At 34.1% G+C, this 288358-nt stretch overlaps 17 protein-coding genes and 6 long non-coding RNA genes across 41 annotated transcripts in view; 10 read left to right on the forward strand and 13 right to left on the reverse strand.

Moving 5' to 3' along the window:
* The window catches only part of LOC123678166 (inactive hydroxysteroid dehydrogenase-like protein 1), a 16827-nt gene extending 6774 nt beyond the window's left edge, over positions 1 to 10053 (forward strand). For 3 of the 4 annotated variants that reach the window (XM_045615029.1, XM_045615030.1, XM_045615028.1), the window contains exons 2-7: positions 3387 to 3568; positions 6653 to 6775; positions 6911 to 7021; positions 7674 to 7894; positions 8242 to 8469; positions 9628 to 10053. In XM_045615029.1, the coding sequence (XP_045470985.1) occupies positions 3391 to 3568; positions 6653 to 6775; positions 6911 to 7021; positions 7674 to 7894; positions 8242 to 8469; positions 9628 to 9738 (972 nt within the window). In that variant the 5' untranslated portion in view covers positions 3387 to 3390 and the 3' untranslated portion in view covers positions 9739 to 10053. Of the gene's footprint in view, positions 1 to 3076; positions 3155 to 3386; positions 3569 to 6652; positions 6776 to 6910; positions 7022 to 7673; positions 7895 to 8241; positions 8470 to 9627 lie in introns of those variants that run through there. The other variant, XM_045615031.1, reaches the window with a different exon arrangement.
* A 12-nt stretch (positions 10054 to 10065) lies between these two features.
* LOC123678167 lies at positions 10066 to 15984 on the reverse strand. The gene is made up of 5 exons (XM_045615034.1): positions 15514 to 15984; positions 13289 to 13572; positions 12953 to 13024; positions 10746 to 10835; positions 10066 to 10698 (listed from the first exon to the last, which is right to left on the reverse strand). The coding sequence occupies exons 1-5, from the start codon at positions 15950 to 15952 to the stop codon at positions 10642 to 10644; spliced, it is 942 nt and encodes a 313-aa protein (XP_045470990.1). The 5' UTR covers positions 15953 to 15984; the 3' UTR covers positions 10066 to 10641.
* Positions 15985 to 21551: 5567 nt separating this feature from the next.
* Positions 21552 to 68545, forward strand: LOC123677508 (chitin synthase chs-2). 2 transcript variants are annotated; one of them, XM_045614070.1, is made up of 18 exons: positions 21552 to 21800; positions 44220 to 44318; positions 54075 to 54319; positions 54563 to 54856; positions 56265 to 56665; positions 58004 to 58499; positions 59571 to 59876; positions 60263 to 60700; positions 61112 to 61310; positions 61369 to 61633; positions 61875 to 62042; positions 62098 to 62403; positions 62514 to 62758; positions 63131 to 63434; positions 65190 to 65366; positions 67094 to 67261; positions 67325 to 67574; positions 67874 to 68545. In XM_045614070.1, exons 2-18 carry the CDS (start codon positions 44224 to 44226, stop codon positions 68194 to 68196), a joined length of 4680 nt encoding a protein of 1559 aa, XP_045470026.1. In that variant the 5' UTR covers positions 21552 to 21800; positions 44220 to 44223; the 3' UTR covers positions 68197 to 68545. The 2 variants fall into 2 exon arrangements, with proteins under 2 accessions (XP_045470026.1, XP_045470025.1); XM_045614069.1 differs by lacking the exon at positions 65190 to 65366 and adding an exon at positions 64790 to 64966 and having other exon boundaries at positions 21554 to 21800.
* Positions 68546 to 69775: 1230 nt separating this feature from the next.
* Positions 69776 to 76581, reverse strand: LOC123678161 (histone H4 transcription factor). The gene is made up of 10 exons (XM_045615017.1): positions 76325 to 76581; positions 75546 to 75678; positions 75237 to 75374; positions 74953 to 75103; positions 73974 to 74297; positions 72280 to 72432; positions 71897 to 72095; positions 71705 to 71840; positions 71434 to 71552; positions 69776 to 70381 (listed from the first exon to the last, which is right to left on the reverse strand). The coding sequence occupies exons 3-10, from the start codon at positions 75342 to 75344 to the stop codon at positions 70033 to 70035; spliced, it is 1539 nt and encodes a 512-aa protein (XP_045470973.1). The 5' UTR covers positions 75345 to 75374; positions 75546 to 75678; positions 76325 to 76581; the 3' UTR covers positions 69776 to 70032.
* A 577-nt stretch (positions 76582 to 77158) lies between these two features.
* LOC123678320 lies at positions 77159 to 78934 on the forward strand. The gene is made up of 4 exons (XR_006747219.1): positions 77159 to 77355; positions 77413 to 77999; positions 78051 to 78569; positions 78633 to 78934. It is a non-coding gene; the product is annotated as an uncharacterized LOC123678320 (long non-coding RNA).
* Positions 78839 to 79245, reverse strand: LOC123678321. The gene is made up of 2 exons (XR_006747220.1): positions 79185 to 79245; positions 78839 to 79122 (listed from the first exon to the last, which is right to left on the reverse strand). It is a non-coding gene; the product is annotated as an uncharacterized LOC123678321 (long non-coding RNA).
* Positions 79246 to 80167: 922 nt separating this feature from the next.
* LOC123679211 (zinc finger protein OZF-like) lies at positions 80168 to 81788 on the reverse strand. Of its 2 annotated transcripts, XM_045616654.1 has the most exons (4): positions 81687 to 81788; positions 80758 to 81632; positions 80414 to 80628; positions 80168 to 80359 (listed from the first exon to the last, which is right to left on the reverse strand). In XM_045616654.1, the coding sequence occupies exons 1-4, from the start codon at positions 81687 to 81689 to the stop codon at positions 80184 to 80186; spliced, it is 1269 nt and encodes a 422-aa protein (XP_045472610.1). In that variant the 5' UTR covers positions 81690 to 81788; the 3' UTR covers positions 80168 to 80183. The 2 variants fall into 2 exon arrangements, with proteins under 2 accessions (XP_045472610.1, XP_045472611.1); XM_045616655.1 differs by having other exon boundaries at positions 80758 to 81788.
* Positions 81789 to 81972: 184 nt separating this feature from the next.
* LOC123679212 (cAMP-dependent protein kinase catalytic subunit alpha-like) lies at positions 81973 to 131538 on the forward strand. 4 transcript variants are annotated; one of them, XM_045616657.1, is made up of 7 exons: positions 81973 to 82103; positions 128063 to 128164; positions 128217 to 128369; positions 128618 to 128847; positions 128900 to 129065; positions 129556 to 129827; positions 131129 to 131538. In XM_045616657.1, the coding sequence occupies exons 2-7, from the start codon at positions 128081 to 128083 to the stop codon at positions 131340 to 131342; spliced, it is 1119 nt and encodes a 372-aa protein (XP_045472613.1). In that variant the 5' UTR covers positions 81973 to 82103; positions 128063 to 128080; the 3' UTR covers positions 131343 to 131538. The 4 variants fall into 4 exon arrangements, with proteins under 4 accessions (XP_045472613.1, XP_045472614.1, XP_045472615.1 ...); XM_045616658.1 differs by lacking the exon at positions 81973 to 82103 and adding an exon at positions 126021 to 126368; XM_045616659.1 differs by lacking the exon at positions 81973 to 82103 and having other exon boundaries at positions 127982 to 128164; positions 129556 to 129871; positions 131129 to 131266.
* On the reverse strand, positions 82506 to 85918 carry LOC123679213 (pre-mRNA-splicing factor CWC22 homolog). The gene is made up of 5 exons (XM_045616660.1): positions 85745 to 85918; positions 85190 to 85249; positions 85022 to 85112; positions 84740 to 84918; positions 82506 to 84036 (listed from the first exon to the last, which is right to left on the reverse strand). Exons 1-5 carry the CDS (start codon positions 85799 to 85801, stop codon positions 83884 to 83886), a joined length of 540 nt encoding a protein of 179 aa, XP_045472616.1. The 5' UTR covers positions 85802 to 85918; the 3' UTR covers positions 82506 to 83883.
* Positions 91206 to 117641, reverse strand: LOC123679209 (neprilysin-2-like). Its single transcript, XM_045616650.1, has 11 exons — positions 117455 to 117641; positions 109456 to 109562; positions 104036 to 104338; positions 98257 to 98465; positions 97622 to 97801; positions 96548 to 96765; positions 95705 to 95863; positions 94967 to 95210; positions 94535 to 94703; positions 93822 to 94072; positions 91206 to 91611 (listed from the first exon to the last, which is right to left on the reverse strand). The coding sequence occupies exons 1-11, from the start codon at positions 117478 to 117480 to the stop codon at positions 91273 to 91275; spliced, it is 2205 nt and encodes a 734-aa protein (XP_045472606.1). The 5' UTR covers positions 117481 to 117641; the 3' UTR covers positions 91206 to 91272.
* On the reverse strand, positions 122749 to 123624 carry LOC123677837 (alpha-soluble NSF attachment protein-like). Its single transcript, XM_045614565.1, has one exon. It carries the CDS (start codon positions 123622 to 123624, stop codon positions 122749 to 122751), a length of 876 nt encoding a protein of 291 aa, XP_045470521.1.
* Positions 131539 to 132273: 735 nt separating the features above from the next.
* On the reverse strand, positions 132274 to 135242 carry LOC123679210 (elongator complex protein 3). The gene is made up of 9 exons (XM_045616651.1): positions 135107 to 135242; positions 134803 to 135047; positions 134272 to 134749; positions 134045 to 134214; positions 133765 to 133982; positions 133474 to 133704; positions 133173 to 133412; positions 132548 to 132734; positions 132274 to 132459 (listed from the first exon to the last, which is right to left on the reverse strand). The coding sequence occupies exons 1-9, from the start codon at positions 135123 to 135125 to the stop codon at positions 132352 to 132354; spliced, it is 1896 nt and encodes a 631-aa protein (XP_045472607.1). The 5' UTR covers positions 135126 to 135242; the 3' UTR covers positions 132274 to 132351.
* A 263-nt stretch (positions 135243 to 135505) lies between these two features.
* On the forward strand, positions 135506 to 145449 carry LOC123678033 (mRNA (2'-O-methyladenosine-N(6)-)-methyltransferase). The gene is made up of 6 exons (XM_045614803.1): positions 135506 to 136390; positions 137451 to 137770; positions 138118 to 138402; positions 139026 to 139315; positions 141448 to 141717; positions 144451 to 145449. The coding sequence occupies exons 1-6, from the start codon at positions 135751 to 135753 to the stop codon at positions 144662 to 144664; spliced, it is 2019 nt and encodes a 672-aa protein (XP_045470759.1). The 5' UTR covers positions 135506 to 135750; the 3' UTR covers positions 144665 to 145449.
* A 1602-nt stretch (positions 145450 to 147051) lies between these two features.
* On the reverse strand, positions 147052 to 148336 carry LOC123677680. Of its 2 annotated transcripts, none has more exons than XM_045614347.1 (3): positions 148077 to 148336; positions 147854 to 148000; positions 147052 to 147787 (listed from the first exon to the last, which is right to left on the reverse strand). In XM_045614347.1, the coding sequence occupies exons 2-3, from the start codon at positions 147926 to 147928 to the stop codon at positions 147089 to 147091; spliced, it is 774 nt and encodes a 257-aa protein (XP_045470303.1). In that variant the 5' UTR covers positions 147929 to 148000; positions 148077 to 148336; the 3' UTR covers positions 147052 to 147088. The 2 variants fall into 2 exon arrangements, with proteins under 2 accessions (XP_045470303.1, XP_045470302.1); XM_045614346.1 differs by having other exon boundaries at positions 147854 to 147984; positions 148077 to 148335.
* A 652-nt stretch (positions 148337 to 148988) lies between these two features.
* Positions 148989 to 150248, reverse strand: LOC123677681 (ras-related protein Rab-18-like). The gene is made up of 4 exons (XM_045614349.1): positions 150066 to 150248; positions 149704 to 150013; positions 149486 to 149611; positions 148989 to 149386 (listed from the first exon to the last, which is right to left on the reverse strand). The coding sequence occupies exons 1-4, from the start codon at positions 150131 to 150133 to the stop codon at positions 149276 to 149278; spliced, it is 615 nt and encodes a 204-aa protein (XP_045470305.1). The 5' UTR covers positions 150134 to 150248; the 3' UTR covers positions 148989 to 149275.
* Positions 150249 to 150510: 262 nt separating this feature from the next.
* LOC123677679 (erbin-like) lies at positions 150511 to 153131 on the forward strand. Its single transcript, XM_045614345.1, has 3 exons — positions 150511 to 152189; positions 152245 to 152514; positions 152652 to 153131. Exons 1-3 carry the CDS (start codon positions 150824 to 150826, stop codon positions 153056 to 153058), a joined length of 2043 nt encoding a protein of 680 aa, XP_045470301.1. The 5' UTR covers positions 150511 to 150823; the 3' UTR covers positions 153059 to 153131.
* A 1614-nt stretch (positions 153132 to 154745) lies between these two features.
* On the reverse strand, positions 154746 to 163383 carry LOC123678436. The gene is made up of 8 exons (XM_045615465.1): positions 163271 to 163383; positions 158356 to 158509; positions 157784 to 158296; positions 157585 to 157723; positions 156412 to 157532; positions 155910 to 156276; positions 155217 to 155324; positions 154746 to 155133 (listed from the first exon to the last, which is right to left on the reverse strand). Exons 2-8 carry the CDS (start codon positions 158429 to 158431, stop codon positions 154881 to 154883), a joined length of 2577 nt encoding a protein of 858 aa, XP_045471421.1. The 5' UTR covers positions 158432 to 158509; positions 163271 to 163383; the 3' UTR covers positions 154746 to 154880.
* LOC123678435 (maternal protein tudor-like) lies at positions 162075 to 182449 on the forward strand. 6 transcript variants are annotated; one of them, XM_045615462.1, is made up of 16 exons: positions 162092 to 162401; positions 164365 to 164694; positions 164806 to 165282; positions 166489 to 167024; positions 167412 to 167561; positions 167798 to 167842; positions 168122 to 168262; positions 168345 to 168542; positions 168700 to 168816; positions 169890 to 170006; positions 171794 to 172414; positions 173877 to 174188; positions 174592 to 175030; positions 176040 to 176543; positions 178125 to 179100; positions 180078 to 182449. In XM_045615462.1, exons 2-16 carry the CDS (start codon positions 164383 to 164385, stop codon positions 182318 to 182320), a joined length of 7188 nt encoding a protein of 2395 aa, XP_045471418.1. In that variant the 5' UTR covers positions 162092 to 162401; positions 164365 to 164382; the 3' UTR covers positions 182321 to 182449. The 6 variants fall into 6 exon arrangements, with proteins under 6 accessions (XP_045471419.1, XP_045471418.1, XP_045471420.1 ...); XM_045615463.1 differs by lacking the exon at positions 167798 to 167842 and having other exon boundaries at positions 162075 to 162401; XM_045615458.1 differs by lacking the exon at positions 162092 to 162401 and having other exon boundaries at positions 163158 to 164694.
* A 189-nt stretch (positions 182450 to 182638) lies between these two features.
* Positions 182639 to 185488, reverse strand: LOC123678438. Its single transcript, XR_006747250.1, has 2 exons — positions 185352 to 185488; positions 182639 to 183232 (listed from the first exon to the last, which is right to left on the reverse strand). It is a non-coding gene; the product is annotated as an uncharacterized LOC123678438 (long non-coding RNA).
* LOC123678437 lies at positions 184823 to 192140 on the forward strand. Its single transcript, XR_006747249.1, has 5 exons — positions 184823 to 185754; positions 187622 to 187832; positions 188162 to 188450; positions 189497 to 189610; positions 191776 to 192140. It is a non-coding gene; the product is annotated as an uncharacterized LOC123678437 (long non-coding RNA).
* A 2479-nt stretch (positions 192141 to 194619) lies between these two features.
* Positions 194620 to 233262, reverse strand: LOC123677364 (polyhomeotic-proximal chromatin protein-like). 5 transcript variants are annotated; one of them, XM_045613839.1, is made up of 15 exons: positions 233058 to 233262; positions 206981 to 207392; positions 206276 to 206420; positions 205508 to 205848; positions 205271 to 205402; positions 204813 to 204950; positions 204464 to 204668; positions 204227 to 204396; positions 204011 to 204159; positions 203128 to 203453; positions 202844 to 203064; positions 201397 to 201676; positions 198270 to 198623; positions 196443 to 196723; positions 194620 to 195226 (listed from the first exon to the last, which is right to left on the reverse strand). In XM_045613839.1, the coding sequence occupies exons 1-15, from the start codon at positions 233087 to 233089 to the stop codon at positions 195014 to 195016; spliced, it is 3399 nt and encodes a 1132-aa protein (XP_045469795.1). In that variant the 5' UTR covers positions 233090 to 233262; the 3' UTR covers positions 194620 to 195013. The 5 variants fall into 5 exon arrangements, with proteins under 5 accessions (XP_045469795.1, XP_045469796.1, XP_045469791.1 ...); XM_045613840.1 differs by having other exon boundaries at positions 203128 to 203399; positions 204011 to 204141; positions 233058 to 233261; XM_045613835.1 differs by lacking the exon at positions 233058 to 233262 and adding an exon at positions 213525 to 213768.
* On the forward strand, positions 204843 to 234101 carry LOC123677366. Its single transcript, XR_006747093.1, has 3 exons — positions 204843 to 204966; positions 228498 to 228597; positions 233857 to 234101. It is a non-coding gene; the product is annotated as an uncharacterized LOC123677366 (long non-coding RNA).
* LOC123677367 lies at positions 221435 to 223608 on the forward strand. The gene is made up of 2 exons (XR_006747094.1): positions 221435 to 221675; positions 223320 to 223608. It is a non-coding gene; the product is annotated as an uncharacterized LOC123677367 (long non-coding RNA).
* Positions 234102 to 288358: the final 54257 nt, after the last annotated feature.

Here is a 288358-nt window from a genome sequence, read left to right on the forward strand (position 1 = left end):
GAATGATATATCGTATTTTTACTGTCATGAGGTTACGCAACGACAATTGTATTCGTAATGACTTCCTAGACATAAAATTCTGAAAAAAAATAGGATAATTGTTCAAATGAAAATCACAGTGGATTCCAGAGATTTACGACAGAAAATAAAAGACCAAAAGCAGTAGAAGAAACCGATTCTCTTGAAACTTTTATGGGTGTTGTATCGAACAAAGAAAACCAGTAAAACTTGATTGTTAATAAGTTGCTCCAAAATCTGCATTGGCTGGTTAAACCTCAGGAATCAAGTTTTTTCCTATTTAATGAGGAATTTTTTGTTCTTTTAGCATATAATATTCAAAGGGTCATATGAACACTACATTCATTAATGTATTAATTCCAGAATAATTAAAAATTCTCACGTTCAGAAAACTGAAATTCTCTCGATCTTAAGTTACATTCCGCAATATCTGAAAGTAAAATGAAGCTATGCTAATTGGACAATTACAGAGTAAGGTTGTTGTGGAAATCGCAGAATTACCTGAGAGAATGAGGTGTTTATTTCTTTGATATCTGCAAGTACGATTAATTGGCTTAGAACGTCACTCTGCAGAGAAAACACTAAGAGTGAACTGGGTTAGTTCACTGTGATACTACATACCGCAAATTTAGAAATGAAGTCCTCATTTGGATTGATTGTTTCCAATAATACTTCAAGAAGCATAAAACACTCTAGATTTATTTCAACATTTGACACAATATTGTTCCTCCGGAGTGGAAAGCCTGATCCATTCATTTTTAAGGCTAATTAGGGATTCATCAAGCCAAGTAGCTTGACATTTTAACCAACTATGTACTTGACTTGAAAATCAAGCTCCTGAAAAATTACATACTTGTGTTTGACTTGATTTTAGATATTTATTGCTTGACTTGATATCAAGCTACTTGATATCACTTCAGCTTGATACGCACGCGTTGCACGGCATATATTTCTGCAATTTCGTGCGCTCTTAGAATAAATAAGAAGATTCCTCGAGCTCCGAGAGACTGAAGCATTCACCAATGTGACTTCATTAGTAGTTTTCTCACATTTCTATTAAATGTATTGGTAGATTTTGGTAGTTTCAGAAATATCTTTCCAAACTTGGCCACAATGGCCAAGGATTTTTTATCAACGCCAGCATCTTCAGCTCCTGTTGGAAGACAATTTTCCAGAGCTGCTCTTACAGTTACAAAAACCCGCAAGGGTTAGGCGACAAATCTATAAGATGCCTCATGTGTCTTAGATCCTGGATGGAAAACTATGAAATCAAACAAAGCCTGGAGGTTTCTCAATATCAAGAATCTTTATTTTTTTATTATTCTTTCATTTTGTTATGATTTATAGTGATTAAATTTATGTTTCTATTTCAAAAAAGTTGATATTTTCGGTTCTTTTATACAATAAGTTCAATAAATAAAAGTGTTTTCTGCAAAGTTCCTTCTTATTTCATCATTTTTTTATCGATATGAAACTAGGTATAAAATAAAACTGCTATAGATCAATTAGCTTGATATGATAGTACTTGATGAATAAATACTTGACTTGACTTGTGATTGAAAAACGACTACTTGACTTGAGCTTGAAATCCAGTCAAGGGAGGGATAAAATAATTATTCACTAGTGAATAATAAACGTCATATTCATTGAGCAAATACCTGAATAAAGAAAATTTTATACAATAATCGTGGTCAAGGAAAGTAATAAACTTTATCGTTGAAATTACATACAGTGTTATTTTTCACCAAAAATGATTTCTAAATTCAAAAATTTTATAAAGCAACAGATTTTGGAACTGAATAAATGGATTCAGATTTTATGGCTCTTCATTTAAAAAAAATTTTTTAGTTCAATTCAACGTTATTTCAGCATTGTAAATATGGGGAATACTCACAACTTCAAAAAGCTGTACTTACGTTGTGAAATAGTGATCATTATTTTACAGTACTTACTGAAAATCATTGGATAATTATTCAACCATCCTTCTATAGGTCATCGTCGTAGAACAGCAACATAATAGTGACTGTTATCTTATTTCATCATACATTGAAAGATGAACGCTGAAGAACTCTCATTAAATCACGAAGTTGTAAATTCTTTATAAGGAATTGAAACTGGCGAACAACATACACATGATAGATTTTTCAAATCATTCAATATGATTGCATGTTTAAGAGGATGAAAGGATATAAGGCCATATGAAGTAGAATATTGACAAACAATTCTGAGATTCTTGAAAAATGCGTGTTATAAAGGCATCAGAACCATTGAAAATTCAAGCTTCGCAAAACAAAATTCTGTGACTGACAATAGATCTTTCCTAGATTTAATTTTCTGCGAAGAAATGAAATAACAAATTTTATGATCGTGGCTTGAAAGCCATAGGTTTTTTTTATATAAATTGAATAATCAATGTTAATGTCAAAATTTCAATTTCTAATCAATGAGCGCTCAAATGCACCTACTTTAGGTTTTTCATAAATTCTTATTGTAAGTACCTACCTATTAAAAAAAATATATTTCTAACAAACTATACAACACTTAGTTGCGAAGATTATAAAATTTTGTACGTCATAGAATTAATTTATGAATAGAAGTCGACTGTGTAATCAGCCTATTGTTATTGAAATCATCAGCTCTGATTTTCAAGACCTTCAGTTCAATCAGAATGAAAAAAAATATTAATCATGTTTGATTGAAACTTTGAGAAATTGAATTTTGTTGTTGAATTAATGGAAGCATATATTTCCACTCATTGGAAAACTCAGATGGATTGGATTAGCATGAAATTGAATAATTCAACCTTGTATTTGTAAAGTGTTTTATCTGTTATTAATTAAATCCCCACATTTTTGAGTTGTTCGAAGTTTTTTATCTAGTAAGTATGTATTTACATGTTTTTTGTGGCTTAAACGATTTCTGCGTAGCCTATTATTATATCCATTGTTGAGGTTCAAAATAGAAAAACAATCTTCAATGGCGCATTCATTTATGAGGTAACTGAAGACTGTTTCAGTTTTTCATTCTGAATTGGGAATTTTTCTCTATTGATTTACAGTATTTTTCAGTTTTTCATCAGAGAGGTTCTAATTATTCGATATTAAACGCATTTATTCACCACTCGTAATAGAGATAAGTAAGTGAATATTACACAATGAAAAAAAACGAAAATGGACATTTTCGTTTTCACAACGATTTACAATAATACGTCATAAAATTATAAAAAGATTTTACCGTTTTTCTCATTCTCTGAACATATGCTGTATGTATAATTAAATTCTTTGTTATGTTTAAAGCGATTTCATGCAAAGTTACATCTTCACAAATCATTGATATCATCAGTATTGATTTGATTATTATTGTTTCAGATGAATGATGTTCTGTGATTTCTACACCTTCGTCCTAGCCCTATTGGGATTGATTGTCCTACTCAATTTCCTCTACAACAATCTGTGGGGTTTTTTACAATTGACACATTCCATCCTCGCGCCGTATTTTATTGTAAACGAGGAAAACACAACATTGGCTAAAAAATATGGTTCATGGGCATGTGAGTATTGTTTTTTTTGTAACTTTCGAAAACAATTTCTTCATTTTAGTTATAAATTCCGAATAACATTCGAGTCAATCGAATTTAAATCCGGTTAACGAGATGGCCAAGAAAAAACTTCAATTGTAAAACGGATTGATGCTTAACATCAACACAAAAACAATGAAAATCCATTTAACGTGTTTTTTGGATACTTATATATTATGCTAATTGAAAAGTCCCTGGTCTGATGCACAGATGGCGGTGATAGTATTTAAATCCATATGATTTTTAGTTAGTACCAACCCTCAAACAATACGTGTTAAAATTTGACAGCAGTGCGACTATTAGTTTCTGAGATATTGCTTTGTGAGTGAAGCTACTTTTGTTATTTGAAAAAAGATGAAAAAAAAACAATTTCGTGTGCTGATAAAATATTGCTTTTTGAAGGGAAAAAATACAGTTGAAAGTTGAAAAAAATCTTGGCTTGATGAAGAGTTTCCGGGGTCTGCACAAGGAAAATCAACCATCATTGATTGGTATGCTGTTTGAACGTGGTGAAATGAGCATCGACGACGGCGAACGCAGTGGATGCCTAAAAGAGGCTGTCACCGACAAAAAATCAAAAAAGTTCACAAAATAATTTTGAATGATCGTAAAGTGAAGTTGATCGAGATAGAAGACATTGTGAAGATATCATCTGAACGTGTACATCATAGCAAGAATATTTGTCCATGAGAAAGCTTTGTGCAAAATGGGTGCCGCGCAAGCTCACAATCGATCAAAATCAACAACGTGTTAATGATTCTGAGCAGTGTTTGAAGCTGTTTAAGTGCAATAAACCTGAATTTTTACGTCGATATGTCACAATGGATAAAATATGGCTCCATCATTCCACTCCGGAGTCCAATCGACAGTCAGTTGAGTGGACTGCACACGGTGATCCGAATCCAAAGCGAGAAAAACACAACAGCTGGCAAGGTTATGTCACAAGTATTCAGGGATGCGCAAGGTATAATATTCATGGATTATTAAAAAAAAAATCGTTGAAAAAGGACCCATTTGAAGAAAAAAATGGTGCTTTTTCAATGCGCCGTGTTACAAATCAATGAAAACAATGGCAAAATTGCAAGAATTGGGCTTCGAAGTGCTTCGCTGGAAAGAAATTTAGCGCCAATGAAGAAGTTCTCCCGAAACTGAGGACTAATTTGAAGTGAAAGACAAATCGTACTACAAAAATGGTATAGAAAAGTTGAAAAATCGCTGTAATCGATGTATCGCCCTCGAAGGCAACTATGTTGAATAATAAAATCGAACTTTGCCAAAAAAATGTGTTTTACTATGGTAGACCGGGGACTTTTCAATTGGCCTGATATTCATCACACTTACTTAGTATAGAAAGTTAAAATTTTTCAACAAAAAAATCAAACTTCGAAGATTTTTTCCTTGTGGGGTGTATGTTATGTTTCAAACTGAAAAAAAAAAACTTCAAATTTCACAATATGATTTATTATTTCCCTCAGATCGAAAAATATTCCAAATCCAAAGCCTTCAACATTATACATTTCTCATTGTTTAAAGAAGTGTTCCATCAATAGCCAAATCACAGTTCATTGAAGATCTATCCCCATCTTTCATTGGCACTCTTGATTGAGATTTCTTCTTTGTTGGTGAAAGTTCAATGCAGCATAGTTGTTATGAAATAGCTCCACGGGAGAAGCATATTAAGGATAAGGTTAAGACAATATTGCACATTGCTTTGGGCAATAATTCAGTTCTTCTATACGGTCTTAATATTTGTAAACTTGTCGGAGCAATGACATAAATTTACTGCCTACGGTAGCTACACATAAGAATGTGAATGTGTTTCTCTGTTTCTTTTTCTTTCATTATGTCTAATGAAGAAGTTGTGGGATCTTTCAATAATAAAGAATTCCAACTTCTGTTTAGAATCAGACAATCTATATTCAAATATGTAGGTACTTAATTATCATTACGAGAAGTAATAAAAATTCAGATTCGAAGAAGTAGGTAATTACAAGAAATAATAAAAATTTTAATTGGAAACTATGAAGTCATTTTCAATCGAATTTTATTCGATTTTGGTATTCTACACTACACTAGATCCACAAAAACGATATCAGAGATTCATTATTGGAAATTTTCAACAAAAACATCGTTCATTAATATGAATGTTGACCTAATTTTACGGATTAAGTCAAGAAATATTTAGTCCAGTCAACTTATAGGGGGAAAACTTTTGAGGTAGTTTTGATTTCTTCGGTTTCATATGTATTTTTAGGTTGCTGGATCCGATTATGAGGTTTGTCACCAAAAATTCGACACGGAACTTTGAAAAAGATGTGAAAATCTCATGTTTTAGGTTTTTTTTGTATTTAACTCGGAAAATATCATTTTTCCTCGACGACCTTCCTATACAAAAATTTGGATTCGAGTACCAGAAAACAAGAAGAAATCAAAACTACCCCAAAAAATGGTTTTTTGCAGAGACAGTAAAATACGCCAATTTTCAATTATCCTTTGAGCCAGAACGGTTCATCGGATAGAAACTTAATTCAAGAAATTTGTAGGAAATTATATATACTTTGTTTTTGTATAGAAAGGTCATTCATGAAAAACTGGTATTTTCCGAGGAATATGCAGAAAACCGCCAAAAATGAAATTTTTCACTTTTTTTTTGCATTTTTTCGATATTCCGTTACGAAATTTGGGTGAAAAATCTCAGTTTCCGATTCAACATACCAAAAAATATATAAAATTGATTAAATCAAATTTACCTCAAAACTTCCTCGAAAAAAACACATATTGATTGGACTAATTGATATACATACTTCAAACTCTGAATTTTATTGAAATACATATTTCCAAAAAGAAAACCCGTACTCTATCTTTATAATATTTTCATTCACTTGAGCCAAACTGATTGATGGGATTAATGATTATTATGATTAATCGAAAGAGACAATATATCTACTTATTCAGTACTTGGAAACAAAACATTAACACTTCTCACACCTTCTAGAATTGTAGAATTGTGTTCCATAATTCATAATCTTTGATTCAAATGTTAATTTTTTTCTTCAGTGATCACAGGAAGTACCGATGGTATTGGTAAAGCATATGCCATAGAATTAGCCAAGAGAGGTATTAATGTTATTTTAGTGAGCAGAAGTAAAGAAAAATTAGAGAACACTGCGAAAGAAATAGGTAAGTTTGATCATAATGAACTGAAATTTGTTTGAAAGATAACCACATCAACTGAATCTCGAAAGTATCTTTCGAATTTGCTGCTTAACTTTACAAATCGAAATATTATAATGTTAAAGGATTTTATTTTTTTAGAATGTCAGTATTCAGTAAAAACGAAAATTATAGCAGCAGATTTCTCTCTTGGTGAAAAAGCAATAGATATAATCAAGAAAGAGATTGGAGGTACAGAAATAGGTATTTTAGGTGAGTTAAAGAATATCAGTTATTTATGAAATGTCAGTAACTGATGATATTCCTATATTTCTTCAACAACATCCATGCTTCATGAATAAATTGCATTAAATCAATTGAATAGATTCTCAATTATAATGCTGGAAGTAATTAACTTCCATCATATTAATTGCTTAGGTAGTTGACAATTCTCAATTTTATATTTCATAAAAAATGTATGTTAGAATCCTGATTATATTTTTAAATAATCTTCAATGAACGCAATTACATTTTTTTTGTATATTTTAGCTGTAGAAATATAAGTTTTTCTGTGAGTTCTTTGATTTTAAAAAATTTCAATTGTTGTCTCTCGAATTATTGAAAAATCGATTCAGCTGTTATTAAGTTATAAATAAAAATTGTTTGTCCGAGTTTTTTCGAATGGGGACAAAGGCATCTCTGAGAGAGGGCATTATAAAATAACATTCTTATTAGTAACATAATAAATTAGAACGGCGCATATTTGACTTGAATTGAATAATTTCAACAATTAAAAAAAAAAGAAAAGATTGAAATAGAGAGGAAAATATGAAATTATTCTTTCCTTAACCATATATCTACGTTATACATATACATATAAGATTTTCTCGCATTTCTCCTAATGATTATTCTGGTATATTCACAGTGAACAATGTTGGAAAACAATACGATTATCCCATGTATCTGGAAGAGGTTCCAGAACAAGATCTTTGGGATATAATCAATATCAACATTGGTGCAGTAACTATGATGTGTAGAACGTTCGTTAAAGATATGAAGAAAAGAGGAAAAGGTGCCATTGTGAATGTATCTTCAGCATCTGAACTTCAACCATTGCCTTTGATGACTGTATATGCTGCTACAAAGGTAAGGAACAATGCCTCTAGATACATATTCGACTTTTTCGAATTTTGGTCTTTTTTTTTCAAAATAAACTTTTGGAATCGGCGACGGAAAAAAAAATAAACCCTCTAAAATTTTATCAGTTTGGAATGTGTTGAATTCAAAAATCAAAAACCTGAAAACTAAATGAGCTACTCGCGTGAAATTTGGGAGAAAAATCATATGTTAGATGGCATTGATGTTCCCAGCTTGGGAACCTGATCCATGAATATTGAAGGCAAAAAATCAAATTTTGAAAAATTCGTATCTCCAAAAAATGACTCCACACAAACAAACGAAAATATATGTTAGAAATTATCCTCATTTTTCAGGCTTACATCAAAAGTTTCACAGCATCTCTTCGCTATGAATACGGAGAACACGGCTTGACTATTCAGCATCTAGGACCTTTCTTCGTGAACACGAAAATGAACAAATTCAGTGACAGGTTCCAAAAAAACTCTTTCATGGTACCCAATCCCGATATGTATGCCAGATATGCTGTGTCTATCCTTGGCAGACAGGATAAATCCACTGGTTACTGGACACACGGTATACAGGTAAAAGTTGCATCACGAATTTCAGAAAGCATCTTGTATTGTTTAGGTTTTTCAATTACTACTAGTGCTGATAGAGATATCAACGTGTATGGGAATTGGGAACCTTTAAGTTGGAGTTTCAATTTTCAATGTTATTGGAATTTACGAACTATTGTTAGCGGTATATTAATAATATTGACGATATAATGAATTTATTCAGATTACGTCAATCAAGAATTGTTTATTATACAGAGTGAAGCAGAATATATACAATACAGTTTCAAAAAATGAATCAAGAGACCCTAGACTGACTCACTGACTGGAAGAACAGTTGGGATACTTAAAAGTTTTTACGATAGAGAAATGCTATGATAGAATAAGTCCTGGGTCTAACAGTAGAAGCACATTTTCTCATTGAAATAAGATCTATCTTTGTTTTCTAAATAGGCTTCAACATAACACTATTGGCAATCACTTCTTCACTAGAACCAAATTGCTTTCCCTGGAGCATTCCTTAAAGGTTTGCAAAAAGCCAGTATTCACTGAAAGCCATATTTTTAAAATAAGTTGAGTGATTAAGCATTTGGAAGCGTAATTGTGCCAAATTGATCATAGTTTTCATTTATTAGTAGAAAATAATTTTCCATGAACATCATTTCGAATTTCTCAAGAGAATTTAGACTGAATTTCTGTTTTTTTCACGACGGTCTCCATTTCATTCTATCGAAATGAGTGTTTCTAAATATTTTGTTGATTTTTTTGATTTGGCTTATCTTTAATTAATATTTTTAGTACTGCTGGCCTCCGTACGAAATATGAAAACTATTCATTTTAGGCACAACATTTTAGGTCTGAATTAAAAATGAAGACTACCCACTAGGGTATCCAACAGATAAAAAAATTCATTCCATTCCATTTGAAAACTTGGACCTTTTGGCATTTTTATGGTCATTTTCTAAAAATCGCAGTGTCTTTCGGACCACTATTAACCTACTCTGTATATGTTTAGGAATTCTTCGAGCTTCGGAGAAATCATTGTCAAGATACATCTCTTAGATATGATCTCTTGAAAAAATGGAGTACGATTGAAAGAGTTCTGCCACAAAATTAGTTGCGTCGAAATCTACTTATTTTTATTTTTAATATAAAAGAGGTAAAAATTAAATTTATCTTTTTCAGAGCTTTCTAACTGAGATTGCACCAGAATGGATCAGAATGCATATTGGGGGTCAAATGAATAAACACCTCAGAAACGAATATCTAAGTGAACAGAAGAAGAAAATTTCGTGAAAATGTTTTTCCTAGTGAAAAGACTCAAGGATTATCGAACTCATGTCAGTGCTTGTTTGCGAAACGTCGACCTATAAGTGTCAATTGTTTTTATTTTGGAAGAATTTTGATGGAAATGCGGTTGATACCTTAAATATAGAAATTGAACTTTTATTTCTAGTCTCAAACGTTTCAAAAGTGGTGATTCATGTTTTTATAATTTATTGCAATATGATTCGACAGTGGAAAATTCAACTGGACCCAGTGATTTGTGATGTATCATATATTTTTTTATTGATGGAATGTATACAGTGAAGAATTACATTGTTATGGAAATATTCCTTTTAGTATTTCAGAATCGAGTGAAAATTAAGAATTTTCAAATTATGACATAAATTGATTGAACTCAATTAAAAATCAATAATACCTAAATCGATTTTTCTAGAAATAAACGAGATCATTTCCATTTTAAAAACAAGTATGAACTCAAAATTTTCATGGCTACTAGATTATTTCGAATTAATTGATTTAGAAAAATTAAGGCCGGAAAGAAATTTTAGGTATATTTATAAAGAAAACAGTGGATCATTATTATTTTATTGGACAAGTTTTATTGTTCAGTGAGAATACTCCATAAGATAGAAGTTGGTTCTTCTAATCTGACCAACCAACATGAAATAAAAAGATTAATGGAAAAAGTAGTGGCAAATCCCATTTACACAGGCTATTATAAAAGGAAATTCCTGTGAAAGAAGAATCGAGCATTTACCAGATAATCAATAACAAAAAAGTTGTGAGTGAGCTTAAAAAAACGATATACATACGTAGTGTGGATCGAAAAAAAGTGGAGAAGCAACCCTTCTCAAAATCTGATGAGTGTTTCCGTAGTTTGTTTAATATCAAGTATTGCTGAATATGAAATTATTACGTGTTTTTTATTTGCACCAAGAACATAATTATTGTAGACATTGATTTCAATCCCTAAAAAAATATCATTATTGAAATCGAACCATCGAACTTTTACAAACCTCGAGGTATGATTGTGGATCCAATCTCATGATGCCAAAAACCAATAGATCGATATCGACATGCTCGATTTGAAGAAGTAGTGTTCGACACTGAAAGAGAAAGAAAAAATAGAAAAATTTGTGCAAACATTATGCTATGGTTTATGATTTTCTGACATAACAATGAATTACAGAATAGCTCCACTTGTACGAAATGGTGAGTATCAAGAACGGTAAGCATATTTTACCGATGAAAGACAATTGATTGAATTAGATTCATCTATTTTTATTCCTCAAATTTCAAGCACCGAGCTTTCGAACCAGAAGTATCAATTCTGTATAAAACCTGAATTGTTGTTCAGTTGTTACTGCACATCTCAAAATAAGCGAAAAAATTCAGTAAGACTGAGAAAATTTTTGTTCATTGGTCGTTTTCAAAATAGTTATTTTGATATTAGTGCAGAAGGCATCTTCCACGAGTTCAAAATTCATGAACGATCCACGAAGTGAAGAGTTTTTGTATGAACGAGTGTGAGTGACTTCTTCACTGTACTGATGAGGGCCAAAAGCCCGAAACACTTGTCTACGGTTAGTATTTCTCTGTGAGGGACTGTCCTTATCCTTTTTTCCTTTGTTTTATGAACAATTGCCCTCGTTAGCCTTTCCACAAAATTAATGGGATATTCGATATTCGCATAAATATCGTTTAGTGATTCTTGTATTGCAAAATGTGGGTCGGCAGGACAATTTTCTGTATGATGAATTTGGTAGATAATAGATAAATCCGTGGCAGAAGAGTTCCGAGCACCAACATATAATATCAAATAGTATATTATGTATATTAATATTAAGTATAATATATAAGTATATTAAGTATAGGATGGAGGAGCACCTCCTCCAATTATTACTTTCAAGAAATGGATTCAGGGAAAAGGCTTGATTATTTCATTCGACGAACTGGATGAATTAAATTTTGTGAATTATTTCATTATTTAAAAGAATATTTATTCATTCCCACTAACAATTCGCTGAAGGGTTAATGATTCACAGGGATTCAGGACTTGGCTTGATTTTCAAGCTACTTGGCTTGAGCTTGACTTAATATTCAAGCCACTTGGCTTGAGCTTGACTTGAAATCAAGTCAAGTAGTAGTTTTTCAATCGCAAGTCAAGTATTTATTTACAATGTAAAATGGTTGTACCGTTGAAATAAATAAATAAATAAATAAATAAATAAATAAATAAATAAACAAGTACTGGAATCATATCAAGCTACTTGATTTTTCAGCAGTTTCATTGAGTAGTGTCACATCAATAAAAAAATGATGAAATGAGTAGGAACCTTGCAAAAAAACACTTTTATTTATTAAACTTATTGTTTGAAAAAACCGAAAATATCAACTTTTTTGAAATAGAAACATAAATTAAATCACTATAAATCATAACAAAATGAAAAATAATAAAAAATGAGGGTTTTTGATGTTGAGAACTTCCAGGCTTAGTTTTATTTCATAATTTTTCATCCAGGATCTAAGACACATGAGGCATATTATAGATTTGTCGCCTAACCTATTGCCGGTTTTTGTAACTGTAAGAGCAGCTCTGGAAAATTGTCTCTTAACAGGAGCTGAAGATGCTGGCATTGGTAAAAATCCTTGGCCATTTTGGCCAAGTTTGGAAAGATATTTCTGAAACTACCAAAATCTAGCAATAGATCCATAAAAATATGAGAAAACTACCAATAAATTCACACTGGTGAATGCTTCAGTTTCTCGGCGCTCGAGGAATCCCCTCATTTAGTCTAAGCGCGTACGAAATTGCAGAAATATGTGCCGTGCGACGCGTGCATGTCAAGCTCAAGTACCTAATATCAAGTAGCTTGATATCAAGTCAAGCAATAAATATTTAAAATCAAGTCAAGTCAAGCTCAAGTGTGTAATTTTTCACGAGCTTGATTTTCAAGTCAAGTAGTTGGTTAAAATGTCAAGGTACTTGGCTTGATGAATCCCTAATGATTCACTTACTGTTCTATTTATCTTAGCAATCTACCGATCCAGTAACAAACGTGGTAACTAACAAAATTCGTTCTGTCATGCAAAAATACATTTCGGCACTAAATCTGTGTGAATCTGAGATATTCTGGCACGATTTTGTTCTACAAGGTGTGGCAAAATGAATGGATTAGCCACAATATTAGAGAAATAATGAACCAATATCATGACTACTTACTGTCAAGTTAACATTCCTTTCAGCATTTCTTGCCAAGCACAATTGAACAACATGTGATTTGAATTCATCTGCCTAAAACATTCACATAAAATTAAATATTCAACTATAAATTCTCAAAAAAGGAGGTGAATATTCTCCTGAAATTTAATAATAATGCGCAACAGATACTAGTGATTAGTGGTTACTCAAAGACTATATTCTTCTAAGAGGTTAGGTTAGTTCACAAAGTTTTACTGGTGAAACGAGGTGGAAATATGTAAATTAGAAGAGGAATATTATTACAAAAAAAGTACCCATCACTAATTTGGATCAAATGAGAATTTCAGGCATACTCACACTATTTTGCAACTTTTGAAACACCATGACAATATAAGGCATCGTTGTCAACAATGTTAAGGCTGGTAAAAAGGAAATTTTACTCAGTTTTGGTATGATAAATCCCATAACAACAGAAAATGCTACGAGGCTGTATGCATATACCATTAGCATAATACACACCATAGATAGGCCGTGTGCCTTTAAACTAAAGTTCCAAGATTGACACACTTTCAAATGAAGCTGTGAAACTGTTATGACCTCTTGTTCTATAATCTTTGTATTCTCCAAGGTATTTAGTTTGTCTGTAGGATGAAAAAACCACCTTAATTATACTTAATAGTTATTTATGCAACAAGTGCAAAAAGTGAATGTTTATTGCACTCGACGTGAAAATGTCCGACGAGGCCGTTAGGCCGAGTTGGACAACACGTCGAGTGCGATAAACAATTTTTGCACGAGTTGCATACAACATTTTTTCTACGTTCATGCAAAAAGCAAAAAATGATTTATTGAGGTGCGGCACTAGGTGTAGGAAAATGAAAAGCGCAACTTGATTACTTTATTATTAATATCGATTTGTATTGAAACAGGAACTAATACGTTAGGAACAATTTAACTCAAACTTTATTTTTACCCTCAATGTTGAAAGTGAATGAACAATTGGTGCAATTTTCAATATGAATATTTCGTAGTGAAGTACTTTTTAAATCCACTTCTTGATTTGTTACTGCTGTAAACGTACTAGTACTTGTTAACTGTACATCGTTATTTCCTTCAGGCTGAAATATTTGTTTGTCATGATGACAGCACGGTGAAGTAGAATGACATATGAGTGCAATAAAAACTTTATTGCACTAATGCAATAATAAATAAAATAATAATAAAGAACTTCTTTTTCCACTAAATATAGTTCAATAAAGTTTTGCTTTTTGCATGAATGTAGAAAAAAATGTAAATAGTGGTTATGGTCTTGAAACTGTAACAGCCAAACACGCGCAATTTTGGTTTCGTCGATTCCGGTAATTTCGATGTCAAAGATGCAGCACGCACTGGAAGGCCAATTGTTGAAAATTTCGATAAAACCATCAACATTGTCGAGTCCGATCGTCATGTGAACACTGATTCGATTGCCCAAGAGCTAACAATTGCACAAAAAACCGTTTGGAACCATTTGCATAAGGCTGGTCTCAAGAAGAAGCTCAATATATGGGTACCACACGAGTTAACTCAAAAATCCTCATGGACCGAATTTCCATCTGCAAAACGCTGTTGAATCGCAACAAAATCGATCCATTTTTGAAGCGGTTGGCGACTGGTGATGAGAAGTGGATCACTTACGACAACGTCAAGCAAAAACGGTCGTGGTCGAAACGCGCTGAGTCGACGGAAACGGTGACCAAGCTAGGATTGATGGCCAGGAAGGTATTGGTGTCTTTGCTGGGATTGACAGGGAATTATCTACTATGATCTGTTAACTCGGGAGTGTACTCTCAACAACTGCCTGAAAGAAGCAATCGCCTAGAAGCGCCAAGCTCTGGTCAACAGAAGAGAACAACGTCAGGTTACAGTGACTCGCCAGAAGCATCAGAAGCGTGGTTCTTATGCATCCACCTTATAGTCCGGACCTGTCACCAACTGATTACCATCTATTTCTGTCCATGGCGAACAATTTTGCAGGTGAAAAGTTTGCTTCAACAGAGGCTTGTGAAAATTGGCTGTCTTAATTTTTTGCCAATAAAGACGAGAGGTTCTATGAGAGAAGTATGAAGGATGACATTACCTTCAAAATGTCAACAAGTCATCGAACAAAACGGGGCATATTTTGTATACTTTTCTACTTTAATCCCTCAGGGATTCAATTTACTTTCCATCACTAAAGGTTTCAATTAACTTTTTTAAGTGGACCTCCCCTTTAGGGATTATGATAGCTTGAAAGTAACATCCTTATTCCCCAAAGTGTTGTCAGAGATCTTTCAAAATAGAAAAAAGTATGGAATGTGGCTAAGATGTCTAAAACGCTGGTGTGCTCGTTTACTCTTGAAAAACATTAAGGTTTAAGGGGAGACTTTTGAAGGAACCAGCCTTCTTGGATTTTGATGGTATTGGTCCCTTGGATTTAAACGTTGTTAGTCCCTTTTTGAGAATTATCTCGAACAAAATCTAATCACTGAAAACACCAGTATTTTAGACATTTTGAATGTCGCCTAATGTTCACGTATCAAGGTTTCAGTAACAGAACTCACCTAGATAATAGCTCAAATGTTGCATTCTGTCCGTTAATATAATTGCAACCATTCCCAAATAGAACACTTGTGATGCAATAGTTACATAAGATATTGCAAAGCTGAAGGTCATGTGTACAATTTCATAGATGTTGTCTTCTTCACTTGTTGTGTCCGAGAAATAATAGCAAATGAACACTACCACACAACCAAAGGGTATTGATGCGTACAAGAGAAATATAAATCGGCAACTCTTGCAGTCTACAGAGATGCCTCTATTCCTCAAATGGATGTCGATGTCTTCTATCAGTTTCAAAGAGGTCAGGAACATATCTGCTCTAGTAACTGCTAAAATCCTCAAGATTATGCCAGCGCAGACCACGAAAAAGAACACCGTCTTATAGCATATGTTATCAATAGAAGAAGTTTGTATGACGTACGGTGAGTAGAAAAACAGCATGGTGTATCCTGTCAATGCAAATAGGCTAGCAGCTGAAACATACCAGAATGGATGAGTATTAGGTGTACAACTTTGCTTCCGCCGTTTTGCAATAGATGGCTATAGCGGTAAGTGGTAGTCGAAATGAATAGATCGTGGATGTCATAATGGGTGTTTTTTTTTTCGAGGTATATAACTTTAAGTTGCCATTTCTGTTCTAGATGGCGACCGATTTAACAGCTGTCAAGTGATTTATTCTCAATTTGGTTTGGCAATTCATCATGAATAGACTCACGCCTGAACAACTCTTGCAAATAGTGCAATTTTATTTCGAAAATAATGGTTCTGTGCGGAATACGTATCGCGCACTACGTCCATTTTACTTTGTTTAGCGATCAAGCGCACTTCTGGTTGAATGGCTACGTCAACAAACAAGACTGCCGCATTTGGAGTGAAGCTAATCCTCAAGTGTATGTCAAAACACCGTTACATCCAAAAACTGACTTCGGTGCGCTTTATGGGCTGGTGGAATCATTGGTCCGTACTTCTTCAAAAACGATGATGGCCAGAACGTTACAGTCAATGGTGATCGGTATAGAGCCATGATTACTAACTTTTTCATTCTTGAATTGAACAATCATGATGTCCAGGAGCTGTGGTTCCAACAAGACGGCGTAACATGTCACACAGCTCGTGCCACAATCGATTTATTGAAAGACACGTTTGGTGACCGCCTAATTTTACGTTTTGGACCTGTGAATTGGCCTCCAAGATCTTGTGATTTAACACTTTCTGTACGGCTATGTAAAGTCATTGGTCTCTGCGGATAAGCCACAAACCCTTGACCATTTGGAAGACAACATTCGCCGTGTTATTGCCGATATACGGCCACAAATGTTGGAAAAAGTCATCGAAAATTGGACGTCCAGATTAGACTACATCCGAGCCAGCTGTGGCAGTCATATGCCAGAAATCATATTTAAAATGTAATGCCACAAAATTATCTTGCGGATAAATGAAATTTATGTCAATCGAATGATCCATCATCATTGTTTTATTACAATTTAAAGTTCTATATCTCTAAAAAAAAAACACCCTTTATAATAAGCTAAGTTATTTATGAACATAACGTCATCGAAATATTATCGGTCGATTTGTGTCTGCATCATAAAGTTATTCTCGATTAAACGTGTCAGCTCACGAGCCAAATTCTCGTCATTTGCGGGAAGTTTTAATTGTCTGCTTTAAAATGAAGATATCTGCTGCTGAGGCTCATTGGATGCTCTCAAAGACCTATATTGAGACCGCTATTAGTGAAAGAACGTGCCTAGAGTGGTTTCAACGCTTCTAGAACGGTCGTTTTGACGTCGAAGACCAGCATGGCGGTGGATAATGAAGGTTTTCGAAGATGCAGAATTGGAGGCATTACTTGATCAAAACTCGTGTCAAACGCAACAAGAATTGGAAAGATCAATGGCAGTGCCGCAACAATCCATTTTTCCAGAATTCACTTCGTATTGCATTGTATCTTTCTTATGTCAGTGGCGCACGCTTCCCTTTGTTATAAGTTGTGAATATTGTGATATAATTCACATGATGGATTTGATTCCGAAATATGAGTACTTTTTATGATTGAAAATTAACGAATTGAAAATTGCAATATTAGTATGATATGAGGGTAGCTGATCAAAATAATAGATGATACGAAAAGAAACAAACATAGTTGAGCCAATAATTATCTGATCCACCCACCTCCTGATCTGAGAAAATCACATTTATCCCTAAAATAAACGATTTTTCCATCGGATCTTCGAGCTTTAGTGAAAGAAGCAGCACCAAAAATCGTGAAAAATGAGTGGGTTTTTCCCATAATATCGTAAATACTTTGCCATGACCCCAGGAAATAATCCATGGCTACACTTTGCCGTGCAATAAGAAATATAGAGTAATAATAAAAAAATCAACCTCCACCATTATTATTTGAAAAATTCAGTTATCGCAGTTGATTCTTATCTGTTTAATAATCGTAATGGTTGTTGATTTTTAATCTTGTTCGTTGTCTGATATGGTATCATTGATAGCACAATACACTCACTGACATATAGTCTGAGAGCCAGTGGACAGCAGACCATACATATTTTAGGACAGCCTAAAATTTCCTTAGTGAGTCTTTTTTACCTACCAATTATGATGTGGGGGCTAGTACTAACTAAGCGCGATTGCGGTGGCCTCAGCTACACTCAGAAGCAACAGGTGTGATAATCAAATTTTATGAGTGAAAAAGTTTCCTAGAATACTTTTGAAACAAATTTTCTTTTTTATTTTGAAAATTTCTGTCACCACTTCAGAACTTTCAGAATCATCTGCTGTTTCTTTTTTGAATAGCTATAAGAGTGTTTTTTGACATATCCCAACGGCAGTTTTTCAAATATACTTTTTTTTGTATGTTTTAATTATTTTATGGATTTAAACATTTTTTTCGCAATTGATCTTATCTAATATAAATTTTTTGTGAGTTTATATTATTAGGTACACTTGGACGAAGTTACAATGTCTTAGGTTTCTCTTCCAAATATTGAACTTCGTTTGTATATTACTCTCCTGAATAAATTGAATTAAATTGAAAAATAATTTTCAGCTCATAATATTATCACATTTGTCGCTCTTAAGTAAAGCTGAGGCCCCTTTAACTGCGCTCAGCTAACCCCCATAACAGACTCACTGAGGAAATTTTAGGCTTTCCCAAAATATATGTCCACTGGCTTTTAGACTAATAAGGATATCAGGTCTAAAAGTAATAATCACTACCTTCTAATAATGAAACGAGATATTTTAAGCAATTTTTCACGGAACGGAGCGCTATATAAAAATTTATATATGAATTATAAAAGAAATGTTCTCAAATGATTAGGTTATATATATATATATATATATATATATATATATATATATATATATATATATATATATATATATATATCTGTTCGGCCGTCTGTACACACGATAATTCTCTTACGGAAAATCGTAGTAACTTTCCATTGTAGGAAATTTGTTGGAAAAAAAAATCGGAAATAACATACATTGATATAACAGCGTGATTGATTCATAGAACGAGCGCTCAATATAAATGGATGTGGTGAAGAAATAATACTAAATTGGTGGATGCGCTTTAGACGAAGAATAAAATGTTTCCTCCACCAATTTCACTAAACCATGTTCCATTGGTGATGTTGATACGTGAAAGTCTTCCAAAATCAATATGTATCAAATATATTCGATTCTTTTATGTGAATTTAAGAGAACTTCAAATTTCTATTTGACTCATCACTTATTTAGTATGCAATTGAATTCATATTGATGTGTATGTGTATGTCTGTGGCGTCATCTAGGCTCGGCCGCATTATGTATGGAATCATTTTATTGAATAAGATTCCTGCAAATTTTCATTCATCAAATTTTACAACCTTTCAGGTATACCGTTAGAGATAGTAACGAATATATAATAAATAGTTTTCTATAAGATTTTTCATTTTGAAATAAAAAAAGAGCATATTTTATGAGAAATCAATGGATGTCTATTTCATTGTAAAGAGCCATAAATGATAGAAGACGATATCAACCAAATGGCTACGGTTGCAGCACCATATCATTTTCATGAAATTTTTTCATCAACCTAAGTTCTTGTATTGACTAAACTTCAGAAGCTTTAAGACCTAAGTTTTTATACGATATAAGGTGTAATGTTGTTTGTGGAAAGCTTAATTCCCAAGATCGACGAGGAATCAACAAACCTGGGTTTTCGTCAACACTACGGGCTACAATAGCAATATTCTTAGTTGTTCTTGAGCTACACACACGGTTTCGATTCTTCACACCTCTTACTTGTCCCAACAGCTCAATTTTTTCCACCAGTTTCACTATTGCCGACTGAGAAGTTGCTTCACAAAAGTGCTTTAGTCTTTTGAACTGTGTCTCCAAAATTTCACAATTTCAGTGTGTTATAAAGGGTGTTTTTTTTAGAGATATAGAACTTTAAATTGCAATAAAACAACGATGGATTATTCGATTGACATGAATTTCATTTATCCGCAAGATAATCTTGTGGCATTACATTTTAAATATGATTTCTGGCATATGACCGCCACGGCTGGCTCGGATGTAGTCCAATCTGGACGTCGAATTTTCGATGACTTTTTCCAACATTTGTGGCCGTACATCGGCAATAACACGGCGAATGCTGTCTTCCAAATGGTCAAGGGTTTGTGGCTTATTCGCATAAACCAATGACTTTACATAGCCCCACAGAAAGTATTCTAGCGGTGTTAAATCACAAGATCTTGGAGGCCAATTCACAGGTCCAAAACGTGAAATTAGGCAGTCACCAAACGTGCCTTTCAATAAATCGATTGTGGCACGAGCTGTGTGACATGTTGCGCCGTCTTGTTGGAACCACAGCTCCTGGACATCATGGTTGTTCAATTCAGGAATGAAAAAGTTAGTAATCATGGCTCTATACCGATCACCATTGACTGTAACGTTCTGGCCATCATCGTTTTTGAAGGAGTACGGTCCAATGATTCCACCAGCCCATAAAGCGCACCAAACAGTCAGTTTTTCTGGATGTAACGGTGTTTCGACATACACTTGAGGATTAACTTCACTCCAAATGCGGCAGTTTTGTTTGTTGACGTAGCCATTCAACCAGAAGTGCGCTTCATCGCTAATGGACGTAGTGCGCGATACGTATTCCGCACGGAACCATTATTTTCGAAATAAAATTGCACTATTTGCAATCGCGTTGTTCAGGCGTAAGTCTATTCATAATGAATTGCCAAACCAAACTGAGAATAAATCACTTGACAGCTGTTAAATCGGTCGCCATCTTGAATAGTAATGCCATCTAAAAGTTATATACCTCGAAAAAAACACCCTTTTTTTTAGTAATGGCGTAGTTTTTATTTGTCAGATGTCAAAGTATAACATCTTCAAAAGTGACAGCTGCCCAGATAGCGGACTATTCAAAATGAAACATCTTGGAAATCGTTGCTGTATTAAAAAAAAAACCAATAGGACTCACCATAACTTAATAATATCAAAAATTCCGAGTGACTTATATTGAAAAAACACCTGAAGATCTCGAAAGTGAGGGTTGGTAGGAAGAATCTCCTATTTTTCATGTAAAAATATTTTCATTACGAAGAATACCTCATATAATATTAGACACCTAACTCTTTTCTAACTAGAGATGTTGCTGGTCCCTGTATGTAAAATGATCTCTCGAAACCCAAATTTCAGCAGGAACGTATCAACATTCTGTGCTCTCCAATAGGCGCATGAATGAAGTAGCGCTCAGAGGCGGCTCATGAATTCAACTAGATGGAAAGAAATAGATAAGAGTGTTAAATTTGCGGTGGGTGTTTGTTAAGCTTGTTCACTAACACTTTATTAAGGCTAGGGGTAATCTGGGTAGCTTAAAGTTGACAATAATTCCTGCTGTGTATTTAAAGTTGTCTAATCGTTCGATTAACACCTTCCAGTGTCAACTTGGCCTACCTACCACATCCGGGAGTACTACTAGTACGGTACGTTGTCTTTGGTACTCTGGTAGTACCTACTTAAGACATTCACTTTAGACCGCACGCATGCGTTAAAGAACGCAAGAATTTTACTCAACTTCTTTGGAAACAGTCAGTGCGAAGAACTCATACCATCTAAATAGCGAAAGTATAATATATGGTGTCTCCCCAACTTTGACGTTTCCCACGAAAACGAAATGTGTCGCTAATTTTTTTTTTTTTTTGAGTGTGGTGGAGTGCAAGTTTGTGCGGCATCCAAGATTATTTTCAGACGGATGAGATAGCCAGAGAAGGTGAGATTTTGATGTTTGATTACCCAATTGCACGATTATGTTATATGTATGTCAATTAGAAATTGCTTTGGAGAACTTGAATGAGCATTCTTATTGCTTTCGATGTAAAGAATTGACACTTCCGTACTAATTTTAACTTTGTTTGTGTATCTTCTAGTCTGGATCTTTTAGTCTAGTCTAGTCTACTAACACACTTTCTTACGAATTAAGCTCATTAGAGTGTAAATGATTTAATATGTATTTAATTGGTTGTAAAATTAAGTCGAAATTTATTCTTTCTTTAATTTTTTCGTTAATAGCTCCTGACATACTTTTACCTTCGCGTGTTTGGACGTTCACATTTGAAGATTATGTGTTTATTCCTCAAATAATCGAAATTGTAATTTTTTCAAGAAGCTCTCATTGATTGATTGTAGAAAACGTATTAGTAGTTGTGTTTGCACGATTTTCATCTATACTCACGCGGATTTTTGAAGACATCTTTGGACATGGAACCATTTTATCTGAAATGTGTTTTACAATTGATAAAAAAAAATAATTTTATGTCCATACCAATAGAAAATTAATTAGTTAGTTTGGTGTTTCTTTTCGAATGAATCACGTTGAAGTTAATACATCCAGAATTGAAAACTTGCAAAGTAGTTTGGTGCAATAGACCCTAGCATCGCTAACGCATATTTTTGGCAACAGCATTATTTTTCTATTTGTAAATTCGACAAAATGCAAAGTAGTTTGTTGTCTATTGCACCAAACTACTCTGCAATTTTTCACTTTTCAAATGAATCATGTTGCAGTAAAAATATCCAGAATAGAAAACTTGCGGAGTAGTTTGATGCAATAGACCATAGCATCGCTAACGCATATTTTTGGCAACAGCATTATTTTTCTCTTTGTAAATTCGACAAAATGCAAAGTAGTTTGCTGTCTACTGCACCAAACTACTCTGCAACTTTACACTTTTCAAATGAATCATGTTGCAGTAAAAATAACCAGAATAGAAAACTTGCAAAGTAGTTTGGTGCAATCGACCCTAGCATCGCTATCGCATATTTTTAGCAACAGCATTATTTTTCTCTTTGTAAATTCGACAAAATGCAAAGTAGTTTGCTGTCTACTGCACCAAACTACTCTGCAACTTTTCACTTTTCAAATGAATCATGATGTAGTAAAAATATCCAAAATAGAAAACTTGCAAAGTAGTTTGGTGCAATCGACCCTAGCATCGCTATCGCATATTTTTAGCAACAGCAATATTTTTATCTTTGTAAATTCGACAAAATGCAAAGTAGTTTGCTGACTATTGCACCAAACTACTCTGCAACTTTTCAAATGAATCATGATGTAGTTAAAATATCCAAAATAGAAAACTTGCAAAGTAGTTTGGTGCAATCGACCCTAGCATCGCTATCGCATATTTTTAGCAACAGCATTATTTTTCTCTTTGTAAATTCGACAAAATGCAAAGTAGTTTGCTGACTATTGCACCAAACTACTCTGCAACTTTTCAAATGAATCATGATGTAGTAAAAATATCCAAAATAGAAAACTTGCGGAGTAGTTTGGTGCAATTGACCCTAGCATTGTTAACGCATATTTTTGTGCAACAGCATTATTTTCACTTTGTAAATTTGACAAAATGCAAAGTAGATTGATGTCTATTGCACCAAACTACTCTGTAACTTTTCAAATGAATCAAATTGCAGTGAATACATCCTAATTGAAAACTTGCAAAGTAGTTTGGTACGATAGATCCCTAGCATTGCTTGCATATTTTTGTGCAAAAGGAATATTTTATACTTTGCAAATTCGACAAAATGCAAAGTAGTTTGGTATCTTTCGCACCATACTACTCTGCAACTTTTCACTTTTCAAATGAATCACGTTGCAGTATTTTCAAGAGAGTTTGGTGCAATAGACCCTAGCAACGGTAACGCATATTTTTTGCAAAAGCTTTATTTTTCACTTTGCAAAATCGACACTTGTCGACCAAACTACTTTGTACTTACAAAGTAGTTTGGTTTATATTTCACCAAATTACTCTGCAACTTTCCCCTTCTCAAATGAATCACGTTGCAGTAAATACATCCAGAATTGAGAGCTGGCAAAGTAGTTTGGTGCAATAGACCCCTAGCATTGCTAACGCATATCATTGTGCAACAGCATTCTTTTTCACTTTGCAAATTCAACCAAATGCATGTAGTTATGTGTCTATAGTACCAAACTATACTCTGCAACTTCTCAAATGAATCACGTTACAGTAAATACATCCAGAATTGAAAACTTGCATAGTAGTTTGGTGCAATAGACCCTAGTATTGCTAACGCAAATTTTTCTGCAAAAGCTTTATTTTTCACTTTGCAAATTCGATAAGATGCGAAGTAGTTATGTGTCTATTGCACCAAACTACTCTGCAAATTTTCAAATGAACTACGTTGCAGTGAATACATCCAAAATTGAAAACTTGCAAAGAAGTTTGCTAGCATTGCTATCGCATATTTTTGTGCAAAAGCATTGTTTTTCCCTTTTGGAATTCGACAAAATGCAAGGTATCATTGGGTCTATTGCACCAAACTACTATGCAACTTTTCACTTTTCAAATGAATCACGTTGCAGTAAATACATCCAGAATTGCAAACTCGCAATGCAAAATAGTTTGATGCAATGGTATTGCTAAGGTCTATTTTGTTCAAAACCATTCATTTGAATGAAAAGTAAATTGCATTCTGTCGAATGCAAAGAAGTTTGATGTCTATTGCCCCTACTCTTTACTTTTCATTTTTCAAATGAACGTTGCAATGAAGTGGCAGTAAATACTTGCAAAGTAGTTTGGTACAATAGATCCTAGCATTGCTAAAGCATATTTTTGTGCAAAATTCTTACTTTTCACTCTTCAAATTTGATAAAATGCAAAGTAGTTTGGTGCCTATAGTACCAAACTACTCCGTTACATTTCATTTGTCAAATGATTATGTACGGTGCACGAAAAACATCCACAATTAATAAGTGCTATGTGAAAAGTCAAGGAAATCTTCCAAAATAGTTTGATACAGCAGACCTTAGCATTACTCAACGCATATATTTTTATGCAACAGCATTATTTTAACTCTGCAAATTTGACGCAATGGAAATTAAAAAGTTGCTAAGTATTACTATATGTATAGTTCATTTCCTGCATAGTTTTTCGAAAATAAAAATTCGCAAACAGCTTTCCACTGGCGTCCAACCAACGCAATAAAATAACATAAAGAACAGTATGATCTGTCGGCAAGACATGACCATGAAACAACAATTTTAAATTTGAGGAGAAAACATTCCTATCTAGGATGATTCATCATCTGAAGATCGAAAAAAATGATTCATTTATCTGAAATTTGTGGTGGTTTCATGGGAACAAGAAATGAATTGATTCTTATTGCCATTTCGTAAGGTTGAGAATTTTAAATGGCAATTCATTTGGTATATACCCAGACTAGACTCGGATAAGGAGACCTTCGATTTCTATTAAGCAACATCTTGCTTTTCCAGATGACACCTGCCTGATGCCTGAATTATGCAATAACTTGAGTCAGTTTTATTCTTGCCAACCTTTTTAGTAGTAGGAACTTCAAATAATAGCATTATGTTAGTTTATATGCAGGGTGTTCCTAAATAATCCTTGTGCAATTAAAAAAATTGTTGATACTTTGCGAATTTTCGGTATTTACTACTATTTTCGAGAAATGAATTATTTTGACTTTTTTAGTGACTCAGGGAGAATCGTTTAACATATTTTTTCTCGAAAACAGAAGTAGATACGAAAAAATTGCAAGAGAAAAAAAAAGTAATGAAAGTAGCAGAACTTCGTTTCCATATCTTGTTTGTTTTTCCAGATTAGGAAAATTCTGTTGAATGATTTAAATTCATACATTGTTTCCTATGAATTTCTTTTTCCCATTTTCTTATAAGGTTTGAATTCATATTTATTTTCGTAATTCAAAATCTATCCATCTACTGGGTCTTAGTAGATGAAAGCGACAAACTGCAGATGTGATTCTATATGAAAAAATAATGAAATTTATCTGAAAGACTTACTATTTATTTAATGCTCTGAAAGTTCAAGATATTCAAATGGAATTTGATGAGTTTCAAGTGGAAGTTAATACTCATTTATTGACATGCAATAAAGAATTTCATATCATCATTGAAGCGCATATTTTTAAAGAAAGAATGTTACGCCATTTTTCAAGCTAAAATCAATTTTGAATTCCTAGTTCAATTTGTGACAAAAAATATTTTTTATTTCCTTAATTAATTATCTATTATGAAATACTTCTTGATAATGTATTAAAGTTAAGATGTTTAATTTTTTGCATTACCTATAACGGCGCCTCATAGGAAAAAAGTTTTTGGAATTATTTGTCGCAAATTGAACGAGTAATTCAAAAATTATTTTAGGTTGATTCGAAATATCTCAGTGGCGTACCATTTCTTCTTTCAAAAAATTGAGAGCAATAAATAAATAGTTAGTTTTCAAGAAAAACTTTATCTCCTATATATCGAAATACGAACTATTTGTAAACTTCATTCCCAAGTTTATCGCACTTATTCACTAACACGCTGTATAAGAAAAAGAGTTACGTTTTTATTGAGTGAAAGGTATATTCATTGGAACGAAGGCAGCACATCTATTGAATGAAAATATCACTTCCAGCGATATATCTTCGATAAATACCTCAACATTTGAGAATAACAATGGTCTATTCTCACCACGTCATTGCACAAAGAAGAGAGAATCGGTTTAATCGATAACAATCGCTGATCTTCTCTCTATTGTTTTGTTGTAGGTATTGTAAATCGGATAATGAATAGATTACATCGGAAAATCCTGAAATTTCGGAAACTAAGAATTTTTTTAGAGATATTTGGATCATGCTTCTTCATAAATTAAAATAAGTTGGTACGTTGTTCATTTCATTTTATTTACCTTCTTTGAATTTGGATTTGGTTTTTGTAACACAACTGGTATCTAAAATATAATAACAATAATAATAATAATAAACATATTTATTGATCCTTTGGGCCATAACAATGTATGTATAGGACAAGTCAAAAAGGAAATGAAAAATAATTCAAATATTTTCTAAATTAACAGAAAAATATTCATTCACACTGTTAAAACACTTATGTACAAGTTGAGTCGCAAACAATTTTTTTGAACCTTATGTTTAATCAAATGCCATTTGAAAGCGTTATTATTCACAACGCCAATTTTCGTACTTATCATCCTTTATGGGAAATTTGGAAAATCAATTTTTGTAGATTTTTGTGGATACTATTTGCTTTCTACTCGATTATCTCGAAAATGGTACATTCTATGAAAAAAATTCAACAGACCTTTTTTTTGATGAAGCTCTGTTGATATCAGAAATGGAACCATTTTTTCGAATAAAAGACAGTGGTGGAGATTTTCAATGAGAAAAGTATCATCGCACCCCTATATCTACGCCACCCAATAATTTTGCCAAGAGACACTTACCTGATCTGAAACATTACATTATCAAAACTTCAATACCTAAAAATTAAAACAATGAAAGTAATAATACTAGAGTTATAAGTAAAAGACTGGGATTTTCTTCAAACATTAACACCCTGTATCTCGAAAACGAAGCTCGTTAGGATATATGTTTTTAGGAATTTTTTTCATGAAAAGAGTTGTTCCATCCGATGCCATAGTTATTACACCAAAATCTGGACTACCCTGTATACATAATATGAATGGGAGTTTTGCAATACATCTCCAGATTAACCTAGAAATCTTCAATTCCATTCAGGTCATGCACTGATTCCCCAGAATTGATTTGTAAATATTTTCCTCATCCAAAAAATTATTCACATTCATGCGTCAATTTTCACGGAATCCCAAGAGAATATCAAAGAATCCACGATGCTCCCAACATTTCAAAATCGATTTATATATATATACAGATTTCGAAATATTCAACCTTGTCCTTCACGATGATTTAAACGTGATCAGATTGATTCATCTCCAGTAGTGAACATCCACTCCTTCTCTATAGCCAATGACAAAAATTCCTGTGACAATGCTACCAAACTCTTCGTCAGATCACAAAGTGCTGCAATAGTGAATATAAAGATCATAGCCAGCGTCAATGTTGGGAAAGGTTACTCGTTTACTCTGACGTTGATGTCTCCGATAAAATGTGAAAGGAACTAGAGATACATTGTTGAACGATTCTCGGATTGATTTGTTGAGATTAAACTTGAATGAAATTCGAAAGTTGAATCAATTGATTTCTGGGTATTAACAATTTACTTAATAAGTTACGGGCCCAACCAGTGAAAACACTTTTTTTTTAAGTGTTCAGATGAATTAAAGGTATAATTATCGCTTTATTTTCATCGAAAAGAGTGTTCAAAACGATGACAATTCAAATTTTCACAAAATACCCGAAATATCTCTAGTAGAATATTTTTTAAAATATTCTGCCTTTTCAGTATTCATCACTATTTATCACAAAAATTCGACTTTATTCGTGAATATAGTCACCTCCAAAAGTGATACATTAACTCCAAAGATTCTCTTATTTTTCAATACCCTTTCTATAGAAAGATCCGTCTTTGTTTTCACTTCCTCATTAGAGCCAAATTTCTTTTCCTGGAGCATTCTTCTGAGGTCTGAGCCAGTAATCACTGTGAGCCAGATATGGTGAATAAAGTGGTCAAGCAATTGGAAGCACAATGCTTCAATTTTTACCATTGTTTCATCGAATTGTAACAAGGAGTATTGACTCGATGAAAGAGATTTTTTTTTCTTTTGCATTTGAGTACTTTTTCCTTCATTTCTGCACTCAATCGATCCAATTATATTCACTATTGGTGGTTTTACCTTTATCGAGATAGTCAATAACCAATACTCCATGCACGTCTCAAAATACTGATGCCATAACTTTACCAGCTGATGCTTGATATTTTGGTCACTTTGGAAGGCTTTCACCGACTATTTTTCACTCAGCTGAGAGTCTCTATGACTCAGGAATATATAGATGAATCCATGTTTCCCCACTGTCACGAATCGATGCAAAAATCCTGTTTATAACGCTTAAACATTACGATGTGGCTGCTTTTGATAAGCGGTGAACTAGCGAGACATCCAGCTTTCTCATGGGCAAATTTTCATGCAAAATAGTGAATATACATGATTTGGTCGCTTTCAAGAGGAAATGATCGAGTTTCAAGTTTCTATAGTATTGGCTGGGATCCTGAGTGGGCACAGAGATCCCCAGACTTAAATCCTTGTGACTACTACCTCTGGGGTAAAATCAAAGACATGGTATTTGAAAAACAAAGCGATGGCTTGACTGAGTTAAATTAAGGATTGAAACAGCCTTTGGGAGACTCGATAGGGTTGAGATATAATATGCTTAAGTTTCAAAGAGAGACTAATCTGAAAGGGGTCGTTAATGTAAATGAAAAAAAAAATTGTCAATAAATTTGAGAAAAGAATTACCTGAGGCTTGTTGGAAAGTTAAAAACGATAAATAAGTAAGAATTATGCAAATATGTCAAAACCTCAAAAAAATGATTTTCTCATGTAACATCTATGGGAAACTTAAACTCGATTATCTCCTTTTGGAAGAGATCAAATAATATATCAAAGACCATCAAGCACTACTAATTTTTTCTCTAGAATCCAAAAAAATATTATTTGGTTGTTATGTTATCTTGGGCATAGAAAAAACCACTTATCTCTTATTTAGAAAAAATACAGGAAATGAAGAATTTCATGCAAAAATTTTGACCACTCTATGGCTTCCCTATCAAAAGTTATAAACCTCGCAAATATGGGTTTTCATTGTGAACCGCCCTGTATTTTAATCGGTAATGCCAAACTGCAGTCTGAAAATGACCTAAAGCGCAAATATCAGTAATTATTGTGATTCCCTGTTAAAACAATGATTAAAGTGCGCCATTCATAATTATTCGTTATTACTAATGAGGTGATGTGCATTGAGGAGCTGATATTACCGTTTTAACAGATTTACTCAGCTGAAACATATCAGTTACACACAATCCTGTTAACCAGACTTTAATCCGGTTGTACCTACTTCTGACGTAATATCTTATTTGTGTTTCCTATTTACAAATAGCATCTCTCATCCATGTAAGGAAGCAACCTCAATAATTCCTTCAACTATTCAGCTTTAAGTCATTGGTGACTGTCTCCAGGTCTATATGTGATTGTGTGTAACGCTTTCTTGTGAATTTTGGAGAAATAGAGCTCAAATTTGGAGCAACCATGTTGATTCACAGTCCTTGAATGCAATCTCAAATTGACGTAAATTTCTAAATTTTCCAATTTTTTTCGATAATTTCATGTAAACAAACTACAGATCGCAATTTTTGAGAAATGAATTTGAAACTTGAGAGGCTGGTGCTTCTTCGAGGACTAACGAAGTTGTTTGTTATTGATTTGAATCGTACAATTGGTTTTTGAGTTATCTAAAATTCCCCGAAATTTTGGATTCCGAGTTCGAATTTTTTCCGCATCTTTCATAGAAAATTTTTCGTTTCAACTCATGGAGAAAGAATATTTTTTCCCACGAGAAAATTTCGACGTTACCACATCTAACAAAAATACAAACCAATCTGGAATGTTGAATATTTCTCGGAATTTATCAAAATTTTTCTGAGCTAATATACTGGCACTCGAAAGTTTCCAGGATCGTAGACAGTACTCCTTAAGGATGTACTGACTTTCTGATGTATGTGCTTCAAATGTAAATCTTTCTGTAAGTCAGATCGGCATTGCAGTGCGCTGTTTCTTTCCTGTATCTCTTCTGACAGAGTATTCTTACTATTTTTCACTATCCTTCTAGTCTACCTTGTCCTTCCCTACATTCACCTTTAGCTTATCTTCGTCTCTCTTTCCAATGGTCCAAGTTTCACATCTGCAGGTCTTACACCTAGGGATTCATCAAGTCAAGTAGCTTATATTTTAAGCAACTACTCAACTTGAAAATAAAGCTTGTGACAAATTACACACTTGAACTTGACTTGATTTGAGATAATTATTGCTTGACTTGATATCAAGCTACTTGGTATTACTTAAGTTAGTATTTCTACAAGCTCGTGTGCACTTAGACAAAATATACCAACATGTTATGGTCTATACATTTATCGACTGCTAATTTTCTTCTTAAAGCATAGTCACTATTTTGAAGAATGTAGGAATAAGAACGAGACCAGGCGGAACATCAGATACTTCTATCCATTGCATTCCAGAAACCTGACTGAAAGAAATATGTTCTCTATGGCAATAAGACTTTTTGAATCTCTACCAGAAAGAATTAAAGAACTTAGTAACTTAAGGTCATTCAAAAAAAAAGTCTACAAGCAGATTATAAGCTGTGAACCATATTCTGTAAAGGGGTTCTTAGATAATGTAGGATTGTAAAGTTTATTTTTTTTTTTTGACATGCCTTCCTTTTATTGTTTGTAATGTACAATGCAATGACTGTGATAGTGAATAAAATATTTCTATTTCTATTCATCTTCAAAGAATAAATAACTGAGTTTGACATCGATCACTCAAGTTTATTTGAGAAATCTTCCTTAAACCGAGCAAATGAAATGGCTTGGCTTTATGAAGAGGACAAATTCCTGACTTGACAATGAAAAACTATTAGCTACTTTACTTGAACCAAGTCAGAAGTGTTAGCAGCTGATCTTTGTTTTGAAAGGCTCTATTTGCTTGAGTTAATCATGTTATCATACGATTTTGAAATGGATAGTTCTCCCCTTCTATAAGGATTTAGAACTTCAGTTGAGTGACAGTATAAAAGATCTATCATCAGATATTTCCAAAAAAAATTGAATACCTTCCTGAATCATGTAATGGAAATAATAAATTGCAAACAATCACGAATATGGCTACTACATCATGACCACATCTTCATGACGTAATTTGTTTCAATAACTGTACAAGCGTCGGTGCGGTAAATAGAGTTAATATAGGTAACAGACTCGCCATACATCTGCTTCTCGAAGATGTGTTAAAATTTAATCGTTCCATTTAATTGTTGCACGATTTAATAATTCCTAATTGTTCCGATTGAATTAAAATGTAGGTTATAACAGCAGGTTGTGGTTTGGTTCATGAACAATACCGCTATAGTATTAATCGTTAATGTGATCTATGGTTTTTATAGCATGAAGTACTTTTATACCATATAAGTCACATTGAAAACATGCTATTTGAATGGCAAAATGAATTTTGTCTAAACGACATTGTAGTATTTCCAAATCAAACAAGTAACAAGGGAGCTGAGTGATTTTGATCTTAGATGATCAATAATAAACCTTATTACCTTTTAGATATGGAAATGAGGAGTCTAATTTTTTTCATTATTTTAAGATTTCATATATTCCAAAACGAAAATGTTGACAATATTAATATCAGTTCCTAATGTTGAACTTCGAATTCACAAACTTCACTTTAACCCGCAATCGTATGCGTATAAAATTAATCGAATAAGACCAGCTTCAAAGAATTTTCCAAGGGTTCCTGCCAATTGAAAAGTCCCCGGTCTGATGAACAAATGGCGGTGCTAGTATTAAATTCATATGATTTTTAGTTAGTACCGCAACATTCAAACGATACGTGTCAAAATTTTTGACGGCAAGGTTTTCAAAGAATTTATTAATTAAAGAATTATTTAAATCCAACAAACGACAAGTTGTGTTGTGTGTATTAGGCCAATTGATAAGTCCCCGGTTTGATGAACAGATAGCGATGCTAGTATTAAATCCATATGATTTTTAGTTAGTACCAACCTTCAAACGATACGTGTCAAAATTTGACAGCAGTCCGACCATTAGTTTGTGAGATATTGCGTTGTGAGTGTAGCTACTTTTGTTATTAGAAGAAAGATAGAAGTGTGCTGATAAAATATTGCTTTTTGAAGGGTTGAAGCAAAATCTTGGCTTGATGAAAAGTTTCCAGGGTCTGCACAAGGAAAATCAACCATCATTGATTAGTATGCCAAGTTTGAACGTAGTGAAATGAGCACCGAAGACGACGAACGCAGTGGACGCCCAAAAGAGGCTGTCACCGAAGAAAAAATCGAAAAAGTTCACAAAATAATTTTGAGGCCGTAAAGTAAAGTTGATCGAGATATCAGACATTATGAAGATATCATCTGAACGTGTACATCATTCACGAATATTTGTACATGAGAAAGCTGTGTGCATTATGGGTGCCACGCAAGCTCACAATCGATCAAAAGCAACAATGTGTTGATGATTCTGAGCAGTGTTTGAAGCTGTTTGAGAGCAATAAACCTGAATTTTTGCGTCGATATGTGACAATGGATGAAACATGGCTCCATCATTTCACTACGGAATCCAATCGACAGTCAGTTGAGTGGACTGCACACAATGAACCAACTCCAAAGCTTGGAAAAATGCAACAGTCACCTGGCAAGGTTACGGCAGCAGTATTCTGGGATGCGCAAGGTATAATATTCATTGATTGCCTCCAAAAGGGCCAGACAATCAACAGCGATAATTAAATAGCGTTATTGGATCGTTTAAAAAATCGTTTAAAGGATGTAAAAAGGAAGAAAAAAAGTGCTGTTTCATCAAACAATGCGCCGTGTTACAAATCAATAAAAACAATGGCAAAATTGCATGAATTGGGCTTCGAATTGCTTCGGCATCCACCGTATTCGCCAGATCTGGCCCCCAGCAACTTTTTCCTGTTCTCAGACCTCAAAAGAACGCTCGCTGGAAAGAAACTTAGCGCCAATGAAGAAGTAATCGCCGAAACTGAGGCCTATTTTGAAGCGAAAGACAAATCGTACTACAAAAATGGTATTGAAAAGTTGAAAAGATCACTATAATCGCTGTATCGCCCTCGAAGGCAACTATGTTGAATAATAAAATGGAATTTTGCCAAAAGAAAACGTGTTTCATTATGGTAGACCGGGGACTTTTCAATTGGCCTGTTATATGGGCGTCCATAGTTTTCTCCTAGATCCAAACCCCTCCAACCATATCCACCGAGCTCCAATGAATATTAAAATAAAGTCATGCATGTTACGTATTTCTGCAATCCATCGATGCATTCGATTTCATGAATGTGACGCAACACAAAAACCGATCACTTACGAAATTGAACAGGTTTCTTGAGATTGTGGTTGTTACTACCAAGTGTAGGTACGCCTCGAGTGTATTTTGCGAAAAATCCTCAACTTTCTCCGCAGGATACTCATATTTCGGTAACCCGTTGGATTTGCGAGTACAAGAACCGATTCCCAAGGTGGTGAATCAAATTGAGCATGATCGGTTGACTCAATTTTAACAGACAGAGGATTGTGTGTAAGTGAAAGTGGGTCAAAACACGTAAACGTACAAAGAATTTAAGTCGATTAAGTGATTCTGTCGACAACAGCTGTTACCTTTTGGGGTAACATTTAGACGTTGTATTTATGGATTGTTTCTTTGTCGAAGAGCTTCAGTTTTCAAGTTAGCTTTATCGTTTCCAATTTTCATTTATTGAATAATTGGGAGTGAATATCGAAGAGAAAACTACGTTGAAAAATTCTTCCAAATTGATTATTTTCACTATAATAAATGAATTGAAAATAGTTCAGACAATCATAGTACCAAAAAATATAATCGACGTTTGAAGAATTTTTCTCTATTTCAGTATCGTAATGAATTCATTACAGTTCTAAAAACAGTGCTGTAATGAACTCATTACAGTATCTTTTTCAGTAATATTTTTCGTTTTGTGTTTTGTGTTTTTGTCTATACTGACTTCCAATCCTATCAAATTTCAACAAACGTCAATAATAATAATAATAATATAATATTCCTTAAATTCACCATCATTCATTCACCATTTGGATATAGTGAAATGATTTGCAACATTATTCGCAATTTTTCTTAATTCTGGTGGTGTTAATTCGATTTTGTCAGACATTATTCACGAATTTAATGCGTAATTATAAATTATTTCAAAATTCGAAACGTACGATTTATATTCAAATTCCGTAATCTGTCAATTTTCGTAACAGTCACACCAACTGCCAAGATACAATACAAAAGTCACTAGAATTTTTATTGAATTTCGGCAATATTTCACAAAACTTGAGTGAAATAGAGAAAATAACTAATACTCGTTGCAGAAGGCAATTCCAATACTCATGCGTTCTAAAACTCGCTCGTTCGTCGCTCGTTTTCGAATTTCGCATTCTTATTGGAATGGGAGCCTATTCTGCAACTTGTTTTAGAATATACTATTAAATGTGATATTGACAATAGCAGAAGGAAAAATTTCATTTCAATTAGGTAAACAATTTCCACCGCGAAAAATTTGATAAGTAAATAATTTGCTTAACTGGTCTAAAAATTGAGTTATGTATATTCTGAAATAAGTTACAGAATGGGCTCCTATTCTATTACGAATGCGAAATTCGAGAACGAGCGACGAAGGAGCGAGTTTTCGAACGCATGAGTGATGGAATTGCCTTCTGCAACGAGTATTAGACGATATTTTCTCTATTTCAGTCAAGTTTTTTGAAATATTGTCGAAATTCAATGAAAGATTCAGATTACATATACTAGTGACTTTTGTTTCATATCTTGACAGTTGGTGTGACTGTTACGAAAATTGACAGATTACGAAATTTGAATTTGAATCTTACATTTCGAATTTTGAAATAATTTATAATTACGCATTGAATCCGTGAATTATGTCTGACGAAATCGATTTAATACAACCAGAATTCGAGAAATTGTGAATAATGTTGCAAATCATTTCACTATATCCAAATTATATTATTTTGACAATTGAAATTTGATAGGATCGGAAATCAGTGTAGACAACCACAAGACGAAAAATATAACTGAAATCAATGCTGTAATGAGTTCATTACAGCACTGGTTTTAGTACTGTAATGAAATACAGTGGCGACGCTAGGGAGGGTCCAGGGAGGCCCGGACCCCCCTAAAATTCTGCTGGCCCCCCCTAAAATTTGACATACAATAACAATAACAATAATAACAATAATATTTATTGATCTCAAAAATTATTCACAACATCAAAATCAATGCAAACGAATAAAATAGAGACAAGTCATAAAAGAGCTTATTTTCTACAAAATGAAATAAACTCATCAACTGAATAAGGTTCACAATCCAAAATAAAATTGTAAATGCGCCTTCTAAACAAGGATATATCTTCAACAACCTGTAATTGCTTAGGAAGCAAATTAAATAAACGCATGGCCCTTTCAAACCTAGCAGTGCTGTGAATAGGAAGAAGGAAAGGATGAACTTGCCGAGTATTATTTTTATTGACATATGGCAAAAAATAGCTTTTCCGTAACTTGAGAAAGATAAATAGGCGATAAATATAAAGACCAAAGACGGTTTGAATTCCATTGGATCTGAAAACTCCGCGACAGGACTCACGAAAGCCCAACCTACTCATTATTCTCATCACTCTTTTCTGAATGAGAAAAATTTCATCAGCACCAGACGAACTGCCCCAAAAAATAATTCCATATGCCAGCACAGACTGGAAACTAGCAAAGTAGAGAGCTCTCAACACAGCACTCTCCAATTTGTCCCTGATCATGAAAATCAAGTAAGCCGAAGAGTTGAGAGACTTTCCCAACTTAGACACCTGATGATCCCACCGCAGGTGTTTATCTAGAGCAACTCCCAGAAAATTAACAGAATCCTCCAATTTAATTTGACCGTTACCATGACACAAAAAAGGTGGATAGTTCTTCACCGACTGGCTGTCATAAAAGAAAATACATACTAAGGCTAATATATTTAAAAGATTAGCTGGACTATAATTTCGCTTAACTTTGACCCCCCCAAAAAAAATCCGGCGTCCCCTTGGCCACTCCTGTTTTTGAAAGCTGGCGTCGCCACTGCTGAAATAGGGAAAACCATTTTATTTTTATTTTTTCGAAGAAAAACCTAACAAAATTAAATTCTCTAAATTCAAGGGCTAAATCCGAATAGAATAGAATTAAATTAATTATTAGTTCTGGTGCTCATTTTACCGATCTAGAGCAATGAAAGATTCGAAATGCTTGGGTAATCATCCCTCAAAAGTAGAAATACAAGAAACACCCGGTATCTCGAAACAAAAGCGTTTTCAATTCGATGTTAATAGCACCCTTTTTCCTAAAATTATCCAAAGAATCTCTCATTTTCGATTTTCACCCTGCATAGTATTTTCTCAAAATTTATTGTCCATCCCAATTTGTTAATAACTCTTTAATACATTTTTTCAGACGTCATTCCTAATCCAATGAACTATTGCTCATATGTTAGATGTACCTAGTTTCAAATCAACACGTTTTTGAACTTGTAAACTAGACCAAATAGAATCTGTAACTAACGAGTCAGATCATCTACAGCTGATTACAAATGAACATCTAACCGCTCCAATACTTTCTCATTTGACTACTTGACACCCAAATGAGTAATCGTTCATTATATAGAATGAAAAACGAATATTAATCAGGAAGTATTTCACTTTCTTCAACCTGAGAAAGGAAAATTTGAAGAAAAAGTAGATTTTGCCAATTACAGAATGACTGTTACTTTTCTACCGAGTGAAATCATCAAAAAACCATTGTAATATGATTCCTGCTATTTGTATAATTTGCCATCTGTTGAAATTCTTTGCGATGAAAGTTGAAGAGAAAGAGTATACTCATTAGTAGCGAGTAACATATTCTAAAACGTTGGAATCGTCTAAATTTTCCATATAATAGTTTTGTTATTGTTAGGAAATGCTGTTTCACTTGTTTAGTTGGAAAATCAAATACATTGTATTCGATAGTTGATTCGTCTCGAAATTTTGATGAAAACTTAATCAAATCTGACATCGTTGCGTTCGAAGGGAATCTAGAATATGAAAATAAGTAGAAAATAAATATTTATTATTCCTAGGTCGTATTATGCATTCATAGCAAACGATTACTTAACTGTGAAAGATTTTTCATGTTTAATTATGGTAAAGTATTTCTAACGGTTTCAAGTATTTATGATTATAAAGATTTGCTCCAATAAATTATAGCTGATAATTAATGAATCCTTGAATGAACAAAGAACATTCTTCGTTCATATATTCAAAGGTGTATCTGTAAAAATTCAAGATTGAAATAAAAATGAAACCCTTTTATCAACAACTTCATAGATATTTTCATGAAATTTGTCACACGTCCTAAAAGCATCAATGGAGATTTCTTTATGTGATAGATTTCATAATTTTTCATGGCATTACATTCGTATAGTGAGCTGGATATTTTTGAAAAAAACATTATGCACTGCTCTGCTTTTGGTCGCGATGAAAATTTTTTAGGAAATTCTGATTCAGTTTTTTTATCTTATATTTATTTGTCTGTCGGACCCTGTTTGCTTACAAAAGCATTTAGCATATGACATCAATTGACAGGTTGCTCTGCATTCTAAAAAATTTGAAAATTATAATTTTCATAGAACAAGCGGTATTTTGATATTCAAAATTAAAATTCGTCAGAATTCAATAATTATAACGTTGAGATTTGAACATTATGTAAATGTGTTTAAAATCGCAAATATGATAATGGAAATCGATTGGATTTAAATTTGTAATATTACTAACTGACAAAGAAACTGCAACACCCAGTAGAAGCTTATTCAATTTTTTTTTTTTTTTTGGTAAAACAGATAGTACCATGGCAAAAGATTCACATGGGTCGCTTCGAAAAAGTTTAAACAAACACTGGCAACATGAGGTCGGGCATTATCTTGCTGAAATATTGTATTTTCGAGCCGGTTATGGTAAGGGAGAACATATGGCTCCACTATTTCTTGAAGGTAACGCAGCGCTGTCATGTTACCTGGAATAAAGACTAAAGGTGACCTATTTGCATGTGCGATAGCACCCCTTACCATAACGCATACTGTCTGGTGTACATGACGCTCAACATCAAACTGAGGTTCACGTCTTTCTCCCCAACGTTGTCTAACCCTTCTTCGGCCTTCATCTGCACCCAAGGAGAATCGAGATTCATCAAAAAAGATGACCTGATGCCATTCCACATTCCAATGTTGACGTTCTGTGCACCACTGTAATCGTTGCCGGCGATGCTCAACCGTCAGAGGTAACACAAGATGGGGTCGTTAATGCTGCAGTACAAAAAAAACCTCGGTAAAGCGTTCAGACAGTTACAGGATGGACTTGTTCTCCTAACCACTCATCAGCCAAAGATCGAGTTGTCGCAAATAGGTCTCTAATTAGACTTAGACGTCGATATTGGTCATTATCAAACCTAGCTTGACAACATTTCATAACAAGAGTTGGATTTCTGTTCTTACGGTTAGCGATTACTCGAAATGACAACCCCGCCTCCCGTAGACCAATAATTTGACCTCTTTCAAATTCACTTAGCTGGCGATAAATTCCGCGTACACGTGCTCTATGCATTCCAAATACAACTTAACATCGACTTCGGATCTCCTCGAACAGTTGGTTTGTTGTAAAATTTAAAAAACTTGCAAAAAACGACTGCAATTTTTAAGTATCAAAAATTGTCAACATGAAAAAACCTTCACGTTTTTTTCTCCAAATTTAATCATTTACTCCTTGCTTGTTTTACCAAAAAAAAAAATTGAATTTAAACAGCTCCTTTTGAGTGTTGCAGTTTCTTTGTCAGTTGATTTACCTAATAACAAGTTGTTCAAATTTTCCAAATCCAATTGTGCCACCCAAACGGAACTCGAATTTAGGGTAGGACAAGGTCTACTGGATTTACGAGTTGCTTTACAAATTAGGGAAGTAGGAATAATGTGAGAAACATTATATCAGGAAATAACCTCTACATATTTACAACTTTCTTTAGCGTAATTTTAAATAATTGCTGTTCGTCCTAGGTTTCTGTGGGGCCTATACCTTAAGCTTATAGCTTGTACGATTCAGGATAGACGTTTCTATTCTATTTAGGCTTTGTTACTGTGTCACATGGCCACTTTTTTAGGTTCATATGGCGGTATTTCATATATGTATAAACATGAAGCCTTCAACATTTGCAGCCTTTCAGGCAAATACATATTTCTACATATATCAAATCACAAGAGTATGGCAGTCAATTCCTGAATCCAAACCGGAAGGTGATGATAAAGTTTCAAATTCCACTATCAACAAGTGTTATTAAGATGATGTATTAATCTGTAATATCATCAAATTTCCCAGAAATAGTGAAACTATATAAGAGCAGTAAACTGCAAAATGCATTATTGTATTCATTGAATAATCTCCGATTAATCTCTCTTGAGCAAGATCAACATGAGAAAATTATCAATTTGGAGCAATATCGTAGGCAAATCAACCATAACCGTTCTGAAATGGATTGAATATGACGAAATTCAGTCCATAATCTTTTGTTCTTGTTGTTGAAGCGAGGGAGTGCTCTCCATTCACTCCATATAAAATTATGCTCGAGTCATATCGCTACAAAATTCACAAAGGCTTGATACAAGAATAGATTTTTTCTTGAGAACCAGAACAGCATTTCTTGTCTGGGTTGGGTGAGCTGGAAATGTTACCAATTCACCTTGGGGTTTCAGTTCCTCACCTTTCAATGTCAGTTTATGTTATTCACTCTGTTTCCTTCTAGCGCTAAGTTTTATTCGTTTTCTGTGCACTTTAAGATGAGGCAGTTTTTGAAAATTGTGTCTTTTGATTCAATTTCACTCCATGTGAATTCTAAAATAAAATATCTATTGGGTTGAGTTTATTTTCTTGAAACTTCAACACCTTGAAGCTCAATTTTCATTCAAGGAAGTGTACTCAACTTATTCACCTACTTGTTGTGACTTCTGTAATTAGGGTTGATAATTATCTTCTTCCTGTGATGTTAATTTAATTATTGCTGAATGAATATGGAACAAAGCTGTCATCTGTATCTGTCTTGGTGTTAATGAAGCTTCTACCCATAGCGAAATTGAAAATAACGGACATTTTTTTTTTTTTTGAAAGATAATACAGGGTGATTCACCGGGATGGCCTATTAGACGTTTATGGAAAACTAATTAATTTTGAGCTGAAAAATTTGCATATTGGGGTTCAAGACAATGATCTTTCCCCTTGAAATATTCTCAGATTTCTAAACTTCCGATTATACCGGAAACATACTACTACTTCCTTATTTCAAATGGCACACACAGTATATTATTGAATCATTAGATTTTTTGAAGAAAATATCGGCAATATACCATACCTTAGGTAAAAACTCAACGGTTTATGGGATTCTTATGAAAATAATGGTGGCGATGAGGAATCCCATTTTTTTTAATTTCTCAGCAGAAAATGCTTTTCTCGAAACTTTTTTTTCTATTCTGCAAATACGTGGTATTATAAGGCTGTTTGCGGTTTGGACCAAAAATGTACAGGATGTTCATAAGAAGACCATGAACTAGGACAACTCAAATTCATCGAAACTCAAGATTTTCAAATTAGAACCTATATTTTTTTATTATTTCTGTTGATTCTACGTACAAAAATAGTGGGGGTTACTTAATCAAAACCTAGAAGAACTTTGAATAAGAAAAAACCACAATTCCTCACTGTATGGAGTAGTCTGTGACTTCCGGAAAACACATGAAAGAAATTCGATGTATGGATAACTGAATTTTACTGAATTGTGGAAAATAATTCTACACAGGTTTAAACCGTTCAGTATAATACTACATAGTTTTTGTGAATATTAGGTATTCACTCACTACTGGCCTAACCAAAAAAAAACACATTTTTTCTTGAAAATTCGACTTTATTCATCAACTTCAAGATTGATAGCTGTAATCCAACGCTCCTCTTACACTTGAATACCTTTTCTGTAGGAAGATTCGTCTTTCTTTTCAAAAATTACTTTAACCTCGACAGTCACTTCTTCATTAAAGCCAAATTTCTTCTCCTGGGGCATTTTTTCAGGTTCTGCAAAAAGTCGTGATCACTTGAAGCCAGATCTGATAAATAAGCCAAGTGGTGAAGCAGTTGAAAGCGCAATTCCTTCAATTTGACCATGGTTCTAATCGGTTTGAGACAAGGAGCATTGTCTTGGTGAAGGAGAAGTTCTTTATCTTGCATTTGAGGCGTTTTTTTTTCAATTTCTGCACTCAATATATCCAATAATAACGTTATGTTACATTGGCTATTGATGGTTTTACCTTTGTCAAGATAATAAAAACAATATGCCATACACTTCCCAAAATACGGATGCCATAACCTTGCAAGCGGATGTTTGAGATTTTGATCGCTTTGGAAGGCTTTTACCGACTGCATTCAATTCAGCTGACGCTCTCTTTGATTTATGGGTGTAGCGATAACCACATTTAAATTCAGTAATCACCTTTTAATCGTTGTTTTCTATGGAACAGAGTCTGAGTTACACTGATCTAGCCATTTCTTTGCTTATACAGTACTTTTCCCATTAAAAAACAGTGTTTTATCAATACAAGAAACTCGATTTTATCGATTTTCTAAACAACAACAAATGTAGCTTCTCTTAGCTTGGTACTAACGAGAAAAAAATGATATGGCTCTGCTGTATGTGCTACAGGCCCAAGACTTATAGAGTGATGTGTTAGGTTTATAGAAACTTCTTTCGTTAAAGAAGAAATATCGCTATTCGAAATAAATTCATAATATGAAATAGATACTGAAAGAAAGGTTGAAGAAACTATTCCAAACGTTGGATTACAACAAAAACCAACAAGTACCTACTGAATATTTTTATGGTTCTGGTCAGGTTATTAAGCTTGACATGTCATAATGTAGCTGCTCGTTCTTGGTATTCCATATTTGTATCTCATACAGAACTGGACGCCTTTTCAGAGTTCAATAGCCCATAAGTTTAAATTTCATTCGCAGTTGTAAGTTAGCAGTTAGTTCTTTTTAAATTGCTATGATAAAAAGATGTATCACTATAAGTTTCTGAATGTTGTTTTCCAACGAAGTGAAAAGTGGATTTTCAATAGCAAAAATGGAATATAAATTCCGTATTTTTTTTGGAATATTATTGAAAACCAATTATATTTTTCAGCAAATAATATTCGACCTCAAATTCTACAATATTCCAGTCAGTGAATTCGATAAATATTCCTTCGTAATAATTGCAGGCAACTTGAAAATATGCTAGGATGATTGAGAAATTTCCGTTAAATTATTGATCTGAGATAGAGAATATCAGATTACTCATATCAGATTCTTTAATTGGAATCCAAGGTATATCTGATTTGCTTGTTGAGCTTTGGTTCAAAATGAACCTTGAATAAGCAATAAATAAAAAATTTATAAAATTCTGAATATTACCATAAATTCATCGGAATAGAATTGATTAATTATGTAGGGAATTAAATGACAATGGAAGACTACAAATGACAATATCGATGTTTTCTCAAGGAATAAGGAAGGATGTCAAGTTTTAGAGTTGATGAAATTAAAACATCTAAGTAATTGAAATTTCCTTATTTTTTAAAGACAGAAATTCAATTTTGAAACCAAACTAGATATGTATATATCAATAATTCTAAGACAGCTAATTGAAATTAATCTACCAACCCGAAATAATTCTCAGGTCTTCTTTTGTATAAGGTCTGGAATTTTATTCCTTACGCCTCTACTTTCATTTCTCCGATTTCCTACTTTTTTCTAAATGGGATACTTTTCTCCATACTGCATGTAAATTTTTTCTTCTATTTGGTTCTTTGAAAGAGGTATTTCCTCTTATCTGTCATTCTTATTTTACTCTGTAGTTTCTTTCTTAATTCCCTATTCCCATGCTCTTTCAGCGTCTCTATTGTCTTATTTCTTTGTTTGTTAACTATTTCCTCAATAGTTTCAATTTTCAATTCTTTTGGTGATTTGGTGATTGATTATATACCATGGGGCGCCAACCGCTGTTCTGATTACTGAATTTAGCGTACTTTGCAACTGATCCTTATTATTGTCTTTCGTATTATACCAGGTTACTCCTGCATACGTTATACTTGGTATTAGCACTATTTTATTATCTTCAGCTTGTTTTCTAAGAAAAGTTCACCTTTAGGGTTGAGCAGCGGGTACAGTCTCCCGTGCAAATACCTTACCTTTTTTCTGTTTTCTTCTATCTGTTTTTGCTTCTTTCTTTCATTCTATCGTCTGATTTTCAATTTTGACGTTTCCTGCTTTCTCTCTCTTTACTATTGTTCCTCCGAAGTAGATTGCAACTGTTTTCGATGTATTCACTTTGAATCTCCATTTCTTGAAGTATTCTATCAGTTTATCTAGGTTGAAATAATTCATTTCAAATACTAAAATACTGATTTTGAAGTCGACAAAAAATTGATATAATTTTTTTTTTTTTTCAGAAACATGACTTCCACGGGGTTGCGGAGTGAACATTACAGTGATGACAATTTATCAGATGATGAAAGTTCACCGCTCACAGAAAATATTTATGGTGGAAGGTAAGTTAATCTTGATCTTTCGATGTTTTTCTCCGTCAAAACATTATTTAAAAACCAACTGAACGGTATTATCAAAATTATTTTTTGTCACCTAGTTGGTACATATGTTCTCTATAATTACAGGGAGTTTGAGTTGTGTACTCCTTTCATTTTGTTGTCAGTTTTTGTAATTGTGACTTTATTTTTACATATCGCAGAGACTATTGTCTCTTGCTTGTAAAATAATACAAGCTCATCACTCATAAATTGTGTACCTACATGTCTTTTTTGTCCCAGAAGCGATAGTTTTCGATTAAATCGAAGTTGAACAAAGAACCACATTGAATGAGCTGGTGCTAAAATTGATCAAATATGTATCTCTATACAATTATACATCGAAAAGTTCTGAGGCAAATACTGCAAGGAGTTACAGTATCATCATAAGTAAAGTCATAGTGAAAGGAATTAGAGAGAATTAGTTCAGGAGTTAAAAATCAAACTTTAACATCCTTTTTATTTCAAAAACAAAGCGTTCGCGGGCACAAGTTTATAGGACTTTTTTCTTGAAGTTATCCGAGAAATCTCTCAGTTTCATTTATTCCTTCAAATTAGGGATAACCTTTGGTCATCAAGGGCACAAACAAAGAGAGATTGAATAAAGGAGCTCTCAAAAGCTCCTGACATCAAATCGGAGCTTTCAATCTTTGTAAATTGGTTGCATTAGAGAAAAAAATTAAATATAAACGAAAAAATTCCCAACTCCACTTCGAAATAAATTTGAATTCGAGTTTAATCATCAGCCAAACCAGTATTCAATATACAAAAGAATGAAAATATTTTAATCGCCCATTACCCATATCAAGCACTTATCACGCTCTGATATTTCTTTCCCAATTTACTTTCAATCATCTCTATCACCGAAAGTGATCACTATTGATCGAAAAACCTTCAGGCAGATCATGCAATCATCGAACAAAGAGACGAGATAGAGAATTTCAGCTCAATTATAAGATTGAAGGCGATACGAAATCGCCTAGAAAAATGAAAGTGATAGCGCGTAATCTAGTTTTTAACCTTGCCTAGAAGTATTTCACTGGGCTCGACTATGTCTACCGCTATATTCATCATATGTAGGCGTGATGGAAATTTCGAAATTAAAGCGGTTCAATATACAAAAAAAAATACTTATTGACGTTGAATCAGCAGCTTAGAGCACCCTTGGACACCATAGTGAATAAGCGCGACAAACTTCGGATGGTGATTCTGTATGAAAATATAATAACTGTTCGTTTTCCGATATACGGAGTGTTGAAGTTTTCTTAAAGGCTGGCTGTTTCTTTATTGCTCTGACCTCGGTCGAGATATTCAAATTAAATTTGGCTAGTTGCATGAGGTAGTTATTGCGCTTTTATTGACATACAATTAAAATATTATGTTCATCATTGGCGCGCATACGGGTAATAATCTAATTTTTTTAATTGGTACGCCACTGAGATATTTTCAAACTGAAAATCGTTCATGAATTCCTCTCTATACCTTTTTTCGTACGGGGCGCCGTTTTAATGCAAAAAATCAAACATCTCAACGCGTATTTTTCATTTCTTCAATAAATTATCTATTATAAGATAGGTAGTCCTTTATAATGTATTGAAGTTAAGATATTTCAATTTTTTGCATAGAAACGGCGCCTCATACGGGGAAAGAACCTGAAAGATATTTCGGCTCAAATTGACTAGGGAATTCAAAAATTATTTTTATTTGAAAATATCTGTACCTACAGTGTTTTTTCTTAAAAAAATTTAAAGCAATAAATAAATAGTCAGTTTTCAAGATAAACTTTAACACCCCTTATATCGGAGTATGAAGCATTTGCGAACAAAAATTATTAGCAAACTCATTACTTTTTATATGCAGAAGTAACACATGAAATTTGTTGCACTTATTCACTAACACCCTGTATAGGTCTACAGAACGATTCATGAATAATGTCGAATCTCTGAAATTTGAATTCTAGAACTCGAAGTATGAATATAGTTCTCTCAGAGTAATAAAAAAAGATAGAGGAAGCACATGTCATTTTCAGTAAGCAAATTTTCTCCACAAGAACTATCAAATTTGACATGAAGCGCGCGGAAATAAAAACATATCAGTGATACGATATTTCTCTCAATTCGCAAGTTTCTCCACAAAGAACGCACTTCTTATGTCCCACAGTGAATTAACGTTTCATATTAACCCAAAATATATTGAAATAAATACCTAAATATATCAGAAATTCAGAAAACAAACTTCAAGCGAGCCAAACGACGCGAAACAACCGATGACACTATGAGAGCAAAAGTTGCCAAACCTTGGATTTCAGCAGGTAGATACAGAAAATATTGAATATTCTCCTATTATAAATTCGACAATTAGGAAAAATATCAGATTCCAAATATTCAAATTTGCATATTTAATCGGGAATCACTCAAATAAATATATTTCATTCAATATAATTAATATACATTCATAACGATGTAGTAAAATTGTGGAGTTGAAAATATATCACAATCAGACAACGTATCTAACCATGTTGGGGACATGTAAAAATTGCTAATACTCCCTCTATCTATGTTTATTACTCTATGGTCTCCATGGGCGCCCGCAGGGGGGGCCAGGGGGGGCCATGGCCCCCCCTGAGATTTTGATTGCCTCATTTTTTCAGCACAACAACCTCAATATTATCATACTTTCTCAATCCAAAGGGCATGGAAAAAAGGAAAGTAATGGATTCTCAACAATTTTTCTGTTTTCAATGACAATCATGGACGCCTTATCGTTTTTCAATAATTTTCATTTTGCCCCCCCTGAGAAAAATTTCTGCGGGCGCCCATGATGGTCTCAACGGATGCAGTCATCAAAAGCTTTGGATTTTACGTCAGCGCTTTCCTCATTTTTTTTTTTTAATTCTACAAGACCAAAAGCCAAACTGTCTATGAACTTTATGGTGACAGTAATATATTCTTCAGTCGGTTCTGCAACCTAATATAACATCCGGGTGTGTTTCACGTTTCGATCATAATCTAGTTTGCCTTGGCATTTCACTTTTAACAGTAATTCAGATTGCATTCTCTGTTTCGATAATGTCGGATCAATGAGCCGACATTTTTGTCAGGCTTTTGGCATTGTTCGTCTCGTGCAGCCTATATTTACCACAAAAATAGTCATAATAAACACAATTTGTCAAGAAAATAGAAGTAATTGGTCAATTAAAAAAACGCGTTAAATTATCGACAATTTTTTGTCGCTGAGTTGGCGCAATTGTACTTTATTTTCACTCAGTGTTTAAACGTCACTCGTCATATTTTTTTCTTTAGGATGCTCAATTTCGTCATTTCATTTCATGTCTATTAGGGGTTTCTTACAATAATAGTTAATTATAATACAAGTGCAGAAGGCATTGATATTCTTCCACGAGTTCAAAATTCAAAAACGAGCCACGAAGTGGCGAGTTTTTGAATGAACGAGTGGTAGAATGAGCCTTCTGTACGAGTATTATACATTATTTTCTCTAATTCATTGCATTTTTTTTTAATTAATGAAATATTTCCATAAATATCATTTAGTGATTTTTGCATTGAAAAATGTTGGTTGGCAGAACAGATTTTTTTAAGGCAAATTGATGAATTGACAGATAAAGCCGTGGCGGAAAGTTCGGAGTACCAACATATAAATAAAATTATTGAATAATAAATATTGCCATATTTTGCCATTTATAACCAATAAATTTCACATTGAATCATTACAAAATTTCACCGACCTTAAATTCCTGAGGTTCTTTGTCTTATTTATTGACATCCTCATGGATCAAACTTCTAAGAACGATTAACATTAATTTTAAGTTATTAAATATTCAAAAAAGCTCTCACACTCGAATAATTCATACTTATTATCATGTGAATGAAACGGATTGGGCGAACTTCAGATGACGTCAACTTGGAGTAACATGTGTTATTTGCATTTTCGTTCCTTTGCATTTTGTGTTTTACTGCAAATTTCAATAATTTCTACAATTTAATATGCTTCTCATCTTGAGAGTCTGGATAAATTAATTCAAAAATGAGCACTGATTATGATGAACAATTCAACAATTTCCCAACCTTTTTGCAGCGTGTATATCCCCAAGATTAAATGGCTCAATCTACTGAACACAAATGACATAAGAAATGTCATAAAATGACACACAGTATTGCCATTATAAGCATTTCAAATTGTATAATTCCTATTGAAAAACACTTAAAGAGGCATTTTGACAACATTTGCATGAATAATCTTCACAAAAGTAGTTATCCAAAAAGTAAATGAGAGAATCTGCAATTCAACGGAACTGTCTTACTCTTTACTGACGTCACTTGGACATATGAAGAATCGTTATATACCTACAAAAGCGTTTGTTTTTATTATTGATTCATTCGTTTTATTTCGTGAATACATTTTGTAATACATTATTCATTCCACTGTGAAGATTACTTTGATTCATTCAAATAATAGGTACACAGTGTTGCCACTATAAGCATTTCATATTTTTCAACCTATTGAAAAATCTACAACCCCAACAAATGGAATAAAATCAAGCACCGAGACTATTCTTGGTAACAAAAAGACAAAACCATAGGATATTACAATATCTTGTAAACCTTGAATGTGAACAAGGACTTGTTTCTTACTCTTGTGCAGTATGACCACCACCTATTATTCGTACAATTAAACATGAAAGAGCCAAGTTGAATAATAAATTAAACATTGCTATACTATCGCTCAGGAAAACGGTATATACCTCGACAATCACGATTTTACTTTAATTTCAGTATATTAGACAATAGCAGCGCTATTAGATCTATCTTTTAGAGAGCCATGACTTGGCCTTAGGCGATGTAAATGATACTAAATGCCATTGTTTTACAGAATACCATTTGAATATTTTCTTGGACATCATTTAGAACGAGTTTTGACGAAAAAATAGGTATTTGGGTATTCTATTTTCAGTAGGAGCACTATTTAACAAAAGATTGCATTTTAGGAACTCCAGCTTAACAGAAAGATTCTGGATATACAAAAAAAGCAATAACAACAGATAGTCATAGATCATCTTTCTAATTCATCTGTGAAATACATATACAGGGTTTTTCCAAATTAAACGTGAACCTTGAAGGAGGTTACTATCACTCATTTGCTGTCGATTGAACCATATTTGTTGATAACCGAAAATCAACAGTTTCCGAGATATTTGAGTTCTTGTGTTTTTTTTTCAATTCTCACCTTAGTTCATTTTTCTTCGGCTATTTTTATTTCTACGTTGACCAAGACCGATTTAAATTTTGGATTATTTTCATCAGAAAAGGATATGATATGTATGAAAAGCAAAACTATATGCGGTATTAGATGTTGAATAAATATTAGTATGATTTAAAAGTTGGCATATGAAGAGAAGAATATTGAATTTCTAATATAAATTTGCCTGCAACTTTCGAATTCCATAATTTATCTATGACAAAATTATTTTAAAAACTTGCCAGATTCCTTCTCTATTTCCTGAAAAAGTTTTCATTAGAATGTAGGCAATAGTTTTATTTCAGCAGATTTTGATTTGAAAGGGGAAATAAGCAAAGAAAGGAAAGTAATGAATTAAATATTTTTTTATTGCCATTAAACTGAAAATATCAGCAGGAAATGTATTCATAAACTATGTTTGAAATGACCTTCACCATTCCTCATTCAAGCACGTGCCCCATTTCTTATTTCTTCACTTGTTACTTTTCACCTGAAATTTACTTTCAATTTTCTCGCTGCTTCGTCTATTCTAACGGTGTTAGATCCGGACTTTTCGCTGGCCACGGAAATAATCGAAAAGTATAATCGAATTTGGTCAACGTAGAAAAAATTGACGAAGTAAGATGAGAAATCTTTTAAAATCACAAGAACTCAAATATCTCGTAAACTATTGATTTTTGGTCATCACTAAATATGGCTCAACGACAGCAAATGAGTCGTACTAACACGTCATCTAAAGATCACGTCTAATTTGGGAACAGCCTGTATATAAGTACCAATCAACATTTTAGTTTAATTTTATCTTCTGGTTGCTTTTATCTTAATTTACGTTTACTCAATTCGAACAGTTTTGGGTAATATGATATTTCTTTTGTGTGCTTTTTATTCTTTTTTTATTTTGAATTTGTATTTCTTGACAAAAGGTAAAGTAGTTTGCCACAATGATGTCATAATTTTAATGGAAAGAGTCTAGTAGATTCCGTACGAAAGTTATCAAGAGACGGGCGGATAGAATATATTGTGACCTCGAATTCTTCATCAAACTGACCCAATTGTTTGAATCCACTCTCGGCTCAAAATTCGAAAATCACGGAAATCTGGGCAAAATGATAACTCCGTGCTCCTCTGGACAAGAGCGTAAAAACAGCAAACAAGCAACGAATAAATTACTTCACATGAAGTCCTCCGTCGGACACTTTCAGGATATAAAACCGAACAAAGAAGAAGTTGAATAAGGCCGTTCTTTAACCTCAAGGAGCATCAGCATTTTTTCTGGCTGGTCCAGGTTGTATTTTTATCTGAAAGTGGTTTCATATAGTAGGGACCAGTGCTACAAACTTCGCGGAGGAGTTTATTGATCCCTAAGATGTCAACGGTTATATATTTGCTGGGGAATTTATTTATGCATTCGGACGATGGCAATCCTGGTTCTTGAATCATCACTAGAGAGAATAAAAACGATTAAATTTAACATTTCCATTAGGTTTTTCTATTTTCGGCGTTAAAATGAAATTCAATAAAAACCCTTGTCCTACCAAATTGATACAATATAGAGAGAATTTTACCATCACAAAGTTTTTTCAATAGGCACTCATAATATTTGCATTTTGGGACAGATTTGCATGATGCTCATTTTCAGTTGAGATCTAAAACTCGTCGAAATCTCAGAGTTTCATATCACAATTATAATTTTTACTTTCTTCGAATACAGAACAACTTAAGTGAGCCAATCGTAACCCCATGCCCAAATAATGTCTCTCAAACTGACGTCATCGTATATTAGGAGGATATATCCTGTATATTAGGTAGTCAAGAAACCAGTCAAAAGTAACATTCAATATAGCATATATTGGCATGGTATTGATTGTCATAAGAGTACAAAGTGGTATTCTTTGTATCGTAAAGGTATTTGGGTTGTTTTTGAATTGTGGCTTAAATCAATCAAAAACTCCTATTAGGTGCATTAGTTGGCTGTAGATCTAGTCATGACAAAGTTAGGGTCGAAATTCACCATAAAATAAGCTGGGTGGCCAAACAGTTGGAAGCTCAATTCGTTTGATTTAACCATGGTTTTATATATTTGTTACAAGAAGCATTGTTTTGGATCTTTAATTGTTCTTGTGATCTTTTTGATGTTTTCTTAAACAACTGCCAAATTCGGCCACCAGAGTGTTCATCATCGTCAGTAGTTGATCTCTGAGAGATGTATTCTGTGGTATTGCCAACCGACACCATAAGAAAATCATGAGGTCTGAACTGCCTAATTCTACAACTGAACATCAGCTATCAAAGAACCTTCTTTACCTTTAAAAAATCATCTATTCTGATCCTACTGTTATATAATATTACCCGGATCTATAGAGAAATAAACATAGACAGAGGGAGTATACACAATTTTTTCATGTCCCCAACATGGTTAGATTACGTTGTCGGACTGTGATATATTTTCAAATAGACAATTATACTATATTATAAGGAATATATATTATATTGAATGAAATGTATTTATTTGAGTGATTCTCAATTAAATATGCAAATTTGAATATTTGGAATCTGATATTTTTTCTAATTGTCGAATTTATAATAAGCAGAATATTTATTATTTTCTGTATCTACATGCTGAAATCCGAGGTTTGGCGACTTTTGCTCTCCTAGTGTCATCGGTTGTTTCACGTCATTTGGCGCGCTTGAAGTTTGTTTTCTGAATTTCTGATATATTTATTTCAATATATATTGATTTGATATGAAACGTTGATTCACTATGGGACATAAGAAATGTTCTTTGTGGAGAAACTCGCGAATTGAGTGAAATATCGTATCACTGATATGTTTTAATTTCCGCGCGCTTCATGTCAAATTTTATAGTTCATGTTGGAGATAAATTTGCTTACTGAAAATGACATATGCTTCCTCCATCTATGTTTATTACTTTGAGGGACGTATACAAATCCAACATATCAAAGATTTTAAAAATCGACCAAGTCATCGTTGCTTTGCAAAATATATAATTAACCCTACAAGCTAAAAACGTCAGAAGGTATCAATCTATTAAAATTAGTGGCACGTTCTGCCTACTAGGTAAAGCGCTGCAGACTCCTAAACGACCTTGACTGGATCAACTTCTGGCCAACACCCTCTGAGATAAAGAACCGTTTTCAAGTCACTTTCGATTTCAATTCAGTTCATTTGAAATGTAGAACGACCTTCATCTCTTTTGAATATTTAATAACTACCTGCGAAAACGAGAAGAAATAGCAGACTCCTAAAAACTATACAAATTATACGAGTTGCTAAAATGATAATAATTTCCTGAATATTTAATTATTTTACCTCGCGAAAGATATAAACTCAAAAATCACGAATTTCACATTTATATTCCATATACCGAAGATAGTATATTTTTACACAATTTTGGAAAGAAAATTTTTGTTTAATAATCTATTTTATTTCATGGAAGGGAGGAAAGTGATCTTATGGTTACCAGAATGTAATTAATATGCCTACAACTTGCTTGAATAACCTGTTTTCATTAGGTGACACAACAAACAAATTGACTGCTGAAATACAGTATGGTTGGCTATGGTTACATATTTCCAAAACTCACGTTATCTTTTATTCTAAAAATTTATATTAAAAAAATTCACTAATTCCTGTCGAAAATACAATCAGTCTGTGCAGACAGGAAAACCAAACGTCGAGAAACGGTTCATTACTATAAAAGCATTACCAATTTCAGGGAACTACGTCAGCTCATTAAAAATTCAAATCACAAACATAAAATACATGACCAGAAATTTATTTGATCCTATCAATTTTTTATCACAATATCAATTTGAATCATTGAAGAAGTAATAATATAAGTGATAATTTTCGATGAACCTCACAAAACTCTGTTGCAGTTTAAATTCTAAGGACAGTCCAATAATGAAATGAAAACGAACAAAGAAATTATTAATTTGCGATAATCACCAAAATGAAAGTTTTCTGAAATCTACCATAAGAATAAATTGAAAGTAAAACCTTTACATAACACAATTGTGTCCGATTTAAAAGTATAGTATATTGAAATATTTTGACTTGACGAAACTATTTTTATTTGCTTCTGTAATAGGTTGAGGTCAATAACTTCATTCTCTAGTCACTATTTGGTCATCTTCGATGAAATTACTTTACTTGATATTTGAGTCTTTATCTCTTTCTTTTTATTTTATTCTTTATTTAAAAAGTACACACTTGGCTCTTCTTAACAGACAACTAGTAGTAAAAAAAATCCAAGTCCCATCAGGTTCCACTAAAAGATATTTCGTACTACAAAAACTTTTCTGACAGTTTGGTGATTAGTTGACTCAGTTTAGTTCGTTTAGTTCGAGCGAGCGTCAAAGATAGACACTAGCAAAGAGAAAATTCATTCTTACTCTATCCACTATCCATCATACAATGATAACTAATTCTCTTTATTACTTTCAGCGTACGTACAGTCCACGAAACTAAAGGATGGGACGTCTTCAGGGATCCTCCACTCAAGGAGGAATCGGGTTCAATGGCCAATCAGAAATGCCTGGAGCTAACAGTCAAAATACTCAAAGTAGTGGCCTATTTGGTCACCTTCCTTATAGTATTAGTCTCTGGAGTGGTCTCAAAAGGAACACTACTGTTCATGACATCACAGCTCAATCCTGAGAAAGTCACAACGTATTGTAATAAAGATTTAGGTGAGTTGAGAGGAGATACAATTGAAAATGAGCTTGGTTCTCTCTCTCTGTTTTATTTGTCTTGCTCTTCTGTTTTTGTTATTCAATTTTCTTTAATCCAATTATATTTTTTATCATTACAATTATTTCTACAGGTTAATTCTAATTTTTTTTTATTTTGTCAACAAACGAATATCTATTATCCCAGTTAAATGTTATTGAATAGTATTTCTATGTTTTTTATTTTATTTTTTTCCATTCCAGGTAGGGATAAGCAATTTGTAGTCAATTTACCAGTAGCAGAAAGAGTAGCATGGATGTGGTGCCTTATATTTGCTTTCTGGGTACCACAGCTTGGTTCGCTCTTCAGATCAACGAGAATGTTGTTCTTCAAATCTTCGAGGAGGCCGCCACTGTCGCATTTCCTGATGATATTCATAGCAGAAACGGCGCATACCATTGGAATTGCCCTGTTGGTGTTCTACATCCTACCAGATTTGGATGTGGTTAAAGGAGCCATGTTAACGAATTGTCTTTGTTTCATTCCTGCTTGTTTGGGTAAGTGAATCGTATTTATATTTATCAGCAGTTATACCCTTGAAAAACTGCTACATATCTACAAGGCTTTCTAGGGACAGCTCACAATTTCAATTTCAACAAGCAAACTGGGCAATTGGAAACCTTCAAAAGCTTCTTCAAAGAGTCACACTTTGTGTTCTCCAAAATGTGACCTCTCGAGGACTCTCTTGTCTATAGGTATCAAAGGCCTAACTCTTTTTAAGAGAACCGCGTCACAGTTACAGTAAATCTGATGCTGTGAAATTTTTTGAGCTCAAATTGAAGGAATTCGGTGTAGAGCTTGATCCAAAGACCTTTTGGTTCCAGCAAGATTATTTTATAGCACATACGGCCTGTTGTGTACGTGCTCTTTTCCAGATGTGTCTTTTTTGCACGGGCAGCTTCATTGATACCCAAACTGGAAATATTTTATCCCATCCGATATTTATCTGTAGGGTTCTTGAAGCCCATGTTTTCGAACAATGTCCAAAGGCGATGGAAGGCCTGAAGACTGCAACTGAGCAAGCAAAGGATTAAATACGCCCCGCCACAATCGAAAGAGTCATATTGAACTTCTATGAAAGGCTCAATATTTGTTTTGATTTAAAAATATAAAAATTCATTTTTCACTTGAAAAGTTTTATCTTCAGTGAAAGGGTCCTTGAAAAGCATCAAAATGATCTGGATGTTCATCGAAAAGTCGTCTTCAGTGATGAGGCCCATTTTCACCTCGGAGGCTATGTTAATAAGCAAAATTGTCGCATTTGAGGCTAAGAAAATACAAGAATGATTTGTTGAAAAGCCTCTCCATTCTTAAAGTGTCACTGTTAGGTGCAGTTTTTGGGCTAGTGGTGTGATTGGACGAAACAATCGCAGTTTTGCAAAGGAAAGTTTCCTAGTCATGTTTTTTCTCGAAGAGGTGATCACAAATGGCCACCGAGATCTCATGTTTTAACACCTTTAGACTTTGCGGTCACGTGAAAGATAAGGTCTACGTCAATGCTCAAAAAGCGATTCAAGATCTCAAAGATGGAATTCGTGAAGTTATCGAGGACATACAGCTGCGAATTTGGGAATTGGTCATAGAAAATTTCATAAAAAAACATATGGTGCTACAACCATAGCCGTGGCCATTTGGGCGATATCGCTTATGCCATACCTTCCTCTTTGCAATTAAATAAACAATCATTGATTTCTTTCAGAATATACCTGTTTTCTAATAACTTATTGGAAAACCCTTTATAACTTTTTTCGCATATCATATTCATGTTTCTTGCACTTTTTCAAAGCCTTTTAAAATGTAAAAGCTAGTCTTGGCGACCGCCCATCCATATACTGACAGCACCAAACGCTGACTTGCTTCCTGGAAATCTTTGATATGAAAAATAATATTTTTTATTCTTTCCAGGACTTCTCTCTCGAAGCAACAAAGAATCAAACCGTTTCCTCAAAGTGATAATCGACCTTATCGCTATAGGCGCACAAGCTACAGGATTCGTATTCTGGCCTATAGTCGAACAAAAGGCCGACCTCTGGATCATTCCTGTTTCGACTGTTCTCATCTCGATCGGTTGGTGGGAGAACTACATCTCCAAACACTCGCAAATACCCATCATCAAGAGGTTATCCAAAGTGAAGGACCAGTTCAACGAATCCAGATACTTTACCTACATGTTCATTTCCATTTGGAAATGCGTGTGTTTCTTCTTGGCCGTGCTTTTCATCATTCTGTTCAAGGAAGGAGAGGTAGCTTTCCTGTTCACCAAGTTCTCAGAAGGGTTCGGCACTCACCAGATCACTATCACCGAGGTGAGTTTTGTTGAGAAGTAGCTAAGTAAATTTGTTCTATGTTGGGTCAACTCGAAAAGCAAACATTTTATCAAAATCAATTCGCCTGAAGAGCTATACAGGGTGTTCTGATTTGTTTCCGACAAACTGAAATGGGTGATAGATCACATTATTTTAATCAAAAAAGTTCCTATGAACATGGGTCCGGAAATGCTTCGTTTCCGAGATACAGGGTGTTAAAGTTGAAAAAATAATTCGCGTTTTCTTTAATATGTTTTGACTGCTTCGAAATCCTTCCATGAAATTATTCCTATTCAAATATTAAATTTAAATTCATTTTGAAAATTTCTAAGGCGAAATGCATGCGGATTTTCTATTGCCCACTAATAAGTAGAAGTGGTATGCTATGTAATTGTTGTTTTTAAGTGTTCTGAATATTTTGTTTCCTGAAATATTGCGTTGTTGGGATGCTTTACGAATACTGAGTTTTTATTTTCTTCGAAGGTCTGTAAAATCCTATTTCTCTGTAGATGATTTCTTCTTTGTATGCTTCGTTCGGGCCTTTGGTAACCAATACCATTTTCCTGTATTTATTGATAAGCTATTAACTTAGTTAACTATAATTATAATTAATGACATCTGAACCTAACACACTTTAAATCTGTCATTGTGTATAGCCATTTTAAATCTATTGCCGCAACAATTGTTGAATGTAAAACAATCATCAAACAATCATTCGAAGATGTCATTTGTGCATTCAACAGAACGGTGGACATTTCGAACACCTTCTTTAAAAATTATTATGTTATTTTGTTTTGTTCTAAATTGTTACTTCCAAAAAATATTTAATTTAAAATTATTACAAATTTGTTTCTTCATGTTTTAGAGATTACAAAAATATGGATTTGGCTTTAAATGCGTTTTTCTCTGAAACGGTTGCCCCTAGCGACTTAAATGAGTTATACCTTTTTTAACTAGAAAAGTCAGGGGAATCGATTTTTTTAGTCCAGAATGACGTACAGGGTAGCACAGAAAAGTTGCTACGGTTTAAAGGGGACGAAATGATTGCAAGTGGCGCCCTCTAGAAAATACAACCAAATCGACCACAAATTTGAATTTCTCACCTCAAAAAACCCTATGTACCAACTTTCATGCAATTATTTGGAATCAGTCGAAAGATATTTAAGAAAACGCGAATTATTTTTTCAACTTTAACACCCTGTATCTCGGAAACGAAGCATTCCCGGACCCATGTTCATAGGAACTTTTTTGCTTAAAATGATGTGATCTATCACCCGTTTCAGTTTGTCGGAAACAAATCAGAACACCCTGTATATTTTAATACGATTTTGTTTCCAGGTGAAGCCTTTCTTAGGAGGAACTTCCCTACCAGACATTTCAGAGATAATACCAACAGGGGATGACACCACAGTCCAAGCCAGCGATCAAACGCCAGTACATTTCTTACTGGTCAGCATCTTCGCCTCCTACTTCGCCTACATCTTCGGTAAATTCGCCTGCAAGATCATGATCCAAGGTTTTTCTTACGCTTTTCCTGTCAATCTCACCATCCCGGTTGCCATTTCACTGATCATCGCAGCCTGTGGACTCAGAAACGAAGATCCATGCTTCTTCAACGAATCTATACCGCCGTATCTTTTCTTCACCAGTCCATCTGCCCTGTTCTTGAATGACTTTATCTCTCACCAGCATGTCTGGATTTGGCTGCTGTGGCTTTTGTCCCAAACGTGGATCACGATTCATATTTGGACGCCCAAATGCGAACGTTTGGCCAGAACTGAAAAGTTGTACGTGACTCCTATGTATGATGGACTTTTGATCGACCAGAGTTTGGGTGAGTTCCGTTATTGTGTGCCAGCATTTCTAGAACATTAGAATACTAAAGGGTGGGTCACAAGGTAGTCTTCGATTCGTGAAGCAAAAATTCTCGAGAAGCATAAAAAAGGTTTTTATTTTGTACTTGTCCCATTTTTTCCAAATACCTATCTTTAATCAATAATAATTAAGATCGTTCTCAAAATGAGAGCACTTCAATTTTAGGTTATTCAGGGTGAGTCATAAAGTATTAAACATAGGTAGAGGGAGAATACGCAATTTTACATGTCCCCAACATGGTTAGATTACGTTGTCGGATTGTGATATATTTTCAAATCCACAATTTTATTATATCGTTATGAATGTATATTATATTGAATGAAATATATTTATTTGAGTTATTCCAGATTAAATATGCAAATTTGAATATTTGGAATCCGATGTTTTTCTTAATTGTCGAATTTATAATAAGCAGAATATTCATTATTTTCTGTATCTACCTGCTGAAATCCAAGGTTTGGAAACTTTTGCTCTCCTAGTGTCATCGGTTGGTTCACGTCGTTTGGCGCGCTTGAAGTTTGTTTTCTGAATTTCTGATATATTTAGGTATTTATTTCAATATGTTTTGAGTTAATATGAAACGTTGATTCACTATGGGACATAAGAAGTGCGTTCTTTGTGGAGAAACTAGAGAATTGAGTGAAATATCGTATCACTAATGTTTTAATTTCCGCGCTCTTCATGTCAAATTTGATAGTTCATGTTGGGGACATAATTTGCTTACTGAAAATGACATATGCTCCCTCTATCTATGTTTATTACTCTGAGGTTTGATGTCTGTCTATATGTGTGTCCGCACATCATCGTAACAGCCTTAATGTCTACAATTCGAGTATTGAACCAATCGATCTTTGCACCCTTTCAGATCACGTAATTCAAATATACTTATCCTCTCCCTCGTGGTCACGCGACAGGAGGCCCAATCTTTCTCTCTCTAATGTTAGAGTCAAAGCTCTACACCACCGTATCTGTGTATTATTAGATCATTGATCTCGCACTACCACCCTACCTAACCTAACTATAATTTCAGGACTGAACCGGTGCAGAGACGATGAGGCAGACGTCAAAACGGAAGATCTGGACGAAATTCAGAAGGAAAAAGGAGACGAGTATTACGAAACGATTTCGAACCACACTGACGGTTCGACACCACGAACAATAAAAAGTTCCGACCACATCACCAGAATATACGCTTGTGCCACCATGTGGCACGAAACTAAGGAGGAGATGTTGGAGTTCTTGCAATCAATCCTGAGACTTGACGAAGATCAATCCGCCAGAAGGGTGGCTCAGAAATATCTGAGGGTGGTGGATCCAGATTATTATGAATTCGAGAGTAAGTTTGCTTTGTTGGTATTCTTGATTGGGTACCAGGCTGCCTTGAATTTTTACTATCTATATCGATAACTAAAGGGACGTCGTTGTTTACTACAAGAAGTTCAAGGTAAAAGATTATTGAAGACCCCTACTCATACATAATTATACAAGAAATTCAAGGTGGGTCTATTATGTGTAATAATCTTCTCAAAATTAAGAGAAGAGTTTTTTGCTCACGGAAATAAGGGGCCATTTTCTTTGTATAATCTTCTTTTATTTTCTATGTTTCTGATTATGTGCTCAATATGAAATTTTGCACGAAGCTTTAAATTCAATTATATTATATTATTCTACATCTAAATAAAATTGGTTCTTGATAATGAAGTGTTATTTCCAACCTTCCAGCCCACATCTTCTTCGATGACGCCTTCGAACTGTCGGATCACAGCGACGATGACACTCAAGTCAACCGATTCGTAAAACTGCTGATATCAAGTCTGGACGAGGCGGCTTCTGAAGTTCACCAAACGCACATAAGGATCAGGCCGCCTAAGAAAATACCAACTCCTTACGGTGGCAGATTGATTTGGACGCTTCCAGGTAAAACTACCATGATTGCCCACTTGAAGGATAAAATGAAGATAAGGCACAGAAAGAGATGGTCTCAGGTCATGTACATGTACTACCTTTTGGGGCACAGACTGATGGAACTGCCCATTTCGGTAGATAGGAAGGCTGTGATAGCGGAAAATACATATTTGTTGACTCTGGACGGTGATGTTGACTTTCAACCATCTGCATTGCTGCTGCTGATCGATTTGATGAAGAAGAACAGGAATCTAGGTGATGATAAACCTTTATTACTGACTGTTCGTGTAATTAGATTTATAAAATTCTTTTTTGCCACTAAATTGGCACAACTGTCATTTATACTCACTCGCAGTTCAAGCTTCACTTGTCATTCAGTTTGTTTACAGTTATTAGTTTTGTGCGTTCGATACATATTATGTGTTCCATTGAACTGTTAACGGTGCTTTTTCGACATTAAAGTATACCAGAAGGTGTTTCATTATTGTATGCCATAATTTCTAGAGCGTAGTCATCATCTAGGGCCTATAGCTCCAAAGGCAACAAGCTCATTTTGATGATGTTACTCTATGCATTTTGTCGAGCAATCAAACATATATTGAATAACAATTTTAATTCAATAAGGAATTCAATATAAATTTTTTTCCATTTCTTTTTCTCAAATAGGTGCTGCTTGTGGTCGTATCCACCCCTTAGGATCCGGCCCTATGGTATGGTACCAAATGTTCGAATACGCCATTGGTCATTGGCTCCAAAAAGCCACCGAGCACGTTATTGGCTGTGTCCTCTGTAGTCCAGGATGTTTCTCCCTCTTCAGAGGAAAATCCCTCATGGATGACAACGTCATGAAGAAATATACAACAAGGTCAGAAACCACTCAAACGTTCATGTGTTAAATTCTCCAACCATTATCTTTCCTTTAGGTCTGATGAAGCTAGGCACTACGTACAGTACGATCAAGGTGAAGATAGATGGCTCTGCACACTGCTTCTGCAAAGAGGATATCGTGTAGAGTACTCAGCTGCTTCCGATGCTTACACTCACGCTCCAGAAGGTTTCAATGAGTTTTACAATCAGAGGAGGCGATGGGTGCCGTCAACTATAGCCAACATTATGGATCTGCTCATGGACTACAAGAAAACGATAAAGATAAACGACAATATTTCGAAACCATATATAGGATATCAGGTATGTCCAAAACTACAACAATTATTCAATAAAAGCTGATCGAGAAAGTAAAGCTGGTCTTATATAGCATCATATGAATACTTAATACATTCAAGCTGCTAATAAAAGTGAAAAATGTCAAATAGTAGGATCCTTTCACTCTCTATATTCAACAAGACCAGAAACCGTTGTTTACTACCCGATCCTAAGGATATAAGAAATCTTCAGTATCCACCAATAGTGACAACAAAACATGTTTCAGATTTTGTTGATGGGCGGTACCATTCTTGGACCTGGAACGATATTTCTTATGTTGGTAGGAGCTTTCGTGGCCGCCTTCCAAATAGACAACTGGACCAGTTTCTATTACAACATCTACCCTATCCTCTTCTTCATCCTAGTTTGTTTCACTTGTAAAGCTAACATACAGGTAAAACGCTAATTCTTAGTCTACGGTTTGTATTTTGAAATTATTTCATTTCCAGCTGTTGGTTGCTCAAATATTATCAACGTGTTACGCCTTGATCATGATGGCTGTTATTGTTGGTACAGCGCTTCAGTTAAGAGAGGACGGTTGGGGTTCGCCTTCTTCGATTTTCTTAAGCGCTATGACAGGGTCGTTTTTCATAGCTGCCTGTCTACATCCCCAAGAGTTTTGGTGTATAGTACCTGGAGTCATTTACCTGTTGTCTATACCTTCCATGTACCTACTTTTGATTTTATACTCGATAATAAACTTGAATGTCGTCACCTGGGGTACTAGGGAAGTTGCAGTCAAAAAGACAAAGAAGGTAAGAACTAGTAATAAGAAAAAAGTAGTCTACCAAAGTTTTGTTGGTCTTGATCCAATTGAAACAGCAATTATATAAATGAAAAACACTGACTCTTTCATCACCGATAGGAATTGGAAGAAGAGAAGAAAGCAGCCGAAGAAGCTAAAAAGAAAGCCAAGCAGAAATCTCTATTAGGTTTCCTTCAAAATGGAGGAACAAGTGACGATGACGCAGGCAGTATAGAAATATCTTTGGCAGGATTGTTCAAATGTATGCTCTGCACACATCAATCGCCGAGTGATGAAAAGGCTCAGCTTATTCAAATAGCAGATTCCTTAGAAACGCTCAGTAAACGCTTGGACGGTATAGAAAGGTAGGAAACAATCCTAAATCCAATCAGTAAAGTCAGACTAGAAATCAACAATTTTTCACTTCATGGTGTGGTTGTGTCGTTTTAATCACAGCCCAAACTACTCAGAATATTTCTCCTAAATTAGAATGTTTCAACAGGAATGCGCTAACATGTCAGGAGCTTTTGAATACTCATCATTCATGCTCCAATTGCATTCTTGGAAACCATACAATATACATATACACATGATAGTTTACTTATACCGCAGGAATTTTAAGGAACTTCATTCCAAAAACTGGATACTTTCAAGCCGAAATAAAACTGAATTTTTCCGCATATTTCGAACCTATAACATTGAAGCTATAGTGGAGTAATATTGAAAATTTTTTGAAGGGCTGTGGACCCAATAGGACACACTTCGAGGAAACGCAGTGTTTCTGCGTCATCTAGAGGAGATCGTCACAACAACCTGGGACCAGTGGCCGAGGAATCGGACAAGGAATCAACAGAATCAGAATCTGAAACTGCCTCCACATCTCCAAAGAGCAGAAGGGATGATCTAGTCAATCCCTACTGGATAGAAGACCCAGAAGTTGGCAAGGGAGAGGTGGAATTCCTCAGTAGTGCCGAAATGCAATTCTGGAAGGACCTACTGGACAAGTATCTATTTCCTATAGACGAAAATCCAGAGGAGAAGGTAATATCGGATATTTGCTTCGTCAAATTAGACCCACTATAAAAGGATCTCGGAGACTAGAAGAGTTAGAAAAAACCCGCAACAAAAATTCTTCAACTCGTAAAAAATCTCCACCAATTGTGAAGGTTATAACTTGTTTTCAATGTAAACCTTATTACACTAGACTTTTTTCATCTATATTTCTGAGTTTGATATTTGAGGTAAATATTTATGAACAAAAAATAACTTCAAAGTTTGCAGCTTTGTTCATTCTTAAAACAATGACATAGGCCGATCTTTGAACCCAACATTAATGAGAGGTTTCATTGAACCGTGACCTTATGGTCTATTGTGCCCTTCAACAGAGCTATTCTCGCCATTAATCGTCATAGTCTACAGCTCGCCCTCTAGTTTCTGAATTCTGATGAACTCCAGGATCTAGGAGAGCTTCAAGAAGGTTACTTCCTCACTTCTACAAGTCACTTGTCTAAAATTTTTTTGCGTTGGCTAGTGATGGAGAGGCTTTCTGTCACCAGTTTCGGAGTTTCTTCCTCTTCCCCGTAGAATCTGCACTTGTCGCTTTCTGTTAGACACATTTACAAGAGGTGCTTCCTGAAGTGGCAATGCCATGTAAGGAATCCAGTTAGAAGGTGTAGTATTCTTGCACAGAAAGGTTCTGGGCCAATGAAAGGAGTTTGTGGTCCTTTCTGGCAATTGTGTTGGCCTCTTCATTTCCTTCAATTCTCTAGTGATCGGGAACCCAGACCTAACAGATCTTATTATTCTTGTTTATTTCATTGAGATTTCTTCTGCACTCCGATACCATCTTAGAATCGATGATATGTGAGGCTTTGATTGCAGCCTGGCTGTCAGAATGTATCGCTATATGAAATTTCTAATAGTTTCTCACACATCTTTCCATTGCAAGTATCTCCGCCTGAGATAGTGAGCATTTGGTATCAGCCCCGAATGCTCTAGCGCTAGTCCTTGTTGTGGTTTTAGAACCATCTGTGTACCGTTTGATGGTATTCTTTTTGAGAACTAGGATTATGGACTCCCTTTCCCCATATTCTTTTCTACTTAACATTGTCGTGAATGTTTTCATCATATTGTCACTCAAATACGAAAAAGACCTAGTAGCACTAGTTGAATACAGGGTTTACCTGGTTGATGTCATGTGCCTTGAACAAGTCACCGCAAGTCTGCCAATGTTTCGATGTAGTGTAACGAAACTATTTTTTCTACCACTTCTAGATCCCAAGATTCTATTACTTTTCGTCAGATATTGGACACCCTATAAAACAAAATCAAAAGAAATATTCAATACACCTAAAGTCAAACTGAAAACGAAATTTAATTTGAATTGCAAATTATAGGCACGTATAGCATCAGATCTGAAAGAGCTAAGGGATAAATCTGTGTTTGCCTTTTTAATGATCAATGCCATTTTTGTCCTGATTGTGTTCCTCCTGACCCTCAAAAAGGACTCCCTTCACGTCAAATGGCCCTTTGGCGTTAAAACCAACATCACATACGATGAAAGCTCACAAGAGGTAATTCAGAGTTCACATGATCATTCCATACTTCTGGAATACTCAGATTTGACGAAATTATTGTTTGATAAGCGAAGGATACAAATAATTCCTTGATAATTTTTCGAAAAAAAAAAAATTGAAAATCAAATTAAAAACTTTTTAAGGATTTCTTCCAGAAACCGGCAAGGATCATGTGGGCTATTTTTCTATCATAAGCTAACAAACTTTTTGAACTTTACAGGCGCGAGTAGCGAAAGAGTTGATAGAACTTAGAAATAGGTCAGTTTTTGCGTTTTTTATGTGCAACGCTCTCTTCGTTCTCATCGTTTTCCTTTTGCAACTCAACAAGGACCAGATACATGTAAAATGGCCTTGGGGTATAAAAACCAACATCACTTATGATGAAGAAACGTCTGAGGTATTTACTCTTTCGAATATGTTCTCACGAATGTCTTCTTCCATGGATGTTGGATTACTAATGGATATCTATGGTACTTCCAGACAACAAAACTATGCATATTATCTGTTTTTCTTTTTTTCGTTCAGGTCTGAATCCAAAGCTTGGAAATGAGGCATAAAAATCTTTAAAATTTAGATGATATAAAAGAAAACAAAAAACTCTGCCAGTGAGAAATGAGGAAGTGTTGTTACAAAGATTTGCGGACCACAGACAGATAACTTAGCTTTTGTATCTGTTTGTATGTCTGTATTTCAAAGTGCATCCCGAAAATTGAACATGCGCAAACGTAAAATTCCCTGAATCTCAATATTACCATTTCGATTTTGATGATGTATTTCGAATATATCCTGTACTTTTCACATGCGTAACTAATAACTTCTCAGGAAACAATAGTGTTAGAAATTCTTTAGTAACGTAGGATGAAGATATGTACCAATTCATTGGCAGAGTATTTGTTCATAGAAGATCACACATTCCGAATGAAAATCTCAAATTAATACCCTTCATTGACACTTATGATCAGTTGTGTTTTTAGAGCACATAATATTTAATAAGACATAGTGTTGCCACTGTAGTCATTTAAAATTGTATAATTTTTTAATTGGAAAACCCTACAGTAAATCAAAATAAGAAATTATTCAATAAGTATTCTTTTTTATTTTGTACAGCAACGATTGCCTCATTACCATTAGCTGATTGAATATTCTTTGTTGATACATCTACAACATACTGAATGTATGTGAAAAATATCTATTCTTGGAGAACTCTCTTGGCGTAGTTTTGTTGCCTCTTCGACGCCAATCATACCTATCTCTACATACTCAACAATATGTGTGTGCATTTTAACATATACATATATTACGATACACAGGTTTGCGTTAATTTTCTAACAAATGGAAAAGGTGATTTATTCAATAATGAACACAGCACCGAAAATTTTCATATACACATTAATGCTGTATTTATTGGATGAAGGTAACATAAATAATAGAAACCTATGTGAACCATTTCAATAAATGCATCATCAATCCTCATCTTCCATCTCCATCTATCATAATCATTAAGTAAAATTACATTATTGAAAACAATTTCCACAAAGATTTATTTTTTTTTAAACCCTTTGAAAATTCAGCAAATGAACTTTGTGATTCAAGTTACCTTGACTTGAAAAATTTTTTAAATCTTATAAAAATTATTAAAAAATTATTTTATAGAATTAATAATAAGAATCATCATCATTCATATCATCAAATCATATCATTTCATACCAATACTACATCTCGGAAATCAATTACTGAGGAACCGAAGCAAACCTCAAAAAAATATCTTGTCAAAAATGAAAAATGATCATCAATTTTTGGAAACAAAACTACATTTCTCATTCAGTGGTTTTCGTATTCATTTCGTCTTGATTCTTTTCTGACCTCGTCTAAAATCCTCCTTTGTTATAATATAAATGTTCCTTTCCAACAAGCTCATGTGAATAATATTCTAACATCTTCACTACCTTTCAAGGTGATATAACAGCAAAATGGCTGAGGTTTTGTTTCTAATATCGTTCAATTAATATTAGTTCTAAGTTCATGAAAGTTTACATATTCCAAATTTTACGATATTTATCATTACATAACTAAATTTGAGATATACTTCAACAAGTGTGGTACTCATACAGTTTGAATTTACAGGTACATATCTCCAAGGAGTATCTACAACTAGAACCCATTGGTCTTGTGTTTGTGTTCTTCTTCTCCCTCATTTTGTTCATACAGTTCACTGCCATGTTGTTCCATAGATTCGGTACAATTGCTCATATACTTGCCTCTACAGAACTGAACCTATGTTTCCACAAAAAGGTATGTGAAAACCATTATGACTGATGAATCCACTCTAAATCGTGCTTAATATATTTATTACAGAAAGAAGAAATGTCGCCTAACGCATTATTGGATAAGCAAGCTGTGGAAATAGTCAAACAGTTGCAGAAACTTCAGGGAATTGATGAAGGTGATTACGATAACGATTCAGGATCAGGACCGGACAGAATTGGTCGAAGAAAAACTATCCATAATTTGGAGAGAGCTGCACAAAAGAAAAGACAAATTGGCACTTTAGATGTTGCATTCAGGAAAAGGTTTGCTAAGCTGAATGCCAATGGTGCAGAGAAGGGTGAGTAAGCTAGACAATGATAAATGTCTCCATTGAAAACTACAAACAAAAAAGAGGTTATTATTTCCAAAAATAAAATATGTTCATAGTAAACAGCCCAAATTAGAGTGCAAAAAAGCCTTCCAGCCTGCTTCAACAGGCTCAATGGGCTTTTATCAGAATGAATTATCATTTCTTTCCATGCTTTAATACAAAGTCAAGTTGAAGAAATTATTTTTTTCTGACCAATTTCGCATAAATGTAAATGAAAGTAACTGAAAATGAATTTGTCGATAATAGTCTAGTTATCTCTTCTTCAGGTACACCAATTCTGAGTAGAAGATTAACAATGAGGCGAGAAACAATGAAAGCCCTGGAAGTTCGAGTAAATTCTGTGATGGCAGAGAGGAGAAAATCCCACATGCAGACTCTTGGTGCTAAAAACGAATTCGGAAACAACAATGTGATTCAGAGAAACCACAGAAACAGTGTTGCCAGCAGTATACCAGCAAAAGATCTATTCGATAATGGTCATGTCAATCAAGCATACGAAGAAGAAACTTATGGTAGCAGGAATTCTCTACCGATGCATCCTAGAAATAATGTTACATGGAAAAGTTCCGGAAGTAACAGCAGAATGTGAGACTAGATTGAAAATTGTCGCTGCCACTATAATTAAAAGGGTAAAATTGTAATATTTCAAGAAATTGAATTTCCTCATTCAATACTCAATATTCTAGTTAGATATAAATTTAGATAGAATAAAAAAAACAAACTGCCTCCTCTGAATACTCATTTTCAGTCAAAAATGATGTTGTCTTAAATATTCGAGATAGTTAACATTTCTGTATATAGTTCTAGTTCATGTATCGATTTAAGACTTAATAATTATAGACTCAATTTTTATAAAGACAATTTTCTAGTTCTAGGAAGTAATTATTTATTTATTTAAGGCATTATTGTGATACTGAAATATACATACTTCTTAAAGATGACTGTTTATTCTTTTCGGCTATGAAATTGATGATAATTAAGATTATCAAAAATGACAAAATGAGAAAAGCACGGACATGAAGTCAGGAGCTTTTGTAGGCTTGATTCGTATTCATGTAATTTTTCACGAATTTTCGATTGTAGATTTTTGCTTCAATATGATTAATTCAGTCGTCTTAACACAAATCTGAATAGGATTTAAAATGGATATAATGGCAACACTGTATTATTTCTTGACATTTCTTATGTCATTTGTGTTCAATAGGTAATGCCATTTAATCATAGAAAGATACATATGTCAATCATGTTTAGAAATTATTAAATTGTTTCATCAAAATCAGTGCTCATTTGTATATACTGAGAGCAATTGAAAAAGAATTCATGGACAACATAATCAACTCAATTGACTCACTATTCATCATATTGTAGACCCATTTGAAAATTAATTTCCTTTACACGATAAGAGGGTATCAGTAACCTACTGAACACAAATGACATAAGAAATGTCAAAAACTATTACACAGTGTTGCCATTGAAACCCTTTTATCATTCCTATCGAAAAACTCTTTGAATACTGCGTCCTTCTTGCCTTGAACTTGAAACCCCCCGAAAATTATGTCCTGTTTAATATCCTGGTATTTTCACGACACTTCCAATTGCCAAACAAATTATTAAAAAATCTCTAAAAGATATTCGGTTATTCAGTGGATTATTAAATTGGGAAAACTTGCTTATATTTCTCATATCAAATCATATCAAGTCATATTTGTACATAACTTATTTTATCTACGAATTTAATATGCACAAAAAATTCACTGAAATCTGACAGATATATTCAGATTTAAAACTGCAAAATAGTGATTTTGCAACTGATATCTAAATTTCAGCTTATTCCAATAGATATTTATTAAACCATAAATTAAACAAAATTATATAGGTGTAACTCCGGAAGCAGAAAATGGATTTTGCCTATTAACGAACTTAATTGAGATATTTGAAGCATATTCCGTTCATATGTATAGTAAATTAAATCCATAAAAGCTTTCATTTGTAGGACTTTTCTGTTGTTAGTATCAATCTTATTCCTCCTCAGTCCTTTCTCCTACGTAAGGAGATGGTGACGTCATGACGTTTGTTTGACTGTGATCGACCATTTGTCTCTATTCTGAGCTCTGTGAGAAGCCAATCTTATTAAATTATCAAAATTTTTTTAGATCAAAAATCATATATTATAATAATCCATATATTTAAGTTCTCCAAAAGAAAAGCAATATGAAAACAAAGTGTTTTGATACATTAATAATAACAACTACAAAATAATACAAAAACATACAACAGACTTAATACAGCTAATTTTCACAGATTTTTGACACATGTATAAGAGCTAAAAATACTTAGAAATTCAATGGTTTCCAACCTTTCATTCTTAATTAGACCGCATTACAGTATCTGACATGAAAAAATTAAGAAGAAAATCTGAGTACCTTCAAATTTCCATCATATCCGGTTCAGGTGCAATAACCTCCTGGGTTTCTGTAACTTCTGATACTACATTTCCTTTATCATCAAGATCAAGTACTGTCAATAAAACATTATTTGATGATTTTTTCCTCTTTTTTGTAGGCCTTTCCTCTTCGTCCGAAGAACTGCATTCTTCAATATTTACTGCAACTGACATATTGTCTCCATCTTTTTTTTTCTTGATAGTACATTTCAATACTTTCTTGTCTGGGATTTCCTCCTTCTTTTTACTTTCGATAATTTCTTTTATAACATTAACTGTTTCATATCTTATCGTTTGCAATCTGGCTATTCCATCAGCTTCTTTTTTGTACCTAAAAATTTCAATTTGTTTCAAAAAAAACTATAACTTGTTAATAGTGAACCAGGCAAAAACACACAAGATCTCACATCCTATAGACCAATAAGTCTTTTGAAATTTCCATCTAAAATCCTGGAGAACAGATCTACCAAAGAATTATTGAAATAATAATTGTGACACCAGACCACCATTTTGAGCTCCACCAACGCCGCTCACCAGCTAAAAATGCCCTTAAATAAGAAAAATACTGCACGCCTGCATTCAATAGGTTTTGGCATGAAAGCCTTCTTCATAAAATCAAAGAAACACTCTCTCCATTTTTCAAACTGTGAGTATCCCTCCAAGTAATTGGACCTTCAGAATAAAATTCAGAGTGAATATTCCAACCATGAATCAACTAGCAGGTGTGCCCCAGGGGATTGTCCTGGGTCCTCTACTATACCTCTTATACACTGCAGACTTGGCGACTACTGAACAGACCTACGAATAGTAAGTACTATGATAGGCTGGAATCCAACCACTCCTGGAGCAACCAAATAGAAAACTCAAGAGAACAGGACCAAATGACCTCAGATGAGGATAGAAAGGCTACATGGAGTGTATTGAAGCCCTTTGCTAACTAATTAGCTTATAGAAAACAATTTTATTGCTAATAAAATTATTAAAAATAAACTTGTTAATAATTCGAAAGTATTGAATGCTGAGTTGAGGTGTTTTTTAAAAATGTTATTTCCACTTTTATTATTTATTCACTGCCTACATAGGTAGGTATTGAGACCGCTTACGGTTGCGGTTCAATCTACAACACACCTAAACACATAACCTCTTTTCTCCTAACAAATTCATAGTCACAAATTCAAAAAGAAATACAGAATAGAATGTAGTGAGTGTAGACATCCCAGGATACACAAATTTGTATTTACAGTTAATGACAGATAATATTTTTTTCAATAATAATCCCCTAATTCGTATGTTTCTTCAATTAATAATAATTCCCGGCACTTAGAATCCAGACATATACTAATTAAAAAAATCAGTAACCATAAACACAAATAAATAACTCACCTGAACCTTGAATGTCCAGATGGATATTGGACGCTGTGTACTGCCACCAGATGCTGCGATAAGATGTTACCTCTTTTATATCTTTTTTTACATATATGGCATTCGAACATTTGTCTATCCTGAAAGCAATTTTCAGAATTAAAAACCCAAATATATTTTACAATACCATTGTTTATTGAATTTATAGATATTTTCAATTTGAATAAATTAATGCAATTAAATTTATAATAATTAAATTTGCAAGTGGATGCTTTTGAAGAAAACTACATACCTTCAGATGTTCCCTCTGTATATGTCTATCCAGAGTATGTATTGATCGACAGGCAAAATCACATTCATCACAAACCATGAGCATTTCGGTACAATGAGAAATTAGATGCTGTTCAAGATTTTGTTTGGACAGCGCCCTAAAAATAAATATAAATGTTACAATGGAATAAATTTCATGACGATGAGAACTTACGAATGCTCGCAAAGATTACATTGGTATAATCGCTCATTGATATGACGAAATCTTATATGGTTGATCAAATTTGAAGGTTTTGGACAAGTCATGTCACACATGGGACATTTGTACTGGTTGATGTGAGCTCGAACATGGTCACGAATCAAACTTTCGGTAGCAAACACCTTGAAGCATTGCGAACATTTATAATTTTGCTCTGAAAAACGATAAGTTCATATTTTTAATTTATCGCAGAATGTTCAACTACACTATTTTCTTCATTTACACATTCTATCAGAAAATACCGGAGATTGATCTTTTAAAAGTCTGCTCATGTGTTCCATTGACCAATTCACTGTGCTTTATAAGTATAAAATGATTGTGTGCTGTGAAATACTTACTCTCAATCGGGATTTGTTTGCTTCTATGATCTGAAAATCGGGCCATGGAAGAGAACGAATTGCCACAAGTTATACATGCTAAATACTTAGTCTTGGTATGTACTGGCATATGCTTGCTTAATTGATATTGCATCTTGAATTGCTGTTTACAACCTGAAACAAAATTATATATAAAGAAATTTAGGCTATGCTTTATTTGGCTATCCTTTTTTTATTTTCTTTATATTTCATAAAAATTGAGAAATGCAGAAAAGACTTGAGACATTAATGGACTTAAATTCTACATTTGAGAACTACATCATGGTGATATGATAGGTTTCTCTATTCGGAGACGAGCGCTCAAAAAAATAAATAAATAGAGCTACTGAAGAAGAAATGATCATTATTGACAAAAGGCTAGATGACAAAATCAAAGATTCCAAAAACTAATAAAAGAATAGAATAATATCTGTTAGAGAGCTTCTGAAATATTACTCGATTTCTATTTAAAGATTGGAATTCATAAGATTTTCAATAAAATGAAAGTATGAAATACAGCAAGTAGCCATTTTATGTGAAACACCAATCAGAGCAATATGACGTCACTTCTCAGTATGTATAACCTATAACCTTACATAATATAACATTTCATTCTATGGGTATGGTCCATATATCACCTTGGTTACTATGGTTAGTAAGTTGGTGGTCCATATATGTCAAATTCCTCAAAAACCGGTGACTATTTCCTCAAACTTTGGTGAGTTACCTGCCACCAGAGCAACCGTACTTTTATTCTGGTTAGGATCCGTAACCACGCCCACTCCGGTTGGCAGTTGTTATTTTAATTTTCAGATTATTCATTCATTCATTCCTCTCTTTAATGTGCTCACCATTTTTCGGTATGTACACAGATCAAGTCTCGACACGTTTTTATTGCATACTACTCAGTCATACTACATTTAAATCTAGACAATTTTTGTTTTTTTATGACAAACTAAGGACATACACAACCATCCATGCCCTTGCCGGGATTCGAACCCGGTACCTTAGCTTTGGCAGTCAGGAACCATCCTACTGCTGCCACCAAGGCCGGCTTTTCAGATTATTGTTTATGAATATTTTCCATGACATTTGCCACTCAAAAACTTTTTTATTTAAATTATCAAACAAATACCCTTCAGAGCCATTAAGAACTATTAGTTATTTACAAATTAAAAGGCATCAACCATTTATAACCTCCAAAATTGTGTCAATGAAAAATTTAGTTAACCATTGACAAGTGTCAATTGGTCCTAAATACGAAGCAGATTACCTCAAACATTGAAAACCACAAGTAACCACTCGGCGATATACGGACCATACCCTATGTCTGATATAACCTTGGTTTCTGGCGCTGTGCTAGCGTTTTGATTGATTTTTGCATTATTCAATTCGGGGCCACTGAACTAGAATCCAATAAATTGAGTGCATTTCTTCGTTCAGCATAGGCAAAAAATACACAATAATATCTATGAGCTCTTTTGAGCTAGGTTCAAATTAGATAAAAAAAATGCCATTTTTGCTTTTTTTTAAGACATAATAATCGTATTCATACACAACTGAAGGAAATTTCAAAATCTGTCATCTAGTCTATTCTTATTGATAATAGATGACAGATTTTGCAGCAATTTTCAAGGAACTATGAAAAATACAAAAAAAAACTATAAAAGCTTTACCTTTCCATTCACAATCAATCTTCTTCTTATCCTTTACAGAATTACCCATTGAATGCATTTTGATATGACACAAAAAATTACAAATGGTATCAATTACCATATTACAACTATCCCATTCACAATGGTAGACAACCTCAGATTCTGGGCAGGTGAAAATATTTTCCAGTTTACACTCAGGCAGTGAATTTTTTTTTACAGCTATTTCTCCAAGATAGCACAGTTTATCATGATGTCCATGAATGGACATGTGTTGTATTGCATGTAGATAACTAACAAACCTCAAATCACAATCACCATACTGGCAAAAGGCATGAATTATTTTTCCTATATGAAAACAATGATCAATTTCATTATCTAACAAAAATGTAAGTTTTTTTAGATTTGTGTAGAGATAGAAAAATAATAACAAAATCGCTGGCTTAGTACAAGAGTATACAATGTCGATTTCGCAAGAAGTCAAGACAATCGCCGTCAAAGATTCATACACCTTTTATTTTGGTCATGTCCGTATATTTGAAAATTCTTGAAATGCATGCAATCCTAAGTCCTAAATACGGACATAGGATATTTTCACTACAGTAGAAAAGATTGGGAATGAGAAATACGAACTTAGGATTATTTTACTGTGAAAAACATTGTCTTGCGATTGTTTTCCCCAAATATCTCAATTTCAACAAGAATTGGACTTAGGATAGTCTTGCACCAAGCCAGCGAAATTTGCTCGATATTTCACTTGAAGATTTTGTGGATGTTTGTTTCAGATTGCCTCTTCAACTTCAAATTTATAATACAAGATGAAAGATGTTCTTTTAACATATAAAATAAAATATTGCAATATTTTAATGAATTCCATAACAAATGTTCATATTAATTTTTTTTATTCCACAAAAATACTTAAAATTATCCACAAAGTATTGAATCACAGAAATAAACTAAAAATATGTAAGCACCCAATTTTTTTTTACAATGATGCTCTCACCTGTAAAGTCCTCTTGATTTATATGGCTAATCAAATGATTGTCGAATTTGAAATAATCAGTGAATTCTTGGCCGCATTCCCTAAATCGACATGGGAATGTTATAGGTTGTTCAGATATTTTATTAATTTTCTTCTTAATTTTAGATGTATCCTGCAAATATAACACATTAATATCAAAATAAAAATTTCAGTCAGAGCATTAATGAAGATTCAATAGCATATAAATCGAAATACTTTATTAGTATGACCTGAGAAAGGATTCAATAGAATAAATAGGAACTTGCCTTCACTTCTTCATCATAGGAATCATTTGCATCATCATCTTCGTTGTTTGTTGTATTTTCATTGTTGTTAATATTTTCAAAAACTGCTAAACGACTTCTTGTTTTCATTTTCAGCTTTATTAATTAAAAACTTTGTTTCTGCAATGTAATTAAAAATGTAATAATTGGTTGAATATTCAAATCAGACTGAAAATTAAAAGATAACAACATAATCCCATGATTGGGAATATAAATTTTGTGACAAATCAGAAATATATTAAATATATTAAGTATTTAATTATCAATGATTAAAGTACTTTAAATACTCACATCATCAAAAATCTGAGCATGGAAATTCTACATAGATATGCATGTTCAAGGATTTACAGCTAAAAGATTGCAAAGGTGCAATTTCTGGGTTTTCTAAAAAATGCTCCTCATCAGAATATGTCCAAGGAAAATCCTGAGGATGAATTAATCAATTAGTATTTTATCCATTATTCCCACAGAATTATTTTATTCACCTCGAATAGATGATTATCATTGAACTCCAAACAAGATAACTTAGTTGTACCAATTTCAATAGCAAATGTGGAGTCTTCAGGCAATGAGACTGGATATGCGTTAAAAGCATGTAATTTCAAGCAGAAATTTCTGAGATGTTTCTCCAATTCCAAAAAATACGGATCACTGAAATGGGATAGTGATAGAAGGGACTTTGGAAAAAATAGCTATTCGTATGATATGATTGAAATATAATGTCTCACCTTTCAACACCATTGCCTGAACTCGAAATTTCAAACACAAATTTTTCTACTAATTTACAATCAGATTCAAAAAGTACGCTAAAATTCTTCAATTGATTTTTTTTCAAATGATAATTTGCTGCTTTCAGACAATTATTTATATATGAATTGACATCTGGATGTATACATTGGTGAACAACAATACCATATTTTCGTTTAGGTACAAAAATGGAATCAGGATACAACTTTTTTTGGTAGAGAATGTTATGTACTGCCAGTTCTAAGAATTCACTCAATACATTGTGAACATCTATGGGAAAATTCCAGTAACTAAGCAGAAATAAATTTGTAAATTTTCCTTACCTGTTTGATTTGGAAGCATGAGATCTTCTTAATGTAAAAAAATTCTGAAAGTAAAAATTTTGTATATGAAGACTTTTCATCGAATTCCAACATGCAAAGTCCACTTTTTGTTACACTACGAACTTAACGTATGTGATTATTAACGGTTAGAAAATGAAGCAAAAAGCATTGAAAAATCTGGATTTGATTAATAAGAACAAGTATGAAATTTGTAAAATTAAGAAGCGCGTAAAATTCGTATTATGTCAAAATATTGATACTTTCGAACTAAAACCTTTCAACCTATTTGTTAATCTTAATCATAGAAATAAAATAAAACGAAGTAATTCCACTATATTATTTAATTGTTAGCAACAATTGTTTCGCCACACTGTGGCTTCATAAGGCTACATTTCTGAACTGATTGTTGCTAACAATTAAATAATATAGTGGAATTACTTCGTTTTATTTTATTTATAATGAATTTCCGCCAAGTAAGGATCGAATCCATTAAATATTAATCATAGAACATTAACATTATTTTGTATTCTGTGCTGAGGACTAAATATATGAGGACTATTATTTTGCCCAGAGGTCATGATTTAATGCTCTGTTCGTAACATCTGCCAATGGTCTCGATAAGTTAAATATATGTTATATCAATAAAAAATAGAAAACGTATAGTTTGTATTTCAGCCGACAAATGATACCATAAAAGATTATATGGTTAGGGCTTTCGATGTTAGATGGCTGCGTTATTATTTGATATAGTTGAGGAAAAGGACTACGGAAGGCGGCACCTGTTGCGGAATTTTTCATAGACTTATAATCACAGAATACTAAATATACATATATATTCCCGATTCAAGGGTAGGCAGCGCCCTCTTCAGCATGCTTTTTCAGCTAAAGGTAAGATATTGTAAACAAAAATATTTTGAGTGTTATTTGTGAAGAAAGAAATATGATGGACAAAGAAAATAGTGTATTCCTCAGTTTAACTGAATATTTCCGGTATTTGAAAGCAACTCCAAATAATAGGAATGTGATAGAAGGTGAATTCATTCTAATTTAAGAATAATCGTCCATTATCTAAAAAACAAACATTTTAGGAGAAGCGGTCTTGAATGCATGTAATTATGTGTGGGAATATAGGTAAAAGTATTAGTATTATGCTTAGAATTGTTCGGCTTATGCTTGCAGACTTCAGCCCTTTCAGCAGATCCTCATGAAATCAGAGGAAAAATAATAACAACTAAAGAAACTGCAACAATATCAGCTTTCAGCTGTTCTTGTAAGGCTGGATTAGGAGGCAGATGTAAACATATATCAGCTCTACTCTTACATTTTACCAGGTTGTATAATTTTTATTTATTTTATGTCTGAATCAGGACTTCCAATTGAACAATAATATAGACACAATATAATTGTTGGTTTTTTGCTTTTCCTTTGGTTTTTATCATTTCAGAACTGACCTCCTCAAATTGGAAAATATTTCAAGCACTGATATCAAATGCTGGTGGAAAAACAAAAAAAAAAGAGACTGGAAATAAATATAAAGCACTACCTCTTCTAAAAATACCCTGCCTTAAGGACAAAGTCCCAAAAAGACCCTTGATAACATCTCAAGATGAAGAAGAGAAGATATTAGAAATATTTTAATTGCCAGATTGCCTTCATCGAGCATTGCAATTCATAAGTAGGTAATAACTTTCATGTCTTATGTAATACTGTAATGAGTGATTTTCAGGACTAGGTTATGTAAGGTTCCGAATGTGGAAGGATCTTGCATGAAAATATATGGAACCATTATCAGAAATGCAGAAAATTCCATTTTCATGCAGAATTTTTACAATTTTGGGTCTGAAATTAATTTTAGATGCACTCAATGTATCAGAAAATACAATAAGTTAACTATGTTTGACAGTATTGATATATGTGTATCGACAATGCAAGATAGAGGTCAATGGCAAGAAGAAAGGAAGTATAGAGTTACTGGCTCACGATGCTACGACTTATATACTTTTTCGAAAAATGATTGGGAAGAGAAATGTAGTAAATATTTTTTTCCCAAGCATTTTTCGAATATCTGTACAAGACATAGCATTAAATGCGAGCCAATGGCCCGAAAAGGTTTCAGGGTTTTCTATACAAAAAATAGGTCTTGTGATATGTAGAAGTGAACCATGGCTGGCATATTCTGCTGACGGAATTTTGTTAAAGAATGGCAAGCCCTATGGTCTTTTAGAAATAAAGTGTCCATTCAAAGGTAACAAATTCTTCATCAACATCTTGAAAATAATATTAAAAAAAAAATATCTTTATATTTCAGCAAAGCAAGCCTCTGACTTGGGGAATTGTAAATATATTATAAAAGAGAATAATAATTATGAACTGAAAAAAAACATAAATACTTTGCACAGGTGCAGGTGGGAATTGCAATCCTAAATTTAGACATTTGCCACTTTATTATTTATTTTTCAAGCAATAATTCATTCATTGAAATTAAGGTGCCCTTTGATGAAGAATACACATATAATATGTTAACTTCTTTGAAAAAAAACTATATTGAGAAAATGTTACACCATATTTGTAATGAATAATTGAAAAATTAATATATTTTTTGAAATAAAATTCCAGTTATTCTATTTCCACTTATTAAATGAAACGGGTTCTCTGTTTGCTCTACTGTTGCATCCATAAACACAACAAAACACCTTTGATTTCGTTATTTTAGGGCAGTAATCACTATCCATAATGTTGAAATAAATATTAGATAAATGATGAAACTCTAGAACACAACTCTTATAACTCCTCGAACACTAAAATATAAAAATTTAAAATGCAGAAATGCACGCCGTCAAAGCTTTCACTCCTACCGTACCTTAAGCCGATATTACAGTTTCTTCCGATAGGTGGCTTGGAGATGAACTTGAATCGCTAATACGTATAATAAATTTATAATTAAGTCTATGGAATTTTTGTACCAGAATCAACGACTAATCTATTGTTGTTGCCATATAACATCCGTTATCATCTTAGACATATTATCCAATATCCCTATGCTTGGTAGAGTTCAAATATCCACACCAAAATCTTTGATCCACACCATTCTTTTATTTGGTTAGAGCTCTCGATGTAAGATGGCAGCACTATTATTTGTTCTAATTGAGGATGTGGAGTACAGGGGACAGCACCTATTCCGAACTTTCGAAATGGTGATTCCGACACTAAAGGCAAAATCAATCCATATGCAGCAATATTAGAAACTATCCAATTATTATTAGGCTATAAAACTGAAATGTTCGGTTCAATGCAATCATTGCTGCTTAAGTTAAACACAAATATACCCATAATATATCCTAAATTCTAAAAAATAACTAGAGTAGGAGCTTATAAGTTTTTGGTGAATTGAGTTTCATATAAAAAATAAAGACTAAAATATGAATTTCTTCCTAAATATATAAGTTAGGTACATTTGTACAAAAGATGCTTCCAAATCAGAAAACTTTTTTTTTCAGTAAAAAATTAAGCTGAATTGTTATATAGGTCATTTCATGCCACTCTAAAATTTGACAAGAAAAGTTTCTTGCAAATAGAAGTAATAGGCTAAATTATACCCCAAGTGTTTTCCTTTTATCAAAAAGTGTTCACGGCTGCATTTAGACCATCATTCTTCATCAGCTATTCTATAATAATTTTGAATAATTTTTGGCTCAAAATTAGTCAAGTAAAGACATTTGGGCAAAAACTAACAAAAATAAAATTGTTAAAAAACTCAACTTATTATCTCATAATAAAGTATTATAAACCACGCAAACTTATTGCTCTCATGAGAAAATAATTGAACAAAAAAAAAGCACAAACTTCATACTTATTGAATTTATTTACTATAATGACTTCCTATGTGAAAATTCAAATGATGCTTCCTTCTGAAATTTCTGCCACAAATAGTGCATGAATAAGGCTTCAACTTGAGATGAATTCTTAAATGATGCTTATAATTCTTAGGATCTGCAAAACATTTGAAACATTCTTTGCATTTGTAAGGTTTCTCCCCTAAAACACATGCAATAAAAAACTTGTTATCTCTCTTAATCATTAAAATAATACCAGTGTGCTGTCTTTTATGTATACTCAGATAATACTTCGTAGAGAAACTTTTTAGACAAACTTCACAAGAAAAATATTTTGTTTTAGAATGAGTTCTCATATGTCTATTGAGTACTGATGAATGTGAAAATCTTTTTCCACATAATGTACAAATAAATGGTTGTTCTTTGGTGTGAGTTCTCATATGATTTCTCAGACTAGAACTACAGACAAACCTGGAAAAAATCATTCAGATAAAATACCATTTACTTATATGAAAAGCAACGAATATTATTGAATAAAAGAATAATGTACCAAAACATTCAGTTTTTTTTTTGTTTATATTTGATTGAAACTGATCTAACCTCAAGTCACAGATTGTACATTGATGGCTTTTCTCTCCTGTATGTCTCTTCAAATGGATTGATAAACTAGATGAGGTCTTAAATGATTTTCCACACATCATACATAAATGTGATATCACCTCCGAACTTTTTTTCGGACATGGGAGATTTTTGAACTCTTCATGTACTTTCATATGCCTTGAGAGTGATCCACTCTGGCTGAATGAAGTATTACAGACAACACAAATATATGGCTTATTTCCACTATGAATAGACATATGTCTTTTCACGTCAGTTCTACGAGAAAATTGTTTTTTACATATTTTGCAAGTGAATTCTTCAGCATCAATATGAATTTTTTCATGACGATGCATGTTATACTTTGAAGTATATTCTTTTTGGCAAATTGGACAAGAAAATAATTCGTAAGATTTTGCCGGTTGATTAGCCAAGTTTAAACATTCCTCTTCATTTCCACCATCTTTATCAACCTCTAGATCGAAATGAAAATCTTTCGAGGGCTTCATAAAATTTGTGACTTTTGAAGATTCTTGAGACTCAACTTTATTTAGGAGGGTTATTTCCATGAACTTTTCTTTAGAGTCTTCACACATTTTCCTAAACTCATAAATCATTTGAAGTTTCTCAAGGCATGACCTACACATCCCCTTTGGGAATTTATCACCGGCTAAAATCTGTTCAATACCACATTCTGATAACACTTCCATTATTAATAATTCTTTGTTGTTTGATAAATTAATTTTACTGGAAGTGTGAACTAATGAATTAGTATTGAGTAGACAAGTTCTACATAAACTATCATTTATATTTGATACATATGAATTCGGTGTTAGATCTTTCTCCATATTTCGAAAATTCCTTTGACCGATTTGTCCCTAAGGAAAGAACCATAAAATGTATAATCAATTTCATATGCTGAGCCTTCTTGCCATGAACACCACCCTACGAAAATTCCGTCTTAGTTATAACTTGCGGTTTCTTTTACTCTTACTGCAAATAAATAAATAATCCAAAAAATTCCAACCAAATATATTCGTTCTCCAGAGGTATTCTGTCAATTCTGTGATTCAGAAGGTTACAGAATGTGTTCAGGAATCAGGATAACACCACAAATAGTTGCAAAAACAAGAAATAAAAGGTGGTAAATACTGTTCTCATCTCATCAGACCAGACACTTTCTAACAAACTTTAAATATCATAGGATAAATAACAGTAGCACTGATTCATTCTAGAAGAAACATTGGGAAGAGGTCAGTTCTCCATGTAAAATCATCTATGGGACTACCACAACGATTGCATTAGATTTTGAACTTCTTCAAATGAAAACCCAAGATTGATTTTGATTAGTGAGTTTATTAACAGTATATATTTTAAATGTTTAATACAATAACTATTCAGTCATTTTGTAGACTTTACAGTAGTAGAACTAAAATCTTCTGCAATTTTATTCTTGAAAAAACTTTTAAAAGTTCAGTAGTCTATCTTTTTGATAATATTATTAGAACATAAAATACCAGGAACTGACCTGTTAACTAAATGGTACTGTTTTTGAGCGAGGAATTTTCACTTACTGGTCTAAATGTGATATATCACTTTTTGAAATCATTTTTTTGAGGAAACGAAAACTCGTATAAAAATATTAAATACACACACGCTCGAAAACTTCAATTCTTCCACTTGGGATGAGGTCAATGCTTAAGCTACATTGAAATCTGATCTGGATTGAGGTAAAATGTATAAGAAGCAAGTAAGGGTTTATCTAATGGAAATTTATTTCACATTCAATGAAACATACAGGTTTATTACATAATAAATATAAAACCAGAAAATTTATTTTAGATGACGAGTTGAAATAACAAAATTTTACTACAATAGCAATCTGAAATATTGAACCAAGTAGCTTATATTCATATTGTGTATAAATATATATTATTTGCAAGAAATTAAATTTTCTGCACACAATTATCGAAAAAAATATATATCGACTTAAAACACAATGCCATTGTATGAATCTCTTTCGTTTTAACAAAATCGCTATATGTACATCTCTGAAAACACTACTTTCTTGTATACTAAGTACGTATAGATTTCATGTTAATTATCAGAATATATAAACCTTTCTTGTGCTGGCACTAATTTTGGGTTTTTAATAAGTTACTTTGGATAAATTATTAATTTTTAAATCTAGTGGAAAATGAATGGATTTCGAAGAACATATGGTGGATTAACAGAATAATGTTCATTTCTTTGATTCAGGATCAAAGTAAACACATTTCTTGAAGATGTGTTGAAAACTGAAAATGTACAGAAAACATTAAATGTTCATTTCTTAGCCTGATATGTTCTTCATTCCAAAGACTTTGAGCGTTAACCATTTCCTGATTGTTTTCAACAGGCTGTGGATTTAAGAAATAGTTTTCGAAATTGGTCAGATATATAAAAGTAGCAAAGTTTTCGGATTGAAAATTCATAAATTAATTACTGACAAAAAAAATTCTTGACCACAAATCTTAATTAACTGAGAAATTTTTCTACAGCAATCACTTAATTGTATTTTTATTTAGGGACACACTCCATGCAATGCTTCAAATCCAAATGACTCCACTCTATTTTTTGAGATATCTCAAATAAAAAAAAATTCCGAAGTCAATACCTATATTTAACAATCTGATTACAGAAAAACAAGTTAACGACATTATGGTTGTCACCAAATCAAATAAGTGTTTCACTAATATCAACTAAATAAAAACGGTGGTGATGACTGACAAGACAACCAAAACTAACCTGTACTTCATATTAAAACTTTGCTATATGAATAGAGATTCAGGTACATATGGAAATATGTACTTATACTTATCAAGAAAAAACTGTAGGTTTCTAACATTTGTCCAACAATTACTATTAAAAAGTCAAAATGTACAAAGTAAATAAAGTGATAATCTACTATAATCATATATTTAAAAGTAATTGTTCGACATGACTTGAAATGACACAATTGTTAACCTCGTACGACTTAATCCTTAGAAATAAACGAACTTTTTTCATCATTTGCGATCACAATGCCTAAAACTGTTAAATTACATGTCACTTTATATCCTACAGTATTAAAAGTCATACAGTTAATATTTATTCGGAATTCTTCTCAGGTTCTGTTTCTGCTGCTGAGCTAGCAGCACTGCTGTTTTCTTCTGTAGGCTCTTTTACTTCTTCATCTTTCTTTTCCTCTTCTGATGCATCAACACTGTCTTCTTTAGCGCCATTTTCAGTCGCTTCAGGTTCCTATCATCAAAGTCAATTCAATTACTTCAATTCATTGCATTCTTATTAACCGTTTCACATCACTTGATTTGAATAATTTGAATTTTTAGTTTTTTTCTTAGTCAAATGTAAATTCTATGATAATCCCAATAAATACAACAATATTTTCAATAGTGTCAACAATTATTACAATACTAAAATAGTCCCCAAATAAAAATGTTAGGAACTTGTTTTTGTTAAATTATGTTTATCTCATTGTATATGTCCATAAAACATGCAAAAGATCAATTTTTGGAAAATCCGAAATAAACATTGATGAATAAAAAAATGGTTGCAGAAATTCATAATTTTATAAGCACTAAATTAGTGTTTCCTAGATGTAATACAAAAACTATAAAAAAAAATAACTTAACAAATCAATCTTCAATTTCCAAGCTTCAACTATATTATTCTTGATTATTTACACTATCTAGTATCTTGCCTCAAATGCACCAATCAAATGTGAAAAATTATTTATAGAACTCAAACACAATCAAATAATCAATCACATATTGAGATATAACTTCTTTACTCAAGCTTATCTTGCCCAGCCCAATGTCATATTTTCACTTATCTCAAAATCCAATCTTCAATTTATTACTGTTCACTAGAGAACAGTTTTTATTTCAGAAACTTTTTAATATTAGAGAAATAAAGATAAGATAATCAACTTAATAAAACTTACTTTTGTGGATTCAGCATTGTTGTTTGCGGTTTCTTCCTTTTCATCATGAGAGTTGTTTTCTGTTGATTCTGCTTCATTTTTTTCTTCTTCTTCATTTGTTTTCACTTCTTCAGAACTTTCATTGTTGATTGTCGCCTCACTCTCATCAACACTTGTGCTTTTTTTTGCTCGACTGCGACCTAAAACAAAGTTTTTTGTGAGTAGAGAATATTTGGATGGTACCTTTGAATGTATTAATACACTATTTCTTAATATCAAGACTTGAATTTAGAATCAACTTACGTTCTTTTTTGGCAGGTGGTGGTGGTGTTGCTGTTACACCTTTAGCAGCAGATCTTGTTCGCCTCCTACCTTCTACTTCAGGTCCTAATCCCTAAAATTATAATTGAATTTTAATAAATTTCCAACATTAATATCCATTAGAATTAATTAGATATTCAACGCCCTTACTTTAGTTACTGCTTCATTTCTAGGAGAATTAGACTTCCTCGACCTTTTGGATTTGGTAGTCTGTAAATAAAAAAATTTCCATAACATAAAATAAGCAGATTTCGAAGTTCCTCATTTTCCCTCCAAAACATAAACAAGAGATGAACTATTCAAAGACATGACTTGGTTAACAGAACAAGCCGGCTTTATGAGACGCCGTGTTCAACGTATTTCTTAGATTAATCCGTTGAAGACGGCGTACTTCTAGAAAATTGCTTATTGGGATGTTTGCAGAACAAATCGTAATGGAAATCTTATAAGAAACGAAATTACGTAGTATAAAATAACTTTTGTACTAATTTGAATATAGAAAATACATTTATTACAGCGGAAAATTCAAAATATTTCCAAGTCTAAAAGATGTCGTTTAGAATGTGAATCACACCATAGCATTTTCAAAACCTAAGCTTAGGATGCATATGAAACGTCACAGTCTAGCCTACCATTTATTACGTGCACATTGCCTAAGCTGTTTTATGAAAAATAATAGAATATTACGATATTTACGAGACTTACCTGGTTATTTTCCTCATTTACAGAGTTGTTGGTATTCGCTGATTCAACATCGGACATTTTAAATATTATATTTTATAATTATCTATTAGAATTAATAAAACACGCACTCGGTCGCCGTTCAACACCGTCCCGGTCGTTGTTTATACAGTACAATGGCGGCCAGCGTGGGTCACGTGAATAACTTGTGCTTCATATGAACGCGGCAGTTTCGAATTCGAGAAATACGCGGGAAAGATCTCCCCCTCGTGTTTGGATTTGTTCTTTAGGGTACCGGCGTCACTGTTAGGAGTTCATTCTAATTTGTTAGTAGGGACTCGTAAAATCTTACGTTGCGTAATTTAATGATAATTGTAGGCAATATTTAAAGTAAATCTTTGGAAACTGTGATTTCGTCGACATAGAAATATTTATTAGTACATATTGAAGTTTGTGTTTTACGTGATGAAAATTTATTCTGTGAATCGGATTTAAGTTTCCGCTTATTTTGATTTTCAAGCCTTTTTGCATTATTGAAGTACAAGATGCTGATGCATCTTGTTGATCTAGAATACCTAATGCTGATTATGTTTATAAAGCATTGATGCTTTGAAACTGTATATTTGATTTATTACTTCAATTCAATTCCAGGTAAAATTTATTTGAATTCACACTATCGATTAATTTTCCATTCAAATCGAAAAAATAGTCTAATAAAAATAATAAAATATATAAGATGTGAGATTTGAAACGAAAATTTTATCTGCCATTTTCAAAAATTCATAACTCCATATTGAATTCAAGATGTTGTATTGAATAGCAAAAATGCTTACCTGATTTCGATTTCTTGATTTGATTTTAGTATATCGTTATGAATGTATATTATATTGAATGAAATATGTTTATTTGAGTGATTCCCGATTGAATATGCAAATTTGAATATTTGGAATCGGATATTTTTCCTAATTGTCGAATTTATAAAAAGCAGAATAATTATTATTTTCTGTATCTAGCTGCTGAAATCCAAGGTTTGCCAACTTTTGCTCTCCTAGTGTCATCTATTATTTCACTTCGTTTGGCGCGCTTGAAGATTTTTTTTTCTGAATTTCAGATATATTTAGGAATTCATTTCAATATATTTTGAGTTAATATGAAACGTTGATTCAGATTCAATATGGGACAGAAGTGCGTTCTTTGTGGAGAAACTCGCGAATTGAGTGAAATTTCGTATCACAGATATGTTTTCATTTCCGCGCGCTTCATGCCTAATTTGATAGTTCATGTTGGGGACAAAATTTAATTACTGAAAACGACATATGCTCTCTCTATCTATGTTTATAACTCTGAGAGCTGCATCAAAATTTCACTTCATTTTGTTACGACCAGCGGACATTAGCATTCTATGGACAAAATCAATTTGATTTAATCCATAATAGTATCTACTAGGTACTACTAATGATACTAATTCGAAATTAAATGTAAAACTCTAGACAGATACGAGACCAAATGGTCCAAATATTCAATTGTGGAAAATAAGAATATTAAGATCGATTACCCCAAAAGTTGAATATTGAATATTGCATACCTATTTGAAGCAGTGAATATTGCATACCTATTTGAAGCGGGTAGTGCGCAGGAACTCCCTTAGAAGTTTCTTGGGGACAGTCCTGTTCAGGGAAGTGAACACCCCTGCCCGCACGAGTTCCAGATTCCCTCTGACCCGGAGGGTAGTAATCTGCAAGGGTCCCTTGCCAGGGTAACGGGTGAAGTCCTCAACAGTCGTTGCAGCGCAGAAGGAGACCTTCGAAACGGTGCATCGGGTGGAAGGGGCACAAGGGCACTCTTTTGTCCTAGAAGGCGGATGAGTCCTCAACGGACCAACGGCATAGAATCAGGAAGGCCAGGGGAAACCACCTGATTACATTCCCATGAGCACATCATGCAGAGTCAGAAAAACGGTAATGTTGTGCCAGGTAATCCGAGTAGCGATCGGCGCCAGCCTGGGTCCGGGCCGACTGGTGTGAAATGGGCAACCGGACATGCACAGGCGAACGGTCAGGCCTTGCATGGAAAATTGGCTACTGATCGAACAAATACAAACCAGCTCCGTAATACCAAGAATATTGCGACATGGAATGTGAGGGGTTTACTTCACACGGGGAAACTAAGAATTGTAGAGAACGAATTGAAACGCAATAGAATAGACATCTGTGGATTGGCGGAAACACACTGGAAAGACTGTGGACATTTCGAGACACAAGATCACATGCTATATATTTCCGGAGCAAATGTTACAGGACGGTGTGGTGTGGCAGTTCTCATCAACAAAAGATTCGCTCAATTCGTTGAAGCGTATAGACCTATTAATGACCGAATTATTACTGTCACCCTGAATACTCGACCATTTAAATTACACATCATCCAAGTTTATCTGCCCACCACTGACGCCTGCGACCAAGATATAGAAAACTTCTATGCACTTTTAGAAGATACTATGACGTCCTTAAAACCGAAGGGGATTACGGTCTTAATGGGCGACTTTAACGCCAAAGTAGGGTGCACAGGAGCTGATGACCATCTGAGAGATACAGTGGGGCGTTATGGGATTGGCAAACGTAACGAACGAGGTAGCAGACTAATCCAGTTTGCCATTGACAATAATTTAACTATAATGAACACCATATTTAAACATCACATACGCCGCCTCTATACCTGGACATCTCCTAATGGACAACACAAAAATCAAATTGACTACTTTCTTATTGACAAAAGGTGGAGAACGTCTTTCCGTAACACTAAGACCAAACCCGGAGCAGAATGTGGATCCGATCATCGTTTATTGTGGGCTTCTCTTAAGGTCAAATTCAACAAACCAAAGGTTAAACCGAAATCCAGAAAAATAACCATTCCTGACCCAATACGCTTTCAAGATGCTCTTCGAGAGAGTGGTCCGCCCGAAATAACAGGAAGCTGTGATACAGTTTGGGATAGAACCGAAAAATGGATTGTTGAAGCAGCAAGTAAAGTTCAAAAAACTGATAAAACAACGAAACGCCAACATTGGATGTCAGACAAAACATTGGAATTAATCGATAAAAGACTGACCATACGACAAACAGTTACAGATGCAGAGCAGCAGAAACTTATGCTTAGAGAAATAAACAATGAAATAAAACAAGCTTGCCGAAGAGATAAAAACGAGCACATAAACAAAATATGCGGAGATCTAGAAATGCATGCGACTGCGAATCACTCTAAAGAACTATACAACAAAGTGAAATATTTATCTCGAGAATTCAAAGCTAAGACTCAGATCATCAAGGACAAGCAAGGAAATATTATCACAGATGTGGAAGGTATAGCCAAAGTATGGAGGGATTACTGCGTCCAATTGTTCCAGGATACTCCGGATACCGTACCGGAAGACCATTTGAAAGACCTTGAACCTGAGATTCTAAGGGAAGAGGTAGAACGCGCAGTGAGAAGGCTACGAAATCAAAAGTCACCAGGATCCGATAGAATAACTGCTGAGGTTTTAAAAAGCATGGGAGAAATGGGCATTGACATTCTTCACGTTCTGTGTCGGAAAATTTGGGAATCGGGATACTGGCCGAAGAAATGGTGTCAATCCACATTCATACCATTGTACAAAAAGGGTTCACCACTAGAATGTGAAAACTACCGAACCATCGCACTCATCTCACACGCAAGCAAAGTCATGCTCACAATATTGAACGAAAGACTGAAAGCTTTCCTTTTACCGCAAATACCCAATGAACAGACGGGATTTGTTCCAGGGAAAGGGACTCGAGAGCAGATTTTGAATGTACGACAACTGATTGAGAAAGCAAGAGAATTCAACGTAAAAATGATATTATGTTTTGTGGATTTCAAAAAAGCTTTCGATAGGGTGAGGTGGCCGAAACTGTGGAGGATTCTGTTGGAAATGGGAACACCAAGACATCTGGTGCGCCTCATTCGGCAATTATACTCTTCAGGCACAGCGACGGTAAGAGTCAATGATATCCACTCAGACGAGTTTTCAACGGCTTCTGGAGTGAGACAGGGTTGCATTCTGTCTCCTCTTCTCTTTAACATTTACAGCGAGTACATCATGAGGGAGATCCTCGAGAACTGGAATGGAGGCATTGCAATTGGTGGTAAGAAGATTAGCAATCTACGATACGCTGACGACACATTGATAATAGTCCAAGACGAGGGTGAACTGCGGATTTTAATGCAAAGATTAGAGAACAAAAGCTCAGTATATGGTCTCGAAATCAACAAATCTAAGACCAAGGTGATGATAGTAGATCGCCTTAATAATAACAGTCCAGACATCACAAGGATTGCTGACCTCGAGGTTGTCAACCGCTTCGAGTATCTGGGATCTATTGTGACGAACACCGGCGAATGTGAGCCCGAAATTCGAAAGCGCATAGCGCTGGCGAGAAACTCTACAGCGAAATTGGCCCGTATCTGGAGGGATACCGCAATAACTGCAAGAACCAAGGTTAGGCTAGTCCAATCACTCATTTTTCCTATCGCAACATATGCAGCAGAGACTTGGACATTAAAGATGGCAGATCGACGAAGAATTGATGCATTAGAAATGTGGTGTTATAGACGCCTCCTTAGAATACCATGGACTGCTCGTCGCACCAATGAGTCGATTCTGAGACAACTGGGCATACAAACAAGATTGTCGACTAAGGTTAGTCAGCAGTACCTTAGATATTTTGGACACATTGCCAGGAGATCGGATGGAATGGAAAAGTTGATCATCGAAGGAAAAATCGAGGGAAAAAGACCTAGGGGACGCTCACCATCACGATGGATAGACCAACTTAAAACTCTAGCTGGGGAGAATATGCACGAAGCCGTTCATCATGCCCAAGATAGGGAGTCCTGGAAGCAGCTCGTTCAAAGAGTCGCGACATGATGTCACTACACCCTTACGAGGGTTAGATTAAGAGAGAGAGATTTGAAGCAAGGATCGAATATATATCAGCCAAACAAGTCCAAATTTCAGGCTAGAGAAGATGTTCTGAAATTTATTCACGGGGCAACGGTTGAGACAGTTTCATCAATGTAAGTCCAAAGTTGTGTTAATATTCGATGTATTTGGTGAATACCCTCAGCAAGAACTTGAGAAAATGCTTAGGTTAGTTCTTTTGGTAAATGCTACGGAATACACATGTCTTTACGTCTAAGAGATTGACCAGAAAAAAGGTTTATTCTGACCTACAGACAAAGCCGTTGTACTTTACAATAGGATGCCTTCACCATATTTCATAAAAATCGGGTAGGAGTTGAGGTTAAGGCTGTTACAAGGGTTTGCGGACTCACGAACAGACAGACCCGAGACCAAAGCTGATCAGAATGATCTCTAATGCATTTTTCGAGCAGAAATTTCGAATTTCGAAAAATATCTCTAAAGTGATTTCAAAGCTTTCTCTACCATCTACTAAATAAGGAAAATAAGTTAGAAAACGAAACAAATATTTATTAAACTTATAAACAACAAAAAGTCTTAACACCACTCAGACAAATCACCAAACGGAACATTTTCTCCTTGGATTCATCTTGCTACCCAAAGGACACTTGAAGTCTTTCGCGAACATTTCCAAGTTTTGATAATTCGTGTTCACCCTGTATTTGTTCGGCGTGTGTGGATCGACTGCAATTTTATGCCGCATATACTCCAACCTCTCCTTACTGCACCAATTCTGTGCTCCTGCTATCCAGAACAGTTGGTTGGGCGAGTATTTCAAGCCAGGAAGTCTGGACTCAGTGCCGTACTGATCTGACCACGATTGGTACGCCTGGTAGGCCTGTTTGGTGCCACCGTTGTCGGCTATGTTCTCGCCTAGGGTCCGAGTGCCGCTCACCTGACGAAACCAAGATGCAATAGCGATTATTTTCAGAGTAATAATACTATTATAGTTTTTTTCTAAATTATTGGTAGAGTCGCCACATCACTTCTATATTGGAAGAAGTATGGTACAGAGTGTCCAAATTCGATGCTCACTGAAAGTGTCTCGAGAACTATAAGACTATAAGGAATGTTCATTAAAATTAAATGCCGTCATTGAAAATTTAATCCTCTGGTAGGATGAGCCTTTTGGCTACCTGGACCGTTTAATGGAGGATTAATATTTAAATGGATGTTCCTGAAACTGGGTATTAGAGAAAAAAGTCTTCAAGGTAAGTACTCCGATCTCTTTTTTCGACCGATCAGATCAAAGATATGTTGATTCGTTCTCGAGTTACAGATCGTTTCTGAAGAATTACTGTTTCAAATAGTTTCTGTTCAAGATAAAAATCTTTCAGTCACCTGAAAATCTACTTTGAATGATATTGTATGACATATCGTTGAATTCAGCGTTAAAAGTTATTTCGAAAAATATCATAAAATATGCAGGTCCGTATTGAAAAAAATGAGGTTGAGAGTGGCCAAGAGAGTACGAATCGTTGGATACGAAATCTGATTAGGTCAAATTGAGGATAATTTACTGTCGAATAAAAAATTCCTGTAACATTTTTTGATAATATTTGAAATAAAGTGGGAAAAAAAGAAAAATCAAAATGACATAATTTACTTTTTTTATGATATCTCAATAACCGGCCCTGATAATCTCGATTTGTTTGAACTGCTTGATAATGCTTCTATGCATGCAGTTTTTTCTTCATTTGACCGACCTTCTAACTCTTATGGTTCAAAAATTATCAATACAATCCCATTAAAAAAGTGGCCACCCTGTATAAATATTTTTCATCATAGATCATAGAAATCATTTACCGTTTTAGAGATATAAAGGAGAGTTGGTGTTTTTTAAAAAGGACACCCTACTTATTCAATGCAGTTTTTTTGCCGCAAATGCACCACGTACCGGTTTTGCCAAAATGTCATCCGTTCAAAGGTACATAATATTGAGTTTTTCAACTCAATTTTATTGATGCGACACCTTCTACATTAGTATTTTTCATTTATTTCGAGATTTGAGTTATTTTGAGCCTATGGTATAATGTAAGCCATATATAGGTGTCCCATTTAAAAAACGCCAACTCTTCTCTGTATCTCTGAAACGGTAATTAATTTCTATTTTTCGAATATCTAGATCAGAAACCAAGATATCGCGAAATATATATTTGAAGAGCCATCTTTCAGAAAAACCCTGTAAGTCGAGAAAAAAGCAAGATATTACTATTTGATTTCTGATATCTTATTACTTCGAAAAAAGAGTTCGGGGGGTCCCCCGATTATTTCTCTAATTTTTATTGTTCTCGAGATGCTCTCAGTGAGCATCGAATTTGGGACACCCTGTACTATGCAATCAGTTAAAAAAAAAACATTTGGCAAAATTTCATGTATTATTGTGCAATATCTGGGTCGGTACCATCCTGAAAAATATACAATTATCAATTTGTACTACGAATCGATAAATGAATGAAAAAGGATGTTACACTTGAAATGAACAAGTAGTTCAATACATTTCAGATAGATGTCGCAATATAATCATACATTTATCGACGACTTGAAAATATTTTAGGTGAAGTGTTCCTTCTGCCAAACCATCACCAAAAATTTTAGAACGATACATAAAAAGGTTCTTTCAATAATTGTATTGAGTCAAGTTTGACGGATAATTCTGTATAAAAAGTAGTTCTGGTTGAACGTTCTCGACGCCATCTATGAAGAAATAGCGATAATGTGACAAAATTCATTCATACAAAGCAGCCTCTTTCGGGAGTTTTATGAACTACCTAAGGTTGTACAGGGGCGGATTGAGGAAGGCTTTATTCGGAATGGCTATCTATAAATGGGTTCGTGGCAATGATGAGCATTTCAAATTTGCTGTAATAATTTGATGGTGACGTCATCTTATTTGAGAACAATTCTCGTGAAATGTTATATTTACAACCAGTATCTGAGTCATAAAACACCAAATGTAGTCATTACCAAATCAAAAAAAAAAAAAATTGAAGAAATAATTTCTTCAAGGTGTTGGTTGTTGCCATTAACAGAACTGTAAGAACTATTGTTCTAACATCAAGAGTATATCCACATAAAACTGATGAACCTTATTTATCAACCTACATTTTCCCCGATTTCTTCAATTTTTATACTGCTGAAGGTCTGTATGAAACACTTGGCCTTTTCTGTGAACGATTCTAACGTCTCTCTGTCCCACCAACTCTTCAAATTGCCGTTTTCGTCAAACTGGCTGCCTTGATCGTCGAAGGCGTGGACAATCTCATGCCCAACAATGATACCTATCGATCCAAAGTTCAAGTAACCAGGCCTGAACCTGTTGAAGAATGTGCCCTGCAGGATTGCTGCCGGTAAAACTGAAAAAAAATAATGACTTACTTGAATTTGGAACTAAACAGCACGAATATTAAATATGGCTAGAAAATTCTCGAGGAAAACCGCCATTTTGGACGTTCTATGATCAAGCAATTCCTCTGTGGTGCATGAAGAGATAACCTGGATGTGAAGGCCAAGGCCAACAAGTACTATCTTACTTCCACCATCCTGTACTAAACAAAGGTTTACTGATCTAATATTCGGAATGAACTATAATCTGTCAAATTTGTCATTGAGCTTGTAGAAGTCCTTGTATATCTCTTAACCTCATGGAAAACAAGCATTTAATGGATTTTCAAGCTTGCTGTATGATTTAAACTCACCACTCACCAGGAAAGAATCTACAAGGATATGTCGAAGGTGTCGCCCTCTATCAATTATTCTCGAGACCTTCGAACCACAGAATATATGTTTTGTTGATTTTATACAGATATTCGACTTACTGATTGTATTTTCGAGTCTGTGGTAGTAGGCGTTGACCACAATAGGAGCAGCAGCTTCTGTCCAATCGTTCTTTTTTACAGGACTCAACAATTTGTTCAGCAATCTGTTCCATTCATGTCTGTTGATGTTCAGGAAGGAAGTGAGAAACGCTCTTTCGTTTACGAAGATCTGAAAAAAGCACATTTATGGCCAAGAATTGCTTGATGACTTATCTGTATGTTGTTATTCTTGATCATATGTCAAATGGAGGATGATCATTTGATAAACTTTGGTAAGACAGAAACCAAACAGAAATAATCATTCATGAACTTTTGAATTAAAGAGACAATACAGATTTTTGCTGTTACCAACCAAAGAATATCAAATGTGCCATCGAAGCTAATTTTTCAATCATAGAGTGAAGAACAGGTTGAAATATCTTTTAGACATACGTCAGAATACATCTCGTTCAGAGTATTGTCTCCTAGCATCTCGTTTGCATAGGCTATTTGAGCTCTAATGTTTGCAGCCTTGATCAGAGCCTGATTTTTCGTCGATTCGTCCATCCACGAGGTTTCGTGCTGTATGGTCTTCTTGAACTCCTCTTTTATATAGTTTACTATTTCGGACGCGTATACCTTGGTGTCGTCGCTGGAATATCGACGTATATATGTTGCACCCAATAGGAGAGGAAGACTAAAAAAAGAAGAAGAAGTGTCACGAATACAATCTTCTATGGTTCAGTGAGGACGAACAGAAAGTTATTGAACATTTTTTCGAAAATGTGTGTGTTGGTTTACTGGAATATTTTCTTTTTTTCATCTCGTTCAATTTTATAAGTGTGTAACTTCATATTTTATTTATATTTAATTAGGATTTTGACAGAAGTTTGGTTATGTTTCGTCACTGTGTGAGCAAATCTATTATATCGTTACTTGTTTCGAACAATGAGAAAACACCGTTCAAATTAAAAGTTGGACAGCTTCTATTTGTTATTTTTTGTTAATTGATAATCGTCATTTTCCAAACAATTAATCAAATTAAGCGATATTCAACTTGTAATTGTTATTTGGTAAACGTTAGTTGTTAATTTGTTATTTGATTTTGCACAAAAAAGTTTAAATTCATTCCCTTCACATTATACTAATTAAAATGTTTGTTACCAACGTTGTAGGTGAAAATTAACTTACTGCGCCTGCGTGATTTCCAAGCATTTCTTCCATCTAGGTAAACTCTCTGTGATTCCACCTGTTACTTTCTTGTATTTGGTAATGCGGTCCTCAAATTTCTTCGGCAAAAATGGCCATATCTCTAAGACTGCCCTCCAAAACAGATAGTTCGCTACTGTTCTAGAAATAATGACTGAAATGTAACAACCTGTTTTTTTTATGGAAGACAAAATAATGTTTGGAATGGCATTATGCTAGATGATTAATGATTAAAATTTCTTCTTCCGCACTTTTTTCGAAAACTTTTCATTCCGTAGCTTATTGTATGTAGGTAAAACCTAAACATTCATGATGGAATTGCCTGAAACATCACTCACTAAGTCCCGATCTACCAAGTAAAAAACAATTTTTTTTTAAATTTCGACTTTATTCGACAACATAGTCGTCTTAAGCATCGATTGTGGTTCTTCGACCATGTTTAAAATCAGCAAACCAACTTTTAACCATTTTTGTCGATGAAGCAGAGTCAGAAAACACTTATCAAGTAATTGCTTTGCTCTCACAGTATTTTTTCCTATCAAAAACGTTTTATCCATACACGAAACTAAATTTTATCCCGTTTTCAAACAACTGCAAATGTAGCATCACTCACCTTCAATAGCTCGATCCAGAATCAACTCTAAATGTTAATTCCGAAATTTTCAAGAAGCATCTTTGAAGCTTGGTAGGTAATAACGAGAAAAAAATTATATGGCACTGGGGTGCCCTCTGTGCGTTAGGCTTGAGACTTATTGAGTGACGTTTTTTTCAAGCAAATAATATAAACCTTCCCTAAATTTCTTCTGAAAAAAACTGAATACTGACTTTGGGGGCGTATTTTTAAGCAGTTTTTCCAAAGCGTCAATGTAGCTTGGTACCTCCACCACTATTTCCCTTTCATCGTAAAGTTTCACATTTTCAGGCAGAATATACTGGAACAGCTTCATCCAGTCAATGTTGCCATGCTGTTGCTTCAGCTGTTTCAACGTCATTTTATTATAGAAAAGCGTTGTGTTGCGGTGATCAACTTTTGACACAGTTTTCTGAAAGAAAGAGTTAGTAGTTTTGAATAAATATATTGTGCTCAAGAAATAAAAGACAGCTGAAGTTGTGGTAGATCTTTATAAGCGTTTAACGAACGCTACAATAACTATGTTGTCATAACATTGTTGTCGAAACGCTCATATGTCAAATTTAGTTATGGAAACATCGATTTTTAGATTCTTTCTGTGTTTCAATCACAGACTATTACAAACAGTTAAATTAAAAAAAAATTAAATAAATTGCAGGTTTTTCCTCATTTAAAGTTCTTCGTCGATAACTTTTGAAATATTAATTTTAGGTATAGGGTTTGCTTAAGTAACCCCCACTATTTCTGTACGTAGAATCGACTGAAATAATAAAAATATAGGTTCTAATTTGAAAATCTGTACACTTTAAGTTCAAACCACAAGCAGTCTTATAATACTACATATTTGCAGAATTAAAAAAAACAAATTTTTTCAAAAAAAGCTTTTTCTTAAAAAAATAATTGAATCCTTGTCGTCCCTTTTTTTATAAGAAGTCCATTAACTCATGAACGGTTGAGTTTTGGCGTATTGGTATATTGCTGAAATTGTCATAAAAAAAGCCAACTAATGATGCAAAATATACTGGGTATACCATTTGAAAAAAATGAAGTAGTAGTCTGTTTCCGGTATAACCGAAAGTTGTAGAAATCTCTAAATATTTTAAGGAGAAAGATCATTGTCTCAAACCACATCAATATGCAAATTTTGAGCACAAACTCATGATTAGTTTTCCATAAACGTCTAATAATCCATCGCTGTGAATCACCCTGTATTTCATCTCTTATTGTACATTAGTGAATATTGATTCACGATTCAGATTAAGATTTACCTTTGCCAGATGGATCTCGAACAGAAGGGCCTCTTCCATGGCAGCGGCTGCATCAAAATCTCCAGCTCCAAACATCACAGCAAAATCCACCATAAGCTCCAAGTATTGTCTGACAACACTGTCGTGTATACCTTTGCGTAAAATATGGATACTTAGTCCGAATAGGGGTGGTTGGTCAACCTAAAAAGGTTAGAAAATATATCAGAAATTCAGAAAACAAACTTCAAACGCGCCAAAAGATATGAAACAACCTCAGAGGAAAGAACTCTTCTTCTTTCCTCTGAGGAAACAACCGATGACACTAGGAGAGCAAAAGCTGCCAAACCTTGGATTTCAGCAGGTAGATACAGAAAATAATAAATATTCTGTTTATTATAAATTCCACAATTCCAAATATTCAAATGTGCATATTTAATCGGGAATCACTCAAATAAATATATTTCATTCAATATAATATATTCTCATAATCATATAGTAAAATTGTGGATCTGAAAATATATCACAATCCGACATCGTAATCTAACCATGTTGGGGTCATATAAAAATTGCGTATACTTCCTCTATCTTTATTCATTACTCTATGGTTTCACTGCATTTAAATATTAAATGTCAAAATGAAATTTTTTTGAACTTACGGTTATAATACGCGTAGAAGTGTTTCCAATGTCTTTTTCGGCTCTTATAGACAGTAGGTAGTTGAAGTCCAATCCTTGATCTTTAAAACTTTTCAATTCTTCAATCCAGTCGAAATTGTTTGGATCCCAGACTTCTTCCAAAAGAGGCCAACCCCCTAGGGCGTTCAATAGCGTATGGGCTTCCACTAGTGCTTCTGCATTTATGACATCTGAACGAATGAAAAAAAATCAGTTTTGTGAAATTTTTTTGATATACGAAAAGTTATAAGTGCCGGAAATTTTTTCTCGAATTATAGAAAAGAAAATAGGAGAGAAGAAAAAAAGGTAAAGGAAAGTAAATTATAAAAAAAGAAACAAAAATATAAAAAAAAATAGCAAATTGGATAAATCCATTTATGACTAAAGCCTAGAAAAAACCTTTGTAGTTTTATAATGGTTGTACAAGGGCGTAGAAATAGGGGGTGGGGTACCTACTGGGGTAATTCCCCCTTCCCTCAAGACCAAAATATAAAATTTCAGAATTCTCGCTAAGAAGAAAAACGAAAGCTTTTCCATAAAACTGAACCAATAATAATTTCACATTTCTTTGAAATCGGCACAACAGTAAAAAATCAAACCCTTTAACGGTTTATGAAATTATAATCGCTTTCAATGTGATAACTTTTATTGCACTCAGTGGCGTAGCTAGAGTTGACTCATGAGAGGGGTATAATGTATTTAATTCAAATTGCAATTTATTTGTATTTGGAGGTACAAACAAAATTCCTCGGAACGTTTTAAGAAAAAGGGTCCTACAACATGGGTCCGCAAACTCTTTGTTTTCGAGATACAGGGTGTCAAAGTTTGATTTTTCAAGTTTTTTTCTCATAGCACCTTCTTTTCACAAGCTATTTAACTTGAATTTGGCATAAATAGTTTCCATCATGTGATATGCTAATTTTGAATGCAAATCTTTAGGATGATATTTATTCTGGAAGTGTGCCCTTTTCTTTGCTCCCGAACTTTTTTTGGTGAACTACTGGTAGTTTAGAAAAATGTGAAAAGAAACTCTGGTCCAGTACTACCCTTTTTGATTTCTTGTAGCTTTGCTTCCTATTTCGAGGAAAAAATTTCAAACAGATCTCTAGTAAACCTTCAGGATAATTCAAATTAATATAAAGATCTAGTTAGTGAGCTGTGATGAATAAATTAATTATAAATTTTGGTACTTATTCACCCCATCTGTAGCGAAGATTAATTAAGATTCGATGAACTAGCATAAGCATCACAAAAAAGTAGGATAACAAGAAACACCCTGTATCTCGAAAACAAAGCGTTTGCGGGCCTATGTTTATAGGACTTCATATTCATAAAATTATCCAAGGAACCTCTCATTTTCCTTTGTACCTCCAAGTTAGGAACACCCTGTATAAGGTAAGAACAATCGAATCGATAATCAAAAACAGGTATTTTATTTTGAGTAATTTGGTTCAAACTTGTTATCAAACCACTTTTTCTCACATAACAGATATGAGTAAACGTTTCGTTTTCGATCAATTAATTGATTGGACATACTTACACTGGTACAAACAACTTGTACCAATTTTTTACAGTTGATCATGAAATTTTAATAACTATTTGTATCGAAGTATCTTTTTGTTTCAGTAAGGCAGAGTTGATTGAATTGTCGATATTTAATTCAGTAGATAGAAGTTAGAAACATGATTTGCAATCGAATAATTACAGTAATTCTGAAAATCCTCACCATTGAAGAGAGGTACATTACCTGAAATAGCTTTTATTCAAAAGGCCTTGTTATTATAAGCAGGTTACCAAAGGTAAAAGATAAAAGTAATTAAGGTATTACTATATGGAAAAGTACAAGGTGGGCAAATTTCGATGTTTTATTACAACAACTTTTAAACCAGACCAGATAGATGAAATCTGATACCCCCTTCTCGGTCTCTTTTTCTGAGAAACTAACAAGAATAGTATTCATTTTTTTCCACCTTCATTTCTTTCCGAGTTATAAGCGAAAATTGGAAAAATGGCGATATCAAAAAACCTTTATATCTCCGCTGATACTGATGACAGAGCACTGAAATCAAAACATCATACAGGCACTTTTTACGTAGAATCCAGTGGCGTGCTCGTCATCTCAAAAGGGTTTTTGATTACGAAGCTATGACCCAAAGTTATGTTTTTTCGAATAGAAAAATTAGATTTTTGTGCCATTTTTTGTAAGCTTAATTTTTCCTGATTTCAAAAATATAAAACATCGTATGGTTCGTATCAATATAAATAATGGAAAATGGTCAAATACCTTTTTTCATATGAGAGTCTCAATATATTACCATGGTTTAAACTGTTGATGAACACAGAAAAATTGAGCTTTCTATAACAAGAGTAGTGTCCTTCCATCAATCTGATTATTTCTATATGCTTATTATTAATTTTTATAAAATTCGAATCGAGGTATATTTCATGAATTTTTTATTTGAAAATAGATTTGGAAATATCGAAAAGATCCACAGGATCGAATGTTTCAATTGAAAGAGTTGCAATTAGATGGATGCATCAGAAAATTATTTTCATAGGTCTCCAAAATGAATACGCACAAGTACCAATCCATTTCAAATAGCATATGAAACGGTGCATATATGATTGAACAATTCAATTACGAAGGTAACAAACAAGAAATAATATTTAACCTAATAATAACAACACAATGGACAGTCGACTCATATTCTCGATATTTCGCACCGAATTCAATAGATGAATATTTGAAACTGCGTTCAAGCAACCTAGGAAATTTTATCCGAGTTCTTTTATATTTTCGAAACAATTTTTTTAAATATATCTAGATTCGAATTTTGTAGAAATTAGTAAAAACCATAGAAATAATCAGATTGACAGAAGGACACTGCACTTGTTGCAGGAACCTCGATATTTCTGTGCTCATCAACAGTTGAAACCATAGAAATATTGAGACTTTTAGTTAGAAAAAGGTTTTGGTTTTGGTTTTTGACCAATTTCTGTTATTTATTTTGATACAAACCATACGATGTTATATAATTTTGAAATCAGGAGAATTTGAGCTTTGAAAAAATAGCACGAAAATCTAGTGTTCCCATTTGAAAAAACATAACTTTAAGTCATAGCTTCGTAATTAAAATCTCTTTCGGAAAGACGAGCACGCCACTGGATTCTACGTGAAAAAGTGCCTTTATGATGTTTTAATTTCAGAGCTCTATCATCAGTATTAACGGAAAAATAAATTTTTTCGATATCGCCATTTTTCCAATTTTCGCTTATAACTCGAAAACAAATGAAGGTGGGAAAAAAATGAATACTACCCTTGTTAGTTTCTCCGAAAAGGAGGCCGATAAGGGTGTATCAGATTTTGTCTATCGCCTCTGGTTCAAAAGTTATAGTTATAGTTGCCCACCCTGTACATAGGTACACATTCCGAACTGAAATATTTCCTTATTATATCCGATGGCCGAATCAGTAATAAAAAATGCTATTATTTCGATCAGTTTGGTTCAAACTTCATTATCAAACCTCTTTTTCTTATATTACAGATATGAGTAAAGATATTCGTCAAAAATATTTTTTTCGGTTATACCCCCCAAGAAAAAAGACGATCTACGCCCTTGCGTTGTTAACCATCGATCAATAAGAAAAAATCGCCTTGGTATCATTATAATAATCATTCATCTCATGTTTATTGGTTCAAAATCCAAATTAGTACGCAACTCCTCGTGGATTAATTTTACCCAGAAACTTTTTTTTTAGCATAATTAACAACTTTTCGACTGCATCTCTATAATCTCGTTGCTCTCATTGCGGTTAAACAGAGCATGCTAGATGTATAATTAGCAGGAATTAATCGACATTGTGTCAATTCTGGACGTTATCGAAACCTTGGTATGTTCGCATCATAAAAATCTACTTTTTTTTATACTTCACGCTACAATGGAAATCCCGCATACATAGATGGATAGACAGGAAGTTGTCTGTGATGATTTCCTACAAAAACGTTCGCATGACACTGGAAAATTCAAAAACAATCGTATAAATAGGATTAGAGAGAATGAAATTACCTACACACGGCATTTGTCAATAACGTAAGTCTCAAAAGTTTTGACACAAATTTCTTCATACGAATTTGAAAAGGAATCATGGTCTTACGGCAATTTTTCAGAACAGGTTTGAAAAAAAAGTTTTATAAACAACAAAAATTTTTTATTTCAAATTAAATTCAATGTTCAATAGTCTTTTGGGTACATAATTGTTCTAACTTTAATCTCCCGAATTTGACTTAAAATCAGCCTTCTTAATTGTTGCCTGTTTTACGATTTCCAGCCTCCATTATACATGGTGTTTCTGAAATTGGAGATACGAACGAAAATGACAGATATTTCGAACAGTTTTAAGAAGAAAAAGTCCTATAAACTTCGGTCCTTAAACACTTTGTTTTCGAGATACAGGGTGTTAAAGTTGGATTTTTTCTCGTGCATAGCACTTTCCCTTCACAAGATATTTGATTTAAATTTGGCATTGATATTCCAATTAAAAGTTTTCAACATGTGGTATGCTAATTTTGAAAGCAAATCTACAGGTTGATACTTTTTCTGGAACAGTGTCTGCTTCTTTCCTCCAGAACAGTAATTTGGGTGGACCACCTAAAAATTTAAAAATAAACTTTGGTCCAATACTATACTCTTCTTGGTTTATTATAGTGTTGTGCTATCTGCTCCAATACAACAGTATTGAGGACGTTTGTCTTTTAATGCTCATTAATTTCGTTGGATAACGATCGCCTGTGATTATTTCAGTCGGTTTTAACAACTCATAATAAACCACGCCGAGCTGGTCCCATCAAATACTGAGCATGACTTTGGAACCGTGAATATTCGGTTTGGTCGTCGAGGTGGTAGCATGGCCATAACCCCATGATTTTCTACGCTTGGGATTATCGTAATAAACCCATTTTTCGTCTCCAATCACAATGCGATGCAAAAAACCCTTCCGTTCAACATATCTCGAATTCAACTCGTACGGCACCCAATTTCCTTGTTTTTGAATCATTCCCATGACTTCCAGGCGTTTTGAAATGGCTTTTTGCGTCATTCCCAATGGTCCTACCAATTCTTGTTGCATTTGACACGAGTCTTGATTAAGTAATGCCTCCATTCTGCATCTTTGAAAACCTTCTCTCTTCCTGGTATTCGCCGACAAAATCACCGTTCTTGAAGCGTTGAAACCACTTTCGGCACGTTCTTTCTAGTGCTATATTAGTATAGCGGCCTCACCATAGATATTTGAGAGATTTCTCCATATTAAACAGAAAATTAATCCTCCCACAAATGATGAGAATTTGGCTCAGAAGCTGACATGTTCAATAGAGAATAACTTTATGACGCAGACACAAATCGACTAATATTTCGATGGCGTTATGTTTACAAATACCTAAGCTCATTGTATGACATCTACGATCTATTTATTTCGACTACCACTTACCGTTACAGCCATATATTGCAAAACGGCGGAAGCCAAGTTGTATAATATATCCAAAGACACTTCGAGGAAGATGAATATTTCGATTATACAAGGTTTGTCCAAGTTTCCAGAAATTCATTGGGGGTCAGTGAACTTATTTCCTAACGATACTTTCAAATAAACCCCGGTATTTAGCAGATCGCGGTATCCACTTCAAAGGGACATCTATGGCCAAGCGTTTTTATGGACTAGTTCAAGTGACTTTGGATATACTATACACCTATTAAGTACTTGCCTTCGTTCATGCAAGCTTTGTAGTACGTCTTCACCAACTGGATAGCTTGTATCTCGTCTCGACCCGTAGGTTCCTCCAAAAGCACCCTAAGCTGGCTTTTGAGTTTCTCCTGCACCTCGGTGAAGGCGCTACGAGCAACGGCATTGTCTGGAATCGTCCTTGTTGCTATGAAACCTCCACACGCGAAGGTGTAGAAGTCCTCACAAGGATCAACTCGCTCGTCTAATCTGTTCAGTACTTCAGAGGCAGCGTGGACACACCCGCTGGACAGACAGACACCTTTGGGAACGCCGTATTGGTGGTCTGAAATAAGAAAAAAGCACTGAGTTGATGACATTGTTGTTGGTTGGCTTATATATTCTAGACTAGATGGTACGTAAACTCACGAGATTAATACAATCGTACCTGGCAAATAGAAAATTTAGAGTGAATATCGATCGATAGTACCAGGTCGACGATCAGAGAAATTGAAGCCGGAGTTCCCCAAGGATCGGTGATAGGACCGCTTCTGTTTAACTTATACATGGCGAACATAACGAAAATGAAAAGCAAAATAGATAGATGATGCAAAATAGCCCAGTTTGCAGATGACACCGCTATTTACTATCATGGTAGAATGCTGAAAACAATTACTAGGCAGTTACAGATCTAGATAAACAGAAGGAATACTTCAAGAAATGGAGATTCAAAGTGAATACATCAAAAACAGTTGCAATCTACTTCGGAGGAACAAGAGTAAAAAAAAAAGAAAGCAGGAAACGTCAAAATAGAAAATCAGACGATAGAATGGAGAAAGGAAGCAAAATATCTGGTACTTCTAGATTGAAGAATAAACTTAAACAAAAAGATACAATAAAACAGAAAAAAGGCAAGGTAATTGCACACGCAATTGAAGTAGAGGCGTAGGGAATGAAACTAGGAATAAAATTCCAGTTCTTATACAAAAAGAAGATCTGAGGACGACAATACGTTCAAATTCAGCCTAAAAATGGCAGATGGGGCGGATCTTAACCATAGAACTTAATTGACTAAACTGAACTGGCACTTCGTCAAAATTAAAATTATTGGGCCTAATAGAATTGTATATAGAACATATTTATTCAACTAAAGAATACTACAGTGACTCAAAAAAATGGACCTTACATTTTGAATAAATTCCAAAAATCAGGTAAACAAAAATCCGCCATATTTAGGCTCAGAAACCGGCATCCAATCAAAACGAGACCACTCGTGTCGCCACTGTAGTTAGTGCCAAGTTCAGAGTAATGAACATAGAGGGAGCATATGTCATTTTCAGTAAGCAAATTTTGTCGCCAACATAAACTATCAAATTTGACTGACGCGCGCGGAAATTAAAACATATCAGTGATACGATATTTCACTCAACTCGCGAGTTTCTACACAAAAAACGCACTTCTTATGTCCCATAGTAAATCAACGTTTCATATAAACTAAAAATATATTGAAATGAATACCTAAATATACAAGAAATTCAGAGAACAAACTTTAAGCTCGTCAAACGTGAACCAACTGGTAACTGATCAACTGATGACACTAAGAGAGCAAAAGTTGCCAAACCTTGGATTTCAGCAGGTAGATACAGAAAATAATAAATATTCTTCTTATTATAAACCCGACAATTATGAAAGATATCGGATTCCAAATATTCAAATTCGCATATTTAATCGGGAATTACTCAAATAAATATATTTAATTCAATAATCATAACGATATAGTAAAATTGAGGATTTGAAAATATATCACAATACGACAACGTAATCAAATCATGTTGGAGACATGTAAAAATTGCGTGTAGTCCCTCTAGCTATGTTTATTACTTTATGGTGCCAAGCTTCAAAAGAAACTCAAAATTTCAGAACATAGAGTTAACTCTGAATAGTTATTTATAATACAAGTGCAGAAGGCATTGATATTCTTCCACTAGCTTCAAAATTCAAAAACGAGCCACAAAGTGGCAAGTTTTTGAATGAACGAGTGGTAGAATTAGCCTTCTGTACGAGTATTATACATTATTTTCTCTAATTCATTGCATTCTTATTGAAATTAATGAAATATTTCCATAAATATCTTTTAGTGATTTTTGGCTTGAGAAATGTTGGTTGGCAGAACTGATTTCTTTAAGGCAAATTGATGAATTGACAGATAAAGCCGTGGCGGAAAGTTCGGAGTACCAACATAGAATAATAAAATATAACCATGAAAACTGTGCGTTTCTGATATATTCTCGCACGATTTTGTTCTACAAGATGTGGAAGAATGAACGGAGTAACCACAGAATTAGAGAAAAGATATACTGAAATAGTGAATAGACATAAGTGACGCTCCATTTGTTGTTGTTGTTTAAAAAATGGATAAAAACCTTATGGTTTCAAACTACCTAACATAAAATTCCGAAATTACCTAGATCTCTACTTTCCGTTCGGAGAACTACCGTTCACAGAAGCAATCATCTCACCTTGTAGGAAAACATCCTACTTTATAGTGTCCAAACAACCATTCTTCAAATGGTTATTTAATTCCAGTTTATTACTTTCACAGTGAGATTCAGTTGATTTGTTGGTTATTATTGTTATTCGGCCAGTTTACTTTTTCAAATCGCAAATAACACGGGTAATAAAAGTGTATTTGAATTATTTAATTTCACGCATGGCCATCACTAGGATTTTATTACCAGTATCGACGTGCATGGAAAAACCGACAAATTAAGATATAATTAAAATCTATCCGAGAAGAAAAACCGATTTGGAAGCATTTATTAGCTAGTTCTTTGATAATTGAAGAATAATAACAAAATAATCTTTTGAATGATTAGGTTACCAAAAAAAGTCGTAGACACCGTATACTTTATTAGAGAAAGTGGCCTTCAGTCAAATTGGCTGCATTTTTGTTATGTTATAGTCCAAGTTATTTCAAACAAAAAGTTCAATAGGCAAAAGTTTGTCTATAGGCTAGTTTTGACGATAGAGGCCCTTCGCAATTCTCATTTGTTGTCCATTGTTAATTTTTCACAATTCTGAGTAATTAAGATGTGGACAGTCATTAATATGAGATACTATTAAAAGCATTGTTCTTTGGTGTTGTTACATTTGGTCAATTATACAGTGTGTCCCAGCTTCTCGCAATTTTTTCAATTAGTGTTCCTTTCGAAAGAAAGCGAAAGTTATATCCGAAAAGTTCCGTATTTAAAAATATTTTTCGATCATCATAATTTCAAGGCATGAGAAAAGAACAAAAATATCACAAATCCGTATATAAAACTTCCTCAAATAGATGGATTTTTCCGTACGGAATATTTCGAATATAACATATAACTTTCGTTTTTTTTTTTTGAGGAACACTCCGTATATTCTCTTGAATGTGATGTAAAATAAAGTGTAGAAAAGGATTCATAAACTTTTTTGATTTTAGATCGTAAGGCGATTTGTAACCATTTCGAATTATTGAATTTTAAAAATTTTAAGTACTTGTAACACACTGTATAATTGATCATAACCGTAAGATTTTCTCAACATTTCAACATTTTCATATTGATAAATGTTCTTCTTCAAATGTAAACTAAGGAAAATCTAACTGTGTTGAATCCGGAGACCTTGGTGGCCACCGAATATTTCAATTATTTGAAGTTCCTAGTTTATCATAGAGAGGCACTTGATTATTGATGATGTATATATATATCATTTCATATATTTTTGAAGAGAGAAGAAAGCGATTTTATTTGTTATAGAAATTTTTATGGTTTACATTTGAAACAACACAAGTTTGTATTATAACTTCAAAACTGATTGCAAAAAAGAAAAGGTTTACACCAATGGATTCTACCTACTGAAAAAAGTGCCTGTGAATGTTTTTGTTTCATGCTTATAGTACCAATAATAAAGAAGTAATGAGAACTTTTCATTTCATGCCATTTTCCAATCTTATCTTACAGTTTGAAACCAGTTGAATTTATGAAGTTGCGGTTTTCACCAAATTATTTCTAAAAATTTCTTTTTATACCTCTCCTTCGATATTATATTTTGAATTGAAATAAATAGGTACTTATAAATTTTCTCAAAAAAACAAATTTATTTTTGATATGAAACAAATATATTACCGGTTTTCACATTTACGTCATTTTTGAATTTAATATCTAGTTTCAACAGAATTCACAGTTTCATCAAGCATACTTGATATTTCAAGTAGCCTGTTACAACAATCAGTAGGTGCTGAGGGTTAACAATGAAAGAGAGTTGAACAGAAAGCTATAAAATACTAAAAATTATCAGATTACATCATATATTATCACGAAAGGAATAAAAACAGGACCGTATTCCACAAGAATTACATAACACATTAATTTTGTCGTTTGCTAATCCTTTTAAAAAGTGTCCCATTATAAGTAAGAATTGAATTTATAAGACTGAATTATGTATTTTTTCATGCCAATATGGATATTTCTCCAAAACGTATAAAAAATATAGATTTCGATGTCTAAATGAAAAAACTCAATGATATGAGAACTGCCCTGAAAATATTGAAATTACATTAATCGCTTTAAGGGCTGCATGAAATGAATAAACCCACAAAATTTGAACAAAATCGGATAGCTGATTCCCAAGTTATGGAGATCAGAAATTTAGGCCAATTTTCATGAATCACCCTGTATCTCCGAATCTAACAGTCTTAGGATACAAAACAAGTTGCTTTTCTGAAAGGCCTGAATGACCTGCATTCACCACTAGGCTATGACCAGTCACTCATGTTTCACCCTGTATAAAGAAAAATGGTATCAAGCCTCGTTCTGATAGCGTCATTAGGATCATGAAAAATCAAAGAATATCGAAAAAAAATGAGGAAAGCTTTTACATGAAGTCAGGAGCATTTGAGCGCTCGTTGATTTCGAGCCAATTGCACGATACAAGATTACCAGCTCAAGTACTGAGGCGTACTTGGTGCCACTTTCAGATTTGTCTACAATAATGTGAATAGTGAGTCAATTAACTGAAAATGTCGTCCTTGAATTGTTCTTAAATTTTTCTCAGTTTTCATGAATGAGCACTTTTATAACAATTTCAAAACACAAAACACAAATGACTCACGCATCTGGGTCAAATATAAAACTAATAACATCTCCTGTCAGACACATATCAACATGAGAATTTACAACTCATCATCGTTCCATTGAGTTATACTGCATTCAATTTCTTCTGTAACTAATGAACCTATTTGTTTCAATCGAAAACCGTTATAGCTAATAGCATAATTTACCACACAAAAATTTATGAATATGTTGAACACAGAGCACAGAGAATTGAATAGCATAAAACCAGAGACTACTAACGGTAAAATAAAGAGGAAATAAAGCTACATGGAACGAATTCAAGAAAATCAAAATATTGACTGTTAAACTAGTAACTTACAAAAAATCAAAGCAATGAGTAAAATGAAAGCTGAAACTAAAGATCCTAAAGCGATGTAAGATAGCTGCCTCTCAAGTAAAGTTCGTCTCTGCCACCAGTTGTCTTGCCTGAAAAAAAAATTTGATCACTATAATATATCCTTCAGGTAATTAGCCAAATTTAAATATCTTGAATATGGTGCTATAATCCGTGATGCAAATTGTGTCAATAGTATTTATTATTCGATGTGGATTCTCAAGGTTTTGAAAGGACAGTAAAATTTTCCTGTGTTGATCCGTGAATAATCTCTAACACGAAACTAATTTTTTTTTCAAATTTCAGGTAGGTGAAGGATTCGTTTCATATAAGTGCTAGACAAACTTTTTTATTACACCTCTAATCGAAAAAAGATGCGAAAAAATATTCTGATATTGCTTTCAAGATCTCTGACGTTCACAATCTTTCGAATTGATTTTATATCATTTTAATTTGTGAATACGTAATTCTTAATTCTTTTAGTTACAGACAATGACTAATTGATTTGTTAGCTCCTTTCCTGAACAGGGTAGTATCTATATTATTTCAACACGATATCTGTATTTCAGAATTTTGAATATTGATGAAAAATATTAATTTTAAGCTTTTCACATCATCAGAACCAAGGAGTAGAAATGGGGATCACTGGGGGTAGTTATCTCCTCCCCCAAGATTTCCAAAACATAAAATTCCAGAATTCTTACAAAGACGAGGAACGAAAATTTCTCCATAAAATGAACCAAATAATCATTTCACTTTCCTTTGAAATCGACAAGGCAGTAAAAAATCGGAACCCTTCACGATTTATGAGTTTAACCACTGGTAGTTTTGAAAAATGTACAAAGAAACTTTAGTCCAGTACCACAGATTACTATTAGTTTTTGTCAGTACATTACTTTTTGGTTTATTGTAATTCTGTCTCTAGCAATCCTCAGGGAAATTATTATAAATATCCAGTTGATAAGCTGTGAGTAATTAATTAATTATAAGTTTTGGTACTTATTTACGCAATCTGTAGCGAAGATTAATAAAGATTCGATAAACTGATATAAGCACCACAAAAACAGTAGGGCAACAAGTAACACCCTATATCTTAAATAAAAATCGTTTGTGGGCCTATGTTTATATACTTTATATTCTTAAAATTACCCAAGGAATCTCTCATTTTCTTTGGTACCTCCAATTTATTAGGAACAACCTGTATAAGGTAAAAACAATCGAATCGATAATCAAAAAAATGCTTTTATTTTGAGTAATTAAGTTCAAACTACTTTTTGTCACATAACAGATATGAGTAATCGTTTCCGTTTTCAATCAATTAATTAATTGAATACACTTACAGTGGTACAAACAACTTGTACCAATTTTTTACAGTTAATCATGAAATTTTAATAACTATTTGTATCTAAGTATCTATTTGTTTCTCAGTAAGGCAAAGTCGATTGATTATTGGATATTTAATTCAGTAGATAAAAGTTGAAAACATGATTTGCAATCGAATAATTACAGTAATTCTGAAAATCTTCACCATTGACGAGAGGTCCATTACCTGAAATAGCTTTTATTCAAAAGGCCTTGTTTTTATAAGCAAGTTACCGAAGGTAAAAGGTAAAAGAAAAAAAGGGTACCTATTACTATATGGAAAAGTACATACACTAATATTTACTTATTGCCGAAGGCTAATAAATCCTAATTATAAATTTTGATAAGTTGACCTTATTATGATACAACTGTATACACTGTGTCCGTGTAGTATGCAACAAATTCATTTTTAGCTGAACAGACCTTTTTAAGAAATGATCCTGAAACACGTCGATTATTGATTTTAATTTACCGTATTTTAAAATAATAATCTAATATACAGGGTGAATTACTTTCTAGTAATGACGTCACCGTTATTTTTTTTTAAATGGAACTCCCCCATTTTGTCTCAATTTTCCGATTACTCTAGCTGAGCTGATTCCAAAAATGTATCACATGTTGATTCCAATTGGTAAAGAGTGGACAAAAATACAATCGTTTTGTGTGTGTTCATAAAGTAACGCGTAACATTCTTCATTAGGTAAATTAACAATATTATCAAAAATACTTATTGTCTAGAGGCAATAAACAAATAATGACATTTCACAAAAAACTAGACGACTATGTTTTTTTTTTTAAATTGATAAGAAATAATTTCTTTCATATTCTGTCTGCTAGACCACAAGTACCAAACATGTTTGGAAAAAGCTCATTTTTATTAATCTAAAAATATAACAAACTACAGGGTGTTACATTCAAACCAATTGCCGCTAGGCAATAAGTATTTTTGATAATATTGTCAATTCAACTAATAAAGAATGTTACGCGTTACTTTATGAGCACACACAAAACTATTGTATTTTTGTCCACGCTGTACCAAATGGAATCGACATGTGATACATTTTTGGAATCCGCTCAGCTAGAATAATCGGAAAATTGAGACAAAATGGGGGTTTCCATTTAAAAAAAATGACGGTGACGTCATTACTCGAAAGTAATTCACCCTGTGTATTAGATTATTATTTTAAAATACGGTAAATTAAAATGAAAAATCGACGTGTTTCAGGATTATTTCTTGAAATGGTCTGTTTAGCTAAAAATGAATTCGTTCCATACTTTACGGACACATTGTATACCGCGATTCGACGCGATTCGATTCGACGCTTATGGAGAACTAACCATAATTTTGCTCTGAAAATTTGCATGTAGGAGTTTGAGACAATGATCTTTCTTCCAAAAATATTTTTAGATCTCTTCAACTTCCGGTTATACCGGAAACAGACCTCATTTCAAATGGCACACCCAGTATATTATTGCATCATTACATAGCTTTTTTAAGGCAATCTAAGCATTATGCCATACCTTGGTTAAAAACTCAATGGTTCATGAGTTAATGGGATTCTTATGGAAAAAATTGGTGCGACGATGGATCGAATATTTCTACAGAAAAGGATTTTTTTCGCAACAAAGTATTTTTTCGGCAACCGTCCGGGAAGTGTTCACTTCCCGGACGCTTTTTCTCTGAGAAAGAAGCATTTCCCGGCCTAGTCCGGAAAGTACGTACTTCCCGGACTAGGCCGGAAAAGAATCATAGAATCTATAGCAACCGAGATAACGGCCGACAGTTCATATGAAATTAGTTGTCAAAAATTTTCATGTTTTTTGATCGCAATCGCAATAGAATATGGAAAGCAGCAGCGATAGTGTTATTCTACATGGTTGCCGAAAAAATATTGTACGCAACACGCCCGAAAATGGTTTTTTTGGACTCACAGACTTCCAGGACTCGCTTACGCTCGTCCTGGAATTTTGTCTATTCGTCCAAAAAAACCCTATTTTCCGGACTTGTTACGTAAATTACTATTGTTAAAACTGCAGAATTTCAATAACAACTCCAATAATAATTATATTCTAATTTCGCATACATAATATTTATTGTTATCGAAAGTGATGAATGAAACGATTATTATTGTTTTTCTTTATGCACTATTCGTACTTGACACGATAAACGTATATTTTTTCATTAGCTATCATATTTGCTTCTGTTTCATCTCTAACATATCGATTATCCTTGCTCATTAGAAATATTAATTATTTGAATAATGATTTTCTTGCATATATTGGACCATGTCTTAATCTATTTCAAACTGAAATAGTTTTGGACGAATTTTTCCATATGATTCTTGTATTCTTGGAACGTAATAAAATGAAAATACATGAGTACCTTAACAGTGAGAGGAACCAGATTTGTTCCCAATGTTTCTATGGGATTATTATTAAAAATAATGAGTCAGAATTTCTAGTAAAAAAAAAACCAAAATCAATCCGCTATCCAGATTTTTTTTTTTAATCATAAGTTTAAATATTTCTGCGGTATAAAAGCAAGTGCCACTAGCAGTGAAGTAAGTTAGTGAAATAAACAATTGTATAATCCAAACATTTTTCATTATCTTCGACATGCATAATGTGTCGATGATAGTAATTCATGTTTCAGTTAATAATTATATTATAACATACACAAATTTGAAAATTCTATTTCATCATAGTGAACGTATATTAATTTTCTATAAGAGACTATTTTTACTATGGAAAAACTGACAAACTTCAAATTTTTTCATTGAAGAAACGGATGAAAATTGTAAAATTTCTGAGAAAGCTTATTTGAAAAAAAGGCATGAAATTCCTATTAAATAGAGTCCCAAAATTTGGTTGAGTGGGTGACATATAACCCTCTGGAATATAGGTTTTAATGAAACTGTGCTGTTCAGCTTGAAAAAGAAACTTTTTTCTGCGGGTGAAAACCATAACCTCATAAATTTAACTGTTTTCAAGTTATAAAAGAAAATTGGAAAATAGCTTGTAATGCAAAGTTCTCCTAACTTCTTTATTACTGGTGCTATAAACATAAACAAAAACATTCTAGAAGCACTTTTTTCAATAAAATCTGTTGGTGTAGTTTTGAAGTTATAATACAAACTTGTAAAATTTAACGGTGTTAAATCCGGGTATCTTGGTGGCCCCCGAATATTTTAATTGTCGAAAGTTCACATATTATCATAGATAGGCACTTAGTTAATTTGTCGTGTGAAATTGAAACTTTTGATGATTTTTATAGTTTGATGAGAAATTTATCATTTATTATTTTATCATATTTTGTCAAAAGGAAAATAAGAGCTATTTTGTTTTTTATAGAGATTTTTTTGGTTTACATATAAAAAAACACAAGTTTTCATTATTACTTCAAAACTAATTGCAGTAAAAAAACAAACGATTACACCTATGGATAAGTGCTTGTAAAATGTTTGTTTGATCATTTTTATAGCGCCAGTAATAAAGAATTTGTATTCACAATATTCAGTTCAATGACCTTCAATATGATATTAGTTAATTAATGTTAGGAGTGTTATGTAAAATAAAATTGTATTCTGTATTGTTCTTTCAGATCCACAAAGATGATTTAAATAAAATCGAAACGTCGGAAAAATTTCATCTTATTGTTTTCCTCAATTCTTGACCTCTACCAATTAATTAACTAATACATTAATAAAGAAGTTATGAGAACTTTTCATTTCACTTCATTTTTAATTTTCTCTTATAACTTGTTATGAGGTTGCGGTTTTGACCACATTAATTTTCTCAAAAATCTAGCCCGAAAATGTGCCATTCATTTTTTTCAAGGTCAAAGGGTGTGATCCTCTCAGTGAGAGGATCTCACTAATCTGGTCAGATTCCCTAGACAACGAATTCGAGATACCTGATACAAAGTTGCATTAATATTTGGTGTATTTAGAGGATGACGATGACGAGAACTTATGAATATGCTAGTCGCTCTAGTAAAAGATGAAAGTCAATTCTTTTGGTGAATGAATCATAGACGAAAACCGATAAAAAGAGCGTTTTCACAATTATTGTAATTGATTAAATGAATATTTTCGAAATTGATTCCTCGCATATCCCTTGGTGACACATAATTTTAATATTAATAAAAGAAAATAAATAAAGAACTTGACTATACGTTTCACAATCTTTTAATAGAATATCAAGTTTTGAGAATGGGTTGAAACCCGAAACATGCATGTCAACAAGATTTTATATATTTTATTGGAAAATTGTGAAACTTATAATCAAGTGTTTTATTAATTTTTTTCTATTAAATGAATATTTGAAAGCTGATGAGAGAGTCTTTACGTCCATGGATTGCCCTGAAAAGGCTTTTTCTGACGTGTTGACTATACAACCAGTTGAAAAAACGCATTTGGAAAAATCCCATGTAGATATGATTGTGAAATATCTGGTTTTGTGGAATCCTGAGAAATGTCACTGTGTGCATCGAACATCAGCAACTCTTCTGCATTATTAAGATTATTAGCCAGTAAGATTATTCTGACACATCATGGTGGTTTTTACGTCTGCTGATATACAGGGTGGTCCAGATTTTAGTTCAATAACTTTGGCATCGGATAGAACAACTCTTCTAATAAAAAAAATTCCTATGAACATATATCCTTACAAGCTATGTTTTCGAGATACTGGGTGTTAAATTTTGAATTAAAATCAGTTTTTTAGTTATAACTCTAGTATTATTACATTCATTGTTTTAATTTTTAGGTATTGAAGTCTTGAAAATGTAATGTTTCGAATAAGGTTAGTGTATCCTGCCAAACTTATCCAGTGCCGTAGATATAGGAGTCCGATGATCCTATTCTTATTGAAAATCTTTCTTATTTTTTTTTTTGAAAAAATTGTTTCTTTTCTGAAATCAACAGGGCTTCATTGACAAAAAAAGTCTCTTGAATCATTTTCATAGAAGGTATGATTTTCTAGATAATCGAGTAGGATACAAAGCAAATACTATCCACTAAAATCTACAAAAATTAATTTTTCAAATTTTCTCACTTATGTTAAATGAAAGTACAAAAATAAACGTAGTGTGTCATTCAGATGACATTCGATTGAACATTTCTAAACCACACCCAAACAATAAGAAATTTTTGTGAATATTTTTTATTGTTCAATTATGTGATATATATTCTTTCTGAAGTGATCGAAAAATTCATTTTTGCAGTCTTTTGTGGATAGTTTTTGCTTTTTACTCGATTATCTCGAAAATGGTACATTCTATGAAAACCCTTTTGAAGGCCTTTTTTCAATGAAGATCTGTTGATTTTCGAAATAAGACAATTTTTTCGAAAAAAAAGACAGTGATGTAGATTTTCAATAAGAAAAAGTTCATCGCACCCCTATATCTACGCTACTGGATAATTTTGGCTTATGACTTTAATACCCTAAAACTAAAACAATGAATGTAATAATACTAGAGTTATAAATAAAAAAATTATTTATTTTCAAATTTCAACACCCTGCATCTCGAACACGAAGCTTGATAGGATATATTATGTTTAAAGAAATTTTTTTTCATGAAAAGAGTTGTTTTATTCGACGTCAAAGTTGTATACCATCCTGTATAAAAAAATGAGGTTTCAAGAATGATGTGCAGGCTCACTTTCTGAGTCTGGTCTTTATCTACAAAAAGTAGACAACCAGACAATGATATATGAATCCATAGAGTGGCGGGTTTTCCATCAGGCTGAGGAGGTGGTGCATAGGGCGGCAAATTTTAAGGGATGGCAGATTGAGCTTATTAATTTTTATTTTGTTTTGCAGAATAAAAAAAAAATCTTACTTACACACACAAAGTTCGAATGTCGAAAATTGGACAAAATGTTTGACATAAATCAAAATATAGTCCTATTTAAACAGAGCCAAATACTTTATAATTCAAAATCTCTAATACATGAACAATTGCTAAACGCTAAGTAAAATATATTAATGAATGAAGATTTCGTACGATGATATAATTAATGATTTGCTAATTTAAAGTCTGGCAAAAATGTATTGTAATGTTGTTATAATATAACTATCAACAGATAATTAAGAAAGGAAATTTATTGCATTGTTTTTAAACTGTGGGTGTAATAAAAATATTTATCAACGTTCGCCAAATTTATATTTTCTCTGTAAACGCTATTTATATTATGTAAGTACCTATTGTGTTTTTGGGACATACAATACTTTAAAAAAGTAGTAACTTCAGAGGTGGTAAAATTTCAATAACCTACAGGCGACAAATCTGAATATCCGTCACTGAATCCATATTTTCTGAAGGCAAACGAATTTTTACTGGTACCCTTCAGATTTGCCAATTTATTATTTTTCGAATGAAAAATGTGTTCATAATTTGTTATGAATGAAACTAATTAATTATATTTAAAAATAATTTCTCATTTTATATTAGGCCAAAGGGCCTTGAGTTATTTCGATTATGCCAAAGGGCCTAACGTACCTACTCAATAATAACATTGATAACTTAACAATAAAATCCAAATAACAACCTGGTACCTATGACATGAAATTTTTAATTTTTCATATTTTTGAACACAACGAACAAAATCATAGTTTTTACCTTGTTCTATTATAAGGCATTTTCATCCACTATCCCGGCAAAAAAAAAACAAAAGAGCGAAAGCGGCACTTTTGAACTAGACGCACTAGACTAGACGAAAGGTACCGAATGGTAGATCAGCTTTGACTGACTGTAGCGCTGTATAATTCGCAAATACGCGAGCTTGCTGCATTTCTACGCTTGAAGAATCTGTGTTCAAATCGATCCATCAGTTTTATTCAGGAGATTAGGAAAGGTGACTCATCAAACTGAGAGTGAAAGTAATGGCTGCGTGTTTTTTTTTTGTCTGTAATCTCCGAATTTCGACTTACCGTCGAAATTTCTGTGGTCGAATTGAATTTTATTTGACTTGTCGTGCGTAAACACCATTACTTTAGAAAAAAATTAGGTAAGCGCTGTCGTCAAGAAGAGCTCGTTCGTTCACGAGCCAATTGCGCTCTTGGAGGCCACATATACCTTTCCAAGGGAAGAATGAATGAATGTGCGCTGAAAAACTCGTCAGGACATTCCACATTTTTACTTCGATATTCTTCTCGAATTTTCTATGGTTCTGATTAAGCTATAAACACAAAATTTTGCACGAAGCTTGAAATGGTTATTTTATAACTATATATAGGGTGTTTTTTTTTCGAGGTATATAACTTTAAGTTGGCATTTCTGTTCAAGATAGCGATTGATTTAACAGCTGTCAAGTGATTTATTCTCAGTTTGGTTTGGCAATTCATCACGAATTGACTCACGCCTGAACAACGCTTGCAAATAGTGCAATTTTATTTCGAAAATAATGGTTCTGTGCGGAATACGTATCGCGCACTACGTCCATTTTATTTTGTTTAGCGATGAAGCGCACTTCTGGTTGAATTGCTACGTCAACAAACAAAACTGCCACATTTGGAGTGAAGCTAATCCTCAAGTGTATGTCGAAACACCGTTACATCCAGAAAAACTGGCTGTTTGGTGCGCTTTATGGGCTGGTGGAATCATTGGTCCGTACTTCTTCAAAAACGATGATGGCCAGAACGTTACAGTCAATGGTGATCGGTATAGACTAAAAATAGAGCCATGATTACTTTTTCATTCCTGAATTGAACAACCATGATGTCCAGGAGCTGTGGTTTCAACAAGACGGCGCAACATGTCACACAGCTCGTGCCACAATCGATTTATTGAAAGACACGTTTTGTGAATTGGCCTCCAAGATCTTGTGATTTAGCACCGCTAAACTACTTTCTGTGGGGCTATGTAAAGTCATTGGTCTATGCGGATAAGCCACAAACCCTTGACCATTTGGAAGACAACATTCGCCGTGTTATTGCCGATATACGGCCACAAATGTTGGAAAAAGTCATCGAAAATTGGACGTCCAGATTGGACTACATCCGAGCCAGCCGTGGCGGTCATATGCCAGAAATCATATTTAAAATTTAATGCCACAAGATTATCATGCGGATAAATAAAATTCTTAAATTCATGTCAATCGAATAATCCATCGTTGTTTTATTGCAAGTTCTATAGCTCTAAAAAAAACACCCTTTATATGCATAGTCTTAACCTGATCGGATTTGTAATCACGTAAATATTGGATATTTCTTTTGGAATATTCTCTTTACATTTTTCATGGTTTTATTGAGTTGAGCTATGCACTCAAAATGTTGCGCACGAAGCTTGAAATGATTATTCTTCATACGCATGCAAAATCTCATCTCCATCGGCTTTGTAATCAGGGAAATATTCCTTTTCCATTATTTCTCTTGAACTTTCTATGGTTCTAGTTAAGCTATCCATGCGGAATTTTGTATGAATCTTAAAACGGTTATTTTATGTATATACGCAGAATTTCAACCCAAATTAATATGTAATCAGGGGGATTCCAAATTTTTTATTTCAAATATTCTTCTTGAATGTTCTATATGGTTCTGATAACTTGATCAGCTTGGAATTTCACACTCCGCTTAAAATTGGTATGTAACGGGCGTTCATTAAAATTCGTGGTCAAGAGTGATGTGGAGAAATTCGAGTTGATTTTCTGTAACACCGAAAGCGCTTAGCTTGTACCATATCACTAATATTTGTTTACATAAATTTCGAATCTGGGAAGAATATGGTACAAGCTAAGCGCTACTCACACTCACAGAAAATCAACTTTAATTTCTACACAGCACTCTTGACCACGAATTTCAATGAACGCTCATTATTTTATTTGAACACCAAAATTCTGAACTCCGTCAGTTTTGTCGCCTCGGAAATATTGGACAATTTCTTTTTGATATTTATTATTTTATTTGAACACCAAAATTCTGAACTCCGTCAGTTTTGTCGCCTCGGAAATATTGGACAATTTCTTTTTGATATTTTCTCAGAGTGATAAACATAGAAAGAGGGAGCATATGTCATTTTCAGTAAGCAAATTTTGTCCTCAGCATGAACTATCAAATTTGACAATTGACATGAAGCGCGCGGAATTTAAAACATATCAGTGATACGATATTTCAATCAATTCGCGAGTTTCTCCACGAAGAAAGGCACTTCTTATGTTCCAATGTTCCATAGTGAATCAACGTTTCATATTAATTCAAAATATATTGAAATAAATACATTAATATACCAGAAATTCAGAAAACAAACTTCAAGCTCGCCAAACGACTTGAACCAACTGATGACACTAGGAGAGCAAAAGTTGCCAAAACTTGGATTTCAGCAAGTAGAGAAAATAATAAATATTCTGCTTACAATAAATTCGGCAATTAGGAGAAATATCGGATTCCAAATATTCAAATTTGCATATTTAATTGAGAATCACTCAAATAAATGTATTATATTCAATATAATATACATTCATAACGATATAGTAAAATTGTGGATTTGAAAATATATCACAATCCGACAACGTAATCTAACCATGTTGGGGGACATGTAAAAATTTAATGGCACATTCAGCTTATGCCACAAGAGTAGCTGATGACGCACACAGTGACATTTCTCAGGATTCCACAAAACCAGATATTTCATCACAATTATGCATAAGGTTTTGCCAAATGCGTTTTTTCAACTGACTGCATCATGTACTACAACGGCCTGGATATTACGTCAGAAAAAGCCTTTTTCTGGGCAAAAACTTGTACTCTCTTATCAGCTTTCAAATATTCATTTAGTCTTAAGTCTTTTATAAATAAGTCCATGGTTCATTTATCAAAAGAACTGTCTTTTATCTTTTACTAGAGCGACTAGCATATTCATAAGTTCTCATCATCGTCATCCTCTAAATAAACCAAATATTAATGCAACTTTGTATAGGGTGTCTCAAATTCGTTGTCTAGTGAGGGCATTTGACTAGTAAGCCCTTTGAGCTAAAAAAATTGAATGGCATATTTTCGGGCTGGATTTTTGGGAGAATTAATTTGGTGAAAACCGCAACTTCATAAATTCAGCTGTTTTCAAGTTAGGTATAAGAGAAAATTGGAAAATGACGTGAATTGAAAAGTTTTCATTACTTCTCAATTACTTTATTAGTTATTTGATTGGTAGAGGTCAAGGATTAATTAGATGGAATTCTGCCGAGTTTTCTGCTGAAAGTAATCGCCCTAAGACCTAAGTTTTTATGCAAAATACGGTGTTATGTCGTTTATGGAATGCCTAATTCCCAAGATTGACGAGGAATAGACGAAAATGGGTTTTCGTCAACATTACGTTCTACAGCAACAATATCATTCTCAGTTGTTCTTGAGCGTCGCACACGAATTCGATTCAACACATCACTAAATTGTCCCAACAGCTCAAAGTTTTCCATCAGTTTCACTATTGCCGGCCGAGAAGATGCTTCACGATAACCCAAAGCAGCCCCCATTTTTTTTTCTACCTGCGCTACGACCTTGTCTTACACCGGCTGAAAATTGCAAAAATTCAGACAAATAATGGACAAAGAAATTACAACTGTGAACTGTCCCGACATGAAGGGTCATAAAACCAGTTTCGTCAATTTGGAACATTTTTTATTTAAAGTTCAAATTCATTTGTAACACATATAAGATAAAAGATGATCCTTGAACACTGCATCCTTAATAATTATTTGCAGGTATATGTAGTTTGATCCACGTCATGCAAGATTAATCGATGCTAATCAGGGATATTTGAATAATCCGCAAGTTCACAGTGATAAAGCTTCGAGTTCAAGGAGATGCCTGGTAGTCCAGTAGATATACAGGGTGGTCCAACGAAAACTTAAGACCTCGATTTTCCGACTTCTAAATGAAAATGTGAAAAATCGCTCGGATTTATGATTTGAGGGGAACAACTTTTCCGCTTTTTTTATCCCTCAATTTCAACCCCTTAGCGATGTTGAGCACAACCATGGCAAAAAGTTTATAATCATAAAATTGTCGCAAATTTAATTCTCTACAACTTTAGAAATGAACGTTTTGGTCTAAAACTACTTAGTTTGGAATTTATGAGCAAAAAACCGATGGAAGCTCGAAAATGTTGGGGTTCTTCGGCCCTCCTCAAGTTAGCACGAGGTCCTCGTGTTGGACAACTTATCAGTCACCCCAAAAAACTTTTTGGAATTTTTTCCAGCAGACCCCACTTTTTTGCTCTGTACGCTGGACTATGAAAAAATTTGTGAGGAGCAATATTTTCAAGTCATGTTTCTGTTAATGAAATGCGTGAACAAATGATGAAATTCAAACATTAAGGCAATCTGTCATAGATTTCTCCAGGGTTAAGATTTTTTCAATCATAATTAAAAGGGATCTTCAATTATGATTAAGAATGTTCTTCCTGATCCCCAAATTCTTGAATTTTCAGCTGGAACGAAATGATTTAAGCCACAAATGAAGAATTCAAGGACAAAGGGAATGGTCAGAAGATGCCGGAATAATGTTTGAAATTTAGTATATTTCAATAAAAAGGTCGAATTCATTCGAAGAAGAAAAATCGGAATAATAATTAAATTGTTACCGATATTATGCTTTCCATTGAACTTTTTATTGTTTTAGAAGCTCTTCATCCTGCACATTTGGTTCCTCGATAATTTCAAGAATTGCTTCTAGCTCTGAATCCAATGCCTTAGACTTTGAAGGCCTTATCATTCATGTGGCCCAAAAGAAAAAAATCTAAATGTGTTAAATCACAAAATCTCGGTGGCCAATTGTGATCACCTCTTCGAGAAATAACACAACCAGGAAATTTTTCATACAAAATTGCAAAATACCTAAAAATTTCCGGCAAGATCCGACTACAACTTAATCAAAAATCCAAACACAATTTTCCTCTATACGCATTTAATCGAACAAAGGTCCTCACAACAGATCGACACCATTACAAAGAATCTTCTCAATTCGCACAAGCAAAGTTACAATCAGCTCGTCACACCTAAACTTCGACGTAAAATCCAACCTGACGACCAAGAAACCATTTAGATCATCCTCATCGATCCTGTCCACAATCTCCGCCAAAAATCTGCCCTCCACCGTGTCTTCAAACATCGGAAACAGCTCCACATACTTCCGGATCACGTGTTTCCCGCTAAGAAGATCTGCACAAAGGTGGCAAAGTGCAGCCTTGAACAGGTAGACCTGCACGTTGTACCTCAGCAAGGTTGCTCCGATATGCACCAAAGCTACCTGCTGGTAGATCTCGATGGCCTTCTGGTAGTCCTCGAAGATGGCGCTGTAATGGGCCACCTTCAGCAAGCACGCTTCTGCGGAAACATTGTTGTCCTCCATCCTGAAGTACTCACTGGCCTGCTCAAAGTGGCACACTGCGTTTTTGACATCTAAGAGCTGGAGCTCGTATATTTCTGCTATGGTCTGGTGGTGCTTCGCTGCCATGGAGAACCTTCCTATGTCGGTAAGAACCTCGATAGCCTTCTCCAAGCAAGCTATTGCAGTTCGAGAATCGCACTTCTTATAACAACTGGCAGCTTGAGAGAAGTTCAAAGCGGCGTCGTACTGATTGTTGATCTCCTGGTGGATCTCTGCGCATCTTGCAAAGCAGGCAGCAGCCTTAGGCCAGTTCTTGGAGCCTTTCAATAGATTCGCAGCCCTCTGGTAGCATTCGCCAGCTTGTTCGTACTTACCAGACTTGTTGAAGAAGATGTTGAAGATACTAAATGGGGTTAGTTTCTTTTCTGCTTCTGCTATCAGCTGAGACGCCTTGGTCTCCAGACTAACCATTTTTTTCTTGAGAGATTTAATGGTATCTCTAGATACAAATTGAAGGTTTTATGTTGGGCTGTCATTCTGACCTGACATTAGCAGTAGAGATGGGATATCTCAAATGAAAATACATCGTTTTGAACGCAATCGTCCAAAAAAATAACTTGTTGTAGTGTTAAATGTTCTGTGCTAACCTAACCTGCAAAAATTTTAAATCATTCTTCACATGTGACCTATTGAAGCTGATTAAAAATGTTGAAAAGTCTGTTGAATGTAAAATAGGCTATTAACTATCAAAAAGACAATTGTTTGTAGAAGGAGCGTAACTGCCACTCCAATATTGTCTTGGTCAATAATTCTTGATGTTCATAGTGCAATATTCAGCAGAATATGTTTTTCAACATAACGGTAAGTAACATGGTACAACTATGTTTTGGTCATTCTGCTGCCATGAAGGAGGAATATGAAAAAATACCACTAGTTCAAATTGAAAAAAAATACGCTGAACATTAAAAGGCAATTTGTATTGCTTTAAAACTGGTAAACTTCCTCCTTGGACTGCAAAGACAATATGTTTGTCTTTAGGGCAGCATAGCTTAAAATGAACACTGGATTAACAAAAATTGGCCTTTATAAGAGATATTATGATTAAAGGAAAACCAAACGTAATCAACTAAGCTTTGGTTAAGAAAAAGAAATATTACTTCCACCTTTAGCTTTGAGTATTAAGTTGGCTGATGAAGCAATTTGTGAAAGTTTCAAATCGATTTGGAAATTATTTTGGGTACTTTTCGTCTAAAACTCTTGGGATTTGCACAAAAATGGTGCCTGAATAAGGCAACTTGTTAACTTGTTTGCTTCCGCCGTTTTGCAATAGATGCCTGTAGCGGTAAGTAATCGAAATAAATAGATCGAAGATGTCATACAGATACAATAAGCTCAGGTATTTGTAAACATAACGACATCGAAATATTAGTTGATTTGTGTCTGCATCAAGTTAATCTCGATTAAACATGTCAGCTTACGAGCCAAATTCTCGTCATTTGCGGGAAGTTTTAATTTTCTGCTATAAAATGAAGAAATCTGCGGCTGAGGCTCTTCGAATGCTCTCAAATACCTATAGTGAGGCCGCTATTAGTGAAAGAACGTCCGAGAATGGTTTAAACGCTTCAAGAACGGTGATTTTGACGTCTGTGGAAGAGAGGTTTTCGAAGATGCAGAATTGGAGGCATTACTTGATCAAGACTCGTGTCAAACGCAACAAGAATTGGCAGGATCATTGGGAGTGACGCAACAAACCATTTCAAAACGCCTGAAAGTCATGGGAATCATTCAGAAACAAGGAAATTAGGTGCCGTACGAGTTGAAGCCGAGAGATCTTGAACGGCGTTTGTTTGCTTATGAACAGCTGCTTGTAAGGCAAAGACGGAGGGGATTTCTGCATCGTACTGTGTCTAGAGACGAAAAAAGGTTCATTACGATAATCCCAAACGCATAAAATCATGGGGATACGCCGGCTATGTTTCCACGTCGACGGCCAAACCGAATATTCACGGTTCCAAGGTCAGTATTTGGTATGACTAGCTCGGCGTGGTGTATTATGAGTTTTTGAAATCGACTGAAACAATCACAGGCGATCGTTATCGAACGCAGTTAATGCGTTTGAGCCGAGCAATTGAAAGACAATCGGCCTCAATACAACGAAAGACATGATAAAGCTATTTTACAGCATAACAATGCTCGACCCAATGTTGCGAAAGTTGTCAAGACATACTTGGAAACGTTGAAATAGGAATTCCTACCCCACCCACCTTATTCTCCAGACGTTGCACCCTCAGACTATCACTTATTTCGATCAATAGCACACGCCCTGACTGACCAGCACTTCCTGTCTTATGAAGAAGTGAAGAAATGGATCGATTCGTGGATCGCTTCAAAAGATGAGCAGTTTTCTCAACGCGGGATTGGTACTCTGCCCGAAAGATGGAAGAAAGTAGTGGCCAGCGACGGACAATACTTTGAATCATAAATGTGTAATCAGTTTTTTACAATAAAGCATCGAATTTCGGGAAAGAACGGCGGAAGCAAAGTTGTACGCCTATTTACCTATTCTGTACAAAATTTGCTGTATTATTATGAAGACATCGGTAAATAGTTTTGGCCAAATACTCTACTTACGTTTCTGGTATAACAACAAGCGAACAAGACGATGACGTAAATCAATCCAAAATTCTGGATCATGGAGAAATCTTTCTTTGAATCTTCACGTTAATCAAAAACTATAAGAATGGTTCAAATTTTTTCCTTGAACGTTCATAACATTGATCAACACAATTCGAGAAATTCCCGGTAAATCTCTAAAAAGAGCATCAGTGCAACTTTTTTTGGCAAGCCGCAAAGTGTTATTGGATGCGCCTGAAAAAACGAAACATAAAAAACTTTCTTCGCAGCTGAAAATCCCATGTTACTGAAAATAGCACATTGGAGTGTCCAAAACAGGCCTATGCATTGATTCAGGAGCACTCGACTATATTTGAATCGATCATTGACGATGTGTGAAAAACGCCCTGAAACAATTTCTATTGGGGTGTCAGGATGTCCGCTTATTGATCATTTACCATACGACTGATCTCCGGCCCTATTCAGCAAATTGCCTCTCAGAAGCGAGCACCATACGCGTAATGTTTATCGTTGAAGCTTCTTCAAAAACGCGCGGCAAGTTGTGATGTGTTGATATGAGTGGCAGCATTTGCAAGAAACATGTGAGTATTTTGTCAATATATACCTATCTTCCAAAAGAACGAATTGCATGAACTTTTATCACTGAAGAAACATCTTTGCATCAACAATCCTTCCACTCAATAAATCCTGTGAAAAACAAATTTTTTTTCTCAAAAATTCGACTTAATTACTAATTAGTCAATATAGTAACTTTCAAGGGTGGTACAACGCGCCAATTTTTCAATACCTTTTCTCTAGAAAGATTCGTTTCTGTTTTAGAAATCTCGGCAATTACTTCTTCATTAGAACCAAATTCTTTTCCTGGAGAACAGTGGCGTACCCAAGGGGGGAATAAGGGGGATATTTCCCCCCCCACTAGGAATATCCATTATATGTAACAATATTATATATCACAATCTTATTATGAGTAAGCAAACTTCTTTGGAAAACTTCTTCAAAAGAAGGAAAGTTTGAATTTTTTTTTCTTTAACCCCCCCCAAGGCTTATGTCTGGGTACGCCACTGCTGGAGCATTCTTTTGAGGTATGCACAAAGGCCAGTAACCACTGGGTGCCAGATCTGGAGAATGAGCTTGGTGGTCTTGCAGCTGGAAGCGCAATTTTTTCAAATTGACCACGGATCTCGTCGATTGGTGACAAGGAGCATTGCCTTTAGGGATTCATCAAGCCAAGTAGCTTGACATTTTAACCAACTACTTGACTTGAAAATCAAGCTCGTGAAAAATTACATACTTGAGCTTGGCTTGACTTGATTTTAGGTATTTATTGCTTGACTTGATATCAAGCTAGTTGATATTACTTGAGCTTGACATGCACGCTTGGCACGGTATATATTTCTGCAATCTCGTGCGCGCTTAGACTGAATAAGGGGATTCCTCGAGCGCCGAGAGACTGAAGCATTCGCCAGTGTGACTTTATTAGTAGTTTTCTCACGTTTCTATGGAATCTATTGGTAGATTTTGGTAGTTTCAGAAATATCTTTCCAAACTTGGCCAAAATGGTCAAGGATTTTTTATCAACGTCAGCATCTTCATGTTGAAAGACAATTTTCCAGAGCTGCTCTTACAGTAACAAAAACCCGCAATAGGTTAGGCGACAAATCTATAAAATGCCTCATGTGTCTTAGATCCTGAATGGAAAATTATGAAATCAAAGAAAGTTTGAAGGTTTCTCAATATAAAGAAACTTTTTTTTCAATTATTTTTCATTTTGTTATGATTTATAGTGATTTAATGTATGTTTATATTTCGAAAAAGTTGATATTTTCGATTCTTTCATACAATGAGTTTAATAAATAAAAGTTTTTTTTTGCAAAGTTCCTTCTCATTTTTCATTGATGTCACACTTCACAATAAACCTGCTAAAAATCGAGTAGCTTAATATGATTCAAGTACTTGATAAAAAAATACTTGACTTGACTTGAGATTGAAAAACTACTTCTTGACTTGAGCTTAACTTGAAATCAAGTCAACCTCAAGCCAAGTAGCTTGAAAATCAAGCCAAGCCGTGAATCCCTAACTGTGAACTCGAAAAACCTTATATTCATAGAAGAATTATTGCACTGCTAAATAAATCTGTGATTGTAATCACCGAGATGCATTTCAGTATAGGATTCACAAATAAACACAGAATATCAAAAAAGCACAAAATCAAGTCGCACTTTGATAGTTACAAAGTGACGTTATTAAAGTTGATTTCTCAAACGATATTTTACAGAGGTAGGTGTATCTAAACATGATGACAATGAAGAAACAAGTAATAGAGGATGAGGCCTCTGCAAAAGAGAAGCAAGACTTGAAAGCGATCGAAAATGCAAAAGTGAGTAGAAGCAAAGGTGCGTTTTCGTGAGAGTTCAAGCTTTTTGTTCTAGAAAATGAAAAATCAAGAGAATGAGTATCTAGAACTGTTGGAGAAGATGAGGTACGATTTTTATGCCATCTATGGAAAGAAAAAGGATACGTTAAGTTCTTTGAATGACTTCGAAAATATGAGGACTTTGGGCGGTGGTTCTTTTGGCGTTGTTGTAAGTTAAATGTCGATGGAGCTCGAAAAAATTTCTTACTAAATTGTTAATTCCGAAGAGAATTCAGAACTCCCCAAATTTGTGACAAAATTTTTTTTTGATGTTCAAGGTGTGAGATTTTTCTAAAAATTCTAATATTTTTTGTATGTATTAAAGGCATCGATTAAATTCGTTATGAATTAAAAAAAAAGTAGAATTCAAATTCAAATTCTAGAAGAGTTGTATCAAAAAAATTGCGAAAATTTCAGGTGTTGGTGAAGAATATCAGCAATGGCGAATTCTACGCGATGAAAGTTCTCGACAAACGTCGAATAGTGAAACTGAAGCAAGTGGATCACACCCTGTACGAAAAAAATATTTTAGCTGCGGTGAAATTTCCATTTCTCGTCAATCTGGAATATTTCTACAAGGACAACAGTTACCTGTATTTTATAATGCCATTCGTGAATGGAGGCGAGCTCTTCACCCATCTTAGAAGGTATCTACTGCTACGGATTTTTTCAGAATTCATTTCACAAAATCTCTTTCAGGTTGAAAAGATTTGACGAACCGATGTCGAAATTTTATGCTTCCCAAGTAGTTCTATGTTTGGAGTATCTTCACAACTTGGACATCATTTACAGGGATTTGAAGCCGGAAAATATCCTTCTGGATAATAAAGGGTACATCAAGCTAGCCGATTTAGGATTTTGTAAGGTAAAAATCTCACCATTCGATATAGGATCCACAAAACTTTGATCGACTCGTAGATTTCAGTTTTGAAACAATGGTGGTTAAAATGGACCATAGAAATATAAATCACCAGCACAGAGTTTACAGAATATCTCTATGAATCAAATTCAAAGTAATAAATCATAGAGATGCCTTTTCCTTCTCTTTTCTGAAATCGAAATCATTAGTCTGTTTCGGCATCTTCGGATATTTCCGAACGCCTATTTACTCAATAGTTTACTACCAAAAGTATGCAGAATTGTACTTCCCCCTTTCACATCAAAGACAGACAATATTGGCTTCCCAGGAAACTGTAGAAGGCAGGCAGGGCATCTCTATGTTCTGATCGATCATAGAATTCGGAATTTTATCTTAATGACAAATATATCGAAATTTTACGTTGGCGCCATAGAAAACCTGAAGTTCAGCCAAATCCAATATTTATCTTTAAAAAATAAATATGGCGTTTCCACAGATCGTCAGGGGAAGGACGTGGACGTTATGCGGCACACCGGAGTATCTAGCGCCGGAGATCATCCTCAGCAAGGGCTACAGCAAATCCGTGGACTGGTGGGCCTTCGGTATCTTCATCTACGAGCTGAACGCCGGCCTGCCGCCATTCAATTCTATGGACCCGATGAGGCTTTACGAAAAGATCGTCGCTTGCAAATACAAGTTTCCACCTCATTTTTCCAGCGAACTAAAGGACCTGGTGAAGAACATCCTGCAGGTGGACCTGACCAGAAGGTGAGGGATCGCTGAACGTTTTTCTTGGGCTGTGTTATTCTAATGTGAGTGACTTGGAAAGTAACGATCATAGAGTAATAAACATAGATATATGTTTATTACTCTGAGATAACGATCGCGTCTTGAAGGCTTTTGCGACATTTACTTCGTCATTTTTTGACTTCTTGGGAATTGAAAGGTCCACAAATACTGGTGTGTCCACTATTTGATTTTGTTCAAGATATTTCCCGATCTCAGCATTTCCGGTAGTTACCTTTTCTTCTGTTGGTGGCGCTTTTGTATAAATTAGACATATTTCCATGGAAACGAAAGCGAAAAACTTCCATTTATGTCCGTAGGAAGAGCCTTTATAATGAGGTTAATATTTACACGAAAACGACAGCGAAATTTGATGTTAGCAACTTAGGAAACGGAGCGGTAATCAAATGAAGTACCGGTAAGGTGTGTGTACCGATTATAGATTTTGATTTTTCTTTCTTCTCTAGAGTCGAGAATCACGAGAAATGTCAAATATAAACGATGTATTCGCCATCTGAAATTTTAGTGATCAAAAGTCGCCAATTTTATCTTGAACTTCTTCGAGAGTGAGTGGCTCCACCAGTATTAGTAGACATCTTACTGACAGCACACCTTTTAATTTCGCAATTATTGTACAGTCAATTTCTGGAGAATTTTTCAACATTTCATTTCTATTTTTGTTTTTGAAATTTATGAATCCGTGAGATCCAGTGAGAAGGACCAACACAATATAAAAAGTGATTTTGTACCAAATTTCAGGCGGAATAGAAGAGATTCCGAAAGAAAATGACGGATTTTTTTATTTGATTTCTGGATTCTTTACATTTAAAAACATAAAAGGTGAAAATTATAGGGGAATTGAAAAAATTTGTTTCTTATTGACCAATTCGAAAAATTTATTATTGGAAATAATGAACCAAAAACACTCCAAATTGTAAATATTCTTAATATTTGCTCTTTTATAGCAGAAAAATGAAAATATCTGAAAACATTTGAAAAAAACATATATTATCAATACAAAAGAGTAGAATGAAAATGTAGAGGCGGAATTCGAACCCAGGTTCTTTCGTTACAAATTAGAACATTCAAAAATTCTGATGTTGCAACGATCAACGACCCAGGGTTCGAATCCCACTACAATTTAAATTTTTCCTCATTGATATAATTTAGTAAATGCTTTTTTCTTATGTTTTGATATTTTCCTTTAAAAAGACCTCTTTCCTTAGATGTCTGTGCATCCTAATATTTTAATATTCTTTCAAATGTACTTTCCTGTCATTCAGGTTTGGCAACTTAAAGGCAGGAGTACAGGACATAAAAAATCACAGATGGTTCCGTGATATAAACTGGATGAACATCTACCAACGAAAAGTTGTCCCAAGTTATAAACCAATAGTTAAGACTACAGGTGATGCCTCCAATTTCGACCAACAAGAGGAGACCAATCTTCAGATAGCTACGGAAGAACTGTATCCAAACGAGTTCAAAGCTTTCTGATAGGTTTTTACTGATGGTTGTTGTGTCAAGACTTGGATTTTGCACCGTTTTATAATAACTCATAAGTGGAACACATTACCAAAGATTTTTTTTTAATTGGTAGTTGCAATACCTTGTATAGTTTCTGTTGTTCTCTTCGAAACTAACTTGTTACCACAATGTTTGTCTTACAATAAAGTCTGATTCTTTGAGGGGATCTACTTACAAACTGCTTCAAAGATTTTGAATAGGCTATTTGACAAACTTTTCAAATTCTCTGAAATAGTTGCCGCAATAACGCAATTCCTCCCAACATAGCGTTGGTGACGTCAGTTGGATATGTCATATAAGAAAACGTTAGTTTTCAACCGTTTTTCTTTTGTGAAGAAAATTTTTTAGTAATAAACTATTTCATAGTAAATATTACTTTCTTGAAATATTTTTTTTACGGTACAATTCAATGTTGTTTTAAATGCTCTTTGTTCTCAATGACTCTTCTAGAGAGAAATGAATCTGATTGAACACTCAAAATATCTAGCATATTTTATTTTAGAGAATATCGGAATCTACATAACATAAATACAATAACACTAGTGTTTACTACAAATTGACGTCATATTAAGTCAACCTAATGGAGTTCGTTCGGCGTCACGTGTATATTCAACCATATATTCTTTTTTCAAATGAGCGTATAGTGTTCTTTAAAATTTGATCTATGAGGATGTTAATCAGTCAAACAATATTTTTATACTGTCAAATAGCCTATTACTAAAAAAGTAGAGGAGTGAATTTATTATGAATTGTATTGAACAGAATTTATCCATATCAAAAAACATATCATAAAGATTATCAAGAAATGTTGATTTTTTTAAAGGTATATAAATTGTAGCATATGATCTTTCGTTGCTGTGGGATTAAGGAAAAAAAGCCATTTTAAAAAAATACAATAATAAACTATCCAAACAATTTATATTTATTATTTACATTGATAGACATAAAAATGGTTTATGTGAATAGAAGAGCACCTAATCTACGCAATACAACTCAAAATTTTGATATTTGGGTCCTCACGGAGGTGGTCGGGGATATCCTTCAAAGTAGTGAATTTTCCTGGTAGCGGCAACTGAGTAATGGGCTCCTAAAAAAAAATTGAGTAAAGAATCGTCCTGATGAAATAAATATGTGATTTCTAATGTTACATAATTAACAATTCATGACGAACTTACCTTTCTCAAACCTCTCTCACGAGCGTACTGATCCAACCATTCTGCATCACTGAGGATCTTTGGTGGTGGAGCAGAGTTAGGAGCATTATCGGATTCATCACCATCATAACATACCAAGGCAGATTTGTACTCGCCATCTAACAAACTTTTTACCATATATGGACCTTCCAAATGGTAGCCTAGCTTTCTGTGAAAAAATACATAAATATTAATAACATTGGACATATTAATTTGCTAATTCACTCCATTGAAGATTATGAGGAATAATCTGTGATTATTCTTAGTTAAAATATTACTTTTGTGATCAATGTCAATTGTGACATTCTGCCATGAAGCTTAGGTTAGACTAATTATGTCATTTAGCACTACAAAAGTTTGAATTAATTTGCACTGGTGCAGCCAGTCGAATACGCTATTAGATGCGGCTAGACCTCAAATTCAAATAAATGAAGCAAGCAGCTGTAAGGCTCAGAGAAGGAAAAATTGTACAAAATTACAAAAACTCAGAAACATGTGCCAGTCAGTAAATGTATTTATCAAGACTAAGGATTTTGACAGGACTTCTGTAGTAATTTAAATATTTATACATTAGAAAACCTTCATTTGTGAATAAAATTTCACCCACCTGTAATAATTCCTTGTACCAACACCAGAGATGACAGCTATCTTCTTAGAGTCATGTTCGTTCTTCGCTATTATCTCCGCCTGTTCCATCAGCAGAGCACCATAGCCCTGATGTTGGAATTTATCATTATCGTGACCATGCACCGGCACAACACTACCGTAAACGTGCAGTTCCCTGACCATAGAACATCCACCCTTCAACTCTTCTCTGAATGTTGTGGCCTCAGAACATTTTCTCAATCTTAAAAAAAATAATCGTTTTAAAAGAAGAGTTAAAAACAAACACTGAGAGTTTAAATCACCTGAGTAATCCTATCAAAATATCTTCATAAGGGTCCTCGTAGCTCAGGAAGGATTCTTTTCCGCCGTTCGCATAATAATCCCGCCTTATAAATTCCACAATGAAGGGGCGTTTATTTTCATGAATTTGAGCTATACCGACTTCTCTGGTTCTAACATCTCTACATTTATAACCCAAGTCTTTCATGCGATTCAGGGCCAACTCCCTTAAGTTACCATGTTCCACACCAGAACTAAATGATCGTAAAAATATTAATATAATTAAAAAAAAGAAATGAAGAAAATTAGCTCACCTAACTAGTGGCATTGGTATGTCTCTCTGAACCCTGTAAACTCTAGTCCACGGAGGAATATGTGCCAATATATAAGCGATCAGATCAACCAAAACAGAGGGAGGATAACTCTTGTACCTTCCTGTCTTCCACAGTTCATACAAGCCTGTACCACGAATGACAAGAGTGGGATATATCTTCAAACCATCTGTTCTGAAGTCAGGATCTTCGAAAAATTCCTAAAAAAATAGATGCAACCAATTCAATTAACTTTTCTTCGTATAAAAATATTTAGACTAACCCTAAACTGTATGTAATCTCTCTCAAGTCCAACATTCGGAAGATCTGGCATCATGTGTGCTACAATTTTAAATCCAGCATCTTTAGCTAGTTTGAAAGTCTCACATACAGATCTAACTGTATGACCACGATTTGTATCTCTGGCGACATCCTCATAAATTGATTGAACCCCTATCAAACATAATACCAAATCACTTATCAATCTAAGAATTTCTGATAAAAACTTACCTATTTCAAGTCTGGTACACCCATAACTCAACATATCTGATAGATGCCTCTCCAAACAATAATCAGGTCTTGTTTCTATTGTGATTCCAATACATTTTGATTTTGCTCTTTCGGAATATTTTACAGCTTCCGCAACATTGGAACTTTTATGTCCAGATAAAGCATCATGCAAATTTCTTATAAAATAATCTCTGTAACTTTGGGACAAGCTCATAAACGTTCCACCCATAACAATGAATTCGACCTTATCAACGGTATGTCCAAGCTGTTTTAATTGGTCAACTCTATGTCTTGTTTGTAAATAGGGATCATATCTTGCTCGAATAGCCCTCATGGAGGTCGGTTCATAACCAGTGTAACTTTGAGTCGAGTATTCAAAATCTGAATCAGGACCTCCAGGACAATATACACAAATATTACCTGTAAAATTAATATGTGGACATCGATGGGGCTTACACATCACAGCTACAACAGCAATCTGCAAAATTATAAATTAGATAGGTACCTTGATTAATATTAATTAAAACTAACACCACTAGCTGTTCTAATAGGTTTGGCCATAAGTTTGGGGATCAAATATTTACGGTGACCCTGTGGAACCGCTGCAATTATGTCAACCAATTTGGGTGCACTTTTTAAGCAATATTTTGAAGCTATCTGGTTTTTCAACGTATTCAAATTAATTTTCCTTTTTTCCTTCAAACCTTTTATCAACTCTTGAATAATTTCAGCTATTGTAATAACTTTCTTTTCTGCAGTTGTCAAGTGAGCATATTCTAAAACAAATAACTAGTTTGAAATATCGAATATATTATATAATTTTCAACAAGAATACCATCTTTTTTCCTCCCCATTTTGTTAAATTAATCTAATCACCAATCAGAAATATAATTTTTCAAATACAATACAATACGTGCTTTTACAGTGCACTATACATAACCATGAATTAACTGTCAATAACATAGACAAACTAGTGTCTATACCACCACAGATTACAAGAAACATCAATCGTAAGATGTTCAGAAGAAAATTAAAGCATTGCAAATAAATTATGACTTGTCATTAATTTTTACTTGTTCATTAACCTGTTAATTCCTTCAAATACATTATAGAAATAACTCACTAGTCTAGTATTTTGAGCATAATAAAAAATTATGATGATCAAAAAATAAGAAAATAAAGAATTTTATAGTTCATAGAATCACCACGGATTGTAAGTCGTTAGCATCGCTTTCATGTCGCGATGTTTTGATATTTTCATCAGTCAGCTAATGGCGTCTGGGTGGAGGTGTACTCGATTTTTCCTCTAAAAACATGAATTAATCCGAAAACTTGAGTGAAAATCCTTTCAATTTTTTGCTTGTGAACTATAAAATGCTATGCACCATGTCAACTTTTGATCGGTAAAGTTTGGGTCGCTTATTTCTAGTGAGTCCCCTTGAAATAATCACTTGAAAGAATTGTATATAAACATTGAAAATGAACGAGGATAACATAGCCAAAGTTACGGACGATAGAAATATGTGGCCTCCTGTGGATTTGTCTACAGGTAATTCAACGCCCTCGCAACACAATACAACTATGCCAATACCATCTACTCCACAAGGAGCCCCAGGAAATGCTGGAAACACTGAATTTGATATGCCCTATGAATTGGTCCAGCAAGGCTGGAGGAAGTTCTGGTCCAAAAGAGAAAATCGACCTTATTTTTGGAACAGATTAACTGGAGAAAGTTTGTGGGAGATGCCTTCATTGAAACCCCAATTTGATCCAATAACAGATCCCTTAGGTATTTGTGCTCCTCCACCTCCGGTTATGCCAGTACAAACCACTCCCATTCCTATGACAAAGAGGAGAATGTCTGAGGAGTTGAATATACCAGCAAAAAAATTCATTTTAGCTGGACCTTGGGATTTAGACGTACAAACAAATATCATTATATTCGAGAGACCCCCTTCTAGTTACATGCATTCACATCCTGAGATAGAGGCTTACCGTTGTAGTCTCTTATCCAAACTGAGAGTGTGTTACGAAGAATTGTGTCACTCTAGAGAATCCATAGATGCCCCCAAAGACTCTTTCAATAGATGGCTCATGGAGAGAAAAATTATAGACACAGGTATAACAAGCATTCATGGATTCATTTATTTGTCTCTGTTTATTCAGATTTGTTAAGATATAAATCTCAATTTTTTATTTCTCTTCATTTTTTCATTTAACCCTGATATAGAAAATGAGAAAAAAAAACATTCAGTACCTAAAACCATCAATTGAAGATATAAATAGTTAATTTTAGAACATTTACAAAGAAAAAAGGGAGTGAATAAAATATCACAGATATGATTGTATTTTCATTTACAACTATTGATAAAATCAGTGATAAAGGAGTATTACATTACAAATATTTGAAAAGCAGACATAACATTAATATAACTAGCAATCAAGGTTGTGTGTGATCTTTGGTTTTCTACAGGGTGACTCTAAAAGTATCAAATGGGCTCTAATAGGAAAAAAAATATAATTTAAATATTTTTCTCTTTTTTCAGACTTACTTAAAGAAGAATTCGAGTATTATGCAAGTTGGTTTGAAATTCAACAAAATAATTTATTGATGTGAGCAGTTATTTCACAAGAATAAGAAATTAGGGGGTCGGTTTTTAATCAAGTTTATGAGCATAGACTTCTTTCAATCAAATCAATTATGCTAAAAAAAAATGTTCTCGAATATGTTAAGTAGGTTGGACGATGGACTGTTTCGTCACAACTGATGAATTTAAGATATTCTAGACATTTTTACTTGGTGCATTTACCGCACTATTGTCCAGAGAGTTTCACCTGTCCTCTACATGGTTAGTAAAGAAATTTGTCCGCATATTCAATCTGCAGCGTTCAGTTTGATTCAGAATGGAAATTTCAAAGGTATCTAAAAACGAAACAAATCACTCAAATGAAGTGTTTCATGCCATTTCAATTTACTGAATTGTTTTTCATTAGAGAAAGAAAAAAAGAAGAAGGCAAGTGTATTTTTTTATTGCTGCTCATTGTGATATTTCGCTCATCCATTCTCAAGACAAAGATTGATCGTTTAAAAATATCGTCAAACTTTGGAGCCATCCTGTATGTAACTTTCACCCCTTAGAAAAAGCTCAGCCAGCTGATCGGGCCTTTCAACTTTGCAGGTTTCGATCCTTTATTACCTAGTTGCTGCTTTCCTGAAATCTCGCAGAGCATGTACAAAGAGATCATAAACGACATCCCAATAAAGCTGGTGCAGCCGAAGTTCACAGGGGACGCCAGAAAGCAACTGTCGAGGTACGCCGAGGCCTCCAAAAAAATTATAGAATCTCGAGACGCTGGTCCTGAAAGCAGAAAAGTGGTTAAGTGGAACGTCGATGAAACCTTCCAGTGGCTGAGAAAGACAGTGGGTGCAACCTATGACGATTTCCAAGACAGATTGGCACATCTGAAGCAGCAGTGTCAACCGCATCTCACAGAAACGGTGAGAAATTTGTTGATTGAATTATTGGAGATCTGGTTTTTACTGAATTGAGATTAAAATAGATTAAATACATTTTGCTAGATCCAATAAATCATTATCACGGGGATAACATTATTTTTCGAAAAAAACCGTCACGTAAGGAAAAAATGTTACACCTCTCCTGGTGACCTTTCCTCTTCACTTTTTTTTATCTGTTACTATCTAGATTCGAAACTACTCGCTATACTTTCCGAATCTCTCTTTATTGCATTATTTCTTATTTATTAGGAAGAGGGGTAATGATGATGTTTATTGAAAATTAAAACATGAAATAATTATTGACGTTCATAAAATGAACATCATTGCAGGTTAGGTCATCAGTAGAAGGTATTTGCCTGAAGATATACAACCTATCATGCGAATACGCAAAAAAAGTTAGAGAGAAAACGAACATAATCCTCAAAGAACACAACATGGAACTACCACCTGTGATGACGATACCGCACACAAGGAAGGTGTGGTGTTATCCTATCCAGTTTTCGATACCATGTCCTAGATTGCCAGTTGTCGAATACTTTCCCGACAGGGATCAGATGCAGATAAAATATCAGAACGACACACTCATGATCAACAATATATATCTCCAGAAACTGGTGAGTTGAACATATGATGTTAAATTTGTATGAATATAGGCTATTTGGCAGTATGGAAAATATGTTCTGTTCCACATTCTTATTGATTAGATTTTATTAAATATACAAAAAAAGCTTGAACATTGCAATGATTGATACTTATTTTCACAAAATATAAGTTGGCCGAACTAACGACTAAGTCAATTTGAAGTAAATACAGTTGTCTTTTGTATTATGCTCTAAATTTTGGCATTTTCTACAATCAAATGTGAGACATATTTCGAAAATCAAAGGTCATTGAAAACTTAAGAACAACATTGAGTGCTAACCTCCAAAATACTACTTTTCACTATTTAAAAAAATGTAATGAAGCGAAGTAAACTTTACAATGGAATACTATTAAACAATAATAAGTGTATTACTTAGATTATAATGATTTTTACAGAAGAAAACGGTTGAGTCAATAATGAACACATTTGGTTTCGCATATGGCACACAATTGTTTATATCTCCAAGTGACGTCACTGACATGTGTTGGCGGCCCTCTTTGAATGTTACAAATTTGAAAATTTGCCATATGTGAAAAGCTAATTTCCATTGAAACTGTTCTGACAGAATACTTAAACGATTTTTGTTCACCTCAGGAGCACTTATACAGGCACAGTTGCTTCGATGATAGAAAATTTGAGCAGTTCATACCCAGAGTGTGGGTGATGCTTAAGAGATACGCGACCTTCTTGGGGGTGTCCCCCACCACCAAAAACACGAGTTTGGACGTCCACGATACCCAAGCTTCCCTACCTGTAACTGTGTTTGAGTGTCTGAACCGAATGTTTGGTGTGACTTTTGAGTGTTTCGCCTCACCTTTGAACTGCTACTTCAAGCAGTATTGTTCGGCATTTGGGGATTGCGATGCCTATTTCGGCAGTAGAGGGTGAGTAAAGTCTTTGTATAAGGACTATATCATATGTCCGTTTGAACTGAGCTACACTGGTGCAGACGCAGAGTAATATGCACTCTGTTCGATAATTTTCATTGGGTGGCTCAGCAGACTCAACAGTTGTGGAACAGTTTTTCTATCAGTTTCCGGTACGGAGCGGCGCCATCTTTGGTAGCGAATTTATTTTATGCTACTTTTTGGTAACATGTTGAGTAACTCACATTAGTGACAGTTGTGACAGTGATTTTGGGACGATATTCAAATTTCAAATATAGCAATAATGGGAACTAAAACATATACGTTTATTAACATTCTGAAATGTTACTCTGAATAAATTTCCCATATATTGAAGAATAAAAAAGTTTTAATACCGTAGCAAACTTTGAAATAAAAATCGATATTATAACAGAAAGTTGTCTGTCATCATAACGTATCCTTAAGGAAGGACCCACAGAACCTATTGCTGTCAAGAAAAAGAGCAACTCATCCAGCAGAAAATACTAACGTTACCAAACTGATACCTATCAGTAGCGGAGCTACTTACGCTACCTATCTTTCTGCTGAACGCGTCCATTGATACACTACACTCTGTTCGTTGTACTGAACGATTCAAAATAATTTCCTGCTATTCACTAAACTACACTGAACTCTAAGGAAGTATAACTAGTATAGTGAAGAATTAAATAAAGTCTGTAAAATTGAATTAAACTTATTTAGACATATTACCAAAATAAGACAACAACAGAGTGTACTCCACACTGCTTAGAGCCTTCTGCTTTCAACTGCACGGATAACCCAGTGTAGTGCGGTTGCTATTCGAGTGTAGTGTACACTACACTCAGCAGGCTGATGCATTGAACTATTGTAATAATCTTAAAATGGTACCTTTTCAAATTGACACAATGTAAAATAGGACAACACTGTTCAAATTCGATTTAAATACAGTGACTCAATAAACCACAGTGCCGACATGCGTGGTCTCGTTTTTGATTGGCTGAGCCTAAATATGGCGGCTTTTCGTTTACGTGATTTTAGGGATTTATTCAAAATGAAAGGCCCATTTTATTAGGTCAGTGTAGTATTCTTCAGTTGAATAAATTTGTTCTATATATACAATCAAATACTATCAGGCCCAATAATTTTAATTTTGACAGTGTCAGTTCAGTTCAATCAATTCTATTCTTTAGTTCTATGGTGAAGCCATATGGTTGCCATTTTCAGGCTCAATTTGATCGAATTGTCGCCACTGTGTTTTATTAACTCACTGTATATTTGAATACATTGACTTAATAAAACACAGTGGCAACAATTCGTTCAAATTCAGCCTAAAAATGGCGAACCATATGGCCTTACCATAGAACTTAAGAATGACATTGACTGAACTAAACTGACACTTTGTCGAAATTTAAATTATTGGTCCTGATAGTATTCGATTGTATGTATAGACCAAATTCATTCTACTGAAGAATACTACAGTGACTCAATAAAATAGGCCTTACATTTTGAATAAATCCCAAAAATCAGGTGAACGGAGAATGTAAACAAAAAGCCGCCATATTTAGGCTCAGCCAATCAAAAACGAGACCACATTTGTCGCCACTGTGGTTTATTAAGTGACTGTATATACCACAGTGACGACAACTCCGCCATTTAAGGTCGACAGGAAATAATAGATTCAAACCATTAAGCGGTGTATTCAGATTATCGACTGCGCCTGCGTGAAACTCGTTTCTTTTGATGACATCTTCACATTTTGGTGGGTTTGAACCCCCTAAACCAGTCACAGTCACTAACTAGTCAAACAAGAATGCTTCAAAGCATGTGAAACAAAGCATAGTGAAAATCAGAGATCTTTGGGGAAAGTTCGACCTTTAATGATGGAGAGGGCTCCAACCAATCAAAACGCTGATGAGCATTGTCATCACTGTAGTATATAAAGTCACTGTGGATTTAAACGATCACGAGCGCCATCTAGTAAAAATATTAATATTCAGATTTTGTCCTCTTTTGGTAATTTAACTATCAAAAAAAGTACAGGCACGGATTGAAGGAAGTTGTTTGTGCAGTATGGCAATTCCAAATCAACCCTGGTGTCTTCTGAACTTTGAAAAATCTTCCTTTTCTAGGCCCTTCCTTCAGTTGAAAGCAGTGTCGGGATCCTTCGAGGTGAACCCCCCTTTCTGCGAAGAACTACTGGACGCCATGGTGACCCATATGGAACGCCTGTTGTCGGAAAGTTCTGAACCTTTGAGCTTTATCGTACTTATGCCAGATTACAGGGATCCCACCCCATCTGCTTTGGTCAGGATCGAGAATTGTCAATTCAAGAAGAAACAGGTCACGATACCTGCCTACGAGCATGAATTTCGACACGGTCTTCAACACATTCTAACCAGGTGATTATTTCTGAATGGGATGGATGATTTTGAAATACCCTCCTGTAATGTGGGAATACGTGTATTATTTACTCATTTCGGCAATACACACAAGTTTCAAGCCAAACTATGGCACTTTTATCTATCTAATTTGAATCTGGAGTGAAAACGCTTATAAGTGTCATGGTGTTCGATTAGGACGTAACAGCTAAGTAACCTTGTCGTAACTTTTCATTGTGTATTTTGCATCTGTGCTAAAAGTAACGTAATTCACTCTGATTGATGTTTCGAATAGCATGACTGATTGGATATTTTACAAAGAATCCTTCAAATATTCATTTTATTTTCAAGAACATTGTTATATATAGCCTCTTCCATCCATAAAGCTGTACGGAATCAGTATAAAGAAAGCAATGGACTAGTTTTCATTTTTTTGTTAAGGATTAATTCTATAAATTTAAGTAAAATGAAACAAAAATGTGGAAGAATCATTGAAATATCTCTAGAAATGAAAAAGTTATGGGACTTTGAAGTTGCGCTTGGAAGAATAATTTTATAGTACGTGTAAGTGTCGTGACGTCACACACTAGACGACTGGTATTAGCAGAGTGGTTACGAATTCATTGGTGTACAATCACTTGTGCCGTTCGTGTCGTGTTTTGTTCGTTACACGTAGGCTGAAATAACTCACTATATACATACATATAAATTACTTTTTTCTCTTTTTACTTTTTACTCCTCACATAAATATGTTTTGCCATTGATAGACTTCAACAACCAGTACTCAACTACAAACTGTTTATGAAACGTTTTTTAAATAAATCATCGTTATGAGTTGAACCATGATGAAGCAAACTCAAAAGTAGATACTTACTTGAAAAGTTTAACTCCTTTTATTTCTGCACTGACATAAGATGGATTTGAAGAAAAAAACTCCATCACTGCGAATATATCTATTTTAGGCAAATTGTCACTTTGTCCTTTCACGAAGTCTTCTTCCATTATGGTGACATAAAAACAAACTCGAGTTAAAACTACACTGTACAACTACAAACGGCGCTAGAGCCTTGGCGCGGCTAAGTATTTAAACGTAATTTATGGTGTAGCGATCACAGGCAAGAGCCGTGACGTCACAGACCAAAGACGTTCCGCGCTAAAATACGTAAATTCAAATAATCTATTTCTCAGTCATTTATTGATGGATTTTCAAAATTTTTTCACTGATTTATCAGTTTTGCTCTATATTTTAATTATATCGTGTCAAATATAGTATTATCAACATCACTAAACTAGTCCATTAGAGTTATTCCAAAGTGGCTATTAAAAGATTCAATCTTTTTGGAAAATTAGATTGTTCTTCATGGTTTTTTTATGATATTCAAGGTTGAATGATATAAAATCAGTGAGAAATCCAATAATTACGCCAGGGCAATGGAATGCCCATTTTTTTGGCAAAATTCGATTTTATTATTCAACATAGTTGCCTTCGAGGGCGATACAGCGATTATAGCGATCTTCCAACTTTTCGATACCATTTCTGCAGTACGATTTGTCTTTCGCTTCAAAATAGGCCTCAGTTTCGGTGATTACTTCTTCATTGGCGCTAAATTTTTTTCCAGCATTCTTTTGAGGTCTGAGAACAGGAAAAAGACGCTGGGGGCTAGATCTGGCAAATACGGTGGATGCAGAAGCAATTCGAAGCCCAATTCATGCAATTTTGCCATTGTTTTCATTGATTTGTGACACGACGTATTGTCTTGATGAAACAGCACCTTTTTTTCTGCAAATGGGACCGGTTTTCAACGATTTCATCCTTTAAACGATCCAATAACGCTATATAATAATCGCTGTTGACGGTCTGGCCCTTTCGATGAAAATTATACCTAGCGCATCTCAGAATACTGATGCCATAATCTTGCCAGCTGACTGTTGTGTTTTTCCTCGCTTTGGATTCGCTTCATCATGTGTAGTCCACTCAGCTGACTGTCGATTGGACTCTGGAGTGTCATGTTTCATCCATTGTCACATATTGACGCAAAAATTTAGGTTTATTACACTCAAACAGCTTCAAACACTGCTCAGAATCCTTAACACGTTGTTGCTTTTGATCGATTGTGTGCTCCCACGGCACCCATTTTGCACACAGCTTTCTCATGTACAAATATTCGTGAATGATATGATGTACACGTTCAGATGATATCTCCACAATGTCTGATATCTCGATCAACTTCACTTTACGGTCATTCAAAATTATATTGTGAACTATTTTGATTTTTTCGTCGGTGACAGCCTCTTTTCTCATTTCGCCACGTTTAGCATACCAATCAATAATGGTTGATTTTCCTGGTGCAGACCCCGGAAACTCTTCATCAAGCCAAGATGTTGCTTCAACTGTATTTCTTCCCTTCAAAATGCAATATTTTATCAGCACACGTAATTCTTTTTTCCTTTTTTTTTTCAAATATCAAAAGTAGCTACACTCACAACGTAATATCTCACAAACTAATGGTCGGACTGCTGTCAAATTTTTACACGTATCGTGTGAAGGTTGGTAATAACTAAAATTCATATGGATTCAATACTAGCACAGATAACTGTGCATCAAACCGGGGACTTTTCAATTGGCCTAATACACACAACTTGTCCTTTGTCGGATTTAAATAATTATTAAATTCTTTGAAAACCTTGCCGTCAAACAATGGTAAATATTGTTGAAGAATGGAGATATTGACGTAACTAACTTTATGTGTGCAGGTCCGAACTGAATATTCGTTCAGTTCATGGCACTGTCATAATCTGGCTTCAAAACACGGCTGGTAATCAAAGATGGGAGCCGACAGATGAAAAGGTTCAGGCTCTGCTTGAAGCGTTCAGGCCTGGTAGGGAAAGAGAGAGAGACCGCCAAGAGCTGTTGAGTCCAACAAGACAGGGCAGTACGTCGGACACAAAAGAACCTGTGGTACATTGAGTAATCTCTCCTGTAAAATTTCCAAATTTTTGTATAGTTTATCAAGAGTGGCATTTATATTTTTTATAAATATTTTATTTATACATTTCATTATTAAGTTTGGTTTTTGTAAAAAGAGATTCTTAAATAGTAAGAAAAAAATTTTACATTAGATAAATAAATTTGGTATTGAAATTCGAATTTCTGAGGATCGGTTTTATGGTTCGAAAGCATGTTGGTGATATTCGCTGGAATACATATATTGTTTATTCGTTGTTTGAATTTGAATTCATATCATGTTATGATTTGGAGGATTATATATATATTTATATATCGATCGCCTAGTATGTATGTTGTATATCTTCTTAGAAATGTTTGCAGCTATCTAGAACAGAATAATTTTCGTATAATATTCGGGTTTTCTTTTAATTTTTTTTATTGTTTCAATTTTTTTCATTGAAATTTTTGTACACACATACTATGGCTTATTGACTATTATATTTGTATACATGTAAAATAGAGAAATATAGATGAATATGTTCATTAGGAATAGTTTTTCATATTTCTGAGAAATTATATTTTATTTTTTTTTTCATTGTAGAAAAATTTTAATCATCATTTTAAATATTTCATTCATAGTGCAATTCTCAAAAACAATTTTTGAAAATTAGAATTAGAAGATGAATATTGATTTTCCTTATTTATATCATATACACATGTAATTTTTTGTTTTTATCCTTTACTGGAAATTGAGTTTTTTCACTAATAATTTGTTTAAAGTGAAGTGATTCATTGAAAAATATAATTGTCGAAGAATTTATGAGTTTCTTAATGAATTAAATCAACAAAAACACTAGTGATTACAAATTTGAAATACACTTTTTCATGAAATTGAGGGGTCCTCAATTTCAAGACTTTCATCGAAATAATTATTAATCAGAATTCAGAATAGAGTTAATAAAAATCCAACCAAATCATCCAATCGTCAAGTGATGCCAAAAGTAAATTAAAGTATCATTTAATTTGAATGGTCTCTCTTGAAAATTGATACATTTTCAATTTGGGATGACCATAGTGGAAAACATCCATTCTAAAACTAGTTTTAGAAGGCTATGCCTGATGTAATAATAATTCATTCCATTTTTCCATATACATAATAATACCTTACGACTTTTCTTATGTGGTAACCAGACCCGCTAGAGTTCACATAAGTATAACTTATGTAAAATATAAATTGCGTAGTACAATATTTTTAAGCGATTCAAGCTTTATTTTGGTATAGCTAGTAATAATTTCAATATCTTCTGATGTTTTCATTTTCTGTAGAGGATATGTACTTCAGTTTTGGTGTTGAATGGATTCAATAATTGAATTTCTATGGGAATTTTATAATCATTCATTAGGAAAAAAAGGATCATGTGTTCAAATTTTTTCGTACAATCGAAAATGTATTAATAGTGTCCTTTTTTTTCTTGTGAATAATATAGGTTTTTATTAAAATTGGGACTTAAATGTTATTTTTCTTTTTAGTTGGAGGAGCAAGAGTTTAAAATTAAAAATAACTTTATGAAAGGAATATCAATGAATCATATTCAATTGGTATTCTAGAGTAAGTAATGAAACGGAATTTTGTTAAACTCCCTTTCTTGACGGGATTATTAAATATAGGTAACTGTAATCATTTATTAATCCCGTCAAAATAATATTATATTAAAAATTTCGTGGATGAAAACATTAGGAAAGAATTAATATTTTTTTGAAAACATATCAGAATATTTCATGATAAAGAAAGAAGTTTTTTCTGGATATCCTTTATTTGATATTTTTATTTTTGTTGCCGGCTATAGGATTGCCACCTCCCCCATTTTTAACATCACCCAAACCGACTGGTAGAAATTGTATATTTCTTATGGAGAATCTCAGTCGAAAATGAATTTGAAGATAATTGTTAATTATTTAGCCACAGAATAGTATATAATCACTTAAGAGTAGTTCTGATAAACAGTAACTCAAAAAGTCGTTGAAGATGAGGTTAGAAAAGTTTTAAATAGGGCATTCCAAATCACGTGACCCAATATGGCGTTTGCCTACTGACGCCATGTTTGTCTGTTGTCTGTTGGCGCCAATATTCAAATCATCAGGGTCATTTTCCTTTTTTATCATAGATATTGGTATGGTATCTTTAAAAATATTGAATTTATTTTTTAACATGCCAATTGTTCTTTCCACATGTATTCTTACATGAGCTATATGTCTTGTAGCCTCAATATCCAGAGGATGTAACTGCTTTTTACCCTTCGTGAAGGCAGGGATAACCAATTTACTTTGTGAAACTCCTAAAGTTTCTTTTATTAAGAAACCCCTATCAGCTAAAACAATATCCCCAGGGATATGATTTAAAAAACCACTGTTCTCAACAATTTGTTTGTCTGAGGTACGCCCACCCTATGCCTTACTAATATAGCTTACTGTACCTTGTGGTGTAATTCCTATTAAAAATCTTACAGTGTTGTGGTGTTTATAATGTGACCAGCATTGCATCTGTGTTTTTAAAGACGCGGGTTTTTCAATAAAAACTTCAAAACAATCTAAAATGATGGTTGTTTTATCTTGAAATGCTTCTTGGAAACAAGATGGTATATTTTTGGAGGCCACTGAACGCTCAGGCCATATTATTAGCTGCTGTAATGTTTTATGGAGTATATCTATGACCTTTTCAAAATATGTTGAAGCAGTTGATCGGGAAATTTTAAAATGAAAGGCTAAGTCTCGAAAATGTAAATTTAATCTTAACTTAATTAGAGTTAATATTAACAGATTGAAAGAACTGAGAGCAGTAATACTTGTTGTGGGAATATCATCTTCTATAATCTTATATAATATACCTTCTACAAAAGTATACGAAAAACCTGTAAAGTAAATCCATTTGATATCATTACTAGGATCGTCTCTGAGACCAAATGGCGATGTGTCAATTTTTTTTTCAAGTCTTTCTATCGTTTTTGAGGCAAAACTCAATTGGTCGAATTTTAAAGTTAATTCTTCCATAGTAATGTCCGTCTGAGATGCAACCCCAGTATCGAAGTTACTACCATGGTCTGGGGCCTCTGAATTAAGTTCGACATCAATATCTGCGTGTTCAATCTGCAAAAAAAAAGTGTTTATTTCCTTTGCAAAGAATGATATAAACGTGCTGATTGTATTACTTACGCTCAATTTCCTCTGTTTATCAAATCTTCCTTTCCTCTCAACATCAGCCTGTTTCCTATGAGATTTGTGCCCCATTTTCTGTGATGGAACCCAATCCGGATGATTTTCATCTTCCAAAGCAGCAGGTTTTCCTAGAGGCAATTCAGACTGGTGTAAAATACTTTTAATGTAAATATCATTATAACACTTGGCCACTTAGGTTGATTTCAACTATATCACTTACAAGTTAAAAATGTTTACTGCAGACTCTCTGATTCTTTAGTTTCGATTCAGTAAGATCGTCCCTCTTAATTGTTGCTATCCATAGTGCCCTACGCCTTTCAGACAATTCGTTTTTATCCGTAAGAAACCTGTGGCTTAAAACCGCAGGCACTGAAAAGAATTTTACATCATCCCTGTTGGAACGACTTCTACAATCAACTACAAGGCATGTCAAAGGCATTTTTTCGTGAGAATACCACTAATAAGCTTTAAACAATATAAAAATCATTTGATGCAATCACGAAAACAAAAATCTCACAACTTTAAGATCAACTTATAACAGAACAATATGAAAACTCAATGACAACAAAACAATGTTTTCAAAACATTGGCCTACAGCCGCCATATTTGACAGGTCATTGGAATGCCTTATTACAATAAAGACGATTTATTATAGCACAAATAGAATAAACAATGGGTATTTCGCCAGGTTTTAGATATGCGCTCATGATTGGAGGGTTAGTGACATCCATTACTGTAGCTCTTTATCCAATTGCAATTGAACCAATGATGAACCCAGAAAAATATAAAAAACTACAGAAAATCACCAGGGAAGGAATTAATCAGGATCAGATACAACCTGGAAACATGAAAGTATGGTCAGATCCATTTGACCGCAAGAAGGAATAAAAAGAAACTGTGATAGCTTTCCTCAACATATTTAAACGTAGTAAATACATATATTCAGCTGTTTATTAAAGAATTTATTTTACATGTTATTTAGCAAGGAATCAATACTTCCTCTCTAGTCCCATGCCACATAATAATTGTTTCTTGTAGGTAAACAAATGATAGATATATTCAAATCATTCCAGAGATAGATCAAGAGTATAAATCTTTGGAAAAGTATGATGTAACTTAATGAAAATTCGAGTCAGAGAGATAAATAATATATTTTTCAAACAGATATATACAAACAAAAAAGAGCTTTGTTGTTAATTATCAATTCAAGTGAAAAACGCCATACTTTCAAATTATCTTAACATTAACAGGCAGAATGAAATTTTAATCAGTTGGATATCATCACATAGTTTTATGAATTCAGAAACTATTGAATAATAATGAATCAAATTACAAAATAGAAAATGTTTTAATTGTAGCTATAAATATATATAGAGATTACAATATCACATGCTTAAAATTATTCTTGTGGAACCATCATTATACTAAGCTGCAGTAAGAACAGTTGCTGGAATTTGCAGGATGATCCTTGTTATCAAGTTGCAATTTATTAAGACTAAAAGACTCCCACAGACCTGGCGTCTGAATGATCTGTTATATGAAAATACAAAAGTTAATCTAGATTTTTTAAATTTGTTTTTGCATTGAAATGCAAAGTTTTTAACTTTGCATCTACTAAGTAAAACTTACCTTATACACTAATTCTTCAAAAGCTGTTTGGACCCCATCTTTTGTTTTAGCACTAGCTTCAATATACAATGTTTGATGACGACGTGCAAAATTCATAGCTTCCTCTCTAGGAACTTTACGTTTTTCCTACAATATATTAAATATAATAGAAAATTTGGCTAATGACCTAAGCAGTTGAAGCCAAAAATTCCATTAGAAAAATAAGCATAAAAATATACCTTATCAATTTTGTTGCCAACAATCATTTTAACAATATTACTTCTTGTTGAGTAAGTGTCCAATTCATTTAACCAAGTTTCAAGTCTAGCAAATGTTGAATAATTAGAAACATCAAAGACTAAAATTGCACCCTGGGCATCTCTATAATAGGATGGTGTTAAAGTTCTAAATCTTTCTTGTCCAGCAGTGTCCCAAATTGCTAATTTCACAGTGTTTCCATCAACAGTTAGCTTTTTCGTCTTGAAATCAACGCCAATCGTTAGAGTTTGGTCAGGGTCAAAATTATCATCAATGAATCTCAGTAAAATACTGAAACGCAATTAATAAACAAAGGTTCTTTGTATTTACGACAAATAAATACCTTGATTTACCCACACCACTTTCCCCTATAATAAGAATTTTTAAAGTTGTCAAAATATCTTCATCCATAGTTATTCCGAAGTAAATTCAGTTTCATTAAAAAGTTAAAATTAACAATGAAGATTTTCTAAGGAAAATTCATTGACATCAATCTATGCTTTTATGGATGTTTTTGACGTTTTTGTTATTTTCCATCATCTGATCATATTCAAGGGGTGTTACAAAGTTCAAAGGAAAATTGGAACTACTATTTTTCTCTGTGATTGAATATTAAATAGCAATAGATATCGATTATATAAAATTATAATTATGAAATCTATCTATTTTCATTGAAATAGTATGATAAAATGAGTATTATTCAGAGATTTGAAATTGTGAATTTATTACCATTCTTCCCACATTCGAACCACAGATTGCTAGTAGTTAATATAATTTTTTATAAAAGTCTATTGTTATTCATTCAACATCGAAAAAAATGTGGTGACTAAGTTCTCTTTAATTAATTGCATTTATATCATCTAAAAGACAAATTGATAATATAAAAATTCTTTTGTGTAGTCAGAGCAGTAGTCATTTTCGGTTATGAACACATAACGCAACAACATTATCAATATTTGTATTTCAGTTATGATGAAAGAAGAAAGACATCATAACAACATATTCAGGAAATATGGAGTTTTCATAGGCAATCTCGAAATTCTATTGGATTATGAAGGAATTATATAAAATAAATAATCACAAAGATATAATAGACATAACATGAGCTTTTTTCTGTGTGGAAAATGTAGGTCTACAGAGGAAAAGATTGTTGAATTAGACTACTCAAGGTGTGGTCTTTCTGATGTGCCATTTGATGTATATTCCAGTTCCCGTACCTTAGAGGTACTACATCTAGAAGGGAACAAACTCAGGGACCTCTCCCCCCAGTTATTTCAATGTATAGATCTTAAGTATTTAAATGTTAGTGACAACGAAATTAATTCCTTACCACCCTTGATATCAAAATTGACCAGTTTACAAGTGTTAGTATTAAGTAAAAATGCATTGGTGCTAGACAGTTTATCACCAAATTTGGATAAACTGAGCAAATTAACTACGCTTGATCTTAGTATGAATGATTTAGGCAAAGTGCCAGAAACTGTGATGAACCTTATAAATTTACAACAGTTATGTTTGAATGATACTGGAATAGATTATATACCAGCTAATATAGGCCGTTTGTCCAATTTAAGAATTTTAGAGTTACGAGATAATTATGTTGAAGAGTTGCCAAAATCTATAAGAAGACTGACTAATTTGCAAAGACTGGATGTGAGCGATAATAATTTAAATGTTTTTGAGGAAATAGGAGAAACTCATGGCAATATTACAGAGTTATGGTTAAATGGGAATAATTTAGAAAAACTACCTATCACAGTTAGTCACTTGAAAAAACTAAATGATTTTGATGCTTCTTACAATTGCTTAAAAACAGTACCCAAGGAGCTCGGACAGTGTATGAAACTTACCAATCTAATTCTAAGTTTCAACAACATTGAATCTTTACCAAAATCAATTGGTAATTTGAGAAACTTACAAGTATTAAAACTAGAAGCTAATTGTCTAGAAGAACTACCAGATTCTTTAAGTAAACTACTTAATTTAGAAGAACTCAATGTACAAAATAACGCATTAATGAACATCCCATCTGGTATTGGGCATTTGCGTAAATTGGGAACACTTATATTATCAAACAACAAACTCTCATATCTACCATCAGAAGTTGGTAGTTGCTTGAATTTATCTATTTTAAATGTTCATCATAATCTTCTTTCGAAACTTCCGGATGAAATTGGTCATTTGCACAAATTAACAACCCTAGGACTCATTGGTAACAGATTGAGTTATTTACCAATTACAATTTCAAAATTATCCAACTTACGAGCCCTATGGCTCACTCCAAATCAAACTCAACCTCTCATTCACCTTCAAAATGATCATTTGGAAACAGGGCAGGTTGTTCTCACCTCAATTCTTTTTCCTCAAGTACCTTATTCATCTAATGAAGAAGAAGAAATATCGGTACCACAGGTTCCAGTTGTTATTACTCCACAACCAGGCAAAATCAGTTTTAGTGCTGATATTGGTAAATAATTAATCTTCGAATATGAGTTTCATCTTAAAATCTAAATTGTTTGCAGGACCTACAGAAGCAAGATTAAGCAGAACTCCAACTCCATATCGTAAAGAATTAAGAAGATTGAGGCACAATTTGAGTGGACCTGGTGTTACCCAAATAAGGGAGGCTAAAGTTACAAATATTGCTTCCGATTTTGTTCCGCAAGAGCAGTATGTCCATACCCATCATCATAATAATGTTAAAGAAAGTACGCAATTTGTTACTCCAAAACAACCACCTCCTTACTACGTGGCAGCAGCTTACTCTAAAAATGCCCATTTATTCAATGATGGTAAGCATATTTTCACTGAGGAACCTTAAGGTTCTATTCTTGGCACTTTTATATTTGTTTTGTGAGATGTTTGGTTAATTTTTGTGATGTTCTGATGAAACTTTCTTCTATATATAGATAAAATATTCTTGTTTCAGTAATTCCTGTCCTCAAAGACGGAAAACCACCTCCAAGTCCCTTGGAAAAGCCGAAAAAGTTCAGTCAACAACCTGCCAATGTGAATTTATTGAAGCCACAACCTAGAACTGGGCCTTCTTGGCCCTTTGGAACTCACAAAATTCGTTTTGTAACTGAAGTGGAACTGGATGACAATTTTCGAGATGATTTTCGGATCCTTTCCAAAGAAGACGGAGTATATGTAGATTTTGTTAAGTTGAATGGAAGTGCCTTTAACAAATTACAAGTCGGAGACAAGATTTTAGGCTTTGACGACATTGATATTTCAGTATTAGATCCAGATTCCGCATATCAGCAAGCTTTAAAAGTAATTAATAACGCTAGAATAGTGACTGTGTCCAGGCAATTACAAAATAATGACAATTAAGAATTATTTAGGCCTTTTTATACATATTTATATTTGAGATTTGTATCATTGTTTAATAAAGCATTTATTACTATCAAATTTATTTCAATTCACATTAAAAAAAAATCAGAAAAGCACCAAGTTGAAGTCAGGAGCTCTTAAATTCATATCAATATTTTTCAACCAATGATCTAATAAGAAGTGCAATATTGCAACAATGATCTAGTAATACATATTGCCCCCCCTGAGCGGTCGTGCAGTGTAGAGGATCGACTTCAACATTAGAGAAAGAAAGATTGAGCCTCGTGTCACGTGACCTCAAGGTGTAGGTGATGTGCGTATTTGTATGTAGCGACATCCGTGGCGAAATTAAACACTTTGTTTAGTAAAACATTATGTTTTTCATGGGTTTTGCCTGCTAATGTGGTGTTGAAATTTATCTGTGTTTGGTGATTCTAAGGACTTTTGAGTTGATTTTATTTTCAATAAGTGATATACAATATTGAAAATATTGGGACATATGGCTCCTTCCAAGTACAAGGTCCACTTGTTATAGTGGATGAATCCTCTAGATTGATGCAGAACACTGTAGCAGAAATATGTTTGCGATGTCCAGAAATGCTAGCAATGCAAGAGCAAGTTGTGTGACTCACGTTTCTCTCCTTGTCAAGCTGGAAATCTTGTATATTATTAAAAAATAATACAGACTATTATGTACTCACGATGATTTCTATACTCTAGCTAGAAGTAATGAGACTAGCTCGATCAGTTATGTTGTACACATGACCAGCTTTTTTCAAAGGTTGGCCTTTTTCCTCATTTGCTTTGGAGAAATGATGAAAGGAGATCTGTGCAAATCCAAAAGCTCGATATCGATTATTACTTTGAATAATAAACTTCACAAAATAAATATAAAAGACGAAAAAATTCAGCTACAAGCCACTATGTCACTAGAAAAAATATCAATGTTTTACTAGCGTTTTTTCCGAAGGTCACCACCAGATGTCTCAATTTCCGAATTATACACACCACCTGGTAACAGATGTTTGAATTACAACCAATCAAAACATCGATTGGTTGGCCCCTTAGAACATTAATATCTATATTCTAAGGTTGGCCCTATAGTTACGAGGTGTAAACATGGTGCCCATCATTAAAATCTGTCTATTTCAGATTGAATTGATTTTTGTATTCAAATTGAATGAAAATTGTATTCAAAATGATAAAAATAAAATGAAATACTCAAAAAAATACTTGCATTCTAAAGAAATCAATCTGTTCTCCGAAAGGATTTTTATGATACAGAAATAAATTGAGATATTTGGACGCTTAAAATGTCATGCCTAGCACATTTCATATTATTTATTAGTTTGCCGCTTCAACATGTAGGTCATTAGCGGGCATTTCATATTAGAGTTATTGTGTATGCAGTGGAAAGAATTGATTTTGACTCAAATTTTTCACCAGTGAAACAAACTTAATCATTTTAGACCATTTTCAGCTCAAAATTGGAAAACTACAGATATTTGGGTAGAAAGCAATGTTCAATCACCACTCGCAATTGCCAGTTAGGAATAAAGGAAAAATAGGATAGAATTTGTCCTGTATTTAAAAATAAATCTATAAAATGAGTTTTTATTATAAAAGATGTTTCATGAAAGATCGACTTCCTAAATCACTTGAAGAATAAATATTTTTTAGGACTGTAATGAATAATGTTACTGAATAAACTTGCAACACAAGTAAATAAAAATACAAAAAAAATACAAACATTCTAGAGATTCTATATACAAAAAACTATCAACAGATAGTTTCACTCATAAAGTTAATTGGATTTAAATAATTATTGAACTTTCATCTTATTGAATTCTTTACTTAGCAGTTTCATTACTTCTGCAGAATTTGTATTTTTATACTTATAGTAATTTTCTTTAACGAATAATGCAAATCCTTTGGGCTGCTTCTTTGGCGTATCTATAGGCTTCAGTTCATTTTCTCCTTTTTTATTCACTTTATTGATGAATATTTCAAACTTTCCCATACAGTATCCACATCTTTTCCTTTCTATATCTAGAGACTTTCTATGTCGTTTTATGCTAAAAGTGTTGAAACATAACATTTATATTATTTTTAAAAAGCAATCATACTAAAATAGGATAATTTATGAACCTTTACTTACCTATATCCACATCCAGTACATCTATAAATATATTTACTCTGTATTTCATAGTTGTGACATGTTTTGATGGGCGGTAGTTCTGGATATACTTCTTTTGCTTTTGTAGCCCTAAAAGCACAAAATTCGTGTTTTGTGAATGCTTATAATAGGTTTAGAATCAATAGGCTATTTGACTGTTTTAAAAAATATTCTCCTTTTTATTGTCATCCTCATAGATTATTAATTTGATCAGAAAAAAGTTATTAAATTATTGTTTTGATGCAACATTTTGTGCGATAAAATATAGTTAGGGTTTTAATAACAATATTGAATTCTGAGCTCCAACAGATTGCTATAGTAAGAATAATGTAATCCAAAGACCTGTAAAAATAAAATTCTATGTGGTGGAGATTGGTATGTTGTTTTATATTTTATATCATAATTGGAATTATTGTTTGTATTGCGATTTCCTTTGACAATAATTCGAACTTAAACAAAAATGCCTTATATGTGGATTAGTTAGCTGTGAATCTCTTCATGGCAGAGTTAGTGTTGGATTTTACCATGTTCACTTTCCATTTTATTAGTTTTTTTTTTTGTTACAAAACCAAAAGAAAAAAAAATGATTTTTTTTGCATATCACATGAATTGGAAGAAACCAAATAATTTGATATGACATGTAAAATTGTCTATTCAAGCATTTTATCATCTCACCAAGCTTTCCAATAACGGCCGTGTCCATCTCTCATATTATCTATTATCCAAGTAGCCGCGTGGCACATTTCGTGAATAAGGGTGTCTCTCAACCGGTCAGGAGTTGTCAGTACTTTTGAAGACAGCACGATTCGTGCCATCAAGTCAATTTTTCCGTCTGAGTGGGTAATTCTTTTTGAATAACAATACCCAGCAGTGGACAGCATTCTTGCATTCCATTCTAATGCAGTATCTTTGGGAAGGAGATCATTAAAAATATTCTTGTTGAAAAGAGCAAAAAGTTTGCTGGTTAATTCTTCTTTGTTATTTTTGAAATTGGCTTTGAAAACTTTTGCTGTGGGATCACATTTATGATCTGGGACATTCCCTGTTAAAAGTTAAAGAAGTTAAAAGTTGTAGAATATATCAGATCGGTTTTATATGTAAATTGATTAATCATACAAGTTTCTATCTAGAAGTGATTCAAATCATTAAATTAAATATATTTTATGTACAGACTTACTTGACAATGATGCCAAAAATGAATAGGTGTTTGTTGAATTCACTTTTTTTGTGCTATTTTTATTTTTTACTTCGACAGGACTAACTTCAGAATCATCTGACAAATACTTATGATTAGTTTTAATCTTTGGACCTTTTTTATTAACAATATTCTTCACATAATCATCAGCGCTATCAGAGTCTTCATTTGAAAGTGAGGAGTATTTTGTTTCCTTAGCAAATTTTTTTCCAACATTTCGATCAGAGTTGGGGATCCCTCCAATATTTGATTTTTTAGAATCTTCTGATGAATTCTTCTGATTAGTTCTAGTTTTGAGACCTTTTTTATTTACAGTACTCTTCACGTAATCATCAGCTCTATTAGAGTCTTCACTTGAAAGAGAGTCGCATTCTGTTCCCTGTTTCTTCTTAATATTTTGATCGGATTTGGGATTATCTCCAATTTTCGATTTTTTATTTAAAGTTTTTGGAACTATCTTATCAAATTCTTCAACTTCATCAGAACTACCTCCTGAGCTTGAATCGTCTAAGTACTTCTTCAAATATGTTTTTGGTACTTTCTTCTTCCCCTTATTAATCCCTATAACATTTTTAAAGCTATCATCAGAACTAGATGGAGTATCTTGATGATTCTGATTTAAAATTGTTCTATTTGAAACTTTTTTGGGTCTATCAACTTTTTCATTTGTATTTATATTAAAATCATTTTCTTCAGACGTGAGACCTATAAATTTAGGGTTTTCTTTTTTTGGTGGCTCTTTACATTCAATGATGTTTTTCTCTTTCAACATTTTTTTTTCTAAGCGTTCTTTCAAAGAAAGCTTTTCATCAGCTAAAGCAGAGAAATCATCAAATATTGAGATATCTTTTCTTTCAAGCTTTTCTTCGTCTCCTGGTTTTAACTTGTCATTATCATCAAAATTCAATTTTGTTCTGATTGTTATAGGTACATTGTTGATCTTTGAATTTTCTTCATCACACAATAGTTTCAAATCCCTCATGAATGGTGATTGCATAGCTTCTTCAGTCTTTTTTAAATGAAGCATTTTCAATAAATTATTAGGCTTATAGTTTCCATTCATCACATGTTCATTTTTTTTTACCTCAGATTTTTTTGCTATCCTAAAAAAAAATTTTTTTATTTATGTTAAAACAGAAATGGTAGCATTTTCACCTCTCAGAAGCTGGACATTTTTTTTCATTGTTTATTTGTTTATTACATGGCTTCCTTTCAGATTTAGGAAGAACTTTTTCCCTAAAAGGTCTCCAACTATCACCATAAATATCATCTAACACATTTTCACAATATTCAGCTGTAAAAGGAATAAAATAAAAAAACTATAAACTTATATAGATTTTGCAGAGAATATTACCTGATTCTAAATCAACATCTGAATTATCTACTGTTTCAGATTCTTTACAGCCAGGAATATTATTTTTTGGTTTAACCCTTGGCATAACCATGGTGGAATTCATGACATCGTTGGAAATAATTCTAGGTTTTTGAAAATTTTCATAGTCTAATAGGGAAAATTCTAGAAATGCTTTAGTATCCATAACATACTCCACCTTATAGTCAGAAGCTTCTCCCTTTTCCTCGATTGACTTTACATTTTGTAAAGGAATCTTATTATTGTTCTGTTTTATTATATCATATTTTATCTTTTTATTTGAAAGGCATTTTATTTTACTATTGTTTTTGTTTGGAGATGGAGTTATTATATCTTCGCAATCTGAATGTCCTGAACTGTTTATACTTATTATTTCAATAGAATCAGTAGAGCTTTTCTCTATAATAGATAAGGACTTGTTTGGAATAGTCGATTCAACACGATCATACTTCAATGATTTGCGAAAGTGTTTTCTCAAGGAAAGTCGAGATAGTCCTTAAAACAATTTTTTAGTTCAATAACTGCAAACCCATACAAAAATTAATTATACTTACTTCTCCTCCTTTTTGTTATTTTAGAATGTAACGAAAAAGAGCTTTCGTAATTTACATTTCTATTGTCGTTCTCCATTTTTTTTTATTATTCCAAAAAATAAGTATAAAAAAATTTAATAGAGAATGAATTTTGAAATTCAAACATAACGACCATCTGCAAAATAAACATTGAAATCATAGATTAATGAAGTATGATGTTAAAATGAATTTCAGGTTAATCTATGCTTTCACTACTGGAAGCTGGGTAATATCTATAGGGCTAGCCCAAATATCAAGAAGGAAAACAATGAAGAAGAAGTTATCCTATGCATTGAACTCATAGAATTAGTTCAATGATTGAACTAATAATATATTTATTAATTCTATGATCCTATGATTCTCCATTCTATGATCAAGTTATTAGTTCTAGGAAATGACTTTTAAAAATTATGTGAAATTTCATTATTTGTGGAATTAATTGAATTTGACAATTTTTTATCACGTTCTAGCAGGTATAGCAAAAATTACATTTCTTTTAAATTTTATGATACTCTATGATCACAATGACGTTTATGAAATAACCTAAAATTGAAATAAATTTTTTCAACATTCCACCTACAATGTTTTTTATGAAAAGCCAGCCCGTCGTATCAAAATTCAAACTATCACTAAAAAAGGAAGACATCCTGTCTGATATCAAAAACATTAGTGGGAACGAAAATAAGAATAATGAACTGTATTCGTGTTTAGAAGAAAAACCCCATTATGATGCAAGACTGAATAAAATCGAGATATTTTTGAAATCCTCTCATGCTCTAGAAGAAGCTACCGAAAATTTACAGTCCCAAGTTGATAACGTTAACAAATTGAAGCAGAAAGTAAAAAATGAAGTGAACACACTTCGAGACAATTGTTCTTTATATACCCTTGAAAGTCAATAAAATGTTTTGTTTTCTAGTAACGGTGAAGAAAATTGGTTCTTTAGTTTTTGAAGAACTATCAAAATGAATATAACTCTCATTGAAAATCTCAAAACTAAATAAGAATGAATGTATTCATTCTTTTTCCAGATCATTCCTAAATTGGTATCAATAGAGCTCAAAACTGAAGATGTTTTTACAAACAACCACATTTGTATTACCTAATTATGTTCAATATAAAAAAAAATAAATTATAAATAGCCAAAAGAAATTTGTTAACAAAAAATAATTCATCAATAAATGGCTCTTTATAAGAAACCTTTTATTTTCATTTATTTAGCAGCAATGAACTATGAAAGAACATGTATGTGTTCCTAATTGATAAAAGCCAATTAAGAGTCTTATTGTAGAAATTTAGGAAAAACAGCAAAATTAAAAAACTCGATTCTCATTCTGAAATATTTTAGAGTAACATCTTTTTTACATCTCAGAATGCTTAGAATATAAAAATCCTACAAAACTACTTTTTGTATGACTTTTTTCAAGTTATTTTTGAAAATAAATCCAAAAAATGTTCGTTCACCTTTCAGAGGTTTTGACTCTATGACTTCTAGGAACCAAAATTTTTAAACGAATTTCGGTTGTTAATACAACAATGAACCCTGAAATCTGATCCATAATAAAGAAATTGTATTAAAATATTCAGAATACCGAAATTGAAAACATATGGTGAGAGGTAAGTATTTTTCCAATTAACAAAAAAAAGACGTATTTCACAAGAACATTTGCAAAGATACCTTACTCAATTTTTAGGCAACAGAGACAACAATTGTTGCCTCTGGTGGCTATAAAAAATTTAAACATCTGGTTTTGACAATTTCGAAAATTTATTAATATAATTGCATTTTGGGTCTTCTGAAAATGTTATAAATGGTGTAGTAAAAGGCTATTAGGACAGCTTATTCTAAGAAACCTTTCACTATGTGTAAAATGGTAATAACTTGCCCAACAATAAACTGTTGGAATTGTACCTACAGGGGTAGCTTTGGAAAATCCACAACATTTATGGTATGGCATGAATAAATAAAATAAAACAAAATAATTTCCACTGCCCCACTGGATTATTTAATTTTTAGCAACAATTATTTCTCCACACTGTGGCTTCATGAGGCTACATTTCTGACTCTCTTTTTTCGGAAACTTAAATTTATTTAAGAACAAAAATTCGAAATTGGCAGAAAAATATTCGATAGGATATCATAAACTTCAAAGTTATATTGGACAGTTTGCCGCCTGGGATTTCCTAACTATCGGAAGAAATTCAATAAAAGGGATTAGTTCACATCTGTTTGTTCGTTCAACATAATATTTTGGGTATTAGGTATACCTGCTTATTTCTAGGGATTCTAAGAGTGTTAATCTTATGCTCTTATATTTTCTGAATGGAGATAATTTCAAAGTTGTTATCTAATTCTTTAAAATGATTTGCATTAGTTGAAAACGAACTATTAGATGTATACCTAACTCTTTTGGTGTTCGTTTATCCTTTTCCTGAAGGATCTTTGAAGCTCTCCATTCAGAAAATAAGAGCATAAGATTAACACTCACAGAATCCCTAGAAATAAACAGGTATAATATCCAAAATATTCTGTTGAACGAACAAACAGATGCAAACTCTGATCCCTTTTATTGAATTTCTAGGCGGCAAATTGTCCAATGTAACTTCGAAGTTTATGATATCCTATCGAATATTTTTCTGCTAATGTCGAATTAGTTTCCGAAAAACTCTGTACTCTTATCAGTCAGAAATGTAGCCTCAATTGTTGCTAACAATTATATTATCCAGTGGAAATTATTTTGTTTTATTTTATTTATAATGAATTTCTGCCAGGTAAGGACCGAATCCATTTTATATGGTATGATATATGAATATTCCAGAACCAAAAATAGTTCAGGCTACGAACTATCAGAAATAAATACTTGAGTCCATACTCCACATCCCTCAAGAAATTCTGAATTGAAAGACATATTATATTATCAACAAATATTTGATTTAGAAATATCCAATTTTAGACGATTCAAATTATGTTATCATTAGAAATAGCAAACATTGATTGATCATAGTTCAGTGGTAGATATTCATAATAATTTTCATTGATATATTCGCTGTTGGGTAAAATATTAACAGAGCTGTGCCTAAAAGTGGCTATGGGACACAGTAACTAAGCCTACAAAGAGGCCTAGGATAGTCGGGTTAGAAATCATAATATATTGATTATGATGATTATTATATGGATTTCATGATGTGTCCGCAAACGCTTCGTTACTGAACTAGAGAGTGCAGATATAATTTTAACCATTTTAATAAATCTTAATCTAACTGTGAAGACCCCATTAAAAACTGTACAGAAGTTTCGCAGAATGAAATGATAGCATGTATTTTTGTTTCTTTTCGAGTTCATTGCGGTGTAGATAGACATGCACAATTAAATATTTTGAAAAATGTTTTTTGTGTTATGTGCTTACTGGTTACTGTTTTTTTATCGCACACTCGATTTTCTTAATGAATTTAGAATATGAACAGATGTATCGTTTTTACTGTTATTATATACCTATTCCAAGGCATGAAAAATGATCATTGCTATGATATTAAAAATTTGAAATAAACTTTGCATCTAAAAAATTCATTTTTTCTAATTTGATGAAATAATACTAAGCACTTCAATCCTAAAATGTTTACTCTTGTGTGTCATATAGCCTAAAAATACTCTTCTTCACTATTTTTACTTATATTTTAAGGTTATCAATTAAGTTTACTTGAGATTTTTGTATCAGAGCATATAGTGTTGAATTATTAGAAACTTAATGATCAGTTTCGTGACTCATCTGTCGATGGAATTACTGAACCAAATCGCTAGTATTCCTTTCGTTTATTTTATATAACGGGATTAATAAGGATCAACCCATTCAACTCAGAAGTCAGATACTGACAGTGTTATTTCAAATCGAATTAGTATGATTTCATGAACTCAATGTAAATAACTAACTCGATATTCTGTTTTTTTGTTTATTTTTTGTCATTCATACGTAGGAAGCGTGAAAAGAGTTTGGTGATATATTTAAAAGTGTTATTATGTTTTCCGAATAGTAAGTAAACCTCAACATATATACTAACTGACAAGCTCAAAAGTTCAAGTTCAGTTCAAGAATCAGGATAAAAAATGTAAATAGTACTAATCTACCATAAATTTAAAAACATTGAATTTTAATCAACCGTATGTTTTTGACGTTTGAAGTAAGAATCCTTGATTTATTTGAAAAAGTTGATTTTTATTATCATTGAATGCAAAACACGAAGCAGAACCATATTTAACTTTTTTCTGAAATAGTCTCTGATCTACACCATATTTTAACAAATTAATTGAGCACAAATTATAACCAATTAAAATGACATTCAATCAAAAATATCACTAACTTCAACTTCATCCAAGAGGACAAATAATAAAATAGGTATAAGTATAAAAAAATTTAAAACGCGATATACCTAAATAACTGATCAAACGTAGTTGCTTTCTTCAATGGATGATTTAGAATATAAGTAATTTCGAACATAAATCTTGAATTTATTCCAAAGACAATCGTTAAATGGAAAAAAGAGAATTGTGTTAATCTTAAAAATTGATTTGAGAATCTTGAAATTTTTAGTTACATGTTATTTTAATGCGTATTTAAATTAAGTTTTCTATGGCTTAGTCGAAAGTTGCCAACTTCCTATTATCACTATTTCATATCACTAAAATTTAAATATTTAAGATTTGTCAATTATTCATATTAATATTAATAATAATAACAATAACATTATCTATTATATATACTATTAATTTCTTACGTAGGTATATGTTAAATGATTTGAAACGGAATTTCACAGACTACAAGCTAGTCTTTGGTAAAATGAATACAGTATCATTAGAATGAATTTGGAATTATTTGGCAATAATATTTAGCTTAAAAATTACCTCAAATAGGATAGGCTGCAAGAGAAACTGTGTCTTATTGAGACGCTATCCTCTTTATTCCTGAGAAAAACGGAATGCAAGTGATTCCAATGAATTTCGAATAATTCTTTCAGTATTGAACATGAATAATATGGGCTGCAAAGTGCAAACGAAACTGTTGTTTTGTTTATGATTGTTCAAATCTTTTTGTATTCGGATGCATTTATTAATCGAATACTCCATTCGATTTTTAATTTGAATGACCTATCCATAGAAATATAATATTATATTTCTATGGACCTATCACCACCACAGATTATAGCAAAATTCAGTGATCACTACGCCTAACTCTAGCATCGACTAGTTCGAGCAAATGATAAAACGATTCCCAACAAGCAACAATACATGTTTGAAAGGTTGGAAGACAGAGTGAAGTATTGGTTTATGTTGAATATTGTTTTAGTTTAAATCGACATTGTGAAAAACTTTTGTGTTTGTGGTTTTACCGTCTTGAAAAAAACGTTGACAAAATGTGTGATCCACTAGGAATGTATATAACTAGCGTTGAGAAAGAAGGAACATTTCTTAAGCTTTGGGGGCAGATTGATAAAAAGGCTTCTATGTACATCGAAATGTCGATTCATAACGCTTATGGTATGTTTGAAGAAGGCAAACATATGTTAAGTCCAGCGAAGCTTCAAATCGGTGTTTTATGTTGTGCAAAATACATAGATGAAAAATACTACAGAGCAAGAATAATAAATGATGATACAAGAAGTCAAGGTACTGTCGAAGTCAATTTTGTCGATTTCGGAAACAGAGACTTAGTTTCTATAGCTAATTTAAGGTCTATAGAATGTTTTAATGAAACATTTATAAATATACAATCTTTAGCTTTGCCCTTCATTCTGTCTGAAGTAATTTGCTTTGGGAGTGAATGGGATGATGCAACTTTAGAACAAATATCAAGACAAGTGCGGTACATGGAAGTGTATTACAATGTGGTTTCAACACACTTGGGTTACAACATTGTCAAAATATCTATTTCTCAAAATGATTTAGCTTCCATCTTGATAAGAAATAATCTAATGCAATATATTTCACTTGAAAACCAGGAATCCCTACTCTCTGAGATGATACCAAGAACCCCTAAAGTTATGTCTCCAGCTGATCAGTCTTTATTACAGTACAAATCCGTTACCTTAGAACCCAATAGTCGACATGAAGTTTATGTATCATATATCACTGATGGACCTTGGCATTTTTCTGTTCAACTGAAAAAGAGCGCAGGAATATTGGCTCAGTTGATGAGAGAAATTAATTCAATTCCATTGAAACCCTTTGATGAATTACCAATCCCTGGGACAGTATGTTTGGCTAAGTGTATCGAAGATAATCATATATGCAGAGCTGTGATTACTAATGAAGTCGATAACCATTATAAGGTCAGTCAGTTTATGGTTCTTATTAGTATTGTACATGAATTTATTTCTGTTTTTCGTATTTGATCATGTGTAATATTTTGTGTATTCATTTTTATATTTTAATTGTTTCAGCTCTTTTATGTGGACTTTGGCAACACTGAAATTGTACCCCCCGATAATATATACCAAATGCCATTTAAATACATCATACCTAAAATAATGGCAGTTCGTTTATCATTAGAAGGTATAGATAAATCCACTGTAACTCTCGAAATGCAGTGCGCATTCAAACAATTTGTTGATAATCGATTACTTATGATGGAGGTGTTTCCATCCAAAAAGAAGATGTGTCTTCCGAAATGTCGTATGTGGGATCCAGAAACAAATACTGATGTTTTGGAAATACTGAATAAGGCAGCTAAAATTGCTTATCCTAGTCCCATTACTCTTCATAGAGGCTTCACCCGATCAGTGAAGGTTACTTTTGTATATAGTTGCAATAAGTTCTATATACATTTGAAGAGTAATGAAGAAGAACTGAATATTTTAATGGCTAAAATACAAGCGTATTGTAATTCTGATACTACTTCATTCCTTGAAGATCCCAAGGTGAGTTTTTGAAAGTTGACATAATGAAAAATATTGAAATATTGTCCATTTATTTATTCATTTATCCCATAAAATATACTTTTGAGAGGAAATACCACCACATCTTACAACCACTGATTTTTTGGGTTTTCACATAATTTCTTTAAACAATAATCTATATTGTGGAATGACAATATTTTTAATTTGCAAATGAAAAAAAAATTTTTGGTAACTTATTGTTTTTTCACAATAGAGTTGATTCCTAGAACTTAATTAACCTTAGTATTTATGATTATTTTTTTTTTTCGCCACAAAGAATTTGTTAAATTATGAGTTGAAGCCTTGTCTTGTTACCAGTGCACCTGTACTGATTTGAGGTCAGAAAATAAAGATTATTATTATTATATGTATATACTATACTGATATATTTTTGAAATATTCGTGAAAAAATACTTAAAAAATATTACAAAAGTGGTAAAACCATAATTTTGTGAAAAAATAATCGATCGTTGTACTGTGCTGCCCTCTACGTATATTCTTCGTAAAAAGAAAGAAGATAAGGGGATGTACAACTTCGTACACCGTACAAAGTTTGGTCATCGTAGGAGCTCCAGGGGTAATGAATGGGTACCTAATGTTTGACAGATACGCGGAAAGCCCTTTTAAGAATGAAAAATGTTGATTTGACAAGATGAAAAAATTATTTAATAGTCAAATAAAGCTTTGAACAGTCAGATAATTCAATGTCATCAATTCGAAGTAAAAGCGTTCCATGTACTTTTCTGTTTCTTTGGGTTTAGTGTTTTGCTGCGGATTTTGAAATTTTTTATATTAGGATATGTTAGTTATTTTGAGAGATGATCAAATTAAAAGAGCATTCAAAACAACATAGTATTTTGGCCTCAAACAGATTGCTAAAGCAAGAATGCATTTTTCAAAAATCCACCCTGTATGGTATTTAGATGTTTTTAATTCCAAGTGACTTCACGGTTGCAACTGCATAAAATTGCATGTTCAGAGCCCATTGGAATTTAAACTTTTTGTTTTTTATTTTTGGAGAAATATTCAAGCCATTTAAAAATATCCATTTTAATCTTCTCCATAAATAATAATGATAATAAATAACTGAAATATTTGACAGTTTGACAGGGAAAAAGTTTTCTATTTACTGAATTCCTTTGAAACTGTAACTAAGCAAATTGAAGATAATTTTGTTTTCTTCTGCAGATTGACCAACCTTGTTGTGCCCAATTCGCTCACGATGGACAGTGGTACCGTAGTTTGATAGTGGCAGTAAATGAAGATAACGTCAAAGTGAGGTATATCGATTATGGAAATGAAGAGGATGTACCTTGGCAATCGCTGAAAACTATAAAAGGGGAGCTTCTCATCTCGATGAGACCCCAAGCAATTGAATGCTGTCTCAACGGTTATCAAAACATGGGTGAAGATTTAGAAAGGGACAATAAGTTGGAGGAATTGACATTGGATCAGGAATTCACTATAAAAGTTGTTGACATTGTGAGTGGCAAAGCTTTGGTGGACCTTTTGGACTTTGAAAATTGCAGCGTAACCAGCTTGCTTATGGATGCAATGGTCAAGCAAAAAGTACAAGTTAGTCCAAACGATAACTTTGAAAATACTTCGAATACATGTAGCTCTAACAGAAACAATAGTAAGACACATGATGCCGACTATTGGTCCCCACGGGACAAATCCCTGAACAGAAGAGAAACATCCGAAAACTGGAGGTCAAATACGAGGTGAGAACTTTTTATTGCTTAACCTTTTCAATTTGATTATCTTAAGTTTTTTAAAATAACATTGACTGAATGGTTTGTTTCTAATTTCATTAATTCCGATGTGTTGTGAATTGCCAGCTTAAATGTTGAAAAATGAATTGATTTTCTTGAATCTCTGAAAAGTAAGATTTTGGAAATTTCTTCCAACGATAACTTTTTGGAACCACCTCAAAATTTTTCCTATACAATTTGGGAAACGTAGAATCCAAAAATGGGTTTCTAAACTGAAGTTTTGAAAATTGTTGCATGGTCTTATTCAATATTCTCAGCAAACATCGAGAGTGAAGTTAGAGAAATGTCTTTCAACTGGATATCTACAAGAGAAAGATTGAAATTCTAATTTTTTAGAAAACGAAATGGTTCTGCATCGAATGAAAGCTCTGAACCTTGGAGACATGCAAACAACAAAAAAAACTCAGAATGGAATGATAAAACTTCAAATGAGAGTTTGAGAAGAGGAAGAAAAAGTTCTGAGAATAGAAAGTTTCCCAGCACAAAGTAATAATAATTTAACCCTTTGTTTATTTAGCAATTATTGAACTTTACTTTGTTCGGAATAGTGGCAATGTTAAATGAACTTCGAGAGATTTTTCAGATAGTTTAAATATTATTGCCTCAAAAAAAATCCATAGAATTTTTGAAGTTGATTTAACATTGGTACTTGTCAAGTTATGGAATATTTTGAAGAAACTGCATTAGCTTGGTTGTATTTGAATACAGTTTCTTTTGTGCAGCCTTCGATACGATGGAAAGTATAGAAATAACAGGGTAGATTTCAGGTAAGAGGAGATGGTGGTTCAAAAGCTGAGTGTTTGTTTGAAGCGTTAACTAATTTTATTTAATTCTTCATTAACTTGGCACATTTAAGTCTTACAACTATATCACCTCCATGCCTTTTTTTGTTCATTTCAGGCTTTCATCAAGTTCACATTCTGTTCTATACCTTCTACCCATATTATTGTTTCAGCTTTATATTCTTTGGTTTGATTCAATCATTATTATTTATCGTTATTGATTTTTACAACAAACATTACAATATCTTTGCTTCTTTTTCAAAGTGGACGGAATAACAATTGGAACACTCCAGAACAAGACACAACTTTTGACAAAGAAAATTCTCAAGAAAAGGATTATGGCTCGAACAATCATTCAGAGTGGAACGGTAGAGAACAAAACAGAGGCCGAAATAGACCACCAAGGTAAGTGAATATCTGATTGAGGTTCTGAACATGTGATGCTTATTCCAACTGAACTCATCCTGATGGAAATTTTTTCTTATAGACTAGAAAATGGAGGATTTAATAAAAGAGACAATGGTGGATTCAATAACAGAGAAGATGGGGGATTCGGTAACAGAGAAAATGGAGGATTTGGTAGAGAAAATGGTTACAACAGAAATAAAAATAAAAATTTTGACAATTGGAATACAGATAATACATCTAAAACTCTAGGTGACGATGAAGAATATCAGGGAGTTAAGTAAGTGTCTTTGAATGATATTAATAATTATTACATTGCTTTATTTCAAAATTAATTCATTTTTATTTTTTATTTATATATATTTTTCATTAATTTATTTGTTATATTTAATTTAATTTCTATATTTTCATATGATTATATTATATTTTTTTTACAGAAAAAAGAGAAGTTTCAATGGAAACAACAGAAGTAGAACAGATAATGACGATTGGGGAAATAAGAAAAATGAAAATGTATACAATGGAAATGATTACACCGAGAAAAAATCTTATAGGTGAGGAATTTGTTTTTTTTTTTTACTGTTCGTGTGCATTTCATTACATTAGAACATCAGATAATACAGGGTGTCAGTGAATATATGCGATAAATTTCAGGGGGTGATTCTACATGAAACACTAATGACATATTGCCAGATAACTTTAATTTGCAAATACTACAATTAGTTAAGGGGTGTTGGAGTTTGTTTGATGCTCTTAATTTTTTGAAAAAAAAGGAAATTGAACGCCACTGGAATATTAAAAAAATAGTAATTTACATAACAAGTCCGGAAAATAGGGTTTTTTTGGACGAATAGACAAAACTCCAGGACGAGCGTAAGCGAGTCCTGGAAGTCTGTGAGTCCAAAAAAACCATTTTCGGGTGTGTTACGTACAATATTTTTTCGGCAACCATGTAAAATAAGACTATCGCTGCTGCTTTCCATATTTTATTGCGATTACGATCAAAAAACATGCAAATTTTTGACAACTAATTTCATATGAACTGTCAGCCGTTATCTCGGTTGCTATGGATTCTATGATTCTTTTCCGGCCTAGTCCGGGAAGTACGTACTTTCCGGACTAGGCCGGGAAATGCTACTTTCTCAGAGAAAAAGCGTCCGAGAAGTGAGCACTTCTCGGACGGTTGCCGAAAAAATCATTTTTGATGAAAAATCTATTATACCTTTTTTCGGATAAGGAGCCTTTTTCATACAAAAAATAGAACATCTAACACGTGTAAATTATTAGATAGTTATCGATAAAGTTGAGGTCTTTTATTATTTTGCATAAAAACGGCGGCCTTTAAAAAAAAATACATGAGACACAAATTAAATGAGCAATTGAAAAATGATTTTTATTTTGAAATATTCCAGTGACATACCATTTTTTTTTTTAATATTAAAAGCGATAAATAAACTTCAACACCTCTTATCTCGGAATACGAAGCAGTTGTGAACTAAAGTTATATGGCAACATGTAACTATTTTTTCATGTAAAATCACCCCCGTGAATTTTGTCCCACATTTCACTTACACTCTGTATATTGTGGCTGTTGGTATAATTTTTTAATGTGTTTGATTTTTTACAGAGAAAAAAATTCATATGACTCTGACAGCTCATCCAAAAGGGGCAGACAGGAGAGAAACCAGAATGGAAGGAACAAATATAATGATAGAGGAGATAACAGGAAGAAATCTTACAGAAAGTAAGTCAAATTTAATATTTTATTTTTATTTTATTTATTTATTAAACGGCAAGCCAATTTACAATTGAACAGAAAGAGTAAAGTAAAATACATGTGCACACATTAATGTAATCATAGGATGAAAAAAAAAAAACAAAAACAACAATTACAACCTTCCGACAGCTCTTCTAAAGGAAGCCAAGGGTGAATCGAACAGCTTAAGCTTGTTGCTGTGAGCGTTTGCTGATCTCATTGCTTTATTGAGAGACTCATTTTGTCCATAATTTGTTCTGCAGAAAGGAATCTTGAAATTTTCACTATTTCTATTTCTTCTAACATTTACTGAAAGCGGGACAAGTTCAACCATTTGAGGACAATCGATACAGCCATAGATAATCTTATGGAGGAGCACCAGACCGATCTCCAATTAAATGTATTAAAGTGTTTAAGTTCAGAGTTTCTAGCATTCGTGGGTAAAAATATTCATCTCTATTCTCTATTCACTCTCAAGCTATAGCCACAGTACCTCAAGAACTTATTTTGGGTACTCTCTAAGAGTTCAATATCAACTTTATAAAGTGGCGACCAAATGACAGAGTTATATTCAAGTATGGACCTCACTTGTGCACAATAGATAATCTTGAGAGAGTTGACAGACAGATCTCTTGCTGAACGGAGAGAAAAGCCTAACATTTTTCGAGCACGAGATGAGGTTTCAACTATGTGATTCTTAAAGGTCATCTTTGAGGCGAAAATAACCCCCAAATCGTTGACTTTATTGCACACTGATAAATTGGTGCCTTTTATTTGGTAATTGTAAGCAATAGTCTCAAAATTACGTGAAAAAGTTATTTTTCGACACTTAGCCAAGTTCAGTTTTAGCAAGTTAATGTCACACCATCTCGAAAGGTTATCTAAATCAGACTGCAAACTTCCAGCATCAGATATGGATTGAACCGTTCTAAACATCTTCAAATCATCAGCAAACAACAGAAAGGAACTATTGGTAATAACATTTGGAAGGTCATTAACAAACACATTAAACAACACCGGCCCCATATGAGATCCCTGGGGAACCCCAGAGGGGACTTTGATAGGTTCAGACAGTGAACTCCCGTATTTGACATATTGTACTCTTATCACTTAAATAGGATTTAATTATTGATTTTATGCTTTTGTGATTGAAAATCAATAGAAGGATTGAATAATGAATTGGAGAAGATTATGGAAGGAAATTCACTTTGATTTCTAAAAATTAATATCTTTGTGAGGACAGATCAGTTTTAGTTTATTATTAACTTCTGGGATCGGCCTGGGAAAAAAAATAAATGGTCTCCTTTTATGCGGGTATCCTGTTTGATTCTGCAGATGTAGATGTTTCCATACGAATTTCAGCTTTTCTAGATATGGCAAATTTCAAGTTCTGCGCCCAAGTAATGAATAATAAATTCAATGACCTAATAATAGTAGCGCGTAGAGAGATAGAAAGGAATTGACTCCAAAATAAGGGTGAGACGCATCATGGCATCAACTGATGGCCATATCATGATTTTGATTGATTTTACATACTGAACTCAATAATATTAGTACATCATTGGTTGCATTTCAAACTTCTGTATTCACACCTCACGTGTCACTTTAAAGCTCTTGACTTCATTTTAGTGCATTTTTTCGATATAATTGAAGAATCATTAGATTTAGAATCATCCTTCCAGATAGGGAAAAAGTTTAAATGTAGATAAAAATTTGCAGTGTCTTTTTTATGTTGAACGAATTTCCATCAAGTGAACACCGATTCTTTCTTCCAGAGACCACGAGTTCAACTCGAACGACCGCGAACGAGGCGATGGAAAAAAATTCAGCCCAAGAGGTGAATCCAGATGGACCGATAACAATCACTCGAAATCTTTCAACAGCTCGTTCAGTGCTGTCGAGCCGAAAGTCATAGATGCAGCGTCAGACGATGCCGAATTCCTGACCACAGACGTGAATGGAACACAGAAAGTCACACTGAGCTGGTTCCACAACCCCTGCAGCTTCTTCGTTCAACTGATGGATTCCCAACAGACTTTCAGCACGATGATGGAAGAGATCCAGCTGTTTTACAAGGATCAGCCTCACGGTCATTGCTCGGCAGGCGTGCCAGCTATCGCCTTGTTCCCGGAAGATGAAGTTTTTTACCGATCCAGAATCCTGAAGAATGTTGGCAGTCAATATAAGGTCTACTATGTCGATTTCGGAAATATTTCTGTGGTGGATAAAGTTTGGCCCATCGATAAGAAGTTCATGGAGCTGCCAATGCAGGCTGTCCCCTGCGGTCTTGGGGGCATTCAGCCGGTTGGTAATGATTGGCCGGACCCGAACGCTTTCACTAATTATCTGCAGAAAGACAGTTTGGATTGTGAGTTCCTGAAATACGAAGTTGACAGGTAGGATTTGATATTTTTGAAAATCAGTAGCAAGGACTTTTGTGATATACTAATGAGTAAATAGCATTAAAAAAAACGTGCAAGTCCTCAAAAAATATCTCATTAATTGTGTAGATTGTTTTGTTCAGCTGTGGTCTGATAATACCGGGTCAAGTCATACCAGGTTAAATATTATTTGGGGTTTAATTTCATTTATTATTTATGTGCACCAAACATTCCATTTGAGGGATTAGTAAATGCGCGATTATAATTGGCAACACTGGAGTTTCTTTATACTAAGACATAACCATAACCTAACCTTTGATAAATTTAGTGATTGTTTTCTGATTAAAAATAGAAACAACTGAATATAAAAAAAAGAATCAGAACTTCAAGTTCATTGGACAAGAGAGCAATATATTTATCTTTTTTTATATTTCACTTGTCGAGCGTTATATATAAGATGTCTAAAAACATGGTGAATGCACTCGTCAAATTTTGAATGGAATGACATTCGACCAAATTGAAAATATTAGTTTTAGTTCGTGGCGGCGCCGCAATGTCATACTTGTCATTTCGATCTTTTTGATTGGATACATTAATTAAAACCCGACACTGACCAATCAAAAGCGACGTGTAACCGAGTATGATCGTGCAAAGTCGTTATATACACAGTTATAGTTATATACACAGTACTGACATAACGCAAATATATTATAATATATGTTCTAAAAGTAGAGTTATATTTTAAGCTGCAAATAATCCGTCTATTTTGGAGGAATTGTTTGATTTGGTAGTCAGGAATTTAATGAAAGATTTAACTCTAATTAAAAAATGATCTTGAATTAAATTCTTCGGTGCACACAGATGTTAATTCCATATGTTGCTCTTTTGACAATTATTTTGCCATGGGAATGGTCCGTATATCGTCGAGAATTTTAGAGTGGTTTCCAATATTTCAGATAACCTGCTTCGTATGTATACGGACCGCTTGTCACTTGTCATTGGTCAATAAAATTTTGCTTTGACAGAAGTTTGGAGGTTAATAATGGTTAATATTTCTTAATTTTTCTTTTTGGAGGAAATAGTAACTTATAGTGCTTCCAAATATATTTTTATGATATATACTTTGCTATTTTCTCCCAAAATGTTAATAAACTATATAATCCGAAAATTAAAATGACAAGATGAGTGATAGTGGTTACCGAACTCCACCAGAATAAAAGTGTGATTTTTCTGGTGATAGATAACTCACCGAAGTTTGAGGAATTAGCCACCGATTTTTGAGGAATTACAAACCAAAGTAACCAAGGATATATATGGACCATACCTATTGTTGCAGTTCTATTTGAAATTGCTTGAAATAGCTTTGTATTAGTTCCATATCATATATTTATAACAATGAATCCATTGAAGACTTCTTCACATTACACAAGATTTTACCTGATGAATAATTCTTAATTGATTACTTTTCGATCCTCAGATTCATGGTTAACCTTTACTCCAACAACGAAGACATCAAAGAGCAGCTGGTCAGAGACAACCTCGCTAAATATATCGAACTTATCAATCCGTCACCAGATTTCGAAATATGCTTTCTAGAAACACACACCTTCCGTGCCATGGTACAAACAGTGAACGATTTGTCTGACTTTACCATGTCGCTGCATTCGGGTATCCAATTGAAGTGCTCAGCACACAATTTGGCCCAAGCGACAGAAATATATGTGGAAGAGTTGAAGCAGAAGGAGGGTCAAGTGGTGGTTGTATACTGTGATAGTCTAAACGGAGACAGGTAAGATTTCGAGATTTATTCTAGGAAGTTTCATCAAATAATAGGCTATTTGATAGTAAACCATAAATTTGTATTTTTTTAATGTGACAAAAGTTCTAAAACTTACATATTTCATAACGGCTTATAACTGCAAATGCAAATTAGAATTAAATTATTATAGTTTCATCCATGATTTTTTCTAATTACTTGAAGAAACTATTTCAATTCAATTTTTAAGAATGGTTAAATCGCTTTGTTACGGTTGCACAAAGTGGCAACAGTGCCTAGTTGGTTTATTTTTAATTTTATCTACTTTTTATGCTTTCCATTAAAGTCACAAGATAATTTGAGGTGATTTGAAAAATTTGTCGAATACCCAATTCGTCCCATCTAGGAACTTAAGCATCTTCTTTCCTTTCTTCAGATTGGAAGTGACCTTATACGATCATATTGGAAATAAACTGAACATTTTGAATCCAGACGATGGCGCATTCGATTCCATAGAACCGGTATGTCCGTATCTCCTGTTACAATCGAAAGTGCATGGATTTGTGAGTGTTGTCAACGAAACTAGTATTGTACTGCAGCCCTCAGAGTGTGCAGATAACCTCCAAACATTATTGAATGAAATGTATGAACATTATCAAAATGTTACCCAAGAGGCTCCTCTTATACCAGAAGAGGGTTACATATACGCCGTTTGCAGTGCCGATTCCAACTGGTACAGGGGCTCAGTGATCTCGTTCAATGATGATAAAGTCACTGTAACGTATATAGATTACGGGAATACAGAAGATGTCACGTTCAGCAATCTTAGAGAGTTGGATCCCAAGTTCTATTGGTGGGACAGAATGGCTATCTTGGTGAGTCATTTAGAATTATGAAAGTTAGTTGTTGAATTTGTTCCCCTTTCTTTGGCTTAATTTGTTCGAAAAAATGTTGTAAAATTTCAATCTCTCAGATTTTCAACAAAAAGATCGATTTTAGGCAAAATAGACAAATTTCAATGCAGAATGTCCCCATTTCATGATTTGGTGCTGATATATAGATTTTTCCAATAGAAATGATTCAATTTATAATGGCAACACTGTAATATTTTTTGACATTTATTACGTTATTTTTTTTCAGTAGGTTACGCTATTTAATCATGAAAATATACAGCCTTCAACAATGTTTAAAAAATTTTTAATTCCTAATTGGTAAAATTATTTTTATATGATACATTTTACTTTCAAATTTGTCTACAATATGACTAATAGTGAGTCTATTAACATCGCCCATCAATTCTCAAGTTTCTCTCAGTATTCAAAAGGGAACACTGATTTTGATAAAACAATTCAACAATTTCTAAACAATGTTGAAGCCTGTATCTTCACATGATTTGATGGCATAATCTAATGAACACAAATGACATAAGAAATGTCAAAAAATAATATACAGTGCTGCCATTATAACCATTTTGAAACTTTACGTTCCTTGAGAAACGCCTTTATAATGGCGTATTAGGGAGAAAGTTTAAACCTTCCAAGCAAGCATTTGTTATTTTTATACACTTTTTCATTTCATTGAGAAAATTGTTTGAAATAAAAAACTAAATTATGTTGGATTGAAAAGTATTTATATTTGCTTGCCATGTTTCGACTTTAGTTTGAGTTCTGAATTAGCAGCAAAAATCTATATGTGAAATTCTGTGAAAAAATTATACCAATATGAATTTGAACAGGCACGCAAAAGCTACTAAGTCAGCGTTTTTTAATTTTTTTATTCATAACTTACCAGAGAATGAAATTATTTTCTATTAGTTTGATTGATTTAATTTTTTTTATTTATTTATTTCATTTCTTCATCTAATGCATCAATTATTTCTTATAGGTACATGTAAATGTTCCTACTGCCGATCTTTTCGAAAGACAAATTGTAGCTCAAATCACTTATGGCGATGTTGGTTTAGTTGGGGAAATATTAGAAGTTGAACCCGATTATGCACCTGAAGAAGCAGGAGAACAGCCTGAAATGGCCAATATCAACCAGGAATTCAGCACAAATTGTCGCATAACAGAAGAACCACAGGTTCCAGTTGTAACTTCATCAATTGATAAAGATGTAGAGCCCCAAAATATATCCAACCAAGAGTCTAGTTCTGCTGGTGGAACAGCAGTCGTTCTCAGTCATATCGACAGCCCTAGCGACTTCTACATTCAACTGGCGGATTCGCAAGATGCCATTGGTGAGCTCCAATCGAAACTGCAGGAACAGATCGATCAAATGCCTGTTTTGGAGACCGCCTCAATAGGGGGCCTTTGCGCTGCTCCATATTCTGTTGACCAGATGTGGTACCGTTCCCAAATTTTAGACGCTGATGAAGACATAACCACTGTGAGTTGAATTTTTTTTATATATTCTTCATGAAATTATTGAAGTCGAAAAAATGTACTTTTGCAAGATCCCACTTTTTGATCCACTTTTGGTATCTGTTGCCAGGACTGTAGGTCTTGTCAAAATTACTCAGTGCCAGTTTCATAATTAAAAAAAATCTTTTTTTCGTAAGAAGTCCTCTGAATGAAATGTATTCCATAAAACGATTGAGGTTGAAGAAAGCTTTGAAGTGTTCATTATAAAGTACGGATAGTGGCCCTTTAAGCAATTAAAAGGATCCTTTTTTGTTTGTTCTTACTCTACGACTACGGAACATAACCTTGGTCTGTTGTGTCAATAATGTCAATTTGAGAATAATAATAATTAATTATTAGGTACCTTCAATTAATAATTGGGTACCTTCGTTTTCTTTTACTATATAGACACAATACTATACTAATTTTTCATCTTTTTATCAACAAAATTTCAATTTCTATGAAATATATATTACCAAATGCAAGCAATAAATCACTAGTTCTAAGAATAGTCAACCCTAGCAAGCTTGAGAGTTACAAATGAAAGCTTACAAAAGTTTTCAAATAAATGCTTTTCCTAAAAGACGTTCAGATTATATTTATGGAATTGGAGTCACTTTCAAGCTCCTTTTGAAGGCTGCTTTATAGTGAGACGGTCTTTACTAAAAGGAGCTTTTTCTCCACGATAAAACATTCAATTTCACGAAAATTAAGAACCAAAATTATGAGAATTTCCTTATGATTATTAACAAAATGACAGAAATATTAATTACGAAGGTTTAGTTAATACAATTGTTTAAAGTTAGTTGTGTACAGGAATATCACTTTTGACTTTTCAGTAATTGGGTCAAAATCAATTTAATCAAATCAAGAAAAGAAATAATGGTATTGCGCAAAAGGCTCTATAAGCATCAGTTATTGCCTTGATTGGTAAAACATTCTAACCTTTCTTGATACTTCATATACTATTTTACCTTGCGTACTTCATTTCAACACCATGTTAGTGTGGTGTATTCTTGGACATGATAACTTTCCAAATAAAAGACCTAGATACTTTATGAAATGTTGAGGTCTCAATGCAAACATGTGGAGTATGTTCCATGTCTCTTCTATGATTGAATCCTAGTATTTTGTTCACTTGTCCAATGACAATCAATTGTGGATGTTTGCTGATGAATTTGTTTGTTCTTCGTTTGAAAGGGATAAATATAGTCAGTCTTCTCTTCATTTCTAATAGGCATAGTTCTAATAATGTTAATCGTGTCAAATGTTATCAGAAGCTTCACGAAAACTCCTAAAATTGTTTTCCTTTGTCTACTTTTTGTAACATCGATCGCTGCATCTTTTGTAGATCTTCTTTCTTGAAATCTGTATTCGTGTTTAAAGTTATGAATGTTATTTTCCTCTAATTTATTCAGACCAACATCTATTTTTTTTTTTTAATTTCGTTGTTTTCAAAGATATTTCCAATTGAACTTGTTCCACATTTGCTCATCAATATTGTCCAAAATTCCATAATCTCCTTCGAACCATTCACCATGTGAAAACCTACCATTTTTTCTTTCAGGTGCGTTTCATAGACTACGGTAACACGGACGTAATCGACAACAAAACCACCCAAATAAAGACGCTACCAGCCGAATTTTTAGCTCTCGAAGAATACGCCACCAGGTGTCGCCTTAAGATCAAACCCCTAGAAGACGAGTGGTCCAAGGCCGCCTCTGACCGATTCGAAGAATTGGCCTACGCGGAATCCGTCACGGTTCAGTTCGTGAACCAGGATGAAAAGGCGAACCACGTCGAACTGTTCAGCTATGGTGAAAACGTAAAAGACTTGATGATTGCGGAAAATTTAGCAATTTTAGACGAACAACTGGCCACTGATCCCAAGCTAAAGGGCTACATAAGTCATATGAATTCCCCGTCGGAGTTTTGGGTCCAATTGGACGGTTGGTGCCCGGAACTAGAATGGATAGCAGAACAATTGTCCAACGCGTCAAGTTTTCCAGACTTGGAAGACTTCACTCCAGGCTCACTGTGTGCGGCAATGTTCCCCGATGACGAGATGTGGTACAGAGCGAGGATATTGTCCAACACAGTAGCCGGTCTTGAGGTACTCTTCCTCGATTATGGTAACTCTTGCGTGTGTGGCAACCTTAAGCAGCTACCCGAACACTTGGTAATGGCTCCCCCTCTAGCGCTTAAATGCAGTCTCCACAAACCCGAAAGACTGCTCAGTTGGAGCCCCGAATCCGCCAAAAAATTCGTTGAATTGTCCGCAGACGGTCAGACAGCGTTCACGGTTAAAAAATTGACCACCGGTGAGACATCTGTGGTGGAACTTTACGTGAATGATGAAGAAGTCTCCTTGAAACTATTGCCAACGACCGAGGAGGTTTACGTTACTGATGCACAGTCTATGGATAGTTTGGTCGTGTCGAAGCAAGGTGTTGCTTCAGATGAGAGATACAGACTGGAGAAGATCCCTGGATTCAATTATAACCAGGAGTCGGTGAAGAAGTTTGGCGAATTAAACAATGAAGGTAGAAAATGAAGTTTTTTGACTTCTAGTCATTGTATTTGGTTATTGCTGATATGACTGATTTATCTTTATTTGGAATGCAAGAACCAATTATTTGGAGTTAATCCGAATTTAAAGGATTCATTTTTTATTGAAAATTATTTTTTATTTTGTGAAAACAAAAATACAACTGTTATCTTTTTCTACATAATGCTGTTATGTTTATTTTATACAATTAGATTTATGTTATGTTTGAAGCTGACAGTAGGAAATATAATAATGTAAAAACTAAAATTTGTTCTTTCTGTGTTTGGAGTTCTTCCTTTATTCGAGTCTAATTTTCAAAATTGGATGAGATATTTTTCATAAGATTTCAGGTTCAATGTGTTCTATTTTTAAAACTATAATATATAAATATTAAAGAAAATCAGTCCAAAATGTTTTTAAACAATTTTTGAATTGATTTTGTGAATACAAAATGGATGTTTATTTGATTGAAGATAAGTGATGTGAAATGTCTGTTAAAAAACTAAAAATGTAATGTAAAATTGACATACTTAGCTCATCTTAAAAATTTTCATACCAGTGATTTTTTTGTATTTTCAATAATATAACTAGATCTCATCTGCAGATTTAGTAAAAGTCAATTTTTTGTTTTCAAATTTATCCAAAAAAATGTCATGCACTGCAGAAATGTCATGCAATGTTTGAGTATTTTGAAGTGGATAAAAAGTGTAAAATCTGTAGATAAAAAAAATAGATGGTAGGTAACTTCAAATTTATCTCTAACTACTGTGATAATTTCATCGAATAACATTGGACTAACACTTACTAACCTTCATTTGAATGGATTGAAGGAGAAAATATTCACGAAATATTATCTCAAATGATTAATAATTAATCTTTTTTTCATGTGGAGTTTGTTTGTACAGTTGTATTTTTGTTTTTAAAAAATCCAGTAGGAACTATTTCTTCTCCTTAACAATTAACAATTTTCAGGCAAAACTTTGTATGGTATGGAACTCCTAGAGGGCAACACCATTCGGCTTTATATAAATGGATATGACATCAGGAAACAAATCTTGTCGGTACTGCAGAAAGAATTATCTGAGATATCACAAGATGGAACTTCTGATATAAATGATGTTGAAGCAAACGAACAAAATATTGAAGTATCGCATGAAGAAATTTGCAGTAAATCGCATGAACAGAAGACTAAAGATAGACAAGTGTTGGTTTCTGAAGAATGCATGATTCCACAAGAAGACACTATTAATCAATCTGCCCAAGAAGACTTAGTTGAAATATCTGAAAATAAAATTTCTGAAAAGAATGATGATACTACTCAAATTTCTGAAGATTCCGATATAATTGGTACAATAGAGACAGAGAAAAATATCGAAATATCCAATATTCCACAGATTGAACAACGAATTGAGTTGATTTCTGAATTTGATAATAGCTCACCAAAAGAAGATATTAATGAAGAAACAGCCAAAGAAGAGTTTCTCGAAGTATCACAAAATGAAACTTCAGAAATAGACGATATCTCTCACAGAGAAGAAATTATTGAAGAGGATGCTTCTGAAGTACTTGATAAGAAACAGGCAGTAAAGGACATTGAAATATCAGACAAGAAAGAATCTCTCACGGTATCTAATGTTTCACAAATCATCGAAGAGTTAGTTTCTGATGTATGCAGCAATCCACAAAAAGAAAACATTCATGAACTGGTACTTGAAGAATCGTCTGAAAGTTGTAATATTTTGAAAGTGAATCAAAATCCAGAGGAAACAGAAGCTATTGAAATCGATGTTAATTATGAAGCAATGGACATGGAACTTGAATCCCAAAAAGAATCAAACATAATTTCAAATATTGCAGATATCCATGAAGAAGTTCAAGAAATTCAAGAGGTATGCAACAAACAAACAAAAATAGATGAGGGTAAAGAAACAGAAGAAAATTGTCCAGAAATATGTGATACTACTCTTTTAGAAAAAAGTGATGGAACGATTGCTGAGGAAATTTGTGATTTGCAAATAGAGAAAATTGATGAAATTAACAACAAAGAAGCCACTGAAACAACAAATATTGATACTCCAGCAATAGATGTAATTGATACAGGAAATCATTCAACAGAAATTATAGAATTACATGAAGAAAAATATTCTGAAGCATGTGTTAGTCAACAGGGAATACAAATTTTTACTGACAACGATAAAAAATGTTCTGAACTTTGCGATGAAACAGAAATGGAAGAAAATAGTGAAGAAGAACATAAAGCTACAATTATAGAAAAAAGTAATGAAACGATTGTAATTTGTGATTCACTAACAGAGAAAACTGATGAAATTAACAAGGAAGAAATCACTAAAACAACAAACATTGGTACACCAGCAATAGATGTAATTAATGCAGATAATTACTTTACAGAAATTGAAGAATTACAAGAAAAGAACGAAAAATCTTCTGAAGTATGCGATAGTTATCAGGAAATAAAAATTTCTAATGAAAGCGATCAAAAATGTTCTGAACTTTGTGATGAAACAGAAATAGAAGGAAATAGTGAAGAAGAATGTAATACTACAATAATAGAAAAAAGTAAAGAAACAATTGCAGAGGAAATTGAGAGAGAAATGAGCCAAGAAGAACTGACTGAAACATATAATGCAATAGGTGAATATGTAGAAAAACTAGAAACAAAAGACATTGATATGTATGCTGAAATAGACATAACAGAAATGACAGAATCTCAAGAAGAGAGTGAAAAATCTTCTGAAGTACATACTCAACAGGAAATAGAAATTGTGAATGAAAGTGATAAAAAAATTTCTGAACTTTTTGACGAAACAGAAATGGAAGCAAAAAGCGAGGAACCATGTGATAATACAATAATAGAAAAAAGTAATGAAACAATTCCAGCAGAAATTTGTAATTCACAAGAAGAAATAATTTATAACAGTGTTGAAGAAGAAAATACTGATAAATGTGATAGACTTCATGAAATAAATAGTGAACCTTCTACCAAATTCGAAGATGAAAAATCCACTGAAAAATGTGATATATCAGGACCCTGTACCCCAATTGAATTTACAGATAGGATAATGACTTCTTTCTCGGCACCTACAGTTTCAGAAAAAGAGTCAACACCCAAACTTTCACCAACCAAAATTGTTTTGAAATTGGAAAAAAGTTCTGGTGATGTTATCGATGGCAATTCTTTAAAATTAGAAGACTAGATGTTTTTAAGACCTTGAATATATTTCGTTATTTGTGTTAAGAGTTATGTTAAATTTCGTTATTTTAATTACCAAGTATAACATTTTTATTTTTACCTTCAACATTATAAAATAAATTTTTTTATGCTAGTATTGTGTTTGAATTAAAACTTTCCTTATATACAATGGTCTTTCCTAGTATACTCAAAATAATCATTCTGAATCCTTCATGCATATTTTTGATTTTTAAAGGGTGTTCTAATAGAAGTTGAAAATAAAACATTTTGGAGATATTGCATTTGAAAAAGCTTAGGGTTTTGAGGGAATAAAATAACGAAATGAAAATTACAAATTTTATTTGTATGTAAGTATTTAATAAAAAAAATTTTGACATAAACATTGAAATATATAATTACACATTGCACAAAATTGAGTAAATGATTAAATAACGAATAAATGTAAACTAACTCTAGGGGTTTCAAAATATAATAAAATATTATATATATGTATAATAACAGCAGTTGAATTCTCTCTATATATTATTTACAGAAACAAGTTAAACAATTTCCCCAATTAAAATATGCAACTTTCATCTCTATCGATTAAAGTATATCTTCAACATAATTCGTACAACCTGAAAGAGGCTTGAAAAAGTCGCCGAGTTTTTGCTCATAAAAAAAGATATCTTATATTCATTAGGTTTCAGAAATGAATGCTTCCAGATACCTAGAAAGAACTTTTGAAAACTTACAGTGCAACCCAGGGGATTCCACTTGAGGGTGGTGCTGTTATGGTTAACCACAAGCATACCTCCGGGTCTGAATTTGCGCAGGTCTCCGAGCAATATATTTTCTTGCTCACCTTCCCTGTGAAGTTGAGGGCAACCAAAATTGCCCTCACCCTTCGAGTACGGTATTATTGTGGGCTTTTTGTCTGTGGAAAAATAATAGTATTTGAAATAATTATTTTTTGACTGAAAATAATCAAGAGAAGATTGGCATGACAGACAATTTGTAATTCCGGAAAAAATACCTCCTCAATCGGGAGTCGAACCCGCAACCCCCGAATCAATAATCCAGCGCTCTCACCAATGATGTACCGAGGAAGCTGGAAGTTCCAACAGCTTCTCCCAGAATCAAATGTTAGTGGAAATTAATATTGAAAGGGAACTAATTCCCTATCGGTGATCATCACGATTCTATTCACCTTTCATCCAAGTAGTCGTCGACATATAGCGACATCAGTAGGAGGTTTTTGAATTTTCCGACCAACCGATCAATATTAAGCCAAAGATAAATTTTAATAATAATATTGTTAGGTTGGGAGTTTATATGCACTTGTTCCAGAGGAACATGGACATATCATGCCAAATCAAATATATTTTCTTCGGTGACCCAAATTCGATGCCCAGTGAAAGTATATAGAGAACTAGTTATAAGACTTAGAGAAAAACATTTTCAAGGACCTCTGGTCTTTTTTTTTAAAGGATAAGCAGAAAGCATATCATAGATATCTTGATTCGTTCTCGAGTTACGGGGCGTTTGTGAAAGATGACTTTTTCAAATATGTGCAAAAAGTAGGTATCTATCCAAGGAAAATTATCGGATATTCTAATGAAATTCGAGTATCGGATACTCCATTCTAAATACTGCGGATTCTTAGTATAACTTGGATACCTGTTATATTCGTATTCAAGGATTTTTTTACGGAAAATTGAAAAGTTAAAAAAAATGTATTTTTTATGAATTCATATTCAAATAGAATGTATTATAAATTAATACACGACTAAAGAAATTAATAAGAATTGCTGGGCAGAAAAGATTAAAATTCCGTTAGTCGCATATATTTATGTTTTTTTCCATGAATTATTCTTAAACCCGTAGTAGGTCACAAAAATCTAGCCTTGATTTCAGCAGCTGGTGTTGAGTAAACAGAACTGATCTCCGACAGAGGGATTAGAGGCAATAAAGTAATAAAACTATGAATAGAAACTAATTGATTGAGTTATGAAAAGAAGAAAGGACAATTTTGTATAATGGCATATCCCGGTTCGTAATGTTTTCAAGATATTAAAAATGTGGAAATGAAAGATTTTGCAAAAAAAAGATGACATAGACAAAGTATCTTATCAAGTATCGTAAGATAAGAATCTGAGTGCCTTTTTTTAGAGCATCTTTAAATACCTTTCCAAAAAAGTATCTTATATGTATTGTATCTAGATACTCTCGCAGAGTAACTTTGACACCTGTGTTAAATTATTAAGAAAATATTATTTGAAATAATATTGCAGTTTTCAATATGAATAAAAAAAAGTTATTATCCAAAACATTGAAAATCGTTGAAATTGAAAAAAAATGAATACATTCTTCTAGGAATTCAGATTTCTCGAATAAGTTGAAAATTCCGCCCTTCAATATTTAGCAGACTTTATTAAATGCTTGAAAATTTGGTTGTTTTTCTTTGAGATGATAGAGTAAAACAATCGGATGATGCGGAAGAACCATTATTTTAAATTCGAATGCGCCCCCGCCCAACACTATATAGTTAATTTGATATGAAAAATCATCTATGAAAATCATTGAAAATAAAAAAATGTTTTCAATACATTCTTCTGAGGATTCGGATTTATCAGAAAAAGTAGAAAATATATTTGCTGCTCTGGCAAAATGCCGGTTTGCCGACATCTAGAGCGGGCCCTGGTTTCATTACACATTTTTTTTGTTTTGGTTTTCCTGAGAAAAATTCCATTCTTTTCAGTTTTTTATATAAATACATATGCGCTTCTAATAATTATACTCACATTTTTTGAATGAATTCTGCATATTTTTCTTGTTATTTCTATTATTCACTTTTTCACATTGTATAAAGAATTAATTAAATTCAATGGTTTTTCAAACTCACTTTTCAGTGTGGCATTTGTATGTATAAATTTGGGTACCAAGTATCCAATGAATGTATCCGATACATAATACTTCAGTATCGGATACTCAGAAGTATCCAAGTTGCACATCCCTATTTGATACCCATAACAAATTTAAGCCTAAATACTTACACGGACGGAGGTTCAGCCAGCAGTTTCATCAGCACCGTCATCAATCAAACCTCTCTTCGCCGGTAAAGACCTTGGCGAGTCATCGAGGTTCATATGCCCAAAAGAGGTGGTGAGTGCCAAAATTTCCTCCTCTTTGATTTTTTGGCGTCTTGCCTGGAGCACCTTCCTCAAATTTAGAGGTTGACACTGCACTCGCTGTCGCCATTCCATCATGTTGGACCTTATCGTAATCCATTGGGATTTCTTAGAATTCTGACCTTGAATCGACATGGTTCCTGCAATCCCACGAAAAATTTCGCTCGTAGTCGCCATGCAAGCATCCTGGTTCATTGGATTTTCTTGCAATTCTCACCTGGATTTGACATGGTTCCTACAATCCCACCAAAGTTTGTGTGTTTAAGAGGTAAGTGCTTGTGATTGACGGTCTCAATATAAATAAAGTTATTTTAATAATTATCATACAACTAACAGAAAATGAAGGAGTTTATAACATTGCCAATCTACTTGATTATATACACTATACAGTATAATTTAAATAATCACCTGAAGAGTATGTTTAAAAATCAATGAGGTTACATCCTTGTTTTTTTTTTGTCGTGGGTGAGATGCGTCTTCCGATGATATCGGCACATAAAAAACTCGATTGACCAGGCCGACACATGCATGTTATTTTCATAATTTTATTCCATTTTCCTTTCAATCACCTTTATTTTGGCTATGCATTGAGGCAAATTAATGCTTGAATCTGAATATTGAATATCTATATTAATTAAAATCAAAATTTTCCTTATAGTTGATCGAATTTTCGGCTACTATTTCAGTTTTCAGGGGCGTATTTTTCAGGTCGAAATAAGATTTTTTTTCATGAACATGTGTCTGCGAACGCTTCGTTACTGAAATACAGAGCGTAGAAGTAGCAAGATTTTTTCAGTTTTTTCTTTATAGCTCTTTCTGTTTCGGATATATTATGTTCAACTTTGAAATATAGTTTCACTAGGTTTCGTGAGGTTTTTTATGTTTAGTCAATATGTTTAATGAAACTTGTAATTTCTATCATAAGTAGATCCAAATAAGTAGCGTTGGTTCTTTCATTATGCAAATAGGTTACCACCATTAGTTAGAAATTTTAATTCAATGTAACGTCTTACAAAAATGATTCACATTTTTCTGGATAACGATCGCAGATGCGTAAAAATTGAGAATGCTTTCATTAGTCAGAATCCCCCAGAGGTGTTTTACAAAATAGTTTATGGGGCGAAAAAGGGCTTGACCCCTGAAAAAATATCTTCCTGTAGCAATTGTTACAATTAGGTACTCCGCATACTGGATGATGTAAACACTAAAACGTAACAACTATTTCAAATTTGATCTTAATATCTCGGCGAAAATTGAAAGAGCTTTGAAGAAAAAACTAAAAAAATTTGAAACTTTCACGCTCTGTAATGAAGCGAGAAAAATATTGGAAAGAAATCTTGAATATTTAGTGAAAATAGTTCAAAAAGAATTTAGAACCTATTGTTACTAGCATAAAAAATTATTTTATAATGTTGAATACCGATCGGAAGAAATGTATTCGTTATGTTGTCGCATTGCTATAGCCTTACAGCTGCTCGATGCATTAAAACTGTCCCTATATATACAACGGTCTTTCCTAGTATACTCAAAATAATCATTCTGAATCCTTCATGCACATTTTGGATTTTTAAAGGATGTCCTAAGTGAAGATGAAAATAAAATATTTTGGTGATATTGCATCTGACAAAGCTTAGGGTTTTAAGGGATTAAAATAACGAATTAAAAATTAAAAAATTTATTTGTATATACATATTTAATAAAAAAAATTATGTTCGCGTGAACATTGAAATATAATTACACATTGCACAAAGTCGAATAAATAAATAATTAAATAACGAATAAATCTAAATTAACCCTAGGGGTTTTAGAATACTGGATGATAACAGCAGTTAAATTCTTTCTATATACATATTTACAGAAACTGAAGGTAAATGATTTCCTCAATTAAAATATGTAACTTTCATCGCTAAACGAAGACACTTTGTATTGCTCATATTGAAAGTTCTCTAGTTCTGCTTTGGGGTTTATTTCACCAATAACATCCTCTCGATTCTTTAATCGAGAGGTCTTCAACATAGTTCGTACAACCTGCGAGGGTGTTGAAAAAGTCGTCGAGTTTTTGCTCCTGAAAAAAATGGGATCTTTTAGTAGGAGTCATCTTATATTCATTAAGTTTCAGAAATTAATGTTTCCAGATACCTAGAACGAGCTTTTGAAAACTTACAGTGCAACCCAGGGGATCTTACTTGAGGGTGTCCGGGTCCGACTTTGCGCAGCTCTCCGAGCAATATTTTTTTTTGCCCACCTTCCTTGTGAAGTCGAGGGCTCCGCAAGTCTTGCAACTAAAGTTGCTGTCATCCCTCCACATCGATATTAATGTGGGCTTTTTGCCTGTGAAAAATTATAGTAAGTATTTGAAATATCTATGTTTCGTCTGAAAATAATTAAGAGAATTAATTAATTAATTCTGGAAAGAGTACCTCCTATAACTATAAGACTTGGAGAAAAAATCTTCAAGGACCTCTGATCTCATATTTGAAATGATAAGATCATAGATACCTTGATTCGTTTGCGAGTTACAGGGCGTTTGTGAAAGATGACTGTTTCAAATATTTCGCTGTATATCTTTCTTTCTGTTAGAGACATTAAAAAAATTCTAGAACGTTTTTTTCAAATTTAATACGACCAATGATACTCGTAACATATTCGAGTCTATCAAGCCTAAATACTTACAGGGAGGCTCATCAGTCTCTTCAGCACCGTCATCAATCAAACCTCTCTTCGCCGGTGAAGACCTTGGCGAGTCATTGAGGTTCATATGCCTAAAAGAGGTGGTGAGTGCCAAAATTTCCTCCTCTTTGATTTTTTGGCGTCTTGCCTGGAGCACCTTCCTCAAATTCAGAGGTTGGCACTGCACTCTCTGTCGCCATTCTATCATGTTGGACCTTATCGTGTTCCATTGGGAATGCTCACCTTGAATCGACATGGTTCCTGCAATCCCACGAAAAATTGTGTGTTTAAGAGGTAAGAGCTTGTAGTGCAAGATGAATAATGTTATTTTAATAATAATAATCATACAGCTAATATAAAATGAATGAGTTTATAAAATTGCCAATCTGATGCGTAAAAATTACAAGAGACAAAAAATATATGAACAAAATATGAAATTCATTTCATAAGTTAGAATCCACCAACGGTGTACTACAAAGAAAGCTTACAGGGCGAAAAATGGCTTGACCCCCAGAAAAAATATCTTCCTGTAGTTTGTTACATTTACTGCATACTGGATAATGTAAACTCTAAAACGTAACATATGTTTCAAATTTGATCTTAATATCTCGAAAACTCAAAGAACTATGACGAAAAAACTAAAAAAATCTTGAAACTTTCATGCGAGAAAAATATTGGAAAATGTTTTAATTTTGCTCAATAAACTTATAATAATAATAATAATAATGTGATAACAGATCAGAACGAATTAAAGTTTCTACGAGATATAAAATAACAACTTCAGAATTCCGAAAATTATTTTTCTCCTTTCCACAAACAATGCGAAATTTCAATTAGAAAGAATTATTATTATTATTTGCTAATTAGAAATTAGATAGGTAAAGTAGACCGCATTATTTCAAACACTCCTACGTGTACCCCCTGCCCTCAAAGCGATGTTGAAAGGGAATTGCTCAAATGATCTCATCATACTATCTTTGTTCATATAATTGGATTTCTTCTCTATTCCTTGCAATGAATATCTACAATATCAAGACGTATCGTTGGCAATATTTCATATAAATTAATTTTGTACATATTTAAATTTATTCGAATGATCATCTTAATGACTAATCGATAACAACAATAATTTACTTCTTGAAGGCGCATGAATAGAACAAACGCTCTCGGCACTTTTACCGAATTTTTCAATTACCGTAGTGGTCTGTAATTTAAAAGGTCCGCATTATTAGAATAGAAATTATTAATTGAAGAAAGTAATAAAGAGATTCGCTAAGTCAAGCTTTTACAATGTACATAATAGAAAATATACCTACCTTACTCTCAATGATTTTTTGCAGGTACTTTAGCACAGAATTTTTCTCCAGAGTGTCGAGGTCGTTCAAATCGTGATGTGGTTAAGACAAGCTCAAGACAAGAATTGACTGTATTGCAAATAAAGGGGCAATAGATAGGTAAATGTCGAAATGCTAAAATTCTTAAGAGGTTAAATACCCTCTTTGACAACCCCCCCTCTACTTAACAACACCCTTCCTTCCCCCCGCCACTGGGTTCCTGGTAATTACCAGGCAATTTTTCAGCTTCCAAAATAATATTATTATTAAAAATTTCTACAACAATGGGAATATCTTGATCCAAAAAACCGAGATGGTACCCACTTATGGAACGTGTAATTGTAGTAATAGTGTCGCTTTATTGATGAAAATAATTTTTTCAATTAAAGAAGAGATTACTAGAGGGTTTCTAGGCGTCTTACGATCGACTCAGTCTTTCCTTAATGGAAATTAATTTTATATCGAAAATAAAGTGACAAAGTTTTATTGTACTTTGTAATTCATATATCAAAATTGTCCCGCTAAACAGTAGCTTCTTCAGACTTTAGATAAATGTGTTGCAAAACACCTAATTTATAGAATGAAGAGGTGGAAATAGAATAACTATCATTTTATTTTCAATTCTGTAATATATAGGGTGTTTCCTAAACATGCGGCAAAAATTCAGGGGGTTGTTCCTTGGACTATTTTAAGCATGTTTTGTCCTTGGATGATTTTTGAAAAACCTCTTTGTTTCGAAGATACAGGGCGAACAACATTTTTCATATTTTTAAAATTAATAATAGTTTAAATAAAAATGCGTACCGCACTGTGTTTACTAAGTAGGTACAATTTATTTTTAAATTTGTTTAACAACATTCCAATTACTAAAAACCCTTAGATTAATTCCTATGGGGCCATCTAAAATCATTAGTTTATACCACTCCAGTAGAAAATGTGGAAGACTTGCGAAATCGGATCATTGCTGGGTGTAACTTAATAAGAAATGATCCTGGTGTTTTTGAAAGGGTTCGGCAGTCAATGAGGAGAAGATTGGATGCTTGTATGCTGGCTAGAGGTGGTCATTTTCAACAGTTTTTGTAGGTTGAGTTGAATTTTCATGTAATTTTTCATAATAAAATGTTATTATCTGAAATTTTGTTTCTCCTATATCTTCGAAACAAATAGGTTTTTCAAAAATCATCAAAGGACAAAATATTCTTAGAATTGTCCAAGGAACAACCCCCTGAATTTTTGCCGCATGTTTAGGAAACACCCTGTATAAGGAAGGAATTTAGTTACTACTATCATTTCTAGACAAAGAAAAAGAGAATTAGAATGTTTAAATTCGTTTTTGAAATAAGTTTTAGTTCCAACCGCTAACAAACCGGAGAATATGATTCTCAAAAATAGACAGTGTTAAGCAACAAGGACATTATTATTGCTTAACTAATTATCAAACAATTATTCCTACTAATTTAGTTTCAAGTATGATATCAATTTTGGCACTAAAATGCATATTTAATTTCATAAGGCCAAGCACAAGGTTTTCCTTTTCTCTTGGCTTTTTATTTGTATATTTGAGCCATCGAAATTATTGTCAAATTTTTAGTTTTTCTTTTTCTCCGAGTATTTTTTTTCCTTGTAGCTAATTGTTGCAAGGAAAAGTATTATTATTATTAATTTAACTTCACTCTTATTATATATAATATCTTATTTCGCATATGCGAAATAATATAATAATACCTATATATTATATCTTTATAATGTAATTAGGAACCTAGCGATACATTTTGGCGCACTGGCAAAATAAAATTTCGTAGCCTAATCCATCTGAATTTTCTTTGAAAGAGCTTCTGAATGTTATTCCAGTCATCTTTTCAGTTACATATGGTTTTTTCAACTTAATATAACCTTGTCATATTTATAAAGGACGCTTTTTCGACTTAATCGAAAAACGTCCTGCATTGTTTAAAAGTACGACGCTCTAAAGTAAAAATTCGACTTTGTTCTTAAAGTTGCATTTCAGTACTGTAATTTCATAACTAGTTGTTGAGCGCCTCTTCAATTTCAATAAAATTGGCTCTTGATAATACTACAAAGAGTGGTATTTTCACTAAGAAAACATTTTTGTGCCAAAAAGTATGTCTTGTTTTATTAACTGACTTTGCGCCCCTACAATTTGGTCCCCAGGAATAATATCCGGTATGCCGGTCCTGGACGTTGATTGTAACCACATATTAAAAACAAACTCACTCTAGACCTGTCTTTGAATATAGAATAATGTGATGTTACTTATATTTTAGGTTATTTTGGCCGCAACATTGAGGCAGCCAAAGCATCAACCAAAATCTATATTATATAAAAGGGGATCCAATGGATAAGGGCATCACGTTCAAAACACTGCAGCAAATTGGAAAATTTTTTCTTGTTGTGTTCATTACTGTCATGAGAAGGTTTATACAATAACATATTTTCGAAAAAATTGTACGGAAAAGAAATTCCTCCTACCGAGCGAATTAGACCTCTCGAAGGATGTATTTCGCGTTGCCTTCGAGAAACCTGGACAACTATGAATTCGATCATTTATTTTCGCAATAAAGAGAATTAAGTATTCCTTAATGCTCTTGCATTATATCAATGATCCTTATAATAAAATATAAGAAAGACTCATTTTCGTTTCAATTCAAACGCTTCCAGTGTGAACATCTTCAACAATATGCGTGGATGATGACTGGCCAAGACATTTTTTTCTCAACTTGTGATTTTTTTTTATTGGAGAGAATAGTTATTTGTTTTTTATTTTCTGTTTACAGGATAGTGAATTCTTTTATTTTCCTTTGCATTGAGTTATATAGATTTATCCCAACTCATTTGTACCTTATAATAATAAATTTCATAAATTTATTTCATAATAAATAATAATAATAATTCAATAATCTACTTTCTGTCAGGTAACCCAAAATACATCCTTCGAAATGTCATATTATATAAATAATTCACAAGGTTAATCGTTGCAATTTGTGGAAAAAAATTTGAATTGTCCTGTTTTTCGCATGGGCAGTTGTAAGTTGCATGCTCAAAAATTGAGCCATCTGCTCTATTTGTTGCTCTCCATAAAGGAAAACCAAAAATATTGTATATTATAGGGCATTATTGCAATAAAGTATAATTTGAATTTTTGGGTGTTATTTTATTTCTTAATATATTTTATCCATTTTGTCATTAGTTATACCACCCGTGTGCGACGCAGGAAAGGGCAGCTAGTGCATTGTAAAATAATAATTAGTCATATTCGGAGACTCTTTAAGTCTATGACACAAATCAACAAGTATGACAAAAGTTATGTTCTGAGGTAATGATCCCGAAGTAATCTGTGCCCTGTGGTAATGAAATGATGATGAGTTTATGACTGGACTGAAGATGAACGAACCATTTAACTTTCTTGGAAATGCATTTACCAATTGTACCATTGAAATCAACTTGTTGAAAGATGTTTCGGTTTAAATTTATGAAATGATTTTCTTTAATAATGGTTTGACTAATATAGGCACCTGCTTAGAAACCCTAGGCATCCTGTCATAAATTCAAACCGAAATATCTTTCAACAAGTTGAGATTGCAATGGTACAGGGCCGTCGTTAGCCCAACTGCCGCCCTAGGCAGAGACCCAATTTGCCGCTCTAACAGAAGCTAACTATGAAGAATGTTAAAACTGGATTCTAATGAATAAATGATGAAATATATGAATTGAATGCAAGTTTCAGATTCTTCTGCTAAAACGCTCGAACATTGCGACATATGCTCCCTCCATCTATATTTATTAGTCTGAGGTTATTCTTTACTCAAACAGGACCGGCATACCGGACATTTTCCAGAGGGCCAAATTGTAGGGGGCGCAAAGACATACTTTTTGACACAAAAATGTTTTCTTAGTGAAAATTAAGATGCATAGAAAACCTGATGTGTGCAATGATTCGATTTTGTTTAAGACTTTTTGAGATATCCACCTGTTGCTTAGCTTAACTAGAGTTCTGTAAGGTGGCGCTCTTCAAAATTTTTCGAATTCCCGCTATCTGTCTGGTGCCGTTTAAAAATAAAATACTGATTTTAGACACTGCAAACCTTCAAAATAAATTACAATTCAGTTCCTATCAAATTTTTAATGAAATGAATGGAATATAATGACAGACTATAGAAGATTGTCACAAGCATACAATATAAATAATTATTATTCTTTACTCAAAGGTCACGAGAGTCGAGAGAAATGTCAAATATAAACGCTGTATGCGCCATCTGAAACAGACGCGAACACTCTAAATCCAGTGGGTATAAATCTGAAAAATTTCCCGTTTTGTCTGAAAGTTTTACAGTATAAGAAGACACACCAGGTTTTCTATGCATCTGAGTGAAAATACCACTCTTTGTAATAAAATAAACACAAATTCCAACAAACCGAAGGTTAATGATTCTCAAAAATTGTACTGTACTTTGTCAACAAAAGTGGTGTAAGCAAACGAAAACTTGAATCTAGATTCGAATGTAACAATAGAAAATTAATTTAAAAAAAAGTTGTGCATACAAAATTTTTGCATAATCCTGTTCAAATGTATCTTTAGGTTCCACCAAACTTTGTCTGTTGGTTGTAGTTGAAAAAAATGTTACCAAAAAAGTAGATGATTGATCTTAACAATCGGAGCTGATGGAAAAACATTTCAATAATTACTTTGCAAGTAACTTATTAATTTTGAAGCATCTCTATCTTAGTTTCTTTAATTTTTTTTAGCAAAAAACTAGTATCCCAAATATTTTTTGAAAATGTTGGATTCTGTAATTTCTAAACCTATGTTTTCTTTCTTATGTTGAAAAGTCCCACTTAATGAATGAAGGGATTCGATGACCACAACTATGGCCGAAACACTTTACAGAATACGGATTCGAAGAAATTTCTCTGGCGCTTCGCTATGGCCTTACAGAATCAATCCACTGATCTATACTTAAAGAAGCTTCATGTATTATAATCAATTATATATCAATATTGTTTGGATAAGAACAAAATGGTCATCTCTACGATATTCAATTCATTGTATTTGTGTGAAAAAGAAAACGTTTTGAGGATACAGCAAGTGAAAAAGGAATGAAATAACAAAGTAGAAATTACAAATTTTATTATCTGTATGGCAGTACTCTTCAACAAAAAAAAAATTATAAATTGCACAAGATTAAATAAATATTATCCTATGAGACATATGTACAGAACTATATCTGTATATACAATACTTTACAAATAAATGTGAACTAAATCTAGGAATTTTTGAATATGGAATAATAACAGCAGTCTTAAACCCTTTCAGTTTATATACATTATTTACAAAAACTCGAGTTTAATTATTTTTTCAACAAGAATAAAAATATTGGTTGATAAACAAAAAAAACCGAACATTCACAACATCTTTGTCAAATTAGTCAGAACACTTCCGCAACACAGTTGTCCATAAATGATATCTTGTATGAACTTATCGTTGTTTTTACAAGTTTCATTTATCTAATTCTGCTTTGGGGGTTCTTTGTCAATCCTCATGTCATCTATCTTAGCCACAATCTTCAATGCTGGTCCTAGTTTCATCGACATAGCAGTCATTAGATGGTCCTCCTTCAGCAGCATTAGGGCTTGGCCATCGATTTCTTGAATAAGGAAATCTTCAGCGTAATCCGAACAGCCTGGCAGATTCTTGATGAAATCGCTGACTTCTTGTACCTAGAATAAAAGAGTCATCTTAATATCGGGATCAAGAAGAAATTTTGCTAAACTGGAAGGAATGTGTTGGAGATTTCAACACAGCCTTTTGTCGTATTTCGGGATACACAGGGATCGTTAGGTGTTACAGATGAGGAAGAACCAGAACAAATGTACACGCATGACCTTAGTGCACTTCCCTACTGGATTCAACAAGCTCAATCGGCTTTTAGCAGAATTAATTACAATTTCTTTTTGTAGGTTTTGCGTTCCCCAGGTCTATCATGTATGTAGAATTCATGCTAATATTAATTTAGATATGGAAATTTTAATTTCTAAAGTGTTCTGTTGACGAGAGCTGCACAACTGTTTTTTGAACGATATTTTACATCAAAATAATCCAGAATCATAGAAGTTTTACTCTCCGTATTTACAAAGGAAATCACTGCAGAAGTTTGTGTGATCTTGAATTGAGTCTACCCATATTTTGCATGAATCTGGGGTGAGCATATCAAATAGAGGATCTTTTTTGCGACCTATCGCAGAGAACAGTGGACTCAGGGAGGTTATGTTATTATTAAAATTGACAATGATACCAGAATTATTATTGCGGAGAATCTTTAGCTTCCTCGGTGGCTTAGTGGTTTGAGCATTGCACAAGTTATTCGGAGGTTGCGGGTTCGAGTCCTGCTCGAGGAGGTACTTTTCTCAGAATTGAAAAATTGTCTGAATGCCGTGAAATTAATTTCATATAATGAATAATTTGATGTTTCATTTCATTTATGATTGATTTAATTGAATTGTTGAATGAGAAATTTCTTAGTATTTTAAATGAATAGAAAGAGTATAGGTGTTAAGTGTCAAATCAATATTTAAGTATTTGATTGGTTCGGCTCTTTTTTGGCAGAAATCGGAAAATCCATTTAATTGCTATTGAATTTAAATTTGTTTCGAAACTTTAATAAAAAGATGAAAGTTCGGATATCTTTGTCATTATAATTTTTGAAGCCAGATTGTTCGATATAACTGGAAAATCCAGGCTTTAAGCCTTGGTCTAATCGGTTTTTCACCTGACGTTTCGTTTACTATTGCGGTAAGCATATTTCTAGGTCGTAGACGCTCCGTCGAGTTACGAAGGAATCTAACATCTAGAAACCTCTGAAGAGCATAACGCTTTTTCCTCACATGACAATTTTCACCTCTTTCCTCATACTGCAATTACAATTAATATACTTACGCTCCATTTCAAAGGGTCCACCTTAGGCGTATCGTCTTCCGTGCTGTTCGAGCTTGTGGAGCTTTCAGCGCCCGATGGACAACTGTCGACGTCCATCTCTATGCCCTCCTTTTCCCATTTCTTCTTCTTCTCGTTCTTCTTTCCGGCCTTAGAGCATGCCATAGAACAGAATCTGTTGTTTTTCTTGAACGTCGATTTCAAATCGACGACGCCGCAAGTCTCGCACTTCGCCATCTCGCCGTCGACCTTCGATTCTGCCGGCGTCGTGGCGCGCTTTTTGCCTGCGGAAGAAGTATAATGTTAGGTTAGAATTTTTTTTGTGTGGGTTATCGTTTTGCATAAATGTCTGTAATTTTCGAATTTCGAGCAGGGAATGGTATTAAAGGATTAGGTTCGAAGTACTGATGGAGAATACTAGGTCAAATTCGATTCTGTACATTCGGTTGTGGTGTACATAATAATTTTCAATCGGAACGTTTCAGACTTTTTTTTTGAGTTTTTCGGAATTTTCTCTAGTTAATGTAAAGAGGAAGCAGATTTTATTTTGAAAAAAAAAATTGTAATCCTCCATAAAAATATCGATTTCGCCAATGCAGAGTGATATTCTTTGAATCTTCGATGATTCCAAGAATGTTTTAGTTATTTATAATAATGAATTTTTGGTACGAAATTTCGTACACAAATCTATTGTTATATGACATTGATCTTCCTAGATCGATGAAAAGATCCATGTTAAAAAAAAAATCGAAATAAAACTCGAAAATTTACGATGATATTGAACACAAAGATCTTGCACTTATAGTTCAATTTGTGTAATGCCATATAATCATGAATGAATCATGAATACACGCTTCAACAACTTTTTTTTTAAAGAGCTTACATTTAAATACTGAAATAAATCTAAAAATTCATGAACGACATTATTCAGTGGATTGACTCACTGGTATTGTAGACAAATTTTAAAGTACGGTTAATGAGCCGTACTAAGTAATCACTTAGTACTGGTATTATTGGAATCAATGTGAAGAAAATACCCTTTCTGATTTGTTAACAATGGGACGAAGAACTGACTAATGACATCCATCAATTTTACTTAAATTTTTATGACACTAGAACAGCAAAAGTTGCCAAACCTTTTATGTCAGCAGGTAGATACAGAAAATAATGAATATTCTGCCTATTATAAATTTGACAATTAGGAAAAATATCGGATTCCAAATAATCAAATTTGCATATTTAATCGGGAATCACTCGAATAAATATATTTCATTCAATATAATATACATTCATAATGATATAGTAAAATTGTGGATTTGAAAATATATCACAATCCGACAACATAATCTAGCCATGTTGGGGACATGCAAAAATAGCGTATACTTCCTCTATCTATGTTTATTACTCTAAGAATTATTCCATATAATCTACGATACAATAACAAAATATAGTGGTTAAATCTGGAGCGTTTTTGTAAATGACTTCGTTCTTGCGAAATTACGTGAAAATGTTTGACCCACCCCGTTTCTAGTAATAATTTTCATTAAAAAAAAGATATTTTCCTACGAGAAATGCTACTTTTAATAAATGCTATTTTTCAACTTTGATACCCTGTATCTCGTCATAGAATTAAGTAGAACCCATAGACTTCATGACGTCATGTTCAACAACTTACGAAAAATTAATCCGTGACATTTTTTCTGGTCTTTCGTGAACTTTCCAACAAGTAACAAGAATTATTTGGTTGGTACCAAACCATTTCACCAGGTGCGACGTCATGCAATTGATAAAATAAAAAACTATACGATATTGTCGTGTCAAAAAACTTACATGGTGGTTCATCTGCGTCTTTCTCATTTGGATTGTAGCTAGCCTTGCGGTCTGTCAGCAAAACCCTCGTTACGGGGAACGGTTCAGACGATTCGTGGATGACGAAATCTTCGATGACGTGTGTCAGAACCTGCGGCTTGACCATCGCCTTTGGCGGACATCTCTCCTTCACTTCTTCCGCCACCGTTACCGCGGACAGTCCATTTTCCACGGGGGCAGGCGTCGGTTGAGCTTGAGAGGCAGGGACGGCACTGGGTACCGGAGTCGGTTGCACGGACTGTTCCGCAACCAAGTTCGGTTTTGATTCGACAGAAGTTGCGTTCGTATCTCGCACTTCCCCCTGAGACGAAGTGGCTGAAAAAGAACGGTTCTTGTATGTTGGTTTCGATACAGGCATAGATTGCACGGTCCCGTCCGGTAGTTTTACTCGCCGATTCCTGACAGATCGCCGTAATCTCGTCAGAACATACATTCGAGCCCGATATAGAGCTGTCACTTTTGATAAATTTTCACTTGTTTCCATTTTATATTCAAGGGAACAACTTACTTACTTCAACGTGTCTATCCTCGTGTTCTAATAGTGCGCGTTTACGAGATGAGAGACTCGGGATATCCCAATGAATAATGTACTCTCGATAACTTGCCGCATAATAACTTATAGAAATCAACTTCCAAATTTCCCAGAAATCTATGACGCAGGACAGCTCTGTGCGCCGAAGCAGTCTGACAAACTATTGACACTTTTAGAATGGAGGGGGGTCGCCCTCTTGCGGTTACCGTTGTAACTGATCAAAAAGGTACATTACATGTGTTCTGGTTCGAATCGATTACCTGAACAAAACTAAACGTAGTCGTTTGATTGAGCATTGATTAAACGCGTTTGTGGTAGGAATGGCAAACTATATATTGCAAATTTTCATTATATTATTGCTATAGTAGTACCTTTTTCATTATCTCAATTATTTTAAAATGTCATCCCATGTCCGTGAAATTTTCTTCCAAATCACTACTGAAATATCATTTATTGCTCAGCAAATGACAATGATCTTTTGTTTTTCAAACTTTGTTCAATTTCTAGCGGAAATTCAAGTTGAAGTTCCCTTGACCTATTGAATTTTTTTCCTCAATATCTAGAAACATTTCAATGTTTCACTCGAAATTTTTGCTTGATCAAGATTGTTTTCGCAAAACTTTATTCATATTCATGATTTCATCATTCCGACTACGCTTTATTAGTGTGGCGTCACATACCGCCATTTTAGTTCTCCTGTAAGTGTTCGGAATCCAAACAAATAAATTGTCATTCAAATTAGTACGTTGTCGTTGAAGAAATTGGCTTATTTTGATAAATAAGATTATTTAAGGAACGATTTACTATTAATTGATAGACAGAAGGAACGAGATTAATACCAGTAAGTTAAATTTCTGTATCATTCCCCATATTTTGTAAAAAGCCGTGTTTATTAGTTTGAACTTCAAGTTCAAACTTACTGGCATTAATCTTGTTCCTTCCGTCTATCAATTGATAGTAAAATCGTTGCTTAAATAATCTTATTCATCAAAATAAGCCAATTTCTTCACCGACAACGTACTAATTTGAATGACAATTTATTTGTTCGGATTCCGAACACTGACAGGAGAATCAAAATGGCGGCGTGTGACGTCATCACTAATGGTGGATTTATGCACCAGTCCTAAGAACTAAGACTAAACCATAGTATGCGACCCCTTTTCAACCACGCCACTGAATGAATTATCGTATTATTTCTGCGCCATCTATAGCTCATGATTCAGCGCCATCTATTATCGAGTTACTTCTCCACTTTGGGTAGTCAATAGTGTTCGATATATGCAACCCGTAAAACACCGGATCCAACTACAGTAGCGACCCCAAGTGACCAGTTCCTTGCCGTCAAACAGAGGTTGGCTTACTATCCATTCCTTATACTATGACTAAACCTAAGAACTGAGACCTGAGAATTGAACGCTAACAAATCAATGAGGGCGTTTATGCACGTTTTCTAAGAACTAAGATCTAACACTAGCAGGCCAACTGTTAACTAAGAACTAAGGGCTCAGGTAAAATATAGAAGTACACGTGCGCCGCATAGAATTTCAATATTAACGAGTACCAGTTTCATCATTTTATGTTCTTTATTCGTGTTTATCGATGACAAGTATTAGGAGTATTTGAAAAAAATTAATTTAATTTTTTCACAATAAATATCAACGTCAAACATCAAAGTATAGAACAAATAGAAAGTAGATCGAGCACGTGCGCATGCCTTAACTGAGAACTAACAAGAGAGTGCATAAACGCCACTGAATTCTTAGTTCATAGTTCATAGGTTTAGTCTTAGTTCTTAGTGGTGGATTTATGCACCGCACCTAAGAACTATGAACTAAGAACTAAACCTAAGAATTCAGTGGCGTTTATGCACTCTCTTGTTAGTTCTTAGTTAAGGCATGCGCACGTGCTCGATCCACTTTCTATTTGTTCTATACTCTGATGTTTGACGTTGATATTTATTGTGAAAAAATTAAATTTATTTTTTTCAAATACTAATTCTATGCGGCGCACGTGCACTTCTATATTTTACCTGAGCCCTTAGTTCTTAGTTAACAGTTGGCCTGCTAGTGTTAGTTCTTAGGAAACGTGCATAAACGCCCTCATTGATTAGCGTTCAATTCTTAGGTCTTAGTTCTTAGGACTGGTGCATAAATCCACCATAATAGAGCGTCCTGTCAGCAAGATTTTCGTGACATAAAGAAATCTATCCCAGCGCCACCACAGGTCATTGAGTGAATTATTGCTGACACCCCGTTTTTTAACATTTCTAACCGAATCATAGATTCAAAGACTTCTTCTTCAAACACGGCAGTGATTACTAATCTATGATCGAACTGTAGAATAAACTAGAAGGGTCAATTTTACTCAAGTAAACGGTTTATATTATCGGTGTGTAATTGATATTAGGTCACGTGTTTAGTTATCCAGTCTTTTATCTATTTGTAATCCGAAATGGTTAAATCTTTTCGTGTGTATATGAACGGACTCCCACAGGAAATATAACATTCCATAAGTATTATTAGATCATTAGCAAGAGCCAAGATCATCGATTCTCACCTTCATAAGACGATTCTTTCGTCTCACCAGAGGCGTTAGTCGGCTGTGTGGCGCTGTCGGCGGAGGTCACTTCGTTCACTAGTTCGGTCTTCACCATCGGGACTGAACTTGGTAAAGGCACCTGCTGTGGGGCCTGCTGCATAGTGATGGTCTGCTGGCCGTTCTGCTGCTGCTGGATCTGATGGATCTGCGTTTGGTTCGCGACCTGTTGCATCTGAGTCGGTTGGCTGGTCTGGATCTGACCGATTATGGCACCTTGCTGGGCCATTTGGTTGATTTGCTGCGAACAGAAGATTCACCACTGATACTCTTTTTATGATTTTTGTTAGGTTAGACAATAAGGATTTCATCGAATACAACAGGAATAAGATGCATGGTATTCTATGCATCTTAAACCTGAATGAAGGTGCATAGAACTCCTTGTGAAGCAGATTAACAATTTCCGTGACAAAACCACCGGTTCGAACACCATCCTGGCAAATATGAATAATACGGAAAATATCTGACAAACACCAAGATTTGTATGCATCTTCATGTTGAGAATGTCGGGAGGAGAACGAAGTTCCAGCTTGGTCTTCTCACTACAACTCAGAGATCTCCCATATACTATAGGAAATTCGAGTAAGAACCTTAGTCGTAAAATTAACAGACTGAAGTCACTCTGATTCCAAATGGTAATCTTCTAAAATCATTTACAAAGGGACCAGTCTTATAAATATTAATTTTTTTCAAGTTGGCACCAGTATCTATAGACATCTTCCAAATGATAAACACCTTTCATTACGCCTTGTCTGAGATGTAACTCGATTTCAAACCGATAGAGGCGCTGCTGCGCTGAATAAGAATCTTTCGAGGCATGTATTGAATTCTTTCTGTTTTTGTTAATAATTCTATATTTCATTCTAAAATTCAAACCACCGGTTCGAACACCATCCTGGCAAATATGAATAATACGGAAAATATCTGACAAACACCAAGATTTGTATGAATCTTCATGTTGAGAATGTCGGGAGGAGAACGAAGTTTCAGCTTGGTCTTCTCACTGCAACTCAGAGATCTCCCATATACTATAGGAAATTCGAGTAAGAACCTTAGTCGTAAAATTAACAGACTGAAGTCACTCTGATTCCAAATGGTAATCTTCTAAAATCATTTACAAAGGGACCAGTCTTATAAATATCAAAATTTTTTTCAAGTTGGCACCAGTATCTATAGACATCTTCCAAATGATAAACACCTTTCATTACGCCTTGTCTGAGATGTAACTCGATTTTAAACCGATAGAGGCGCTGCTGCGCCGAATAAGAATCTTTTGAGGCATGTATTGAATTCTTTTTGTTTTTGTTAATAATTCTATATTTCATTCTAATTTGAATTATGTTCTAATCCAAATGAAAAACTTATCATTGAGTTTACAATGTCATTTCGAACAAATCTAATGACTAACCTGCTGTATTTGCTGCATCTGCTGCATGGGCATTGTTTGCTGAGTCACGGCCAAGTTAGATTGTATTGGCAAACACTGTTGGATGGTACCTTGCTGGATTGTCTGTTGTAGAGTCTGTTGCACCTGCTGCGAGTTAGTCTGGGACATCGAAGCAACTGGCATTATAGGCCTGTCTCCAGCCATTTGGATCTGCTGCTGCTGAATTCCTTGGATTGTTTGAACTATTAAAATCGAAGTAATGATTAAAATCAACTCTGTACCTATAGTCACTCATTGTTACTTACTCATTGGTTTTGGTTGGATGTGTTGCTGTTGTTGTTGCTGCTGCTGTTGTTGCTGCAGTAATATCTGCTGTTGCACTTGCTGATGAAGAGGGTGCTGCTGCATCAGAATGGTTTGCTGTGTTTGTTGTTGTTGTTGCTGCTGCTGTTGCTGCATCTGTTGTTGATTTTTGTTATTTTGATTAACCATTTGCTGATTTTTGTCTACTGTCATTTGGGCACCACCATGAGTCATAGTTGCCGTCATACCAGTTGAAGTATTCATGACGACCATTCTGAAACCAAATTCTTGTGAAAATATGTCCTTTTTCATTCTTGCAATTTGCCATCTGTAAATTTATGATAAACATTTGAATTCCATTATTTCGAACTGAAAACCTACACATTGAAGGACTATACACAATTTTTCTTATAATTCGATCATAAATATCAGTTGAATATCATTAACGTTTGCCTTATTCCATTGTATAGTTTTCTATGAACAAAAATGGCGGTACAATTAGTATTCTGTGATTTTGACTAAAACGGTTTTCCAAGAATAACAACATTTTTCGTTGATAACAAAATGAATATTAATGTATTCCAGAATATTTTAATTGTCTATTCACTAATATAAATGAGAACTAAGAAAAAATCTGATGAAATGAGTATATAGTCTGCTATCAACGCTTTGAAACGTTTCACTATAAATCGGTTTGGAGTCCTATAAGAAGATATCAACATTTTGTGTATATGTAAACAAGATTTAATGCAGTACAATAATAAATGAATGGACAAATCTGTAAGTATAAGCTAAATGCACAAATGTATTTACACTTGTTGATATATATTTTAAAATATGGAATGCACAAATTTATTTACATAGAAATTATAAATAAAAACTTACTGGTGTTGCGGCATATTGTTATAAGGCTTGATCTGTGTCTGATTTGCAGCATCGGCTTTAAGAGCAGGCGAGGTTCTTACTTGTGGTGCTTTAGTTCTTATTTTGTTTCCAGGTTTCCCTCCCATAGAAGCCTGCAAATATACAAAACTCTGGGATTTCCATGAATTTAGAATGAATTTCAAATATGGCATTAAAAACTATAGATTTGATACTTACTGGAGTTTGGGCACCAATAGTTTGTGTTGATACGGCAGAACTAGCAGGGCGAATGTTGTTGTTCGAAGGAAGAATAAGAGGCCTGGAAGTTGGCTGTTTCGGTTGGATATTCTCATTAGAAGTTCTAGGTTTGGCTATCTGCTGGACATTTCCTTGTGTTGCAATAGTTGCTAAAATAATAACACGTTAATATTGAAGAAATATTGAGACTTCAAAATAGCAATATGGATTACTTACGATTTTGTTGTGTCTGAATCGTAGCCGTTTGAGGACTTTGCTGGATGTATATACCAGGTCCTGGTGATCCATCCGGTTGTGTTCCTCGAATGAATATTGGATTTTGGGTGAGTAAGGTTTGTTGTTGGATTCCATTCGTTGCCCAAACTTGTGGTATGCCATTAAACTGCCAAGGAGCAGCAAATTGCATAGGCTGACCTCCAGGCTGAAAACAAGAGAGCTTAATGTTTAGTATTTTTCAGTTCTCAGGATTCAAAATTGAATGTATTAATGTAATTTAGATTTTATGAGCATTTTCTTAGGATATTTCTGGTGAAATCAATTCCAAATTATATTAAAATTAAATTACTTGTAGAGGACTGATGATTTGAGCTGTGGGCTGTGAACCAATCATTGCTTGCGACACCTGGACACATTGCCCTTGTTGCTGTTGTGTTTGTCCTGTGCTAGTAGCCACTTTCTGCATTACTTTCTGACCACCCATAACCTTAAAAGGGCACCAGGTAAGAAATACAAATAAATTTTTTAAACATTTCGAAGTACACTCAAGACAAAAATTTAGGGATATTCTCTATATCTTTATTCTTATGAGCTAATATAAAATAAAAATTGTTTTTTCACATTATTGTGTGAAAATTGAAGGACCTCTAGTAACAATTTGAAACTGAATACCCCGAGGTTGACCGAATATTCTTTATATTTCAATGTGAAAAACTTTTATGAATATGTGTTATGCATAAGAATAACCGGATTTTAGTATATTAATAACCAAACAAAGTATGTGGTTGGGATCTACTTTGTACTTACCAGTGTTTGCTGATTTTGTGTGGTGTAACCTGGAAACGTAGCCGCTTGGCTTGCTTGTATTACTTGTTTGCCTTGTGCAGTTGTTAACATGTGAGGAGCTAGCTGGTTTCCATTGAAAGGCTTCGTAATAACCTGTTGCAGAAAAAATACCAAACTTGATATTCATCTTCATTCGAATGCTCAATTGCTATTTCTCTACTTATTGAATAAAAAGTTTAACAATATCGATGTATCTACCTGTATCTGTTGGGGGTTTATTCCAGTATGCAACGCTATGTTGCTGGGCATCAGGAGTTGACCTTGGGCGTTATACAACTGGGACAAGTAGGTGGGGTTTTGTAGAGGTTGTTGTATAACTTGCAGCCTTCCATGGCTCCAATCGCTCAATTGTTGAGGATGAGATTGGGAGTGTTGCAAAGGCGACATTGTTGTAATGGTGGTGCTGCCTGATTGGGCTGTTGTCAGAACCTGTCCTCCTTGAGTCTGTATCATCTGTCCCTGCGGTGCTACTTGCTGATGAATGGAGACAGTGTGTTGCTGGGGTGGTCCCATAGAAGTTGTGGCTTGGAGTTGACCATCTGAAAATTTATAAGGCATTAATATCATTGAGGAGGGAGTGTTCTAAAAGTATAACGTACTCTGAAGTTTTTAATCTCTCTGATTATCATGCTTGCATAATCAGAGAGATGAGGTTTTTTTTTGTAAAAAGAAATGTTTAACTAGTTAAAGATTGTAGTTTATTAAAATTTCATTTAGAACCCTAGAAGCTATCCGGTATTACAGATTGCCTGATATTCAATACCCCATTATGAAATTATTCTCCTTATGTGGAATGAATGCCAAGAACACATGTAACACAATATTGATTAGTAAAACATTTCCGTTTGGTTGAAAAACTACAAAGCCTTCATGGTGTTGCATTTTTTATATCAGAGTCTAGTTTATATTTAAATTTTTCATTAAAAAAGGTTTGATTGAGCTTTATAAGGTTCATCCATGACTTACTTGATGCGTTAACAGTAACCTGCTGGATTTGATGTGGGCTCTGGGAGGTAACCATCTGTTGTTCCTGTTGCATAGCTACCTGTTGCATCTGTTGTTGTTGCTGTTGGGCCACTGCCTGAGCTTGCGCGTTTGCATCGGCGATTTGCTGAAATTTTATTGAAATAGTCCTTTGTGGATTATGATACAACTCAAAATGAGCATGCGAACCATTTTGATTTGGGATTTGTGGCTGTGGAAGATGAAAAGTAGTGAGAGTACGAAATAGAAGAAATTATTAAAGATCGATTGATTTTATATGGGAAAGGAAATCTTTTTTACGTAGCTATTCTTCATCTTTAGGTGCAATAGAATTATTGCAGAAGCGGATTTTTTTTTTATTTAGTGGCATTTATTGAATTATACACTAGAAGATCTGAAGAAATCAAGGGGCAGGTTGAAAATGGATGGTATAAGTAGCAAAGTGAAGTTAATGAGGAAGGCCTCTGTCCAGGAATAAATAAAGGACGGCTGACGAAGAGGAGAAAGAGGATAACAAATTGATTATGATATGAAATCAGCAGGTAAGATGAAGGAGGTGTTCTGGAGAAGAACTTGGATTATTTCATGCTTTTGCTAAATGAACCAAACAGGAGCTCTAGTAAAGTTCTCCGGTTTGGTAGAAGGTATTCGTGATATTTGGGACAATTGTAAATCATTCCGACTCACCTGTTGCTGGCTCTTCATATCGCTCATTTTTGCGTGACCTCCTGCTTCCTGCTTAATAATCTGCTGCTGGTGTTGTTGTCCTCTGTCCAGATTCAACAACGTGTGCGCAATGTCATACTTGCAGTCATCGGCTGTTATGTCGTGAATTCCTGCTTTCTGAGCCAACGTCTCCAGACACTGCAGAGACCTGCTGCCCTGGTGGTTGTTTCCGTTCGCGTTGTTGCCTTGTTGCTGCTGCTGCTGTTGCGTAGACTCCGCCTCCCTTCTCGCTGTGGCGTTTCGTTGGTCGACCTCGTTGTTGTTCTTCTCCTGCTTGACAGTCGTGCCTGTGTTGGTGGCGTCCTTCAGCGGTTGCTTCTGCTGACGCTGGTGGTTCTCGTTAGCTTGCTGTAGGTTGTCGTAATGTTCAGATCTGGAAGAAGAAGGAGGAGGCTGTGAGATTTTGATTCTTTGCGGAGGATGGTGCTACGACGAGGTGCATGCTTGGTTATCGTGCATTATGTGTTTCTTGGGGTGTTTTATGTTTGTGGCGATGCTTGTAGGCCGGTTAGAATTGTTCTCGAAGGGAGATATTATGTATTCAAATTGGTTGAAATAAGTAACATATCACAGTTGAATATTTATCCAAAATGTAAACTTTGTGCGGAATTTGTGTTGACCAAAATTATTACATTATTTTATTAACCTTAACAATTCTGTAATGCATTGATACTTATATTGAATAAAATTATTCAGTTTTATAATTTGAAATTTTGTGTTTTTTGGTGTGTTCCTATGAATGTTATCATTGTAGAATTGGTATGGTGTATCGATTTCAAAGACAAACATGCCAGGTTGCTAATCATTTCTCATTCAAGAAGCACAAGTAACAACTAACAACATGTTTTAAAGATCCTGAAGTTTTTCCTGAATTAGAGATACAAACAAATATAACGGACTCTTCGATTCATTAAAAAAAACTCCTACAAACATGGACCCTCAAAAGCTTTGTTTTACAGATACAGAGTGTTAAAAATTCCTTTTTTCCAATTTTATTTCTCATATGGCCTTTCTTTTATGATATTCAACTCAAATTCAGCTTAGACATTCCAATTTAAAGTTTTTACCATGTGACCATGTGGTCCATTGGTAGTTTAGAAAAATGTGATAAGAAACTTTGGTCCAGTACTACACTTTTTGGTTTCTTGTAGTTTGGTCGCTCTTGCTACCGACTTCGAGAAAAAAAAAATCAAACAATTCCCTATTAATCCTAAGAAAAATGCAAATTATTATAAAGATCCGGCGAGTGAGCTGTGATGAATAAATCAATTATATGTTTTGTTACTTATTTGCCCAATCTGCAGCGAAGATTAATAAAGATTGGATAAACTGGTATAATCAGCACAAAAAATAGAACTACAAGAAACACCCTGTATCTAAGCGTTTGCGGGCCCATGTTTATAGGACTTTTTTCCGTAAAATTATCCAAGGAATCTCTTATTTTCCTTTGTATTTCCAATTTAGGAACACCCTGTATAGGTATTGTTATTTTCGAGAATTTTTATTTTATATTTATGAAATACTATTCTCGTCTGTGTTTTTCGGAAATATAGAAAAGTCCTTAAAATTTCAATCGATATATTGATTTTCCATAGTTTAGCCGGTTGAGTAGCAAAAAAGTTAGGAAGGATTTTAAACACTCGTTATTTTATCGACAGTTGCACCTTGTATTTATGTGGTCTTCAAAGGTACATTTGGCGAACTAAATAATGAGCGCTCAAAAGTTTTTGACCCTTTTGGTGTTGTGGTCAAGGAAATATTGTGTAATTTTTTCTACAATTTCAATTTTCTATGGTTCTGGTTATGCTTCCGTTTGAATGTTAATCAATTTGAATCAAATTCGAGGACGGATTAGTCATCAGTCAGTCAAATTTTATCATTTGAGACCATGTACGGCTCAAAATTCGAAAATTGCAGTAATTGAGAAGAGATAGGCTCGGGGACGAATGCTCAAAAAGTATCTATAATCCGAAATCATAGTCAACCACTCTATTTATGATTTGAATATCCCTCTAATCTTTTATAGATTCAGTCCACAAAAGTTGAAGGTTGTTTTCAATACCGCAAAAAATTTTCGACTCGACGTTTTTCATTGAAGATTTTTTCTTTTTTTTTGTAGCAGTTCTACATAACTCAAATGCGGTTTATAGTTACCCAAGAGATTTCGTTCGATCGAAGTTGTAACGTAGCCCTCTATGCGGGTAGGCATCCGTTAAAATCTCGCCATAGGACCGAAAGGCGGTGTTGGGTTTCTCTCCTCGAACAAAGAGGGCGCTGGGCTTACTTCTCGGCGTGTTTATCATTTTTCCTACGGTTTTGTGTACGGTATGGCCCTAAAATTCGATCTCTCGACGATAGCGGTCGAGGACAATGCATCCCGGACGTTCTTATGTTTCGTTGCGGGCGCAAAAAAGGAAATAGAAATCATTTCCGTTATGGTAATGAGGGAGAGGGAGGCTATGCTATCGCCAACGTGTGGACTAGTTTACGAGTAAGGCGCAAGTCTATAATTTGTACTGTTAGGGAAATTAATTCATTGATGATTGGATTAATATAAAGGGTGAGCCTTGAAGATGTACGCTGAATGTAACCATAGATTCATCTTATCAAATGAAATACTTTTTTCATTTGCCAATTTTCCAGATACGATGCAGTTTGTTTTTTTTGTAGCTTCAACATGATCCAGATAGAATTAAAGTATGAATTTTTATACTAAGAGACATATTATTCAATTATAATTTTTCTTCCAGTTCTAATGTTTTCCAAGTTATAGCCTCACTTATCCACAATACTGTATGAAATAAGCATAAAGAAAGCAATTAAAGATATTCAGTAGGAGTCACTATTAAAATTTAGAAAATGAAAATTTTCTTCGTCGTTTTCCCCAAAACGCACAATTTTGAAGGTATTTAAGACTGAACGACATAAAATCAATGAAAAATGCGACAAATGACACAATAATTATAGATCAATCCCTGACAAAGAGATACCTTGATGAACACGGACAAGGCAATTTTCACGCGCTTTTTTTTTGTATAATTAGAGTCATAGATAATCCTATATCCTTAGGAGGGATCTCAGAGTAATAAACATAGATAGAGGGCGCATATGTGATTTTCAGTGAGCAAGTTTTTCCCCCAACATTTACTATCAAATTTGACATGAAGCGCGCGGAAATGAAAACATATCAGTGATACGATATTTCACTCAATTCGCGAGTTTTTCCACAAAGAACGCACTTCTTATGTCTCATAGTGAATCAACGTTTCATATTAACTCAAAACATATTGAGATGAATACCTAAATTTATCAGAAATTCAGAAAACAAACTTCAAGCGCGCTAAACGACTTGAAACAACCGATGACACTAGGAGAGCAAATGTTGCCACACTTTGGATTTCAGCAGGTAGATACAGAAAATAATAAATATTCTGCTTATTATTAATTCGACAATTAGGGAAAAAGTCGGATTTCAAATTTGCATATTCAATCGGAAATCACTCAAATAAATATATTTCATTCAATATAATATACATTCGTTACGTATAGTAAAATTGTGGATTTGAAAATATACCACAATCTATTGTATAAAACTTGCATGGTTTTCTTCCATTTGTGTCTAAAAAACAAACGGGATAATCTGTCTAATTTTTTTTACAGCTTATAATATCATCAGAACTTCTCCCTCTATCCAACCAAATAAGAAACCACACTGCTTCTATTAGAGGGCGTTTCAATTTATTACGAGACATGCATCTTGCCTTGTCCCCTTGTCACTTGTTATTCCTCAACCGAATCCAATCTCGTATTCTCCAATAAAAATCTGGCCCAACTTTTTCCGTATTCATGACTGGAGGCCTAAAAATTCGATAATCGAAACATTGGCATCGGCCCCCCCCCTTGGGACAGAGGGGGACGCTTTCCAATTTATTCAACTACAAACCGCAACCACAGGATAATAGTCAGATTACGATTTCGCCGTTTCACAAAAAAAAAGGACCATTACTAGAACGTTCTACCACTATGGGAATATCTTGATCGGAAAAACCAAAGTGGTATTTATTGAACATGCAGTAGTTGTAACGGGTTTTTTCAGTAGGAATGGTACAATTTGAAATGGTTGTTATGGCAACACTGTGAATTATTTTTTGACAGTTCTTATGTCATTTGTGTTAGGTAGGTTATGTCATTTGATCATGGAAACGCTTTAACAACGTTTAGAATTGAAGAACTCATTGACGACATTATTAAGTTAATCTACTCATATTCGTCGTATTGCAGACAAATTTTGAAGTGAATTTACTTCACGTAACCTTTCAAATAACAAAAATTGCCTCATTGAATAATTTAATGTTTTTTTTTAACTTTTAAATTGTATCATCGATATTTGGAGATCTTATCGTTTCATTGTTAACAAGGCTAAGCGTTGTTCGAGCCTCTACTATTTCAATTAGTATAAACTCTAATTAATCAATTATTGTTCTTATTGTTTCAGTTTGAAGTATCTAATTAAGTCAACTCCACTAGTAGTATGCTAGTATTTTATTCTCCATATTATTTCGTCAAATGCTAGTTCCACGTTCCATTGAACTTTTATTGTGATGATTGTTGTGATAAAATCAGAGTGCATAGATTTCAAACTGAAATTAACGATCGTAGATAGTTTTTGTAAATCAAATTTGAATTTTCAATAAAAAAATTTAAGGTATATGAATTCAAAACAATTTCGAATATGAAACAGTGTGCTAACAACATATTATAAACATTCATACTATCGTTGCCATCCACAAAAGAAGTGAAGAAGTGACTAACCGTTGAAGAATTCTGGTTTGACATTTCCCAGAAGTCTAGATGTTCCCGGAATGTACCTGCCTGTCAAAAAGGCAATTATATGGCCCTATTCAGTCCCAGTATCCAAGTAAGCCCTATAAAAATAGTTCTGAAGGTATTCGTAATCTTTGAATACATAATTTGTTGGGGGATTTTGAAAAAAGATTACTTATTCCTCCCTAAACATATTTTTGTTATTTTGGAAGTAATGACGAAATGACATAGTGAAATATTAATTTAGGTTCATTCCAAAATAATTGATTTCCGCCAATAAGAGCATAACATTTCTCAAACTAATGTTCATGATTGAAATTAATTAAGCTTAGGACAGAGAAAAATATCTGCCAGTGCCATATCATGGGAATACGTGTGCCAATTGATGAAATTCGATGAGGTACTCATCATAACCTTGAAATATACATGAGTTATTTCTACAAATTTGGTCCTTTTCGACAAATTATGAAACATGTGATTTGAAAGCTTATATTTCTGATTCAATTTCGAATTCGTTTCATTTTTTCAATGAGGGGGACAACCCTGAATTCGAGAGCAGCAGATCCAACCCCCAAATTTCCATTCGTCAAAGTAAAACGTAAGCGAATTACCTATAATGAAAAATAAACACGAAAAAAATACGGTACACTGCTCTGTAAGGTGAATTTCATACATATTCAAGGCCTCATTAATTAATCTGAGGCCTGAAAAAATACACGTCAAAATGCCCAGAGCACGTTTAAAATAATTAAAATTGAGGAAAAAAACGTTGAAAATTCACCATGAAGGTTTTTCCACTTAAAATACACGAAATTAATAATAATAAATTACTGTTAGGGATTAGGTATTGTCAAAATTTCTCCAAGATAGAAGAACCAGTTTTCCTAAATAGAAAATAATTACTGTTAGGGATTTAAATGTTGTTCTATGCCTTTTTTTTGGCATATTCCATTGTAGAAGTAGCTTTTCTAGTGCAAATCACAAAAAGTCATTTTTGACGTTTGTTAAAGGCGTAGTTTCAGAGATGCAAACATAACTAAAGAAAAATACCACTTTTTCCTAGGTTTTAAGAAAGCTGTAAGACATAATCCCGCATCACACTAAGCCTCTTTCTTGTCGACTATTTTCATGTCTTATTTTTGACAGATGTCTGTCACGCCCACGCATAAACAATACCTTTTTGACGTTGGTTTCAGGGCTAACTAGACAGAAGTAAGTCTTGAAATTATTATTGAGGTTATGTTGATGTTTGGTTTTTAAATATTTGAACGATAAACATCACATTTTGAAATTACAATTAAGAAAACATGTAAAGAGAAATTACAAAGAGCTCTTATTTGAGTTATGTGGCGTCAAACAGACGAAAAATGGTGTTGGACTACCTGCATTTTGACATTTCAGCGTGAAAATACTCAGTAATACAGTTTTAGACATAAAAATAGGCATCATGATATACAAGAGAGAGGCATAGTGTGAAATGAAAATAAGCACAAAGATTTGAGTTCAGTTTTAATTTCAGGCACAAAAAAGGCATAAGGGATTCATATTATTTTTGAAGTTTCAGAACTATTGAAACAAATTGAACACTATAAATTGCGGCTAACTTTCGCTGTACTGATGTTACTTTCGACATGTCGTTTTGTATATTCCTTATACTCATATTATACGGACGCCAACTCACTGTTCGTCGAAGAAGCTACTGAAGAACTCCTTGAGGTCCAGCTTCATGAACCTGGCCTTAATCCTAGCGTCGTCTTGTCCTAAAGACATAATCCGGTCTTAACTTGTTCTCGCGATATTCGTACGTTTTCAAAAACGGGCACATCACAGATCGCACTAAAATCGGTAACATCTTGAGAGAAGATCAACCGGAGTCGGAATATCTGACCGGCACACATAAGTACCTCTCAACGGTGGACCACATGGTCCAGGACTGAACATAGAACATACACCCACGGTAAGGTCGGCGAACGCAGGGGGGCAGTGGGCTTTTGTCAGGTAGCGACGTCCCATTGGATCCCATCACAGAGGCAGAAGTTAGAAATTTGGGGGGGCGGGTATGGTTTTTTTTTTATGATGGAGTGTTTATAATAAATTTTAGGAGGCCGCCTTTTACGACCTAGAGGTCTGTAAATTAAACGGTGACTGGTTGTCGGGTTGGGATTGTTGTTTTTTTTTTTGGAAGATAAAAGTTGGAGTCGTTCTCGGAAATGTATTCGATTTGACCCTTCTCCAGAATGTGGTGATTCAGCTTCGGGTTTAACGAAACTGTGATCTTTAGTTGGGTATCTATGGTGCTTGAATTTTCTGTGGGTCCACAGTGACAACATGATATTTGTACGAGGCTGGAAATTGTTGTGATCTCAGAGTGATAAACAGAGATAGAGGGAGCATATGTCATTTTTAGTAAGCTAATTTTGTTCCCAGCATGAACTATCAAATTTGACATGAACGGCGCGGAAATGAAAATATATCAGTGATACCATATTTTACTCAATTCGCGAGTTTCTCCACAAAGAACGCACTTTTTATGTCCCATAGTGAAACAACGTTTCATATTAACTCAAAATATATTGAAATAAATACCTAAATATATCAGGAATTCAGAAAACAAACTTCAAGCGCGCCAAACGACGTGAAACAACGGGTGACACTAGGAGAGCAAAAGTTGCCTAATCTTGGATTTCAGCAGATAGATACAGAAAATAATAAACATTCTGCATACTATAAATTCAACAATTAGGAAAAATATCAGATTCCAAATATTCAAATTTGCATATTTAATCGAGAATCACTCAAATAAATATATTTCATTCAATATTCAATACATTTATAACGATATAGTTATAGTTGGATTTGAAAGTAAATCACAATCCGACAACTTAATCTAATCATGTTGGGGACATGGAAAAATTTCGTTTACTCCTTCTATCTATGTTTAGTACTCTATGGTTGTAATACATCTACACGCAAAAGCTCAACTCGGTCGTTACCGAATAATTAGGGTCTTTTTTTTTTCGTTATTTTGCTTGAATTTTCTATGGTTCTGATCATGCCATCTACAGAATATTTTGCATGCAGCTTCAAACTGTTATTCTAAAACTGAAAGCAGAATTTCATCTCAATGGAATTATAGTTCTGTAATTGTTTACGGCCGGCCTAATCGAATTTGACCGCAGATTCGTCATCAGTGAGTTTGAAATATTAGACTTTTCTTCTAAAGATATTTTGTGGTTCAGAGAAACACAAAATGCTGAACTAGAATTGACAAAAACGGCGTTCCGTGTTCTACTTCAGTTTTCGCCGATAGATGTCTGCACCATGAAGAAATCTTCTAGTATACAACGAAAAGTTTGGAATAGAATCTCATAATTTGTTTTGGAAGCAGTTGAAGGATTCTTTTGACAATCTGGCAACTACATATTGGTTCAGGGAGTCTTGTCCAAGGAAAGAAATTTTGCTCTATAGAAGAAGTGATTGTCGAGGTTGAAGCCTAAATCGAAAACAATGAACAATTGAACGAATATATTTCATTTATTTTAGCACGTCAGTGTTTGAAGGATAATGTCTTACTAGATTGTCCATACAGTTTTTTCACATCATACGAAACAAATTTTGAGACTATTCGGATAGTTTCATTGTTTACTATGGAAGATAAATTATGATTCATTAAAAATTCTCAAGAAATCATTATTTTAAAAATAATAATAATAATAACTCTTTATATAGTGAAAAACACTAGTTACAACAGAAAAAATAAATAAAATTATTATTTATATAAATTCCAATAAACATGAGTAGGTAATTAGGTATATCATATAAAAATTGAATCGTAAACAACCAAAACCAATTCTATTTACGAATGATATGAATACGCACAATCAGAGTGAGTACAAAAACAAAGCAAAGGGTTGACAACAGAAAATTTAGAAATTTGCTTGGGTTTATTGGTGGTTTACATTGTTGGCATCTTGCATTCGTCATCAGTGACGTCATGTCGTTGCTAAAATAAATACACTATAGTGCAATTGTTCAAAGTAGTTTTTCAGTAATTATATGGAAATTAATTTATCAAAAATCAAGGGAAAAAACCACTGACGTGAAGTCAGGAAATTCTGGGCGCTCGCACATTAATACGCCCTTGGAGACCACTTATATACCTATATATATTTCTACTACATATTTTACCACCTATTTGGCATCATCCCGATGTAAAGGCTACCACGGGCCTCGACTCCTAAAGGTCGTCACCGCACACACGATCTGCCCTCGACCAATTCGGACGCTCCGACCGTGCCGTAGGACCCCATGCGGGCGGTCTGCCGCCCCCTACTCTTCTCAACCCCTCGCAAATACCAAGGGGGTGTTTACCGTCCCCCTCGCACCGGGTGCGACGGACGGGAAAATAACGAGGGTTGCCGGGAACGCGATTCACCCCTCTGTTCTGCTCGACGAGGAGGAGGGGTGTAGAGGGGGCAGGGGGGTGTGGCGGCGTGGCCGCGGGGCTTCAGGACTCCCACCGTTCGCTTTGTCCTCGAAGAAATTGGATTCCGGGCTCTCTCGGAGACCCCGTGTATCGATGACGGGTTTGTGCGTGCGTTGTAGTACGGTGACATGTGTGGCGTACTTTAGGGAGATTTTTTTTTGACAAAAACTTTGCAAGTTTCATACTGTGGTTTATTATGTTCCCTTTCAATGTCAAATATTTCGACTTGTTGAGGAAAAATATGAAAATATCAACGAATATTGTTCTGATATACGAATAAAATTTTCAAAGATTCACAACTGCGAAACTATTAAAGCTATGGCTTTGCGGTAAAAAATATTGTATTTGGATCAACTCAGAAATTAATTTTTTTCAATTTCATGATTTTGTTGGAAACAATTTCCGAGAAATTAATTTGTTAAATTTTGTTTCTTTGATTTTTATTCCTTCAAAATTGATTTATCGCGTTCTCGAGCTAGAAGGTACAGCAATAGATTCTTGCATCAAATTTCATGCAAATATAGTGCTGGAAAGATTTTCTGGACGGATTTTTTGATTAGATTTTTGGATTTTATCATTCTAAAACATAAACTGTGAAAATTTTGGGCTAGTAAATTATTTTTCTTTCGTTGGACGATTGGAAAGGTTTGTTATTGGTAATAATACATCAATCTTTTCGAAACTATTCTGACAACTCCAATTTGGTTATACCTATGAACAGAGCAGTAAATTTCAACTGAAGTTTTATGACTTTTTCGAGGCTGTGACAACTACTCCTCAGGGCAATATACCTTTTTGTAAATTGATGTTTATTTCCGGTCTCAATTTCTCCAAAATAAAGTAACCAAAAGATTACTCTTGTGGAGGTTATGTTGCCGTTGTACTGTGCTTATTTTGTTTCAATCATTATTACTGAAACTTTCTTATGAATAAAATAATAGTTTATTATTCAACGAGCGGTTATGTAGGCCATAACTCATGCAGATGAGGTTTGCAGGTTGTAATTCATCAAGTGAGTTATGACCATTACCGCAAGTTGAAAACTTATACTTCATCTACGACTATAACAATAAATACAAAAATAGAGGAAGAACTTTATTGACAAAGCCAAAAAGTCAACTATAAACATCAAAATTATCAAAGTGACATTCGTCCTCTCAATAACAATGGAATGTCCCCTTTCGGTCAACCGAATATAAGCACAGAAGTAAAGAAGCACAGAGCCATTTTTTCCGATTCATTATAGTGAGTTATAGCAATGAGTTATTATAACTCACGTTGTTTGTTAATAGAGACTATTAATTGCTCAAAAGTTGCTCAGTTGTATAAGGAATTTATAATTCAAAAGGAGTAGATAAAAATCTGTTATTACTATACGTCTTCTTTTTCTGTCCGTTTTGACATTTGCGTTCTAAATTTTTGACAGATATCTACCATCTTGGATAATTTGGAATATTTACTCATTATTTTCGAGGTACTATTTATGTTTTATTCGTGAATTTTTGAGATATTGATATCACATTATCTGTATTACTTAACACTTTTATATAAGCAGCAGAAGATGAAATATAAATACTAAAAACATCATTTATAACTATTATAGAGTTCCCAATTTTATCTGAACCTAATTACGAGAAATTTTGAATATGTGATGCAAAATTGTTGAAATCGCTTTATATAAAATAAAGATAATTCAAGAGATAATTCTCAAAGCAATAAAAACAAACAAAAACACTACAAAACTTGACTCTGCGGTTTAGTATTTTTTTCTTTCATCAGAATCTTTTCATTTATACAACAAAATTTAACTACAAAATACATACAAAGAAATTATCAGGATTGCTGTAAGGAGTGCATTACTTCGTATAATTTTATAAATTCCCGATTTAATATTTTCAAGTTAAGAAAAATCCGGCATATTCTAGAAACAACAACTTAGGGTTAAAATTTCAATCCAACGCCATTTTATCTATGATAATGACATAATTATAGGGAGTTGGCAAACATGGAGCATCGTTCGCCCTTTCAGCAAACGGTTGTATCGCGGTAGGGTCACGGCGTGGTCGTGTGTGCCCACCTTTCGTAGGTGCCAATGTCCCAGATGTCTCCCGTCCGTTTCCGTGGCAATCAAGACCAATTAAGAGGCCGATTATAAGTACAAGAAGTGATCGTAAACCGAATGTTAACGAGCCAATCGAGCCCCAAGAGGTTTTCACACTATCGCGTCTTGCAATCGGACTATGGCGGTCGTTTCCTCCTTTATAATCGGGCCCCACGTATCGTCCACGACCGTGATCATGGACAGCCAGAGAAATCAACATTTTATGTAGATCCATAAAATGCACTGACAAAGAAATTCGAATTTTTTCATGTTTCTTCGATGGGAAATAAAGGGTGACCCCACTGGTGGATTTCACTCAAGAACGTTTGGGCCCACTTCTAGGACTGACAGATATTGGAGGAGGCAAATCGAAACTATGCACCACTCAACTTTCTGGATTACTAACGCTATTTGTTGACAGGACTTTAGGCCTTGTATATACCCGTTGCTACACCAAAGTTGAAGTCAAAATTAATTACAACGTCTCTATAATAAATCATGAAAATTAAGAACCGAAAATTAGGATATTTCGATATATTAACTAACAAAATGACTTAGGCCCGTTAAAAATAAAAGTATATTTGAGTACCATAAGTGTTTATGGTAATGCTTTGTGTATTAGTGGAGGTAGTATTAACTGGAATGAATATCGCTTATATATTAACGTCACTTCCGACTTTTTCGTAATTAGGTGGAAATTAATTCGTTCAATTAAAAAAAAATACGATCGTGCAAAAAACGCTATGATCATCACGAACGTCAAGATATATCTATCTCATCAGACAATAAGTCGTTACGACGTTTTTCCCCCAAACAATTGTCTTCGATGGGTAAAACTGAACATACAAAATTATTGGATTTCGAAAGGCTCTGCCATTTGCCACAGATCAACAATACAATCTTTTTCTTGGATAGCCTCTGAGCGCTAACCGTTGACACTCTTAATGTAAACTCGAGCTCAAGCGACGAGAAAAAAAGATTCTCAAAGCGAATAGTTTTTGCACTCTCTAGAAGTTTATATTGATCAATCGGAATCAACTGATTATAAGAATTCTGAAGAAGAATTCTGAAAGAATCCCGTGAATTCGAGATGGCCTGCATATTATATGAATTGATGTTTCATTGTCTGGTTATCAACTTTCTGTAAAGGAAAACCAAACTCGGATGGTATGTCTGCAATCGTTTCTTGAAACCTCATTTTTTGAAGATATACAGTCATCTACTTATCCTTCAGCAACTGATGTACCCTTCCAAGCACCATAACGTCATACTGGCTTCAGCTTCTGCCAGGAGAGTTGCTGATGTTCGACGCAGACAGTGATTTTGCAAATGTGTTTTTTCCAACAGGTTGTAGGTATAGTGCAACGGTCTCGTCTATAGGTTAAGACATGTTATTCTCTCTTCAGTTTCAAACTTTTTTTCTACTTCTATTTAATTATATATTCATTATTCAACTGCTTTTGAGCAATTAATAGTATCTATTAAAAAACGAGGGTTATAATAATTCACTGCTATAACTCACTCTAATAAATCGGAAAAGATGGCTCTGTGCTTCTATACCTCTCTGCTTCTATTCGGTCGGCCGAAAGGAAACATTCCATTATTGTTATTGAGGGAAGGAATGTCACTTTGATAATTTTGACCTTTATGAGTAACTTTTGGGGTTTGTCAATAAGGTTCCGTCTCTATTCTTGTATTTTAGTATTTATTGTTATAGTCGTAGATAAAAACAAGTATAGTTTTCAACTTGCGGTAATGGTCATAACTCACTTGGTGAATTACAGCATTCGCCTGCGGCTCGTGCTGCAAACTTCATCTGCGTGAGTTATGACCTACATTACCGCTCGTTGAATAATATACTATTATTTGGTCTTGTTTAACAATTTTTAAAAGCGCTTTTTATCCTTTTTTGTCCTTGGTATATTCAACCAAAGAACTGACTTTTTATCTTCTACTTTAGTTCACAAGTTCTTGCCGTCGGATTCCACCAAATACAAGGAATATTAAAGCCTCTTTGTAAATTAAAAAAGCCTCATTGGGTGTCTTATGACTAAATTGCAGAACATCTTCTCAAGCTAGAACTTTGGACTTTTTTGGCGGATGTCTCTTCTATCCTTGCAAATACCTGACAAATTTATGGTAATTATCGATGTTAATACTCTAATTTACCATCGGAGTTTTCTTTACCATTGAATATACGGACCATAAAGACCTTGGAGAAGATGTTTCAGAGAGATTGATAAAGTATCCGAGCAGCAGAGCTTCATCAATACATTTCGCATAGTTTTCTGCCAACTACTTCACAACATCCTGCTGCTCTTGTCATAGGAGTGTCGTGATCTTTTTGGCAATAAGTGTCCTACTGCCTTTTTTGCTTTTTCGGGAATTTTACATTTTTCTCGCATTTTACGTTTGAAATTTGGCAGTTTTTCCATAGCAAAGGTTTGAGAGCCTCATATTATTAAATTATTAATATATATATATATATATATATATATATATATATATATATATATATATATATACACGTTCAATACGATAAATTTTTTTGTATACCACGGGATATACACGTCTACTTTAGGCCTACGATATTTAAATAACTAATAAAACTTGTGTTAATTGCCGAGATAAGGCCCTTTTTCTAGGAAAAAAAGAGGTATCTGTATATTACAGGAGGGTATTTCAAAATATGCCATCTAACCCATTCAGCCGAGAGAGGAATGCACCCATGGGCGCCCGCAGAAATTTTTCTCAGGGGGGGCAAAATGAAAATTATTGAAAAACGATAAGGCGTCCTTGATTGTCATTGAAAACCGGAAAATTGTTGAGAATCCATTACTTTCCTTTTTTCCATGCCCTTTGGATTAAGAAAGTAATATTGAGGGTGTTGTGCTGACAAATGAGGCAATCAAAATCTCAGGGGGGGCCATGGCCCCCCCTGGCCCTCCCCTGCGGGCGCCCATGAATGCACCGATTTCAGACCAGTCGGACTCGACATCGAAATATGCGAACTGTAGACGACTCCGCGTCCGGCAAAGCGAACGGTCTTGGGACGTTTTCGCGTGAATGACTGCCCTGCGTGCCGATGCGGTTTGGGCAGGTCCGAAACTGGTATTTATCACCGTTCATTCCGGTCCTAGGTACTTTTTCGACGTGCCCGCCGGCGGCTCTGCCCGGACCAAGAGAGATAACGGCGTTTCTAACAACAACAGATCTGTGTGTAGCGAGCAGAGAGGATCTGCAAGGTACCGTAACACTTTTTTTTCGTACTATGGAGGAGATAGAGGTTCTTAAACTTTTGGGTTTTCTTCTTAGGTTGGTCGGGGACCATGGGACGTCGGAGGAAGTTTGCTAGGTATGGTTTACTCATACAGGGTGTTTGGTAATAAAGTAATCGCATCCAAAAAATTCTAAGACCAATACGCTCTATTAGTGATGACGTCACACACCGCCATTTTTGGTTCTCCTGTCAATGTTCGGAATCCAAACAAACAAATTGTCATTCAAATTATTCAAAAAAGATTATTCAAAGAACGATTTTACTATTAATTGATAGACAGAAGGCACGAGATTAATGCCAGTAAGTTCGAACTTGAAGTTCAACTAATAAACACGGCTTTTTACAAAATCTGGGGAATGATACAGGATTCAAACTTACTGGTATTAACCTCGTTCCTTCTGTCTATCAAATAATACTGAAATCGTTCCTCAAATACACTTATTTATGAAAATAAGCCAATTCCTTCAACGACACCGTACTAATTTGAATGACAATTTATTTGTTTGGATTCCGAACACTGACAGGAGAACCAAAAATGGCGGTGTGTGACATCACACTAATAGAGCGTATAGGACAAGTCTGTAGGAGCTTAAACCTTTCAGGGTGTATATAGGTTCTTCAGTATACATTCATTTTGATTCTGTCAGAAAATTGCTTGATGGATTCTCTCAATTTTTGGAAGAAACCTTCGTATGGGAGTTCACAAAGAATGTATTTTTCAAAATTTTTCCATTATCATGGAATTATCAATTTTTCTGAAACACTATTTTCATTGTCATCTCTTTCTTATTTGGTAATATTTCCATTTATAGATATTCTGAATTTTCAAATTGAAATACATGTATAAATTTTCGTTTTGAAAATTTCTACAATTTATTGGTTAAATTTATTAATTGATGCTGATTGGATTACTCTTACACGTAAAGAAGAAGAATATATTAACTGATTTCTTTAATCATTTTTATCGTTGAACCTTAAAAAAAATGCTAGACGAGATTCTAGTGTTATAAAAAATTGAGGGATCCTCTGGAATGTATACTCCTAATGCCTAAGAGTTTTTGTGCTAACCATTTCGACAAAACGTTAGAGACTTGAAATTTCCAGGATATATTTAGGCCTGAACGTCTTTTTAGTTCGTTAAAGAACCAAATCAGTATTTTGAAACAACCTTTTAAATCGAAAATATCCCCCTTCTACATTTTCCTCAATTACCCTGAAAATCGACATTTGGCAACGCCACACCTCCGCGAAACCGCGACGAGGGTACATCGCCTTTCTAAAATCGACAACGCTGCAGCCGCGATACACCCCCTCTCTATATTCCCCCATTGTTCCTCTCTGTCCCGCGAAAGAGACGAAAAGATGCACACATTACGGGCTCTTGTTTACCTTCATTTTTAAATTTTAAACATTTCCCCCCTCCCTAGCTCCTGAAGTCGATCTGTGTCAATGGGTCGGTCCGATCTTCTATGGAAAACTCAAGGTTCTGTGTTTCGAGTAGGAAGGGATTATTTTTTCTGTGATTGCTTTCTTCTTCCTTTACTGTTTTGTCATTGCGTAATGGAGATATATCGAATGAATTGTTAATTAAAGTGTGATAATTATATAGCTACCTAAGTGTGAGGATTGGCCTATAATATAAAGAAACTTTAACAGACAACGAAGCTGAAGAAAATAGTCAAGTCACATTTAGCAAGCAGGAAATTCGGAGCCAACATGATGCAAGAAACGTGGTCAACAACAAGGTATATTGCATTGGGTGTACCACAAGGATCTGTAACAGGCCTATTGATGTTGTTTAGGATATCCCAAACACGATAAACAAGATAGCCCAGTTCAAATATGACTATGTTATCTACTCTACTGTAATGAATATTCATTATAGTACATAATTATTATGTTGTTATTGTTATTTGTTTCTATTAATGAAACTGAAGTATTGATTGAACTTGGGGATGCTACGCTTGTGGATCTTATTCAAAAATTTTTCATTATTCATAACAAAATGTAAGGTTACCTTCATGACATGAAACTGACTTAGGCATAATAAAGGGTTTTCCAATAGAAATAAAAGAGTTTGAACTATTATAAACTGTTAGTTTTAACAGCAACACTATGTATTATTTTTTGACATACCTTCCGGCATTTATGTAGAAATTAAAGAGGCATCCATGGGAGATATTATTCAGTTGAACGACTATTCGACAAGTGGTAGACAAATTTGAAAGTGAATTTTCTTTACACTCAGTACTCAGCTATACATATCCACAATGCAAGGAATGTAGCGAGTCAATTAACTGGAACATTTTGCCTATACCTACATTATTCTTGAATTTTTCTCAGTATACACAACAATTCAAAACGTTTGTTAGGCGTGTATCTTTACATGATTTAATGGCATAACCGTCTAAACACAAATGACATAACAAATGTCAAAAACAGTGTTGCCATTATAACCATTTTAAACTCTTAAATGTGCTACTTCCCTTTGCTATGCATATATGGTAACATTTTAGTATTGTGTTACCCGATAATTGTTACATGCTATTTGTATTAGCGTGCATTCAAGCAGCATCAAATGGCAATTAGCACGTAACAGTTATCAAGTAACAAAATGTTATTATATAGATTAAATAACTGAAAAGAGTAATGCATGTGAATAAGTTTTTTGTTTTAAATGGAAGCTGAGTTCATGCTTTGTTTTCTAAGTTTCATTTCGAAGAAAAACGTCTTTGACAAAAACAAAAAACCGTAGATATTCTGTGATGAATATTGATATCCAATTTTTTTTTTTTTGAAGAAGTTTGGTTGAGTTTCGTCACCACCTGAGATAATTCACAGTTATATCCGTAATTGATATGATGCACCCAATGAAAAAATCGCGTTCAAGTTGAAAGTTTGACAGCTGCTATTTATTAATCATTAATTGTTATTCGATCCCATAAACACCGTGATTGAAAATAACGACTTTCAACTTGCTAATCGTTATTTGCTATTCGACGCTGCATATAATCGCATTATTACGCAATCCGCTGGACAGCCAATTGATAGAGAGGGGTGGGGGGTAGATGTATGGGTGGAACATCGCAAAATCCCAATTATTGCCGATTCCAGGTCCGCGGGGTTTTAACAACGCAGCCCCGGGGCCCGTCAAACAGCTGTCACTCGCATTGAATAACAGGTAAATCCGGACGGCAACAGCCGCACTACCTCTGGATGGCGTTCTGTCTTTCTGTCACGCGATACGAAACGAACGTACGGGCCTGCTGATCCGGCCGAGGGGCGGTAAGGGGAAGAGGGGTATCGCGTTGTGGGAAAACGCCATATTGAACCGACGGGATCGTATTCTCTGGTCCTTCCACCCGGATTCTCCTTCAAGTAGATTACCGGGGAGTAGTGTAGGTGAAATGCATTTTAGCAATGGTATGACGTTAACGCACACCGTTTATAGAAAAGAGAGAGACTGAAGTCCCCCAACCCGAATTCAAATACCAAATCTCATCAAAATCGGATTAGTAGAAGGCGAGATATGGAAATGTCGTTAATTTCAAATTTGTGCCTGTTAAATATGTACCGTCCATCTGGAAATATTCAATTTTTTTATGGGATCATCTACGGCGCCATCAACTGAATATCCATACTGAATTCCATCAAAATCGGATAAGAATTGCAAAATTTAAGACTGTTACAAGGATGTGCGGACACACAGACCGACAGAAATATTTTCCCCTTTACTTTCAGTAGATTCTGAAGCGATAAGTAAGTGACATGGTTATAGCAAAGTTGGCAAAAATAAAATTAAAAAAATAATTACTGTCAGGTGTACTGTCACCTCGGAGTGATAAACATAGATAGAGGAAGCATGTCATTTGCAGTAAGCAAATTTAGTCCCCAACATGAACTGTCAAATTTGACATGAAGCGTGCGGAAATGAAAACATATCAGTGATACGATATTTCACTCAATTCGCGAGTTTCTCCACAAAGAACGCACTTCTTATGTCTCATTGTGAATTAACGTTTCATATCAACTCAAAATATATTGAGATGAATACCTAAATATATCAGGAATTCAGAAAACGAACTTCAAGCGCGCCAAACGACGTGAAACAACCGATGACACTAGGAGAGCAAAAGTTGCCAAACCTTGGATTTCAGCAGGTAGATACAGAAAATAATAAATATTCTGCTTATTATAAATTCGACAATTAGGAATCATATCGGATTCCAAATATTCAAATTTGCATATTTAATCGGGAATCACCAAAATAAATATATTTCATTCAATATAATATACATTCATAATGATATAGTAAAATTGTGGATTTGAAAATATATCAAAATCCGACAACGTAATCTAACCATGTTGGGGACATGTAAAAATTGCGTATACTCCCTCTATCTATGTTTATTACTCTATGATTGTTCCTGAATGTATCAAGTATAGTAAATTTATTTAATAATGATATGATGTCATAAATGAATCAGGGATGCCAATTGTTATCACCTTGAAAATGCAGACAAAATCGTACAATGTCTAAAGTTGTATTGTAAACCCTTTGCCGAAGTATTATTCTAATTGTGTGTATTCATTTCATTCTAAATAAGAATTAGTTTTGGTTGTTATTGACTCAATTTTCATTTTCTATACCCTTGTTTATCAGCACTGCTACAGGGCCTATATGAATTATTGTAACATTGTAGTGGAATTTGTAATATATCTGGTTTACCTACTTATCACGTTGGATTTTTTCAATTCGCATTGATATTCATCAAAAAAATTATGAAATTATAAGGTGATGGTATTTCATTCTGAAGATTCATTACTTTCTTATGAAAACTAGGTATCTGTTTCAGGTAACAATTCAATGTTTCGAATGCCCTAAGTTTTCAATTGATTTCATTTCAATATAGAAAATGAACATGTTCATCGTTAACGAATTTAACCAACAAAAATTTTAATTTTAACCAAATACCTACATAGTGTGCATTGACGAATATATGAATTTACGAAGTTAACAAATTGTAAACACATTAGCGATCAGTATATTTTGATCAATAATCATTGAAAACAAGTAAAATCACAACAATTATTTCATCCAACAGAATTTCTTTAGAAAATTTTTTTATAACATAATAAACACAGTATAAGTCCTTCGATTTTAAATGACAGCCTGCAATTAAAACATTATTGTTTGATATGTAACAAATTAACCGATGTGCATAGGTGAGCTCCTTCCATTTGTTAGACGCATCTTATAATAAGTAAATGAGGAGCAATTACACAAAATTCTATGTATCGATTTGAAAAAACGTTGCAAACTTATTAATACCAATTAAGACGTTATTCATTCTGTACCTGTTTTGATGAAAAATAAAAAGAACATGATTAGTTTAATGTATACATTATGTTACAACTTCCAATTTCGATTGTGGAAACATGAAGAGTGATAAATCAAACGAAACTACATTATTTTGAGTCGAATTAAACAAAATTATAAACTGTAAGATTCAGAATGTTCCATAACAAAAACATGGATGATTGGTTTTTAGTCTCATGTAGATTTGCATTCATGAGTTCACAATATGTGCCGAAATTTTTTATTGAACTTTTTTTTATCTAAACGTGAGATATCTTCTTTATGTATTGGCAGACATATTATAATATTCGATTTAATTCCGTTTTCTTGAATTATCAATATGGAATTGAATCTGAAGTTCCTTTAAATTGTAGGTATTGAATTTGGAATCTTCTGGACGTTCGTTCTTGAGATTTTTTGTAAAATATTTATATTTTACAAAAAATAAATTTTACTCTGCCAAATTTCTACTCGAATACAAACTGGATATTTTTCTGTTGTCTAAACTTTCTAGGGCACAGCAGGTAGCTTTAGGCGCATTGTAGGGACTGTATCCGACGGCAAGTAACTTTTGTCAGATGCAGCTTTCTGGGCAATGTTCTGTTGTGTAGGAGTTTGAATGAATTATAAAAATAAAATTTTAACCAAGTTTGACTAATCTACATTATAAGAAATAAGTTAAATTAGATCTGTGTAATATTTGAAGCATTTTTTCTAAAAGATAGTCGAATAGATCAATTAACTGAACGATCATAATGAAACAATACTATTAGAACCTTTCTTTATCGAATGCAAATTGTAATTTGGGTTTGAGAATCTGGAATGCTGCCTAAGGCATGAAGAATTTGGTTACAACAGCCATAACACGTGATAATAGAACAATTGTATCGAATATTACAGTTGGACGTTGAATTGATTATTTAAATATCATGCCAATGATTGTTTCGATTGTTTTAAAAACTAAATACCTATATACCCAAGGTTTGTTATTAATCGTCTTCAGATATCATAACTTCAAAAGAATTACCTATATATGTATAGGTATAAAATATTTCATAATAAATATACAATTTTAGTCAAATAACAGTAATTTTTGGCTTTTGGAGAAAGATTGGTTTATTGTGGAATCGAAGTTATATGTCAATAATTTGTATAAGTGCTTCGACAGACAAAATTTCATTTGCTATGCAAAATTCGAGCCACTTATTTTGTAAAAACGAAGGTTGATGTTGAGATGAATAAACTTGATGTTGTCTTGTAATTATTTCAGCTGTTTTTGAACTTAGATAATACACTATGAGATTCTTAATCGTTTTGCTAATTATAACATCAACATCGAGTGTATATTTTTCAATATTTTCAGGATTTTGTTCTTATTCTATCCGAATATTTTAAATTTGAATGACGAAAAAATTGAATTTGTTTCAGGCTTGGTTGGTTTGAAACAATCTGATTCTGATGCTTTACTGGACCTCTTCAGTGTGAATCTTTCGAAATATTTTGAAATGAAGGAAGTTTGTTAACTTTGGTAGGTATTTAAATTGTTTCAATTCCTTTATGATAATAATAATTTTTGTATCAATAAAAAGATTCTAGGTATAGGTATAGAAAAATGAAGAAAATACCAACAAAAATTCAGGAGCTTTTTGGATTGCTCGTCATGCATGCTTTTGAAGACCACAGGACTGTATATCAAGCAATTTCTACTCGGTCGAAACTGTTTTCAATACCAAATTTATTTTTAACGATATTCTGCTTGTATTTTATTTGTTTTTAACGTCACTATCCACAAGAAATTTTGAACTGATAGGATCCGTTATCACATAATAGGTAATAGGTATTTGTTTTCCAAAATCTTGAATATGCTGTGGTTTGATGTTGTGATCGGCTTTAAATTTTTCTCGGTGTTTGGAATTATTTCATCCAAAATCTGAATGCAGCCGGTTTAGTGATCACAGAAATGTGATCCGAATGTAAATTTTCATCTCGATCAAATCTGCCGTTTTGAAATTAACAGCAAAACCAAATTTTGAACATTCATATTTGGGGAAACGGAACACCCTGAAAATTTCAAGTTTCTATAGAAACTTGTAACCGAATGAAATAAAGTATACCTAGTTCATTCGGCAGTTATCGTATTTACGGTCGGACGGACAGAATCGAATTTTAGGACGGATTCGTCATCAGGCTCAGAATTCGAAAATTACCGACATTGTTACGAAATCATCCGATTGGGTGAACAGCGCTCAGAAACATCTGTTTATTTGTCAACTTATCAGCTGACATGGTGTTGACAATAGAACTGTTCATTGAAATCTGACGTTGGCAACATGAAGGTTCGGTTAGATTCCTCTGTGTTCTCGGGGATGCGTTCCGAACATAAGAGACACCTCTTCGGCCGATTTGAAGCGATTAAAAATACATTTAACATTCGACGTCGCCAGCGTAACGACGTGGCTTCAACAAGTAGTGGTTAAAAGCTCCTCAAACTCCCATTAAAGCAATAATTGAAGAATTCTCCGCGAGTATGACGTTGTCGGAAAAACGACTAATCTGAATTATTAATCGCTTCATTTATATGGCCGAATATATCTCGATGGCAGGTAACTATCTGGTTTGGCCGAAGACGTGGCTCTTAATAAGACGAGTGGATAACGGCCATCATCATCGTTAATTGATTTTTCTGTAACGATGGCATATCCGACTGGTTGTAGTATAAAAAAAGGGCCAGATGACAAAAGTTTCCTCTTGTAACCCTATTACTGCAATAAAATCAAGTTTTGACGTCAAGCCACGAGAAAATGACGAACAACAATTAAATAATACAAAAATCAACCGAAACGACATCAGAAAATAGAAGAAAACTTCAAAGCGGTACGAGGTTGGGTTATTTATAGATATAGAATAAAATGTTATGCTAATTATGTCTATGGGTTACACTTTAAAGTGACTTAATTCGCTCTGATTGGTGTTTCAGATAACATGGCGTATTTTATACTTTTATTTTATTGAGAATCTTACTAAATGTTCTTGTATTCTTTAAAACTGCCATCCAGCCAATTGTGAATGTAAACTTCAAGATAGAACAAAAACTATTCGACTTGAAAATCTTGTCTTTGCGGCTCGTCGCTTGAGATTGTGTTAACGTCTAAGTAATGCCGAGAAAAGAGGGGCAAAGGTTGACGCTCTTCATGAAAAAGTTGGTGTTGTTGATTTGTGTAGATGTCAGAGCCTTTCGAAGTCTAGTTATTTCATATTCTGATGAAATTTTCTGTCAACACTAAAGGCATCGAAGAATGGAGCCATAAAATTCTGCTGTAAGAAGCTTATTCAAATCTGAGACCTTCTGCGGCGGGACTTTAAATTTCAGTTATGCCACATAAAGTCCTTGGCTCAGATGGCATGATATTTTGTCTACAAGCGGCATGAAAATATAGTTCTGAAAGAATATTTTCAGGTAGGTACCTACCCAAATTTCAGAAGAAGTAGTTTTTTTTCAATAAATCACATTGTTTGAAATTTCATTATTTTGTGTACTTAGTCAATTTCTGTAGATTCGAATTTTTGAAAATTTTATTCTTTGATGTTTTAATTTTTGTATTCTCGAAATAGGAGGACCGTCATGACATAACAATTCATTTTTGGACTCCATGCGAATATAGCTCTCATAGTTTTCGAGAAAAATGCTATAGACGACGGACGGACAGATTTTTTTCCAAAGGATTATTGGAAAAAATATTTTCAATGAAAAAATGACAACAACAGCTTTTTATGATTTTAGGGGAAATATAAAAGCATAGTGTAAAATTTGCAGTTTTTTTCAAATCATAGGATTTGGAATATTCTTCGACATATAGGAAAGAATAATACACTATTGTGTCCCGTCATGAACAACACACATGCGATGGTGCATCGTAGGGGTTGTCCCCGATGATGGTTCCCTCTTTTTTCCCATAGCCCTCTTCAACATCTGCAGCACGACAGTCGAAACTCTATAGGCATCGGCCATGATGGCCTTCCATGCTAATGGTCCTCTCTCTTCTGGCCGCCCCTCTGTGCATCGGGTCGACGAGGGCTTATAAATCCGTCCTTCGGGGTCTTTGTGCGATCCCTTCGACCCCCCAACTGTTCCGCTCATTATTATTTCAATCTCGATAATGGGCACCGTTCGGAATTTCTCCCCGATGATGGCTGAATGCCTGAATGGCATCCCCCTCGAACAATGGACCGTCGGAGAAATGAGAAATGGCAGGCTGAACGGCCCCAAATTTCACCATTGCACTCGAAATTTCGGCTATTTTTGAAGGTCGACCCGTTAGGGCCGGTTTACAGGGATGGCGCGTTAAGCCGGGTACACACCGAGTCGATCATGTCTTGTAAATCACTCGGGTGATTTACTACGTCGTCGTGAATAATAGAAGAATAATATACTACTTAATTGTTGAAAGCACGTTGCAAATGAACACACAAATTTGCCGCTTAAAATTAAACTTTTTTTCCTGAAACGTCAAAATGCTGATCGTCCAAAACATGTTTCATCTATTTGACATGTCATAACTCAAATTATGAATGACAGCGTCTATGACAGTTATCTAATTATCGAATTTTTGGAATTTCTCTTAATGTTACGTTATTTGTATAATTGTTGATATTAATAAAGAAATTGTAATATTATTGTCTGAAATATTTATAAATAAACATAATTAGCACTGAAACAAGCATCGAAAAAACAGTGTCAGAAAAAAGCCAACAAATATGCATAGAGGCGTCGTAATGGACGCGAAAAAGTTCTAGTGTAGTAAGGATTTTACTCTCGCTTAACGTGTGAACTACCCCTCAGTTGCTACAATCATCCAACATGTTGCTTTGTAAGGCAATTTCCTGGCATTTAGGAAAGCTCACCAAATTTAGTAATTAAATAAGTGTAATTATTTAATACGATCAGGAATTCAATTAAACCCCAAATAATCTTTGCTGACAATTCTATCAGATGCGTTAAAAACTCCTACAAAACAATAACAAACGATCTCATTCTCAAAATTCATCGAGGAGTTATTCTTCCAAACGGAAATACAAACGCGCACAGTCTGGCAACGCCGCGATGGTCTTAATGACGTCGGGGAAAGAGAGAGAGCGTAGAGAGAGACGGAAGATCGAGGGTCTGCAAAGAGCGTGCCGCCAACGTTTCGTTTGACGAAGGGGAAGGGGACATAGAGACGGGTTTTTCTTCATTAACATGGGCAATCCCTGCGTCGGCAGTTTTCCGTTTCAAGGTCGGAGAAAGCCGATTGCTCTGGCGAAAAACATAGAAGCGGAATCTCGAATCGGAGAGCCTGGATGTTCTATGATCGAATACGTCAATTATCGGCCGGTAATTTGCTGGTATTTGAGACCAATGAATCGGTAAATGAGTTGTCATTTACTCAACTCGGTGTTTCTTGTCAAATATCGTAAGAATATCCAATCAGAGAATGAGCTCATTACGTTAATTACCATATACCAATTATTTCTTGTTATTGCAATTTAACGGGGAGAAAACGTTCGAATTTCCGTTCACTTGTGACGTCAGAACTCAAATGCCACCCTGATCACAGAATAATACGTTAAAGTACCCCTCGATTTCTGCAAGTATTTTAAGAAAACGAAGCGAAATGCTACATTGAAACGACTGTAACGAGCCGCAAAGCAACGTTCTTTTTCAAATCGGTAGTTACCTTTCTGATTTACAACTTCCTGCGTTACAAAACGAGGGATAATTTAAATGCACCTGGCCTCCGAAAAGAGGGAGACGGCAGATGCCTCCGTCAACGTGCACAACGGAGACAACAACACATACACGAACAAACAACTAGTTGCAACAGAAACATAGAGAACGTAAATGGACGTACCATAATCTTAGTTGGGGTTCACACACACTTCCCATCCACAATGTCGAGATCGGGGAGTCAACAGGGCAGAGAAAAAAATGCAAACAAAAAAAAAACTGACCTTTTAGTGTAAAAACCAAATCGGCGTTCCATAGCCCACGATCCAACGGATGCTAACCGCGTTGTTCGGTCTCATATAAAAACGGGAAATGGCGGTAAATCTGGCCTGATAGTTTCCGGAAAAAAGAACACTTAAAACACGATGGTGGTTACCCCGATAACGACGCACTACGTACTTTCAAACACGCCAAAGGTGAAATCTCTACTGCGCTGGTGAAACGGGAGCGAGGTGGTCGTCCTTCGGAGGGCCAATGGCGAGGCCCGTACCCCCACCCGAGACCGCCATTGGTTTTCGAACGAAAATGAAGACTCGCCGAAGGGATCTGATGCCTGGAAAATGAGAAAGTCGACCATGCTATTTCGAGAATAAATTTTAATCATGGCGATAGCCGGAGTTGCGCTCCTTTTGTCGTTTTGTACACCGACGCCTTCGACGTACGTCGATCAGGCGAAAAGATGGCGCGAGACTGAGATCAGGTATCAGGTGCCCAATTCCTTACTGACGAGGGTGAAGAGAGATTTATTGCTCGCCCAGTATTCGTTGTAATCTACAAAAATTTTGACGTTTTTATGTCTTATTCGTCATTGGATGGGGAGGTTCTAAGTATGACATTACCAACGTAATGTCGAGAAAGGTTCTAGTTGTTTAGTTCAAAAATGTCATATATCTACTAATAATTAGAGTCTAAATCACGCGATGAAATGTCATATTTCCATTTTACACAAGCTTATTCGAATTCAAATAAGAAAAGTTATCTATGATATATACTTCGTTTCATAAAGGTTTTTCTATATTTTAGTTTGAAATCTATGGTGGAATCAGAAACACAGAAATGATTCAGACGAGAGAGACAATCGTCCATGCCCACCAACAATGACAGTTTTGTGAAACCCACACTCTTGCTGAAATTTCGAGGATTTTTGATTTTCCAACGAGAAACTGTATCTACATAGAAAACTGCTTTCGCAGAAAAGCTTTTTCCTTTTATTCAAATCAAGAAAAACTTTGTCGAGATAGAGGGTTACGAGAATATTATAGACCCATGTTAAGGTACGTAGTGGAGCATAGAATCTTTATTCTACATTTGAGATCAATTCGAGGTGATCTTAAACTTAATATTTCTCAATTATTCAATCCATACCTATATGGTATCTACTTCTTATTCAGGGATATTCGACAACAACCTAGATTTAAAATTTGCTTCAAAATACAATAAGTTTAGCATGGTTATCCCTTATTTCTCAACTGACATCATTGTGGTTGACCAATGTTATAGTTAACATATTGACATAATGCCTAGAAAAGTTCTGTTAATTCCTTCCAAGAATATCATATATACTATAATTGGAGTCTTGATCACGCGATAAAATATCAAATTTCAATTTTATTCAAGCGTTTTCGTATTCAAATGAAGATATCCATTCTATGATAATCCTAAAACTTTTCCTATATTGCAGTTTGAAATCTATGGTGGAATGACAGAACCACAGGAATGATTCAGTTGAAACAATCGTGCATGCACCTCAATGACAGTTCTGTGAAACCCGAAATTAACCTATAAATTCTCCTGAAATTCTGTGATTGTTCAATTTCCAATGATAATTCGTAGCTACATGGAAATCTATTTTTGGAAGGAGGTTTTTCACCGAATTGAAATGAAGAAAAACTTTCCTATGATAAAGGGTTACGAGGATACCTATAAGACCAATGTAAGGTACGTAAACGGGTAATAAAAGCTGTAAACTAGTTATACATTTGATACCTATTCGAATTGATCTCAAACCATTTTTTTTATTGATTGAATAATTGGTATCCACTTATTCAGGGATGTTCGAAAGCAACCAAGATGGATTTGCCTCAGAATACAATTATTTCGACATGGGTATATCGCATATCTGAAATGACATCGTGGTCGACCAATGTTATATTATTAAACATTACCAACACTATGTAGTAATCCCTTATACGAGAATGTCGTATGCTCTAATTAGAGTCTAAATCACGCGATAAAATGTCATATTTCAATTTCATACAAGAGTATTCGTATTCAAATGAAGATTTCTTCTTCTTCTTCTCAAATCACTTATTGGTGATTTAATGGGTTCGCATTTAGCATGTACCCAGATTGGTAGCTTACTCTGTGTTTGATTGATTTCTTATTTTCTCACAAATGAAGATATTCTCTCTAGGTATCGTATATGTACTTGGTTTCATGTAATTTTTCCTATATTTCAGTTTGACAGCTAAGGTGGTGGAGCTAAGAATCACAGAAATGATTCATCAGTTGACAGAATGGTGCAGGCACCACAGTTACATTTTTGTGAAAACCTAAATTAATTCTGAAACTCTGAAATTATCCCATTTCCAATGAGAATTTGTATCTACATCAAAATCTAGTACCTATAGCTACATTGAAACTTATGGAGAAGGGATTTTTACTAGAATTAAAATGGAGAAAAATGTTGCCATGATGAAGGGTTTCGGCCTTCGAGAAAACTAGGTAGGTACCTATTAGGTACGTAAATTGAGCATAAAAGTCTACATTTGACACTGATTCGAGATTCGAGTTGATCTCAGTACGAAGGTTGTATTGATTGGGTACATATTTGTTTCTACTTATTGATGGATGTTTCACAGCAACCCCAGATTGATTTTGCTTCAAAATAACATCGACAACGTGGTTGACCAATGCTATATTGATAACCATTACCAACATAATGTCGAAAATGAATCTAGAGAATGCTTTTCAAAGAACCTGTTCTCAATGCGAAACATCATATTTTTATATTTATGCTTGTGTAGGTATAAGTACTTGAGGAGAAAAAGGGTGTTCTTTTTGATACTACTTGAATATCTGGTGCATTTGCAATGAATCTGTTAAAAAAAATTTCAGTTACTCAGATTATTCAATAACGAATCATATTCTTTCAAGTGAAAAATTGATGAATATAGGGTCAATTAAATTAAGATGTTTCTTATCCATTTGGATTTCGAAGACCAGAATGGATTAAGTATTTCTTAGGACTATATTTTCATGATAACAATATTTGTTTTTTTTCATGGAAAAAATGCTTTTTCCTTAATAACTTCCAATGCCTCTGTTCGATAGAGTTTTCGATAAAATATTTGGATTGCCCATTAAAAATACTGTCATATTGATGGATATCAATTTCGCTCGATGAATAAGTTACATAATTACCACGTTTACGTGAAACACCCTGTACATTTTCTAATTTCTACTTGATTTCTCCAAGTAAAAATGTTCTTGCATATCTTATCATTTGATTTGATAAATTAATGAGAGACTTATTCATTATGGCTGTTTCAATATTAGATAAATATCTATTTGAATAGGTATCTCCTCCAAGAACAATAATTATGTAGTAATTTTCAACTGTGAAATAATATTAAATAATCTCATATTCTAGATGATCTAATCACTTCGATGCTTTATATATTATATCATTTCATTCACTTCTTGTTCATCTTTTGATGACACACACTTAATTATAGAGAAAATCATTAGTCCCACTTTTCTCAGAAAATTGGTAGTCTGGAGAAAAAAATCAACATTACTGCATTAACCTTACATATCACCAACCAGTAAAAAACCATTTTTTCTTGAAAATCCGATTTTATTCGTCAACATAGTCACCTTCATGTATTCCAACGCTCTTCTTACTTTTCAATACCTTTTCTGTATTGTCAAAACTCGTTTTTATCCATTTTTCAAAGAACAAAAAATAAATGGTTCTAATAAGTGGTTTTGGTATATGAAGCGCCTTGATCAAGTAACTAGACTAAGGGCCTACCAAAATAATTTTTTTTTTGATAAAACATTGACTTTATAGTCAATATTACATTACCTTTATAGGTAAAGTATTAATTGGTTGGGTTACACATAGGTACCTACATTTGTTGATTATGTGAAGTATAAAAATTTGAATCAGTCAAATAAACTTTGTAAAAATAGCTCCAGTTTATGATACCTACGTATTTGAAATTTCATCTTTCTTTGTACAAGAAGGAACAAACATTTTAGGATTATTTTCTTGAATTTTATCTTCATATCCCTTGGATTTTTTCCATCTTATTGCTCAAAATCATCAAATTTCCTGGATTGAATAAATACCAAACAATTGAAAGTTTCATTGGGTCAATTTTTTCCCCAATCGATTCCAAAATGAGGGGGAAAAATATATAAAAGAAACCGTTCCTGACTAGTAATCTTTCATTCATTTGTATTAATTGGTTGAAAACTATTTTTTAATATTATTCTTTCATATCACTTGGATTTTTTCCATTTTTTTTTCTCAAATTCATCAAATTACCTGAATTGAATAAAAATCAAACAATTGAAAATTCTATTAAATTTTTTCATCATAACTGAAAATTTCATTGAGGCCAATTTTTTTCCTCGAACAATTCAAAAATAAGGGGGGGGAATATAGAGACCGTCCCTATTATTTCATTCATTTGTATTGTTCAAAACGAGCTATTTTTAGCTGCAGGTGGTAACAGGTTAATAGTTTGTAATTATTAGGATGAATGGAAAGCTTACGATTACTAAATGCACAAAAAAAAGACTTCGATTCTCCAATGCTTTTTGCTAATACCACTTTTGGTTCATTTTTTTTCCATAAAGAATAATGAGTGATAATTTTCGTTTCCTTTGAGTCGAAATTCTTTAGTATGAAACGTTTCGAATGACAGTGACGTAGCTGTTACTGAAAAGAGGTCATTTTTCAATATGTTCTGCAGGTTATCCACAGAATACATTGATTGATGTTCCCTTTTATTAATGAGTTCCTTTTCAAGCTCTATGGATGCAGACCCTTCTCGTGTGTGTATAGGTATATTATCGATTTGTTGATATCCAGGGTGTTTCCGAATTTTTTCAAATCTTTTTTTCTCTTTTTGCTCCCTCCAAAATTTATAAACCCTGTTCTCAAGTTAGGAAGAATTTTTGTACCAAATTTCGTGCAAGTGGCACTTATGGATTTGAAAAAAAGTTCTGGACGGCACAGGGACGGATTTTTGTTATTCGAATATTGGATTTTAAACATTAACTTTGAAGATTCCAGGTCAGGCTAATTTTTTTCTTCGAACGAGTTCAAAGGTTTCAGGAAATAATAACAGATATAGGTATCAAAAAATTCTTCGTTTATAAACTATTCAGTTCTGAAGCATCTTAAGAGTTCAGAATGAAATGATTCAATTTTTTTTTATTTCAGAGTTAATTGTTACCTAAGTACCTAATGGTGTTAAATATGCAAACAATAAACAAAACAAACATTTTCTTAAAAATAATTGTAAGGATTGTCTCATTCCACCACATTTGAATAAATAATATCTACATCTCTTCTATCGAGAGTTTGTTGATAAGAACATCCTGTTTATCTTATACGTCAATTAATCTTTCAGATCTAGGAACAAAGGAGGCCTGAGTATATTTTTAAACCGAGCCTGCGAATGTCTGTTGTTTATTTGGTTCTTGTTCTTCCCTACCCTTAGTTTATCATATGAGGGTTAGTTGTGAGTGTTGTCAGTCAAGAACATCGATAATCCGAAATTTCTTGGATTCTTACGACACAAAAATGCTTTCATTTTGCAAATATCTTTGGTACTTACCACAATCTTTGCGAAACAAGTTGATCTGAAACAAAGTAGAGAAAATGAGAAAAGCAATGTAGTGATTCAGTAGCTTTTGTGCGCTTGTTCAAATTCGAATTCATTAAATTTTTTTAAGAGATTTCCCCCAATATACTCAATTTCAGACTTTGCTTATTTATTTTGCTCGTAATAAGAATGGATTCAGAAAGTTCATTGATCCAGGGATCCAAAATTGAATTTGGGAATTGGGTTCCAGAAGAAGGTAAAAAAATTGAGTTATTTGGTATTGTTTAATTGAAAGGATATACATATTTTAATGTTACAGGTAAGGAAGAGTTCGAAGATACAATTAATACCAAAAGAGTGAGATTTTTGTATTGGATAAAAGTTAATTTTGTATCAAGAAGTTCTGAAGTTATGAGAGAAGGAACAAATTTTTATATAATGGATTAGGTCATCACTTGATTGAAATTCATTATAGCTAAAATTATAAAACAAAGTAATTTCCACTAATGTTTGTTACAATTATTTCTCCAACATTGTGGCTTCATCAGGTTACTTTTCGACCGATAACAAAGCAGAGCTTGTAGACAACTAAAACCTGAACATCGACCAAAAAAATATGAATTCTAAATAAGACATAATAAACTTTACAGGAGGAGTAGGTAATGGACATTGATGGAAATGATTTCAAGAAATTCAATAATGAGGTTGAGTTTACATCTGTTTGAATTTTTGAAATACAAAATTGGCAGCTACTCACAACTCAATATGAATCTTTAGATGTGGAAACTTGAAAAAAAATGAGACAGAAAAAATGAAAAGTAAACTTTCATTCAGGACACGCCTTATCTTTTCTGAATTTTATTTTTTGGTAATTGCGATAGTTTCATTTTGAGAGAATTTACAGCACCCTAGGTACATGGTATCATAACTACTTGAATGAAAATTTAATGTTTTGAATCGCTAAGTTCTTAAAATCCATGCCAAAGGAAGGATACACTGAGCCAAAATGAGGATAAATTTCATGACATACCTATTCAATTGTAGGTATTGATGAATTCAGCTATCATTTTTCAACTGATGAACACAGACATTTAACACAATGAAACTCGTTCATGATACCTATTGATAAATTGTTTCCATTGTTGTATCAAGGAACAACATTCATCAAATCAATGAAATGTTCATTATCACTATGTTCGCTTCATTGAAATTGTCCGAAGAAGTTAATGTACGACTCTATCAGTTCTAATGGCGCATTTACAATTTTATTTTGAATTGTGAACCTTATTCAGTTGATGAGTTTATTTCATTTTGTATAAAATAAGCTCTTTTATGACTTGTCTCTATTTTATTCGTTTGCATTGATTTTGATGTTGTGAATAATTTTTGAGATCAATAAATATTATTGTTATTATTGTTATTGTTCTTTTATGCAGTGAATATTTTTCATTGAAACAACCAACACTCTACAACAACTTCAGAATCGTGATAATGATGAACAGGGATTCATAATATCAATGAATAGGGGTAATAGGGTTGAGCAATGAAATGTCATTATAATGATGAACAAGTACATTGTATCAAATTTTTGATTGTCATTCTTTAATAAAATAAACAATTTTTTTCAGTGTACTGAAACATTAAAAAGAGGAAATGTTCAAAAAAGATGAAGCAACATCTGAGTGTTCGTAAACATTCTTTTAATAATAATAATAAACTTTATTTAGCACTCGGCTATTGAAAACAATACAAATTTAATCCACAAGGTGTAAAGAATGAAAGTTTATTTGTCATTCTTTTTTTCACCCCTGTATATAACAAAAACGTACTGAGGACGGCATCTGAACAGTTTCCGAGGACTCAAACAAGGCAAAAAAATGATTGCTGAAATCGGCTGAGGGTGCAAGCGAAAATTAACTACAAACTTCGTTGAGATAATTCTTTTCGAACATCAATAGTTGTTTGTGATTTGAAAATATTGCGAGACTGTACCAAATAAAATTATTTCAAAAACTTCATTGTTTTAATAATTTATCCTCAGGACAATTTTGAAACATTATTCAGCAGAATCCAAAAGGTGTGGTGAAACGAGTCGTTCGCAGGAGAAAAAAATATTTGGCCCTCATCCACCGTTTCTACTTCATGCTAGAAAGAGAAGGGAACGAATTTTCCGCCTATCTCTCTCCCACAATCACCAACGCACATTTTGGCCAATTGCGCCCTCTACTCTAACATACACACTAATATGGCCTACGCCAGCGCTTCTTACTAAAATAACCATACGGGTTCACGCGGCGCGCTTTCGTCACGTCAGAAAAAAAAACCCTCCGAGGCCTCCGCGATCTCTTTGATCGCGGCCAGGGGGCGCGCCTATCGCGAACCCGTAGGACGACACCTGTCACCTGTCATCGGATTACTTCTTCACTTCATTATTCAGAGAGGGGACCGTTCCCAGCGTGAGGTAGGACGACCTATCCGCGCGGTTGACATGTCTGCCGCCGGCCGATGCGCCTTTGTTTATCGGGGAGATGAGAGACAGAGAGAGAATGGGGACGGCGTGGCAGGTAGATGATGACTCTCGGGTTACGCCATCGGCATGTGGACCGGAGGAATTCCCCTTTTTTTTTCGTTCTCTCTTTCCGTCTCCGTCTACCCCGCCTACGTATATATATCTAGTGGCGTTTGTTGACGTTTTGGTCTGGTGTGTCGTTATATTTTTAATTTCGCTCCGTTGGCGATACGTCCCGTTTTGGGGGAGAATTCGTTTTATTGCCGATGCGCGATGAGGAGTGCGGTCAAGTGAAATTGGGAGCTTTGGAGCGCTTCGCTCGAGGTCCTAGTCGGGTGATTTTTCATTAGGAATCGGTCGGCTGAAATTTCTGATCAGAGGTTAAAACTTCAGAAGACGGTTGCTGAATCAACCTAAGAAATTCCATGAAAACAATACTCCAAAATACACATTTTTTTTGCACCAGCACCTAATCATGGAAGATCCGTTTTTATTGTATTTCTTTGCATCTTAGCATTCCTTCGACCCTCTCTGCAATTAACCGAAAAAGTTCGAAACAAATAAGTATGTCCTCCACAAGACATTGTGTGGTTCTAAGATCAAAAGCCTGAATTTATGAATCAATTACTTTATTGAAGAACTCTTCCTCACTTTTTCGCATTCAGAACTCCTCAGTGGTAAAGGTAAATGTACCCACAGAAAAGATTTTCAAGAGAAGGAAAATCAAAATGAAAACACTCTGGTGGAATCTCTTTGGGTTGGATCATTTCAAAAAGTCACTTCGAAACATTCATACTGCGAGATCTAAGAAGTATCTCGTACACTTTTTCATATTCCAGAACTCCTCTGTGGTATATAGGTAAATGTACTGACAAGAAAGAGTTTCGGGAGAAGGAAAAACCGAAAGGAAAACACTCTGGTGGAATTTTCCTGAGTTGGATCTTTCCAAAAAGTCCCTTCGAAACTGCGAGATCTAAAAAGTATCTTAGGAAGACAATGCTACACCTCCTCACTGGATTCCTTACAGGGAATTGCCGCCTCAGGAAGCACCTCATGAGGATGAGTCTAGCAGAAAACGACGAGTGCAGATTCTGTGGGGAGGAGGAAGAAACTCTGGATCACCTGGCAACGGAGAAATGCCTCACCATTCCTTAGACAACGCAAAAAATGCTTTGGACAAAAGAGTGAGGAAGTAACCTGCTTGAAGCCATCATTGAATTTATTAGAATAAAATAGACCATATATGATCGTGGTGGAAACAAACCTTTAAATCTACATATTAATATTATTAATTTTCCATTATTCCAGATTTGTCTCAGGTAAAAACATTCAGACTTTCCTTTGTAACTTTCGAATGACATGAATCTGAAGTGTAAATTGTCCTACAGATAAGACACATATTCCTCAATTATCATTTTTTATAGTTCTAATGGTTTCTAAACAGTTCTAAGTATCACCGATCCATCACACACCAAGAATAAGCATAAAAAAGGAATAAGAGATTATTTGAGGTAACTATCAGAATACAAAATCATTTCAGATAATTAAATTATTCTAAATGGTTTCTCCTGAAAAGTACCATTCTCAAAATATTCATGGTTTAATGCTAAGAAATCAGTGCGAATTCGACAAATTTAACCTAAATTATAGATCCACCAATGACTTAGGAAAGGCTCTGGCTATTTAGCCACGTTTTTCAATAAAAGTCCTAGATAATCACTTTTGCGAAACAAAATTTCTCAATTTAAAACTATGTGTTGATGTCAATTTCAAAATATGTGTACGAAAGTTGGAACTCAGCCTACCAAGAATGAGACCAAGGAAAACGAGGAAGAAGAAGTGGCGAAAATAAGGATTCATTGCGCAAACTCTTGTGTTATGTCTATGAAAGCAATAGACGGGCAATAGTTGATGAGCAGATTTTCTGTAAATGGAATCTAGTAGGCCATCACATTTTTGTTTCATGGGTACAAGTTGCTATTCCCTCAACTTTTCGGTTATTTCAAGAAAAAAATTAATTTTTTTATTTTTAGCAGCGTATAATTTTCCAAATAGAGACCTAAGACCTTTTGTTCTCATAAAAGATCCAGTTTAATTTTCGTCGAGGATTCATCCCCTGATGTAAACTTTCACACTCATTAGGTAACACCCTGTATTTTAAATGAATGGGAGCCACTTCAACCAGAAAAAAAACGCCAAACAAAGAATACCACCCTCGTTCGTCATCTTCAGGGCCATAATGCGATATGACCGAAATCGATAACACTATCACGACACAAATAACTTATTCATCCGGCGATTCCATTGGCGGGCCGCTTAAAGGCTCGGTTGGGGCTTCAGCCCCCGGGACACGAAGGGATTTCCTCGTCCCTCACGGGGCATTACACCCCCGCATACCCCTGACGCACGAGAATCATCATCCCTCTTCTTCGCGCGCGTAAATTAAGGCGAGGGGGACGAGATGTTCGGGATGGGTTTCGAAAAATTGGCCGGCGTGTGTGGCTCTGGCAATTATAAGGGTTGAAAAGGGGGGGGGGGGTGAAGGAAAGGGGTTGAAATTGTAATTGCGTGGAAGAGGAACGATTTGTTTTAGAGGAGGGGGGGTTGGAAATGAGGGTTGCCGGTGGTGCGATGATGTGATTTGGTTTGTGATGGCTGTCGTTCATTTTTGAGTGCCATCCAACAAGAGAAGAAGATAAAAATTCTCAGAACAGATAATGGACCTGAGACTGAGAACCCTCTTGAGAAAAATGAAATAATCCATCAGAAAACAAATTCATAGACGTAGGAATAAAATGGTAGGTATGGCTGAAGGAATCAATCGGACATTATTGATTTTCAATTAAAGAAAATACTGTTCTGTGACACAGAGCCTCATCACGTTCTCAGATAGCTACCATCTCAAGGTCTATAGTATGGAGGGTTGAGATAAGGAGAATAATCTTCCCGTTTCAAAAGTGCCCGTTAAACTGTCTCAAATGGGGACGCTAGTGTAGCTAGAGGGCGAAGAAGTAAACCGCCTTCTTGGATTGGTGACCCACTAGCTACACTAGCGCCTGCTAACTACCTTTTCCGCTGGAAACTTTCTCAACACTCCTACCATAGGAGATTATATTCTCCTTATATCTTTACCCTCCATAGTCTATAGATTACATAGGTTGTCTCGTAACATGGGGTGGGGTGGGGGTAGCACGTCATCCGGTATCCATATCGCCATTGGCAAGGTCTATAGGTTAGACAGGTTGCCTCATAACTTTCAACCAATCAACGTGAACCATTTGTGACATCATCCGGTATCCCCATTCAAGTTGAAAGTTATGAGGCAACCTATAGACCTATAGTCCTTGCGTCTCTCCTTGCATAGAATCAAAGTCTATAGATTAGACAGGTTGCCTCGTAACTTTCAACTTGAATCGGGACAATGACGCGGCCAGGATTTTGTTTCAGCGAGGGGGGTCTGCCACTCTATAACTTGCGCTAGGTAGATTTCGTCGTCAAAAATCGGTCGATTCAGATTGTTTCAATTATTTTGATTTGAACCTGGTTTCGGTATTGGATTTAGGTGAAAATTCGCCTTTTGTTTTTAAGATTTCAAAGGTAATTATAGATCGAATAGTTTCTACCTTCAACATTTTACTAAGTCGTATTTGAAACACAATTAAAAGCATACATGTCAGTTACAAAACGTTAATTTTATGAAAATAAAACTTCGGGACCTTTTTCTAGTAACATAATAGCATATTTTTTCGACTGAGCATCCGTTGGCAACTTCGTCGGCTTTAGGAACTTGCTCATCCATGATCCTTTATACTAAGAAATAATAATATTTCTTTGTGTTGTAGTGTTCAACAACTGAACCACTACCTAATATAGGTGGTGGCTAAAAAATATGAATTTTATGGTTATCTTTGATAAGCAACCCCCAAGAAATTCTTGGTATATTGAAGTTGTCGACCGAAGCAATAATTTTGCTGGGGTATAAATAATGAATGAAATTAGAGACGTAAAACTAGCAATTGGGTAATCGATACTTATGTCAGGGGAGAGATTCTGAGTAAATAGGACGTATGAAAGTGTACTGATTGAGATTGAGTTAGTTCAACATCAAAAAAATAGGTATTACTCGTTATTAATTATTTCTTCTATTAAATTCAAAATTCTGAATTGTTGACATATTTGAGGGGGCTGCAGCCCCCAGTTGAGCTAGTGAAAAAGGATACCGGGTGACGTCACGAATGGTTGACGTTGATTGGTTGAAATTAACGATGCAACCTGTCTAAACTTAAGACCTTGGCCAATGGCGATATAGATACCGGATGACGTGTTACCCCCACGCTTAACTTAAGTAACGACACGACCTGTTTAATCTCCTTGGCAAAGAACATAGAACCTTGTTGTTGATTTATACATATCGATGAGAGACATTGATTCACACACATGTAATAAAATAAATAGCAAACGATCCAAGTTAGTTTCAAATCGAAACGCCTAACGCTAGATACTAATAAAATCAAACAGACATTGACAGAGGACAAATGTCTTGTATATTTGATGGAAAAGCCACAAAGTTTTTGTCTGCAGAAGCATGTAATACAGCACATTATTCGTTTGCATCGAATCTGTTATACAACAGGCACTGAAAAAACTCTCTTCGAAATATGGAAAAACTGGTCGTGAAAGTGAAAATCATTATCGAAGTATAAAATCAAATTATCAAATATTTATCTTCGAAGGTTTTTTCTCAGATAGATGGGTTCAATTTTTGCCTCGAATGCATTCAATGTCATTAAAGAGAGCTAAAATCTTCTTTGATCTATAGGCACACTCTCTCTCTTCCACTTTTCCTATTGGACCATAAGTCTCTTTCTCTCCGACACGCCAATGGATTTTGTAGATACCATTCATTAATCAAATTGTACACTTTTATGGTTTGGCAAAGCCTTCTGATATCCCAAGACTCGATATTAAGATGTAATCGTGTTATTTATCTCCGTTGACAGGATCAAGGATACGGAGGGTTCTATAGGAAAGATTTACCTGCCTTCTTTAAGAATCCGCAAATCTTGAAAGTCATTTTACAGGTTGTCAATAGCTTTGTTCGAAGTGTAATGACTATGGTCATTCAGTACGGATGTTAAGTTAGATTAGGTTAGGCTTTGTGTTTTTATCATTTCGTCATATTGTCAGTAATTTTCAAATTTTGAGTCAGGGTGGTCTCGAATGATAAGGTTCGACCCACTGATAATGATTTTGATTCTGTCCAGTATAGTACAGACAAAATCCGACTATACGTTCCGTAGTTATGGCTGTTTGAAAACTTGTTTTCTTGTTAATTGAAAAACTGCATAATACTAGTGATTTTGAAAATACAATACAATTTTTACTCTGCAAAAGACTCAGACGAAAGGCTAAGTAAAAATGAAACTACGAGTAAGAGATTGACTCCAGAGAAGAAGAGGATGTACTTTCCCTTTATTTATGATTAGACTTACACAGTTTGTCGAAGGGAAGAGGGGAAACGTTGTCCTCTCCGTTTGATTTTCGTCATTCTTTATGCATGTCTTTCCAACACATTGCTATTACATCCTGAGTACCTATTGGCCAGCACTGTAGGTATATATACAAGTGAAACCATGTTGGGTGAATTGGAGTATTTTTTTCAATTTTATTCACTTTTTATGTGCTGAATGAACATCACAGAACAATTCGAGAAGATTTGAAAATTTCGTCAAATGTTCTTTTCGTCTTATTCAGGAACTTAATGCATCTTATCTCATTTTTCAGATTGGAAGTGACCTTATACGATCATATTGGAAATAAACTGAACCTTTTGAATCCCGACGAAGACGCATTCGAATTCATAGAGTCCGTATCTTCTGTTACAATCGGAAGTACATACATGCCATGTTCAGCAATCTCAGATAGTTGGATCCCAAATTTTATTGGTGGGACCGAATGGCTATCTAGGTGAGTCTTTGAGGATTAATGAAACTAGTTGTTAAATTTGTACCTCTTTTTGTTGATTAGTTTTTAATGTTTGTGGAAGGGAAAGAGGAAAAAACGTTGTAACTCTCCGATTGGCATTCGGCATTCTGTATGCATGTTTTTCTAACACATCAATAAGAGGTTTCCTTTTGAATAGCCCGCTGCTACGTGGGCATCTGCCACTTTTGAAGCTGTCATCTTTAACATTTGACTAGTGAAACTACGCCATTCCTAAAAATGGAGCGATACATTGTTAAAATTCACCACAAGAATGGTGGAAATTCACAGTTACAGTTCGCAAAACTAAATCCTTTTTAGATTGTCGAGAGGCACCTTCTTGGACGGCAATAATGAAATTGATGGAAAAATTTGAGATGTTGGGATGAGTTAGTGAGGTGAAAAATCGAAACTGTGACAACTGAGAATATTGCTGGTGTTGCCAGTAGTGTTGACGAAAACCCAGGTTTGTCGAACTTAGGAATCAGACATTCCAAAACGACGTAACTATTCTGAACAAAGACTTAGGTCTTAACTTAATGGCCAGTTGTACCGTTTGCCTAAACGATTATTAAAAATTTAAACATTTATCACTTTCTGATTTCTCTTGCACCATCTTTTAAATGACGTTTAATGTTCCCTAAGCACCGGTTACACTAATAAGACAAATTTGGACGTTTATCTTCCTGTTCAGTTTCAAACAGGGATCTGCGCAACTCAAAACTTCAGAATGCAAACGTATATAATGAATACGCTCTATTAGTGTGACGTCACACACCGCAATTTTTGGTTCTCCTGTCAGTGTTCGGAATCCAAACAAATAAATTGTCATTCAAATTAGTACGGTGTCGTTGGAGGAATTGGTTTATTTTCATAAATAGGACTATTTGAGGAACGATTTCAGTGTTGATTGATAGACAGAAGGAACGAAGTTAATACCAGTGAGTTTGAATCCTGTATCATTCCCCAGATTTTGTAAAAAGCCGTTTTTATTAGTTCAAGTTCGAACTTACTGGCATTAATCTCGTGCCTTGTGTCTATCATTTTATTGTAAAATCGTTCCTTAAATAATCTTATTTATCAAAATAGGTCAATTTCTTCAACGACAACGTACTAATTTGAACGACAATTTGTTTGTTTGGATTCCGAACACTGACAGAAGAACTAAAATAGCGGTTTGTGACGTCATCACTAATAGAGCGTATTTTATTCATAACCATATATATTATTTCTCTATTGATATGATCTTATTGTGTCACATTGTGTGTTGTGTTACTGTGTTTGGTTTTGTGAGAAAATTCAAGATTGAAATATTGATTCAGATTCAGATAATGTATTATCATTCAATGATAATATCAATAATAATTTATGTTGAATTTGACGCCACAAAAGCACAGAACATTATACTAGAGAACTGAAATTCTTGATTTCTCTATGATCACTGTAGAAATTTTGCAATGTTGCCAAATATATCTCCTGTTCTAAGCATAGGTAATTAGCAAACGGTGCAATCGGTAGAAATTATAAACATCGGTCAATACTAAAAATTAATTATGGAAACAATGTTTTTTTTTTTGAACGGTGCAACTGGCCCTAAGGCTTTCAAGGTTCAGTTAACACAAGAACTCAAGCTGGTCGATCTTACTTATTCGAAAACGAGGCTGGTGCTACTGGTGAATGAATTCCGCTAGCGATCTATGATTAATGATTTTTATGGGTGAAATTGCAAGATATTGGTGAGGACGACGTTTATTTCCAACAAGTTTCCTAGGTATGTAATTTCTGGAATAGGTGATCACAATTGGCCATCTAGATATTATGATTTAACACCTTTAGACTTGTTTCTTGGGAGCCATGTTTAAGGGTGTTCAATACCTTGTTCATACCACTGCTATTTCAGTGCTAATTTCAGTGCATTCCAATTCCAAAGTACAGGTCGGATTCATTTCATTTTTTGAGTGAACAATGACGTGATATAGTGAACTTGAAGATCCCGTCTCGATTTCCAAAAAAAAATCGATAGTATTCCGCAAATCGAACTTTGAAATTGAACACTTTCTTTAAATGACTATTCAGCTTCAGAGAGACTTCTCATTTCAAGTAACTCATCAACAAATGTTCAGTGATATTATGTGTTTTGAATTGGTGCAAAAATTTTTTTAAAATTGCTTGATTTGCTCTAATTGTAGATGTTTTTCATATGGAATTATGCTTTTTGGAACGCCTCCCAAAGGTTTACGCCTTTTTGCAACATGAACGCCAATAGAATCTTGGACTGTATTTTATGGCTCGAGATGAATGACACTTTTATGATTTACGAGGGTAGGGTTTCTCTGATTGGCTAAAATTGTGTACATTACTAGTTTATGACAATATTGCACTGAAGAATAGGGAAAGGTAGAAAACTTGTTATGAAATCATTGTTAGAATTAGAAACGATACTGTTCCTAAAATATATATGCTAGCTGATTTTATTCGTAATGATGTCTGGAGAAGTACATTTTGAGCGCTTAGTATCATAAAGAAAATTTCAAAAGTCATAAAGAAATTAAGATGAAAAAAAGGTATCTGGATTTTTGCCGAAATATGGAAAATTATTAATATTTCAGAAATTTGACAAAAAATTCTCAAAAAAAAAAATTTCTTTTGAAAAACTCCCTATTCCCGAAACTCTATCTACAATATTTACCATTTAAATTTAACCCTGAAAATAGGCAATTCTTGATTAAGAAAATTTTCTCGTACTTCCTTCATTAATATTAACTTGAAAAAATTTATAGTAAAAATTTTTCGCTTCGTGAAGCCATTCTTGTATACATACCTCCTTGAAAATTTCATGTCATAAAAGTTTAAGAAATTGCAATATTTTTTTTAAATAATCTTTTTCGTTAACTAAACTCTCTTGATTTATTGCCCTAGAGAAAGAGAACAATATACATCTCTTTCAACTCGAAGAGTTGAACGTTAAATCGTTATTCCAAATTTGAATTTAAAGCAAAGAATTGTGAAAAATATTGAGAATTTTTCTACCTGAAGTAAAAGAAATATTACCAATTCAAAAGATGATTGAATCGAATATTACTTATCTTCACCTATAGCCAATAAGAGTATTGCTGATTCCTATAAGCAATTATTTATATGTTCATTGTCATTTCTGTATTCACAATATTTACAGTAATTATCTTATTTAGTAATATATAACTAAACAAATATAACAAATTTTCCTTCTTTTGAAGAAGTTTTCCAAAGAATTTTGCTTACTCATAATAAGATTGTGATATATAAGGTTGTTACATATAATGGATATTCCTTCTGGGGGGTATATATCCCCCTTATCCCCCCCCCTAGGATACGCCACTGTATCTTAACTGAACTGAATTTCTAAAGTTTACAGAAACACAAATTTACTCTTTGCTGGGCTTCATCGAGAGTTGAGATTTTATTAGGGGCAATAAATACCAAACAGGCGGTTCTTCAACTTGAATGGGTGTGTCAGGTACAAATCTACCAAAAATTTTCGGGTAGCTCCATCTAGCGGAATTGCAGTTTCAGCGCAAAGTAGTCTACAACCTTAAGATATGGTCTATGACAATGCTCCACAATCGATTCAAGACCTTAAAGATGGATTTCGTTCAAGTTATCGAGGACATACGGTCGCAAATGTGCGAATTGGTCATAGAAAATTTCTTGAAAAGAATATAGTGTTGCCAGCGTAGCCATGGCGGCCATTTGGCTTATATCATTTTTCATCGTTAATGGCAGACCTTCCTCTTTACAATGAATTATACTCTCATTGATTTCTCTCAAAATATACTCGTTTTTTTCAATATCAAAATGAAACCTCTCATTGGAAAACACCCTAAAGAACCTAATCTTCAGTACTATACGAATGATTGACGTTCCCATTCAAAAACACCCCTTTCTCACCCTTCGTTTGACTCCGCGTCTGCACGAAGAATAAGCTCGCACGTCGAGGAAAGTGGCGTACGCGCGGCAACGCCGCCGATCGAACGGAGCAGCAGCTTCGGAACCTGCGGTGCCATCTGCGTCCTCTCCGATCGGGACGATCGACGTTTTCGGGACCGTTAGTAGCGTGCCAAAACGGGGCGGCCACCCCGCGTCGACTTCCGATGTGCTCGTATACGAAATCTGACGGTCGGGGGAGCTTTGAGAGAGGTTAGGTTAACGACGGGCCGGCGTTTTGGGTCGAATCGAGCGCGGATTAATATTAATAATTAATATGGTGATGCGGATTTGTCCTGGTCGGAGGGGAATTATCGGAGATGTGGCAACGTCGCACCCGATAAGGGGGTTTCAGGAGATATGGTTGTTTATGTATTATTTTTTTGTCGTTTTTTCTTTTTTTGGTGTAAATAATTTGAGGTCGCATCTTTTTTTTTTCTTTTTCATTCATTTATGGATTTTCGATAATTTCTTCCTGATATATGGGTTCCTTATCTTTTGGCAAAATATTCATTAACGGTATTCCGTGGAAAGAGCAATTAATTTTGTTCTTCATGGGCTTTAACACCAACCTGAAACACTTCACTCAATAAGTCCTGGACCATTCTTTCTTAAAAATTCGATATCATTCGCCAACAAAGTCACCTTCAAGGGAGATACATGTATTACAACGATCTTCTAACTTTTCGATACCCTTTCTGTAGAAAGATTCGTTTTGCTTTCTAAAAAGTCTTAATCACTTCTTTAAAAGAGGCAAATTTCTTGCCCTGGAGCATTCCTCTGAGGCCTGTCATCAATGGGGACCAGATCTGGAGAATAGCTGGGTGGTTAAGCAGTTGAAAGTCTAATGGTGGGTTTCATATAACCTTTTATAGTTGTGATTTGCTCCATCGAATCATTTCTGTGTTCAATTTTTGTTCATTTCTGGCACTTCCATAGATTTCAAACTGGAATTAATGAGTTGATCGGTCAAAGTTTTATGAAACATGAAATCCGTCGTACCTAATTCGTTTAATTTAACCATGATTTGTAATAAGGTGCATTGTTTAGGTGAAAGATTTGTTTTTGTTGCATTTGAGAACGTTTCTCTTCATTTCTGCACTCAATCAATCCAATAACGTTTTGTAATATTCACTGTTTATGGTTTTACCTTTGTCAATATAGTCAATGAGCAATATACGATGCACGTCTTAAACTACAGATGCCATAACCATGCCAGCTGTTTGAGATTCTGGTCGCTTCGAGCAGATTTTACCGCTCAGCTATCACTCTCTTTGACTCAGGGGTGTAATGATGAATCCATGTTTCATTCTCTTTCATATATAACAACGCACTCAAACAACCCCAAACGGCGTTCGGAATCGATTATACCTTGTTGCTCTTGATCAGCGTTGAGCGAGCGCGTCACCTATTTCAAGCAAATCTTCCTTATGGACATTCACGTATAGAATAATGAATACACTTCCTCCTCATTTCTTCAAGCAACTTCAATTTACCATAGATCAAAACCACTTTTTTGAGTTTTACTGAAATAACTACCGAAATCAGGCGGCCAGACCATCGTCGGAGGTTTTTCGACCACCTTCATATAAAAAAAACACCTCTCAGCTGTTGTGATCAATTGAGCAAAGTCTGAATAATACTTATCAAACCAATGTTTTGCTTGAACCAAAATTTTTCTGATCAAAAATTTGTGTTTTATTTATACACAAAACTCTTTTTTATATTGTCGATATTATTCAGACAATTATGGGACTGTGCATTCTGTAAAAACTGCGATGAAAAATCTTTTTTATCATAGCACGATTAGGCTCTCATTCACATCGAGTTGCATTACCTGCTCGTCTTGAAAAAAGGCTCAATGATCGCTTCAAACGATTACAAACACTGAACAGTGACATGTTTTGAATGTATTACTTAGTTATACATTATTACTGGGCATTCCAACTCAAATTCTGCAGTTTTACCCAAATGAAAAGCTGTTATATTATTGTGCTCCTGTTGAAACAAGAAATTCTCTCAATTTTGTCAATTAGAACCGTAATATCACCCAATGATTCATTTTAATTGTGTCCCCATCTAAATATACGCACCAAACTCGAATATCAAAATTTCTTATATAAAACCCATATTCCTCATTGAACTTCCAAACCTGCTATCAGTCAACGACCAACAGGTGATATTCCCGATTAATATATGCAGATTTCTCACGTTCAACGATAAAACCACCCCATCCGATAGATTCAACAACACCCTTGACTTCCGTTCGTTCGACCGACATTTCTACGTCCGCCTTGCCGTATATACCTGATGATGCGAATCCCGTTACCTATATACGACTCATCCATTGATGAGAGGCGGTGAATACCCGTGTTTTTCTTCACGGAAAAAACAACCAAATGAGATCGAAAGTACCGTTCAACATCTGCGAAACGAAGTTATGGGTTCTCTAACGTGCAATTACGGCATTTAGCCCCGTTCAGCGATGACGGTGGGGTTTTAGGAAAAATCGATAACACACACTTACACTACACAGGGCCAGATGGAATGCAATAACGGCAGCGAGATCCGAAACCCGGTTTCTGTCGGGAAAAAGGGAACAACGGAACCCGCCGGGTTGCGTCAGCTGATATAGAAGGGGGAATCCGAGGAATGTGAAAAAAGAGGCTTAGAGCGATGGCCTAGCGGGGAGGATTGGTAAAATAACGAAGCTCCGAGAGCCGTTGAAAATATAGAAACAATTTTGAAAAAGTCATAAAAACAACTCTTCAAATTGCTAACAAATATCAATATAGACCTACAAAAATGTCTATTTTATTGAAGTTAGTTCATAATCTAATATGATTTTCTTCTGTCATATCCAAAAGAAAACTAACACGAACTTATGTAGGTACCTAGAATTTTTATTTCACATTGAATATTCCCGATATCTTATAATATAAAGGGTGTTTTTTTTAGAGCTATAGAACTTTAAATTGCAATAAAACAACGGTGGATTATTCGATTGACATGAATTTTATTTATCCGCAAGATAATCTGTAATATGATTTCTGGCATATGACCGCCAGCTGGCTCGGATGTGGTCCAATCTGGACGTCCAATTTTCGATTACTTTTTCCAACATTTGTGGCCGTATATCGACAATAACACGGCGAATGTTGTCTTCCAAATGGTCAAGGGTTTATGGCTAATCCTCATAGACCAATGACTTTACATAGCCCCACAGAAAGTAGTCTAGCGGTGTTAAATCATAAGATCTTGGAGGCCAATTCACAGGTCCAAAACGTGAAATTAGGCGATCACCAAACGTGTCTTTCAATAAATCGATTGTGGCACGAGCTGTGTGACATGTTGCGCCGTCTTGTTGGAACCACAGCTCCTGGACATCATGGTTGTTCAATTCAGGAATAAAAAAGTTAGTAATCATGGCTCTATACCGATCACCATTGACTGTAACGTTCTGACCATCATCGTTTTTGAAGAAGTACGGACCAATGATTCCACCAGCCCATAAAGCGCACCAAACAGTCAGTTTTTCTGGATGTAACGGTGTTTCGACATACACTTGAGGATTAGCTTCACTCCAAATGCGGCAGTTTTGTTTGTTGACGTAGCCATTCAACCAGAAGTGCGCTTCATCGCTAAACAAAATAAAATGGACGTAGTGCGCGATACGTATTCCGCACAGAACCATTATTTTCGAAATGAAATTGCACTATTTGCAAGTGTTGTTCAGGCGTGAGTCTATTCATGATGAATTGCCAAACCAAACTGAGAATAAATCACTTGACAGCTTTTAAATCGGTCGCCACCTTGAACAGTAATGCCAACTTAAAGTTATATATCGAAAAAAACACCCGTTACATCCATGAAACAACGAATATGTTCATAAGACCACTACTAGAATATGTTACACCCTGATATGCAACATCTATTAATCATGCTCAAATCATATTATTAAGTACCTACATCGCTTCTTCATCTATTTCTATTATATTAACATGATTTGAAACAAGATTCAGAAATCGAATACATTTTTCTCCTCCTTTCAAAAACATCTTTTTGCCAAAGTTTCGGAAGAATACTGCCCCCTTTTCAAGGCTACAATAACAAAAACTTTGACAAAAAAGGGTTTCATGAAAGATAAACAAATATGCAGGTTGTTTCACCATTGACGCGACGTTCTTTTAAGGTTATAAGTTAAAATTTTCGATTTTTTTTCCACGCAAAATCATTAGGCTCCATTCTCAAATTGTTTGTTACACATGCTGTACCAAAAAATTGTAAGTAAGCAAACATTAATTTTTTCTTATTATGGAACTGTTTTTATTGAATTTTCAGATTGCATGGAATAAATGAACCTAAGTTTGTTCGAAGTTTCATTTGCTTGAAACCTTAAAGTAATAAACATAGATAGAGGAAGCATATGTCATTTTCAGTAAGCAAATTTTGTCCTTAACATGAACTATCGAATTTGACATAAAGCGCGCGGAAATGAAAACATATCAGTGATATTTCAATCAATTCGCGAGTTTCTTCACAAAGAACGTACTTCTTATGTCCCACAGAGAATCAACTTTTCATATTAACTCAAAATATATTGAAATAAATACATAAACATATCATAAATTTAGAAAACAAATTTCAAGCGCGCCATACGACGTTAAACAAACGATGACACTAGGAGAGCAAAAGTTGCCAAACCTTTCATTTCAGTAGGTAGATACAGAAAATAATAAATATTCTGCTTATTATTAATTCGACAATTAAAAAAATATCGGATTCCAAATATCGGATTTGCATATTTGATCGAGAATCACTCAAATAAATTATTTCATTCAACATAATATACTTTCATAATGATAAAGTAAAATTGTGGATTTGAAAATATATCACAGTTCGACAACGTAATCTAACCATGATGATTGTTGGGGACATGTAAAAATTGCTTATACTCCCTCTCATTTCTCATTTTGAACACCCAGTTGAGTTCTCCAATGATTATTATCAGTATTATCACAAAGTCAGTTCACTTTCAAAATATCATTCAGATAAGTTCATTTCGAAGTTATAAGGTTTTACAAAGCCACTCGAAGTCATAGAAAATCGAAATATCTCTAAAAAAACATTCTTGTAACTGAATTCTCATGAATACTCTGTACCATTTGTAGAATCTTCAGTGTCTGATGATGAACTTGAAATATATTCGAAACTGCGCGGTTACACAATGTAATGTCATCCCCAAATTTGTATTATTTTTTATAGTAAAATCATTATAAAACTTGATTTAATCACAAAAATCAACTTGATTGCACTACTGTGTGTTATTGCAATTTGTCGATGTAGAAAGTCTTTTTCACTTAATTAAATGGCAAGGAAACCTTATTTAAACCACGCCTATGCTAAATTGTCTGAAAACCACCTGTAGCTTTGGTTTACTTTCTTTCTCCCCGTGAGACTTCAGTTCTTTCTTATTGCTTTGTGAAACTCCGGGGAAGTTGCAATGTCACGAAGGCCTACTTGGACGGTTACAAACTTTTATGAAACGACAAATTCCTTTTTACGTCGAAACACTTTTTGTACTCGTTATTCAGTCGGGCTTTGTGGTTACGTTCTTAATTACGTACGTCCTTTGGATGTTTCCTGGGAACATAAGGGCGATTTTGCTTAATGAACGCCTAAGGCACATGGTAAACTTGATGCCAGAATATTGATCTACAATATCTAGCTCGATCTGTTCAAATTTGAAATTTTACTTTGTGTTATTTATTGATAGGATATCAAAAATCGTTGAAAAAAGTGGCTAACAAAATGAAAAAAAAGTCGGTAGAAGGGGGACTTGAACCCAACAATTTTCGAACGTCAACCACCGAGTCATGAATATGCGTATAATTAAATGATCACATTGGAAAGGAATCTCAATTGCTAGGACTTTGTGACAGAAAGAATTGTATTGTATTGTTTTTTTTAGTACCATCGTAGTAAGGGCTCAGGTATTAATAACATTGGATAAAATTGAACTCATTTTTCTCTAAAAATATACATCCTAGCACCTTCCAAGAAAGGCCCCATTTTTGTTGAGGAAAGGTTTTGACAAAAACAGTAGATTATAGCTCTAAATAGCCCCTATCTGACTACGTCACTGGGTCATTGTAGGAATTAAAAAAAAAACATGAAAATATTGGAAATTCTCTGAGTGCAATATCCCTCAAAATTCAAACACTTATTATCTCAACTCTTTTGGATTTTATAAAAATAAATTAAAACAAATTTAAGTTCAAAGCCGGGGTTTCGAGATTGAAATTTCAGAAATTAATTCAAAATTATAAATTTTAAAAAAATCAACTAAGCATTCAATAAAATATGTGTTATTCACACAAAACCACACCGCTAAACGATGATAATCTAGAGGGTAAAAACTTGATTTCCTGGCCTTTAGGTTCAATTTGAAATGTTGACTCTTCAATTAAAATGTACCTCCCGAACTGTTTGTTGACTCTAGGAAGGTGATAATTGCTCTATCTATTAACACAATAAACAATGTGGAATCTCTGATCTGGAAGATTTAAAGATCGAGTAATTCTTCAAGTCTTCAAAAATCTTTTTATTTATTTTATGAGAATGTGCAAGATCGACCATTAAATAATCTGTACTTAACTCTCTCAAAAGTATGACTGCAAAATTCAGTTTCTAATGATACCTAATTAGCATAATTTTTTAATAATTTTAGGTATTAAGGATATAATTCTCGTCTATTCACGATTAGTTAAAATTTCATTACCCATAAGAATATCATATTTACCCATCTACCTTATGTTACTGACTCAAAGGTACTTCAACATAAATTACATTGTACCTTTTCTACCGTTATACCATGGTAAAAATACCTACTCTAATGATCCGTTATGTAATATTAGTAAAACCTCTTACAGTTATCCAACATATGGGCAAATATAAATAGAGTAATGCTCATTATATGGGGTTGACCGTTACCCTTAATTTATGGTTTATTATAGGTACATATTACTTTGTTTTTCATCATAATTTCGTTGTTTTTTAATTTTATCTACTCCTTTTAAATTACATATATTTTCATTATTCAACTACTTTTGAGCAATAAAAAGTATCTATTAACAAACAGCGTGAGTTATAATAACTCACTATAATAAATCGGAAAAGATGGATCTGTGATTCTATACTTCTCTGCTTTTATTCATTTGGCCGAAAGGGAACATTCCATTATAGTTATTGAGGGGAGGAATGTCACTTGACAATTTTGACGTATATAGGTAACTTTTGGTGTTTGTCAATAAAGTTCTTTCTCTATTCGTGTATTTTAGTAGTTAGTATAGTCGTAGATAAAGTATAGTATTCAACTTGCGGTAATGGTCATAACTCACTTAATGATTAACAATATTCGCTAGAGGCTCGTGCTGCAAACTTCATCTGCGTGAGTTATGACCTACATTACCGCTCGTTGAATATTATACTATTATTTTGATGAGTGATCTTTCATTAATTCAATGTAAATTCCTCACCCTTTTTATTTCAATTTATTATTATTATTATTTATTTTTATTTATGAATTCCTTTTCGTTTCTGAGAGCTTGTCGAACCAAAAAGGTGATAAATGCCATTGTGTCGAAATATCAAGTAATTCTATATCTGTATGGAATGTCAATGTTGGGATTAGACATTCACTCGATTATATTGTTGGGATATTATATATATTATTGGTTGTTCCCTGTATAACGTGAATTGTCAAATTAATTCTGACAAAGTGTCAGTTTAGACTGTTGTATTATAAAGTTGAATAAAGTTCACATTTCTTATTCTCAAAGTATTATCTACAAATCTATCAGTCAATTTGTAAATTACTGGATAATTGTATTCGTCAATAACGATTGATTGTTCATGCGCAATGAATTCAAAAAAGCACGCAAGAACTTCTGACACGCTAATACTTTTTTATGAAACAACGCTTCATAAAACTGCGAAGTTATTTTCGCAAATCGAATATTTATATCTATACAGATAAGCAGATCAACCTCGAAAATCAATGGGGAAAACTTGAGCGAAGTTCCCCCCCTAAAATAATACACCCATCGATGCCCATTTTTCATAAAGTTACGAAGCACCAAAGTTTGGGGTGAAGTTGCCCCAACTGCGAAAGTCGTTTATTTGTTTGGGATTTCGGAAATTTACCTGTTTCTGTCGGAACGGGCCGCAAAAGCGTGATAGGCAGAGTGTTATTGACCCTGGTCCAGGTATTAAATATTTAAAAATCCATTATTTTCCTGCAACAGAGAAAGAAGAGGAGATTAGACGATATATTAGTCGGGAAAAATGTGATTTATATTTATTGCTCGGGGAATTGGATTATCCCGACTGGTTTCCCATATAAAGCGTCTTTTTTTTAATGGCTACCTTTATGGGATCATTGATGGACGATGGTTTTTAGGAGTATTTTTATTAGTTGGCAATTATGTATAATGGGGCAGTCTCAGTGTGAAATCATAAATGTTCTATGATCACCAAACGTTTTTTAAATCGAGACAATGGTAAATGCCATAAGACTGTTGGTTTATTATTTCTAATAATAAACTTTTGGAAAAGTTCAAGGAAAAAAAATTAAGCACAATTCTTGAAAACTTGGTAACAATTAGAGAAGCCAAAGGGCTGGGGAGTAGTGAATATTTACTTTCAATTCACCGTTGATCTTCGAATTCTATTATCTGTATAATTTCGTATTACTTTTCATTTGTTTGACTGGACTGAAAATGAAGATTCAAACCAGCATATAATTAGCATAATAACATTTGCGCATCCACCACAATTGACTTATTTCATTATAATTATTTATACCTAATTATGTCAATTTGAATAGAGTTCAGTATTGATTATCATCTTAAGTTGAACGGTGTTATCTGTATATTAGGATTGTGATTTCGCCTGAACTCAAGCGACGCAGCGTCTGCTGTTGCGATGTTGTTGAGACATCTGAGTTTTGCTGGCATCACTTGGCATTTTTCCTGTTGAATGTACTATAGTGTTATTGTATTAGAAAGCAATATTTTACCTGGGGCCAATTAATTAATTCATTTGACGCAAGTATAGTTGAAGTCCTCAGAGTAATAAAGATAGATAGAGGGAGAATATGTCATTTTCAGTAAGCAAATTTTGTCCCCAAAATGAAAGAAAGAATGAAATGAACGCGCGCAAATGAAAACATATCAGTGATACGATATTTCATTCAATTCGCGAGTTTCTCCACTAAGAAGCACTTCTTATGTTCCATAGTGAATAAACCTTTCATATCAACTCAAAACATATTGAGATGAATACCTAAATATATCAGAAATTCAGAAAACAATGTTCAAGCGCGCCAAACGACGTGAAACAACGGATGACACTAGGAGAGCAATAGTTGCCAAACCTTGGATTTCAGCTGGTAGATACAGAAAATAATAAATATTCTATATAATATAGAATCGACAATTAGGAAAAATATCGGGTTCCAAATATTCGAATTTTCATATTTAATTGAGAATCACTCAAATGGATATATGTCATTGAATATAATATACATTCATAACGATATAGTAAAATTGTGGATTTGAAAATATAACACAATCCGCCATCGTAATCTAACCATGTTGGGGACATGTAAAAATTGCGTATACTCCCTCTATCTATGTTTATTACTCTATGCTTACTTCATTGTATTGATGTCATTTTAATTATTGTTCAGTATCGATTAATGATTATCATCTCTTTAAGTTGAGCGTTGTTATTCCCACATTAGTATTGAGATTTCGCCTGAACTCAAGCGACGCAGCGTCTCACTGATTTTGTTGATGTGTTTGAGTAATTTTTGCTGGCATTTCTTGGTATTTTTTTCTCTTGAATGTTCTACAGTATTGTTGTATGTGCATAAAAGTACATTTTGTAATTTAGTAGTTATTCTTTTAGAATTATTTGAAAATTTGTTTTCTCCAAGTAGAGATTTTAGGGAGCATTAATTCACGTGAGGCTCATTATTTAATTTGTTTAACACAACCAGGGGTGAAGTCGAAACTTTTTAAATAGTGAGATCTAGTGAAACGCCATTCGGAGATAACTCAGTATGTCGAAACTCATGAGGACGCTCTACAGGCCGTAATTGTAAAGGAATTGAGCTCAAATTTAGCGCAAATATGGAAACGTTCTTCACCCAGAATTTGAATCCGACATTTTTCGGTATTTACACTGTGGACAAACTGCAGATCGCAATTTTAGAGCAATTGACGTGAAGCTTTGGGAGATGTTGCTTTGAAATTGGTGAAAAAACGTGAAAATTTTTTTCAAGTGATCGATTTTTGTCTGTGTTTTTTATATAGTTCAATTCATTGGGAAAATTGCAACGTTGCCACGTCTTTCGAGAAATCTGGAATACTGGGAATTTCTTGAAATTTAGCTAACTTCTTTTTGTGGTTAGTTTTCTTTGCGAATCCGCTCAAAAGGTATAGATCGTAAGGATAGGGGCGAACAAAAACGAGCTCAAGTTTTCGTTTTCAGGAAAGAGACGTAGAGGAGGCGTCTCTGCATAGGTATTTTATTACTCTGAGGTCCATTCGAGGAATCCTCGGACATTTTAGAGCAATTTACGTGATACTTGGGAAGTGTTGCTGTGAAATTGGTGATAATAGGATAAAGGACTTTCGATTTTTTCTCAAGTTTTCGATTATTGTCTTTATTCTTACATAGTTCAACCCATGGGGAAAATTTCGACGTTGCCACTTCTATCGAAAAATCTGGAATCCTGGGAATTTCTTGGAATTTATCTAACTTTTTTGTGATTAGTTTTCTTTTTGAATCCGCTCAAAAGGTATAGATCGTAAGGATAGGGGTGAACAAAAACAAGCTCAAGATTTCGTTTTCGGGAAAGGGACGGAGAGTAGGCGTCTCTGCTTATTTTATTACTCTGCGGTCCATTCGAGGAATTCTCGGACATTTTGGAGCAATTGACTTGATACTTGGGAAGTGTTGCTTTAAAATTGGTGATAATAGGTTAAAGGCTTTCGATTTTTTCTCAAGTTTTCGATTATTATCTTTATTTTTACATAGTTCAACACATGGGTAAAATTTCGACGTTGCCACTTCTATAGAAAAATCTGAAATAATGGGAATTTCTTCGAATTCATCTAACTTTTTTTGTGATTAGTTTTCTTTTCGAATCCGCTCAAAAGGTATAGATCGTGAGGATAGGGGCGAACAAAAACGAGCTGAATATTTCGTTTTCGGGAAAGAGACGGAGAGGAGGCGTCTCTACGTATTTTATTACTCTGTGGTCCATTCGAGGAATCGTCGGACGTCCAACGGGCCGAGATTTGAGGTAATCGAATAGACATCTGGGGTTAGACCCGACCGTCCTTGGAAAAGCTCGCCATCAATATCCACCGCAGAGGCGACGGTCCCCTGTCATGTTCCGAAAACGCTCCATCATTAAAAATGGTCGACGAGGCAGGCCGAGATCGCCGGTTTCATTTTGTTATTTTTTTCTCTCCCTAGCGCGGTCCCCTCGACCCGAACGACGCCCCCTCCTTTTCTTTTTTTTTTGGAGCCGCTGCGAGCGAGAGATTCGAACCGGTAGTTTTTCTGCATAGCGAATGTGCGTGCGACTTCTGTGGTCGGTCAGCGGTAACGAAACTGTTGCGATTCCGGTTTGAGACTGTTGAGAGACGCTGATGTTTGAATTTTTGCGAGTTTGTTATAGGGTAGTACGCTCTGTTAGTGTGACGTCACACACAGCCATTTTTGGTTCTCCTGTCAGTGTTCGGAATCCAAACAAATAAATTGTCATTTAAATTAGTACGGTGTCGTTGAAGGAATTGGCTTATTTTGATAAATAATAGTATTTGAGGAACGATTTCAGTGTTAATTGATATACAATAGGAACGAGGTTAATACCAGTATCAGTTGAATCCTGTATCATTCCCCAGATTTTGTAAAAAGCCGTGTTTATAAGTTAGAACTTACTGGCATTAATCTCGTTCCTTCTGTCTATCAATTAATAGTAAAATCGTTCCTTAAATAATCTTATTTATCAAAATAAGCCAATTTCTTCAACGACAACGTACTAATTCGAATGACAATTTGTTTGTTTGGATTCCGAACACTGACAGGAGAACCAAATTGGCGGTGTGTGACGTCATCACTAATAGAGCGTATTGAGAAATCACTTCTTCCAACTGAACTAACCTATTGTAGAATGTCTTATTCAGCCTGTCCATTCTTATCTCAATAGACTCTATTCTGATATTAAGATAAAGTAGACTGTTTGGAGGATTATGAAGTGGATTTCTAGGATGTCTCATTCGAGTTATGGTTCTCAAGGCTGTCCTTTCTGCTACGAACACTGACAGGAGAACTAAAATGGCGGTGTATGACGCAAGGGCGGATATAGGTCTTTTTCATGGGGGAGGGTAGTAACGATTCAAATCAATAATTTGCAATATTTGGGAAATTTCCAATTTGAAATTATTTCATGAAATATTTTATGTTGGGTAACTTTTTTTCAGGGTTTCGAAATTCATGGGGGGGGGGTAATTACCCCCATTACCCACCCCCCCCGTAAATCCGCCATTGGTATGACGTCATCACTAAATGACACTAATAGAGCGTGTTGAGTTAAAAAAAACTCCAAATCATATACAGGGGTATTCACCGCGATGGCCTCTTAGACGTTTATGGAAAACTGATCATAGTTTTGTGTTGAAAATTTGCATATTTATGGGGTTTAAGACAATGATCTTTTTCTCCCTAAAATATTTTCTGACCTCTTCAACTTCCGGTTATGATGGATTGATGGAAACAGACTATTACTTCTTATTTCAAAAGGCACACCCAGTATATAATTGCATCATTAGATTTTCTTGACAATTTCAGCACTATGCTTTACCTTGATGAAAACCTCAACGATTCATCAGTTAATAAGATTCTTATAAAAAAATTGTTGTGTTTGTTGTAACGAGGACTCAAATTTTTTCGAATATGTATTTCTGCAGAAATATTTTTTTTTAAAAAAAAACCTTTTTCATTTTCGATACTGAGGTTTGGACCAAAAATGTACAGGGTGTTCATGAACTTGGACAATTCAAATTCATCAAAACTCAAGATTTTCAAATCAGAACCTATATTTTTTAATATTTCAGTCAATTTTCTGTATAAAAAGGGGCAAAGCCTATATATCTCTAAAATGAGAAATTTTAGAGTTATCGCGAAAAAACTTGATTTAAGGAAATTTTAACTGAGTGCAGTGTGACTTCCTGAAAACAGGGAGAAACTTAAAGATGAGGTTTAGATGATGATATTCGACATTTCATGAATTGTAATTGATTATTCGTAATTGAAAATTTTATTCGTTTATGGATTCTTAACAATCCCAACGAACATTACCTAATTACAATCATATAGTAATAAACATAGATGGAGGGAGTATACGCAATTTTTACATGTCCCCAACATGGTTAGATTACGTTGTCGGATTGTGATATATTTTCAAATCCACAATTTTACTATATCGTTATTAATGTATATTATATTGAATGAAATATATTTATTTGAGTTATTCGCGATTAAATATGCAAATTTGAATATTTGGAATCTGATATTCTTCCCAATTGTCGAATTTATAATTAGCAGAATATTTATTATTTTCTGTATCTACCTGCTGAAATCCAAGGTTTGGCAACTTTTGCTCTCCTAGTGTCATCCCTTGTTTCACGTCGTTTGGCGCGCTTATAGTTTGTTGTCTGAATTTCTGATATATTTACGTATTCATTTGAATAAAGTTTATTATTATTATTATTATTATTAATATATTTTGAGTTAAATTGAGACGTTGATTCACTATGGAAAATAAGAAGCGCGTTCTTTGTGAAGAAACTCGCGAATTGATTGAAATATCGTATCACTGATATGTTTTCATTCCCGCACGCTTCATGTCAAATTTGATAGTTCATCTTAGGGACAAAATTTACTTACTGAAAATGACATATGCTCCCTCTATCTATGTTTATTACTTTGAGATTACAATTCATGAAATGTCGAATTCAATGATCGAATTATCGACTTTTAGGTTATTTTTAAGTTTTTCAGGAGTCATTGACTACTCCACTCCAGAAATTGCGGTTTTATACGTAGAATTGACTGAAAGGATGAGAAATATAGGTTGTAATTTTAAAATCTTAATTTTCGATGAATTTGAGTTGTCTTCTCATAAACACCCAGTACATTTTTGGTCTAAAACGCAGTCTATAATATTACCTATTGGCAATATTGAATTTTATTTCCTCAGTGCGTCCGGTAGTCTCATTTTCTTTTTCTACATAGAGAGAACCTGCCAATCTCTCTACCCGCTTGTACGTGATCCTCGTCTAATGGATGTCTTCTCTGGATAATCAGCGCGTAAAAAAGCCCGGTACGTCAGCCATACCTCCCCTGGGCATCGGTCGTCTATCCCCTAATAAAATTGATAGGATCCTATATACGTCCGACGGAGGTCCTCGCATACAAGGATTCGAGAACTGAAGGGACGGAAAAATCCAATATACTGATCCTCTCCGATCCCTCCACATTGTCGTCTGGATTAAAATTACAGTGAAGAGGACAGTGGCGCGCCTATAGTGTTTATTGGCTGCAGATCTAGAGGACCGTTTCTGAGAACGAGAAAAGCGTTCAACATTTGGAGACTTGAATTTTTTGGGAAACGAAAATCCGCCTCGCATGCACTACTATATCATCAATAAGGTAAAGTTCTATCTTTTTGAGTTATTTGACCTTGGAACGACCAATAGCAATGAGAATCCCTCCAGAGACTAGTGTGATATATTGTTTCCACGAGATTAGGTATGACGTAAGATGGTAGTGCTGCATTAAATTTTCTGGAATTCACTCCGCATTACGTTATCTTGTTTCGTTGGTCAGTGACGTACCTTGGGCTCTCAGTTTTGTTACGAGTAGTTAATACTGTGACGAAAAAAAATAACTTGAATTTCGAAATGTTCGATTAAATATGAAATATTAAACATGTACAGGAGGTTGTGGAATGGAAATTTTATTTTGTTGTTTCCTTTTTGGTGTCGAAAAACCCTTCAATGCTTTAACTTAGGCTTTGCAGAACCACTAACGAAATTTTTGTTTTTGTGTCACCCTAATTTATCATTCTACAGTCTACACACATTAAACATTAAATTGATCGTATATGCCGTAAAATGATCTTAGGTATTTGTAAACATAACGCCATCGAAGTATTAGTCGATTTAGGTCTGCATCATGAAGTTTCTCCTTAAATATGAAGAAATTTGTAGCTGAGGCTCATCTGATGCTCTCAAATACCTATGGTGAGAAGGCTATTAGCGAAAGAACGTGCCGAGAGTGGTTTCAACGCTTCAAGAACGGTGATTTTGACGTCGAAGACCAGCATGGCGGTGGAAGAGAGAAGGTTTTCGAAGATGTAGAATTGAAGGCATTACTTGATCGAGCCGATCGAGGCTCGTGTCAAACGCAACATAAATTGGCATGATCATTGGGAGTGACGCAAATTTCAAAATGTCTGAAAGTCATGTGAATGATTCAAAAAAAGGAAATTAGGTGTCGCAAGAGTTGAAGCCGAGATATGTTGAACGGCGTTTGTTTGCTTGTGACCAGCTGCTTGCAAGGCAAAGACGGAAGGGATTTCTGCATCGCATTGAAATTGGAGAGGAAAAATGGGTTCATTACGATAATCCCGAGCGCAAAAAATCATGGTGATATCCCGGAAAAAAAAAGGGGAAGCAAAGTTGTTGTTGTACGCCTATGTTTTTTGACATTTCTTATGTCATTTGTGTACAATTGGTTATACCATTTCGTCATGGAAAGATACACGTTCAAGCAATGTTTGGAAGTTGTTCAATTGTTGTATCAAATGATATTAACAAATGTTAAAAAGTAATACACAACGTTGCCATTATAAGATTCTTGAATTGTATCATTCCTATTGGAAAACCCTGTCATTCGACAATAACAATTTTTTTTCAGACTCTATTGATTATTCCTTATGAAAACACTTTTTTAATCGAATATTTGATTCTGGCGCATGCGTGTTTTACATGTCTTATCAAAATTTCAAATTACACCTTTGTGGAAATTCATTAAGTATTTAGTAATTTTGCAATTTGACACTATTTCTTTTATGTATTGTACATTGTACCGACATACTATAGAATAAAGAGTATTATTATTAATCCCACCTAGTCCTATGATCGGTAGTCAACAAAATATATGGCAAACTGACGTCAACCTTCATTCTAAAATCTGACGTTTTAGGCAAGTTGCCATAATCTTTCAAAAATTATAAGATGTCTAAAAACATGGTGAATGCACTCGTCAAATTTTGAATGCAATGACATTCGACCAAATTGAAAATATTTGTTTTAGTTCGTGGCGGCGCCGCAATGTCATACTTGTCATTTTGATCTTTTTTCGGTTGTTTTTGATTGGATACATTAATTAAAACCCGATAATGACCAATCAAAAGCGACATGTAAACGAGTATGATCGTGCAAAGTCGTGAAACAAAACACGAAACGTTTACTGGAATGAATTCAAATATTTGTAATAGAGAGAGTTTATTGGTATTTTAATTACAAGAATTACTTCTATAGATCATAACTATAATGAAAGATATACATATAGGTACATAATGGCACAAAACTCGTAAATAATGAATAACAAGAATCGTAATTGTTGATAGCGCTACCTACAGTTGACATAACGAAGCTTAACTATTATGCTCAAAATTGGCAAAACAAAAGCTAATCAGTTCATACACCTGGTTTTTAGACATCTTAAAAAATTACCAATCCTGACGTCTACTGTCAGATGATAGATTCAGATCTAGTTTCTTGAATTGTGAAAATTTTCGGAAAACATCCTACCTCTTACGAGGGAATACCACCACGTGGCTACTCAGTTCAAAACAAAATTAGAGATATTTCTTCTTACATTTCACCGATTTTTCTTGGGTTTTCACATAGTTTCCTTAAACAATAAACTACATGGGAGGAAGTGAATTTTTTTCATTTGCGATTGAAAAATAAAAAAAAAATTGGTAACTTTTTGTTTTTCGCGAAAAAATTGATGATATAGGTAAAGGTATACTTTGTACAAAGCACTGATATATTTGCAAAATATTCGTAAAAAAACCTACCAAAAATGATTACAAAAAAGCTAAAACTATAATTTCGTGAAAGTGGTCGTACAGTGCTGCCCTTCTTATTATTATTATCTTATTTCTTATTATTAAGAAAGAAGCTGTAGAACTCCGTACACCGTACGTACATCGTTTGGTCATCGCAGGAGCGTCAGAGGTGAAATGAATGGGTACCACAGCTTGACAGATATGCGAAAAACCACATGGTGGTAATCCCTCTCATCTAATTTACCCATTTTTCATTTTATTTTTTACGTAGATTATCCAATGTTTTGGCAGTAAATATCTCCGACTCCGACCAAAAGCCCTCGAACGTACATCATTGTCAACCTGGGGCGTTGTAAGACTACCAGTCTATCGTGTCCTTTCTTTTTCTTCCCGTAATAAAAACGGTATACCTATCAAAGTCAACCTACCGGTGAAGTTCACTCGTTCTAACACTGAAAACGTAAAAAAACCGTCTGATTAATTGGAAGTCGATAGGATCGATTTCTCCGAAAACCAATCCGTGCCTCTGACGCCATAAAGAACAATGGCAGAGACGACGGAATTTCTGGGCATCTCTTTTTTTGTATGCGAGATACGCGGCATCCACGAGGTTGTAAATCCGAATATCCCTAACCCTATCCGGCAACATTTCTGATAGGCCCGGATGCCGGGGAGGGGGGTCTTATGATAGCTGAATGTTTAATTATTTATGTTATCTGCATTTTGATTGCGTCGTTCGACGAGATGACGAACTCTCCTATATTTATTCAGAGGCGCTTCGGCGTTTTATTGCTTTGATTTATGGCATCATCGGATGTCGCACGTCTGGCTTTTCTTCTTCTTCCTCGACGATCGGAATGGCCCTGATGATTTCAGATGCAGAAATATACGGGGGGTCTGATGACACTGCAGTAATTCTAATAACGTATATCTGAGAAGTCCTAAAAACAGGAAATGTTCAGAAAAGATTAGGCAACTTTTGAGTGTTGGTAAACATTCTCTTCTTTCAACGATTCACTCCACACTCAGGGTGTTCTGAAGCTTACTTTTTGTTCTTTGAGTTCAATCCTATATACAACAGAAAACAAAGTAACTGAAGACTGAATTTGAACAGTTATGTCCCCGAGGAATTGAGCTACAATCCAAAAAAAGGAATTGCTAAATTTCGGCCGAAGGGTTCAGGAGAAAATAAATTACAAATTCGTTGAGCTTTTATTCGTTCCCCTTATTTTGCCGGTGTGTATATTACACTAGTTGGCTAACTTATGTGTTCAAAAATTGATAGGATTTAAAAAAATCTGTCAAATAGCCTATTCATCTACCGGCTCAAATGATCTACCGAAAATGTTGATCTATTATAACTACATATTAGGTTTACAAATTTGCTTTCGCCGTTTTGCAATAGATGACTGTAGCGGTAAGTGGCGAAATACATAGATCGTAGATGTCATACAATAGGCTTAGCTATTTGTGAATATAACGCCATCGAAATAATAGTCGATTTGTGTCTCCATCATAAAGTTATTCGCGATTGAAGTAGTCTAGCGGAGTTAAATCACAAGATCTTGAGAAGGCCAATTCACAGGTCCAAAACGTGAAATTAGGCGGTCACCAAACATGTCTTTCAATAAATCGATTGTGGCACGAGCTTTGTGACATGTTGCGCCGTCTTGTTGGAACAACAGCTCCTGGACATCATGGTTATTCAATTCAGGAATGAAAAAGTTAATAATCAAGGCTCTATACCGATCACCATTGTGTTAACGTTCTGGTCATCATCGTTTTTGAAGAAGTACGGACCAATGAATCCACCAGCCCATAAAGCGCACCAAACAGTCAGTTTTTCTGGATGTAACGGTGTTTTGACATACACTTGAGGATTAGCTTTACTCCAAATGCGGCAGTTTTGTTTGTTGACGTAGCCATTCAAACAGAAGTGCGCTTCATCGCTAAACAAAATAAAATGGACGTAGTGCGCGATACGTATTCTGCACAGAACCATTATTTTCGAAATAAAATTGCACCATTTGCAAGCGTTGTTCAGGCGTGAGTCTATTCATGATAAATTGCCAAACCAAACTGAGAATAAATCTTGACAACTGTTAAATCGGTCGTCATCTTGAACAGTAATGCCAACTTAAAGTTATATACCTCGAAAAAAAAAACACCCTATAGATAAATAGTTTCAATTGAAGCAGTGTTTATTTTCGAAGTTTTGAGTTCCCACTGTTCCAACCATTCGAAAGCCGTATGAAACAAAAATTTTCACGCTGTTAGGAAACAATTTTTCCACTCAATCCCTTGGCACAAATCCCTATTCAAGTTGTTCAGATTTTGGGCCATCTGCAGCTGTCCCGTCCCATTATGTGGAAAAAGGGTTGAAATAAGGGGTGGGTTCAGTATTGATTGATCGACAAGTTTGGGTCGAATACCAGATTATAGATGGGGCATTCCATGGGTTTCGTTTACCGCATAAAAAACTACTAGGTAGAAAAAATTAATATCTACTAAGTTGATTGAATGTTACGATTTAATGTCGTTAAAAAAAGGTTAGGAATTTGTTGGTAGTAAAATATGGTATCTAATTAGAAAAATTTATTTTAATAATGAGAATTAAGTTAATTGAATCCATTTATGCCTGAGTAACATATATTTATAATGTAAATATTAATTAAATTTTGGTATAAAATTAGAAAATCTATTAGATGTTATTGCATACACAAATTTGTAATTTTCGAATTTTAATGGTCTTCAACGATTAAGTTGGACTTTAGTTTATCATATAAGCAAATAAAGGTGAAGAACATCATAATCTTATAAATTATGGAAACGGTTACTCTGTATATATTTCAATCATTAAAATACAGAAGATTATCATTGACCGGTGTCAATGTTTTTCAATTTTTCTTTATGGGAATTCTTTAACCTTCGAAATCAACTGTTTCATGCAAGTAATACCTACTTCTTTTTAAGATGTTAACATTTGCTTTGGCGGCTTCCTTGGTATGCAGATGTTCAATACATTAGATAAGCTTCTTTGATAGCGCGGCCTGCGTACTCTCAGTATTGTCCAACATTGAGGCAGATCATAAATCCGCCAAACTTGGCAACGCCGACTGACACAACGGTATCTCGGAAACGGAAAACAGCCCGTTTCTACCCGATAAATAGAAAGAGACGGAAGAGATACATCGACTTCTTTTTCTCACACAGGGTTGCCAATTAATAGAGCTAGTCGGATGCACCCAAATGTGCCATGATGACCGATAATTTTTAAAGTGAGGCACCACAGTGATGTCACGTTTGAGGGGTTTGTCCTAGAATCAAGGGAAAATTTTGAGTTTCGATACAAGAGTAGTAGAACTACAGAGAAATGAAAGCACACGAGCGAATATTGATTTGATAGAAGCTTGTAAGAAGACAAACCAAATAAATATGGGTTCCTGAACGGTCTCAATAATTAATTCTTTCTCATACAACATGGGAAATTTTGAAATATGGGTTAAAATTCAACTGAAGCCATTAGACCAGCATGAACGTCGTTTTATGATTTGGAACAACTTGAAAATGATTCACAATATGATCGAAAAGTTGTATTCAGTGATGAAGCTTAATTATTGTTAATAATAAATAATGAGTTGAAGGGGTAACAACAGTATCTACTATAAAAAACAGAATTGCAAAATTTGAATTGATGAAAATTCACAAGAAACTGTAGAGACACCATTATATGGAGATAAAGTCAATTTGTGGTGAGCAATTCATTCTGGTGGAGTGATATTTCCATATTTCTTTGAAGGAAGAGTTAAAGATTAATATTGGAGAACGATACAAAACAATGTTGAATGATTTTTCTTTTCTGCTGTTGTTGAGAATAATCTGAGGGATATGTTGTCTCAATAAGACAGTTTCATCCTGCGACAAAACTACTTTGACAATCGATTCATTAAAAAAAATTGGGATGAAATTATCTTAATTATTCTCCCAGGTCGTGTGATTTCTTTGTTTATTCTGATAATCCAACAACTAAGCAATCAAAAATCAACATGGAACGTGCTATTGATGTAATACAGACAAATTTATTTGAAAAAGTGATGAAAAATGGGTTGACGTACGGAGGAGTAGTGATAATTCGAATTATGTTATTTTACATACCTAATGGCATTATGGTCAGAGTAAAAAACAAAGATGGAGGGAGCATAAATGTCATTTTCAGTGGGCAAATTTTGTCCTCATCATGTACTATCAAATTTGACATGAAGCGAGCGGAAATGAAAACATATCAGAGATACACCATTTCACTATATTTGCGAGTTTCTCCACAAAGAACGCACTTATTATGTCCCATAGTGAATCAACGTTTCTTATTAACCCAAAATATATTGAAATGAATACCTAAATAGCAATAGTTGCCAAACCTTGGATTTCAGCAGGTAGATACAGAAAATAATGAATATTCTGCAAACTATAAATTCGGCAATTAGGAAAAATATTGGATTCCAAATATTCAAAATTTGCATATTTAATCGGGAATCACTCAAATAAATATATTTCATTCAATATAATATACATTCATAACGATATAGTAAAATTGTAGATTTGAAAATATATCACAATCCGACATCGTAATCTAACCATATTGGGGACATGAATAATTGCGTATACTCCCCCTATCTCATGCAATTATGGCATTGTGCAACCTTTCAAATAAATATAATGTATCTCACTGTATAATTCATGTTAATTCTTAGTTATTCTTAAATTATTAATTGTTTCTATATTCCCTTAATATTTTGATATCTAACCTAAGCACTTTATAAAGTGATAATATCAATTCTATTTGAATAAATATGAGCGATTCTAGGCAATTAATTTGAGGAATACTTGGAATTTCTCAAATAAATTTTTCGTACATTATTTACCTAGAAAAATTGACAACATTTTTAAATATTTAGCAATGATGAATCAGGAGTTTCTTCAGGAATGTTTATAATTTATTGATCTACAGTTCTACACCATCATATTCAAAATAATTTTTTTCTTAACTATATCAAGAGCAATTATATGACTAAAGGAGAAATAATAAACACTATTGGAAAATTGTAGTATTAAACTAGTCGGCAAATGGCCACTATGCGAAATCTGTGCTTCTTTTCGAGTTTCGCTACCGTAAACGACCCACATTTGACCTTGACTCCCGAACCCATAAATTTTGTCCGTAGATACAAGTAATATATCACGACTCGGCAACCCTGTCATCTCATCACAGAAACTGGATGCAGGAGACCGAGCCGAAGGGCGTTGATATCCTCCGAACGGGGTCGAAAACGGCCGAAAGTAGGTCGCTAACCCCGAACAGCTGATCGATCCCAGACAGAAAGAGAAAGACAGGCAACTTATTATTCCCAATACACCGCAGAAGTTCTCTTTGGAAACGGATTTTCGATTCATTGCTCTGTACGGCGGACGGCGGTGGGTTCGTTTGGTTTTTCGCAGAGCTTGATTGGGCGTTGGACCTACTTCTATGGTCGGGACGTGTTTTTGCGACTACTTTGGTGAGACGGAATGTGTATCGTGAACGGTTTGGACGTGTATGAATGTGCGAGTTTGTTGTTGTTTCTGTGTGGTTTTGGAGATTGTTTTCCGTTCGTAATGGGTGTGAATTGGGAATGGATGTGGTGTCGAATTGTGTTTTGGAGAAGTGAGCAGTTTGGGCTGTCATTGAGCGACAACTTGTTGAGGAATTTTTAGTGTAGCCTTTTCTGTGTTGGTAGTGAATTTAGTGGGCTTCACAGAACTGTTTCGTGTTTTTTCTGTGATTAATTGATTTCATAGTTTTACGAGAATAAGATTTTGGTTTTATTTCGATGATTTTCTTGTGATATCAATTGGTTTCACTGTTCAAGAAAGTATTCAAGGAATGTTTTCATGTCATTTCTGTTCCTTCTATATTTTATCGAGGTACAGACATTTAAATTCGTGGTGAATAGTGCTGTGCAGAAATTAGAGTGGATTTTCTGTGAACCATATCACTGACATTTGTTTACATACTTAGAATTAGAAATTGTACAAGCTAAGCGCTACTTGATATCACAGAAAATAAACTTTAACTTCTTCACAGTACTCTAAACCACGAATTTAAATGAACGCACATTATATCGAATGAAAACACGCTGTCAAATAATTCCATATGTTAATTTTCATAGTTTGAAGCACAACAGCATTTTTCAATCAAATTAATTTGCTAATTAAGAAGTTTGCTCAAGTTCAGATTACTAGAATTACATCTTGTTTGAATTATTGAATTAAGTTTCATTTATTCTAAAAGAAGACGGATTTCAAGACTGATTTTGTTCTGCTACTTACAAAATACGCTTGACAGCATCAAATTCAATTGTTACAATATTTTGCTATTTCATTTCAAGCTGTATAGGTTTTTATCTTTGTAATCTTTATCTTCATCTCATCTACTTTTTTTTCGATGTCATAGTGACAATAATAAAATTATGCATGAATGAGTTAATTTCAGTACAATTCTAATTACAATTTCATTATTTTTTCATTCCTTAGCCAAATGATCGAAACATTGAAAATTGCCATTACGGTTTTTTAAATACCTACCGCCATTTCAATAGAGAACAGCTCGACGTAAAGAAAATCAAATCAAAGTCTTAACTTGAAAAATTTCAGGTAATTGAATTAAATTTTCATGTTCTGAACAACCCAAATCAGTGCGGCTGAAATAATAAATTCAAAACCTACGTAACATTTTCATGATTGTATGTAGATTCCAGAAATATCGTTAAAATATGATTCCTTGATTTTGAGTCTTCTTTAATTTCATGCTATTGCTTCTTATAGTTTCCGAAAAACGTTTTGAATGACTGATATTTTCAAACCTTATCGTAGCTCTTTTTGTGTAGATGAGCAATTGAGTATCCACAACAAAATCTATCGAAATCAGAAATTGGGAAAATTAAATGAATTTTATGATAAACCTTGACGATTATAACTAGTTGTTTTATATTTTCAATTGTTTCCTTCCGAGTTAAAAATATGGTTATTCGGATATACTCTTTGTTTGATGAATTCGTTGATTAAATTTTTGCAAGATTAAATTATTGAGCGTTGTGACTTATAATGGATATTTCTTCTAAGGGGGATATATCCCTCTTATCCCCCCGTTGGGTACGCCTCTGTACACTTGTTAGAATCAAATGAAATTTAATTTCTTTGTCATTTGATGAGTTTCGGAGAAACTTCGTTCAGTCTTCAACTATTATTATTACTGAATTACCTACAATCAATTGTAGTCCTGGTTTAATAATATTTTTGGATCGACCATTTGAATTGACATTGAATCATATGAATAAATCGATTTTTACTTTCAACTATTGCTTTGATTAATTTGAAACCATCATATCAGCATTTTTTCTATCTTATATTGAAGCTTTCCGTCGGATCTTTTGCTTATTCACGTTTTAACATTATGGATATTTAAACATAGTTATTGGTTTGCTGGTTCAGCTGTTGATAACAATTGAATGAATATTTGATATTTTCGCTGCTTTGATTTCAATAGCGTTGAGTCAATAGAATTTTTCTAATACCTGAAAAAACTGTAGTAGTTACACAGGGAAAAATAAAATATTTACACCGACATCAATTTTCTCACAGAAAATTTTCAAATGCAGAAAGGGTTCTGATAAGAATAATAATTATTTTATAATAATTACATATGTTTATATTTGTGCACTTGCGACGTGTTCATCAGTTCATCTCGATAGTTTCTGTAGTATTGAGTTGTAGTTGTAGATATTTTTTATTAAAGTATTGGAAAAACATATTTCGTTTGTTCTTGTTTACTACCCCTGGAATTAATAAAAGGGGGGTCATTCCTCTTAATTTCAACTGTTTTTCTCCTGATTATTGCTTTAGAATTGTCATCAAAATAGTGAAATACCCTAATGAAACCGGCACATACTGTAGGCCTAGGTGTATATTCAATACCAATTGTACCACAAATGTTTTGGTTCAACATAAGACTCATTATCTGTAAATATACCTAATTATTATTGAAAAATGTTCTCTTGGTAACACGAGAATATCTGATGTTGAATTAAGATTACATCTTAGAATATCTTATGTTGCATTCAAATAACATCTTAATAGGTAAATACCTAAAGATAGAGGTAAATACCTAAAGATGTATTGCTTATTATTTCTAACATAACAATTCACATGTCTTTACGTAAAAACATATCTTTCCTTGAAAATAGATTTCTTTTGTCAGCATAGTCGCCTTCAACAGTTATACATGTACTCCTATAACTTTTCAATATCTTTTCTGTAGAAAGATTCGATAATGAATTATTTCAGCCTTTAAAATTATAAGATCGAATTTTTGACCTATATTTCCTTTTTTTCTCAGGGTTTCGAAGAAAGACACGAAATTCCTTTTTGTGTAAAACGTGTTTCTTTCTCATTTCAACATTCCACAAATGTGAATTCCTTTATGCACTTCTCACAACAGTCTGTTCTTGTTTTCTTATGAGCACAGCGTGTGATCTTACGTAGACCTATTAACCAGAGTTATTATTCATCTTTTGGCATTGGGAACTGTCACGGTTGGCTACACCTTTCAAAATGCAAATTGGCGTGGCTTTCACTTGGAAGGCTGAAACTTCCATGCTGAGTTGAAGAAAATGCAGTTGGGTATTCATAATGTGAAAAGACAGATCTTGTTTCGTGTATCAAGTTCTCACATTTGAGAATAAAATAGAAGATAAAAAAAAATGATTATTCGTTATAATTTTATCTTTATTGTCATATCTGTAAATTGCAAAGGTTCGTCAAGTTTTGCTTGCTTGCTTGGTGATTGTTATTGAATTGTTTCGCAAATTATGAAAATGTTGTAGGTTTATTTTTGCAATGGCACGACGTCACGCATGGCAAATCAGAGATGCCAACTGTATAGGTACATCTTGAAAACGCACATGAAATCGGACAATTTTTTAAAGTTTGTGTTGTCAATCCTTTGCTATGTTGATGTTGCCGATATAATTATTCTGATTGTGCGTAATAAGAATTGGTTTTGGTTGTTTTCGAATTAATTTTCATCTGACAAACTAATGATTTACGGCATTTATATAAAATATTGGTTTCTAAAGAATTTGAATTCATCATAATGAATCTTCAAGTAGAAGAATAAAACGTTCTAAATCTAATCTAAAAATTTGTTTTGGAAGCAGTAAAAAGATCGTTTCGACAGATTGGCAACGAGATTGTTGAAATGAATGAAGACGTCACTCAATAAGTCCTAGGCCTGGCGCATAGATGGCACTGGCAGTGCCATACCATTCTTTTCTCCTTAGTACCAAGCTTCAAAAGGTGCTTGTTAAATTGTCGGAACTTCGAGTCAAGTCTGTATCATGATATTGAAGGTGAAATGATGATACATTTGTTGTTTTTTGAAAAATGTATAAAAAAAACGACTTTCTTATATTTTAAAACACTGTTTTTTTTATGGGAAAAATACCTGCAGTCAAGCGTGTATCACTCTTGAAGACTACTACGTTGACGAATACATTTTCAAGAAAAAATGTGTTTTTACTGGTTAGGCCCGGTAGTCATTGAGTAAAGTGGTACATCTCCATTTGTATATCTTAAATTGTCGGAAGAGAGGTTTTAAAACAATAATTGTACCACTCTTCAGAAACACAAAGAATCTTATTCTACGGAGGATCATATTCAGTAAATATAATTGTAACTTTTTAATTATTTGAATATGTAATTGGATCAAATATAGAAAAACAGACTGAGCCTAGCATCATAAAAAAAACAAGGTTGATGAGAATATAAACCAACTGAACTTTCTCCGATCAAAATGATAGAGTATTTTCTTTGACGTGATGGAAAAGTATACCTACATTATATTTCATGGTATTGGGTACCTAATTGCATATTTATGCGTTTAATCAATGTAATACAATTATTAATTTATAAACGTTGTTGAACTGTTTATCATCCTAGAATGAATGGCATAACATACAAAACCCAAATGACATAAGAAATGTCAAAAAAATAATACAGTGTTGCCATTATAACCATTTTCGATTGTATATCATTTCTATATTGGAAACCTGTTCTTTGTCCTGGAATTATTGATTCTCTGGAACATTGTGATCAAAACTATTTTCCTTCTGAGTTCTAGTTTTTGACAGATATTTCACGAACCTAGTTGAAACAGGGTTATCCTAAATCACAGGCTAATCTAAACTGATAGGTAAATTCTGACCCGAGTAGTTTGACCTAAAACATGAATATTCAACCCTTATTGAATCTATCATATTTCCACAATCTCATTAGGGTCAACTTCCTTTAAGACCGTATAAATTGTAAGTTAGCATTACTGGTTAACCTATTATTATCTACAATTTCCGTACTTGAGCGAAACGTAGATATTTTATATGCAAACGATTGTTTACTAATTCCGAAATAAGTTATGATCACAAATGTAATTTCAATGGACTACCATCATCAATAATAATGTTTATTAGAAATGATCATTATTACATTACATATGTATTTTCGACTTATATTTTTCAACTTGGTATCGATTTTATTGTGAATTCGAAATTTAGGTGACCGGTAATACTGTTTATTGTTCTTTCGAGATACCGTAGTATTAGTAATATCAAATTCGAAAAAGGTGAAAAATCGGTAAAAATTTTACCTAAACAAGAAACGTTATAATATCTCAATGTGAACGTTTTTGATAGTTTAAAGGCTCATCATTTCAAGTCTGTATTTCTCGTCACCGGTAAAAGTCAGCTTGGCGAAAGTAAACATGTCCCCAACATGGTTAGATTACGTTGTCGGATTGTGATATATTTTCAAATCCACAATTTTACTATATTGTAATGAATGTATTATTATATTGAATGAAATATATTTATTTGAGTGATTTCCGATCAATATGCAATTTTGAATATTTGGAATCCGATATTTTTCCTAATTGTCGAATTTATAATAAGCAGAATATTTATTATTTTCTGTAGCTACCTGCTGAAATCCAAGGTATGGCAACTTTTGCTCTCCTAGTGTCATCGGTTGTTTCAGGTCGTTTAGCGCGCTTGAAGTTCGTTTTCTGAATTTCAGATATATTTAGGTATTTATATCAATATATTTTCACTATGAGAAATAATATGTGCGTTGTTTGTGGAGAAACTCGCGAATTGAGTAAAATATCGTATCACTGATATGTTTTCATTTCCGCGTGTTTCATGTCAAATTTCCTAGTTCATGTTGGGGACAAAATTTGGTTACTGAAAATGACATATGCTCCTATCTATGTTCATTACTCTGATTATCAAATCAATAAATGGAGTGGTATCATAGTTCTATGTCTAAGAATATTTCGATGAAAATGTACGAAAAATTCCTGAGGAAAAAATTTCGATCAGGAGTAGATACCGATTCCAACTTTGATGAAAGTTGATAAAGATTTTTTTTAAATCTGCGTCATTTTTGTCTCGAATTGGATCAATTCCGGTTTCCTCGTACACAATTTCTGGGCGTACCGAGACGAAGGAAACTGTCTGATCGATTTCCTGCTAGTTAGAAGCCATCGGGAATTGTGGAAACGGCATACAACTCATTTAAATTTCAATTTCGCTCGAATTTACGTAACGAAAATTAATAAACGGAGCGCGAAATTTTTAAGGAAACGAGGCGACATCTATCGAATTAGCGGAAATGAATTTCGCCAGACTGTCGTCGTTCGATCTTCGACGCCCTAAAATAACGCCACAATCTTCTCAAATCGTTGCTGTTTCCATTAGAGGTGCGATTTTTTTATAGAATGTCACGAAAAAAAAGAAAATAGATGGCTGGAAAAGTTCTTTTGCGTAATGACACAAAATAACAGCCATCGTTCCCCGAACGAAAGTTTCTAATTTTGTGCCAATGACGGTTTGAAACGATTAGGTTCAACCGAGGGTTCAACCTACTGAGACGAAATTCTGTGAAAAAATCACATGAATGAATACGAATTTGAACAAGTCCGTAAAATCTTTCGGCTTTACCTAGGTGCTTCCTAATTTTTTAATTGATTCAAGAAACCAGACTGAGGACAAATTTATATCATCTTGAACAATCCGTCTCAAATTTATAGATAAAAGTGTCACTATTTTTCTGGGAAATAATTTATTTGTAATGAGCAACATTGCTATCGCCAGAGGCCTATTGCGCCAAACTACTTTGAGAGATCGTTGCACGCAAAAAAAAGAATTGAAAAGTGCGAAGTGCAAAGCAGTTTGGTGCAAAAAGCCATAGCATTGCCCAACGCATATTGCTGTGGAATTGCATATTATAATTGATTGCGTTGCAAGTAAAACATCCAGGAATGTTGCAAAGTGGTACAATAGGCCACACCATTGCACAACGTATATATTTGTGAACAGCGTTATCTTTTACTCTGCAAAGTTGAAAGAAAGTTGTTTGATGCCTATTGCAGCGAACTTACTTAGCAACCTTTCACTTTTTAAATTAATTACGTTGCAGCAAAGTCATTCAGAATTGGTAAGTGCAATATGAAAAGTCAAGGAGAAGTTGCAAAGTTATTTGTTCAACGCTTATTCTTGTAAAACAACATTATTTTCCTCTCTGTAAATTTGATAAAATGCAAAGTAAGGAGATGCGTATTGCACCAAACTGTCTGCAACCTTTCACTTTTAAGAATGAATAACGTTGCACAAAATTAAAAAGTTGTAAAGTAGTTTGTATCATCAATCATCATTAGACTTGCATTGCTCAACGTATATTCTTGCATATCTAAAGTCACTTGGACGAAGCCAGAATTTTTTGATTTTACAAGGGTTGTCCAAGTTCCCAGAAATTCATTAGTAGTCAGGATATTTATATACTAACAGTACTTCCAAATGAACCCTGGTAGCGGATCGTCTCTGGAACCAGAATGTGTAGATTTGGTTGTGTCTATTGGCTAATATAGTCCACGTTCCACCGCATGCCGATTTGGTTACTTTCATTGGCTGAAGCCATTACTTATTTATTATCTTTCTTATGATTCGCAATGACCAGTTCGGTCTGTAGGTGAATTAATATAATGAGTATTTTACTCGGTTTCAGTTTGTTGTGTAACTGATTCTTCCCTTTTATTTGATTAAAGTATTTCAAACCCACTCGAATAGTCTAGAATATTTCTTAATTCAAAAAAAACTTCCAAGTTACCTACCAAAAACCCGTTAAAGAAAATTCAATCAAAACCAACAAAGGATTCTTCAGTTCTCGAGAAAATAAAAGAGGTTTTTAATGATTTCGTCGATGATGCTTGGCAAAATTCTGTGCACATGTTTAAAAACTAATGAATATTCCGCAATCAAATCTATATAGTTACTGTCGAAGTCGGTAATGATACGTCAAGATATCACAGAAGAAACGATTTTTAGTGGAATACGAAAAGCACTGTGTGAGATTAACCAATACAATTTTATTATATGTCATCATAGTTGATATTTTTTCTTGCTAGTTTATTACAGAAAATATAGAATAAATCAAATTTCAACTCAGTAGATGTGACAAAAAAAACCTATTCACGTCGCAAATTAAAAAAATTGAGAAAAAGTTCTGTGCAATAACCTCAGATTACCTTCAAAATTTGAGCTTCAACGTTCGCGAATAATAGTTAATAATCAGAAATGGATAGAGTTAGGTTGAATTTTGTTAAGCCTTGCAAATACTTGCATCAAACTGAAAGAAATTTTTGCGAAAAACAGCCTTTTTAACATAAAGAGACTTCCACCAAGAGCAACTTCAGGGGCTGATATCGAAATCCAATTCGACACAGCGTTGGTGAACCAACTCTACCAAATTTCCTTTGTCCCAAGACCCATCATCAGCAACCATCAGAAAGCGATGGGTTTCATTAATTCGCAGCCTAGACACAATATCAGGAGGCTGATGCAGCAGAAAGGCGGGCCAGCGTTTTGATTGATAGCCCAACTAATATCTACATCTCTGCCAAATGTAGCATGCTAGATAGGACGAAGGACTTCCTGTTACGGTCGTTTATCATTATTACGAGAGTTGATGCTCTAACTCTCTCTAAGGACGATAAGTGTTTTCGACATTAAGCCCCGACTGTTCTCTCAACTTTCGAGATGCCCGTAGAATTCGATTCGAAGTTTCCCCTAGCGCAAGCAAATTGGGATGAAATGGGATTACAAGTGTAACGGAAAGGAAGAACGTATATCTAAATATATACGTTTGCAACCGGAAGAAGGTTTTAAAGGTGGGGAAAGGGTTTAAGTGAACTCGGGAGCTTCTGAGCGTCTGTTCAAAATTTTACGAAATTCCGCATGGACTTTCCTTGGTTCAGGGAGTTATCAAATAGAGAACTTCTGTGATTTCTTTTTATGCATACCTCATATATTTGATATCTGACTATTGATATTTGAAGTGATCAGAATTCAAATAGGACTGTGCCAAGTTCATAGTTTCTTATAGCGTTAAAATTTCTTTGTCTATAGAGACAGAGAAATTTTAGGGGAAGAGGGGTGTCAACTTCGGAATTTTAAATAGGAACCCCAGTTTTTTATAGCAGAAAGGGATTCATACAGCCAAGTAGCTTGAACAACTACTTGAGTTGAAAATCAAGCTCGTGAAAAATTACATACTTGAGCTTGGCTAACTTGGCTTGACTTGATTTTAGATATGTATTGCTTGACTTGATATTACTTGAGCTTGATATGCACGCGTCGTACGGCATATATTTTTGCAATCTCGCTTAGACTAAATGAGGGGATTCCTAGAGCGCCGAGAGACTGAAGCATTTGCCAGTGTGACTTTATTAGTTCGTTTTCTCACATTTCTATGAAATCTATTGGTAGTTTCAGAAATATCTTTCCAAACTTGGCCAAAATGGGAACCGATTTTTTATCAACGCCAGCATCTTCAGCTTCTGTTGAAAGACAATTTTCCAGAGCTGCTCTTACAGTTTCAAAAACCCGCAATAGGTTAGGCGACAAATCTATAAAATGCCTCATGTGTCTTAGATTCTGGATGAAAAATTATGGAATCAAACAGAACCTGGAGATTTCTCAATATTAAGAAACTTTATTTTTATTTTGTTATGATTTATAGTGATTTAATTTATGTTTTTATTCCAAAAAAAATGATACTTTCGTTTTTTTTATACAATAATTTTAATAAATAGAAGTGTTTTTTGCAAGGTTCCTCCTTTTTTCATCATTTTTTTATTGATGTGACACTACACAATAAAACTGATAAAAATCAAGTAGTTCGATATGATTCAAGTATTGATGAATGAATACTTGACCTGACTTGAAATCAAGTCAAGTTCAAGCCAAGTATTAGCTTGAAAATCAAGCCAAGCTGAGAATGCCAATTTTAATGCAGATCACTCCAAATAACACGTCACTCAATAAGTCCCAAACCTGGCGGACAGATGGCTCAGCAAGTTTTATACCAACCGTGTGCTAAAATTTCGCAGAGTGACGTCTGGATCGAGATTTTGTACTCTACATTTGTTGTTGTTTGAAACATCGAAAAAATCAGTTTCGTGTATTGACGATGTTCCTTGTCACACATCTTAGATGAAAATCAGTGTCGAATAGAACGAATCACGCTTCCAACTGCTTGACCATCAAGATTATTCTTCAAATCTTGGTCCCAAGGGAATACTGGGTTTTGCAGACCTCAATACGCTCTATTAGTGTGACGTCACACACCGCCATTTTTGGTTCTCCTGTCAGTGTTCGGAATCCAAACAAATAAATTGTCATTCAAATTAGGAAGGAATTGGCTTATTTTCATAAATAAGAGTGTTTGGGGAACGATTTCAGTATTAATTGATAGACAGAAGGAACGAGGTTAATACCAGTAAGTTTGAATTCTGTATCATTCCAAAGATTTTGTATAATGCCGTGTTTATTAGTTGAACTTCAAGTTCGAACTTACTGGCATTAATCTCGTGCCTTCTGTCTATCAATTAATAGTAAAATCGTTCCTCAAACACTCTTATTTATCAAAATAAGCCAATTTCTTCAACGTCAACGTACTAATTTGAATGACAATTTGTTTGTTTGGATTCCGAACACTGACAGGAGAACTAAAATGGCGGTGTGTGACATCATCACTAATAGAGTGTATAGAATGCTCCATGGGAAGAAATTTGGGTCTAATGAAGAAGTGATTGCCTGAAATGAAGTCTTTTTCGAAAGCAAAGACGAATCCTTCTACAGAAAGGGTATTGAAAAATTGAAAGATCGTTGGAGTAGATGCATCACTCATGCTAAAAAATGAAGTAGGATTTTTGAGAAAAAATGTGTTTTACTGGTTAGATTCGCGACTTGAATGAAGTGTTATCGCTAGCCAGATCTTAATCTTTTTTAAGAAACAGTCGGTACCACAGAATTCGTCGACATGTTAGTTAAATCAGTGTCAATAATCGATGTGTCATTTTGACAGCCAGAATGGCCCGAAATTGAAATATTGTCGATGCACCCTCTTCATTTAATGTCCGTCCAATTTCCAAACGAAAATGTAATTAGTCAGCCTTCTAGAAGTGCAGGCCCTTATGACCATTAGAAAACGATCGGTCTAACAGGCCTCGTTTCCTAGGGGGTGAATAGAAAAACGAGAGTATAGGGGGGCTGCTGTCGGTTGCATCGTGGAAATGAACGTTGGCAACAACAAAAAGACCGACATTAATTGGCACTTGCCGTTAGGTCGCGATCACACTCTAATTAAACTTGCTCTGGAAGGTTTCACATCGTTTCTCCGCTTAATAAACAGCCATTTCGCTCTTGCTTCTGCATTACGGCAAAGTCGAGACTGTCGGGTTGGTACCAGTTGTTTGGTTTCTGCGTGGGAAGAGGAGCTACATCGATTTTATGAGACTGTAAAAAAGATACACTGCAGATTTGATACTGCGTCTTCTTTTGTGGAAAAATAACTCGGCATGTATGGAAGGAGAAAATCGAGTTATAAATGTTTGAATCCGAGCTTGAAATTCTGAAGAATTCAAAATTATTTGCAGTATGAAATAATAGGCCAATTGAAAAGTCCCCGATCTACCATAGTAAGTAGTAGTTTTTGGCAAAATTCGATTTTATTATTCAACATAGTTGCATTCGAGGGCCATACAGCGATCTTCCAACTTTTCGATACCGTTTTTGTAGTGCGATTTGTCTTTCGCTTCAAAATAAGTCTCAGATTCGGCGATTACTACTTGATTGGTGCTAAATTTCTTTCCAGCGAGCATTCTTTTGAGGTCTGAGAACAGAAAAAAGTCGCTGGGGGCCAGATCTGGCGAATACGGTGGATGCAGAAGCAATTCGAAGCCCAATTCATGCAATTTTGCCATTGTTTTTATTGATTTTTGACACGGCGCATTGTCCTGATGATACAGCACCCTTTTTGTCTTCAAATGATGCCGTTTTTTAAAAATTTCATCCTTTAAGCGATCCAATAGCGCTATATAATAATTGCTGTTGATGGTCTGGCCCTTTTGAAGGCAATCAATGAATATTATACCTTGTGCATTCCAGAATACTGAAGCCATACTGACTGTTGTGTTTTTCCTTGCTTTGGATTCGGTACGATACGTGTCAAAATTCATTAGTTTGTGAGATAATGCGTTGTGAGTGTAGCTTCTTTGTTATTTGAAAAAACATGAAAAAAAGAAATTTCGTGTGCTGATAAAATACTGCTTTTTGAAGGGAAAAAATACAGCTGAAGCAAAATCTTGGCTTGAGGAAGAGTTTCCGGGGTCTGCACCAGGAAAATCAACCATCATTGATTGGTATGCTATAAGTTTAAACGTGGTGAAATGAGCACCGAAAACGGCGAACGCAGTGGACGCCCAAAAGAGGCTGTCATCGACGAAAAAATTTAAAAAATTCACACAATAATTTTGAATGGCAGTAAAGTGAAGTTGATCGTGATAGCAGACATTGTGAAGATATCATCTGAACGTGTACATCACTTGTACATGAGAATAAAGCTGTGTGCAAAATGGGTGCCGCGCGAGCTCACAATCGATCAAAAGCAACAACGTGTTAATGATTCTGAGCATTGTTTGAAGCTGTTTAAGTGCAATAAACCTGAATTTTGGGTCGATATCTGACAATGGATGAAACATGGCTCCATCATTTCACTCCGGAGTCCAATCGACAGTCAGCTGAGTGGACTGCACACGATTAACCGAATCCAAAGCGAGGAAAAACACAACAGTCAGCAGGCAAGGTTATGGCATCAGTATTATGGGATGCGCGAAATACAATTTCATTGAGTACCTCCAAAAGGGCCAGACCATCAACCGCGATTATTATATAGCATCATTGGTTCGTTTAAAGGATGAAATCGTTAAAAAATGGCCCCATTTGAAGGAAAAATGGTGCCGTTTTATCAAAACAATGCGCCATGTCACAAATCAATGAAAATAATGGCAAAATTGCATGAATTGGACTTCAAATTGCTTCTACATTCTATTTGCCAGATCTGGTCCCCAGCGACTTTTTTCTGTTCTCAGACCTCAAAAGAATGCTCGCTGGAAAGAAATTTAGCGTCAATGAAGAAGTAATCGCCGGAATTGAGGCCTATTTTGAAGCGAAAGACAAATCGTACTAAAAAATGGTATCGAAAAGTTGGAAGATCGCTATAATCGCTGTATCGCCCTCGAAGGCAACTATGTTGAATAATAAAATCGAATTTTGCCCGAAAAATGTGTTTTACTATGGTAGACCGGGGACTTTTCAATTGGCCTGTTACACAGGTGCGTCGAATTTTCCCATTGAAACCCCAGCCAACTTCGCTTTCCACCCTACTCGCCCTATAGACGCGGAACCGGCGAATTGGGCCAAACGCTCGGCCGCAGCTTCATCGGTCGCCCAGGCAACGGCCAAATTTCCATCCAAGGCCGAAGGGGATCGTTTGTAACGTGGCCCAGGGGCGGGGGTTGCAGGGGGGTGGTTTCGGCGGCGATTAGCGCCGGCATTAGGCGAATGCATTCTTCCTTCGGCTATCTAGGGGTTGTTCTATTTGTTTTTCCTCGGCAAAAGTTTCGCAAGGTTATGGGGTGGTTCGGGACTAATCTCGCTAAAAGGTCCCCGAAAAAAACAGGGAAGAGTGCGTTTGCCGGAAAGTGTAATTTAATTAGGGTAGGTTGCGGGTGACCGCGGGGTAGTAGTGACAAGCCTAAGCTTGTCTTGGGGTGGGTTCGCACGTCTGCTTCATATCGGGGATTTGTGTGTTCAATTTGGATCCGTGTAGATGGTGTTCTGTTTACTTATAGGTTCCCCAAACATATTCTGCAGTTTCGACGTTTTACAGCTTTGTCGTTTTATTGCTCAGAGTAATAAACATGGATAGAGGGAGTATTTGTCATTTTCAGTAAGCAAATTTTGTCCCCAATATGAACTATGAAATTTGACATGAATCGCTTGGAAATGAAAACATATCAGTGATATCAGCGATTTTTCAATTCGCGAGTTTCTCCTCGAAGAACGCACTTCTTATGTCCCATAGTGAATCAACGTTTCATATTAATTCAAAATATATTGAAATAAATACCTAAATATATCAGAAATTCAGAAAACAAATTTCAAGCGCGTCAAACGACGTGAAACAACCGATGACACTAGGTGAACAAAAGTTGCCAAACGTTGGATTTCAGCAGGTAGATACAGAAAATAATAAATATTTTGCATAAAAATTTCAATTTCGATCAAAACCATTTCGTTGACTTTTTGGATGCTTTCTGAAACAGTAGCCGAATTTGGGATACTAGAGCATTAAAGTCATCATACCACCTTTAACCGTCAAAATAACAATTATCAATTAATTTTTTCCCATAGAAAACTTTCATTTTATCAATATAACTCAACTTACCTTTAACCCTTTGTGGACGGAATTAACTTTTTTTTTATTTTTCACAAATTGATTAATAATAAGGGTTTATTGGGT

This window comes from Harmonia axyridis, chromosome 4 (assembly GCF_914767665.1).
Source record: "Harmonia axyridis chromosome 4, icHarAxyr1.1, whole genome shotgun sequence".
In the NCBI taxonomy this organism is placed as follows: Eukaryota; Metazoa; Arthropoda; class Insecta; order Coleoptera; family Coccinellidae; genus Harmonia; species Harmonia axyridis.

Coding starts and splice junctions, on each gene's coding strand:
- LOC123678167 (XM_045615034.1), bottom strand. CDS start 15,952: ATGCTGTTTTTCTACTCACCGTACGTCATACAAACTTCTTCTATTGAT. Junction 13,573..15,513: donor ACATTTGAGCTATTATCTAG/GTGAGTTCTGTT, acceptor TTCATCCTACAG/ACAAACTAAATACCTTGGAG. Junction 13,025..13,288: donor TTCAAAAGTTGCAAAATAGT/GTGAGTATGCCT, acceptor TGAATGTTTTAG/GCAGATGAATTCAAATCACA.
- LOC123677508 (XM_045614070.1), top strand. CDS start 44,224: ATGACTTCCACGGGGTTGCGGAGTGAACATTACAGTGATGACAATTTA. Junction 54,320..54,562: donor GTATTGTAATAAAGATTTAG/GTGAGTTGAGAG, acceptor TTTCCATTCCAG/GTAGGGATAAGCAATTTGTA. Junction 61,311..61,368: donor ATGAAGAAATATACAACAAG/GTCAGAAACCAC, acceptor TCTTTCCTTTAG/GTCTGATGAAGCTAGGCACT.
- LOC123678161 (XM_045615017.1), bottom strand. CDS start 75,344: ATGAAAACAAGAAGTCGTTTAGCAGTTTTTGAAAATATTAACAACAAT. Junction 72,096..72,279: donor CAAACAAATCCCGATTGAGA/GTAAGTATTTCA, acceptor ATCGTTTTTCAG/AGCAAAATTATAAATGTTCG. Junction 71,553..71,704: donor TACAGAGGGAACATCTGAAG/GTATGTAGTTTT, acceptor AATTGCTTTCAG/GATAGACAAATGTTCGAATG.
- LOC123679211 (XM_045616654.1), bottom strand. Junction 80,629..80,757: donor TGTACAATCTGTGACTTGAG/GTTAGATCAGTT, acceptor GATTTTTTCCAG/GTTTGTCTGTAGTTCTAGTC. Junction 80,360..80,413: donor ACATAAAAGACAGCACACTG/GTATTATTTTAA, acceptor CATGTGTTTTAG/GGGAGAAACCTTACAAATGC.
- LOC123679213 (XM_045616660.1), bottom strand. CDS start 85,801: ATGTCCGATGTTGAATCAGCGAATACCAACAACTCTGTAAATGAGGAA. Junction 85,113..85,189: donor GAAATGAAGCAGTAACTAAA/GTAAGGGCGTTG, acceptor TTATAATTTTAG/GGATTAGGACCTGAAGTAGA. Junction 84,037..84,739: donor ACAATGCTGAATCCACAAAA/GTAAGTTTTATT, acceptor CTTTGATGATAG/GAACCTGAAGCGACTGAAAA.
- LOC123679209 (XM_045616650.1), bottom strand. CDS start 117,480: ATGAAAATGCCTTATAATAGAACAAG. Junction 97,802..98,256: donor CTTCTACGCGTATTATAACC/GTAAGTTCAAAA, acceptor TAACCTTTTTAG/GTTGACCAACCACCCCTATT. Junction 94,073..94,534: donor CAGACTCGAAAATACAATCA/GTAAGTCGAATA, acceptor ATTTTTTTTCAG/TTTTACCGGCAGCAATCCTG.
- LOC123677837 (XM_045614565.1), bottom strand. CDS start 123,624: ATGGTTAGTCTGGAGACCAAGGCGTCTCAGCTGATAGCAGAAGCAGAA.
- LOC123679212 (XM_045616657.1), top strand. CDS start 128,081: ATGATGACAATGAAGAAACAAGTAATAGAGGATGAGGCCTCTGCAAAA. Junction 128,165..128,216: donor AAGCGATCGAAAATGCAAAA/GTGAGTAGAAGC, acceptor TTTTTGTTCTAG/AAAATGAAAAATCAAGAGAA. Junction 128,370..128,617: donor GTGGTTCTTTTGGCGTTGTT/GTAAGTTAAATG, acceptor CGAAAATTTCAG/GTGTTGGTGAAGAATATCAG.
- LOC123679210 (XM_045616651.1), bottom strand. Junction 133,705..133,764: donor ATACCAATGCCACTAGTTAG/GTGAGCTAATTT, acceptor ACGATCATTTAG/TTCTGGTGTGGAACATGGTA. Junction 133,413..133,473: donor ATTTTGATAGGATTACTCAG/GTGATTTAAACT, acceptor ATTTTTTTTAAG/ATTGAGAAAATGTTCTGAGG.
- LOC123678033 (XM_045614803.1), top strand. CDS start 135,751: ATGAACGAGGATAACATAGCCAAAGTTACGGACGATAGAAATATGTGG. Junction 136,391..137,450: donor GAGAAAAATTATAGACACAG/GTATAACAAGCA, acceptor TCAACTTTGCAG/GTTTCGATCCTTTATTACCT. Junction 139,316..141,447: donor GCCTATTTCGGCAGTAGAGG/GTGAGTAAAGTC, acceptor TTCCTTTTCTAG/GCCCTTCCTTCAGTTGAAAG.
- LOC123677680 (XM_045614347.1), bottom strand. CDS start 147,928: ATGGGGCACAAATCTCATAGGAAACAGGCTGATGTTGAGAGGAAAGGA. Junction 147,788..147,853: donor ATAAACAGAGGAAATTGAGC/GTAAGTAATACA, acceptor TTTTTTTTGCAG/ATTGAACACGCAGATATTGA.
- LOC123677681 (XM_045614349.1), bottom strand. CDS start 150,133: ATGGATGAAGATATTTTGACAACTTTAAAAATTCTTATTATAGGGGAA. Junction 149,612..149,703: donor TTGGCAACAAAATTGATAAG/GTATATTTTTAT, acceptor AATATATTGTAG/GAAAAACGTAAAGTTCCTAG. Junction 149,387..149,485: donor TTGAAGAATTAGTGTATAAG/GTAAGTTTTACT, acceptor TTCATATAACAG/ATCATTCAGACGCCAGGTCT.
- LOC123677679 (XM_045614345.1), top strand. CDS start 150,824: ATGAGCTTTTTTCTGTGTGGAAAATGTAGGTCTACAGAGGAAAAGATT. Junction 152,190..152,244: donor CAGTTTTAGTGCTGATATTG/GTAAATAATTAA, acceptor AATTGTTTGCAG/GACCTACAGAAGCAAGATTA. Junction 152,515..152,651: donor TGCCCATTTATTCAATGATG/GTAAGCATATTT, acceptor TTCTTGTTTCAG/TAATTCCTGTCCTCAAAGAC.
- LOC123678436 (XM_045615465.1), bottom strand. CDS start 158,431: ATGGAGAACGACAATAGAAATGTAAATTACGAAAGCTCTTTTTCGTTA. Junction 158,297..158,355: donor AATAACAAAAAGGAGGAGAA/GTAAGTATAATT, acceptor AATTGTTTTAAG/GACTATCTCGACTTTCCTTG. Junction 157,533..157,584: donor AAATGTCCAGCTTCTGAGAG/GTGAAAATGCTA, acceptor ATTTTTTTTTAG/GATAGCAAAAAAATCTGAGG.
- LOC123678435 (XM_045615458.1), top strand. CDS start 163,780: ATGTGTGATCCACTAGGAATGTATATAACTAGCGTTGAGAAAGAAGGA. Junction 167,843..168,121: donor AATAACAGGGTAGATTTCAG/GTAAGAGGAGAT, acceptor TCTTTTTCAAAG/TGGACGGAATAACAATTGGA. Junction 179,101..180,077: donor TGGCGAATTAAACAATGAAG/GTAGAAAATGAA, acceptor AACAATTTTCAG/GCAAAACTTTGTATGGTATG.
- LOC123677364 (XM_045613835.1), bottom strand. CDS start 213,613: ATGTCTTTAGGACAAGACGACGCTAGGATTAAGGCCAGGTTCATGAAG. Junction 206,421..206,980: donor ATATGAAGAGCCAGCAACAG/GTGAGTCGGAAT, acceptor ATAAAATTTCAG/CAAATCGCCGATGCAAACGC. Junction 204,160..204,226: donor CTATTGGTGCCCAAACTCCA/GTAAGTATCAAA, acceptor TGGAAATCCCAG/AGTTTTGTATATTTGCAGGC.